Source organism: Cetorhinus maximus, chromosome 14 (genome assembly GCF_964194155.1).
Source record: "Cetorhinus maximus chromosome 14, sCetMax3.hap1.1, whole genome shotgun sequence".
NCBI classification, from domain to species: domain Eukaryota; kingdom Metazoa; phylum Chordata; class Chondrichthyes; order Lamniformes; family Cetorhinidae; genus Cetorhinus; species Cetorhinus maximus.
The window spans coordinates 108,006,290-108,241,733 of NC_135892.1; the positions used below are offsets into that span (position 1 = coordinate 108,006,290).

Here is a 235,444-nt window from a genome sequence, read left to right on the forward strand (position 1 = left end):
GGCTGGCTGTACTTATATTTGCTAAGTCACCAGGACTGGATGGGATGCATCTCAGGATGCTGAGGGAAGTAACGGTAGAAATTACAGAGGCCCTGAGCATAATCTTTCAATTCTCCTCAAAATCATGGACAGCGCCAAAAGGACTGGAGAATTGCAAATGTTACACCCTTACTCAAAAAACACATAAGGCTAAGTCCAGCAACTACAGGCCAGTCAGTTTAACGTCAGTCGTGGGGAAGCTTCTGAAAGTGATAATTCGGGACAAAATTAACAGTTACTTGGACAAATGTGGATTAATTAAAGAAAGCCAGCACAGATTTATTAAGGGCAAATTGTGTTTAACTAACTTAATTAAGTTTTTCAATTAAGTAGCAGAGAGGGTTGATGAGGTTAATGTGGTTGCCATGGAGACCTCAGTTCAGGACGTCATTCCTGCACTGCTGTGGGGGCTGAATTCCATCGCTGATGCCATAGTTGGCCTCAAGGGGAGGTGGTGGCATAGTGGTATTGTCACTGCACTGGTAATCCAGAAACTCAGGGTAATGCTCTGGGGACCTGGGTGTGAATCCCACCATGGCAGGTGGTGGAATTTGAATTCAATAAAAATCTTGGAATTAAAAGTCTGATGATGACCATGAAACCATTGCCGATTGTTGTAAAAACTCATCTGGTTCACCGATGCCTTTTAGGGAAGGAAATCTGCCGTCCTTACCTGGTCTGGCCTACATGTGACTCCAAACCAACAACAGTGTGGTTGACTCTTAAATGCCCTCTAAAGAAGAGCAATAAGGGATGGGCAATAAATGCTGGGCTAGCCAGTGACGCCCGCATCCCATGAACAAATCAAAAAAACAAAGTAGTGTACATGGACTTCCAAAAGGCATTTGATAAAGTGCAACAAAGGCTTGTCAGCAAAGCTAAGGGAATAAAAGGGAAAATTGCAACATGAAATTAGCTGAGGGAGAAGAACCAGAAAGTACTGGTGCACGGTTGTTTTCCAGACCGGAAGGAGGTATATATTAGGATGCCCCAGGGGTCGGTGTTAGGACTACTGCTGGTTCTTGATATATATTAATGACCTAGATTTGGTTGTACAGGGGCACAATTTCAACATTTGCAGCTGACATAAGACTTGGGTGTATTGTGAAGTATGAGGAGGATATAGATAGACTTCAGGAGGATGTAGACAGGCTGGTGGAATGGGCAGACACATGGCAGATGAAATTCAATGCAGAGAAGTGTGAAGTGATACATTTTGGTAGGAAGAACAAGGTGAGGCACAGTAAAATAAAGGTCACAATTCTAAAAGAGGTGTGGGAGCTGAGGGGGTATATTCTTTTGAAAGTACAATGATCAAATTAACAAATTACTCTTTTTTTTATACTCTCTTGAGTGCAACAGTGAAATAAAACTAATTAATTAATAAAGAAATGAACAGCCCCTTAAAGGGCCACTATAACAAAACATGGTGCCCACCAGTTGTGGAAGGCCTCGAATGTACTGCTAAACACCGTGTGCTCCCTCTCCAAGGACACACTGGAGTGGTTATAACCACAGAAGAGGAGCAGACAGTCAAGTCAAATGACCCCCCTCAACCACCCGTTGCCTGGGTCTGTTAATGGCCAAGTGAGCCAGGAGCAGGCCAACGAGGAGGTCTTCCGATCTGCCGGCCCCTCTCCGCACCAGGTGGCCAAAGATCAGGAGTGTGGGGCTGAAGTGCAAACAAAGGTTGAAGAGCAGCAGCCCCCTCAAATAATCAGAAAGGGAGCAGAGGGGGTATAAATGCACAAGTTGTTGAAGATGGCAAGGCAATTTGAGAAAGTGGTTAAAAAGGCACATGGGGTCCTGGACTTTATAAATCGAAGCAGAGGATACAAAAACAAGGAATTTATGGTGAACTTTTATTAAAAAAAATAAACTGGTTTGGCCTCAACTAGAGTATCGTGTCCAATCCTGCCTACCACAACTTATAAAGGATGTAAAGGTACTATAGAGAATGCAGAAGAGATTTACAAGGATGGTTCCAGGAATGAGGGATATCAGCTAGATCAAAAAAGCTGGAGCTGTTCTCCTTGGAGAAGAGAAGGTTGAGAGCAGATTTGATGGAGATGTTCAAAATCATGAGGGGTCTGGACAGGGTAGATAGGGAGAAACTGTCCCCATTGGTGGGGGAGAGGGTGGTCAAGAACCAGAGTACACAGAACTAAAGGCAAACCCAGGACAAAAAAAACCCAATAAAAACTGGGAAATAAGAGTACTGGTCCGAACTGATTTTTCCTTCTGGGAAATGAAAACAAAAATCATACAGCATCTGGTTGGGATCTGGATTGCATTGCCTGACAGTGTGGTGAACACAGAGTCAAATGTGGCTTTCAAAAAAGAATCTGATAATTATCTGAAGAGGAAAAGGTACTTGCAGAGCTATGGAGAAATGGCAGAGGAAAGGGACTAGCTGAGTTGGTCTTGCAGAGAGCCAGGATAGATATGATGGACCTAATGTTGTAACCATCCTATGATAGGTAATGCAACAGCCGATTTGTACACAGCAAGATCCCACAAATAGCAATGTGATATTGACCAAACCAATTGTTTCTTTGTGATATTGGTTGAAGCATAAATACAAAACACCAGAGATAACTCCCCTGCTCTTTGAAATAGTGGCTATGGGTTCTTGTACATCCATCTGAGGGGGAGACGGGGCCTCGGTTTAATGTCTCAGCTGAACCTCTGACAGTCCAGCACTCCCTCAGTACTGTACTTAGATTTCTTTGCTCAGGCCCCTGGAATGGGACTTGAACTCACAACCGTCTGACTCAGAGGCAAAAGTGTTACACGCTGAGCCACAGCTGACACACAATTGCCAGCTTTTCTTTTCGTGTCAGAGCCATGGGAGGTTTTGTATAAATGAAATGATCAACATTCAAAAACATAGAATTTAATCCACCTGTAAATGTTGTCTTTGTAGGTTCTCCAATCTATTTGAGGTGGAGCCCAATGATCTGGGGTTTAGGGGTTAGGTCAAGCCCCAGGGGCTTTGGGCAGGGTTGCCAACTCTGGCTGGACGGATTCCTGGAGATTTCATTGAGTGACCTATCCCCTCCAATCACCCAGCCCCACACTGCTACCATTGACCATGTAACATTTCCACCCTCGCAGCACAGTGTGTCCCTTGACAATTGAAAAGCCAACAGTCTCCATTACTCAACTGGATAAATCAACTGCTCGTCAAACATCCTATTTCACCCGCCTATTTTTAGAACTAATAAATAAAAGTATTTGAATAAAATTGGAAATAAACTGTTTAATGCTGCAATGATTTTTCTCCAGAGTCGTCCAAGAGATTAACCATTATTACTTAGAGACTCCAGGATAATCTTGGAAATTTGGCAACTCTAATGGGGTCTTCTAACAAACCCTTAACATACTCTACTTCCTGGAAAATAGCTCAGCAAACTAAGTAATGGATATATTACAAAATTGCAGGTAATTGTTCCAAAATGAGGATATATTAGATAAGAAGAACATAGCAGGACATTTCAAAGTGCTTCACAACTAACAAATTACTTCTGAACTGTTAACTGTGTTGTGAAGTACCTTGGCACATTTCATTATGTTAAAGGTGCTATATAAATGCAAGTTGTTGTTAGAAGAGACCCTCAAAGAGCTAATGAGATGTCACCAGTTGACCTGTTCATGATAATGTGGTCAGGAAAGCCTGCAGGTTTTGCAATGGAGAAAACAGGACAGAAAATCTGCACAGCAAAATCTCACAAACAACAACGTGTGAATGACCAGATAATCTGTTTTAGCCTTGAGGGATAAAAAGTAGGGAAGAACTCCCCTGCTCTTAATCAAAATAATGCCAAGAGGTCTTTCACGTCTAGCCAAGAGGGCAAACAGCACTTTGGTTTAAATCCAAAAAATGGCTTCAACACTGGAATATGCTCAATCTGATCCAGGACTCTAGAATGTACTTGATCTAGTCCAAGACTCTAGAATGTATTTAAAATGGCCCAGGGCTCTAAATTTATCATCAGGAACAAAACTCAGCAATGTACCCAATCTGGCCCGGAACTTTAGAATGTATTCGATCTGCTTTTCTTTTGAGTTGTGCCACGGGATATTTTACATTCGACCTGAGAAGCAGGCAGGGCCTCTTTTTTAAACATCTCATCCAAAAGACAGCACCTCCAACACTGCTGCACTGGAGTAGCAGCTGCGATTGCTGCGCTTAAGTGTATGAAACAGGGCTTGAAGCCACCTGTCTGCCTCAGGAGGTAGAGAGTACTACCCACTGGGCCACCGTGGATCAGCATGGAGTCATGGAATCAGAGTGAGTTAAAGGTAAAACAAGGTGGGGGAGAGTGGGAGATGAAGCTTAGAAAAGGTTGAAAACAGGCAAAGTGGAGTGCTGAGTAAAAAAAATGAAAATGAACAACAGAAAGTGTAGGGCTTGGAAGAGAAAAAAAGGGAGGAGCACACTATAAATATGAAATCTGCTGAGTGCATAGGACTGACATGTCTGAAAGGGGTTCAGTGCCTTAGTCTTACGTCTAATCCTCGAGTGTACAAAGGTACTGACTTAACCACATTTACACACAGTAGGAAGCAATGATACTAATTGGCATGGGTTATGAATAAAACTGGAGCAACTGGTTCAACCTCACACACCAGGCAGATTACCATATCTATCAGCTAGATTCAGAAGTTTCCAGACTCATTGTGCAGTAGTTTGGAATGACAATGGAAAAGATTTCACCTTCACGGCAAAGTCAGGGTGGTGGAGTTCCCCAGTAACTGTTCTTGAGTTCTCACGGCACTGCTCCTTATACCCTAATGTCTTCCAATTTTGATACAAAACAAAATGTAAAAGCTTTTAAAAAGAACCCTATTCGTGCTGGACACCGTGTTGAGGAGGTGATATGAATTATACGAGGTGATATGAATTGTACTTGCTCACTGTGTAACTGAACACAAAGGCAAAGATTTCCTGGGGCACAGACCTGCATGAATCTCCCATGCTACCTTCTCTGCCACCTAGTGGTTAAACTAGCAGCTGCAACCAATGGCGAGAATACTTCGAAGTTTCTTTCCTTGTCACCTTATATCATTTCTTTTGTCATTTAATTTTTCCAGTCTTCCCTGCTTTCATACATCTTCTCCTTTGTTCTTTTCCTCCTCCCACCTTTTCCTGCCTTTTTATTTGCTCCAGACCTGATACATCCCAAACCTTTTTCCAGTCCTGATGAAAGATCACTGACCAGAAATGTTAACTCTGTTTCTCTCTTCACAGGTGCAGCCTGATCTGCCGTGCATTTCCAGCATTTTCTGTTTCTATTTCAGATTTCCAGCATTTGCAGTGTTTTGCTTTTGTACTATGATGGATCAACTTTATTCACATGAGGCACCAGTTTCTGGTGCAGCATTAAATGTCATACTAAGCTTCAGATCTTCTAGGAGCTTGGCATAGAGTCATTTATGAATGAGTTTTGAAAGGCAATCACCTTCCTACCATCAGGACAAGGTGGAATTATTGTTTAAGTAGTGAAATAAGGTTCTGTTTAAAAATCTGGACAATATCTTGCCTCCTTGTTGGAGGGAAGGAGGGTCACCACAAGACATGAAGGACGCCAACATAATCCCTTTGCAACAAGAAAGATGAGATCGGAGTGATTGTAATAACTAGTGGGGAATTTAAGATGTGCAGATTTAAGATTTTGGGCAGTAGAATGCAGGGCAGATGGGAGGGAGAACCTTTTTGTGCAGTGAGTGGTAATAACCTGGATCTCACTGCCCACAAGTTTGGCGGAAATGGAAACAATCAATGCTTTCAGAAAGAAATTGGATGGGCACTTGAGAGAAATAAACTTGCAAGGCTATGGGGGTTAGGGTTAAGGTTAGACTGACTGGATTGCTCCATAGAGTGCCAGCATGGACTTGATGGGCCAAATGGCCTCCTTCTATGTCATAATGACTCTGGGTCAAACTGAAGACTTGTCTTCCCTTTTTGACAAATGTAGAAGATCCCATGGCACAATTTCAAAGACGAGAAAGGGTCCTGGCCAATATTTACCCCTCAACCAACTAAGCCGCAGACTGTGGTCCGTAGCACATTGCTGCTTGTTGAAGCTTGTTATGAACCAATCTGCAGCTATGTTTCATACATTATATACCTGTATTACATAGAATAACGTAGCACTTACAGCATAGTAACAGGCCATTCAGCCTAACTGATCTACTCTGCTCGGTCTCACTCTATCTGTATATCCTTCTATTCCTTTCTCCCTCATGTATTCATCCAGCTCCCCCTTAAATATATAGATCTATGCCATTCACCTCAACTACTCAATGGGTAATATGTTCAAAATTCTAACCACTCTCTGGGTACTGACGTTTCTCTGAAATTGGATTTAGTAGCGACTATCTTATATTTATGACCCCTACTTTTGGACTCCTCCACAAGCAGAAACATCTTTTCTATGTCTAATTATCCTAGATGCTTTAGACCAGAATCACATTCAAAATCTGGAAGTGAATGGGCAAATGTCTCCACAATACTCAAAAGAATTAAAGGCCAACTTATTATTTAGTCATGGGAAAACTGCCGGACTCTGTTATAGACGGTTAAAGTCATACGCTTACCACCGAGATCCAAAGTGCTCATGTGTTTGAGGTTCTGTTGTCTTGTACCGAATTATTTGTGTTGTGCCACTGGCTGACACTTTTAAAAGATATGCACAAATTTGACTGACCCTTTAAAGGGTTAGAATAGTGCCGACATGTACTGGGCATGAAGAATTGACTGCTGGTCCCATCAGCAGTATGGCTCCTCCATCTCGTGCCAATCCCTCTTTCGCCATTCACCTCAGCAGTGGCAGCAGCACAGCATTCACAATGGGTCTGTGGGAAGCCCTTCACACGGCCGCTCTGATTGGCCCTCCCCTGTTCCTCGAGGCGGCTTCTTAATTGGCCTCCACTGGGAAGGTAGCATCCAGTGTCCTACCTCAGTTTGCCACCTGGAAATCAGACAGATGTCAATCATGCTCCTGGTTCAAACAGGAAAATTCAGCTCATAAAACATGCATAATAGCATCTTGAATCTTAGTCAATGCATTTTTAAAAAATTCTTTCACAGGATGTGGGTGTCGCCAGCCGACTAGCATTTATTGCCCATTCCTAACTCTCCTTGGGAAGGTGATGGTGAGCCATCTTCTGCAGTCCATTGTGATATATAGGTACACCCACAGTGCTGTTAGGAAAGGAGTTCCAGGATTTTGACCCATTGACAGTGAAGGAATGGCAATATATTTCCAAGTTAGGATGGTGTGTGGCTTGGAGGGTAACTTGCAGTTGGTGGTATTCCAATGCATCTGCTGCCTTGTCCTTCTAGTTGGTAGAGGTCACAGTTTGGAAGGTGTTGTTTAAGGAGCCTTGATGAGCTGCTCCAGTGCATTTTGTAGATGGTATACACTGCTGCCACTGTGCATCATTGCTGGAGGGAGTGAATGTTGAAGGTAGTTGATGGGGTGCTGATCAAGTGGACTGCTTTGTCCTGGATGGTGTTGAGCTCGAATGTTGTTGGAGTTGCATGCATTCTGGTTAAGTAGAGAGTATTCCATCACACTCCTACTTGTGCCTTATAGATGGTGGACAGACTTTGGGGACTGAGGAGGTGAGTTACTTATCACAGAATTCCCAGTCCCTAACCTGCTGTTGTAACCACAGTATATGGCTGGTCCAGTTCAGTTTCTGGTCAATGGTAACCACCAGGGTGTTGATAGTCGGGAATTCAGTGACAGTAATGCCATTGAATATCAAGAGATGGCTAGGTTCTCTTCGTTGGAGATGGTCATTGCCAGTGGGGGCACTTCTTGATAAAGTCCCAATACCCGGACAATAAGATAAAGATCAAAACTGGTTTCTTCAAACAGAGTTTTATTTTTGGTCCCTACAACTCAACAGGATCCTTATATCACCTGTTTTCCCTTTTTACTCGTTTGATTAAACCAATTAAACTAAATTAACAAATTTTAGGACAAATTAAGAAGCAGACCCTTAAAGGGATACTGCAAAAACAAAGACAAACCCTAAAGGAAACTTACAAAATTCAAAATAAAACATGATTAAGGGGGTCAATAAAGCACCTCAGTCTCCGCAGTGCCCACCGGGCACAGAAGGCCACGATCATAGAAATGTAGAAACTAGGAGCAGGAGTAGGCCATTCAGCCCTTCGAGCCTGCTCCGCCATACATTATGATCATGGCTAATCATCCAACTCAATAGTCTGCTCCTGCTATCTCCTCATACGCTTTGATCCCTTTCGCCCCAAGAGCTATATCTAACTCCTTCTTGAAAACACACAATGTTTTGGTCTCAACTACTTTATGTGGTAGCGAATTCCACAGGCTCACCACTCTCTGGGTGAAGAAATTTCTCCTCATCTCAGTCCTAAATGGTCTACCCCATATCCTCAGACTGTGACCCCTGGTTCTGGACTCCCCCACCATCGGGAACATCCTTCCTGCATCTACCCTGTCTAGTCCTGTTAGAATTTTATAGGTTTCTATGAGATCCCCCCTCATTCTTCTGAACTCCAGCGGATATAATCCTAACCGACTCAATCTCTCCTCATATGTCAGTCCCGCCATCCCAGGAATCAGTCGGGTAAACCTTCGCTGCACTCCCTCTATAGCAAGTACATCCTTCCTCAGATAAGGAGACCAAAACTGCACACAATATTCCAGGTGTGGTCTCACCAAGGCCCTGTATAATTAATCAAAAATAATAATACCTGGAAATACTCAGCAGGTCTGGCAGCATCTGCGGAGAGGAACACAGTTAACGTTTCGAGTCCGTATGACTCTTCAACAGAACTCTCCGCAGATGCTGCCAGACCTGCTGAGTTTTTCCAGATATTTTTATTTTTGTTTTGGATTTCCAGCATCCGCAGTTTTTTGCTTTTATCCTGTACGATTAATCCTCTGGCTATGAAGGCCAACATATCATTTGCCTTCTTTACCGCCTGCTGCACCTGCATGCTTACCTTCACCTTCATCGTACCAGAGGACCCCGCGTGTGCCCTCTCCAGGGACACCTGGCGGTGATTATAGCCGTGGAGTTTTCCAGGTTTATACATAACAAATAGGTACTTAGCTTGTAAACTAATAATTAACAATTGAACTCCTTGTGAGCTAACTGTTTCCTTCCCCAACAGATTCCCCCCTTCTTAAGATGAAATAACCCTCAAGTACATATTAAAAAAAGATGGATCTCCTTTTCCATAACACAGACAGACATCAATATATACATTTCCGTTCAATAAATCCTCCTTATTCCCCCTTCTCAGGAAAAAAACATGTGTAGAAATGTCCACACAAAAAAAATTCCTTTTTGTCTTCTCAAAGGAAAAGACGTCCCTCTTTGAGGATCTCCAATAACTTTTTGGAACTCGCTCCTCTTTTTGTGAAGCAGTCAGACAATTGGTAACTGCTATAAATCCATTTGATCTTTGGCAATCTCCTTATTCTCTAACATCTGTTTTAAGCTTGCGATGTCAATTCGCAATCTCTTTTCATTAATGCACTTCGTAGAGTGAACATTTTCCCGAAGTGACTTATTGTCTATATGACATTTGATAGGTATCTTTCCTGAATATCCTTGTCCATTTAAAATTTCAAGTATCTTTTTTATGGAGAATGCCATATAAACCACCTCAAGAAGGGCGAGAGTCTCTGCTGCCGAGGTGCTTTTTACAACTCTTTGTATCTTTTTAGCTTCCCATGCCAAAGGGCAACATTTACCTTTCTCCCCCATGAGAAACATTATAAATCCTCCCGCACTCGAAAACCTATCACTTTGATTTGCATAAGGCATATTACTAAACATAGTTTCCTTTTTCAAACATCACTCAAAGATAAGAATTTCAAAACACACTGCTCCATTTTTAATTTTGTCAATTTTTTGTTTGCCCAAATAATTTCTTCAGCCTTGGGATCGTTCATTTTAGTGCTCGATTCCAAAATGTCAATGCTGACGTCCGACCTTGTTTGTCTGCCTAGCCAACTGAGTTACCAGATTAGATTCTGAGTTCCTCTTTTTCCGTTTTAGAAGCCACTGTATCTTTCTGGGAGGCCCTACCACCATGACTAATTGCAATGGGATTGACATTCTCGAAGTAGGATTGCTGATGTAAAGTGGTGTGATCCACTCTGTCTCATTTCCAATTCAATGTATTTAAATGCACCAGAAGCCCGACTTCCAATCTTGAACTCCATTCTGAGCCCATTAATGACAATCGTTTCATAATTCGCTACCACCACCCCACAAAAAAAAAAATCATCTGCACGCATCTTAAAAACACCTGCAAGTTTCCCTCCATGGTGCCAATAAAACATTGCCGGGTCTGCTTTCAACTGAAGCCAGCCCAACTTGAACAAAACTGACCTCACTGAGAAATACCAAACTCTGGAGGCGTCATTTAAACCGTAAACACTTCCAGAGTGTCCTTCTGCATTTGGTACCACTTTTGGTGGACAGAGGATAACTTCCCTTTGAAGTTGGTGTCCTTGCAAAAAGGCAGCTTTAATATCAATTGACTTGCATTCCCAAGCATTTGTAGCCACCAAAGCCAAGAAAATCTTCAGAATAACTTTTCCTGCTGTCAGTGAATCTACTTTTAGATCCTGGTCACCCGATTTTTCTTCAAAATCTCGTGCCACTAGCCTGGCTTTAGCTTTGTAAGTCCCATCAGGAAGTACCTTTTCTGTGCATATCCATCTTTGAGATAGAACTGGTTGTCCCCTATCTGGCACCTCTGTGTATACCCTAAATTCTTTCCAACTATGTAGTTCTTGCTGTTTGGCACCCTTTATTAATTTATCGCCTAAGCTGTTTGAAGCTACTAAGACTTCTCGATCACATGGGCTTCTGCTCCTTGTAGCGTTACTAGTCGGTGCCATATTCCTTGACTTTGTTAAGCTGCACTCTCCATCTTGCCTTCTATCCCGCTCTGGACTGTTACTGCTTGATCTCCCTCTCCTATTTATAGATGTTCTTTCTATAGTTCGAGATCTCTTCCTAAAGGCGTGTTCACTCCCAGACCCACTGTCTGAACTGATGCTACGTTTCCATGCCTTCCATTTTGTACTTCATGTTTCCAATCCACAGGCCTAACCTCCTGCCCTTTATCTTGTACATTTAACCAGTTTTTATATTTTCCAGTGGCCTTCCCTGCTTTACCTACAATCGTCACATCCCTCCATTGGCTGGTCACCTCTGGCAAGTATTTAACTTTAGTGCCAGCTTTCGGCCGTTGTCCTCTGGGACAAATCACCTTATCTTGTTCGTCCGAAGGACTGTGTCCATCTGCAGATACCCTGTCAAGTTCAGCTACCTGATCCTCACAATCATGCAACATATGGGTATGAGGAATACATGGTTCCTCATCACTTCCTCTAACCCTTTCCGGACCGGCAAATTTGCAATCCGTGCCAACTAACTTCGGTGAGTGTACCCGAATAGTCTGGTTCCCATGCTGTAAAATGACTGTTTTACCATCTTTACATGTAACCTTTCCACTCGTTAAGTCCTTTTTTTATAGTATACCATGTCTCCCTGATTAAGAATCGTTTCAGACGGTTGTGCTGTGTGTCTTTAGGCTCGCCAAATTGTTTCTGAAACTTCAGCTTTAACGAACGCTCTTCTACTCGCGTGTAGTGCATTTAAATGCTCAGAAAAAGGTAGACCTAATCGTAGTTCCCTCCCAAGCTTGGGGGATGATCACTCAGGACTGAAGGAATTTTTGGATTTCTACCAAAAAAACCAACTGATATGAACTAAAGCCCTCAACCATCTGCAGCAAATTCTTGGCATGGACAGCCCATGCTAGAGCTAATGTTAATTTACAGTTTGGTCTATCTGCCAAAATTTTATGAAGCATCTCGTCAATCACTGGATGATTCCTTTCACACTCTGTTACTAAAAGGGCCTTCTGCTGCTGTATTTATAACTATGATGTTCACGTTTTTGCACGTATCCCAAACCTCATCATTAGCAAATTTCCCCCCCCCATTATCAGTGAGAAATTTTGCTGGTGGTCCCAATCTGGTCCCTATCCACTTTTCCATTACCCGATCCACAATTATTTTCTTTTCTTTACTGTGTATGATTATCAACTGGCTAAATATTGTGGTCAAATCTACAAAAATGTAAAATAAAAATGTTCTTTTCTTTATCCTGCATCTTTAAATCCATCGCCACCACTTCATTGAAATCCCTCGCTAAGGGTAGACTCACTATGGGCCGCGATGGTGTTCTTCTGTATTTCTTACATACATCACACCTGTCGCTTATCTCCTCTATAAGTTTAGTGTACTCTCCATCCCTTAACAAAATTTTAAATCTTTGTGAAGAAGGTTGGGCAAACTGCCAGTGGAATTTTAACACAATTAGCTTTTTGTCTTCCAAATTTCTATCCCTGATGCTAATATCACTTCTTTACTCTCCCTAGTACAAAAGTTGGGTTTCATTAAAGGAATGCAATAGTGTCCAGATTGCATAAATTGCAAATCAACAGGTTTTCCAAATACAATGGCCTTGTCATTTCCCATGTCCAGCTTCATTTGCACTTTCTTCATCGATGGCCTGCTCAACAGTAACGGTATTTCACTGGACGCTACATCCGTGCTGATGAAATGATTGACTCCAGCTACCTTACAGGGAGTCACTACCCTTTTTAAAGATTTCAGGGTAAATATTGTCACGGAGGCTACAAAGGGACATAGATAGGTTAAACGAGTGAACAAAGATCTGGCAAATGGAGTATAGTGTGAGAACAGGTGGAATTGTCCATTTTGGCGGGAAGAATAAAAAAGAAGCATATTATCTAAATGGTGAGAGATTGCAGAGCTCTGAGATGCAGAAGGATCTGGGTGTCCTAGTACATGAATCACGGAAGGCTAGCATGCAGGTACAGCAAGTAACTAGGGAAGCTAATAGAATGTTATTGTTTATTGCAAGGGGAATTGAATATAAAAGTAGGGAGGTTATGCTTCATTTGTACAGGACACTGGTGCGATCACATCTGAAGTACTGTGTACAGTATTGGTCTCCTTATTTAAGGAAGGATGTAAATGTGTTAGTTCAGTTCAGAGAAGGTTTACTAAATTAATCTCAGGAATGGGCAGATTATCTTATGAGGAAAGATTGGACAGGCTAGGCTTGTATCCACTGGAGTTTAAAAGAGTAAGAGGCAACATGATTCAAACAGGGTGGATATGGAGAGGATGTTTCCTCCTGTGGGAGAATCAAGAACTAGGGGTCATGGTTTAGAAATTTGGGGTTGCCATTTAAAACAGATGAAAATAAATTTTTTCGCTCAGGGGGTAGTGTCTTCAGGACTCTCTTCCTCAAAAAGGCAGTGGAAGCAGAGTCTTTTGAATGTTTTCAAAGCAGAGCTAGATAGATTCTTGATAAACAAGGGGGTGGAAGGTTTTGGGAGTAAGCAGGACATTACAGTCAGATCAGCCATGATCTTATTGAATGGTGGAGCAGGTTCAAAGGGCCGAGTGGTCTACTCCTGTTCCTAACTTGTATGTTCATATGTATGTTTGTATGTTTTCCACATTGTCAATAGGTGCCAGTGTTGTAGCTGTACTAAAACAGGTTAGCTAGGGGCACGGCTAGTTCTGGAGCACCATTCTTCAATACCGTTACCAGAATGTTGTCAAGGCCCATAGTGTTTGCAGTATTCAGTGCCTTTAGCCGTTTCTTGATTTCACGTTGAGTGAATCAAACTGGCTGAAGACTTGCATCTGTGATGCTGAGGATTTCAGGAGAAGATGGAGGTTGATCATCCACATGACACTTCTGGCTGAAGATGCTTGCAAATGCTTCAGCCTTGTCTTTTGCACTGATGTGCCGGGCTCCCCCTATATTCAGGATTGGGATACTTGTGGACCCTCCTCCTCAAAGTACTTGTTTAATTATCCACAACCATTCACGACTGGATGTGGCAGGACTGCAGAGTTTAGATCCGATCTGTTGGTTGTGGAATCACTTAGCTATGTCTGTCGCAGGTGTTTGATATGCAAGTAGTTCTGTGCTGTAGCATCACCAGGTTGACGCCTCATTTTTAGGTATGCCTACAGCTGCTCCTGGCATGCCCTCCTGCACTCTTCATTGAACCAGGGTTAATCTTCCAGTTTGATGCTAATGGTATGCTGGACCATGAGGTTACAGATTGTGGTTGAATACAGTTCTGCTGCTGTGATGGTACACTGTGCCTCATGGATGCCCAGTTTTGAGTTGCTAGATGTGTTCAAAATCTATCACATTTAGCAAAGTAGTAGTGCCACACAAAACGATGGAGACTATCTTCAGTGTGAAGACAGGACATTGTCTCCACGGGGACTGTGTGGTGGTCACTCCGACCAATACTGTCATGGACAGATGCATCTGCGGCAGGTAGATTGGTGAGGATGAGATCAAGTATGTTTTTCCCTCTTATTGGTTCCCTCACCACCCGCTGCAGACCCAGTTTAGCAGCTATGTCCTTCAGGACTTAGCCAGCTGTGATGCTACCGAGTCACTCTTGGAGATGGACATTGAAGTCCCTCACCAGAGTACATTCTGTGCCCTTGTCACTCTCAGTCCTTCTTCCAAATTGTGTTCAACATGAAAGAGTATGGATTCATCAGCTGAGGGGGGCGAGAGGGTGTGGTAAGTGGTAGTCAGCAGGATGTCTCCTTGCCCATGTTTGACCTGATGTAGATGACATTCAGTTGACAAATGCATCTTGTATTTAGGACAGATTACTTCATTGCAAGTCTCTTCACCAGTACTATCCATTCTGAGTTTTTGTTAAAACTTTGTGTAATTCTTTACATACAGCAAACCTCTCTAAAATGAAGTCTATACTGCTCTATTGGTAGCATATCTAAGGTTATTATTATGACAGCAGTGACTTCACTAGCTGTAAAATACTTTGGGATGTCCCAAGGTGATGAAAGGTACTACATAAATCCAAGACTTGTTGCATTTGAGCATACAGATTATTGACCAGATTGGGCATTATCTACTGGTCATCTACTCAATAAATGCAAGTCTTTCTTTTCTTTAAATAGGAGATTAATAGTGACATTCACCAGATGCTGGTGTCTTAAAACAACCAGTAGATGTCCTCCTCTAGCAATATGCTAAGCTTATGAACAGATAGATCCACATACTAAACAACATGTTTAACTTGTCTCTGACACAAACTCTGCAGTTTATTTATAACCCAGGCCCCACTTCCATCTGTAACTGGGATAACAATTACCCAGGTCACAGACTTCTCCATAGCTACAATCACTGCTGTAGTGTGTGGGTGGCTGGAGACATAAGGGCGGACAAAGTTGGTTTCAATTCAGTTGTTTCTCTGCTACCCCCTCCTTATGCACCATAAAGAGCAATCGACAACTTGACAAATACAGGTGCCTGGGGCAGGTCATGAATTTTACCTGACCCTAATAGCACCCTGTCAGATGGCAACCTGATGTCAACAAGAGGCAATAGTTGTTAAAGAACAGAGGGCTCAAATCACTGAAACATCTGTCTCTCTGAACACAATAGGAGGCAGATCGTTGATTGGGTAGTGAAAGAGAAACTGTTTCCTCTGGTGGAGGGATTCCAGAACAAGGGGAAATAACCTTAAAATTACAGCAAGGCCGCCCAGAGGTGATGACAGGATGCACTTCTTCACACAAAGGGTGGTGGAAAATGGAACTCTCTGTTCAAAAAGGCTGCAGAAGCTGGGGGTCAGTTGAGAATTTTAAATCTGAGATTGATAGATTTTTGTTAGTCAGGTAAGAGGTACCAAGGTGGGGTAGGATGTGGGGGTTAGATGGAGTTCAGATACAGATCAGACATGATAGAATTGAATGGCAGAACAAGTTTGATGGATTAAATAGTCTCCTTCTGTTCCAACGTTTCATAAAAACTCATGAATATCAGCTGAGTAGATGTGGGCGGTTGAAGACAGTTGTTGATTTCTCTTTTTCCTCTCTAACTCTGGCTGCCAATGGCTAAACTTGATATCTTTGTTTGTTGGACTTGAGGCTATATATGCAAAAAGGTACAGCAGGATCGACTTGCACTCATGGATTAGTTATGCGTAATCTCCTCGTAGCCGACATGGAATGGACTGAGAGCCCATGTTCTGCCTCTTGACCACACATTCTATATGGCAGTTTCAACAATTCTTGAGCTTAAGATAAAATAATTTTTAAAAGAATTCATTTTAAGATGAATCTCTCTCATACAGATATAGATTTCACCTTATTCTCCGTCCTTTTTAATCTGGTTTTTCTGTCCAGAAGTTTAGATTTAAACAAACCTCACTCTCCTAGCACATTAGTTATTTCTAACAGCATCCCCCTCCCCCCAAACCCACCAATGCTACCCATATAATTAAAAACCAAGCCCCAGTGAAATCTAGCACTAGCATTAAATTATCTGCAGCAGGAATTTGGTTAACTCACTGAAATGTGATGAGATACTTGTGTTGTTGACCAGTTGCTCCCTCACACGGAGATCAGGATATCATCTAGGATCATTGTTAAGCAATAAAGCCAATATTTATAACATGTTGAGTAAAGAAGCCATTGGTAACAGTATCAACAAATACTTCCTCCCCTAGTCTCCCTCTAGAATTAGCTGCCCATGGATGATGAATAGTTGAAATCCTCCAAAACAAACACTACTCTCTTCTGCCGCCCTTACAATTTGTATAGAGTTCCACGTCTTGCTGCATCTGACATGCTTGAGAGTTTATCGCATTTGCCAATTCCTAATCTCACTGTGGCTAAATCATTTCAGCTCTTCCAGATGGCCAATGTTCTCCTTGCCTCTCTCCTCTCCAGGGTGGAGAAAGGGGAAACTAGTAGATGTAATCTATTTGGATTTCCAAAACGTATTCAATAAGGTGCCACACTAAAAGTTACAATACAAGAGCTCATGGTGTTGGGGTGATATATTAGCAAGGACAGGGAATTGGCTAAGTAACAGGAAACAGAGTAAGGATAAATGGGTCATTTTCAGATTGGCAAACTGTAACTGGTGGAGTGTCACCGGGATCAGTGCTGGTGCCTCAACTATATACAATCTATATTATGACTTCGATGACAAGACCAGCTGATTTGTAGCCAAATTTGCTAATGCTACAAAAATAGGTAGGAAAACAAATTATGGGAAGGATGCTGAAACTCTGCACAGGGATGTAGATAGGTTATATGAGTGGGCAAAAAATTGGCAGATGGAGTATAATGTGGGAAAATGTGAACTTGTCCACTTTGGCAGGAAGAATAGAAAAGCAGTATACTATTTAAATGGAGAGACATTGCAGAATGCTGTGATACAGAGGGATCTGGATGTCCTCATACATGAATCACAAAAGCTTAGCATGGAGGTACAGCCAGTAATTAAGGCAGCAAATAGAATGCTACCTTTATTGCAAGCGGGATGGAGTATAAAAGTAGGGAAGTCTTGCTGCAACTCTACAGGGCATTGGTGAGACCATACCTAAAATACTCTATGGTGTACTATTTTGGTCTCATTACTTAAGGAGGAGTGTCCTTGCATTGGAAACAGTTCAGAGAAGGTTCACCAGGCTGATTCCTAAGATGAAAGGATTGCCAATGATGAAAAGTTGATCAGATTGGGCCTATACTCATTGGAGTTTAGAAGGAGGAGAAGCGATCTTATTGACACAGATAAGATTGAGGGGGTCAATGCTGAGAGAACATTTCCCCTCATGGGAATGAGGAGGCACAATTTAAAAATAAGGGGTCTTCCATTTAAGGAGATGAGGAGGAATTTCTTCTCTCAAAGGGTCATTAGTGTTTAAAATTCTCTACCCCAGACAGCAGTGGAAGTTGGATCATTGAACATATTCAAGGCTGAGTTAGACAGATTTTTGATCAACAGCCAAGTGAAAGTTTGTCAGGGGCAGGCAGGAAAGTGGAGTTAAGGCCACAATCAATCCTGTCATAATCTTATTGAATGGTAAAGCAGGCTCAAGGGGCCAAAAGGCCTACTCCTGGCTCCTATTTCATATGATCTTTCGAGGTCTTCTTCAGAATAAATCAAGCTACCAATCCAAAGAAAGTTAGACTTACATTTAGATAGTGTCCTCATGATCAGACATCTCAAAGCTTTTATAGCCAATGAAGCACTTTTGAAGTGTAGTCACTGTTGTAATGTAGGAAATGCAATGTACACAGCAAGCTGCCACAAATAGCAATGTGATAATGAACAAATAATCTATTTTTATCATGTTGATCGAGGAATAAATATTGGCCAATACACAAGGAATAACTTCCCTGCTCTTCTTCGAAAGTGCCATGTGATCTTGTACATCCACCCAAGAGGCTATCAACTGAGTCACGACTGACACTCTAACCCAGTTTAGCTAGTTATTAACTTTGTATTTGTCATTTCTGCCAATTTATTTTGCTCTTGAAAGCAAAAACTTTTCATTTCAAGCTATTGATGACATTTGGCATTTTGGCTCATCCACCACTAATACTGCCTATGATTTGAATCCTTTTTGACATCCCCTTAAGATTTTCCGTCCTCCCCTGTGGAAAAGTAAGAAGCATTTACTCAATATCTTTCTGTTCACTTTCCTTCATCCATCGTAACAAAACCCAGAAGCTCTATGACAAAGGAAAAGAACTTGCACTGTCCGTCCTTCAAGGTGAAGATGACCATCTTCATCATTTGGGGTGTTTTGGAAGGGTTCTGGTGGAAGGGTAGATGACTGTCAAGGTCGATCTGCGCCCAGAAGGTTCTGCTGAAAATAGGTCAGGATACCGCAGACGATTGAGTTTTGTACAAGTTGCTGGCTCGGGGTTTCATCTCCTTTTGTTTTCTCTCTGCCTCTGATATGCGCTTGCCTTCGAAGGAGGCTCCACCATTTTTTATTTGGTTGGCCAGATGCAGTGATCCTGGTAGAGCTTCTCCCAGGACTCAAAGTCGATATTAAAACTCCTAACTGAAGCCTTCAGTGTTCTTGTAACGCTTCCTTTGACCATTTTGAGAGCACATCCCAGACTCGAGCTCTCCACAGAAGATCCATTTTGGTTAGTGAGTGTTAGACATTCTGGCTAAATGACCAACCCAGTCAGTTGTGACTGTCTCAGTGATGGTGTGGATGCTTGGCATGACAGCTCGGGTGAGCACCTTTGTATCTGCTATTTTGTCCTGCCACCTGATCTTCAGAAGCTTCCAAAGACAGCATAAGGCAAAGTAGTTGAGCTTCTTAGCATGATGCTGGTACACAGTCCAAGTCTCACGTGCGTAGAGCAGAGAGGGCAGGACCAATGCTCTGTAGACTTTCAGTTTGGTAGACAGAATTACTCCTCTTCATTCCCAGAGTGATGTTTGAAGTCTACTGAAGCTATACCTGCTTTGGCAATTCTTGCATTTATCTTGTCATCAATATAGATAGTTCGAAAGAGTGTACTGCCAAGCAATGTGAACTTATCCACTACTGACAGGTTCTGTTCATGGACTGAAACTCTGAATGCTAGATAGGGCTTTCCTGGAGCAGACTGGTGCATTACTTCAGGTTTCTACTTGGTGATTCTAAGGCCGAAGTTGTTGAATGCATTGGAAAACAAGTCCGTCCATGCTACGTTGTGTATCCAGCTCTGAACCAGCAACTGGTGCACAGTCATTGGCAAACAGGAAATCACAAGCCTTGAGACTTTGGTCTTTGCCCAGAGTCGTTGAGCAGCTTCCTGTCCATGCAATGTCTGATTTCGCTGCCAGGGTCACCGTCATGGAAGGTCTCGGAAACAAGGGTTGAAAAAACCATGTACAGGGTTGGTGCTAGAACACAGCCGTATTTAACCCCATTAGTGACAGGAAATTGGTCAGAAGACTCACCATCATCCAGGACACGCATGAGTGTGCTGTCATGGAACTGCTGAACATTGTGATGAATTTCTCAGGGCAACCGAATTTCTCCATGACCTTCCAAAGGCCCTCATGCCTGACTGTGTCAAAGGCCTTGGTCAGGTCAACAAACGTAGTGTAGAAAGGTCCATGTTCTGTTCTTGGCATTTCTCCTGAAGCTGTCTAACTGAAAGCACCATATCAAGATTCCTTGACCTCAAGGCATCTAAAATACTTTACAACTATGGAATTATTTTAAAAATGTCATCACTTTTTATAGTGATATATTCTGTTCACACACTCCCAGCCCTCCTTTTTCCACCAATTCTCTGCTCAAACATAGATATCTTACACCTCACCCAAGTTCCTGCACCATACCCAGTGATTGTCATGTTGGCATTCCATTGGAACTGGAAGGGGGTAAAGAGTAAGGGGAGGCAGCATCAGAGGAATTCAGGAGAAACATATTTACCCAGAAAGTGGAACTCATTACCACAAGGTGGCAAATATCATAGGAGTATTTCAGAGGAAGCTAGATAAACACAGGATGGAGAAAGAAAATAGTGTAGATGCAGTTAGATGAAGAGTGGGAGGAGGCTCGTAAGGAGCAAGGACCTGCAGACCAAATGGCCTGTTTCTGTACCCTAGGTATTATGTAAGCCTGTACCTGAGCTAACCTGGCAATTAGAGTAGCAGTTGTGGCTGATATTTTTTTTTTAAACTTTCCAAACCATAGCTTTATTTGTTGTGTAGATACACTGGTAGTTTATGCAGTGCTGGAGGAAGCCATTGCAGAACGTCTGGGCTTCGGGGTGGTCCCTTCGTGAAATCCATTCCTGAATCGGCGCTACACCACCTTCAGGTGCCTCATGCGGGCTGTACCATTTGTGTTTCTCCTTTTGGCCTTGGCACTCCAGTTATACTTCCTCTTTCTCTGGGCAGGGTAGGCACATTCGCCGCAGGTCAACTTCTGCAGGTGAAATGCTTTAGCCCCACATCGTTGGCAAAGAGTGTGGGTCTTGTTCCGCCTCTTACCAAATGACGATGTTCCCTTCGTCATTTTCACTGCGCGCTTCCCCTCCTGCACCAGGGCAGGTGTGAATCGCCACCTCGGCTGGGATCACTCAGCACAGATTAGCATCAATTCTGGAACACACCTTTGTCAGCACAACTTAGCTACTTGCTGTCCTCAGCATAATTGTAGCTCATCAATCTCACTTCCTGCCACTTGCAACACAGTAACATGGGTGGTTTATTTAAAAAGAAGTGAATCAGACCTGGCTTTGAGCCTAAAATGAAACCGTGAGAAGTCTAGAAAAGAAAAACACAGATTCAATTATCAATCTTTATTTGAAAGACAATTAAATAGTCACATCTAACACATAATGGATAAAGATGAACAACTTTCAGCAATTGTGCATAAACAAGATGAAAAACTGGAAAATAAAATCCCACCTATTTCAACAGAACTGAAGACCAAAATCTGCCCTTTGCTGTCTTTTTTTAAAAAAAAAGAAATTAAAACATAACAATTCAAATACTTTCCAGCTCTGCCATCATTGTTATTTTGGAATTCAATTAAACCAGATGAAATTTATGATATGAACATGTGGCCCACAGAATTACTTTGCTCCCCTCTCCAGCAGGGATGAGATCTATGATGAAGGGTAGCTGTAGCAAACGTCTGGTACTTCTTTCAAAAAGGCCAAGCCTCTCCTCCCCCCTCGCCCAAGGGCATCATAACCAATTGTCATAGCATCCGCCTTCTTACACCCCTACGCCTGGCGCGATCAGCCAACTCAGCAGAGAACCAGATGAACTCCAGCCAGGAATCTGCTGGTCCACCATTGCTTGCTCACACTCATTAAACCTAATGCTCCATCGAGGCAGCTCACTAGTTGTTCTTACAACGTAAAACTTTATTCGTAAATGGTGTTATAAGTGGTTTGCAGGGAATTGAGAGGCAATGGTTAAAGCCATTGGATTTTCAACACTAAGCCTATATTCAAATGCACCCCAGGCTGTCTTTGCCATCTGTCAACCTCCTGTCGTTTGCAAAGAAATTCCTGTGGTGATAAGGCTGTGAGGTGTCAAATTACTCCCAGTTTACCACAAATGATCAGAAGCGCCTCCTCAGAATGGCTACAAAAACAACTGCTGCGGAAGTCAGATCATTGAGATCGCAATTCCAATGTTGGCCGTTAAGGCACATGGTTTGGATAACCCAACAAAAAGGAGTTTTAGTTAGGAGTTTTCCTAGCCTGGAATTTGTTGGATGCCAGAACAGCTTTCAAACGGTGAAAGTGTGTAATTTGTCAAACAAAGAAGCCGCAAATTTTGTGGTTAGTGTTGTTAAATTGATAACTGGATCCTAAAACAACACTGAAATGATGTTTCAGATGATCAGTGGTGCACACCCATGTATGGATTCCTCTCTGCCCAACTCTTATTTCTCCCCTTTTCTGAAAGGGCGAGACAGGTGACAGAATCCTTCCTGTATCTCCAGACGTAGCCATTTCTCAGTTGCGAACCACAGCTGTTCAACTGGGAGGAGCAGCAGCAATTTCAGCAGGGTTCCTGCAGATTGTGATGCTGGCTCATCCCTAACCAAGAACCTTTCAGGCCAATCAGAATAACGCTATGAACACCGCAACTCAGGACAGCGCTGGGATTGAACCCGAGACTATCCTGGTTCAGTCAGCTCAGTACCCTATTAGGTCTTCTCCAATAAAGACAAAGGGTTCAGATCTGCTGCAGCTTTATCACAATTTTCCAGGCATACTGGGTAAAGTGCTGAAAGTTACACAAATGTTACAGTAAGAAGATAAGGGATCTCAGATTTCAGCACACTTGGTAGGTAAAGAGATGATGGATACAAGAGAGGCAGGGTGGGATAAAGAGGAGAAAAAGAAAGAAGAGAGCAGAAAGAGCGAGAAGAAAAGAATTGGATTAAATCTCTATAATTTTATGCTTGCATTAAAAATTTCTAAACCATGATATGGTTGTATTCTCAAAAAGGCACTTAAAAAAGGCAACAAATCATGATTTTAAAAGGAGTATTCATTAAGAACCTTTCAAATCCACATTAAAATTCTAACATTTGTTGCAGTTTCTGAATAATTCACATTTACAACAGGCCTACACAAATACTTCACTTGGTGGGGTTTAGGGGAGAAAAAAATCAACACATGACAAGTCCTTGGAATTCAGCACTGTCGCAATGCTACAATTCATAAGTATTCTGAAATATTTCCCCCTCTGCTCTCCTTTCCTGCAGGTGCCAATTCTGCACCTAGGTTCAAGTTGGTTGGTCAGCTTCGGGTACTTCTCCCAATCCATCACTCTTCAGGTCCGAGTCTCGATAGGCAATTTTGCAAAGTCTTCTGACATTTGGTTGGATATCAAGCCAAAGCTTTCCACAGGCAATTTCCAGCAAAATGATCTACTGGACGTCTAGAGGGTTTATTACCATCCCTGACTCAGAGTCGCTGAAGCCAATTGTATTATCCTGCTCTCAAATAAGCCAGGGACAGGGATTTGGGTTGCAGTACTTTCCTGTTCAGTTTTCACTAAGTCCCACACTATCCTGAGCTATCAGTGAAAAAAAAAGACATTTAACACTATGCTGAAGTTGTAGAAACTTTAGACTCTTGGTCCAATGCCATTCAAAGCCTCTGGCTTTAGGTGGAAAAGTGCAAAGACTGCCAACCACATCCAGATATTGCCTGGCAAACAGACAGGGTTACCAGAATTCAGCAGCAGAATCACAAGGCCCTCAAGAGTTGAACAGTAGTCATTTTCTGAGCTTAGCCGGTCCACCAGGGAAAGGTACTGTGAGCAGAACACAAGGCAGCTCCGGTGTTGTCTCTCTCATATCCAAAGATCACATTCAGCAGAAGCAATTAGAAAGAAAAGCCCTTCAGTACCAGATTTACTGTGTCGTGTACAGGGATCTAAACAGTAAGGGAGGAATAGGCTCTCCTAAAGGTGCTACTTCTTCACCCATTAGCCTTAAGACAACGAACAGGGCTGGTTATTCTTTCATGAACAGAATCACATACGAGTCTGCCCCTTTCTTCAGCTGATGCCCACTTTCAATCTGCTCAGCAACTAGGACCAGGAAATCTGGCAGCTACCCTTTTTTGGAAACAAACCGTAACCAGTTTAGCACCCACACTTCTCCTGACTTAACACAATCAACTTAACACTGGCTGGAAATTGCACACCAGAGCTTTTGGCTTGTCTGGCTTCCTGTTATTCCAAGTGTTGCCTTTAACACAAAGCCATTGGGTGTAGTTCAGATTCTTTTTTTGTTAATGAGAATTTTGCTCAGAACAGCATTCCTCCTAACAGGAGATGGACAACAGTTATTTTTATATACAGTTGACTCCTCCAGTTCCACATTACAAGTTAAAAACAGAAACTAAATTACCAGTGCAGCTTCCTCATTGTCAAAAGACTACGTGCACATTCCCCCAAACCCACCCGTCACTCTCAGTTGCTTTGTATGAATTCCAATATAACTGGCACTGCGTTGAGTTGGTATAGGAGATGTTGGCCTGAAAAAACAAAAGTAAACGTGAAATTTATACTTGTAGCAATTCTAGTGAGCAGCACCCATGCCTCATTTATTAACAATGAGCTGAAAAGTCTCAGTTCAAACCCTGCTCCAGGAGCACAAAATCTAGGCTGACACACCAGCGCGGAACTGAGGGAGTGCTGCACTGTCACAGGTGTTGCCCTTTGGAGGGGACGTTAAAATCTCTCTCAGAAACATAGCAAGGTTGGTGCTCTGGTTGTGGAGATCAAGGCTTTTTTAAGCCATTCAAACCCAGCTCATATTAAAATAACCCTACATAGAGGTTATAATGAATTGATAATGCAGATAAGAAGTGTGTGTAAGTTTGCACCAGCGCAGAGGAACAAACATTTTTCTCTTCTTGCATTTTCTCTAAGTGTCTTGCACCATGTTGTATCTCCAACCAGTTCTATCAATCCTGCTATGAACTCAGCATGTTGAGGTGCATAGTAAGGTAGCAAACCCCTTTACTTTGCTTTGTTTGACTTTGGATTGACATTTAACAAGTCTTTTAGGCCAAGATCAAGAATTCAGAGGGCGGTGGGGTGAAGCAGTAACTTATATGGAAATATGCGCATTCCCATCCCATACCGCAGATAACAGCCTCAGCACACAAGGTGAGATGCACCCCTCAAAGTTGCTTGACACAAGAAGACAGTTGAACATCCCCATCTCCTTCCAAAAGGAGATATAAATTTTCATCATTTGCATAACTTCACCTAAATAGTAGACTGAACAATCACAACATTTCCAACAGCTTCAAATGGGAGAAGCCATGTCTGCAAGACAGGAGATCCCCCCATCACCCCCTCCTCTCCTGAAGGCACCTGTCCCTGCTATGGGTTAAGGTTCACCACTTCATCCAAGTGGTTACTGTTCACATTGGAAAGGTATTGTGTTAACAGGAGCAAATATACCAGGTATGTATTTGCTCCCCACCTGAGCAAATATACTTGGATCTTTCGAAGGCTAGTGTTGTACTGAGATATATGGACCAGGAAAGTTCACTCTCTGTTAAGCTGACTAACCTCAGCTAGGTGGGGTAGCATTTGAAGGGGTTGGGGAACAAAGGGCCTAGATGTTCCTAAACTGCAGATTGAAAAAAGGAATTAGACAGAGTTTCTAGTTTTCAATGCCATTCAGGGGCTCCTGAGAAAAGGGCCCACATACAGATATCAGAACAGAATCAAGCTCAGGCATGATACCATGTCATCATGTCAAATGACACTCGGTGTTTAGTCCCTCAGCCACAGGAACAAGTCTAAATGAGCGAGACTGAAAGACTGCTGGACCCATGGAACCATATCAGTCACCAGCTTCAGGAGGAGGGGAAAGACTTGCACGTATGTAGCACCTTTCACGAATTCAGGACGTTCCAATGCACTTTACAACCAATAAAGCACTATATAAAGTATAGCCACTGCTGTAATGTAGGAAACATAGCAGCTAATGTGTGCACAACAAGCTCCCACAAACAGCAATGTGATAAATGATCAGACAATCTGTTGATTGAGAGATAAATGTTGGCCAGGATACCAAGGATAACTCCTTTGTTCTTCTTTGAATTAGTGCCAGGGGATCTCTTACGTCCACCTGAAGGGGCAGTCGGGGCCTTGGTTTAATGTCTCATCTGAAAGACAACACTTCAGACAATGCGGCACTCCTACTGTGCTGTATTGGAGTACTGTTACTGAATGAGGATGAACATAAGAAATAGGAGTAGGAGTAGGCCATATGGTCCCTAAAGCATGCTCCGCCATTCAATATGATCATGGCTGATCATCTATCTTAACTCCACTTTCCCTCCCTATCTCCATCTCCCTCGATTCCCTGAAGAGGGAGAGAAAACAAACAAACAGAGTTTACAACATTGTATGCCAGATCTTACAGTAACTTTATTAAAAAAAACCTCTGCTCAGTTGAAAAGCTAGTTTACTCACCCATTTCACTACACCTGGATGTCGCTGCTCTTCCTGATGAGTTTAAAAGTTTCCAATTCCCGGCCTTTCTTTCCTTTTGTTGGGTTTTCTTCCTCAAGCTGGCAAACAATATTTGTTCGCACAAATTAATTTCAGAGGGATTTTAGACACTTGAAGCATTTTTTAAAAAAAATGTTGGCACACTTTTTTTGTTTACGGAGAAGGGGCCTAACCAGATTATCACAAATCAGAAGCAACACTGTCAGGTTCGAGCTTCTGTATGACTAAATAAGAAAGAATGTTGCCATACCTATTTTGTGAAGAATGCAACTTTAAATAGGTCAACAGAGTTTCAATAAGCAGTGGGATTTTTCCCACCACACTCTGGAGTTCCCCCTTCACAGTAATATTGACATTGAGGCTGGGACATTAAATGTATGATCGGCAGCATTGTACAGTATGAAAAAGTTAGACCAAGAACACTAAGGTGAGATAACTGGAGGCAAGTTATACTTCTACAGACAGCCTTGTCACAGAATCTTGCAGAACAGGAGGTAATTCAACCCATTGTGTTTGTGCTGGCTCTTTGCCAGGGGGCAGGTGAGAAAAGGAAGAATGAATAGCTCAGTGGAGTGAATCGGATCATCCAGTCATGGTCTTCAACCACGTTCAGGAGCCACAGCCACAAAAGAACAATAATTCGGTACACCAGAGAAACAATCCATCATTAGGTTCTGCCTGTGCATTATCAATGTGACGGTAACTTCACAAACACATACATACATATACCTGGCTGTAAAAACATATGCACACTCTACAGCTATCTGTGCACAGGTGTCTCCATCCACACACTGGCACGCACATTCACACCCTTCCCACTTACTCACCCATGTTCAAACACATACTCACCCGGTCTATCATGTCACTCTGTCCACAAGGACCTATTCCTCGAAGAATCATGGACACTATGAGGCAGCGGGTGGAAAGAATTGCCTCAACAGTTGACAGCACCATTGATGGAATCCACAAGGCCAGTGTGGTGTCCTGGAAACAGACAGAAATGATCTTTATCACACAGGCAAAATACTCTGTCAATTTTATTTTGAAAACCAGGTGTTCAAATTCTGACACCTCTTCACAACTGATTGATCTTTGAGTTGAAAATGAACTGGATAAGGTATTAGATTGAGAATGGTTGGTGCCATTAGCTCCCTCTGTACTATATTTCACCTTATTTTCCAGCTGTTTTCTACAACTAAGTAGGATAATACAAGGATAACAGGGCTTTCGGCAAGCATCCCAATATCATCCAATATCAATAAGAACCTTTGGTGAGTTGATAGCTGAATAACTCTGCAGCCTACCAAATGCAGTAGAGTCAAAGAGACCCAAAGGGTTCAAGTTCATTCCCAGATGTGTGCTGAATTTGCCCATATCAGCCAGATAACGGTAGTGACCTCTGCACACCCACTCCAAGAAGAGAAAATAACACGACCAGTGCAATTGGCATAGAGAGGAAAGATGAAGAGAATGTCTTTTGCACAGCGAGTTCTGATTATCTGAATACACTACCTGAAAGGATGGTGGAAGCAAATTGAATAATAACCTTCAAAAGGAAATTGGATAAATAGCTGAAGGGGTGAAATTTGCAAGGCTTTGGGGAAAGAGATGGGGAGTGAGACCAATTGGAAAGCTGTTTTAAAGAGAGGATACAGAAATGTTGGGCTGAATGAGCTCCCTTTGTGCTGTATGATCCTATGGTTCCCTTTCCTGAACTGCAACCTCTGACCTTCTGTAAAGCCCATGTCTGGGCTTCAAACAAGGACACCAAGACTCTGATGGTCTAATAGGCGGCCCACTTGCAAATTAGAACTGGTGCAGATTTGTTGCGTCCTTGGTGTCTCCCAGATCAGTAATGCACAAGCTGTTCTTTTTGGTTTATTGAAGGTAGCTTGTTTATAGAACCTCAGTCTATGGCTTTGCCTCGCTGCTGAGTCTCTGACTCACCAATAAAACTGCGCTGTGGAGTCTTTTCCCTGGACAGTCCGGAATCAAATTAAAAGTGCTGTGTAAACATTAAAAACCAGGCCAAGGAATGAGATCAACATGGTTTTTAAACTGGGAGCACCAGCACTTGGTCTTAAGCTGAGTTTACATTGCAAGCACCCGCAATGCCATTCTCGACATCAATTTGGGTTGCCAGCACCAACATTGTCGCTCTTACACTGTTTATACATTGAGAGAGACCGTAATGTCACTCTTGCGCTCCTCATATATTGCTAAGTGCAATACAAGGGCTGTCAGCTCCAACCACCTGAACTTCATACAGCTTGCAGCAACCATCAAATAATTTTTCCAAATTCACCAAGGTTGGCAAAAAGAAAATGGGGTCTGGTTGCAAAATATAAAACTAGCTTTAAAGAATGCTGCAGTTGGTCAAATACCAACTCCCTGATTGTTAGAGGTTTTAATATCCAACAGGGAGGAAAGCATAGATTTTATTTACTTCAGGATTTACCATGTGCTCCTAATGGTCACGGGGTAGGAAAAATTACTAAAGCATCAGTTTATTGCATAGTTTAAAATGTTCCCTTCTGCACCATTAAACTTACAAGTCCAATCCTCAACTGTCCTTTGTCAAACAATAACCTCTTATCTGATTTATGACTGCTAGGACTCAAGTAAACATGTATCGCAAACCAGTGTTCGCTCCCCTGTGGTATGGAGCAAGCTCTGCTCAGACTTAAGAGAAGTGGCTTTACTTAAAGGAGAAATCAAATCTTACCTGGTGGTACAGTCACTATGTTGTAAATTTGACTAACAACCTGTTCGTTATTTTTGACCAATAGGCCATTCTCTCCACAGCCTAGTGATAGAAATAACACCTAGTGTGGAATTAATTGAACAGGCCACATGTGGATTGCTAACTAAAGGGCAACTATTTAAACTAACCATCAGAGAAACACAAGTGTATTTTAAGCAGGGGGTTGGAACGCCCACCCAGGAACAGCAAAATTCAGAATAGCTTTTAAAAAGGAATGGGCATAAATATTTGTCAGAGAAACATTTTAAGAACAGAGAAGTGGGATCAGGTGGCTAACTCTTGCAAAGAGACACAGGGATAATGGGCCGAATGGCCTTCTGCTTAATTCTACTTGTGATATATCGTCATTCAAGAAAGTAGCAGTGGTGCTACAATTGGTTTCAAGAGTAAGTAAACTATAGATTATTTTAACTTATTCATTCACAGGATGTGGGCGTCGCTAGCCAATTCAGCATTTATTGTCCATCCCTAATTTCCCTCAAGAAGGTGGTGGTGAGCTGCCTTCTTGAGCTACTGTAGTCCATATGGTGTAGGTACACCCACAGTGCTGTTAGGGAGGGAGTTCCAGGATTTTGATCCAGCGACAGTGAAAGTAATTTAGTTCCAAGTTAGGATGGTGTGTGGCTTGGAGGGGAACTTGCAGGTGATGGTGTTTCCATGCATCTGCTGCCCTTGTCCTTCTAGGTGGTAGCAGTCATAGGTTTGGAAGGTGCTGTTGAAGGAGCCTTGGTGAGTGCATCTTGTAGATGGTACACTCTGCTGCCACTGTGCGCGGTGGCAGAGGGAGTGAATGTTTAAGGTGTTGGATCAAGTGGGCAGCTTTGTCCTGGATGTTGTCAAGTTTCGAGTGTTGTCAGAGCAGTACTTGCCCAGGCAAGTGAAGAGTATTCCATCACACTCCTGACTTGTGGCATTCAGCGATGGTAATGCCATTGAGTGTCAAGGGGCGATGGTTAGATTCTCTCTTTTTGGAGATGGTCATTGCCTGGCACTTGTGTGGTGCAAATTGTGTGGCTTTTTGCCATTTATCAGGCCAAGCCTGAATGTCATCCAGGTCTTGCTGCATATGGACACGGACTGCTTCAGTATCTGAGCAGTGGGACTAGTGCTGAACATTGTGCAATCATTCAAGAACATCCTCACTTCTGACCTTATGATGGAGGGAAGGAAGGTCATTGGCGAAGCAGCTGAAGATATCTGGGCCTAGGACACTATCCTGAGGAACTCCTTCAGTGATGTCCTGGGATTGATATGATTGACCTCCAACAACCACAAACATCTTCCTTTGTGCTAAGTATTGCTCCAACCAGTGGAGAGTTTTCCCTCCTGCAGTAATTACTTAATTGTCCATCACCATTTCCGACTGGATATGGCAGGACTGCAGAGCTTAGATCTGATCCATTGGTTGTGGGAAAGAGAAGAGAAAGAGAAAACAATGAAAGATCTTGCTCCTGATCAGAATACCATGTCTCCTAATGCAAAAATGGCCAAGTGAAGCTAAGAGGTGATGCTTCCCATGGTTACATAACCTTGATGTCCAGGCTTTTACTGAAGAATGGCCACTGAGTGAGGTATCGAAGAACTGCGCGATCTGCACCCAAGCACAAATCAGCATTTCCAGAAGAGATGGGGAGGAATTAGCTCATTGATATCCCTGTATTAAAAGGGTGGGCTGGAGTCTGTAATTTTCCTCCCTGGAACTCCCTCCACCAGCCTTTCCATAGTCTTTGCAAAACCAATCCCTTCAACCACACTTTTAGTCACCCATGTCCAGACTGCAGGCAAAGATATGATGACCCCTGGCTCTGATGGTCTGGTGATGTATTAGAGGCAGGCATGCAAAAATGGAATTTGTGCAAGTTTGCAGCCTTCTTAAGAGTCCCCCAGATTAGTAATGCACAGTCTGTTCTTTTTGGTATGTTGAAGGTAGCTTGGGCACCAATCACCCTCTGGTACTATAAGACCATAAGGCATAGGGGCAGAAGTAGGCCATTCAATGAGATCATGGGTGATCTGATAATCCTCTTTCCTGCCTTTTCCCCATGACCCTTGATTTCCTTACGATTAAAAATCTGTCCATCTCAGCCTTGAATATGCTTAACGATCCAGCCACTACAGCCCTCTGCGGTAGAGAATTCCACAGATTCACTATCCTCTGAGGGAAGAAATTCCTCCTCATCTCTATCTTAAATGGGCGACCCCTTACTCTGAGATTATGCCCTCTGGTCCTAGACTCTCCCACAAGGGGAAACAGCCTCTCAGCATCTATCCTGTCAAGCCCCTTAAGAATCTTACATGTTTCAATGTCACCTCTTATTCTTCTAAACTCCAAAGAGTACAGGCCCAGCCTATTCAACCTCTCCTCATAAGGAAATCCCACCATACCCAGGATCAACCTTGTGAACCTTCTCTGAACTGCCTTCAGTGCCAGTATATCTTTCCTTACCGCATTCAGTCTTTCCCTTGTTGACTTAAAGTCTAATTTTATCTCTAAACCCCCTCACATCTCTGTGACGCAACTTAAAAACCAATTGGATGAGGTTGATATTCTGTAATTCAAGCAGGTGAAACAGCATTTGCCTACTTTCCTGTCATCAAAAACACCGAAATGCCCAATTACTTACGTAAATGCGCGTGGTGTCAAACGGGCATTCATTCATTATCATTGCCCTGTTGGAGATAGCTGGCACCATTGTAGAGTTGCAGCCAGAAATCAGGTTCCTGCCACCTAGTGATACTGTCAACACAATGGCGAGCATTAGTCCAACCGAGCAGGCCAACGATATCAAAATATTTGATAGAGAGATTGACATCAATCCCCAGTGCTGTGGAAATAAAATTGGGAATTCAGTGATAAAGGCAAGAGCAACACACGGTGCAAAGGGGAAATTTGCCCAGCAAACAGACAAAGACCAACACTCAATGGGACTGTGGTATCAGCAAGTTGGAATGAAACATCTACCAGTTCTGTAGTTTGGGGTAAAATTTGAAATCTATTTATACTTCAATTTGATTGAGCTCAAGGCCTTAAAGCTCAAGGGATACTTTGGTTGCCTTTGTATTTCTTATACAATATTATTCCTTGCCAATTTATTTTCTTCCTCAACAAATAATCGTGTAGGTAATTTGTCTGTCATTCATAGCTCAGCACTCCTGCCTCAGAGTGAGAAGGTTGTGGGTTCAAGTTCCACTCCAGAGGCTTGAGCACAAAAATCAAGGTCGACATTGCAGTGCAGTCCTGAGGGAGTGCTACACTGCCAGAGGCGTCGTGTTTCAGGGGAGATATTAAATCGAGGTCCCGTCTGTCCTCTTAGGTAGACGTAAAAGATCCCATGGCACTATTTCAAAGAAGAGCAGGGGAGTTTATCACCGGTGTCCCTACCAATATTTATCCCTCAATCAACATCACTGAAATAGATTATTCTGTCCTTATGACATTGCTGTTTGTAAGAGTTTGTTGTTTGCAAATAGGCTGCCACATTTCCTACATTAAACTGACTATACTTCAAAAGTGCTTCATTGGCTATAAAGTACTTTTGAGACATCTGGTAGTTGTGAAACACGCTATATAAATACAAATCTTCATTTACTTAATTGTTTCCCCTCCTCCCTTGAAGGCATGGCTTCCTTACTGGGATACATTTCTATGGACCCCAGTCACCCTCTAGTACTTCACCCAACTTAGATGATGATTGAAATCATCGCCTATAAAGGAGTCGATCAGTACAGAGGCTGAGGGGGAAAAAGGTGGGGACAGTAGACAACAAGGATTTTGAAGCTACAATGAGACAGGTGGAACAAGGCGAGGTGCTCAAATGAAAAAAATGGTGTACTAAGTTTATAGATAGTGCTAAAAACCCTCACTGTACCTGAAAAATTAATGTTATATTTGTGGAATGTCAAATTTCTCCATTAAAATGAAAACTCACATTTTTAAAATAATTTTTAAGGAGTTTCATATTTCAACTTCTACCTCAGTCCCATGTGCATATCCCAGTCATTTATTTCACTTTGTAGTAATAGTGCCAAAGTAGTAAAAGGTAAAGACTAAAAGGTGTCGTTTGATGATAATGGTTACACTGCCACAGCGGCGCTGTCAGGTTGGAAAGCACTTGGGACTTCCGGTGATTGTGAAAGGTGATAAATAAATGCAAGTCTTTTGCTCTTCTTTCTTTCCTGGTTTGCTGCCTGTGAGAATTGTTCAATGTAACTGGCTGCTTATTATGCTTGATAACATCACTGCTGTTGGATGCCTGGAGATCTCCTGACTCAGAGCCAGATTCAAACTTTCATCGGGAAGGGGGAATGTAACTCCTTTATTCAAAGAGAGAGGGAGAGAGAAAGCAGGAAACTACAGGCCAGTTAGCTTAACATCCGTCATAGGGGAAATGTCATAGAAGCTATTATTAAAGATGTTATAGCAGGGCACTTTGAAAAATTCAAGGAAATCAGGCAAAGTCAACATAGTTGACATAGTTTTGCGAAAGGGAAATCATGTTTAACCAATACATTGGAGGTCTTTGAAGAAGTACCATAAGCTGTGGATAAAGGGGAACTGGTGGGTGTACTGTACTTAGATTTACAGAAGGCATTTGATAAGGTGCCACAAAGGTTATTGCAGAAAATAAAAACTCATGATGTAGAGGGTAACATATTGGCATGGATAGAAGATTGGCTAGCTAACAGGGAAGATAAAGTAGACTTAAGTGGGTCATTTTTCTAGTTGGCAAGTTGTAATGTGGTGTGCCACAGGGATCAGTGCTGGGGCCTCAACTTTTTACAATTCATATAAATGACTTGGAGAAGGGACTGAACATACGGTTGTTAATTTTGCTGATTATACAAAGATAGGTAGGAAAGTAAGTTGTGAAGATACCAGGATGTCGCAAAGTACTTCACAGCCAATAAAATTATTTATGAAGTGCGGTCATTATTGTATTGCAGGCAGTCAATTTACCCGCAGCAACACGGTAATCTATTTTTGTTAAATGCTTAAATAGTTGAAGGGTAAATATTGGCCAGGACAACGGAGAAAACTCCTACCTCTTCTTCGAAATGCTGTTGTGGGATCTTTACATCCATTTGAGAAGGCAAACGGGGTCTCGATTTAATGTCTCATTTGAAAGACAACAGCTCCAACACTGTGGCACTCACTCATTACTGGCACTGGTAACATCGGCCTGGAGTGGTACTTGAGCTCACAACCTTCGGATTCACAAGTGAGTACAGTGTGTGCCATCACTCTATTACCAACTCCCGAGGATAAACTCGGGATATAAACTAATAATTACATTTGATTATTCTGAAATAACTTGTTGCGTATCCTTTTAGTGAAAATATGAACTAGATATTATTTTATTTGGTGAAGTATTGATTGTCAGATCCTCCTGATGCTTACCAACCTGAAGTTGTGCAACACTCTACAGCACCATCTCTGTTTGAACAAGGTGTGGATTCCTGCATTATTGACCAGTCAGGATACAATGCATGAGTTACTTTCCTTATCTTGCTCAGATTACCTGCTGTGGAGTAGCCAATAAAGCCAGTGAATAACAATCACTGCATTCTGTTCCTTATCCATGAACTGGTTCCAGAGCCTGTTTACTATTTTATTGTAAAAGCAAAAAACTGCAGATGCTGGAAATCCAAAACAAAAATACCTGGAAAAACTCAGCAGGTCTGGCAGCATCTGCGGAGAGGAACACAGTTAACGTTTCGAGTCTGTATGACTCTTCAACAGAACTAAGTAAAAATAGAAGAGAGGTGAAATATAAGCTGGTTTAAGGGGTGGGACAAGTAGAGCTGGATAGAGGGCCAGTGATAAGTGGAGATAACCAAAAGATGTCATAGACAAAAGGACAAAGCAGTGTTGAAGGTGGTGATATTATCTAAAGAATGTGCTAATTAAGGGTAGAAAGCAGGACAAGCAAGGTACAGATAGCCCTAGTGGGGGTGGGGTGGGGTGAAGGAATCGAAAAAGGCTAAAAGGTAGAGATAAAACATGGAAATGTTGGAAATACATTTAAAAATAATGGAAATAGGTGGGAAAAGAAAAATCTATATAAATTATTGGGAAAAAAAGGGGGGATCGGAAAGGGGGTGGGGATGGAGGAGAGAGTTCATGATCTAAAATTATTCAGTCCGGAAGGCTGTAAAGTGCCTAGTCGGAAGATGAGGTGTTGTTCCTCCAGTTTGTGTTGAGCTTCACTGGAGCAATGCAGCAGGCCAAGGACAGACATGTGGGCATGAAAGCAGGGTGGAGTGTTAAAATGGCAAGCGACAGGGAGGTCTGGGTCATGCTTGCGGACAGACTGAAGGTGTTCTGCAAAGCGGTCACCCAGTCTGCGTTTGGTCTCTCCAATGTAGAGGAAACCACATTGGGAGCAACAAATGCAGTAGACTAAATTGAGGGAAGTGCAAGTGAAATGCTGCTTCACTTGAAAGGGGTGTTTGGGCCCTTGGACGGTGAGGAGAGGGGAAGTAAAGGGGCAGGTGTTGCACCTTCTGCGATTGCATGGGAAGGTGTCATGGGAGGGGGTTGAGGTGTAGGGGGTGATGGAGGAGTGGACCAAGGTGTCCCGGAGGGAACGATCCCTACGGAATGCCACCGGAGGGGTGGTGAAGGGAAGATGTGTTTGGTGGTGGCATCATGCTGGAGTTGGCGGAAATGGCGGAGGATGATCCTTTGAATGCGGAGGCTGGTGGGGTGACAAGGGGGGCCCTATCATGTTTCTGGGAGGGAGAGGAAGGTGTGAAGGTACTATTTTATTGTTGTCTCCACTGCAGTATTTTTGAGGTGTAGTTATCATTATAATGTAGGGAATGAATAGCACTGAATTTGTCACTTATAATTAAAATTTCACAGTGAGCGAAATAAATCATTGGGACACACACATGGGACTAAGGTGAAAGTTTAAATATCAAACATCTTAAATATTTTAAAAATTTGAATCTTCAGCTTAATGGAGAAACCTGACATTCCACAAATATAAAAGTAGATATTCAGGTACAGTGAGGGTGTTTCACGTTATCTTTGAACTTAGCATTCCATGTTTTTTTTATTTGTATAGTTATAGTTCAATGTTGAGGTTAACAATGCAGCTTCAGCTGATGCAGTGTGATCGGTTGTGGTGCCATCAGGAATGGATCTCCCAAAGCAGGAGTTCAGTATGTGGATGATGGTCAGACTTTGATGGCAACGGTCACAATTTGAGCTGTTCCTCACGTTTCACGTGTGACCCGTCCTCAGGTGGTAAGAGGGCTGTCCACGTTCTCCGTGGAAGGTTGAAACCTGGGACTTCACCGCCTAGGTCAGTTACCGGGATGCATTTGATGATGTTTGCATTCAACCAGGAGGTACACCATTGAGAGGTGGAGCTGCCACCTGTTTGTAGGGTGTGAAGTGTGTTCCAATCAGGACTACAGGATTTCAGAGGGGTGCCTGGGGCTTTTGGAGGTGCTGTGTCAATGGGAATGCTTTGTTAACTGTCGGCCAGTGTTGTTCTTTGAGGAGGATACTTACCCTGCGGACATCGGTAGGCCACTAAAAATGCAGTTACACCTCATTCAACAAGATGTAACTGACTATTTCAAGGACTTTTACAGCAAGACCAATAACGTAAAAAGAGTGAGTTTTGCTCATTTCAGTGGTTTCTAATTGATTGCAGAATGTGGGGTGGAGGGACTTTCAACAGTTCACCATGTGGAGAAGCGTTGAATCTCTGACAGCAGCTTCTAGATTTCCATGTTTAACTGCACATGCAGGCTAGCAGACTGTTGCTGTCAGTTTTAAAAGAGTAGTGACACCAAATGCTGACAATTTCGCCATCATTACGACTGCAAAATTATACAATGTTCCCCTGCACAATCCTTTCTATGGTCATTACATCCTGTTATATTTGCAAAAGTTAAAAAATAAACATTTTAAAAATCATTAATATTTATTTCCTTTCACTTTTAAATGTGTGACAATAATTAAACTACTTACCAGCTTTGTCTTGGTTAAGTTTCGCGAGACCAGAATGGCAATGATCCCAGTTATGATACTCTGAAGAATTAAAACAGTAGAAGCTCCAATTAGTCACCCCAAGAGCTTAAATGTGTTCTGGGTTCCAGAAAGTCCACTGGAAGAGTTGAGTGTGATGTTAAGTTAAACAAACAATTTGGCAGCCTGCATAGCAGCCATGATGCCGTTGCTAAGAGACTGTTGCAAGCAAAGAGGAAATAAATATGATGCAAACACACAGCAGGTACAAAGAGAGAAGGGAGTTAAGTGTTTCAGGTGCAGAACATTAATCAGAACATAGCTCTCCAGCAGCCCACTTGTTTGGCACCATATCCACAAACATTCACTCCCTTCACCACCAATGCACAGTAGCAGCAGTGTGTACCATCTACAAGATGCACTGCAGGAACTTACCAAGCCTCCTTAGACAGTACCTTCCAAACCCATGACCACTACCATCTGGAAGGACAAGGGCAGCAGACACATGGGAACACCAACATCTGGAAGTTCCCCTCCAAGTCAATCACCATCCTGACTTGGAAATACATCGACTGTTCCTTCACTGTCGCTGGATCAAAATCCTGGAACTCCCTCCCTAACAGCACTGTGGGTGTACCCACACCACATGGACTGCAGCGGTTCAAAAAGGCAGCTCACCACCACCTTCTCAAGGGCAACTGGGGATGGGCAATAAATACTGACCCAGCCAGCGAAGCCCACATCCCACGAATGAATAAAAAAAACATAAACTACCTTCCTTTCACAAATGTCGATTGTCCAGTGGATTTTTCCAGTATATTTTGTTTTCATTTCCAGCATTAGTAATCCCCTCCTCATCTCTGTAACTTATCCAACCCCACAATCCTCAGAGATAGCTGCACTCCTCTAATTTTGGCCTCTTGCACATCCCCGATTTTAATCGCCCCACCACTGGTTGCTGTGCCTTCAGCTACTGAGGTCCTAAGCTCTGGAATTCCCTCCCCAAACTCTCCGCCTCTCTACACCTTTCTTTCCTCTCTTAAGACGGTCTTTAAAATCTACCTCTTTGACCAAGTTTTGGTCAGCTGCCCCAAAATTTCCATATGTGGTTTGTTTTCAGATTTCACTTGATAACACTCCTGTGAAGCAACTTGGAATGATTTAACTTAAAAGCCCTATATAAATAAAAGTTGTTGTCATCCTATTATTTCCCCCTTTATTTTGGACTGTGACAAGGACCAAGATGGAGACATGAATGCTGACGTTGAGCGAGAAGGCAAGCATGGTTCAGAATTACATCTTTCAATGGTAGGCAGAGAGGAGTTGGGGGAAATGAGAGGATCTGGAACAAAAGTAGAATCGAGGGGAAAACTCTCCAGTGGTTGGAGTCATACCCAGAACAAAGAAAGACGGTTGTGGTTGTTGGAGGTCAGTCACCTCAGCTCCAGGACATCGCTGCAGCAGTTCCTCAGGGTAGTGTCCTTGGCCCAACCAGCTTCAGCTGTTTCATCAACGACCTTCCTTCCATCATAAGGCCAGAAGTGGGGATGTTCACTGATGATTGCACAATGTTCAGCACCATTCACGATTCCTCAGATACTGAAGCAGTCCATGTCCAAATGCAGCAAGACCTGGACAATATCCAGGCTTGGGATGACAAGTGGCAAGTAACATTCACGCAACACAAGTGCCAGGCAATGACCCTCTCCAACAAGAGAGAATCCAACCATCACCCCTTGATGTTCAATGGCATTACCATCACTGAGTCCCCCACCATCAACATCCTGGGGGCTTACCATTGACCAGAAACTGAACTGGACTAGCCATATAAATACTGTGGCTACAAGAGCAGGTCAGAGGCTAGGGATCGTGCGACGAGTAACTCACTTCCTGACTCCCCAAAGCCTGTCCACCTCTACAAGGGACGTCAGGAATGTGATGGAATACTCCCCACTTGCCAGGATGAGTGCAGCTCCCGCAATGCTCAAGAAGCTTGACACCAACCAGGACAAAGCAACCGCTTGATTAGCATCACATCCACAAACATTCACTTCCTCCACCACTGACGCACAGTAGCAGCAGTGTGTGCCATCTATAAGATGCACTGCAGGAATTCACCAAGGCTCCTTAGACAGCACCTTCCAAATCCATAACCACTACCATCTAAAAGGACAAGGGCAGCATTTAGATGAAACACCACCACCTGGAAAGCTCCCCTCCAAGCCACTCACCACCCTGACTTGGAAATATATCACTGTTCCTTCACTGTCGCTGGGTCAAAATCCTGGAACTCCCTCCCTAACAGCACTGTGGGTGTACCTACACCACATGGTCTGCAGCGGTTCAAGAATGCAGCTCAGCACCACCTTTCTCAACGGCAACTAGGGATGGGCAATAAATGCTGGCCCGGCCAGTGAAGCCCACATCCCGTGAATGAATAAAAAAAGGGGGCAGTAGATTTATGCAACTTTGTCGAAGGAAGTATAAAGATTAATTGTCTCAGGGAGATAGCAATTATTCCAGTAGGGATGGAGAAAGAAAGAGGTGGGAAAGAGGAGATATGACATAGAAATAGGATGCGCAGAGTCTACCCCCAATCCCATCCCCCACCACATCTGGTACACATCTCTCCACTTTTAGTCAGTTCACCAAAGGGTTCTGCTGATGGTCAAAAGACTTGTATTTACATAGCACCTTTTGCGGCGTTAGGACATCCCACAGTGCTTTACAGCCAGCGAAGTCTTCTCTTTCTTGAAGCATTGTCACTGTCGTAATGTAGGAAACTTGATAGCCTATTTGGACACAGACAGCTCCCAAAATAATAACCTGATAATCTGTTTTTTGTAAAACCATGTTGGTTGAGGGACAAATGTTGCCCAGGACACCAGTGATAACTCCCCTGTTCTTCTCAAAATAGTGCAATGAGACATTTAATGTCCATTTGAGAGGGCAGACAGAGTCTTGGTTTAATGTTTCATTTAAAGATGGCATCTCCGACAGTGCAGCCTTGCCTCAGTACTGGCGACAGGACTGTCAATTTGTGTGCAAATCTGGAGTTGGACTCCCTCCCACAACATTGTACCCACAACATTGACTCAGTTGAGAGTGCTACCAACTGAGACATGGCTGGCACTTACTGAAGTTACTGAATCATACAAACTAGTGAGGTCCAACATTCATAACTTTAAAAAAAATTTATTCTTTGAGGGGATGTGGGAGTTGCTGGCAAGGCAAGCATTTGTTGCCCATAGAACTGAGTAGCTTTCTAGACAAGGCAGTTAAGAGTCAACTACATTGCTGTGAATCTGGAGTCACAGGTATGGCAGATTTTCTTGCCTAAAGGGCGTTAGCAAACCAGATGGGAGGAGGGCGAGAGGGGGAAGAGAAGGCGAGAAGGCAAAGAGAGGGCCGAGAGAGAGTGTGGTTGTGAGTTATGTATACACACACACACACACACACACATATATATTTTATATATATATATATAATATATATGTCATAATATCACAACTCACTAGTGATAGTGCACTGTAGTATCAAGCCCCACTGCCCCCCAAGCCATGACAAATGTGAGAAGTTTAAGCAGACCACCAGATTGCCCCAATTCTACCTGTTTAATTTAGGCTAAAAGAATACAGGCACCATGTTTGTAAACTTGACAAGTAAATAACTGTTTATTAAACACATTGTTTGTAACCAGTGACAAAAGAAAGAAATATGAACTGCTAACTTTTAACTCTATAACTTCTTAAACACACACACACACAAAACATAGGTTTAAGGGTGAGACAAAACAGTTCAATGGCGCCAATTCGGAGTTCATGATTAGATGGGTTGACTTTGATTGCTTTCTTCCAAATTCCTTGCACGTTGTTGTGGCTGACATGAGGTGGTCTCCCAGTACCTGCAGTCTGTGGTTCTCTGCTTGAAACTTGCTTTTAATGTCTCTACTGGTGATTTTTCACCTTTTCCTCCTGACAGGGGTCTCTCAAAGAAAGCAGGATACAGCGATGTGAGGAGTAGCCAGCTAGCTACTATGGCAGGATTACTGGAGTCTTATAAAACACAGGAGAGAGGAGTTTCAGATCTTTCCTCTTTTCAGGCTAGGAGCTGATCTACTGCACCATCCTCACACAGAACCTGGCCACTTGGTCAGAAGCCACTCAAAACACCGTCGCTAGGCAGTTCCCTCTTAAACCAGGTTTCCTTTCCAACACCATTCTGTCCAACACTGTTCCAGGGCGCAACATTGTAGATTTTCTTCTTCCTGCTCCATTGAACATCTCTTAAACTGCAGCCATGGTAGTTTTTAAAGCCACAGTCCAATCTTAAAGCCACAGTCCAAGAAAAAATAAAATGATGTCCTTTACAATAATCATAATCAAATCACCTTCCACAGGTGTGAGTGCTCCTCTATCTGAAAGTTTTATTCGCTTATTGAAGCTGCAGCATCAATGTACCCTGCAAACACAGCTCAACCTCCAGGGTAGGATGATAGGTAAACAATTGAAACAAAAGTGTAATGGTGGATAATTTAGGAACAATGAAGCTGAAAATCCCTTCCCTCCCACCCCTGCCCCAGGCCAGAGAGTGGGAGGGGTGTAGACAGTAAAACCAAGGTTCCTGTTCCCATTCCCAATTCCTTCTCAGTGCATGTATGTGGGTGTTTGTTGAGAACAAGGACCTGATCAGGCTTGACTGATGACCTCCCTAGTAGAATAGCTTACCAGTTTTCACAAAGAATGGCCTGTAACCAAGGTGTGCGTTTTGAGCTCAAAGGTTACAGTCTTCCTAGTGTAATGTCTTCATTGAAATGAATGTAAGATGGCTGTCTGCAGGGAGTTCTTCATGACACAGGTCACTTGACTACGGCAAGCCAGATAGGACATATAGTAATGGTTGCATTTCAAAACCCAAACATCCACCTTTTCCTAATGGTAAAATACAAATTTGCATGCACTATCATGTGTAACTGTGAGTTACCCAAGTCACCCACTATAATCCAAATGCTTTCATGCAATAACCAATTGCTCAGTACTCTCGTTAGTTGCTGCATATGCATTGTATACATAGTTGTTAAATCGTACAGGTCTCTTAATGGTACGCATGCGTGTTGTTGTTGGCTGTTCGTCTGGATGACATTCCTTCTCCGGGGAGTGTCGTCCCTGTGGCACTTGATGTTGCCGTGGTAACTGTTGCTGTTGTTCCATTTCTGGTTGTTGGGACCGGTGAACCGCTGGGAGTGATGGCCGTTCTGTACTCTGTGCAGCTGGTGGCATCCCATCTTCCTGATCGGCCACCTGCAGTGAAGGAACAGCTTCTCTTGTTCGTATATGCCTGCCATTGCACCGGAATATTTGGTCATTCACTTCCACCTTGTACGATCGAGGTGCCAGCTGCTCTGCGCATGTCCCAAGTTGGCACGTGGGCTGACGGTTTATAGCCTGACTGGCTCTCTAATGCTCAACTGTGTTAATAGTTTGACAGTCTTATCAAAATGAAATTTGGCCTTCTGCTGTTTCACCTTGATTTTTTTCCACTCACGTCTGTTACCACTTTCGGTTTCAGTTGGTTTTTTGCTATTGGAAGAGTAGTTTGGGTGTGGCATGACATTAGTCTTTGGACTGGACTATTTTCCACACCTTCAGTTGGCATGTTTCTTCACTCGGAGATTGCCTTACCTGTGCTAGATTTGCTCAATTTCTTGATGATTTTCACCGTCACCTGTCATGAAGCTATTAATATATATTATATTTTGGAAAATATTTTTATTTTAAAATAGAGGTTTAGTCTGCGGGTGTCTTAATTAGATTAAAGTCAACTCATCTGGGTGCTTTGATATGTACTAATTTGAGATGTAAACAGAGAGGTAGAGTGCATTTGCATTTTTTGAATAGAGCATTCAAGAAGTGGGATGAAAACTTGACACCTTTCTAGAAGCTACCAAGCCATATGTTTATATTACTAATAAAATTGGTACAATTAATGGGGTTTCATTGTTAAAAGGTAAAGTTCAAAGAGACTGGTGAGACAATGAAAATTTGAGTTAAATCAGTGGTGGTAGGCAGAACTTCAGTAGTTTTTGGGCGTGCAGGCAGAGGCAATATAAGATCAAAAGGCAGCTGCAAGCCCCCAACTGGCTCCACAGTGAAAAGAACTTCATTCTGAATCTGTAAGGTGAAAATGCTTTGCCTGGTGCTTGGTTAAGTCTATGGGTTGCTGTTGCCTTAATGGAGATAGTTTGGGAGTTTGTTAAAAGTTATGATGGTAGTAATTTTTAGCCATGTGCATATATTTTAGCCTGTGTAAATTAATAAAATGTTTCAATTAGTTTAATGTAAAACCTTAAGAACTGATGGTCTGATTCCTGAATTTAGAGTCGCATCTCAAACATAACACTTAAAATTATAGGTTATGACAGTTGTTTAAAGTTTCCCTCTGGGATTTTTAAATAACTCCGCTTTATCAACTGCATCAGTCATAACATACCTCAGCCTTCCCATTTGGCAGGGGATATTGTGGAGATGATGCATAGTGTTGAATTTCCTAATCCTTTGTGAAGCACCTGAATTCTTCACTCATGAACTAAGGACCACTGTCACTCATCACAATGTGTGGAATACGGTAACAACTGAAGTATGCTTTCAAGCATTCTACTAATCCTCCTGTCTTCGTTGAAGTCAGCTGGTCTCTCTCCCCATAGTCAAGATAGTAGTCTACAGTGACAAGATAATCAGCTCCTGCTACAGTGAAGAGGTCCACTCCCAGCTTCATCCATGGTTTGTTTGGGATGTCACGCGTCATCAATGGCTCTCTGGCTGGTTTAGCTTGGTACTTGTTACAAGACCACACTGGCAATGTAATTTCATTGCTCATGTTTGGTCAGTAGAGCCCTTCTCTTGCCTTCCTCAGGCTCGATTCAATTCCTTGATGGGTTGCATGGATGTGCTTAGGTATCTTTCCTCTCATCTCCTTAGGGATGAAGACTCTATTTCCCTTGTACAAGGTGCCATCTTGGGCTATCAATTCATCTCAATATGCTCTTGTGACCACAGGTGTGTCCTTGGTGCTCTCAGGCCATCCTTTCATCACTGCTTCTTGCAGCACACGGGAGAGTTGCATCTTGTTGGGTAGTTCTCTTGATTTGAGCAAGGCACTTGTCTGTCAGATTCAATGTTTCTGCTGGATTGATGACTTCCAGAGCATGTCAAGCTACTGTTTCACATTGAATCTGGAAGATTTCACATTCTGTTGTTGCATCCTCAACTTTCTCCATGCGTGTCAGCGATGTACATCTCTTTCCCTGGTTTGTATGTCACATCCAGATGAGTAGATAGTAGTGGTTTGAGAAAAATGCTTTGAAGTGGCTTGTGGTCAGACTCCACTGTTACTTTGTCTTTCCTAAGCATGTATTGATGAAAATGGTCACAAGCAAATACAAAAGCCTGGCACTCTTCCTTGATCTGAGCGTAGTATCATTCAAGTTTGCATTAATGCCCTGGGTACAAATGCAACTGATCGTCCTTATTGCATTAGGGTTGCTCCAAGACCTGTCTCGCTGGCTTCACACTGCAAGGTAACTTCATCATTGACACCATAGTATTTCAGCACTGGCATTGTCGTCACTAGCTGTTTGATTTTAGTGAACGCTGCTTCTAGTTCTATGCTCCAATACCACTGCACATCCTTGGCAGTGAACTTGTGTAATGGTTCACACTCCGGTGAAAAATTAGGCAAAATTGTACTATATAGTTCATGAATTCAACAAACCGTCACATGCATCTGTTGGTCACCACATCACTGCTGCAGCTCTCACCTTCTCAGGATCCAGGCGAAGACCTTTTGCTGTCAGTACATGACTTCAGGCATCTTCAGTTGCAATTTTTTTTTTTTTTTTTGCTCAGCTTCAGGTCCATCTGGTGAGCTCTCTCTAACAATCTTATTAAATTCTGATCATGGTCAGCTATGACTTCTTCCATTGTGTCTTCACATCCATAGGCTAGTAGGTCATCCACTATGGCTTCTACTCTGGGAAGATCACTGACTATCTCATGCTGTCTGCGTCGATACCTTCTGGAGCTGAGGAAATGCCAGACAGCATGCGCAACCATCTGTATCTCCGGAACGGTGTCCAAAGCTATTGCTTTCATTTAACTCGTGCCAGTAACCATCCGTCATATCTCGGATAGTAAAGCCTTGGCAAGTTGAGGCAAAATTCCTTAGCTGGTTGGCATGGAGTAGTGAGATCCTTTGGGTCTAAGCATACTCTCAGCTTTCCAGGCTGTTTCACTGCCACAATGCTGCAAATCCAGTCTGTAGGAGTTGTCACTTTCTTGATTACTCCCTGCCTTTCCAGCTCTTCTATGTTGTTTTTTAGGCTTGACCGGAGGGCAGCTGGAATCTTTCTTGGCAGATGCTCAATTGGTCTTATACTCTCATCTACTTCAAAATGATATTTCCCTGGTAGACATCCTAACCCTGTAAACACATCTTTGTGCTTCTCTAGGATCTGTTCAGCAGTCAATGGTTTTGTGTGCTGCGATACGTTGTAAATCTCTGTTGGCACGTTTAGGATTACCAGTCGAAGCTTTAGACTTGCTCCAGCTGAGATGACTGAATCATGAGTACTATGATTTGGAACTCCAGATCAATGCCATTGCATTGGGCTCTCAGGATAATTTGCCTTCTCGGTATGAGTATAGTGCAATCATATAGCCTCAACCTTACTTTCAAGGGCTTCATTTTTGAATCGCCTTATTGAGCCACTTCGCACAGGTCTGTGAAGGTCATGATGTTGCATGACGCACCAGTGTCTATCTGACACTTCTTGTTCACTAGATACTCTCCCTCTGCAGTCATCATTGTCATTGTTGGATCTCTTATGCCTAAGACAATTCTATTTTTAACGGCATCATCTTTTAGTTGCTTGAATTCACATGATTCAGCGAGCTGCGTTACTGCAGTCACATACTGATAATGGACTCTCTGTCACCTTGAGCCCTAATGTCGAGCGCATACTGTTCATAAGCTACATTCACTTGGGGTTCAAAGTGTGCCTTCAAGGCTTTCAAAATTTCTGCAATTTGTTTTTTTTCATCTACAGATAGATTTAGGGTAGAAAACAATTTGTAGCAGTATCTCCTCAGCAGTGTTAAAAGAGTTGTTATTCATATTGACTCCTGCTTATTAATTAAATCTGTTGCAATCTTGTAGTTTTGCCATTGCAAGTAGAAAAAATGCCAGTTCTGCAGCATATCTCCTTTTACTTCAACAGGGGCTGGAAGAGAAAAATGTATAACCATTTTTGTCTCACCCAGTGTTTCATTGCAGCCTTCAGCTTGTGTTAGCTTTTCCTTGTTTGTGTGTTTTTTCCAGCAGTTTTTAGCAGGTTGGAATATTTGAGTTTTCCTCTTTCAGTGGCTGTGGTTTCTCTTCCAGCTTTTCAAAACTCAACTTCAGCTCCATTCCTGACACCATGTTACGAGCACAAAGACCACAGTATTCCTAGTGTAATATCTTAATTGAACTGAATGCAAGATAGCTACCTAAAGGGAGACTCTCATGGCAGAGGTCACATGACTACAGCAAGTCAGATAGGACATGTAGTAATGATTGCATTCAAAAACCCAGTGTGGATGGTTTTCACATTCATGGAAACCAAGACCCCATCTCAAATCAGCACTGTCTCTGTAGGTAGCATTCTCTCCCCTGTTCAGTTCTGGTTGGTTCAATTTCAACTCCAGAGGTTTGAGCACAAAATCTTGGCCAGTGCAGCACAAAGGGGAGTGCTACGCATCTGAGGTGCTGACTGTTGGATGAGATACTAAACTGAAGCCTTGTCGACCTTTTTAAGTGGCCTTAAAAGATCCCACAAACAACAGGGAGTTCTCTCCAGTGTGCTGACCAGTATTTATCCCTCACCCAGCATCACTAAAAACAGATTATCTGGTCAAAAACACGTTGCTTTTTGTGGGAGCTTACTTGTCCAGAAAGTTGTAGTCACATTTGCCACATTACAACAGTGGTGCACTTCAGAAGAAAATACTTTGCCTTTTAGCCCTTGGGTCATAGAGGTCTACAGCACAGAAAAAGGCCCTTTGGCCCATTGAGTCTGTGCCGGTCAAACAAGTACCTGACTATTCTAATCCCATTTTCCAGCACTAGGCCCATAGCGTTGTATGCCATGGCATCGCAAGTGGACAACCAAATACTTCTTAAATGTTATGAGGGTTTCTACCTCTACCACCCTTTCAGGCAGTGAGTTCCAGATTCCCACCACCCTCTGGGTGAAAAAATTTTTCCTCACATCCCCTCTAAACCTCCTGCCCCTTACCTTAAATCTATGCCCCCTGGTTATTGATCCCTCCACCAAGGGGAAAAGTTCCTTTCTGTCTACCCTATCTGTGCCCCTCATAATTTTATACACCTCAAATCATGTCTCCCCTCAATCTCCTCTGCTCCAGGGAAAATAACCCCACAACTAAAACTCTCCAGCCCAGGCAACATCCTGGTAAATCTGCTTTGCACTCTCTCTAGTGCAATCACATCCTTCCCATAACACGAGTTCCAGAACTACACGCAATACCCTAGCTGTGGCCTAACCAGTATTTTATATAGTTCCAGCATAACCTTCCTGCTCTTATATTCTATGCCTCGGCTAATAAAGGCAAGTATCCCATATGTCTTCTTAACCACCTTATTTACCTGCCCCGCTACCTTAAGGGACCGGTGGACACGCACACCAACTTTCCTCTGATCCTCGGTGCTTCCCAGGGTCCTATCATTCATCGTGTATTCCCATGCCTTGTTTGTCCATCACCTCACACTTCTCCGGATTAAATTCCATTTGCCACTGATCACCCATCTGACCAGCCCATCTATAACCTCGTGAATATTTACCACTCCATCAATTTTCGTGTCATCCACGAACTTACTGAACAACCCTCCTACATTCAAGTCTAAATCATTTATATATACCACAAACAGCAAGGGACCCAACACTGATCCCTGTGGAACCCCATTGGACACAGGCATCCAGTCACAAAAACACCCCTGGACCATCATCCTCTGCTTCCTGCCACTCAGCCAATTCTGGATCCAATTTGCCAAATTGCCTTGGATCCCACGGGCTCTTACTTTCATTACCAGTCTCCCACGTGGAACCTTATCAAAAGCCTTGCTGAAGTCCAAGTAGACTACTTCAAACGCATTGCCCTCATCTACACACCTGGTCACCTCTTCGAAAAATTCAATCAAATTGGTCAGACATGACCTCCCCTTAACAAAACCATGCTGACTGTCCTTGATTCATCTCTGTCTCTCCAAGTGTGGATTAATTCTGTCCCTCAGAATTGCTTCCAATAGTTTCCCCATCACTGAAGTTAGACTGACTGGCCTGTAGTTCCCTGGTTTATCCCTTTCTCCCTTCTTAAATAACGGTACCACATTGGCTGTCCTCCAGTCCTCTGGCACGTCTTTGTTGGCCAGAGAGGTATTGAAAATTATTGCCAGCGCCCCTGCTATCTCCTCCCTTGCCTCACTCAACAGCCTGGGATATATTTCATCTGGGCCTGGAGATTTATCTACTTTTAAACCTGTCACACCACTCAGAACCTCCTCCTTTTCTATGCTCATTTCTTTAATTATCTCACAGTCCTTTTGCCTGATTTCCATACCCACATTGTGTCGGTGTTCACAAGTGAGAGGGACAAAGTATTCATTTAGAACCCTACTTACGTCTTGTGGCTCCACACACAAATTACCACTATGGTCCTTAATGGGCGCTATTATTTCCCTAGTTATCCTCTTACTCTTAATGCACTTGTAAAATAACTTTGGATCTTCCTTTATTTTACCTGCCAATGTTTTTTCATGCCCCTTTTCTGCTCTCCTAATTTCCTTTTTAAGTTCTCCCCTACACATTCTATACTCCTCCAGTGCTTTCGCTGTTTTGAGCCCTCGGTATCTGCCATGAGCCTTCTTTTTTCTCTTTATCCAATCCTGTATATCCCTCGACATCTAGGGTTCCCTGGATTTGTTGGTCCCACCTTTTGTCTTTACTGGAATATGTTGGCCCTGTACTCTCCCTGTTTCCTTCTTGAATGAGTCCCACTGCTCTGATGCAGGTTTACCTAAAGGTAGCTGCTCCCAGTCCACTCTGGTCAAATCATATCTGATCTTATTAAAATCGGCCTTCCCCCAATTTAGAACTGTGATTTCTGGCCCATCCTTCTCATTTTTCATAACAACCTTGAATCTAACGGAGTTACGATTACTATCTGCAAAATGCTCCCCCACTGATACCTCTACCACTTGCCCGGCTTCATTCCTTAAAATTAAGTCCAGGACCGCCACCCTCTCTTGTAGGACCTTCTACATACTGACTTAAAAAGCTCTCCTGGATGCATTTTAAGAATTTCGATCCCTCTAAACCTATCACACTATGACTAACCCAGTTAATGTTGGGGAAGTTGAAATCCCCCACTATTACTGCCCTATTATTTTTACACTTGTCTGAAATTTGCCTATATATCTGCTCTTCTATTTCTCTGACTGTTTGGGGGCCTATGGTACACTCCCAGCAATGTGATTGCTCCTTTTTTGTTTTTCAGTTCTACCCATATGGCTTCATTTGAGGAGCCTAAGATGTCATCCCTCCTTACTGCTGTAATTGATTCCTTGATCAATATTGCGATACCCCCTCCCCTTTTACCTCCTTCCCTGTCTCGCCTGAAGACCCTATATCCTGGAATATTGAGCTGCCAATCCTGCCCCTCTCTCAACCATGTCTCCGTGACAGCAATGACACCATACTTCTATGTGTTCATTTATGCCCTCAAGTCATCTGCCTTATTCATTAGACTCCTTGCATTAAAATAAATACCATCCAACCTTGCCAAACTCCCTTGAGTCCTGAGGGATGTCCTGACACTATGGGACATTGTCATCATCTTATTGTCTCACCAAATGACAATAGCTGGTAGCGCACCCATGTCCATCAATTTTCTGGAAAAGTTAACAACTATACTCCAAGCAGGGCGATCGCAATTCATTCCCACTGATAAAACAAATCGAACAGAAGCACTCACCAACAAACCAGAGATGACACAAATAATGTTGGCCACCGAATATTCAGCTGTCACCTTGCCCTCGGGCTTTGAGATGTGCCTCAGGACTGTGCCGTGGACAATCGCACCCATGATGAAGTTGATGTGCCCAATAAAAATCAATATGATGCCCTTCCTCATCAAATGCTGGGGACCGTTCACCTTATCTGTTGGATCAAAAGAGAAAATCCACATGCATTGAGGAAACAAAGGATCTAAAAAGCAGGATGGAGGGATATAGAAACAGGAAGTGTCAGAAAAAAAAACTTAGCAGGTCTGGGAGCATCTGTGGAAGGAGAAACGGAGTTACTTTGAGTCAACTCAAAACATTATCTCTGTTTCTCTCTCCACGGATGTTGCCAGGACTGCTGAGTTTTTTTTAAAGCACTTTCTGTTTTTATTTCAGATCTCCAGCTTCTGCAGCGTTTTGCTTTTATTTTATGTTTATCTGGAAGACCTGCCCCTACCAGATTCACTGAGGGGAGTGGAGAAGTGGTTTCTTCCTAACTGTTGTCCTTGGCAAAGCCTGGCAGTTTACCATGGTGGTGTGATGGTTACAGGAAACCTGTGTGGCGGGAGCTGGCAACCCTCAAGTGTGAAAATCAACATGTGCTTTGACCTGGTTTCGAATCCAACCCAGACTGATGGGTTGAAAGTTCCTCAAACTCTTTGCCTCGCTCTCCTCCTTTAAGACACTCCTCAAAACCTGCCTCTTCAACCAAGTTTTTGGTCATCTATCACCTATCCTAATATTTATCTCTATGTGGCTTGGTGTTAAATTTTGACTGAAAATGCTTCGAGTATTTTGGGATGTCTTACTAATGTTAAAGGAACTATAGAAATGCAAGTTGTAGTTACATAAGGACATAAGAAATAGGAGCAGAAGTAGGCCATACGACCCATCGAACCTGCTCCGCTGTACAGCAAGATCATGGCTGAACTTTTACATCAACTCCACTTTCCTACCGTATCTCTCAATTCCCCAAGTAGCCAAAAATCAGTTTCAATCTTGAATATACTCAATGTCTGAGTGCCCACAATGTTACTTCCTCTCTCTGTTGGCTGCAAGAGTGTGCAGTATTGAATGAGTTTGGACAGGCCCCAAGGGATGAAGCTTTGGAGGAGAGATGAGGAGGGGAGTTAATTGGGTGAGAAATAAAGCTGTGATTAGGTCTCTTTTTCCTTAAAAACAAAAAACTACTGCGGATGCTGGAAATCCAAAACAAAAACAGAATTACCTGGAAAAACTCAGCAGGTCTGGCAGCATCGGCGGAGAAGAAAAGAGTTGACGTTTCGAGTCCTCATGACCCTTCAGCAGAACTCTTTTTCCTTCCCAGCTGCAGATCCATATACTGTCCAATTCTTATATTTATTTCAGGTTTCCACTATTTGCACCATCTGTTTGTGCAATCATGCTTTCTAGTAACAACTGTGCTGAATGTTGTGGGGTCTGTGGTTAATCCATTGGGACAAGAGAGCTGGAATTAGCAATGAAATAATAAGAGGCTGCCTCATGGGAGCCAGGTCCCTCTCAATGCGACAGAACAAGCCCCAGCATCAACACAACAAGCTTAAGCATTCCCCAGATTGAAAGTAGACGTCACAAACAGTTTAGGGAGCATTTTATTGTTTAGGGAATGAGGTGTGCAAATTGATTTCTGCAACGAGATTCCACGCATGAGAATCTAGTGCGAGGTTAACAGCATAATTTAGGAGTGATACCTGGAAATCTTTCTTTACACAAAAATAGTGATAAATGTGTTGAACACTCCAGGGAGAGCACTACCAGTTGATAATCAATTGGATGCTGCAATAGCAGGGGAACGTCAGGGTCATTTCAGATGAAGAACAAAGATGGGCCAAATGGCATCATCTTTCATAATTAACGTATGATCGTATGATGCATTGATTGCTCCGAGGTTTTATAAATGCCCAGCACACCTGGTCATGCCAAATCCAGGGGCCATTTTCACTTAGATACCAGGAGCATATTTAAATAAAATGAATTACAACATTAATTAGAGGCATAGGGTACAAAAGCAAAGGTGTGCTAACACTGATTCAGCATCAACAACATAGTGCCTTGAACATAGCAAAACTCCCCGAGGTGCTTCACAAGAATGTCATCAAACAAAATTTGATGCTGAGCCTCTTGGGAGGTATTTGGGACAGGTGACCAAAACCACAGTTAAAAAGGTTGTTTTTAAGGTGCATCTTTGAGGGGAGAGAGGTGGAGAGGTTTAGGGAGGGAATTCCAGAGCTTGGGACATAAGCAGCTGAAAGCATGGCTGCCAATAATGGGGAATGGGAATGAGGGATGTGCAAGTGTTCATAATTAGAGGAAGGCAAAGATCTCAGAGGGTTATAGGGCTGGAGGAGGTTATAGAGATAGGGAGGGCAAGGCCATGGAGGGCTTTGAAAACAAGGATCAGAATTTTAAAACTGAGGTGGTGCCAACTGGAAGCCATTGTAGTTCAGCGAGTGCAAGGATGTTAGGTGAATGGAAGGGTGCCCTAAGATACCGGCAGCAGAGTTTTAGATGAATTCAAGTCTCCAGCAGGTGAAAGATTGGAGAGCCAGTTGGAGTATACAAACAGTTCTCGGCACTACACTTCAGGAAGGGTATCAAGGCTTTGGAGAAGGTAGAAAGATTTACTAGAATGGTATCAGGGATGAGGGATTTCAGTTATATGGAGAAACTGGGATTGTTCTCCTTAAAGTGAAGAGAGGTACAGGAACATTTAATGAAGGATTGTGACAGGTGTAGATAGGGAGAAACTGTTTCCACTATCAATAACCAGTGGACACAGTTTTAAGATAATTCACACGGGGGAGATGATCATTGTTTTTTATGCAGCAAGATAGAATTTAGAATGCACTGCTTGGAAACTTGGTGGAAGCAGAGGTCTGGGATTTGCTGTCTGGTTTGGTGGTGGAGGCGGAAACCCTCAACTCATTTAAAAGGTACCTGGATCAGCACCTGAAGTGCAGGGAAGGTGGTGGCGTATTGTCACTGGGCTGGTAATCCAGAGACCCAGAGTAATGCTCTGGGGACCCAGGTTCGAATTCAATACAAATCTGGAATTAAAAGTCTAATGATGACCATGAAACCATTGTCAATTGTCGTAAAAACCCACCTGGTTGACTAATGTTGTTTAAGGAAGGAAATCTGCCATCCTTACCTGGTCTGGCCTACATTGACTCCAGGTCCACAGAAATGTGGTTGACTCTCAAATGCCCTCTGAACAAGGGCAATTAGGGATAGGCAATAAATTCTGGCCTAGCCAGAAATGCCCACATCCCATGAGCGAGTATAAAAAAGGTGCTATATAATATTTTTAAAACCTGCAAGACTACGTACCAGTGCTGGAAGATGGGATAAGAATGGGTGGCACAGACACAATGGGTTGAATGGCCTCTTTCTGCACTGTAACTTTTCTATGGTTCAATGGCTACAGGGAAAGTGCAGGGGATGATAAATGGTGAAGTATAAAACCAGAGATAAATCCTTTGGTTGATAGTTCCTTTATTTACAGAATGCAGCATTACATATATCTACATCCTATCTACTCACCCAGTGTCCCAGCAATTTCTATTTATACTTCCTACAGCCAGTTTGTGAAAATTTATTCCATTTTAGATTGATTCACAAAGTGAGACATTATAAAAAAAAACACAACCACCCACGTTGGGGCTTGAACCCATGATCTTGTCATTAAGACTCTTTTGCTCTACTGACTAAGTTAGCCAGGCTTCAGCCTCTCTTTATAAGTGCTCAAGTGCTTAAGTATTGCTGAGGAAAGGCACATGCTGGCAAAGCTTTTCGTCTTGTACTCATTGGGATAGTTCATAAGAATACCAATTGTAAAGGGAACAACAAGGGTTCATATCAACTAACACGTCCCTTTGGCTGTTTGTAACAGGCAAAGTACTGAATGTAGCCAACCAGCCCGTGCTTGCAAAACTCAAAACATTGTGTCCAACAGTAGATGTGATTCCACGATTAGACAACACTTGCTAAGCAATCCTGATTGTGCTAAGAATTACACTGATAACCAATTTAAGATTATCAGTTGGGCTTGCAGTGTGGCTCACTTATGCATGCTAGAAGCTTCATATATATACACACCTAGGGCCATGTCCTGACAGAAGGAGCTTGTCCACGAATTGCGCCTTTTTCAACTAAACAAAAGCTTGAAGGACATTCATTCTGTGGTTCATTTCCCATGGCAATGCTATAACCAGAGTCGACCTGCCAGGTTTGAATTTGAACAAAAGCTTGGCAGGTAACTTTTTCCTAGTGCATTCTCCATGGCAATGCCTCTACCAATCAGAGTCCACTTGCCAACCAATCAGCACTCTCTTCTCATGCAGTATAAATTGTTCCCTTTACTATTGGTATTCTTGTGAACTGTCCTGATGAGTGCAAGACAAAAAGCTTCAACAGGATGTCTCTTTTTGCAGCAATACTAAAGCTCAGTACTACCAAACGACAATTTTTAAGTTATTAATTAAACAATGCCCTCCCCCTGTGTATCTTAATGATATAATCAAAATACTATTAACAGGGGATGGGGCCTAATTGGATCATTTTTTCAAAGAGCCAGTACAGTCTCGATGGGCCTAATGACTTCCTTCTTGGTTGCAAGATTCTATGATTTTATTGAATGATTCTATAATGAGTTATTATTTCAAACACTACAAAATCAATTTCCAAGACCCCCTTACAGTTAAGCCATCTTCACGCGCCCCCTCTCCTGAAATCATGTTCCAAGTCAAGAATCACTCTCTGTAGGCGCTGGATCCCCTGTTAAGTCAGATCATCTCCTTACATTTACTCAGAGAGACATCTCTCTTTTGTTCATCCTTCGAGGTGAAGAGGACCAGGTTCATTATCTGGAGTGTTTGGTAGGGTTCCAATGGCTAGGTAGGTGAGTGATAAGGCCATTCTGCACCCAGGGGGTTCTGCTGAAAATAGGACAGGAAACCACAGACTATTCTGGACAAGTTACTGGATCGTAAAGGGTATAAGGGACGGCTAACATCACCTCTCAAAGGTGGGCTCACCGCACCCTTTGGAATGGATCATCCTGTTCTCACCTTCACCCAGCTCTCAGCTGTGACTCCCAGTAGATGTTAGCATGCAACAGGGGCCACACACCAGAAAACTGCTTCAAAGGGCAGGAAAATGAGGTGAGAGTAACCATCAGGCCCCCTACTCAGGGACTTGTCTACCCTGGCATGTGAAGACTGAATTTAGCGGGCTAGGTGGTTGAGACTAATCGAACAGTCCTGATGCAGGTCAACACCATGCTATGAAACCCATAGAACTCAAAAAGACACAGAAGTCGTCACCCACTGCATCTGAATCTACCTCCAGCCATCTAGACTCATCTTGCACTAGACCAAGGTAGGCCAGGATAAGATGGTGAGGCTGGTGAGGCACAACTCTCGCTCACTATAATCTAATTCACGTGCAAGTCATGTTTATTATCTTTCTTACATCATCATCTTTCTTTCATCATCATCTTTCTACTCAGAGAGGTAACTTGTAGCTGATGCCAAAGACATTATTCACAGATCGACAATGTTTAGGGTAGTTAGCGGAGTTGTTGGAGGGCAAACTGTGTCGTTGATTTTGATGCTGCTCCTGTAGTGTAAAAGCACCTTTAAAAGTATTGAGTGACAGGCTGAATTGCTATTTGAGCATGAACACAAATATTTGCAAAGTGCTTTTTCATTTGTACTTGACATGACTTGCCCTAGTGTGTAAATGCTATCTGCGAAACCGGTTATCAGAAATGTACACATGCAAGAGACAGGGTTTCCAGATTACTTTGAGTCAAGGCAGGGGGAGGGTGGGGGGGAGGGATGGAAGAGAGGAAGGAAGAGGAAGAAATTCTCTTACCTTATACTGAAAGTCAGACACAGCCTGATCCAGTCAAAAGCTTCCCTGCTGACCAGCAACTTGTAGAAATTGCGACCTTCCCGCCAGAGGTAGTACTCCCATCTCCAGAAATATCAAGATACTGTCTCCTTACCCTCCAACTCCCACAACACGAGCGTCTAACTCGCCCCTCCCCCACAACACTACCGCCTAAACCACCCCTCCCCCACAATACTGGCGCCTAACCTGCCCTCCCCACAACACTGGCACCTAACACCGCACAACACCGGTGCCTAACCCGCCCCACAACACTAGCACCTAACCCGCCTGTGTCTCACAACATTCGCACCTAGCTCGCCCCTCCCCCACAACACTCATACCTAACCACCCCCCCCAAAACACTTGCACCTAACCCGCAAATCCCACAACTCTTGCACCTATCCTGTCATCAGTCACTTCCTTTGCACTCTGTTTTCTTGGCTCTATCTTTTCCTTGTTTACTCATTGCCCATTGGTGATATTATCCAGAGAGTTAGGGGTAAGCATCCCAGCGCACGCTGATGATTGCCAGCCCCACTTTATCTGTAGCCATCTTCGTCGATTTCATGGTTGCCACTTGCCCAATATGGACGTAACACCAAATACTTCTCCAACTTAACTTCAGTAAGACCTTTGAGACCCTTCCACCAAACCGCAATATTCTCATCCTGATTCTAGCCCCTTCACTTGCTGCTTGCCCAAGCTAAACCAGCATGAAAATTGTGCTGTGCTCAATCCCCAACTGAGCTTCATACCATGTCCCCTCCATTACCAACACCATTTATTTTGATCTCCACAACATCACTAGCTTCTGTCCTTACTGGCACAGAAACCTTCATCCACCCACTTTCATTAGCAGCATCAACAACTTCTCCAGTGCCCTCCTCACTGGCTTCCCAAGCTCCAACCAACATTAAATCCGGTTTAGAGTCTGGAGCACAAAAAATATAGGCTGACACTCCAGGCAGTACTGAGGGAATGCTGCGCTGTCAGAGATACCGTCTTTCAGAGGCGTTAAATCAAGCCTGAGTATGCCCTCTCAGGTCGGCATAAAAATCCCATTGCACTATTTTGGTGGACAGCAGGGGAGTTATCCCCGCTGACCTGGCCAATATTTATCCCTTAATCAACATCACTAAAAGCGCTTATCTGGTCATTACCGCTTTGCTGTTGTGTGAACTTGTTGAACACAAATTGACGGCCACATTTCCAATATTACAATAGTGGCCACTATTGTGAAAAGTACTTTCTTGGCGATAAAGCACTTTGGGATGTTTTTGAGATCAAGAAGGGCGCTATATAAATGCAATTCTTTCTATTTTCAATCAAATTCCCTATGGCCCTATCGTGTTCTTTATTAGATCCCACTTGGCCATCACCCATCTCCTCACCGAACTCCGCTAGCTCCTTGGATGCAGAGCATTGCTTTCAAAGTTTTTTACCCACAATTTGCTGGCTCCTTGAAAGAGCTATTGGCTTATACCCAACCCCCTGCTCTTTCCCCACAGTCCTGCAAGCATTCCTCCGACAAGTAGTTATTCAATGGCGTATTGCCGTAAAAAGAGGCATGCTGTCGAAGCTTTGCATCATGCACTCATCAGGACAGGAACAAGGATACAAAAATTTCAAAGGGGCATGCCTGCACCTTTTTTGAATTAAACAAAACCTTGGCGAACAATAGTTCCCTGGTGCATTCTCCGTGGCTACACCTTGACCAATCAGAGTCAACTTGCCAATCAATCAGCACCTTTTCCCATGCAGTATAAATTGTTGCTCCCTTTGAAATCTGGTATTCTTGCATCTGTCCTGATGAGTGAAATATAAAAAGCTTTGACAGCACGTCTCTTTTTCAGCAATACTCAAGTTCTGTGCTAGCAAGTGACTACTATTCAATTGCCTTTTGAAAGTTACAGTTGAATCTGCTCTGCCACCGTCTATGGATGGCACATTCTAGATCACTATAACCTGCTGTGTAAAACAAAAATTTCATTTTGTCCCTGGTTCTTTTGCCAATCACCTCAAATCTAAGTGCTCTGGCTATAATCTTCCTGCCAGTGGAAACAATTGCTTCTTCTTTCACTATGCCAAAGTCAGCCATAATTTTAAACACCTCTGTCAAATCTCCCCTTAACCTTCTCTGCTTCAAGGAGAACAACCCAATAGGCCTTGATATCCTTCCTAATGCAAGGTGCACAGAAATGGACAACAGACTCCAGCCGAGGCCTAACCAGTGTTTCAAGTAACTTCCCTTGCTTTTGTGCTCTATTTATAAAGTTAGGGACATATTTTTAAACAGCCTTCTCAACTTGTCCTGTCACCTTCAAAAACTCGTGTACGTACACCACCAAGGCTCCTGTGCACTCTCTTCTCTTCACTGCACCATTAATGACAAAGCTTCCAGCCCTACTCCCCCAGGTCCCATTGCCTCTCTAATTCTCTCCCAATCCCTAGAGATTTGTCCTGTCTCCCACTATTGCTCAGTGCCTGTTTCAGTCCATGAAGTGGTTTTGGGACATTAAAGGTGCTATACAATGCAAGCAATTGCAACTAATGACTGTGATCTAACTAACTGGGCAAAGGATTTAGGAAATGCAATTATTCACTCAACACAAGTCAATGCAACAGATGTGAATAGACTTGGCCTGGCCATTTTCTATTCAATTGAATGAGCAGCCGATAATTGACTGTTGACGTTGTCAAGAATCGAATTATCTGAATAATTTAAGAGTTATTAAATGCGCATAAAGATGTCACCATGTTTATCTGAAAGATCTGATCCTCTTATACTCCCCTTTTACAGTCCTAAAATCACACTTTAAACCCCATCTGATGCCTGTGCTCTTAGTCTAATGACAAGAGCAACAACTTGCATTTATACAGCACCTTTATTGTAGTAAAATATCCCAAGGCACTTCACAAGAGCGCAACTAAACAAAATTTGACCCTGGGCCATGCAAGTAGATATCAGATAGGTAACCATGAGCTGGGTCAAAGAGATAGGTTTTAAGGAGCATCTTAAAGGAGGAGGGGGAGAGAGAGAGGTGAAGAGATGGAGGGGTTTAGGGAGGGAATTTCAGAACTGAGGGTCAAGGCAGCTGAAGGCACAGCCACCAATGGTTGAGTAGTTACAAAGGAGAAGAGCAGGAGTTTGAAAGTCTGAATGACCTACCCAACTCCTATTTCATATGCAAGAGGCCAGAAATAGAAAAGCGTAGAGCCCTTGAAGGTTTGCAGAGCTGTAGGAGGTTACAGGGATCAGGAAGAGAGAGGCAAAGGAGGCACTTAAAAAAAAGAGATGAGAATTTAAGAGCAACACAGAATTCTAGACTCCTCATGATAGACCTTGCACTCATACTCATAAGAACTCATGTTATAGTGATAAAACTGCTTAAATGTCAGAGGTTCGTTGTTGTAGCATTGACCCTACAAACACAAATACATGCTTTAAACAATTCTAACTAATAGTATTGTAAGCACACCATTCCTTCTGTGGTCTTATCCCTTCTCTTCCTCTCGTTTCTGATTTTATGCCCCTTCCCAAATTCTCTCTCTCAAAGGGATTGACTGTTCCTGGATGTGATGCCCTCCGAGCACTATCACCTCACCTCAAGTAGCCATTCTTTAATGGCTAAATGGAAGGTGTTTGGAGGGTGGACAACAATAGGGTACATCACAGGCAAGTCCCATTTGTTCTACAAACATGGACAGGGTCAGGCAGAGACAGAGGTGAGCAGTCACAATTGGGAGCAAAACCCCAGCCTAATTGTTAATCCTCAGCCCACTGGTGTGAGAACAAAGACCGAGAATCAAAGTTTTCTGCTCTGTCTGTGCTCCGCCAAGCAGCGTCCTTATCCACTTGGATACCAAGGGATTACCAACCTTTTTATCTCCAAGCTATAAAGCACATTCTAATTCCTTGGAGTAATGCTTCTTAGTGGAAAAAAAATTAAAAATGCCTTGCTATTTGTGGATCTGGCTTGAGCTTTACAGATTGCCCTTATTTTGGTCAGCTGCATGAATGAATAAACAAGAAAAAAAGTAAACAGTCACTTGGTTAGTACAGAGCTTGAATATTGCTGCTGAAGCTTTTCATCTGACGGTCATTAGGACAAACACAAGAATGCCAAATTTCAAACGATCACAATTATACTACAGGAAAGAAGGGTGCTGATTGATTGGCAAGGCGACTCTGATTGGCTGAGGCATTGCTATGGAGAAATCAACGGGGACCTATTAGCTCTCCAAGCTCCCAGGTAATTAACAAAAAAGGCCCAAGGCTTGAACATATTCCTTTTGTTTGCAGGGTACACGTCTCTGCGTATGAATGTATATCACTTCGAGCAAGCGTAAGTGAGCTACATTACTGATTATCTTAAACTGGTTGTTAGTGTATCTACTAGCACACTCAGGATTGTTCACCAAGTTCTGTCCAATTGCAAAATTACATCAAACAGTCGACATTTTGTTTTGGGTTTTGCAGTGCATTTACACTCTCTAATTCAAGCTATTGAGAAAGCTATATGCACCTGACCTGGACAATTTTGTTTGCCCAATATGGAAGGCACACATCCCACATACCCATCCTTAAGGGAAGGTGGGCAGAACCTAGGTCTCCCACCCACCCACCTAACCACCACCCTCCAACTGTGTGCAGTACAGTAGCTGGTATTTAATCAACTAAAGCTTTGAAGTTTACTGGAGCAAAGCACAAGTCAGTATCCCTCTGCTTCTCCAGTCAGGATTACTCTACCCATTAATCACTGACTTGCAGATTGGGAAGAATCTCAGCCACGCTCAGTGACAGGTCCAAGCTACACCGACCAAGGAAGCCCAATTCTGTTCTAGATTGGGATCTTAATTCCTATCAGTGCCCTGAGCCGGCAAAGAGGGGAAAAAAATAGAAGCTAGGATTCCTGCTCTAATCAGTATCCAGCTGGAAAGTACTGACATTCCTCCCTTCTCCTTTAAGACACTCCTTAAAACTGACCTCTCTGACCAAGCTTTTGGTCATCTGTCCCAGTATGTCCTTCTTTGGCTGAGTGAATTATTGCCCGATTTGCACTCCCGTTTAGCATTTTGGGATGTTTTATTACATTAAAGGCACTATATAAATGTTGTCGTTGTATAAAGACAGGAGTGAAGATGGCTGTGATTCATTCCTATTCACCAAGGGTGTGTTTTGACCTTCCCTGTGCCGGCCTTATAAATAACATCGGGGACAGGAAGAGGTCATTCAGCCCCTCAGGCCTACTCCGCCACTCAATTAGGTCATGGCTTACCTTAACGACACTGTTGCCGAAACCCTTCATTACCATCAGCTCTGGACTCATTCAGTGTAAATAAATAAAAGCGAAATACTGTGGATGCTGGAAATATGAAATAAAAACAGAAAATACTGGAAAAACTCAGGTCTGGCAGCATCTGCGGAGAGAGAAAAACAGCTAACGTTTAGAGTCTGTACAGACTCTAAACATCAACCCTGTTTCTCTCTCCACAGATGCTGCCAGACCTGCTGAGTTTTTCCCAGTGTTTGCTGTTTTTATTTCAATCACTGCAAAGTTGTTCACAAATTAAGTTCATCCAAAACTCTGCCATTCTGTCCTGTTCGCCCATCCCCAATGGCCCACACTGTCTCCCTAGCGCCCTATTTTTAACATCGAAAGGCCTTAACCTCCTTTGCAATTCTCCATATCCTCACCCTATCCTACTCGACCTCTGTAGTTTTCTTTCCCTCAAGCTGCCACTGACCTGACTCTGACCTCTTGCGTAGGCCTATATCTCGGCTCCGTTGCTGGTGGCACAGTTTTCTGTTCTGGAACACGCGCTGTGTCTCTACCTCCAGCCTAATTTTTACTAGGCAAGGATGTTAAGGGTTACGGAACTAGGGAGGATAGATGAAGATGTAGGTCAGCCATGACCTAACTGAATGGTGGGATATTCCCGGGCTGAATGGCCTCCTCCTGTTATATTTCTCACCTTCAGAAGCCCTTAGAAACCTTATTTCTTTGACAAAGCTCTGAGTTACCACCCAACTCTCTATAAAAAGCTCAGCCCCTGTTCCTCTTTACTGTGAAGCAACTTGACATGCTTTCCTTTGTGTATTTTTTTTTAAATACAGAAGATTTACTCTGGTGACTTTACTTTTGGATAACAGCCATGCTGAACACAGCATTCATTCTATGATATTGAGCTCAATAGTCTATTTCACTCTGTTGAACTGAAGTTAATGTACATAGCAGCAGTAGAGGCAGATGGGGTAACAATAACAAGCTTCAAGGACAGGGGAGGATTGTTTTTGAACAGTAACTTGCATTTATATAGTGCCTTTAACAGCGTAAAATATCTTAAGGGTGAAATATCCTAAGGCGCTTCACAGAAAAGTTACTAAACACAATTTGACACCGAACCACGTGATTTTAGAACTGGTGAACGGTTAGGTTTTAAGAAGCATCTTAAAGAATGAGAGAGACCAAGTGGTTAAAGAAGCATATTCCAGAGCTTAGGGGCTAGGTGCTGAAGGCATGGGCACCAACAGTGCAGCGATTAAAATCAGGGCCAGAATCGGAGGCAAGGAGGGATCTCAGAGAGTTGTAGGCTGGAGTAGGTTACAAATTTAGGGAGAAGCTAGGCCATGGGGGGGAATCTTAAACCGAGGATGAGAATTGTTGGACCGGGAGTCCATTGCTGGACCGGGAGTCACAGTACAGGGGTGATGGGTGAATAGGACTTGTTGCCAGTTAAGGTACAGAGGCAGAGTTATGGATGCGTTAGGAATATAGGAACAAGAAGAGGCTATTTAGTCCATCAAGCCTGTCCCACCATTCAGTAAATCGTGGCTAATATGACCTAACTCCAAAAGCTCACCTTTGTTAACAGCACTCTATCAGGGTTAAACTTAACAAGCCAGCATCCACTGTTTTTTGCAGAAAAGTTCCAAAATTGCATGGTAGAAATGTTTCCTAATTTCACTCCTGAAAGGTTCTAATCTTTAGACGATATCACCAATCCTAGACTCCCAACCTGAAGAAACCATTATTCTCTATTTACCCCAGCTATCCCCCTTAATGGGCAGAATTTTGCCCTTGATGGGCGGGCAGGCCCCACCGGTTCGGCGGCAGCGGCGGTGTTCCGCAAAGCGGTCACCCAGTCTGCGTTTGGTCTCTCCAATGTAGAGGAGACCTTCGGTCTGTCCGCAAGCATGACCCAGACCTCCCTGTCGCTTGCCATTTCAACCCTCCACCCTGCTCTCATGCCCACATGTCTGTCCTTGGCCTGCTGCAATGTTCCAGTGAAGCTCAACGCAAACTGGAGGAACAGCACCTCATCTTCCGAATAGGCACTTTACAGCCTTCCGGACTTAGTATTGAGTTCAACAATTTCAGATCATGAACTCTCTCCTCCATCCCCACCCCCTTTCCGATCCCCCTTTTTCCAATAATTTATCATTTTTTTACAACTATATTTTTTTCTTTTCCCTATTTTTAAATTTATTTCAATCTATTGTTTCATCTCCACCTTTTAGCCCATTTCGATCCCTTCCCCCCATCCCACCCGCACTAGGGCCACTAGCTTGTCCTGCTTGCTTCCCTTAATGTCCCCATTAGCACATCCTTTAGATAATATCACCACCGTCAACACCCCTTTGTCCTTTTGTCTATGACATCTTTGGCAGTCTCTTCTTGGCCTCCACCTATCATTGGCCCCCTATCGAGCTCTCCTGTTCCACCCCCTTCTACCAGCTTATATTTCATCTCATTTCTATATGTCTTAGTTCTGATGAAGGATCATACAGACTCGAAACGTCAACTGTATCCCTCTCCGCAGATGCTGTCAGACCTGCTGAGTTTTTCCAGGTATTTTTGTTTTTGTTCTAGATTTCCAGCATCCACAGTATTTTAACTACTTGTTAATGTAATTTCTCCTCATAATTTAAGCTTTGGAGTCCAGGTATCACTCTAGTAAATCAATGTTATACTCCCTCTGAAGTAAATATATCCTTCCTATGGTGTGGTGCCCAAAACTGTTCATAGTAACTCCAGGTGTGGTCTAACCAAGGTTTTGTATAGCTGCAGTATGTCTTCTAACTCCTTGTATTCAAATCCTCTAGATGCAAAGGCCAGCACTCCAATAGCCTTTTTGATTTGTTTTGGGGCTGTCCATGACTGTTTAGTGATTTATGTACCATGGGCCTCCACTGCTTCTAGCTTTTCACCATTTAGAAAGTACTCTGACCAATCCTTTTTAGATCCAAAGTGACCTCCCACATGTCTATATTGAAATCCATTTCTCACATTTTCGCCCATTCACTTAATCAGCTAATATCTCTTTGAATTTTTATACTTCCACCCACACTGCTTGCAATTCTGCTTATCTTTGTGCCAGTAGCAAACACTGTCTGTACAACAAATGTCATTAATAAATGCAATGAATAGTTGAGGCTCCAATACAGAACCTGTGAGATACCACTAATCATATTCTGCCAATTACAGTACCTGCTGATTACACCTACTCTATGTCTCCCATCACTAGCCAATTTCCTGGCTGGGTCAATAGGGGAGATGGTGGGGAGAGGAGATGGTGCCGTAGAGGTAGTGTCACTGGACTAGTAACCCAGAGGGCCAGGCTAATGTTCTGGGGACACGGGTTCAAATCCCACCATGGCAGCTGGTGGAATTTAAATTTAATTAATAAAATCTGGAATATAAAGCTAGAGGTAACCACGAAACTACCATCTATTGTCGTAAAAAAATCATCTGGTTAACCAATGTTCTTCAGGGAAGGAAATCTGCCATCCTTACCTGGTCTGGCCTACAGGTGACTCCAGGTCCATGGCAGTGTGGTTGGTTCTCAACTGTCCTCTGAAACAGTCTGGCAAGATACTTAGTTCTCAGTCAATTAGGTATGAGCAACTAATGCAACCATTCCATGAAAGAATAAATAAAAAGAACTTGCCCTCAACTCCTTGAACTTTAATATTAGTTAAGTCTCTTATGACTGATTGTCAAATGCCTGCTGAAAATCCATATAAATATCATCCATTGACATTCCCCCCCTGTTCATTACTTTTGTCTGCTCTTCAAAAAGTTCTATCAGGATCGCCAAGCATGATCTATCCTTTACAAATCCACACCGGTTTTATCTGATTAGCTGAAAATTTTCAAAGTGCTCAGCCACTCCATCCTTAAAAGTGGATTAGTAATTTCTCATCAACTAATGTTTGTTTAACCGGCCTCGAATTCTCGAGTTTCCCTTCCTCAACTTTCTTAAATAGGCTGGAAGATGGCTGGTTGCCCATGACAGCGTTGGAATAGTCAAGTCTAGAGGGGGTGAGGGCTTCAGCAGTAGATGAAAGATGGCAGGGGCAGAGATTTGTGATGGCAAGGAGCTCTGGCGGTGAAGAGAATTATGTGGTCAGAATGTCATCCAGGGGATTAAATAGGAGAGCAAGAGAGCGCCTCAGAGAATGACCAGGTAGAAAGACAGAGCATGAGCCAATATTGTCCCATGTATGATCAACCAACTTGATATGTTAATCAATTGCTTATTATTTTATATATAAAGTGTAATTAATTATTCTGTCTTTCTGGCAGAATCTCAGAGAAGGCCAGTCCATGGTAACCATGTTGGCTCTTCGAAACACTATCCAATTCACACTGGCTTCTTCTTTCCCCATAACCTTGCAAATGTTTCCACTTCAAGCACATTTCCCATTCCCTTTTGCAAGGGTGATTATTGAATCTGTTTCTACCCTTTCAGGCAGTGGATTCCAGATCAAAACGATATTTCGGATTAACGCAAAATACTGCCGACGCTAGAAATCTGAAATAAAAACAGAAAATGCTGGGAAAACTCAGGCAGTTTTTCCAGCATTTTCTGTTGTTATTTGCCATTTTAGATTCATTGCAGTATTTCAGGACAGGGATTCTTTCCTCTAAAATCCTATTTCTTTTGTTTTTTAAAAAAAAATGGGAAAGACATATAATTACATTAGGGATGGAATTCGTCATTTAACTCTTCGCGTGAAAATTGTTGAACAAGATCTGAGGGGAGGAGGGAGTTATCTCCTGTTGATTTTTTTTTACACGGACTGTTTGGTGAGTTGCTGCTTCATTCTCCCCTCGCTCGCCTTGTCCCCTCTCTCCGATTAAAGGCCTTAAACATGAAGGCCAGATGCGGTCACTTACCGAAGCCGCACATGTTGCCTTTCGCGCTGAGCCCGGTTCGCTGCTTCTCGCCGTCGCCGCCGCCGCCGCCTCCTCCTCTCCTCACCTGGGCCAGGTACCTGCCGTGACGTCACCACACACTTCGGCCCCGCCCCCCCCGGAAGCAACACCTGGGACCCGGAAGGAAGAGCCTAAAGTCACTTCCGCAAAATGAGCTTCTAAGCGAAATGTAGGATCCTGGCAGGGGAGGGGGATAAACCTCTTAGGCATTTATCCCCATCAATAACGTATGAAGCATATTGAGACCGGCGGATGTAAACTGAAGACACATAAAAACAGATGGTGCAAAAATAACAGGTCTGGCAGCAGCTGTGGAGAGGGAAACGTTTCTCTGAATATTTCCAGCAGTTATTTCAGATTTCCAGCATCCGCAGTATTTTGGCTTTTATATTCCTAAATGGAAGACAATCGTTGCAAATATATTGAACCGAACCAAACAAAACATTTAATCTGTCCTGCCTTCGAACCTACCACAGACCTTCCCTTTTGTCCATCTCCCCATCCTTCCCCACTTCCCCTTGCTCAAAAACCTATCACATTTCTAACTGTTCCCAGTTCTGTGGATGCTGCCAGACCTGCTGCGTATTTCCAGCACTTTGTGCTTTTGTTTTGATTTGTAACAAACGTTTACCGAGTCTTTATGTTGCAAAATTTTGCTGAAAAAGTTTAGTCAATTCCCAAAAGGCCCTAAACCAATAAATCATTTTGATTGAAATGTAGCCTCTATGACTACGTAGGAAATCCGATAGCAGCAAGACATTAAGAGCAAATGAGTGAAAGAGGCGATGTAGTTGTCGGTTGGATGAAGAATATCAGTCAGGTCAGTGGAGAACTTCCTATTCTTTTAAGAATACGAACATGGGATCGTTAATCGTTAGAATCAACAGGGTAGGTGGAAGTGGTGGCGGCATAGTAGTATTGTCACAGGGCTGGTAACCCAGAGACCCAGGGTAATTAATACTCTGGAGACCTGGGTTCAAATCAGAGGTGTCAGCTGTGGCTCAGTCCATAGCACCCTCGCCTTTGAAACAGAGGGTTTGTAGGTTCATGTCCCACTCCCGGAAAACCAAGAACTGTGATTGTACTCGAAAGAAGTTGCAATCTGTGACTGTTGGTAACTCGAAAGAGTTTCCCACCACAGCAGCTAGTGGAATTTAAATTATACTTAAAAAAAGAAATCAGGAGAGCGAAGAGGAGGCATGAAAAAACACTGGCGGGTAAAATAAAGGAAAATCCAAAAGCAATTTATAATCATATTAGGGACAAGAGGTAACCAGGGAAAGAGTAGGATCCATTAGGATCCAAAAAGTGGCAATCTATGAGAGGAGCTGGAAGACGTAGGTGAGGTTTTAAATGAGTACTTTGCATCTGTATTCACTATAGAGAAGGACGATGTAGTAATAGAAATCAGGGAGGGGGACTGTGATAGACTTGAACAAATTAGCATTGAGAGGGAGGAGGTATTAGCGGTTTTAGCAGGCTTAAAAGTGGATAAATCTCCAGGTCCAGATGAAATGTATCCCAGGCTGCTGTGGGAGGCAAGGGAGGACATTGCAAGGGCCCTAACAGTAATCTTCAAATCCTCTCTGGCCACAGGAGAGGTGCCAGAGGACTGGACGACAGCTAATGTGGTACCACTATTCAAGAAGGGTGGTAGGGATAAATCAGGGAGCTATAGGCCAGTGAGTCTAACGCCAGTGGTGGGGAAACTTTAGGAAAAAATTCTGAGGGACAGAATTAATCTCCACTTGGAGAGGCAATGATTAATCAAGGATAGTCAGAATGGCTTTGTCAGGGGGAGGAATCATGTCTAACAAATTTGATTGAACTTTTGTAGGAGGTGATTACGTGTGTAGATCAGGGTATTGTAGTTGATGCAGTCTACGTGGACTTAAGTAAGGCTTTTGATAAGGTTTCACATGGGAAACTGGTCATGAAGTTAAAAGCCCATGAGATCCAGGGCAATTTGGCAAACTGGATCCAAAATTGGCTTACTGGCAGGAGGCAGAGGGTGACGGTCGAAAGTTGTTTTTGTGACTGGAAGCCTGTGTCCAGTGGCATACCGCAGGGTTCAGTGCTGGGTCCCTTGCTGTTTGCAGTGTACATTAATGATCTAGACATGAATGTAGAAGCTATGGTCAGCAAGTTCGCAGATGACATGAAAATTGGTGGTGTGGTAAATAGCAAGGAGGAAAGCCTTAGACTGCAGGATGATGTAGACAGGCTGGTCAGATGGGCAGAACAGTGGCAAATGGAATTTAATCCTGAAAAGTGTGTGGTGATGCATTTTGGGAGGACTAACAAGGCAAGGGAGTACATGATGAATGATAGGACCCTAGGAAGTACAAGGAGGGACCTTGGTGTGCATGTCCATAGATCCTTGAAGGCAGCAGGACAGGTAGATAAAGCGGTTAAGGCGGCATATGGGATACTTGCTTTTATTAGTCAAGGCATTGAATACAAAAGCAGGGAGGTTATGATGGAGCTGTATAAAACATTAGTTCGGCCACATCTGCAGTACTGTGTGCAGTTCTAGTCACTACACTATCAGAAGGATGTGATTGCACTGGAGAGGGTGCAGAGGAGATTCACCAGGATGTTGCCTGTGCTGGAATGTTTCAGCTATGAAGAGAGACTAGATGGGCTGGGGTTGTTTTCCTTAGAGCAGAGAAGGCTGAGGGGGGACCTGATTGAGGTGTCCAAAATTATGAGGGGCATACATAGGGTAGATAGGAAGAAACTTTTCTCCTTAGTGGAGGGGTCAATAACCAGCATAGATTTAAGGTAAGGGGCAAGAGGTTTAGAGGGGATTTGAGGAAAATGTTTTCACTCAGAGGGTGGGGGTATCTGGAACTCACTGCCTGAAAGGGTGGTAGAGGCAGGAACCCTCACAACATTTAAGAAGTATTTAGATGAACACTTGAAACACCATAGCATATCTATAGGCCAAGTGCTGGAAAATGGGATTAGAGTAGATAGCAGCTTGATGACCGGCGTGGACACAATGGGCTAAAGGACCTCTTTCCATGTAAAACTCTACGACTAAAAAAAATTAGAATATAAAGCTAGACTTAGTAATGGTGACTGTGAAGCTATCATTGATTGTCATAAAAACCCAGCTGGTTCACTAATGTCCTTTAGAGAAGGAAATCTGCTGTCCTTACCTGGTCTGGCCTACATCAGACTGCAGATCCACAGCAGTATGGTTGACTCTCAACTCTCCTCAGAAATGGCCAAGCAAGCCAGAGTTCAGGGGCAATTTGGGATGGGCAACAAATGCTGATCTTGCCAGTGATGCCCACATCCCATCAAAGAATAAAGAAAATAAAGGCTGGGATAGACAGATTTTTGGTCTCTCAGGTAATCAAGGGGAGCAGGCAGGAAAAGTAGAGTTAAAGCCCAAGATCCAGCCATTATTGTATTAAATGGTGGAGCAGGCTCAACAGGCCACATGGTCTACTCCTGCTGCTATTTCTTGTGTTCTTGTGTAACACCCACCTAAATGACTGGAAAAGGCTACGGGAGGTCTGATTTAATACCTCATTAAAAAGATAGCATCTCAGTCCTGAAATAAGAGCTTGGATGTTGCATTCAGGTCCTGTTCTGACTCAGAGGTTGCACTGTGACCAACTGAGCCAACCTAACGAAGAATAAAAAACGGAGGGTATGCTTGCCATGTGCCCCTCGGTCCTTGAGTTCCTAATATTAACCCTAATGTTGAGAAAGGTAGCCAGCAAAAACCTGAATTTTTCAAAGAAAAAAATGAGACCTATATTATAGGAATACATAGGGTTGAAAAAGACCCTGCTCCAGTGAGCATCAGGATCCAGGGCTGCATTTCCCTGGCACTGAAGCCAACCCAATTAAGGACAGTGGCCCGCCCTCAAAAGCTGTCAGCCCAATCAGAGGGTCAGCAGCGCAAAAGTACCACCACTAGCAGTGGCCATTGCTGGGGCTGCACCTGGGAGGATGATGCCCTCAAAGAGAGGTAAGTTGGGTTGGGAGAGTAGTCAGGGCCTGGCAGGGAGGCTCAGGTGAGAATCTTAGTGGATAGACAGCAAAGTTACCCTACGGAAGGCCATTGCTGCCGGAGCCCTTCCAAGAGTGCCCAAAATGGAGGCTCCCTGTCCCAGAGTCTGCTGGGAGGCAGCCAGGTTTCACCGGATGATCGCCCCACACACAGCTTCTGACAAAATGTCCGCAAAGGAGGAAGTGGCACTTAAGTGGCTCAATTGGAGTTGAAAGTTATGGGAGGCAGGCAAGAGTGTGGAGTTAAGGCCACAGTCAGATCAGCCATGATCTTATTGAAAGGCTCAAGGGGCCAAATGGCCTACTCCCGTCTTTTTTATGCTGATTTGAGCTCTGAACATGCAGCTCATCTGTCATCATTCCCAGGGCTGGCAAAATGGCACGGGGGCAGGAAGACATCAGGAACTCCACCTGATGCCTTCCACCCACCGCCCGCCCAACTCCACCCCTACCCCAGCCCACCCTTAATGGGCTGGCAAAATTCAGCCCTATGTTTCTAGGAAATATCCATTCCACACTACCTTTCGCACATCTTAAACACCCCCTGCCCGACATGAGGGGGGAATTGGCAGAGGCCGAGGAGTCAAAGGTGGTAGTGCTAATGGAGCAGTTGACAAACCTGAATCAGGGTTAAAAGAGGTGCCAAACTATCATCTCAGGATCCATCAGATCAACCATAGACACTGGTAGCAGCACAGGAACAAATGAATGAACCGTGTTATTGGACAGTTAGTCAGTGCAAATGATTATTTTCCTTTCAGTGACCCAAGCGATGGAGATGCGGTAGACTGTTGGAGAAAACAAAAATCTTTATAAGTGTGTCAACCAAAGTAATATTTAAAAAAGAAACCTGGGGAGTGGCTGGGAGGACTAACTGAGACATAGAATATGGGATTCATTGTCTAGAAATAGCTCAGTGGTATAACTTCAACTGTGCATGATGATTCAGCTCTCACCTCCCTGACAGTATGCCTCCTCCCAGCAACCAATGTTTTTAAAATTATTTTTAACTTAACAACAATGTTGATTGAATTCTTTCCAACTAACTTGTGAAAGTGCAACTGCTCAGATGCTGATAAAGAGTGCAAAGTCAAATATTAGATGTGTTCTCATTCTGGTATTGGATTCTGTTGCTTGTACTAACCTACATGAACTTTATGACTGCATTAGAAAGGATTATAAAAATAATTGTGCCTGTTTTTTTTGCAACAAAACTGAAATGGAATAGAGATTGGACAACCGACCTTTTTAGTTTAAGCACACCAATCTTCCAACTTCTGCAGAGTTAACGCCACCTGATGCCACCCCAGAAATAAGAACAAAGCCTTAGCACTCACTTATAGAAACACACTACAACTTGTGGTGCTGGGCCACACATATAATGAAGGACAATGCCACTCCCTTGTGTCGCCACTGGGAATTTTTTTTTTATTCGTTTATGGAATGTGGGCATCACTGGCTAAGACAGCATTTATTGCCCATCACTAATTGCCCTCGAAGGTGTTAGTGTGCTGTGTTCTTGAACTGATGCATTCCATATGTTATAGCAACATCCACAATGCTGTTTGGAAGGAAGTTCTAGGATTTTGACCCAGCAATAGGGAGGGAACAGTGATATAGCTCCAAGTCAGGGTGGTGTGTGACTTGGAGGGGAACTTGCAGGTGATGGGGTTCTCATGCATCTGCTGTCCTTGCCCCCTTCTAGATGGTAGAGGTTACGGGTTTGGAAGGTGCTGCTGAAGGAGCCTCGGTGAGTTGCTGCTGTGCTTTTTGTAGATGGTACACACTGCTGCTACTGTGTGTTGGTGGTGGAGGGAGTGAATGTTGAATGTGGTGGATTGGGTGCCAACCAAGCAGGCTGCTTTGTCCTGGATGGTGTCAAGCTTCTTGAGTGTTGTTGGAGCGGTACTCATCCAGGTAAGTGGAGAGTATTCCATCACACTTCTGACTTGTCCCTTGCAAATGGTGGACAGGCTTTGAGGAGTCAGGAGTTGAGGTACTCTCTGCAGAATTCCCAGCCTCTGATGTTCTCTTGGAGCCAGTATTTGTATGGTTGACCAGAAACTGAACTGGACCAATAGTACCCACCCCCCCCCAGCTATTGTAGTGGGGGGTTCAGCATGGTAATGCCATTGAATGTCAAGGGGAGGTAGTTAGACATCTCTCTTGTTGGAGAGAGTCATTGCTGGCATGAATGTTACTTACCACTTATCAGCCCAAGCCTGAATATGGTCTAGATCTTGCTGCATCTGAACATGGACTGCTTCAGCGTCTGAGGTGTTGTGGATGGTGAAGTTGTGCAATCATCCGCAAACATCCCCACTTCTGACTTTCAGATGGAGGGGAGGTCATTGATTAAACAGCGAAGATGTTTGGGTCGAGGACACTAGCCTGAGGAACTCCTGCAGTAATGTCCCAAAACTGAGATGATTGGCTGCCAACCACCCGAACCATCTTCCTTTGTGCTAGGTATGACTCCAACCAGTGGAGAGTTTTCCCCAATTCCCAGTCTTCAGTTTTGCTAGGGCTCCTTAGTGTCACACTTGTTCAAAAGCTGCCTTGATGTCAAGGGCAGACACTCTCACCTCTGGAGTTCAGCTCTTTTGTCCATGCTTGCACCAAGGTTATAATGAGGTCAGGAGCTGAGTGACCCTGGCGGAACACAAACTGAGCGTCAGTATGCAGGTTATTGCTGAGTAAGTGCCGCTTGATAGCACTGTTCACGACCCCTTCCACCACTTTACTGATGTTCAAGAGTAGACTGATGGGGCAGTAATTGATTTGTCCTGCTTTTTGTTGTATGGTCCTAATATTTGGCCTCAGTGTGGTGGTGGAGGAGTGGGTTGCACAGAAGATCAACTTGTCACAGTTCAGTGATCCCAGCTTGAGGTGCAAGTACACAGACATAAAGCTGAGGTTGAAGATTGCCTTTGGCTGCAATGGACTTCCATGTTTGAATACCAATTTACTGTCCAGACACCATTATCAAGAATGGTGATTTGGGCAATGCATTAGCGGACCGGTCAACCAGATTCCAAATCTCCAGCTTTAGGAGTAGAAACAAGAACATTTATGGACCATATTGTGAATATAAACTGCAAGACATTGGAATTCTCTTATTAAACTGGTACCTTTGGAGTCTTTAGTTATGATATAATGCAAAAAACCTCACCCAAAATCCCTCCCAGTCGAAAAAATAACTGGGTGGAACCCCAGAAATCCCTCAAGGAAAATCCCTCTGAGATCATTCTGTTGCACTTTCCACTAACCAAATACAGCAGGAGTAAAGAAAGACTTACATTTACATAGTGCCTTTCACGATCTCAAAACACCCAAAGCACTTATATGCGAACATACATACGAATTGAGAGTAGTAGGCCACTTGGCCCCTCGAGCCTGCTCCCCCATTCAATGAGATCATGTCTAATCTGATTGTAACCTCAACCCCACATTCCTGCCTACTCCCGATAACCTTTCACCCCCTTGTTAATCAAGGATCTATCTAGCTCTGCCTTAAAAATATTCAAAGACTCTGCTTCCACCACCTTTTTGAGGAAGAGAGCTCCAAAGACTCACGACCCTCAGAAAAAATTTCTCATCGGTCTTAAATGAGCGCCTCTTTATTTTTTAAAGTGACCTCCTAGTTCTAGATTCTTCCAACAAGAGGAAGCATCCTCTCCACATCAACCCTGTCAAGACCTCTCAGGATCTTAAAGGTTTCAATCAAGTCACCTCTTCCTCTTCTGAACTCCAGTGGATACAAGCCTAACCTGTCAAATCTTTCCTCCTAAGACAATCCACCCATTCCTGGTATTAGTCTAGTAAACCTTCTCTGAACTGCTTCTAACGCATTTACATCTTTATGAAGTATTTTTGAAGTGTTTGAAGTGTACCTACTGCTATGATGTTGAGAAATTTAGTAGCCAATTTTCATACAGCAAGACTCTACAAACAGCAAAGAGTTAATGACCAGGTAATGTTTTAGCGATATTAACTAATGATGAACTTTGGTCAGGATAAAGAAGAGAACTCTGCTCTTCCTTGATTAGTGTAATATATAAAGTAATCAGATATTTTGTTAGTCAAAACCCAGCTTTGTCTAGCATTAAGCCCCAGCATAACCAAGTCCAACAGGACTGGTCATTAAGACGAAAACATGCCCTTCTGGACTTCTGATTGGTAGTGAATGTTGCTAATACTGTTCAACCATACAATGCTGCTCAACACTGATTCATATGGGTGTGTCTCAGTTATCCTTTTGGCAGTGACTCACTAAAATAATTGTTTTGCATATCTGGTGAGAGGATGTGATTCAGCCTCTGAAAAACGCATTTATAAACACTCTACAAATTATCCCCATTTAATATGATCAAAGCCACATTCATTATCCCATCTTGCTAATAGCTTTTCAAATCAATGGTGTCATTTTCACTGCTCTCCTGAATGCTTGTCCAAGGTTATAGCTCCATAACACTGGCTATCGAGTTCTTGCCAGATGTGTGTACACTGGCTGGCTGTGTGGGAACATCTCACATACCCGAAACAAAAACAGAAAGTGCAAGTGAAGCGTTGCTTCACCTGAAAGGAGTGTTTGGGCCCTTGGATGGTGAGGAGGGAGGAGGTAAAGGCGCAGGTGTTGCACCTTCTGCGTTTGCATGGGAAGATGCCATGGGAAGGGGATGAGGTGGTGTTGGGGCTGATGGAGGAGTGGGCCAGGGTGTCCTGGAGAGAACGGTCCCTACGGAATGCTGACAGATTTCCAGCATCTGCAGTATTTTGCTTTTATCTCATATCTGTACTGTATAAGCCCAGAGCAAAGATCAGGAGCTGGCAAACAGGAGTGGCCAATTGATGCACCTCAAATGAGGAGAACAAAGCCAACTTTAGCACCCCTACCACTGTACTGGCCCATCTAACTTTGCAGCGGGTTAAAGCGGACCTTTATGATTGTACACTGCTGCTGAACGACACCAATGTGTTCAAAAATTATAATTTTAAAAGAAGCTCTGATACAAAAAGAGTTCAAGTTGCCATCCATGTAGAACGGGACACGGCTCTCTTAATGGCTGATTACAGAGATGAATTGGACACCTGGAACGGCTCATGTCCAATTCACATTGTATGGACAGCTGATGCGAACATAGAAAGTGCAAATCCACACCCTAGAAAATTGCCACATGGTTCTGCAGGGGATGTCCATCTCCAACTTAATTTACAGAATCCCACACAGAGTCCCTTTCCCAACTCACTATGCAATTCTTTTTTCCCCCTTCCTTAAGCCTTGACAAAACCAATTTCTTTGAAACTGGAGCAGTGGTAGAATTGGGGAGGTGACCAAGCATGGTCAGTTTTGCAAAGCAATCATACATTTAATGATGTTAACTGAATCATAGAATGGTTTCACAACACAGGTGATGGGCATTTCGCTCATTGTGTTCACGTCAACTCTCTGCAAGAACAAATCACCTAGTCCCACACCCCTGTCTTTTCCCCAAAGTACACCAAACCTTTTCTATTAAGATAATTATCCAATTCCTTTTTTAAAGCCACAATTGAATCGGCTTCCTCCATACTCTCAGGTAGTGCATTCCAGATCCCAACCACTCGCTACGTAATTTTGAAATTTGCATAACCAAGTCTATGTCATTAACATAGATCAAGAAAAGCAGTGGTCCTAATACCATCCCAGGGGAACCCTACAACATACTTCCTCCAGTCTGAAAACAACTACTACTACTCCTACCGTTCGCTATTACTGTTTCCTGTCACTAAGCCAATGCCATATCTATGCTGCTACTGTCCCTTTTATCCCACGGACTTGAACTTTGCTGACAAGCCCTGATATGTGGCAATTTATCAAACGCCTTTTAGAAGTCCGTGTACACCACATCATCCCTCTTACCTCAAAAAACTCGAGCAAAATTGTTAAACACGATTCACCTTTTAAAAACACGTTTGCTTAACTAATCCATACTTGCCCAAGTTACTGTTAATTTTGTTCCAGATTATAGTTTCTGAAAGCTTTCCCACCACTGAGGTTAATCTGGCAGGTCTATAGTTATTGGGCTCTCCATTCATGCTTTTTGAACGAAGATGCAACATTTGCAATTCTCCAGTCATCTGGCACCATCCTCATATCTAGGGTGGTTTGGAAGATTATGGCCAGTGCCTCCACAATTTGCTTCCCTCAGTATGCTCAGATTCTTTTTTTTTGTCTGCTGCCAATATCTGCCCAAACCCTCTCTTTGCTTTTCATTTTTTTTTTCACTTCCCTCCGAGCTTTCTATATTCAACCTGGTTCTCAGTTGTTATCTATCTGCCACCTGTACCCTTTCTTAGCTTCATCTTACTCTCTTTCTCCATCATCGAGGGAGCTCTGGATTTGTTTGTCCTACATTTCCCCCTTGTGGGAATGTGCCTTCACTGTACCCAAATCATCTCTTTAAAGGCAGCCAAGTCTCAATATAGTTTTGCCTGCCAATCTTGGATTCTGATTTATCTGGGCCAGATCTGTTCTCCCTCAACTCAAATTGACCCTCTCCCAATTATTTATTTATATTCTGTACTGGAGTAAGCTGTCTTATTCCCCACATCACATGAAGATCATTTGAGTGAGATTGGAATAAAGGCTTTTTTGCCCATGTAAGCCAGTGTCTCCAAAAATGGTAAAAGAATAAATTTGAAAAATGTACACTGCATAATAAATAGTTAAAAAGGCTTGGGAGTGTTTGCTGCATTCACTGAGAATTTGATTATTAATCTCCTAGGGTTTGGGAGGCTCCACATTATCAGCCTGGATTAAATATGAATCAAGAACTTGTGATGAAAGGATTTGGGTTGATATGAATAAATCTGTTCAAGCACAATAACTGGCTTGGAGACATCAGTTGCATTGCTGAAGCCCAGTTGTTACCAGAAACATCTGGAATACACAAAAGGTTTCAGAATAACTTTCAACTCTGGCTTCAGAGTATGGAATGAAGACTTGTCTAAATCAGATGCAAGGATTCTACTAATAAATCCTTGGTGGATGATTTTAACTCTGTTCTCATTAGATTCAAGTCCACAGCATAACATATAAGCTTCAGCACCAATTGGCAGTTTCTGTTAGAAAAACCATGATTTTGAAATAAGAATATCACACTGGCATTGAGATGTTGAGGTAAATTATTGAGTTTTAAGGCTTGCCTATGCAGTCAGTTGTGAGATATCAGATCTGTGCATTTTCCAATGACTCAGTTTATCCAACAAATTGCTGAACAAACCAGGAAGGCCCCCTGGATTAAGTTCTTGGTCTGTGTTATGTTGAATAATCCCAGTGGTAAAAAAAACTATTAGCCTCAGTACTCCAGGTTGGTAAGGAGAAGCAGCCAGGGTCAACGTTACTGATCATTATTCAGTGATCCCTGCCTTCAGATGGAAGGATAGAATCAGGTCCTACGAGTGGTGTCACTTTGTTTGACTAGGAAATGCTATAACATCATGGCTCACATGAATAATAGCTACTTCAACAAGATACCAGGAAGCAACCAGTGAACCTGTACCCCAGCAAGCAGACAAGGCCCAAGGGTAAGAGGAGAGCAGAAAACTGCACTTCAAAAATCAAAAATGCTTGAAGTCCTGACATAAGGGAATCCAATAATAACATAGGGAACGGATTTGGAACAAACTGACAACCAAAAGATCCATTAATCTTACATAAGTAACAGAATCAATTAGAAATAAACTTGGGGACACCTAAATGTGTATTTATATAGCATCTTTTGGAGTTTTTAAGTGCAGGCACTGTTGTACCCACATGAAAATAACTTAATTAGCAGGCAACACAGCTTCAGAAGGTGATCCTCAAAAATCAAGGATTGATTAGGCAGGAAGTGACATGCCTAGTGGACAATAGAAGGTCTCATGATATAATATACCTGGACTGCTAGAAAGATGGATAAAATCCAGTTAAAGCTTGAGAAACCAGCATAGAACTTAAGCCATTGGGTATTGTGAAATTTTCAGTGGAGCACAAGATTGTGTACAGTTTTGGTCTCCTTAGTTAAAGGATATAATTACATTGAAAGCAGTTCAGAGAAGGTTCGCTCGGCTGATCCCTGGGGTGAAGGGGTTGTCTTGAGGACAGGTTGGGCCTGTATCTATTGGAATTTAGAAGAATGAGAGGTGATCTTATTGAAATATAATATCCTGAGGGGACTTGACAGGGCGGATTCTGAGAGGATGTTTCCTCTTGTGATGGAGGCTAGAACTAGGGGATGCAATTAAAAAAATTAGGAGTCGCCCATTTAAGATCGAGATGAGAATTCCCTTCCCCAGAGAGCAATGAAGGCTGCGTCATTGAATATTTTAAAGGTTGAGTTAGACAGATTCTTCATTAACAGGAGAGCCAAAGGGTATTGGGTGGGGGGGGGGGGGAGTCAGGCAGGAAAGTGGAACTGAGGCCACAATCAGAAATATCATAATCTTATCAAATGACAGAGCAGGCTCAAGGGGCTGAATAGCCTACGGCTGCTCCCAATTCTTGTGTTCTTGTATTCTTCCATTACCTTGCCCAACAAGAAGTATGCTTACAACATGGAAATTTACATTTTTTTTATTTCAACAAAGCTGAACAAAAAGGTGAAAGCTGTGTGACTGACCATTTTAAAAAATAGTTGAAAATTCTTTCAACCCACCTTCAAAGTTCTTTCTATTTTCATATTTACACATTCTGCATTTAAATAAGAGTTCTGGTACAATACAGAACTAGTATAACAAAAAGAATGTCGCAAGGCATCACCACATTGTGCAAAGCTAATAAGTAAGCTTTTCCCTTAATTCCTTAGGACTGGGACAAAAACAATTGCATTCCTTCAAACACAACCTATGGCAACACAGTTTTATGATTGCATCGTCCCCACAACTACATTGGGCATTCTCACACCCATGTTACTTCTGACTTAAATGTTTGTGAAAATCAATGAAAACGTTTGAATTAAAATCCAGGTCTGAACTGTCACTTGCATCCAGTTTGCCTCAAGAAGAACATGGAATAGCAAGAAATAGCTCGAGATAGAAAAAGGGATACAAGCTTAAAGTTTTTAGGAAGAAATTGACTATTTCCCTGTTACGTTGCATTCTGGCCTGAACAAACCCAGACCTGCAATCAAGTTCCCTCCTGTTTTTAAATTCAAGATTCTCTAGGACATATTGGAGTTCTTCCTAAGGGGCAGTTTATTTGGGGAAAAAAAAATTCTGAATCACTACAAGGATATAGTTAGCATTCTGCTCAGTGTCTCTTCTCTTGAATCAGTCAAGATTGGGAACTCCTGTACAACTCAAACAACCTCATGCCCAACATTCTACATTGCATTTCTCCATTTATGCACTTTTACTTGAATTTTTAAAAGGCCATTTGAGATTTTCATTCTGACCAGCTGTTGAACACAGCAGGAATATGTAATGAACATTTATCTTCAAAAGCCTCATATTATAAGTGTAAGTGCCTTCTGCACCAGCACAGTTCATATGAAACAGGATTTGAGGCAAAAATACATGTATAAACCAATCTAGCAAATGAACTTTCACTCTATTACCTACCATGACCAATTAAACTGGGAACCTTTTGGCATCTTGTAGTTATCTCCAGAATGCCCAAGGTTAGGATAGTGGGAGCCACTGAAAAATTGTGTCAACTTAATTGCCAGCTGCAACACAACCAGGATAACAAGTGGAGTAACGTGCACTGGTATGTGGGTTTTCCTCTCTCCGAGACCGCCAATAACATTTTAATCACGCTAATGAAGTAATCAATCTTCAGGTCAATTTCTGTTGGGTGGCATGTATTCATAAGGCATCAACATATGCCATGATTTGCTATTATTATACAGCTGGTTTAGAGCCAATAATCCTGAAGCAAAAAGCAATCACTTCCCTCCCTCTCATGGCCAGGCCAAAGAAATCTAGGATATGATGAAGTGTGTATTGTATCATACTAGAGTATCAGATATCAGTGGGTAACAGTCGTATGGTAACCCTGTAATTGGGTAAAACATGCAATTGAAACACCTGCAGAAAATTCATGTGGTAACCTCGCAATGATTGCAGCCTAGATGACTGATCTCACTGGAGTTGCCCAGTGTGAAAGCAATACATTAGCAAGCATTTGAATGCTACTGCTCAACAAAGGCCCAACTATCTAGAAATTGAACCTCCCCCAAATTTTATACACTGTCAGTGTCTTTCCATCAACTCAGGATAGACACCGATTGGTTCCAAAGAAGATAGAATAAACTGTAGTAGTGTACTTCAAGACCCACAGCCAGTGTTGCCAAAGGATGTGTTTAAAGGAATTAAAGCAATCCCAGCTTGGAATTAAATCTTTCCCCTTAGGAGGGAAGAGACCATTGTCATCTTGTCAACGGACTAAATCACAGCATTTAGAGCAGATTCAGAAATTCATAATGTGTAAACAGTGCAAAATTTTGCTTGTAATCACTTGAGAATGGAAAATTCACAGTACCCCATATGCTTACATTGTGTTTTATTACTAATTCTTCTGCTAATAGGACTTAACTGGGTAGAATTCCCTTCTTTTCCTAGTCTAGCCTTGGCAAATATCAACATTTCTCCTATATACGGCTTGTTCATAATATTTTGTGACGTATAAGTGCCCCCCCTCCCAGGACACGTGCCACAGGGATGGCTAAAGGGTTAAAAGAGGGCAATAATACAACTATTGCAGGCCAACCCTTCAACATTCTGTGCCCTTCCCTAGCTTTTAACAAAACCATTGTTCTTCAACATTAGGTCACAGCTAGGAAAAAGGGAACAAAAGATTACGTTACAACTATTTCTGTTTAAGTTAAAAAGTAGTCAGTCAGTAACAAAACCAAGGGACAAAATGCACAGGTGACTTGGTGTCCTGCTGGATTGCTCGACTGAAATGCTATACGCAACAATAATGCAGCATCACAGACAGTTGTAACTCAAACTCTGCTGACTACTGTGAGAAATATATTTATTTGGCAAGCTTTTCATTGAGCATTCTTGCCACTTCGAAAAGAAAAATAACCAAGTATAGCCAAGGAGCTATTAAAGATTTTTCCCTTGCAAAACCAAAACTAATTAATCTTTATTTTTCTCTCCCCACACATCCCCTACCCGCATAAGTCACAAACCTTTATAAATTTCAAAAATAGGAATTTACAAGAAGGAAACCTTGGCTCCAATGGAGATGGCCAAAAACAGACTTTGCACACAATATTTCCAATGTCTTTTTTTAAAGATGCAGTTTAAAAAAAAATTGAATTAGCCTCCCAAAATAAACTATTTACCTACTGACCCCTGTCATTTACAGAAGGTAGTCAAATCAAATTTCTATTGTGTGACATACTAGCTATGGGATTAAGAAAGACAACCCAAGTTGATGGTGAATTTCACTTTAAGAATATCCTCTGCCCCAAAAGTTACTGTCAAACGCAGTTTAAAGAAATAGTTTTTAAAAAGGATATTTCTCACCAGGGGTGAAATTTTGACCTGTGCTCTTTGGGTGTCAAACACTTGAAATGACAGTCATTTCTTCAATAGTCATCAAATGCGGCAGCACATTTAACCTGGTGCCCAAAACCGTCAGCACAGACCAAGTTTCAAATTTTGAGAGATGCAGTGACTAACAGAAATTAGGAAGACCTCCAGATCCTTGTCCTCTAGGATTAAATGCAAAATTCAGAACGGATTACTAATTTTGTTTTCTTTTGTTAGAAAGGCAGTTGGAGGCCAAACCAATTTTCATAACATAACTCTTAAATGTTTTTGTGGGGGAGGAAGAGATGAAAAAGGAAGGGAAACAAAAAACAGTAGGCAACTTCTTGAACTTATGGGCTCTCTTGTGCACCTAAATGCAAGCTTAATTAGCCATTGTAGTCCTAAGGGGCTGGCAAGCCTCATCAGCTTTAACTGGAGGCAAAGACACAATCTGAACTTTTTTGCAATCTTCTATCACCTTGGTTTAAAGTTATGCACATTGCTGTGATACATTTGTACTTGGGTTGCAAGTTAGTTCCATGTTAAGTCCTCTGCTCCTCAAGCAGGACAGCTCATGACATTGCACAATAATGTGTTCAACCTTAGAAGAAACCATGCAGTAACGCATCATTTCAGGATTGGAAAAGACACCACTTTCCCCTAAATAAGCGACATAGCTATAAAACAGTGAATCTTATAACAAACGCCAAGTGAAATTTTCACTGAAGCAAAAGACCACGATCAAAAGAACTGACTCACACCCAAGGGACAAGTGATGTAGACTCTCTCACACCTATGCAATTTAGGGTTACCCCAAAAGGTTTCAAGCAGCTGTAGAACTGGAAAAGTGCAACTTTCAGATTCTGGGCAACAGTCTTGAAACTGCAGATGGATACAAACTTGGCCATTGGTCTCCCTCACCTAATGAGTACTTAGCAAAACCAGTTTTGCACTGATCTTTCATGTTAAGGTGACGTGTCTCTGACACAGCATCAGGACACTAGTTATCCCAGTGTTATTAAGCTCAAGGAGGTTACAAAATAAACAAAAAAATTCAATTTCCAAAAGTCATTTTTACCTCATTAATTTTGAATCCGAAAGCCCTATTGTTGACCTCTCACTCTTGTTAAAAAAATTTTTTGTCCGAACAAAAGTGTGAATGAATTTCAAATAGTTCAAACAAAGATGATTTTTTAAAAAAAATTCACAGCAAGCAATGCTCCACAATATACATGGAATGGTGTTTAGAATCTGCTGGTACAGCGGTATGGGTAACCATCCTTTTATACCTGACCACTTCAATACACACGAGCTGCAAGGCAGGGGGAAACCTGAAAAGCAATCACCCACACAAATTCAAAACACAATGTTTTGCTACTCAGTCGGAGTTAACAAAAGAACAGCCACGCACTGCTTATTCAGTACAGTATATTTGCTCCAATGAATGCTGTATTAAACACAGACAGGGCTTCAAACAATGCCACAATACAGTGTTTTGAAATTCTCAAAAGTTACAGCAATTCTAATTAAGTCTTCAATTCTCCCCCACTCTGCCCACCCCACACTGAATTTTTCTTTTTACCATCTTATATTAGCCCCTTTCAGTTCCCTTTATCTGAAAATTCCATTGTCTATGTGCAGATAGAGTTGAAAACATTCCACAACATATACAAGAAACTAAGATGAGAAAATGCAAGACTTAATCAGAAAAGGTTACTGGCAAACTGGTTCTTGCAAGCAGACTTCACCCTTCTCTTTGCTCACAAATTAAAATGACCAAAAAAAAAGCACACCCATATATTATTATGGCATTATTTGGCTCAAGACAGAAGATGAAACACAAATCATTTCAACCTCCTTTGGCCAACTGACCTCACAGAAACACATGGCTAACAAACGATCAATACAATTGCAATGGTGTGCTCCTGTATCAAAACAAATAGCAGGAATTACAACACAACCTCAGCCACGCATAACTCAAAATACTACAGAGTAAGGGTTACAGGTCTGCATCGCTGTTTGGCTTTACATAAAAGGCTGGGACAGGGTGAAGGAAGGCTTCAATAAAGCATTCAGTTAAAACAAAGGCAGCCCCGGTGTATCAACTGACTCCTAAGACTTGTAACTAATTTGCAATGAAAGTTCATTTCCAGTCAGGAATTCTATACACATTGGAGAAACGACAGTGGGATGTTGCAATTTTGTGTTTGGATCCAGAACAATTCACTGAAATTCCACTGACCAATTGGGACAGGTTCATTGAACTGGCTACTTAAAAAGACTAGATAACCATTGGATTTACTACCACTGAAAAATAGTGGGAACTTTCTTTCATGGGGTGGCCTCTTAAAAAGTGTGATTATTGGAACACTGTCAGAAGTCATTAAAAATCACCTAGCATCCCACATCTTGGAAAACAAATGTGCAAAGATTATACAACATAGAGGAAACATGCACATCACTGGCATATATATAAAGCGATACAACATATTGAGAGAGTTCACAAAAACGTATCTAGTGATACTTCATTATGTGCAGACCCCCTCACTTTTTCTCTGTGGAGCCTCCACGTCAGTTTAAGCAGCCTTCTACTCCCTCCACCCTGCCTCCAACCCACATATACTTCCATTAAGAGAAAAGCGCCTTTCCAATGTGGCAGCGCTCTGCGAGTCATACGGCGAAAGAAAATACGACAGTCACAGGTGAAGCACAGATGGGACATAATACTGACAACAGAACTTTTCAAAAGGTGGGATGTTCACCATTTGTAGCTGGGAACTCAACATCACCATACTACAACATGCAATTGAGCCAGAATGCATGGCTTCCTGCGATGCCGTCTTTTGCCCGTCTCAGACCGGTAATGAAGTAGCTGCGTCAAATGATGACTCTAGCGTAGCTATGATGAGACGGTGACATCGGAGAGAGAGCCATTCCTGCTGTAGAAGAACTTGCTGAATGCATCTTCGAGCAAAGTGGTTAACCGGCTCTGATCAATCTGTTCAAAAAGGTAGGAAGAAGCAATGACTTCAAAACACAGAAAATTTTTTTTTTGTACATTTAAGAGGAATATTCCTCAATGATGTCAGCACTAAAACACTCGCCCTGTATCCATGCACATTTTTCCAACAACTGTCAGCTTTAATAATCGTCTGCAGTAAAGCATTCAATATTCCAATCACTCAGCGTAAAGGCATGCCACACTCTCCAAACTACCCCTTCAATTATTGATTATTTTAAATGCAAGAAGCATCTTCTACAATTGTAACACTTCTGTTAATACATGCATTATTGGTCTACAAATTTCATCAACATGCCAGAATATAATACAAGTTCTATTAAAAAAAATTAGAACAGAATTGCAAATATCCCCATATCACATTTTGTGCAGTCATATCCATGCAATCCACCTAGAGCTGTGAAATACACATTGGAGCCTGGATCTTTAGCAAATAGAGTGACCAAGTTGAATTCTGAACAACTGACTGTTACTCACAAGAGGTTCAATGACGATGTACATTATTGTCAGAACAATTAAAAATATGACAATGAAATAAGACAGTTGGCAATATTTTTCAATTCCTTTTGTTCAGAAGGAGGACACGGTTTATAACCTTAAGCTAATTACATAGTTTTCATAAAATGGTATGCGTGTCTAGAATCACATGTGGAGAATGAACACATGGATAATGCACCTGAGTTTCGCAGCACCTGGGTAACCAAAACCTAGCAATGAGGGAGGGGACAGATAATAAGAAAAAATAAAGTGCCAAAAGCACTTAAAAATCAAAAAACAAATTAAACTGATTACCTCACTGATGAATCCCAGCTGAACAAGTTCTGCTGCCAGCTCCTGACAGCTCTCATCTACAAGGAAGAGACAAGTGTAAGTGCCACAGAATGTGCTTGGACAATCATGCTCTTGCTTTTGGTAATTATAGCCCAGCTGTTTCAGTTGGTGGTTCTGTCAAAGATGGCATTTCTAAACATTAAGTTCTTCCTCATCTCATTATCTTCTTAATGTTATTTCCTTTTATGTTATTTATTAACTGCTGCAATACTTATGCCCCATTAAATGTTCCCCAAGCAATATTCAGTTCTCTCAAGCCTTTGCCTTTTTTCAAAAATTAGTCTGTTGAAATGCTAATGAGATATCTAGGGACTCGTCATTCCTTCCACCACCAGACAGAAAACACATTCAGCCAAAATGGCCAACAGAAACTTGCCTGGAATCAAGTGTGACTCAATGTCCTATTTACCCTGCAGCACAGCAAGAAAAAAGTACCAAGAAACCATTGTTTACAAGTTCTCCCAATAAGTTAAATAGATAGATGAAGTTAATATATGAGCTAATTCAACATTGCAAATGTTGTTAAGTCCCATCACAAAATCCACAGTGTGCTAATGACATCTGGGAGAAAATATTGAGCCCAGAGGTGAAAGCCAGACAATTTCATGCTATTCTGCCCGACTGCAGGAAAAAGACCTGCCTCCTGAGGTAGGCTAAAATGGTCCTTCAGTTGTTATCCAGATAGTGATGATTGCATGCATAAGGACCTCATGTTCCACATACAGTCCACAAACCATCAAAGGAGTGATCTGATAACCTTTTTAAAAAAAAAAAAGCCCTTTTCTCATTCTGCTCTTTGCGCTTAAAAGGCACCTTTGCAAAGAGCCAAAGCATTTTGCTTGTCCAAAATGCCAAATCTGCATACCGTTTTATTGATTTGAAAAATCCCACTTGTTTAAAACGTTCACCCATCCACACGGTATTCCATCACACACCTTACTTGTGCCTTCTTGGTGGCAGACAGGCTTTGGAGTGTGAAGAGGTGAGTTACCCACCTCAGAATTCCCAGCCTCTGACCTGTTCTTGTAGCCACAGTATTTATATGGCTGGTCCAATGGGTAACCCCCAGGATGTTGACTGTGGGGGGTTTGGCATTGGTAATGCCATTGATTGTCAAGAGGAGATGGTTAGATTCTTTATTGGAGATGGTCTTTGCCCAACACTTGTGTGGTGCAAATGTTACTTGCCACTTATCAGCTCAAGCCTGAATGTTGTCCAGGTTTTGCTGCATATAGGCACAGGCTGCTTCAGTATCTGAGGAGTTGTGAATGGTGCTGAAACATTGTGCAATCAGAAAACATCCCCATTTCTGACCTTACGATGGAAGAAAGGTCATTGATGAAGCAGCTGAAGATGGTTGGGCCTAGGACACTACCATGAGGAACTCCTACAGTGATGTCTTGTTACTGAGGTGATTGACCTCCGATAACCACAGCCGTTTTCCTTTGTGCTAGGTAAGACTCCAACCAGGGGTCCTAGTTTTTGTTGTCAAGGCATACCTGGGCAATTTTCCACAATGTCAGATAGATGCTAGCATTGTACGTGTACTGGAACAGTCCGATTTGGAGCACAGCTAGTTCTAGAGCAAAAACAGAATTACCTGGAAAAACTCAGCAGGTCTGGCAGTATCGGTGGAGAAGAAATCAGTTAACGTTTCGAGTCTTCATGACCCTTCCGGTTCTCTCCTGGTGTTTGACAAGGTGTTTACTAAAACCCGCTTTCACAGCCATATCTCCTTTCTCAGTGACTGTCTCCGTCTCTGACTCACCCCATGTGGATTTCAACTGAAATTCCATCCCTCTTGTTCTGAACCCACCCAGGATTACAGGTATCTCCGGGACATAAAACGTTTCTTGGACTGCTGTTCCCGTCGCATTCTGAGATCCACACTCAGTGCCATGCGCCGCCATATGAACACACTCGACCTCTCCCTCCAGCAGCACCGCCGCACCCTTTTTCAAAGCCGCACGTGCCCCCAGTTTCATTTTATTCTTCGCCTCATCCGTCGCCTCAACAAGAAACTTTTTCTCTTTCTCTCAAGTGCTAAGGAACGCAAGCTCCAACAACTCATCGACACCAACACCCATCTGGGACCTTCCACCCCTGCTTGTCCCTCCGTCCCCACCCCATCTTCCAATCCCAGCCCCAGCCGCGTATTCACTATACCCCCTGACCTTCCCCTCTCCGATGCTGAACGTTCAGTGCTCAGCAAAGGACTTAGTTTCATACCCTTACGCCCTCATCTCAATGAATTTCGGGCTCGGCATGATGCTGAACTCTTCTTCCGCCGTCTTCGTCTCCGTGCTCACTTCTTTGGGCAGGAGTCCTCTCCCCGTTCAACGGATCCTTTTACCCACCTCCAATATTCTCCCTCCACCTGGACCCCTCCCTCTGGATTCTTACCTTCTCTTGATCTTTTCATTGAGAACTGTCGGCGTGACATTAGCCGTCTCAATTTCTCTACTCCTCTCACCCATTCTAATCTGTCTCTCTCTGAACTCACTGCACTCCGTTCTCTCAGGTCCAACCCCAACATTGTCATCAAACCCGCTGACAAGGGTGGTACTGTTGTTGTCTGGCGCATTGACCTCTACCTCGCGGAGGCTGAGCGTCAACTCGCAGACACTTCCTCCTACCTCTCCCTGGACCATGACCCCACCACAGAACATCAAGTCATTGTTTCCAGGACTGTCACTGACCTCATCTCCTCTGGAGATCTTCCTCCCACAGCTTCCAACTTGATAGTCGCCCAACCTCGGATGGCCCGCTTCTACCTCCTACCCAAAATCCACAAACAGAACTGTCCTGGCAGACCGATCGTGTCTGCCTGTTCCTGCCCCACGGAACTCATTTCTCGTTATCTTGACTCCCTTCTCTCTCCCCTTGTCCAGTCCCTTCCCACCTACATCCGTGATTCCTCTGACACCTTACGTCACATCAACAATTTCCAGTTCCCTGGCCCCAACCGCTTCCTCTTCACCATGGATGTCCAATCCCTCTACACCTCCATCCCCCACCAGGATGGTCTGAGGGCCCTTAGCTTCTTCCTTGAACAGAGGCCCCAACAATCCCCATCCACCACTACTCTCCTCCGTCTGGCTGAACTTGTTCTCACACTGAACAATTTCTCCTTTAACTCCTCTCACTTCCTCCAAATAAAAGGTGTGGCTATGGGTACCCGCATAGGCCCCAGCTATGCCTGTCTCTTTATGGGGTATTTGGAACATTCCTTGTTCCAGTCCTACTCCGGCCACCTCCCACAACTCTTTCTCCGGTACATCGATGATTACTTCGGTGCTGCTTCATGCTCTCGTCGGGACCTGGAAAAATTTATTAATTTTGCTTCCAATCTCCACCCCTCCATCATTTTCACATGGTCCATCTCTGACACTTCTCTTCCCTTCCTTGACCTCTCTGTCTCAATTTCTGATGATATACTGTCCACCAATATCCATTACAAGCCTACCGACTCCCACAGCTACCTCGACCACAGCTCCTCACACCCCGCTTCCTGTAAGGACTCCATCCCATTCTTTCAGTTCCTTCGCCTCCGTCGCATCTGTTCTGATGACGCTACCTTCAAAAACAGCTCCTCTGACATGTCCTCCTTCTTCCTTAACCGAGGTTTTCCACCCACGGTCGTTGACAGGGCCCTCAACCGTGTCCGGCCCATATCCCGCGCATCCTCCCTCACGCCTTCTCCTCCTTCCCAGAAACATGATAGGGTCCCCCTTGTCCTCAATTATCACCCCACCAGCCTCCGCCATTTCCGCCAACTCCAGCATGATGCCACCACCAAACACATCTTCCCTTCACCCCCCCTGACGGCATTCCATAGGGATCGTTCCCTCCGGGACACCCTGGTCCACTCCTCCATCACCCCCTACTCCTCAACCCCCACCTATGGTACCTCCCATGCCCACGCAGAAGATGCAACACCTGCCCCTTCACTTCCTCTCTCCTCACCGTCCAAGGGCCCAAACACTCCTTTCAAAGTGAAGCAGCATTTCACTTGCATTTCCCCTAACTTAGTCTACTGCATTCGTTGCTCCCAATGCGGTCTCCTCTACATTGGAGAGACCAAACGCAAACTGGGCGACCGCTTTGCAGAACACCTGCGGTCTGTCCGCAAGAAAGACCCAAACCTCCCTGTTGCTTGCCATTTTAACACTCCACCCTGTTCTCTTGCCCACATGTCTGTCCTTGGCTTGCTGCATTGTTCCAGTGAAGCCCAACGCAAACTGGTGGAACAGCACCTCATCTTCCGACTAGGCACTTTACAGCCTTCCGGGCTGAATATTGAATTCAACAACTTTAGATCTTAAACTCCCCCTCCCCCCATCCCCACCACGTTTCTCCCCCCTCCCTTTTTTTTCCCAATAATTTATATAGATTCTTCTTTTTCCACCTATTTCCATTATTTTTAAATCTAAAACGAAAACTTTGTTAGTCTTTCCACCCCACCCCCACTAGAGCTGTACCTTGAGTATCCTGTTTTCCATTCTTAATTAGCACTTTTCTTAGACAATATCACCACCTTCAACACCTCTTTGATCCTTTTGTCTGTGACATCTTTTGATTATCTGCTCCTATCACTGCTTGCTTATCTCCACAATCACCACACCCTCAACTTCTCTCTCCCCCCGCCCCCCCCCCCACCTTAGACCAGTTTATATTTCACCTTTCTCCTAACTATACTCAGTTCTGCCGAAGGGTCATGAAGACTCGAAACGTTAACTGATTTCTTCTCCACCGATGCTGCCAGACCTGCTGAGTTTTTCCAGGTAATTCTGTTTTTGTTTTGAATTTCCAGCATCCGCAGTAGCTTTTAGCTTTTTGTTTTTAGTTCTAGAGCATGTCTTTAGTGCTACAGCTGGGCTGTTGTCAGGGCCCATTGTCTTTGTTGTATTCAGTGTCTTCAGCCATTTCTTGATAACATGTGGAGCGAATTGAATTTGCTGAAGATTGACATTTGTGATGCCAGGGACTTCAGGAGGAGGAAGATGGACCATCCACTTGGCATTTCTGGCTGAAGATGACTGCAAACATTTCAGCCTAGTCTTTTGCACTGATGTGCTTGGATCCCCCAACATTAAGGATGGTGTTGTTTGTGGAGCCTGTTTAATTGTTTAATTTTCCACCACTATTCACAACTGGACTGCAGAGCTTTGACCTGATCCGTGATTGTGGGATTAATTAGTATGTTGTTTCCATTATTTAGCATGCAAGTAGTCCTGTATTGTAGCTCCACCAGGTTGGCATCTCATTTTTAGGTATGACTGGTGCTGCTCCTGGAATGCTCTTCATTGAACCAAGGCTGGTCCTCTGGCTTCATGGTTGAGTGAGGGACATGTCAGGCCATGAGGTGACAGACTGTGGTTGAATACAATTCTGTTGGTGATGGCCCACAGTGCCTCATGATGCCCGATTTTGAGCTGCTAGATCTGTTCTGATTCTTGGTCATTTGGCAATCAGAACAGGGAGAGGATTTGGGGATAATCAATGATAATGGTGGTGAAATAAAGAAAATTTATTACTGGGATGCATCTGGAGGGTATTGGATTGCAAGTCAGAACAAGTTACACTGATGCTAAAGAACAATTTTGTGGCAATCTGAAATTTGGTTTTGGTCAGCTCATCTCAAAAGATACTGAGAAGCACCAGAAAATGGTTCTGGAAAACAACCAAGGTTTATGACATTATGTTGGGATGCAAGATGAAGTTATATAAAAATAATATGAACATTTAATATCTGATAAATGCCACTCCCCTATAATTGCCCTGTAACAACTTAATTTTAAATCAAGATAGGCTTCTGAATTGGTCCGACAAACTAAGTTAAATTTCTGTGGAATTAAACACATCATATGCATTCTAGTAAAGAACGGAAATCCAGAGGTGCACAAAGTAACAGATAAAGGTACGTACTGGGCAACAGGTCACAGCTGAGGTGTCTATTTAGCTTGTCTTCCAGTTTCAAGAGTAGAGTTAACTGAATGAGAAAAGAATCACAGCAACAAATAATATTTTTTTCTCTGAACATGAGTTATTTTGAGTAATCAGCTGATATAAAAGATTAATTGTCAGGCACACCCCAACACATCTGTTATGCAACTTATCATCAACTCATGATAGACCCCGTGATAATTCTAATTAATTCGTTTACACACAGTTATAGACAAGTGTCAAGTGCCCTCAATGGCTTATTGAGTAAGCATACCTTGTGACAGTAGTGACAAGAACAGAAAGGCCTAGGTTTAATCCTTGGTCAATGCTAAATGAGTTTATCTAACCTAGGGCAGCATAAAAGAAACTTCTATATCTGTACAGCACCTCACCATGTCTTCTAGATGCCGCAAAATGCTTCATTACTTTTGAAGTAGTCATTTATGCTCACAAACGTACATTGTAAGATACCACACAAAAAAACAGACAAATTAATCATTTGATTCTTTCTGGTGGTTTTGATTGACGGAGGAATGCAGGTCAAAAGACCAGGCAAATTCCCTTCTCCCCAAATATTATGAAGGAATCGCCCATCTGAACTGGCAGGTGGGGGCCTAGGTTTAACACGGCATCCCAAAGATGACCCCTCCCTTTGTGATGGCTGACACTGTACGTTCATATCCTTGAATGGGACTTGAATCCACAGCCTCTGACTTAAAAGGCTCAAATGCTCCCAACTGAGTCAAACTGATGAATACAGGGACAGGAGTTGCTCACAGCACATCTAGATTGGGAGCCTTTGTGGAGAAATCAGAGAATTGGGGAGGGGAAAGATTCTTGATCATTTAGTATTCCTGTATGAATATTTACTGAGGACATATGAGAGGTCAGCTTAGAGGTTCTCCAACAAGCAGCCTGTCAACACTACCTATTGATGCTCATTTTGATAGTATCATACCTCAGAAAGAATCAGTATTGCCAGGAAAGTAAGTTCAAAGAAAACAAATTTAATGATAAATGCTAGACAAACAGCACGATAGAGAACAAACATCAAAAACTTCCTATTCCTGACTGCCTGAGATTTTAAAGAGAAAAAAAATCACCAAATGAATATTAATTTGCAAGGTTATCTCTACTCAAAAAGTATTCAACAGAAGTATCAAAGAGACAATAATATAGAACAAAAATTTTCCCTTTTGCAGGTTTTCTAAATGGCAACATAAACAAATACCTTACTTAACTGATCTGTGTCAGATAACATATACATACTTGCAGTAGTATCTCGATTTTTATGCAGGTTGACTGAGTCATGCTTTCAAACTAAAGTTTTGTGACTATGCTCTACTCTGTGACAAATATCCACTCGTTCAACACAATCATCTGCCTTCACACAGCTTGAATATAGGGATAACAGCCTAGCTATGGAGGAACAAATACACAGAAACTATCAGCTCAGTATTGCTTTAATAGAAGGGAAGGAACTTACGTGATGCTTGGCTCCTTCATCAACTGGCTCAATATTGCAGTGCATCTGAACGACCTACGAAAATACAAAAGAATAAAAAATAATGAGCTGGTCAGTTCTTGCATCACTTCCACCATACTAAGTGGATATTTCAGTTAAACTAAATTTTACTTCTAGGTTATTTTAAATCCACAAAGGAAGAAGAAATGTTGGCTCACTAGGCCTGCAAAGTTCTAACCCATTTCTATTCCTGCGACTGAACATCTCACCAAACATAAAAGAAGCTTGTAGGAGGCCAAGTCACTGAGATTTTTGAAGAACAAGAGTTTAAATGGATGGGGCTTTGGTAGTCTGCATCGCCAGTGTGCTGTAATCACAGTACTTACTAACCATAAAATGCAATGTGGCACTTCACCAAGATTACTTTGGACATGTACTCCTCAATAGTGGAAGTTGCACGAGAGCCCCAACAATACTACCATTCTAAATGGATTTGTACTGTTATTTCATTGGTGTTGGTTTAATATCCTGGAATTCCCCACCTAACACTACCATGGGAGAACTATCATTACAGGGGCTACAGTGGTTCTAGAAGGTCTATTGTCACTTCTCAGGGCCACAAGAGCAGTTTTGCCAGCATCACATACCTCACAAACAGAAAGTTTCTGAGATGACTGGCTTAGCAGAAAAATAATCTTGCCAAAGTGTGAAACTTTGTTACCTTCCTGGTCTCCAGCTCTGCAGGTTCTGGTGTTGGGGTTTTCACAGATGGTGGGATAATAGGCGATGTCACAGTCTCCTGTTGCGGTTGCTGAGGCATTGGCATTCCAAACGCAGTCAAAGGATAAATACCATTCCTTCAGGTTAAAGTTAAGATCAAAGGTCACTGGCATAGCACAGTTCTTATAGAAAACAAATAATTAACTTTCAGGTAAGCAACTGCTAGGTCATGTTGCTTTATACATTCTCAAAAAAAAACAAAGTTTAATCTAATCCACATAATAAGCAATGAGGGAAGATGTTTAACAGCCCTGCTGTGGAGTTCTTACCTCACATCCTCTAAAAATTTATCCAACTCCAGTGCAGGAAACTGGGAGAATCTGGAAGGAACAAATGAATTTCTTTAAAAAAAAGCAACATATCATCACAGCTTTTTTCCTTTTATTCATTCATGGGATGTGGGTGCCACTGGCTAGGCCAGCATTTATTGGCCATCCCTAATTGCCCTCAAGGTGGTGGTGGCACGCTCCTTTCTTGAACCACTGCAATCCATGTGTCTTGGAACACCCAGTGTGCTGTTAGGAAGGGAATTCCAGGATTTTGACCCAGCAACAATGAAGGAGTGGCGATATAGCTCCAAGTCAGGATGGTGTGTGAATTGGAGGTAAGCTTGCAGGCGAGAGGAGCTTGGTGATCCCATGCAGCTGCTGCCCTTGTCCTTCTAGGTTTTAGAGGTCAAACATTTGGAAGATACTGTCAAAGGAGCCTCAGGGAGTTGCTGCAGTGCATCTTGTAAATGGTACACACTGCTCCCACTGTGCGTTGGTGATGGAGGGAGTGGATGTGGCACCAATCAAGCGGGCTACTTTGCCCTGGAGGTGTCAAGCTTCTTGTGTTGTTGGAGCTGTGTTCATCCAGCTAAGTGGAGAGTATTCCATCCCACTCCTGACTTGTGCCTTGTAGATGGTGGACAGGCTTTGGGGAGTCAGGAGGAGAGTACTCTTCACACAATTCCCAGCCTCTGACCTGCTCTTGTAGCCACATTTTTCTGGCTGGTCCAGTTTGGTTTTTTGTCAATGGTAATCCCCAGGATGTTGATAGTGGGGGATTCAGTGTTGGTAATGCCATTGAATGTCATGGGGAGATGGTTTGATTCTCTCTTGTTGGAGGTAATCATTGTGTGGCACTTAAGTGGCAAGTAACATTCACACCATACATCAGCCCAAGCCTGAATATTGCCCAGGTCTTGCAGCATATAGATACTGACTGCTTCAGTATCTGAGTCGTTGCGAACAGTGCTGAGCATTGTGCAATCATCAGCAAACATACCCACTTCTGACCTTATGATGGAGGGAAGGTCACTGATGAAGCAGCTGAAGATGGTTGATCTTGGGACACTACCCTGAGGAATTCTGCAGGGATGTCCTCTAACTGAGATGATTGACCTCCAACAACCACGACCATCTTGCTTTGTGCTAGCTCTGACTCCAAACAGTGGAGAGTTTCCCCCCAATTCCCATTGATTTCAGTTTTGCTAGGGCTCCCTGATGCCACACACAGTCAGCTGCTTCATCAATGACCTTCCCTCCATCATAAGGTCAGAAGTGTGAATGTTTGCACAATGTTCAGCAGCATTCTGGATTTCTCAGATACTGAAGCAGTCAGTGTCTATATGCAGCAAGACCTGGACAATAATCAGGCTTGGGCTGCTAAGTGGCAAGTAACATTTACTGCCTTGATGTCAAGGGCAGTCACTCTCACCTCACCTCTGGAGTTTAGCTCTTTTGTCCATGTTTGGACCAAGGCTGTAATGAGGTCAGAAGCTGAGCGGCCCTGGCAGAACCCAAACTGAGCGTCAGTGAGCATGTTATTGCTGAGTAAGTACCGCTTGATAACACTGTCAACAAGCCCTTCTACCACTTTGCTGATGATCGAGAGTAGCTGATGGGATGGTAATTGGCTTGGTTGCCCTGATTTTTGTGGACAGAACATACTTGTGCAATTTGCATTGTCAGGTAGATGCCAGTGTTGTAGCTGTACTGGAATGGCTTGGCCACGGGCACAGCTAGTTCTGGAGCACAAGTCTTCAGTACTTTTGCCGGAATATTGTCAGGGCCTGTAGTTTGATATACTATTGGAAATAAATTAGAAAATAGATTTCCTTCCAATATGGTTAGCTACAAATTAACTGTATTAGGTATCAGACAACTAATAGTTTACGTCAGCAAACTGCCTCAATTTTATAAGGCAGGTAATCCGATTTTGAGGGGCCAAAGTAAATGGATATCAATCTGTAGACTTCCACTACCATTGGATGACTATAACTGTGTGGCAATTTAGTGTAGCAATGGCGCAGGTTTGTCAAAAACAAGCAAATTTGGCCAGGGGAAGAAAACTGAAATATTTCCTCTTGGATGCAGTGGATCAAATTGTTCAAATTATTGTCTGAATTGTAGCCAGTGTTTCCAAAAGCTCAAACATTGAGCAGCAACCCGCTGTGATGAGGCTGCTATAGATTTATCATCAGGTCATTAAGGAACTCTAGAGTGACCCTTTGATACCAGAAGACAAATTCTCTCTCTGCTATACTCAGAAAACACATGATCCACTTGGTGAAACAGTGATATTTCTTGGCATACTTTTGACTTGAATTGAAATTTTAATGATTTTTTGTGTCTATTAAAGTGAAGCATGGGCTGGAACATGGCATGTAATTTTAGAGTAGCTGCAATGCGATCCCCAAAATGAGATTTACTTTCTCTTTGGGTAGCTGACATTCATCTTCCAGATGTTTAGGTGTGCAGCTCTGTTGAAGGTTGTGGGCCCAACTTTATTCTTCTGCTGCAGGCCCAAAGTGCAGGCAAGATAAATGGTGGACGCAAACACGACAGGATAAATATAAATCTCCATTCTGACTGCATATGGAAAACATGTGCCTTAGATCTTGTCAAAAGGGGATTAGCCAATGAGGTGCCAGCTATTCTTACAATACCTGATCTGTACTCCCTCTGCATCATGATGGAAAATCTCTGCTAGAACTGCATTCATGTCCATGCTTTTTGTTATTTCTTCCAAAGCATTTTCAGGAATCATGTCTGTAAAAGAAGACGGAATTACATTTTGCCCAGCCTGTCAGAGGCTATCTTCTACAATTACTGAAGAAACAATTCCCATGTTGAATTTAAAAATACACCCTGCCTTCATTCCAATATGATTTTGACAAAAAAATGAATTCAGGCAAGTGGTCAGCTCTTCAATTTTTAAAAAGTAAACAAAGCATTGGGTAGGTAATTTCATAAACTCAAGAATCTGACATGTTTTTGAATCAAATAAATAAATCCAGTGGTTAAAAATCCCAATCTGAGAAACCCAGAAGACCTTGAGAGGTAGAAAAAAAGCTTTACAATACAAGTTTTTATTTAACAAAAACACATTCAGAACTTATATTCTTCAGTTTCTGGACCTATATTGTCAATTAATAAGGTTAATCACTATACAGATTTTAAAAATCCGTTCCTTCATGGGATGTGGGTGTCACTGACTAGGCCAGCATTTACTGCCCATCCTTAAATGTCCTTGAGAAGGTTGTGGCGATTTGCCTTCTTGAACCGCTGCAGTCCATGTGGCGTAGGTGCACCCACAGTATTGTGAGGATGGGAGTTCCGGGATTTTGACCCAGCAACACAGTGAAGAAATGGCAATACATTTCCAAATCAGGATGGTGTCTGGCTTGGAAGGAACTTGCAGGTGGTGATGCTCCCATGCATCTGCTGCCCTTGTCCTACTAGGTGGTAGAGGTCGCTGGCTTGGAAGATGCGGTCAAAGGAGCTTTGGTGAGTTACTGCAGCGCATCTTGTAGATGGTACACACCTCTGCTACTACATTGATGGTGGAAGGAGTCAATGTTTAAAGTAGTAGATGCATGCCAATCAAGTGGGCTGCTTTGTCCTGGATGGTGTCAAGCTTCCTGAGTGCTGTTGGAGCTGTCTGTGAGACAGCCATTATGTATTCAAATTGCTTTTCAGCAAGCTTTAATTGTTTAACTTTTTAATGTGTACTTGATATGTATTAGTGACAATCTTCCTTCACAATGAGAGTATTCATAAATACAAACTTGAAACAAAAGAGACTGCAGGAAAAGGTACCCTGTGATTCACAATGTTCTGTTGGTTTACAAGGGTAGAAAACAGTCTCACTTCAAAGTAACACCTGCCTGGACTATTATATATACTAGCAGAGACCCACAAAACATTTGCAGTCAAATTAATATCTTTACTGCAACAGTACTTTTTTAAAATACAGGATTTCTAGTTATTCTTTCACCAAAGACTTTAATAGAATTAAAACTGCTCACTCTGAAATAAGCCTCAAAGTTATCCATGTGTAAAAACAGACCTCGGAATACAAGTACAAATTTTGTCAAGCGTCTGGCCTTGAGATTTATTCATAGTCTAGAATATGAAAGTCTTGGGAACTGTTTTCTCCTGAGTTGAAAAGGCAGGTTTATATCTGATGGGCTCAACATTATTTGAGGAAAAACACTTTTTCCTTGTAATCTGCATGTTATAATTTTAGCATCTATCATGAAGAAACCAGCTTCCTAACTATCAATCTTGTTCCATAACAAAGTTGTTATTTAAGATTCAAGTTTCATAACAACATTATAGCTGCTCTTTCCTTGAGACCTAAGTTTGTGCGGTAGCATACCCATTGGAGTTAGTGCAAAAATTCCCGAGGGTACAGATTGTCATCTTTGTCTATAGAGTCAACAGTGATGTATTCTTTTAATTCACCTGACAGCTTTTCTAAAACTTGTCATTCAAATCTAGTGAACTTTTATTTTTAGCACAAAAAATAACTTTTGAATAAGTTGCATCAAATAATTGCTCCTGCCATTTTACTACACTTTACCAATTTCAGCATTTCATCCACACGTCTTTCAGGCCATCCCTTCCCTCCCATGGCATCTCAATACCATCCTACTCGTTCCAAACCTCCTATGCCACCCCCCATCCTTCTATCCTTCTCATCAATCCCATCCCTCACAGAAATAATCTCTCCAGCCATAGCAACTTTGCTGTTGTGCTCCCCTTACCTTCCACCAAGCCACCACCCACCCACTGCCACCACCAACTGTTGGCAGCCACATGTGTATCACGTGCTCCAATCCTCCAAGCCAGTCAGGCATCAAAAAAATCCACAAAAAGATGTGGCCTTTAAAACGGCCAAGTAAAACCATCCACTCGGACAAAAACTATTATAAATATTGAAAAGTTAATCCTGTGGGACTCGTTCAAATTCCAATTGCGATGATCAGTGATGGCCAAAAGAATTTTTGTTATATATGCTGATTAACTGGTTTCTGCAAGTTACTACGTAATTAAATCCCCCTTCTTCCCTTCAGGAGGTAGCAGAGAAGCTCGACTGCGAATGGAAAAATCGTCTACAAATCACTTGTAAATGAAGTTACTCAAAAAGTTACATTCCATCCAACTGGGGATGGAAATTAACATTTCACAGCAAGTTTCCACCACATTCCAATACAATTCACACCCCTGGACCTCAGTATTCATTGGAGCTCCAAACAGTGCAAAGCTAATGACTTGAGCTTTCACAACAAGTACTTACGAGGATGACTGACGATACAATGTGCTGCTAACAACTTTAGTGAAGGTACTTCAAACAGAGCTGGGTGAAAGAGAAGCTCTCGTGCAGTGGGTCGCTTGACAGGATCAACCTCCAAACATTTCTGAATAAATTCCTGTCATGAAAATGGAAAAGGAAAAATACACTTAAAGCATCCACTTTTATTTATCACCTCAGATTAGTTTACTATCAGCGGGAGCATACTGTAACCATGAATGTTCCTATTCAGTAAACATCAAGTCTGAACTTTGAGGCACTTATTTAGGACAAAATGAGTATACATTTGGCTTCTTAAAATGACTACACTCTGATCATCTTAACTGTTTTATTTTTTCACCTCTGAAGCCACATTTTTTCTTTTAATGGTTAAACTCAAGTATGATGTGTTAGTTTCTGCCTCAAACCCTTGGAGTGATTGAGCAACAATTGAATTAATTTTCTAATATGAGCTTGTGTGTCATGATAGATGTTTGTGTCCCAGCCTGCTTCCAGTACAATACTCAAATTTACAGCACAAAAGGATTTGAAAGATTAATCAAAACTAACCCCACTGCCATGCTCTTGCCATAGCAGTCATCGTTCCCAGCAAATATGCATTCAGCTTTCTCTTAAAAGATGCAATTTCTTCTACCTCTTCACCCTATATTGCAAAGAATTCCGTAACTTTGGATAAAAAAATTCTCCTAACCACTCTTCCTCACTCACTGCTTAAAAATCAAAGATGCCCTGCTACTGACTTCTTAATCAGAGGAAAACAACCTTTGTCTATTCTCTTCATCAAAACTCTGCATAATTTTCAAAGTCCCAGTGAATGTAGGCAAGAGTTTAAAAATCAGTTACTTCACAGCAACAGAATATTTGTGGATAATCCTTTTATATACACATCAGGTTTTGGTGAATGTTAGTTGTTCATGGAGGCCTTGCACTCTTTCCCTGTAAACTATCCCAATACCAATTAAAGACCCACTGATCACAACTCTCCATGATACAGAGAAGCATCAAAGTAGAGGGTGACTCTTCAGCTGGTTTGAGGTAAATATAAGAACCACTTACCAGTGTCTGCTAAAGTTTTGTTACAGAGCTGCCACATGCTGTAATCAAACATACTCTGGGCCAAGAAGGAGATACATTTCAACAAGGGCGCAAGCTACCAAACCTTGAAACACTCGTGAGAGTCAGAGAAAATAGAAAGGTCGTGTCCTCAACTAGCATCCGATAATTTGCAGCCAGTTAAAGCCCCGAGGTGCCTTACCTGCACCAGAAACAGAGCAAATACTCGCTTGGTAGTACAGAACTTTAGTAGAGCTGAAGGAGACATGCTGTGGAGGCTTTTTGTCTTGCATTCATCAGGACAGACGCAAGAATGTCAAATTTCAAAGGGAACAATTTATACTGCATGGTAAAAGGGAGTGCTGATTGGTGACAAGTTGGCTCTGATTGGTCAAGACATTGCAGTGGTGAATGTACCAGGGAGCTATTGCCCCCATGCTTTTGTTTATTCAAAGAAAGTGCAATGTCTGGACACATTCGTTTTGCTTGCAGAGGACAGGATCCTACACATGAATATGTGTAGGTTCTCGCAAGTGTAAGTGACCTACATTGTGAGCCCGACTGATAATCTTAAATTGGTTGTTAGTGTAATTCTTGGCACACTCGGGATTGTCAGCAAATGCTGCCCAATCACAGAATCACATCTAACGTCAGAAATTACGGTCCAGATCTTCCAGTCTCCAGATCAGAGAATTGGGAATTGCCCAGGAAGTTTGAATTTCTGATGGGCAATTTCTCTGCTCCCAGGGGCCCTCTGACAATGTCTCCAACTTTGAGTCAGAGCTGGAGGCTTTGGACAGTTCCGACTTACTTGAATCATTAACCAAGAAATGTTTGGCAGAAAAGTTCTAGTCTAGCTCCTGGGTAACTATACAACTGACTACTGCGTATCCTCCACCACCCCACCCCACCACCCCAATCCGATCTGGCCTCACCACCTGACCCAGCTTCCACCCTACCCCCTTACACACATACACATTCACCCATTAACTTACCCACTCAATCACTAACACAGAGAAGTTTTCGAATATTTAAATTCTTACGCACCAGAATGCGGCAACTAGTTGAGTAAAAAAGGGGCGTGGCTTCTACACAAATTCTCTCCGTTGCGCCTGAGGTTTCCCCTGCTGAGTGTGTTCTGCAGGATATTCCAGTGGAAGATTGGTCAGAAGAATTGGAGGAAGGTAAATGGGTAGGTTTTTTTGTCTAGCCAGGGTCAGATATAGGGGTGTCAACCCAGATCAGAAGATTTGGGCCCACGTTCTGAGTTATGTAAGCCTGAGTTGGTTGAGTACGGTGTTAGGAAATAGAGATAGTTTAAGTAGTTATATTGGTATTTGTGGGTGTTAGGAATGAATTTTAGCTTTAAAGTTTAAGTTTGATTTGTATTTCTGTATCTGTGTGTTATGAAAGGTCAAATGGAGTTTTAGTTTCACTTTGTAAAGGTGCTTGTATTTCTAGTGAGGGGTTTTACAACTCCTGAAGGGAAAAACAAACAAACAAGGGTAGAAGAATTGGACTGTTGCCTAGCAACGGCGGGCGAGAGAGGCAGGTCTCTCCCACAGACACAAAGAAGAAAGACAGCAGTTTGATTTGGAAGCTGTTGGAGTTCAGCAGATTTGGAAGATAGCTGCCAAACAGAAGCAAGCCAGTTCCAAGCTAAAGAAAAACCCCAAAAATTAGGGCAGTGGAAGAGGGGAAAGTCCAAAGAGGACCTTCTAGTCAAAGGAAGGACAGGAACCTGGGAAAGGGTCTGTTAAGTGAAGTTAAGAGTGAGGGACAGTGAAGGGCTCCAAGCTTCAAGTTTAAAGCTTCAAGCTGCAGAAAGCAGATTAAAGCGAGAACAGCTTGCAAGAGGCCAGGTCCAAAGAGACAACTGAAGGTCTGTAACTCTTTGCTATGGGCATGTGAAGCAGTGGTACTGTTGACGGCTGAATCGGTGAGAGTGCGCGCATGGAAGACAGCTTGAATGCATGTGATGACCCAGGGGAGAGGAACATTTCAGACCACATTTAGAATGAGAGCAATTTTGGGCCCCGTATCTCAGGAAGGATGCGCTGGCCCTTGAGAGGGTCGAGAGGAGGTTCACGAGAATGATCCCAGGAATAAAAGGCTTAACATATGAGGAACGTTTGAGGACTCTGGGTCTATACTCGATGGAGTTTAGAAGGATGAGGGGGGGATCTGATTGAAATTTACAGAATACTGAAAGGCCTGGATAGAGTGGATGTGGGGAAGATGTTTCCATTAGTAGGAGAGACTAGGACCCGAGGGCACAGCCTCAGAGTAAAGGGAAGACCTTTTAGAACAGAGATGAGGAGAAACTTCTTTAGCCAGAGAGTGGTGAATCTATGGAATTCATTGCCACAGAAGGCTGTGGAGGCCAGGTCATTGAGTGTATTTAAGACCGAGATAGATAGGTTCTTGATTGGTAAGGGGATCAAAGGTTACGGGGAGAAGGTGGGAGAATGGGGTTGAGAAACTTATCAGCCATGATTGAATGGCGGAGCAGACTCAATGGGCCGAATGGCCTAATTTCTTCTCCTATATCTTATCGTCTTATAACATCAGAAGGAGAGTTCAAAGCTCTGCAGGTGAACCCTTGCAGAAGGTGCCTGAGAGAAAGCATCGGTTTGTGAGAAGATTCCAAAAGCGAGGTCTTGGAAAGTGGCAACTGGAAACCATCGTGTGAAAGACGGAGCTCAATGAGGCTGGTTGGCTCACGGTGTGACAAGTGTCTGGGGGGAGTTGAGGAGAGATCCATAGCATCTGGTTGAGGTGGCATCTGTCATCTGGTTTCAGAGTGTGGTGTGTCTGACCACAGGGTGCCATAGATTAACATGAATTATGTACTTACTGTGGACATTAGAGTATCAGATAGCTTTTGTAACTTGTGTTATCCTTACAAATCTGTACATATCTGTAAAGGTATAGTTGTGGGTGAAGGAGTATTGTAATATCGTTCATCTTTTCTTGTTGAAAAAGTGTTTTATTCTTTTGTTATAAGTCCATCAGCTGAATCCTGTAACTGTTCAGTAGCCACTCTCCACATATTTGAACAAAGTTAGGATCTATCAAGCTGGGTTCCACTCTGGGATCAGGCTTGTCCAGAGGTAACCTTAGCTGGGGATCATTACAACGGTTAGTACTCGGCTTATTGCAAACAGCTGAAGGGACGTGTTGTTTGATATGATCTGCCGGTTGTTGGGGCATAAGTACCTGGCTTCAAATTTATTGTTCCTATGTCCCACATCAAATGGAAGAGGTATTTACAGAGTTTGATCTCCTCTAATCTCAGCCATCCCACCACAAACCCCAGTGTCCAATGAAACACCGAGTCCTTGAAAGCACAACTAGCTGATTTAGCACATGCATTTTGCGGATACCCAACAACTTGTCCAATTTTCACATGCAGCGTGAATGTCTAGTGCCGTTGTGAGACCTGAAGGTCAACCCAAACATACATATTTGCAAGCCAGCCAAAGGGACTGGAGTAGTCATCCTAAACAAGCAAACTATATAGACAAAATGCATACCATTCTTAATGGTGGATCCAAATTCATATCCACTGGACCTACTACTAAGCATAACCATACAGCCCTGCTCGAAAACAAGTTACAAAGACATTTACTAGACTTGGATAAGAGTAACGAGTTGCCTTGTGGAGTGCACAATGGCATTTGTTCCCTTGGTTCACCAAGTGCACGTACGTATGGGCTGCCAGGACACATAAAAGGGATGTCTCATTGCTATCTATCTTATCTATGCCTGATTCTGCACAACATGATTTGAGGAAGTTGCTACAACCAGTTCTGAGCTAGCATTCTACATACACAGTGAAGGATTCCTTCATTTTTGCTATGACTATATGTGACCTGCATATCAACATCAATGTCGTGTCTATGTGATTGTTTGACATTGCAAGCCTATTCGTAAATGTGCCGTTCAAGGAAGCCATATACATTTGCACCACATCACTATATCATGGCAACCTAGATGTGATGCCATGTTCTGAATCTGTATTCATTGAACTTATGAACTTAGCAACTCAGACAGTTGAAATCAGCTTTAATGACACTATGTATGCCCAGGTAGATGGTGATGCCACAGGATCCCCTCTAGGGCAAGCTCTTGCTAACATTTTTGTCAGTGATTTCTGATGGAATGACACCATACCTCCTACCCCCCTGCATATTTCCAATACATAGATATTACGTTTGCTATATTTGATTCCGCAGCTGCATGTAAGAATTTCCTTGCACACCTTAATGGGCTCCATCCCGCACTCAAACTCACCTTTGAAATGGAGCGGTCTAATGAGCACCCTTTCCTCGATGCGCTAGCTGAGAAATCTGCTACTGTCTACCGCAAGCCTATCCTGACTGGTCAATATACGTGTTGGGATTCTGACAGCTCCACGTGCTAGAAGATTGGCTTTATCGGCAATCTCAGATAGGGCCCAAGCCACTTGTTTACCATGCAAGCTTAACACCAAAATATGGTGCATCAAAGCTATCCTGTGTGATAATTGCTACCCTGGTCAGGTCATCGCTTGCTGTGTATTGTGCATACCCATGAATGGCCCAAAGACCACCACCTTTGGACCTGAAAAGTGCCCAGTCTACTTCAAATTGCCCTGGAAGGATAAAGTATCTCAAAAATTTGAGCAACAGGTGAAGCTAGCTGTTTCACGCTGCTACTATGCAGAGGTGTTTTCCACCAACAAAATGCTGCCATCAAGCCAAAAAGACGTTCTGCTTACCACCCAAATGATAATATGGTATATGAATTTCAGTGCCAGTGCAATGACAGTTGCCATACGTGCCAACAACTAGCCATTCGTATCAAACAGTCCATCCATTTGACTGTTCACAAAAGGCAGTGTACTGACTGTACTCAGTCAACCCATGCTTGTAAACTCAGAACAATGTCTAATGTTGGATGTGCTTCTGTGATTGGGCAGCACGTAGTGAACAATCCCAAGTGTGCCAAGAATTCCACTAACAACCAATTTACAATCATCAGTTGGGCTTGCAATGTAGCTCACTTACGCTTGCTAGAAGGTGCATAAATTCAAATGCAAGGACCTGTCCTCTGTAGGCAAAGGAACATGATCAGGCGTTGCACCTTTTGTGAATAAATAAGAGCATGTGGGGGGGGAAGGAGGGAATAGCTCCTTGGTACTTTCACGTTGGCAAAGTCTCAATCAATCAGAGCTGGCTTGAGAACCAATCAGCACCCCTTTTCTCACGCAGTATAAATGCCCCTCCCTTTGCAATCTGACAGTCTTGCAACTGTCCTAATAAGTGTAAGACAAAAAGCTTTGATAGCATGTCTCTTTTTTTCAAGCAATACTCAAGAATCAGAGCACTTCAGCGGCGCTTGCTTGTGAGGGGTTAAATAACAAAATTCCATTCTAAACTGTTTAATAAAGGTTCACAACTCGTGGTATTCAAGAAGGAAACACAACAATGGAGAGACAATTAAAAACTGTGGAAAATAAGTCATGAAAGAGCAATTCAATGAACCAAATCCATCTTTCAGTAGCATATTTACTAATGCTTTCAACAGGTAAAGAAAGCAAAGCAGCCTAAAAATGATCAGGTGATGAACATTTATAAATCTACCATTGTTTTAAAACTAAATAAATTCAAGCTTACTATTCAATGGCTTGTTCTTGGTTGGTTCAGACTTTTAGTGTCAGTCAGCTCCTGAACACTTAAGTAGACAAGCTATTGCATCTTAGCCATACAATGCAAGTCTGCATTTCAGACCTGTACATTTGTCTCCATCAGGGTAAACATTTAATCAGGGTCCTATCTTGCTGTGCAACTTAGTATATTTTTTCCTCCAGCTGCAAGGTTTTACACAACAGAATCTCTGTGCACACATCACCCATCAATTTTGCGCTGAAGCTGCATACTTCAGTCGAGTCAAAGGATATGTAGATCTACAATTTCAAATTGTCCAACCCCAAAATAACATCTAACAATTAACATTAATAAGTTGCAGTTACATAAATTCCAATACGATTACAAATGACCTGCTGACCCAAGATGAACAGTGATTAGCATTATTTGCAAGGCTGATTCTCACTGGGGCCTATTAAAATTTCTAACAGTCTAGGCCAGTGAAGTTTTCAAAGTATGCTATGCCACCACCATAATTACCACCCCCAATACTTTATACCTTCAATCATTACTGAGGCACTTTTCCTAACTACCCACCCCCCCAAACACTGCCAACTAGTCTCTCCCATTCCATCTCCACCTCTCTTGGCCTTGCTCCAATATTTCCCCATCTCTAACCTCACTTGACCTGACAACAGCATTTTGTGTACTATTCCACAAATTGACTAACATTAAAAAGAAATTAAGGTAAGAATCACAGTAAAGTGTGCAGTCGCTTTATATTATAATCTGTTAATGCTCATTTTCACTATAATTTACCAAATTGAGATTTAAATTGAGGTCTATCTGACTTCCTTTGCAACTGCAACACCCTGAACCAGTACCAGGCAACCGGTGTTGACTGGGTTGGAGTTGAAATTACAATGAGTGTAACAGGCATTTTTTTTGAAGAATGGGTTTTTATGGTAGAATTTTTAATAGCAAGGGCACCTCAAAAACCACCTGAACGGGAAGAAACTCCAGCCTATTTCCATATTTGAAAATGAGAAGAGTTTTCCAATAATAAATTGCAAACCAGTATTTTAAAACATTCCCCCTGTTGATAAAATAGCATGTTGCTTACACAAAGAAACCTACAAAGCCCAAACTTTTGCATATTGAAATACAGTAAGTTACATGTACAGATTAATAAACTAGCAAACTTCAGGTCAGATGTACATTCTCATCCTCAGGTTTAAACTCAGTCCTTTCTGTATTTTCCAAGTATTTGGTTGGGATGGACAGTAGTTTTATGCTGAAGCAAGTAAAAGGGGGGTACCAATGTACAGCGTCTACAGGATTCTCCTTAAAGTGATCCTCGAGGCTGTAATGGTGCACTCCTGAAATTTACAGTGTAAAGAAAACTAAAATCCAAATGTAATTCAAGTTGTATCTGATTTGTAGAACTTTGAGTATAAAGGAATGACGAGTCCTATTGCTTCTACGTAGTAAAATGTCCGAAAGTACTGCACTGGAGTGTTACCAACCAAAATTCGACAACAAGTCACAATTTATTTGGGCAATGACAAAAAGTCTGATTAAAAAGAGATATATATAAAAAAAGAACTTGCACTTATAAAGCACCTTTCATGACCTTAGGGCCTCTCAAAGTGCCGTCACGGCTGTAATGCAGGAAATGCAGTAGCCAATTTGCTCCTACAAACAACAATGTGATAATGACCAGATCATTTTTTCTGATGCTGATTGAGGGATGAATATAGGCTAGGACATCAGGGTTAAACCTCTGCCCTTCAAAATAGTGCTATAGGACCTTGAAGGAGCAGATACGGTTTTGATTAAGCATTTCATTTGAAAGACAGCAGCTCTAACACAGCAGCATTCCCTCAGAAATGCACTGAAGTGTTCACCTTGATTTTTTTTTGGGTCAAGTCCTTTAATGGGACAGGAACCCCCAACATTCTAACTCAGAAGTGAGCATTCTACCAACTGAGTCACGGCTGACAACTATTTAAGGATTTAAGGAACATTTGAAAAGGAGAGGCATGTAGGTGGATAGTTTAAGGAGGGAATTCCAGAGCTTAGTGTCTTGGAAGCTGAAGGCATGACTACCGTTGGAGGAGCAATTGAAAATCAGGAATATTCAAAAGACCAGATCTGGAGGAGCAGAGATTTTAGAGTTGTAGGGTTGGAAGAGACTAGAGGCAGGGAAGGGCAAAGCCATGGAGGGGTTGGAAAACAAGGTTACAATTTTAAAAATTGAGGCATTGCTTACCAAGAGCCAATGTAGACCAGTGAGTACAGGGGTGAACAGGACTTTGTGCGAGTTAGGACACAAGAAGAGTTTTGGATGATCAAGCTGACAAGATGGTAGGCTGGCCAGTTGTGCACTGGAATAGTCCAATTTAGATATAAAGACACAAGGGTTTTGGCAGCAACTGAGATGGAGTAGTGGGGGACATGTGGTTGGAAGTTCATCTTGGGTTCAAATATAACAACCAAGGTTGCAAATAGTCTAGCTCAGCCTCAGCCATGGAGAGGCTATGAAGATGAGTTTCTGACAGGGACCAAAGACAACAGGCTGAATAACACTGGGGAGGCAGGGGGGGCTGCCTCCCCACCACCACCCCCCCACCCCAAAATGTGTGTGGAGCTGGCATGCTCCACGGCGATCCATAGCCATAAAGTGCTGCAAGGTGGAGTAACGAGGGCTGAATGGAACTTTCACCCCTCATTGGGAAGTCCCACCCTCTGGAGCTGCTGGCCAATTGGATTGGCCAATCAGATGCTCTATCAATCCCAGCAGCTCCAGAAAGGGGTCTTTGGCCGCTGCCGGGATGGCAGAAGACCACCACCACCAAGGCCCATTGATCCCAGGAGCGGGTAAGTCCAGGGTCTTGGCCCAGGAGGATTTGGTCTGTGTTATGATCCCAGCTGATGTTAATACTGGACAAGTCAGATCCCAGAGTGAAACCTGGCTTGGTAGCTCCTAACATTTTTTTTTAAGAAACTGTGGAGGTCAGTTACTGAACACATTCACAAGAGTCTGCCAGTATATTGTTAACACAAAGAATAAAACATTTATTAAACAAGAGAAAAAATGAACTATATTACACTAGACAAAAAGATTGGAAAGATTTCAATATCAATACCAGAAAATGATTCAAACTCTCACTATTCCTTTTATCACAGCAACCCTTACAGACCCAAAATTCCAGTGAGGATTTACCACTGTCTCAACACCAACGTTTCTTGGTCAAGTTAGTTCAGTTTCAAACAGTTTCCTTCCGGCAGACTTGTGTGCATTCACTAGATGCTTTACTTCAGCTGGTAACTCTCCTTGAGACACCCAAAAACCGCAACCTAAACTCACTATTACTTCAACTTCAGAGCAAACACGAGGTCCATAAACTCAGTTCCCCAGCAGATGTACAGGATTTATGAGAGAGATTAGACCTTCTGTCTGCACTCTGACATACACACACTAACACCTGTCTCCAGCAACAAAATTTCAAGCTTTGGTATTTTAATTTGCTCTAGCTTTCATTGTTTGCTGAGCGATTTTCAAATGTTCTTTGGCCAACTCGCATGCTTTGGCTAATCTTTCCCAGAAATTTGACACATAGATCAAAAGTGTAGTCTCTGAATTTTGGTTTATAAATTTTTCTTTAATTAATTTAAGGGGTCCTCTCACTGCATGCCCATATATCAGTTCACGAGGATTGAAACATGTGGGCTCATTAGGGGCATCTCTAATGGCACAGTAAAAATTGAATTAATTTATCCCAATCATGAGGATGTTCCTGACAATAGGCTCTAATCATAGTTGTTAAAGTTTATGCCACCTTTCTAATGCTCCTTGCGATTGTGGATGATGAGCTGAAGATTTAAATTGTTTTATTCCCAAACTATATTTTAAAAAAATATTTGTGACAAAATTTGAGCCTTGATCGGATTGTTATCTCCTTAGGTAATCTGTATCTCAAAGAATTGAACTAACCTTTCCAATATCATTTTTGCCATAAATTTCCCCAAATGCACTGCCTCAGGAAATCTTGCCTAAATATCCATAATTGTTAAAAGATACGTATTGTCACTTCTGCTTTTAGGTAAAGGTCTTATACAATCTATTAAGACTTTGCTTAACGGTTCTCCAAAAGCCGGTATTATAATTAAAGGTGCAGATTTAATTGATGATTGAGGTTTCCCCACTACCTGACATGTCTCACGCGTCTGGCAGAATTTAGTGATGCCTTCGTGCAATCCTAGCCAATAAAAATATTTCAGTATTTTAGCCTGTGTTTTCCTATTACCTAAATGACCTGCCATTGGAATTTTGTGAGCCACTCGTAAAATTTTGTTACGATATCCAGATGGAACTACCACCTGATGAACTACTACCTATTTCTCATCGGCTGGTCTCCATTTCCTCATTAGCACTTCGTCTTTTAAATAACACTTGATATTGGTTCTGATTCAGTCTCTGAGTAGGCTGTTTGATACAGCTCAACTCAGGATCAGCCTGTTGCATTTCTACTGAAGAAGATGGGATAAACATGTCAAGCCTCATTCTCATTATCTTGCTCATTTTTACCTAAGTTTTCAAAAATAGTGTCAGATAACTTGAGTTCCTACATCATCTCCCTTTTGTCTAGCTTCTTCCTTTTGCTGCCTAATTATATGGGCCTGAGATCCCGTCACAACAGAGTCAGGAAACAATCCAGGATGTTCCTCCTGTAGCATCTCAGTTCCTTTCACTTCCACTGGTTGTTCCAACACCCTCAGTAAGGCTAATATTTTTGAGCCAGCCAGGTCATTCCCCAAGATAAAATCAATTCCTTCTATAGGGATTTAATGCACACCTCCAGCTGCCACCTCTCCACTCACTAAAGAACTCTTTAATTGGTCTCTATATAATTGGACGAGTTTATAATCTCCACATTTACTTCCAGTTAACATTTTTTCCTTCATTAGTCCCTCTGGAAAACAAATTGTATCAGCCAGTATCAGTGACTGACTTGGTCCACTGTCCCTCAATATCTTTATTGGTTTGCCTCCTTGGTTAGAAGAATAAAGCAATACCTCCCCTCTATAAACAAAATCTTTAAACCTTTCCATAATTTGTTTACTTATTTGTTGAAGGAGTAAGGGAACACATCTTCCTTCAAGATAAAACATCCAGAACCTCTTTAGCAGTAATTGAGGAAGAATTTTCTTGACTATCTTGAGCCATATCCTCCTTCCTAGTAAGTTCTGAGGGAACATATTTTAGCTGTACCACTGCTATGATTTTAATACCCATTTCCTTTCCTGGTACAATCTTTTCTGAGGATTCCTTAAGCATTCCTGGTACTGCAATAGTTCTTCAGTTTAATTTCTAGCAATTAGTTTTATTCTGTCCAGTCCTATGACAATAGAAGCATACTATTTTCTTCACATCACTTATAGGTTCTAGCCTATCTTCTTCATTATTTTGGTGTCCATCTTTGCTCCCTAGAGCTAGTAGCTTTGCCATCCCCAGATTTTATATTTCACTAGTTTCCTTGTTGATTCCCATATGGCCATTCCCCCACATGTAACTGTCGGTGTGAGATATCACAGGTGTCAGCCAAAACTGCCGCTTCTCAGATCGTTGATACTTGATGTTCATCTAAATAAGTCTTAATGATTACTGGAATACTATTTTGGAGTTCTTCCAAAATCATGATTTCCTCACGTTCTCAAAAGTTTTCTCCAACTTCACTGATCAAAACCACTGATCCCATAACATTTCTTTTTCTCTTGCAAATTCTACAAGTGTCTGATTAGGATTTTTTCTCACGGTTCTAAACTTTAATCAATAAGCTTCAGGAACAAGCTGATAAGGATTGAGTATTGCCCTTTTAACTGCTTTATTGTCTGCAAACTATTCCTCTGATAGTCTAGTGTACACACTCAGCTGTACCTGACAGGAAGCTTCATAACATTAATGTCCAAGCATCTTTTAGACATGTCAACTTCATAGCTATCTTTTCAAAAGATATATATATATTTCAACTCCATCCTTTGAAAATTTAGGTACTAAACGAAGATTTTTAGTTAAATCAAATCCCTCAGTGGAATCAGGATCATCCTTTGAACTATTGTCTTCTCTTTTTCTTTATACTAAGCTTTTTTCTAACCAAGGCACGTTGTCTGATTTCTTTCTCTCATTGAAACTCAAACTTTCGCATTTCCATTTCTTTTCATTTTTCTTTCGCCTTTGTCCAATTCCAGCCTTTTCATTTCCATTTCTTTTCCCTTTTCGATTTTGAAATTTTTCATTTCCATTTCTTTTGCTCTTTTTCTTTCTCCTTTCTTTATAATTCAACATTTTTCATTTCTCTCTTTTCCCTCCCCATTCAAGTGTTTCCCATCTTTTTCTTTTGTTATCTCAAGCTGCTTCATTTGCAACTGAATTTTTGCTACTTATAGCTGAGATACATCAATTTCAGGTGTCTCCTCTTAATTTTAAATGCTTGGCAATTACTTTGATCATATCATTGTTACAAAATCCTGCTTTTATTTACATCTTCAATTTACCTGCTAACTCTCTCAGTTTAACCTTAGTCAAGGGTTTCGAATAACCTGTTACATCTTCTACTCCGAGAAGTCTTAGCAACAGTCAAAGCTATTTTTCAATTCTAACCCTTGTAATATACTTCACAACAAATCCTGTTCCTATCCCCACTATTTCCACATACTCGTTTCTTTAAAGGATTCACAGATTCCACTGAATTCAAGGATTTTTAATCCCGCAAAAGCCCCACTTTGTTATGATCCCAACTGATGTTAATAATGGACAAGTCAGGTCCCAGAGTGAAACCTGGCTTGGTAGATCCTAACTTTGTGGAGGTCAGTTACTGAACACATCCACAAGAGTCTGCCAGTATACTGTTAACACAAAGAATTAAACTTTTGTTGAAGAAAAATGAAAGATATTGCACCGACAAAAAGGTTGGAAATATTTCAATACAGATACCATAAAATGATTCAAACTCTCACTATTCCTTTTATCCCAGCAACCCTTACAGACACAAAACCATAGTGAAGGTTTATCACTGTCTCAATACCAACAGTTCTTGATTGGGTCAGCTCAGTTTCAAACAGTTTTCTTCCGGTGGACTTCTGAGCATTCACTAGATGCATTTCTTCAGTTGGTACCTCTCCCGGAGACACCCAAAAACTGCTATCTAAACTCACTATTACTTCAACTGCAGAGCAAACACATGAGTTCCCTAAACTCAGTTCCCCAGCAGGATTTCTTATTAGGGATCGGACCTTCTGTCTGCACACTCTGGTATATTCACACTAACTGACCTCTCTTCTGTGTTTCCCTGTCTGTGTCTCTCTCGACCCAATCACTAGGCAACAGCAGTTTTTTTTCTACTATGTTTTATTTTTAACTTCACAAAATGATTAACCCCGTGGTAACCCATCTCTTCACTTCAAGAATTGTAAAACCTCATTAAAAATGCATGTTTATAATCAGGGCCCAGACTTCCCAGCACCCAGCTCACTAAAACCAAGTTTCACCTTTCTTAACATGCAAATACAAAATATAAATTAAACTTAAAGCTATACATTGTTCCTAATAGCAAATTAGGGAGAGGAGTGGGTTTATGGGAGGGAGCTGGCAGGAAGGGGGTAGGGAGTTTCACCTAAGGGGGACCGCCCTGTGATTGGCAAGGGCAGCTCCCGAAGAGCAATCTTCCCTTATTTCCCACCCTTTAAGCATTTTAGTGAAAACACCCCCACTCCAGTCAGCTGCCCATGCCAAACCTTTTGTGGCGTGAGCAGCATATTATCAGAGTCAATTGGCTTCATAACAAGCCAAATTGACCCTTGATTATTCATTTAAATACGGTGGCAGGCTGCCGATTTCAGAGCGCGCCCAACACCTCTTCCACCTCCGGATTATGGGGATGAATTTGGGGTTGGGCAGGGAGGTGGTGAGATGTGTGCCCACCCTATTTTATGTGCCATGCCTCCTGCGGGAAATACACCAGCCAGGGGCACATAGTGGCTTTGGTTTTCCCAATATTTATTCAGAGGAAATTTCTGCTCATCCAGTACTCGATGTCAGACAAGCAGGGAGGCAATTTACAAACATTGGAGAGGTCTAGAGAGGTGCTGGTGAGGTACAACCAGGCATCATCGGCGTATATGTGGAAGTTGATTCTATGTTCTCAGATGATGTCACCAAGGGTGACATGTAGATATCTATACGGAAAATAGAAGGGGGCCAAGGATAGATCTTTTGGGCAACACCAGAGGGAATGGTACAGGAGCAAGAAAAGAAACAAGTGCAGGTTGATTCTCTGGCTACGTTTACGGCTAACTGGATATGTTCAAAAAGCTGAGTACGTGAGCATTCAACTTTTGTAGTTGAGCCGATACAATACTTACTCGCTGCAGCGTATCTTCTAGTGACTGAATTGCATTATTGATTGCTTCTTGCGACACGTATGATGATTCTCCATTACCCTGGATCTCCAATACTGCCATCTAGAACACCAAAAGCCAGGAGTGACTTGATAGATTCACACAAATTGGACAAACTGTACTTCAACTATTGTGAAGCAATCATGATTGCTAGTATGCAAGTTCACTTCTGATTATCCTTCTATTTTCCATACTCCTTCCTGCCACTGCATTCCCCCCCCCACCCCAAGTAACTTAATTAAATCACACAAGTTACATTCTACAATGGACATATATAACTCATAGGAAAACCCACTCAATGGGCTTTGATGTAAAAGTTTACCATATTACAACATAAGGTTGAAAAATTACATCCAAGATAATTCACAATTCCTTCAGCAATCCAATATTGTTTTAAGGATTAGTCCTACCATCAAGGCCCTCAAGCGCTGCATGGTGATAAAAGTGTTATATTTACTTTTCTGCTTTAATTATTCTTAATTTTTCCTTGCACTGTTCACTATGTAGTTTTGTATGTCAGCAACCACCTAGTTATTTCACCAGAAACAGCAAATGTCAGTGAGTTATTCAACCATGGGGTTAATAATCCATATCCACACATATGCACTTTACATTCACAGTGATGTCATTGGAAAGGAAACCAGAAGAAGGAATTTTGGTGATGTTTTAGTTTCCTTGTTGGGAGAAAAAGGCGGCCAGATGTAGGACCCTACTGCCAGTGTGTTCCTGTTACACTGCATAGCCACACAGCAGCCTGAAAGGTACTGTGCAGGCCTTGTTCTGTGATAAATAACGCATACTTACAGCAAATTTTTTTAAAAAATTTTTTTAAAAGGGGACATTTCTGACCACTGCCCCAGTTCAGATCAAACTGGGATTTTCTGATTGTGTTGCACTAGAGGTGCATTTACCATCATCAGAACACTAAAAATTGACCCCAAAAAAATGTTATGAGATGGAGAAGCAGGAGATGGGGAAATTAGGTAACATCCCAGAAAACCTTGTGATGAAAATAAAATTCAAGAATCAGTCTGCCCGCAAACACAGATTCCCATTCCTCAGGTCAATAAAGAGCATCGATCACTACCGAACTGACTATGGGAAGAAAATCACTGCAACAATGTAGTTACTGGGTTTGCAATAGAAGGAAACCTTTCCCAGCCTTGAATAGCTATCCTGAATGAATGACAGTGGCTAGAATAGAAAACAAAGTTTGTTTATATCATCTGTACACCAAGATTAAAAAAAAAACTCCCTGAACATACTGTACCAACATGACTATTAGGGGTGATAAGACTAATCTTGGAGTCCCCAAGAGAGAGTGGTGACGGGGAAGAGAATAACTTTTCTGATTTCACTGCATTGCAGCCAAGCTCAAGCTTTTAAAAAAAATATAATTCAATTTAATTCCCCCTTTCTCTCAAAAGATTTCCAACATGGATTACCACATACCTCTAACGCACACATTCCAAATGAATAAATATCAACAGCCGTAGTCACATTTGTTACAGCTGTAAAAGACAGAATATATCACTATTAGATTACTAAAACTAAATTGCACTTACATTTTATGAAACCTTACTCGAATACTAAAATCCTAACAAACAAATAAAACAGCACCGTTCTCAACATAGGAAGCTCTACTTCCATTTCCATTTTGTAAGAATGTGCAAGACAGTTTGAGGGATTAGATAGCACATCCATTAGAAAACAGGCCCTTTTAGGGTTCACATCTAGGTTAAAATTCAGCAAAATTTGTTGGATTAAAGACTTCAATTCCACCGTTTGACAATAAACTTTAGATATTTGCTTGGAAAGAAACTGGCATGTTGGGTGACCATACTTAGAATAGGCTGACTGGCTTCAAGGGACAAATTACCTCAAGTTTTGGCAGACTTGACTGAGGATGCCTGCAACTATGTAAGTCTTTGGTGGTGCATTAGCTGACTTGAATGTGAATTATAGCTATTAAGCTCAAATAGGAATTATGGTATTGAAGGAGATAATCAAAATCTTAGATAAAGGAAGACAGGAATCATTTCCACTTTCTGCAATGCTGCTCATGTGCATCCGCCTCAAGATGACATGATTTTTCCATTCGACAAGAACACAAAGAGTTTCAGATAAGTTAATTTGTACTTCAGGCTCTGAAATGTTACCTATAGCTTTAAGAAGTCTGGGAACTAAGTGCACTATATGGCTGTACCTAACTGCAGGCTTTTGCATTAGAACTGGAATCAGAGAAGATTCTGTTGTAATCATCTGCACAAAAATCCTAACAAACAAATAGAACAGCATCATCCTCAACACAGAAAGCTCTACTTCCATTTCCATTTTGTAAGAATGTGCAAGACAGTTTGAGGGATTGGATAGCACATCCATTAGAAAACAGGCCCTTTTAGGGTTCACATCTAGGTCATAATTACATGCCATTAACAAAACTGAAGGTACTCTTTGCCAAGTCTCCGGAGAAGGTCCCTGCTCAAAAGCTGTTTTACATCTGGTGCAAAGCCTTTTCAGCTGAAAACAGTTCTTCCTGCAGCAGTTCCAATGTTTCACGCTAGGGGTGATTTTGATCAACATCCAGCTGAAACAGCAGTATCAGTGGCTAAACTATCGTAAACGTGTCATTAAAACCACGTGTACGGACAAAGCCTTTAGTGCTTTCATTATCAATTTTGACATCAGACAGTACTGCAGCGGTTAAAGAACTCTGAACAAGATTGACTAAATGCAGGAGGTGGCTGTCTGACTTTAGGAGGATCCCATAGAGTCAACTCGGAACAATGTTCAACCAGTGCAACTTTTCTCCCATGCCTTCCACTTAGAACAGATTCAATTTCTAATCTGAAGTAGAAAGCATGCATTTTGAAATAACCAGAAAGCAAAATCTTTGGATTCTGGTTACTAGAACAGGAAACTTAGGCAAGCGTATAAGTCATTAATTAAGAACAATTTATAAAGGATCAAGAGAACCGCATGAAATTAACTTGTGCTATAAAAATAAAAATGTTAAGAAATACTAAGACTACATTCCGTGACTTAATTAAACAACAAAAAATCACTAATTCCCTCTGCCAGTGAATGATTCAAATATAACTGTCTGCAGGCAGATTCATGGTTAAAGGAATGGGGGAGGGAAAGGGAAACAGATCTACAATGAGAAGCCATGGAATTCTACTAATATCCCACATGTAAATTGACATAGCTTGAGTATAAACATTTCAAGTGGATCACAAGTCAAAGCCATAAGTGGGACATATATAGAAGCCCATAGCTCATCATTATCTTATTGATGTCACATATCAGTTAAGTGACAAAAATAAAGTAGCTTACATTCCCATAAATACAAAAAAAAAAATCAGTGATCTCCCATATTCAGCAACAGATGGCATTTGTTCACTCCACCATTTGTAAGAAATTTCCTCCAAGGTAAAAGGAAGAAAAATCAACTTAAATGGAGATTGGCAGATGGGATATGACCATGAGACAACCTTTATTCTATTTGTCAAACATTGCTTTATGCCCCTATTCAATCCATATTGTTATTATTGAGCTTAATTAGATTGTGAATCGATGCTTACCTCCATATTCTGGAGCAAAAAAGTGCAGGTTCTTCTGTTCCTCTCTACATGTTTTCACGTGGTTGTTAATTGTATCAGGTGCAACTGCGAAAGATAAAATGTTTGGAAGTTACAGGAAACTGAAGGAAAAAAGCTTTATACAATATTGCTCCTTTACGATTCAGTCAAATATAGGGATTTGGCTTTTGGGAGCAGGGGGTGAGGGTTGGTGTTGGTGGCAGAGGAAAAAGACTGCAGTACTCATCAAATCCTGCATAAGGGAGTTTGTTCCTCCTACCCCAACTCAAGGTTCTTATTGGACTTCTTGCCTGGGTGGATGTTGGTCACTCCAGTATCTCAGAGATACTTTCAAAAAGAAAAATTGATTTTTTAAAAAGTTATTTTCCCTTTGCTATTTTGTCGTTAATTTTCTGCTCATTACCTCTATTGGGTGCAACAGGCTCCATGAATATCCCTCTCAATGACGGTGGAGCATGAGCACAAAAGTCAAGGCTGAAGCATTTGCAACTATCTTCAGCCAGAACTGTGAAGTGGATGATCCATCTCAGCCTCCTTCTGAGGTCCCCAACATCATAAGTGTCAATCTTCAGACAATCCAACTCACTCCAATGTTATATCAAGAAATGGCTCGATGCGCTAAATACAGAAAAGGAAGGCTATGAGCCCCAACATCCTGGCTGCAGCACTGAAGAGTTGTGCTCCAGAACCAGCCATGACTCTCGCCAAATTGTTCCAATACAACTACAATGTTGGCACCTACCTGACAAAAAGCGGAAAATTTCCCAGGTATGTCCTGTCCACAATAACCAGGACAAATCCAATCCAGCCAATTACTGCTCCATCAGTCTACTTTCAATCAAAGTAACGGAAGGGGTCATCACAGTGCTATCAAGCAGCACTTACCCACAAAGAACTTTCTCCCCAGTGCTTAGTTTAGGTTCTACCAGGCCAAGTCTCTCCAGACCTCATGTACAGCCTTGGTCCAAACATGAACAAAGAGCTGAATTCCAGAGATGAAGCAAGAGTGACCACCCTTAACATCATGACAACATTTGACCAAACGTGGCAGAAAGGAGCCCTTGTAAAATTGAATACATGGCAATCAGGGGAAAAGCCTCCACTGGCTAGAGCTAAGCCTAGTAAAAAGGAAGATGATTATGGTTGTTGGACAGCAAATATCTCAGCGCCAGGACATTGCTGGAGTTCTTCAGTGCATTATTAGCAGCCCAACCACCTTTAGCTGCTGCACAAGATCAGAAGTGGGAATGATGAGAGTGCGATGTTCAGTTCCATTCACAACGCCCCAGAGAATGAAGCAGCCTGTCCCCATATGCAACAGGACCTGAACAACATTCAGGATGGAGTTGGTAAATGGCAAATAACATTTGTGTTATAACAGTTCCAGGCAATGACCATCCTTAATAAGAGAGTTCAATGGTATTACCATGATCAAATCCCCCACCATCAACATCCTTAGGCTCGCCACTGACCAGGAACTTAACTGTTCCAGCTACGTACATTTACGATGGCTGCAAGGTTGGTCATTCTGCAACAAGTGACTCAACTAACTCCCCAAATTCTTTCCCACCATGTACAAGACATGAATCAGGGGTGTGATGGAGTACTCTCCACTTGCCTGGATGAGTGCGGCTCCAACAATACAAGCAGCTCACCAGCATCATCCTTGATTGAAACCTTATCCACCACCTGCAAACTCTGTTGCATTGTGTATCATGTACTTCATCAGCTCACTCAGGCCTCTTTGACAGCACCTCTCAAACTCTACCACTTAGAAGTACAAGGGCAGACAGGAGCGCCAACGCTTTCAAGTTGCACACCATCCTGACTTGGAAATATAATCGCCATTCCTTAATTGCCACTGGTTAAAACCCAGGAACTCCTTTTTTAACAGCACTCCCTCACTACACCACACGGATCGCAGCAGTTTCAAAGTGGTGGTGAACTGCCACTTTCTCAAGAGCATTTAAGGATGAGTAATAAATGCTGGCCTTGCCAGTGATGCCCACATCCTGTGAAAGGATAAGAAAATTCAGTGAGTTTAGGGCTATTTGACTAGAGGGAGCACCAGAAGCAAACCAACACCTGTCCTTAACCAGAGTCCAGACATGTGCACTAACGCCAAAAGAGCAATCTGGAGTAGGAACTCTGACTAGTTTCAATGTATCCAATTCACAAACGACAAAGCCAATTCTGTGCCTCCACCAACACCCAAGCTGAGTTCAGTGGATTTTAACAGAGCAGAGATCAGCCTGGGTCATGCTATATATTTTCTATAAAAAGGAATATTTGGTGCTGATTTAAGCAATCAAATGTTTACTTTGCAAGAAGTAAAGAACAGAACCAAGTCAGTAAATTTCAAAATGAAAACCTAACTACAGTTTAAACAAACCATTCAAACAACAGAGTTCATTATATAACATCATTTGTTGTCGTGAATCTACAAAAAACCTGTCTATTTTCAACTTGTATAGCAGAATACACTTGAACAAAATTAAGGCCCTCTAGTTGCAAAGTTCTTATCTCAACATTTACACACAACTATTTCATCAGTCATATCTTTAGCTTTAAAAAATAAACAGGGTCTTCTATTTCAGCTGTTGAATAAATCAAGTTGGCAATTTCAAGTTGACTAACTATGGAAGAAGGTCAATTTTATTTCAGGATACTCATTAGAAACAGAATATACACTTCACCTAAAGCAAAGACTGTTTACTGCAATGGAACTGGACAATGCTGTGTTTTCCATTTCTCGGAATTCAGCCATCTCAGACAGTGAAATTTTTTCTTGGCACAGCAAATCTGACAAGGTTTGTTTCTACAAAACAATTGTTACTGTACAAAATCATTCTAATTAAATAAAATTACTACCTACTCCAGCACCAAGTAGAGCCAGCTGTCTAGTTAACTTTCACCTATATGAAGCCACCTTAGTGACTACTTAATATCATGTCTAAGAAAAGTTTTATTCTTAACTGTCAAGAGTTAGAAATTAATGATTTATAATTAGCTTTGTGCCTCAAATCTAACATTTCAGTAGGTAGAAAAAGTTCAATTGCTTAACATCAGGGTAATAACTAACTGATATCTGCAACTGGTTTCGGACCTTGATTTTGGTTACAATATACTTCTGTACCAGTTCAGTTTGTCACTAATTGCTAGCTTTTCAAATTGGAGCAAAAATGAAGAGCCAGCATACATTTACTTGTATGATCAAACTGTATCTGATCAGTCTGCGCATCTATAAACTAGAGAGAATTAAAATGGTGACCAAGTATGTGTGTGAGAATTCATATATTCAAGTACAATTGTGCTTGTTAAATTTGAAAATCTACAATTGCTAGTTTGCATAAAGCTCAGACTGGTGGTCTGCTCTGCAGGAATTTTGAGGGCAAACAGTGGATAAAACTTAAATCAAACTTAAATCAAGACACCAACCAACAGAAATGCTTCCATTACTTTATAAGAAAAATAAATACTCATTATAACACTGTGGCATGGTTAACGGGTTAATCTAATTCCAGGAAGGAACCTGACCAGTCAACTTAAATCTGGTGACACGGGTCAACAAGCATCCAATGCGCTTTAAATTGTGCAGAAATTGGACCACCTATGCAAAGGAGAAAGATAATATCTGATTTCCTACATCTCAAGGATAGAGGTAGACCAGAAACTGAACTGGACTAACCATATAAACTTTGCCTTGACTACCAAAGCAGGTCAGAGGCTGGGTATTGTGTGGCAATTAGCTCATTATCCCCATTCCTTAAAGCCTTTCAACCACCTACAAGGCACAAGTCAGGAGTTCCTTGACCTGAAGCTCTAACTCCATTTCTTATTCCACAGATGCTGCCAGACTTGTTGAGTGCTTCCAGCATTTTCTGTTTTGTTTCAAATTTCCAGCATCTGCAGTATTTTGCTTTTTGTAAAGATGAGCAATAATAACCGGTGCCAGCAACACACACGTCTAGAGAATTACTTTTTTTTTAAAAAAATGAACCCAGTTATTATAGTGGGGAAAGATTCAACAGGACACCTACATATCTTTGGAGCAGGGGAATTTTACATCTCACTAACAAGTGATAGATACATTTTTGGTCATGTTTTTCTTATCAGCCCTCCTTTTATCACTATTGCAACTTGTTAGGAAATGACCTTGTGGTGCTTCACTAGCCAAGAATTACAATTGGCATATCACTAGTTTATTAACTGTGGTGTCTCTTGGTATTTGAATCCAAGGAGAAAACAAGAATCAAGACATTTATGAACTTAATGCAAGCTACTGCACTGTCACTTATAACTGTTGCTGAGATTCTTTTAATCAAATAATAGCCATGGTTTATGATTTAAACCACAGCCTGACGGAGTATATGTTCTTCTGCTATCTGAGTTCTAGGAGTTGACAAGGGCACTCAACGTATTTAACTTTGGGATCTGATAAGATGGAATTCTGTTCAATCACTAAATAATGCTACAATACTAGATATGAGAAACAGAGCCATTCTCTGTTCAGAAGCAAGGGACAACAGCAAAAAAACTGTTGGACTGGGGTGTGTTGGGGGAAGGGGAAGGGAAATGGGGGAAGGGGAAGGGAAATAAAAAAAGCAGACTGGGTGACCACTTTGCAGAACACCTTCGGTCTGTCTGCAAGCCTGACCCAGACCTTCCTGTTGCTTGCCATTTCAACACACCATCCTGCTTACATGCCCGTCCTTGGCCCAATGATCCAGTGAAGCCCAATGCAAACTGGAGGAACAGCACCTCATCTTCCGATTAGGCACCTAACAGCCTTCCGGACTTAACACTGAGTTCAACTACAGACCTCTATCCTCACCCCTTATTAATTTTTTTGTCTACTTATTTTTAAAATTTATTTTTATTAATCTATTCATTGTTTCATCCCCACAATTTTTATCCCTTTTTCTACCCTTTTTTCCCCAACCACTGCCCCCTCCCCCAATCACACCTCCAAATGGGCCATCTTGTTCCATGTTGTCCTTGCTGTGCTATTAACACAATCTGCTTTCTTACCTTCATGCCACTATCTGCTTTCTTACCTTCATGCCACTATCAGCACCTTCTTTAGCCCTACCATTACCATTAACACTCCCTTTGTCTTTATGTCCATGACATCTTTGTCAATCTCTCTTTAGCCCCCACCTATTGCTAACCTTCTATCCAGTTTCACCTGCTCCACCCTTCAAATAGTATAAATTGTGTCACATTTCTACTTCTCTTTAGCTCTGAAGGATCTCACGGACTCGAAACGTTAACTTTGTTTCTCTCTCCACAGATGATGTCAGACCTGCTGACTTTTTCCAGCATTTTTTGTTTTATTGCTGGACCATGACTTACAATTTCCTCCTGATCTTGGTCAGCTAAGCAATTCTCCTTTTCTTGTAATAGACATTTGTTCAATATTCACATCCAAGGGACCACTGATAATCACAGTAGGTCTCATTCATTCAGAAAATTTAAAAAAAAGACTCAGCTTCAACTCTATACTAACTTGAAGCATTTTATTACTGCTAACTGATATTCCAAGATTGCTCTCAGTTTATTGGAGGATATGTTATTTCAGAATTTCAGGAATATACTGTAGAGCAGAATGTATTACTCAGTAACCAAGGCAGAGCTGTATACTCATTCATGGTCACAAGGTCTAACTGCTGCAAATAGGTGTGTACTCAAGTCAATTGGAGGGCAATAGCTGAAGATGTTTCTCCATAGGCAGTTGGCTGTAAATACTCAAATCCTCTTCAAGGTCAGAGCAACCCAGCGGAAAATTCATGATATATACAAAATATACACCCCCCCCCTCCCAACATATTTGGCTGTTATTAAAGTTACAAAACCTGTTCGACAAATTTAGTGCATTTTGGTACCTATTTACAAACTGAGGAATGGATAGTGCAATAACAGGATAACCAAGAGATCAATACATTGATTCAATTGTATATACGTTAAAAAAAAATCAAAGAAAATGCTGATACACTTCACAGCCACCAGATTATACATCTACAGAAGCTACAACATGGAAAACAGGCCATTCAGCCAGCCATTCTATGTTAGTATTAACATTCCATGTAGACAAATAGTCCTAATATTTACTTGCCTTGCTCTGATATTGCTTTTCATTCACCCATATATCCAATCTAATCTTGAGTATTTACATAATTTCTACCTCCAACATTTCTGGAAATGAATGCCACAACCTCAACTCTGATCAAAGTTTCTCTCGCTCTCTGTTCTTAATCTCCTACATTTAGTCTTGTATCTTGCTCCAGACCCCTCAGTTACTGGAGCTCGTTTGCTTCCATCTACTCAGTCCCATCATTCCCCAGTTTTAAATGCTATCACTTTTAATATGTGCCTTCCCAATGAAAAAAAAAAGACTTTTCACATATTTCTTCAATGGAAAAAAAGAATATCCACTTCTTTCCTTGGGATCATCAGTAGGACGGATGCAAAATAACAGAAAGCAGCTCAGAATATAGACAGCAGCAGAGCAAACAAGGAGAAAGATAACCAAACAGAACAGTTGGATCTTGGATTGAGGGGAGAAAGAGTGATGAGATTAATATATCATAAACTGGGATGACAAAGTTAATATTTATTCAGTAGAAAAAGCAATGTTGCGGCACTAAATCATTCTCAACTTTCCAAAGACAGGATTATCAATTCCTTAAGGGACGAAAACATTGTCTCCTCACAAGGAAGCTCCTGAAGTATGTAGATTCATGCCAATTTATACAAAAATTAGGAGAGAGGAGCGCTGTCTTTGAAGGATACCAGGCCAAACAGAACATGGAAGAGTACAGATATCAATTTTTTGCTTCAGTATCTTAGGACATCAGAAAGTATTTGATTATTGTTTAAGTCACAAATGTAGCCAGGTAAGTGAAGCAAAAATCACATCAAAAACCAGGAATTTCTCGGTAAATATGCCAAGAGTCCCAAAGTAGACATTGTAAAAAAGGGATGGGTTAAGAGGTCACGCCCCTAAAATGTGTGTTTTGAATTCCATTTAGTTCAAGGCTTCTCCCTTGGTTAGATCATATGGAAAAAACATTCAGTGCAACAACATACAGCCAGAAGATAATTGGCTGAAATCAGACTTCTGTTTTAAGCTTCAAATTACACAGTCAAATCAAAAATAAAATATTGCACCTTGTGGGGAACATACACCAGCTTACTTTCAAAATATAAGAACATGTTCCAGCAATTATTTGCTACAAATCTGAAGTCTAACAAGTATTGTCTTTCTTGCCATCAAGTAGCTCCAATAGGACACTTGCACAACAATTAAAATTAAAATGGTGGAACTACAACTACAAGTCTCATTAATAAAATCCATGTACTGGTAACAGTTGGCAGAAGACAAACTATGCTGAATGGCAACTTCCAGAGACAAATCAACCAATGTGATTGACCACATAAGCTACCATAGGATAATATTAAAACAAGGAAGTGATATCCATTGCATTTCTCAGAACATGCTTTAGTATCGAGGGGTTCACTAGACTTGCACATTTTGTGTACAAAGAGAAAACCAGGTTAGGCAGAGAACAATGTTTAATCTTCCTGCCAGCTCAACTATCTGAAATAGTGATTCTTGTTGGAATGTCAGTCCACAGCCCTCCAGTACCTGTCCCAAAAAGCATTTGTTGTACACGAAGCCAGCTTCAGAATTGAGTGTTGGGAAAAAATTTCATCAGCAGAATCATCAAACCATACAGGAATCGGTACTTCACGATGTAAACAACTTCAAGCAAAACTCATTAGAGAGCAATTAGAAAGAACTTGGCTCATTCCTGTATGTCTCCCTTTTATTGTTTTATAAAAATGTTTTTAAATATACACCATTTTAAAACCAACTCATTGGAAAAAAACTCATATGTTACAAGTACTGAGCAATCATTTGTGTATTCTCCAAAGGGCATGGAATTTATAAAAATGAACTGGCAACCTAGGATTCTTGTTGACAATAAAAATCTCAAGCATAGGTGTTTGCAAAATATATTCATCAAAATCTTAAAAAAGGAGCTACGTACCATATATAGGTCATTTAAGAGACTTCATAACATATCCTTGTTCCAATTATTTTTCCCAAATCCTCTACTGAGGGTGGGGGTGAAGGTTTTAAATTTAACTCTGAGGCCAAATAGCGGATGCACAAACGATATTGATGCCTATCATAGGTGCTGCCAAGGGAATTAAAATCCTACTGCAAGAGGTTGGAAAGTCAGTCAACTTATTTGCCTCACATTTCAATGGCAGAGCCAGTAAGGTACATACAAACAAGGAGCAGGAGTAGGTCATTCGGCCCTTCGAGCCTGCTCCACCATTTCAATAAGGTCATGGTTGATCTGACTGTAACCTCCCGCCTACCCCCGTAACCCTTCACCCCCTTGCTAATCAAGAATCTACCTCTGCCTTGAAAACATTAAAAAGACTCTGCTTCCACTGCCTTTTGAGGGAGTTCCAAAGACTCATTACCCTCGCAAAAAAAATTCTCAAGTCTGTCTTAAATGGGTGAGCCCTTATTTTTTAAAACAGCGGCCCCTATTCTAGATTCTCCCACAAGAGGAAACATCCTTTCCACATCAACCCTATTAGGACCCCTCAGGATCTTAAAAAGTTTCAATTAAGTCACCTCTTACTCTTCTAATCTCCAGTGGATACAAGCCTAGCCTGTCCAATCTTTCCTCATAGGATAACCTACCCATTCCTGATATTAGTTTAGTAAGCCTTCTTTGAACTGCTTCTAATGCATTTACATCCTTCTTTAAATAAGGAGGCCAATACTGTACACAGTATTCCAGATGTGGTCTCACCAATGTACAACTGAAGCATAACCTCCTTACATTTGTATTCAATTCCCCTTGCAATAAACAATAACATTCTTTTAGCTTTCCTAATTACTTGCTGTATCTGTACACTAGCCTTCTGTGATTCATGCACTAGGATCCTTTGAACCTCAGGGCTCTGCAATTCTTCACCATTTAGATAATATGCTTCTGTTTTATTCTTCCTGCCAAAATTACCAATTTCACATTTGCCCACATTATACTCCATTTGCAGATCTTTGCCCACTCACTTAACCTATTCCCCTTTGTAGCCTCCTTATGTGCTGTTTAAAATTTACTTTCCTACCTAGAAAGAAGTATTATCCCAAAAAAGAACAGGGGTGTTTACTCTAGTGATCTGGACATTCATCCCTCAATCAACACAACTCTAAAACAGATTGCCTGGTCATTATCATAAAGCAGTTTGAGAACACTTGCAAACTGACTATCATATTTCCTGTCTTACAGCAGCGACAACACTTCAAAAGTACTCAATTGTCTGTAAAGCGCTTTGGGACATAATGAGTTGGGTAAAGTGTTATATCAATGCAATTTCTCTTTCTTTGAGGGCATGAGTGGAGGATTTTTACAGGGTCCTAAAAGGAGGGGCAGAAAGGAAGAAATCAGATAACATTGCAATTCTACTAGTATCAATTTTGGCAATTGTGACTAAACATACATTGCAATAGCCTGAAGCAAATTTTAAATTTTGAAAGCCAAATACATGAAAATGCTAGAAATATAAAATGAAAATAGAAAATGCTGGAAACTTTCCCACAGATGTTGCCTGACTTTTTCCAGCATCTTCTGTTTTTATTTCCAGAGCAGATGCCTATTTAAAGCCAGTGTTGATCAAATATGGAATTTTAGAGCTATTTTACTTCAATATTAGTTTGCTCAAGATCAAAAATAGGATTTGCGAGAAATCAAAATTATCAAATGAATATAGGTTGGATTAAATCCAAAACCTGAACAAGAAGAATTAGATTTTTGGCGGAAGAATCAATAGGGGCAGAAAGCTATTGACTGGAACTTTGCATGCTGTACATGCAAACTGTACATTTTCCCATTGTATAAACTCTGACAGTAATCATAAGGTTGATTGCATCTTATTAAAAGGCAAACTGGATCTACTTTTCAGATATACATATTTAGCTATAACCCTTCATTTCATCTATCTTACAAAGTTATCAACAGCAATTCAAAGTGGGTAATTCATATTGAAGCTATCTGGCAAAGGAACTGGGTGCCATTGCAGATTTTCACGCTGTCATTATATTTCTAATGACTAGTTTTGAATCCAGTCTATAATCTGTCTGCTGTGAGAATCATACTGAATTGTGGCAAAGCCCATAATAGGAAACCGCACCAAACTGCCAACAATGTTTAAACAGAAGACAAAGGTGTTTTCCATTATGTGCAGAAGTATAACAACTGCCATTGGTGGGAACTTTCCAACATTTGTGGGGCTCTATCATGCCAACAGACAGCAAAAATCTTGGAAGATGCTCGAAAACTAAATGAGGCCATTTATATCATCATCTCTGGTAATGTTTTTGTCAAAGGAAATGAGTGGAGCCGATTTCTCCCACTAGCTTTCAATTAGAGTGAAGACTTGTTATTGATTTAAACCCATACAAGTTAGGAGTGTATTACCAACATGAACCAGTGAGAGAATTGGGTGATAATCACCTACATCAACTGCCACAGACATTTTCAGTCCCTTTCCTTGTTGTGATTTCATCTAATACAAGGCCAGTAAATGACATAGAAACGCTGGTCAATATAGGACAGCAAATATATTCAATAACTTCACTAATGTATAAACCACCATATTCCCTTAACAGATCTGGAATATCTAGAAGTAGGAATCAAAGGCTTACATTTGAAATAGTTTTATTCCTCAAAGTAAGTGACCTTACATTTATACAACATCTTTCACATCCTTGGGACATTCCAAAGTGCTTCACAGCTAATGAGCTGCTTTTGAAGTTAATTGCATATTTTTAGATGATGACATCAGTTAATTTATGCAAAGCAAGGTCCCATGCATGGAAATGAAATAATTAACCAGCCAATCTCTTTCGGAGGTGTTGATTGAGGGATAGATGTCGGTCAAGTCACTGGCAGAACTGTGTTGTCCTTGGAATAGTGGCATGGGATCTTGTCTCTTCCTGCACAGGCAGGCACAGTGAGTATCAGATTAATGTCTGATTGTGCAACACTCTGTGCTAAAATGTCAACCCAGATTACGTGATCAAGTCCCTGGAATGAGGTTTGAACCCATAACCTTCAGAGTTCAAGGGGACTGTGCTAACACCAAGTGTCAGTGTAATCCAGTGGTTCAAAGAGCAAGTAAAATAATACCAGCTTGCATTCTCCAGAACCTCAATCAGTTGGTTGAACTACAGTTCAACACAAGTGTTCTTTCTCTGCACTAGCTCCCAACTAAAGGGTCCTGGATTTGAATTTCAGAGCTGCTGCTCACATGAATCTGCCTGCTTCAGTGAATGCACCTCAAGGTCACTCTTCAGAACACATGATATTGGGTCAAATTTGTCTTGAGGGATGACAGGAGGAAAGGAGATGCAAGTTGCTTCAGTTGAATATTATTCATCGTCAGCCAATAATAATGCATCATGGTAAACATTCACCTCTCTGAAGGCCCTTCCACCCTGCCTACTAATGTAATGTAATGGTGAATTGTCTACAAATAAACAAAAATAAGAGCAGAAAATATTTTGAAACCGGTGTATTTCAGTAACTTAAAAAATTTGGCCTTCCTAGGACCCAAAATAGCCATTAGGTGAAAAAATAGATTACGAATATATTAGTAAATAGCATACATGGCCCAAAATTAATTTGTGGTTAGTAAGTGTACGAATGGCTTCATCCAAACAATTTTTCTAATCGCAATTTTGTTTCAAGATGGTAGCTGTTGCGCTTCAGCAATACTTTAAGTGAATAGGTGGCTGAATCTGATCAAGGGAAGGTGTGGTTAAAAGTAAGATCTTAAGCACTGGGCAAATTGGTGGCCGATCACTAATTCAGAGGAAGTTGGTTGGTGCCAGTGCTTGCTTAAAATAAGTGCAGAGCTGTACCAAATTAACTGTGATATTCTATTCTATGCAAGTGGGTAAAAAAAAAGTTCTCATTCTGAGGACACATTTTGTTGTACAATGTTAACTCTCTACATTAAATTGTCACTTGCCAGACACTGCAGGAACATCCGCATGAAGAGAATAAAGCTCAGGAAGGTGTTATTTTATGGAACTCAACTCATTTTACAACTACAACATAAGGGTTACAAACTCCATATAAAGCCAACATTTTTGTAGTGTAAACACATGCACTCATGCAAGAGCTAAGACTGCTAAGCATTCCCAACATAAATTGCTTACACTGGCACATTTTAAAAGCTAAAGACAAACATAACAATACACAGTCACATCACAGGAGCCGAGAAGTGTCTCACCATTAGCAAATATCCTATGAAAGACTGTTCGCAACAGAGCGGCCGTAAGCGGGAAATAAAACAAGAATTTGATGAGTGATGGAACAGCGAGCATTCGCAAATACAAACAGCTGGGTTAGAACCACTGAAAGCTTCAAACCAGACACTGCCTATACTGTAGCTAGATGGAAAAATGATGGTGGGTGGGGGAGGGTTGGATGGAAAGAGGGCAAAAAATTAGGTGGGGGGGTGTGGGGAAGGAAAGAATAGAGAAGAAAGGGGTGAAGGATTGGGGGGATAAAGGAGAAAAGAAATTGATTTTGAGATACATGAAATATTGGTGCAGTACTCTTGTTTAACTCATTTTTGTTTAACTTATAGTTTCCTCTAATGTGAGCTGAACAAAAGTTTACATAGAGCAATGTATTTTTCAGCCCTCGTCTCGAAGCTCGAAGAGGAAATCACTTACCATAATATTTCAGGTGAAAAGGAGATTTCCTACACAACTTTTAGTCTACCACTAGCATTGCTACCTTGGAGAAATAATGGGATGGGGTGGCAGGTGGACATGGATTCTCTTCAATTATGCAAAGTAATTGCACTCTGCAATAACTAGTGTTTTATAGTTTTGTAAGAGTGGAAACATTTCCACATTTCCAATTTGAAAAATGACTATTTTAAAATGGATTTACATTTCAGAAATTGCACTGAATTCTAGTGCTAAAAATCAGATAAGTACTATAGATATGAAAACCTATCACTTCTAAATTCACTGCTACATCTCTCTCCTCATCTATGCCTTGAAAGTCTTATTTCTTATAACTAGGACATTCTAAATGACAGGTAGATACTAACATCTTCAAAACATGCTTTGTCTTGCACACAAGGAAGAGCCCTCTGCCTTTGGATAACTGGAATTGCTGCATGATATACCCTTCAGATTGTTATAACCCATGAGTGTGGACATGTGGAGGGCCAAAATTGTCCTTAAAACAGGTTGACAAGGAATAACGAAACTAAACCTGATTAGGGTTAGCATCAGGAATGAAGATATTCGAGCATGCCATTAACTGAAGTCCAATTTGCCAGCTTCAGCCAGTCTCTCAAATAATGCAAAGCAATAAATATATAAACCCCCACCTCTACAGACAGGAACAGTTGGTTCACAGTATTTTTCCAACTGGAGGGATAAGATTATATCACCATGAAATGAAAGGTAGAAATGCGTTTGCCCATCCACTTAAAAAATGAAGATGCTGGAACTTGATCTTTATAGAGGTTGAGGACTGTTAATCTGTGATATTTTCTCCTATAAATGGAAGATTAGCTGTAGACAAAGAGAACTTCATCTTATTCTTTGGTGCCTACTCCTGCTCCTAATTCGTATGTATTTATGTTTTTTTTAAAACTTAAGGCTGGTGCTCCTTAACCTCAAGAACTTGCACAAATGATGTTTACTGATTAATTAATTGAAGAATCATTTCTCCAAGTCATACAACGCAACTTCAGGTATGGACTCAAAATTGGGCACATCATTTGAAAGCTTCTGAGATGGAACTCCGCTTAGGCGTTTTCCACGCACAACAAAAAACATGGATAACTATCAACCTAACAAACAATAGACTGAGTAGGTAAAGAGCCAGCTATAATTGGCTACAGACCTTAAACAGTTACATCATCTTGCATAAGGATGCTGGCTAATGGCACTGAAGAATTGCCTCATCCAGCTACCTAGAAAACAATGGGATCACCATGTGAAAGTCATAAAACATTTCTCAAAGTAAGCCAGATTTTCATGGGGGGGTGGGTGTGGAGGCAGTGGGATCAGAAAGAATGGCTGGGAATTGAAAACATTTAATTGTGCATATGGAAAGCCAAGTATGAAGTTCCATATACACCTTGAACATCAAAAGGCCAACTGCAGAAACAAACAGGCTTTTAACACAGCTCCTGAAAAGGATTTTGACAATTTTTATTCTTCCATGGAATGTGGGTGTCACAGGGCGTGTGGATGCCCATCCCTAATTGCCCTAGCAAGCCATTCAAAGAGCAGTTAAGAGTCAACCACATTGCTGTGCGTCTGGAGTCACATGTAGGCCAGACCTGGTTAAGGATGGCAGATTTCCTTCCCTAAAGGACATAATGAACCAGATTGTTGTTACAATCAATGAAACTTACAATTACTGAGGCTAGCTTTCAATTCCAGTTTTTGATTAACTGAATTTAAATTTCACCAGCTGCTGTGGTAGGATTTGAATCCATGTCCCCAGAGCATTAGCCTCTGGATTACTAGTCCAGTGACATTATCACTACACTGTCATCTTCTCTGTTAACAGGAGTCTTCAAAAGTGGTCTTTTGGCAGCAAAACCATCAGAATCCAAAGCCTCTCAGCATTCCTGCAGATTGCAATTCCAGCCCATCGAATCAGAACTAGAGCAATAGAGGTTATTACTTCTTTAAGTTTCTGATCGCCCCTGTACTGAGGGGCTCATGAGCAACATCCAAAGAACTCAATGCAGGAAGGCAGCAAAATCTAAGGGAGTCTTTGGCCATTGTCCAGTTAACAGAAGCCAGAGTGGTGTGTGGCCAAACAAGGCCAAAGCATAAGGCAGGCAGAGTGAAATTGTGTTTTTGTTTTATAGGAAGTTCATTGAAAAGAAAGCGGAGTCCAGTATTAACAAGATGCTGAATGGATTCCAAATTACATTTTAGCAATGCAAGGAAGCCTAACCTATTGTTATTTAGGGGAGTACTCATTAAATGAGCAAGAATCTTTGGGAAAGAATAAAGATGGAAGCCCTGTTGCCAAAGCAGCAAGGGAGTATTTTGTGAATATTCACAGGACAGCACACCAAAATAAGAAAAAAATTCCACCCTGGTGAAAAGTAGAGCCTGTTGTATTGATAGATGGTACAATGAACATCCTGCAATGTACTGAGGATGGGCAGTGTCACAAAAGTGGGATGTTTTCATTGAAGTATCTGTTCAGCCTTTGTGGACAATGAAGAGATGAAAAGTTGACTGATTTAGTCAGGATGAAGTAAAGCTATTGCTACAATAGAAGTACAAGCATTTCTCCATCAAGTTGTAGAAACCCTGTTGGTAGCGAGTCCAACGATTTCTCTGTGCACTACAGATTTCATAGTTGAACCATGGGAACACTTAATTCTGTGATTCGCACAGTCTTTCAAGTAAATTCCGAAATCCACAATCCTCATTGAGTGGTAACATGGACACTCATTGCCTGTGTTTCTTAAATCATAGCAGTACTGTACAGATTTAAATTTACTGAGGATATGATGGCGACAAGTGGATTCTAGAATTGATCGGCACCTCGAGATGAAATTCAGCATACAGATTCTACAGCTAAAACTGGTGGCTATTGTTCTGAAAATTAAGTCATTTTAAGTTATTTAAACACAATGAGAGAGCAGGTAGACAAGGTCTTTTGGTAGGCCAGAGGGGTGGGTGGGAGTCAAAGTTACTCCAATATGACAACTATTGCAAATTCAGAAGCAAACCAACCTTTCACAACAGACTTGTGCAGCAAAGCAGGTTGATGCATAAATGGAACCTAGAGGCTTCTGTCACAAAAAACTGAGAATCTTAATTCTGTAGGTTGCATTTCTTGCGAATAGTGTGCCTCTGGCTGGCCACAGTGGCAAGTGTGCTGGTAATTAGCTCTAGCTTCACATACTCTTTCAGCTGATTAAAACTTCAGAAATAATCCTGCACACACTTGGAAGTACCCACATAAGCTCTACGGACTTGTGTAAGAAAACTGAGTGTAGATTTCTCAGTAGCTTGAATTGAACTCAAACTTAGTGATGGGTTGCCACCTTTCCAAACACCCAGTTGATCAAAAGAAAAAAAATCATCTACCCTTCTTCAGGTGGCTTGCAGAAAGATGATCAATTCCATCAGAAACCAAACGTGGTTGAAGACGGAAGGATGTTGATCCAGCTATTTAAAAAAACATTTGGAGCCCTAGGTTTTTTTACGAGGCATAGAGAAGTTATAGTAAATCTTTATGAATCACTGATTAGATCATAGCTAGAGTATTATGTCCAATTCTGGGCACCACCCTTAGGATGGATCTCGAGGTCCGAGAGAGAGGAGATTTACTACAATGATAGCAAAGATGGGGGAATTTCAATTATTTGAAGAAACTAGAGAAGCTGGGATGGTTCTCTTTTGTACAGAAAAGGTTAAGGTGAGATTGTGACGGGTGTTCAAATTATATGGGGCTTTCCAGAGTAGAGGGCAAAGATGTTTACATTAACAGGAGCATCAGCAACCAGAGGAAGATAATTGGCTGAAAATGCAGGGGGAAATTAGGAATTATTTTATACAGCAAGTTGTTTTGATCTGGAATGCAATCCACAAAAGGGTGCTAGAAGCAAATTCAATAACAATCTTCAAAAAGGGAATTGAGTAAATACTTAAAAAGGAGAAATATACAGAGCTATGGGAAAGAAAGCAGGGGTGTGGGACTAATTGGATAGATCTTTCAAAGAACTGACAGAGACACAATAGGCCTAATAGCTTCCTTTTGCACTATATTTTTTAAAAAATTTGTTCATGGGATGTGAGCATTACTGGCAAAGTCAGCATTTACTGCCAAATCAATAGCTGCCCTTGAAAAGGTGGTGGTGAGCCACCTTTTGCTACAGTCCATGTGTTTAAGGTACAGCTACAGCTCTATTAGGGAGGGGGGTTACAGGGTTTTGACCTAGCAGTGAAGGAGGAGCAATATAGTTCCAAATCAAGGTAGTGTGTAACTTGGGAACACCACCACCTGCAAGTTTCCCTCCATGTGTCTGCTACGCTTGCCCTAGGTGGTAGAGGCCATAGGTTTGGAAGGTTGTTGTCGAAGAAGCCTTGGCGATTTGCTGCAGTGCATCTCGTAGATGGTGCACCAGTGATGGAGGGAGTGAATGCTTAAGGTGGTGGCTAGGATGCCAATAAAGTGGATAGCTTTGTCTTGGATGGTTTTAAGTTTGATTATTGTTGCAGCTGCACTCACCTAGGCAAGTGGAGAGCATTTCATCACTTCTGCCTTGTAGATGGTGGACAGGCTTTGGGAAGTCAGGAAGTGAGTTATCCAGCAGAGTTCCCAGCCTTTGACCTGCTCGTATATCTACAGTATTTATACCCCGGTCCAGTTAAGTTTCTGGTTAATGGTAATCCCCAGGATGTTGATCGTAGGGGGAAATTCAGTAACGGTAATGTTATTGAATGCAAATGGAGCTGGTTAGATTCTCTCTTGTTGGAGATGGTCTTTGCTTGGCATTTGTGGGGCACAAATATTACTTGCCATTTATGAGCCCAAGCTTGCATGTTGTCCTGGCCTTGCTGCATGTGAACATGGGCAGTTTCAGTATCATTGACAGGTCCTCAGATATTGAACACCACGCAGTGAACATTCCCAAGTCTGACCTTATGTTGGACGGAAGGTCATTGATTAAGCAGCTGAAAATGGTTGGACCTGGAACATTGCCCCCAAGGAACTCCTGCAGCAATGTCCTGGAGGTGAGATGCCTCACCTTCATCCAATGCAGAGCTTCCCCCCCATTCCAAATGACTTCAATTTTGCAAGACCCCCGATGCCAGACTCAGTCAAATTCTGCCTTGATGTCAAGGGAGTTACTTTCACCTCATCTCTGGAATTCAACTCTACTATGAGAAATGGCCATATGGTCAAACAAATCTATTGCTCCCTGTACAATTGCACTTGAATATCTATATCCTTCTATTTCCAGAAAAAATGAAAATGTTCTCTTAAAACCACGTATATATTTCCCCTTTACCTATTATACCTCTGCAGTGCCTTTGCACATTTTTCTAAAGGTGCTACATAAATGCAAATATTTAAATTGAAGTAACAATCTGGGTCGACATGATTTATTCTATATACCTTTAAATGATTTTCACCCCTTCCTGATTACTCTTTAGATTCAATCTCCAGTGTCTCTACCAGCTGCAGATTGTGCTATAATACACCCCGCAGCAACTCACTCAGAGCTTACTGAGACAACACTTTCTCGTACCACAATAGCTACCTCAAAGAAGAGGAATAAGATCTTAGGAAACCATCTCCAAGTCACAAATGCACTCACTTAAACATATATTGCTGTTCCTGCATAATCTCAGGATTAAAAATCAAATTCTTTACCTAACACCAGTGTGGAAGTGGCATCACCAAAACTGCAGCAGTTCAGGAAGGCAGTCCACCACTACCTCAAGGACTACTACCAGTACCCATAACCCCTGGAGCAATGTTGTGTTCTGTACCCTCTCTAAAGCATGTACATCCTCTTTGAAGTGTCATGATTAAAACTTGCCATAGTACTCATGTGGTCTCGATGGGCAAAATTTTATGGTCCCGTCGTGGTAAGGGCGGGGCCAGAAAAACTCGGGGGGTGCTGGAAAATTCCACTGACGGGAAGGGCCATAAAATTCCGTCCTATGTTGTGAAGCCTCAACCTCTGTAGACTTGTATTCTAAATGTACCTATAAACCCAATGTTCAGTTAATTCCTTCACTACATTGTCTCAATATTGAATGTGGCAACTATATTAGTAGCACAGATTCTCTAATTTCTCATTAAATTAATATTGCTCCTTTACATTTGCCTGCAGCCGATATTAATAAATCCTGCTCCAAATCATGAATTACAATCTCTATCCATGCATCTCTTTGCTTTGTGCCAGAACAAACACCATTTCTGCAGATGAGAGATAGGAGAAACTAAGATTCAACTGATGGTTTTGCTTTTGGTAAACAGCCTATCTGCAGCTAGGCTTTGCTATACCATTGTAAACAGATACTTTTACATGCTACGTGATAGATATGAAATCGGATATGGGGACAGGCTATTTTAGACCTGGTAATGTGTACTGGGACAGGATTAATGAATTCTCAGAGTGAAGGATTCTTGAGAGAAGAGTGATCATAACATGATGAATTTCATATTCAGTTTAAGGACCAGAAACTTGGGTCTAAAACTAGCATCTTAAACTTAACTGTTTATTTCAATTTCAAATAAGGCAATTTCAAAGGTGTGAAGGCTAAAGTGAATGAGGAAAATAGATCACAAGGTAGGATGGTAGATAGGCAATGACAGACTTTTAAGGAAATATTTCCTAACTCTTTCTCAATGGAATATATCTTTGATCGAAAGACTTTGAGAAAGATGAACCATCTGTGGCTAACTAAGGAAGTTAAGGATGGTATCAAAATGAAAAAAAAGATGTACAATGCTACAAAAATTATTGGTAGACCAGAAGATTGGGAAAATTTTAGAACCAAAGGATGACAAAAAAAAAGCCAGGGGTGTGGGGGTTGGGAATTAGAATCGGAGAGTAAACTAGCAAGAAATACAAAAACAGAAGTGCTTTTACAAGTATATAAAAAGGAAGAGAGTTCCTAATGTAAATGACAATCCCTTAGAGGACGAGGCTGGGAAATTAATAATGCAAAACAAGGAAACAGGAGAGGCCTTGAACAAGTATTTTGCATCTGTCTTTATGGTGGAAGACACAGAAAGCATCCCAAGAATAGTGGGATATCAAGAGGCAAAAACTTAAAATAATTATCAGTAGAGAAAAGGTACTAGGAAAACTAACAGGAAGAAAGGCTGATAAGTTCCCTAACCTGATGATCTGCATCCTAGAGTCTCTAAAAAGAAGTGGCTACAGAGAGTGTGGATGTGTTGATCGTAATCTTCCAAAATCCCCTAGCTTCTGGCAAGGTCCCAGCAGATTGGAAAATCACAAATGTAAGGACCCTATTCAAGAAAGGAGGGAGAGAGAAAGCAGGAAACTAAAGGCAAGTTAGTCTAACATCCGTCACTGGAAAATGCTGGAATCCATAATTAAGGAGGTAGTAGCAGGACATTTAGAATATCATAATACAAACAAACAGAGTCAATGTGGTTTTGTGAAAGCAAAATCACATTTGACAAATTTATTAGAGTTCTGTGAGGATGTAACAAGCAGGATAGGTAAAGGAGAACAGGTAGATGTAGTGTATTTGGGTTTCCAAAAAGCATTTGATAAGGTTCAGCATAAAAGGTTACTGCACAAGATAAGAGCTTGTTGGGGTGATATATTAGAATGGATAGAGGTTTGGCTAACAGAAAACAAAGAGTCAGGATAAATGGGTCATTTTCAGGTTAGCAAACTGTATGAGTTACCACTAGTTATCAGTGGTGGGCCTTCTTTATTTACAATCTATATTAATGGCCTGGATGAAAGGACTGCATATTGTGGCCAAATTTGGTGATACAAAGATAAGTGGGAAAGCAAGTTGTGAGAAGGACACTGTCTACAAAAGGGTTCCAGATAGGTTAAAGTGAGTGAGCAAAAATTTGGTAGGAGTATAATGTGGGGAAAATATGAGGCTGTCTGCTTTGGTATGAAAAATGGAATAGCAAAATATTCCTTAAAATGAAGAAAGATTGCAGAATGCTGCAGTGGAAGGATCTCTAACTTCATACATGAACCACAAAAAGTTATCATGCAAGTACAGCAAGTGATTAGAAAAGCAAATGAAATGTTAGCCTTTATTGCAAGTATAAAAGTAGGGAAGTCTTGCTGTAACTGTAGAGTGCATTGGTGAGACTGCATGACAATACTGTGTACAGTTTTGGTCTCTTTATTTGGCGAAAAATATACTTGATTTGAAGCAACTTCAGAGAAGGCTTTCATGAGGAAAGGTTGAGTAGGTTGGGAGGAAAGGTTGAGTTGGCTGGGCCTATGTGTTTAGAAGAACGAGAGGTGATCTTATCGAAGTCCAAATGATTCTAAGGGATGGATGCTGAGAGAATGTTTCTCTTCATGGGGAAATCTAGAATGAAGTGACACTGTTTAAAAATCAGGGTCTCCCATTTAAGACAGAATGGAAAAGGAATTTCTTCTCAGAGGGTCGTTTATCTTTGGAATTTTCCACCCCAGATAGCGGGGGTATTGAATATATTCAAGGCTGAGGTGGATAGATTTTTGACTACAAGGCGGTCGTGGGTTATAGGGAGATCGGTGTATGAGTGAGACCATGATCAGATCAGCCATGAATTCATTGAATGGCAGAATAGGCTCAAAGGGCCTACTCTTGGTCCTGTTTCTTATGTCATTCCGTCTGATATGCGGACTGATTGCCCAATCAAGATATTGGCATAGAATGATAGTCAGGAGGAACGGATTTAGCAACACTAAGGCACCTGTAAGTTTTGGCAATGGCATGATGTCTTCTCAAGGTGGCAGGGGAAGCTTATGCATCCTGAATGACCAACTTGTCTTAACACAACTCTCATCTCCAGCCTTTTTTTTTGTTGATGCTATATTCATTGTTCCACTTAGCTCTGCTCAGCTTAATCTCAAAACACACCTTCATGTGTTCTTCAAATCCTGACTACATACTAACCACCATTTCTCATTCTTTAAAGCATTTCGTAACAGTGGAACTTTTCCTCTATTCCCGTAACTTCCTACAATCAAAGGCACTTCATTTAAAGTTTGGACTCATCTAATCATTACCTTGCAATTTACCTAGCCCTGTTGCACACTGTAATCTTAGCAAAGAAGTGTCAATTAAATAGATGTGAAGAAAATCATCTGACCTATTGAGGCAAATGTGCTTATTAGACCAAAATCTTACAATTACATGCACAATGAACTAAACTATACAAATTTCTTCAAAAAACATTCTTATATGTATATATTCATGCACCATAAAAATCAAAGCCACAATTGTGCTTTCACTGCTCTACTATTTGTAAACTAAGTGGTCAGGTAATTGAGTGCAGCAATGACCCTGGACTATTCTTGGTCGATGGAAACACCATGAAGGTATGACAAAAGCTACAAATAAAACAATACTTGTGCACAGTCTACAGCCCAGAAAAAGACAGCAAATGTTTCAATGCTGTTTGAATTAGTTTGATATTTTAAGCAACAATGCTGAAGTTATATTAGGACTCAAGACAACAACTAAGCACAAATTTCAGCATATTTCCTAACACCACCAACCTTCCCCCACCCCATCCACAATAGGATTTTTGAATTTGATCATTTAAAGTTGCTTTGGTGTGAAAGTTGTACAAGAAACCACCCTCTTTGGTCAGAACTGCCAGATGCTGGCAGAGTGTAAAACCCCATGGGCAACATTCTGGGGATGTCGCCCATCAGTCTCTAGAAAGGGTGAACTGCAGTGGTGACAATATCTTAACCAAAAGATGCAGCAGTTCACACATCAGCTGTGCAGTCACAGATTCTGCACTTGGTTAAGACTAGAACTGAATGATCCTTTGAGAGCAAGGATACTTTCCTGGTGCATGTGGCTGTGCAAAAGTCACCCTGACCTGATGCCTGCTGGGTACAATAGTAACAGTTGCATGGTAGATCCTAGAGAAAGTGAATCACCTGCTTTCTGTCTGGCAAAGCTGCATTTAATCATTTAAGCAATTGATTACTTTCTACTTAAATAGAATTTATTGGAGGAAGATGGAAGAACAAGAAATGGTCCCTATGATCTACCCAATATCTACAGTCCTAGACTGCTGACTTTTTCTAAAAAAATTTTATAGTTAAGATTTAGTCTCAATATTCTGCACAAGAAAGCCAATGACAAAACTATGTATTTGCAAAATTATGTATTTGACAAAGTGGCATATAACATCAGTCACCTAAGCAAGCCACACAGATGTAAGGGTTACACTTCAATTGCTAAGGAGAAAATACTGAACTGCTGCCCAAAGCTGGAGCTTAAAAAGCTGGGCCATGAAGAGTGAATTGTTCGCAGCATTATTAAACTATAAAGTTTAAATGAACAATATTGTTATGATTTTCCCTCAAGGCCTTGGGCAATCTGAAGGAACATGCACAAATGCATAATTGAGCCATGCATAAAATGCAATGCACCATTTTCACTCACTCCCATTATAATGATGTCCTGATTGAACTGTACGTACAAAATACAGCAAAAAGTCAATAATTGTCCTCACCAAGGTCACTGTGACATAAACCTAAATTAGTCATTGCACAAGTTTTGCTGCAAGTGCTCACTCTCCATCACAATCAATTCAGTTTTCCTTCTTTTCTGCTCTCTCCCAAACACAGGGAAGCACCACCAGTAACATATAAAGTAACTTAGACAATGTAAAAAGATTATTTCATTTTATGCAGCTTTCAATCTCTATTACATTACATTTAAATCAACTGCTGTGGAGAAGTTAAGAACCAGGCATTATTTTTATACAAATTTGGTGAAGAGGCAGGAAGAAGGAAAAAAGAAAAAACTCATACACACCAAGTTTTAAGTAAGGAGTATAAAGGTCAAGATTTTCTGAAAGAAACTAGGTTAGATTCTTGAAATATATATTGCAGACTTGCAAGTACATATAAAACAACATCCTCAGAGTCAATGCAGAATACAGAGCCACATAGACCATGAAGATCTCAAGTTCTGCTCCAGGTTTGTGTTGGGTTAGCTGACCAAGGTGCTAGCAGTGTATAAGAAAGTGTCATTATCAAGATACAGCAGGACTGAACTCTTCATGATGCTTTCTCTAAACCACAGTAAAACAGCCTACTGACATTGATTTGGCTCACATAGGAATGGCCAGTTGGATAATGTTCTGGAAGATTACAGGCAACCATGAAAACACCCAAGTGTACCATCTTGAAGGTAGCAGCAGCAAAAGTTGTCAATGGATTACCCATCCATTCGCTTTCCCCCAAAATATAAAGAGACAAAAAGTGTACCCTTGTTAGTGTGAATGCTCTACAGGTTCTATTTTTGTCACATGATTGCAGTGTTAACACTAGTGAGAAAGGGCATTTACAACAATTTGTTGCAAGTTGTTAATCAAATAACTTAAACTTGAGACAAAAAACTAGCAAGATGGGCCAAATCAATTTCAGGTCCTTAGTAATGTTTTATTATGCTATATAGATTGAACATATTTCAATAAGTACAGTTCCTGATACTTACCAGACCCAATTTTTATAAGACCATTATGCTGGATGAATATGGTGTCACAAGTCAGGTTGCCATGGATAATGGGAGGATCACAAGAGTGGAGGTAGCTGGTAAGTAAAACAAAATTCAATAAACTGAGCAACTTGGTGGTTACTTTGGACATGCATAGAACTCAACTAAATTAAACATTTTTTTCTAACAGCAGAATGGCATCCTTCAAAAAGGACCTTTATGTGTAATTTGAGAAGAAAAGGAAAATAACAAAAAGGAAAAGAGTAAATAAAGCGAGCGTTGGTCCTCTAGAGAGTGAGAATAGGGAGTTAATAATGGAAAATAAGGAAATAAGGAATCGAACAGATGTATCATGTCTGTCGTCACCGTACAGGATACAAATAACATCACAAAAATAACTGTGAATCAGGAGGTGAAAGGGAGGGAGGAACTTAAAACAATTACAATCACCAGGGAAAGGGTACTAAGAAAATTATTAGAACTAAAAGCTGACAAGTCCCCAGCTCCTGATGGACTTCATCTAGGGTCTTAAAAGAAGTGGCTGCTGAGATAGTAGGTGCATTGGCTTTAATTTTCCAAACTTCCCTAGATTCTGGAAAGTCCCATCAGATTGGAAGATAGAAAATGGGACTCCTCTATTCAAGAAAGGGGGGAGATAGAAAGCAGGAAACTACAGGTCAGTTAGCTTAATGTCAGTCATAGGGAAACTTCTAGAATCTATTATTATGGAAGTTAATTTCAACACAATCAGGCAAAGTCAACAGGGTTTTGTGAAAAGGAAATCATGTTTGACTAATTTATTGGAGTTCTTTTGGGCAAGTAACATGCAACATGGATAAAAGGGAACCTGTGGATTTGCAGCACTTAGATTCCCAGAAGGCGTCTGAAAAGGCGCCACATCAAAGATTACTACACAAAGTAAGTGTAGGGGATAACATATTAGTATGGATGGAGGGTTGGTTAGCTAACAGAAAACAGAGTTGGCATAAATAGGTCTTTTTCTGGGTGGCAAGATGTGACAAGTGGAATACCATAGGGATCAGTGTTGGGGCCTCAATAATTTACAATTTATATTAATGACTTGGATGAAGGGGCTGAATGCACAGATGCTAAGTTTGTTGATGACCCAAAGATAGGTGTAGGAAAGGAAGTTGTGAAGAGGACATAAGGAATCTGCAAAGGGGCATAAATTATGTGAGTGGGCAAAAACTTGGCAGATGGAGTATAATGTGGGAAAATGTGAACTTGTCCACTTTGGCATGAAGAATAGAAAAGCAGTATATTAATTAAATGGAGAGAGATTGCAGAACTCTGACATACAAAGGGATCTGGTTGTCCTGGTACGTGAATCACCAAAAGTTAGTATGCAGGTACAGCGAGTGGTTAGGAAGGCAAATGGAATGTTGTCGTTTATTGCAAGAGGAATGGAATATAAAAGTTGGGAAGTCTTGTTGCAGTTGTGCAGGGATCACATCTGGAGTACCGTGTATAGTGTTGGTCTCCTTATTTAAGCAAGGATATAAATGCATTAAAAATGGTTCAGCAAAGGTTCACTCGACTGATAACTGGGATGGGGCGGGGGGGGGGGGGTGCGGGAGGCTGAAAGGTTGGACAGGCTGGACCTGTATACATTGGAGTTTAGAGGAATGAGAGGTGATCTTACTGAAACTTAAAAGATCTTGAGGGGACTTATCAGGGTGAATGCTGAAAGGATGTTTACCCACATGGGAAGGCTAGAACTAGGGGACATTAAACTAAGATGGGGACGTGAATACATTTTCTTTCTCAGGGGGCCGTGACTCTTTGGAACACTCTTCCCCGGAGAGTGATGGGGACAGGGTCATTGAACATTTTTAAGGCAGAGGTAGATAGGTTCTTGACTAACAAGGGAATCAAAGGTTATCAGGGATAGGCGGAATGTGGAGTTGAGGCCACAATCAGATCAGCCATGATCTTATTGAATGGTGGAGCAGGCTCAAGGGGGCCAAATGGCCTAATCCTGCTCCTAATTGGTTCGTTTGTATGTTAAGAAAATTATGCACTTAGCTAAACAGGACAAAGCTGTACAATACTTAACATTTTTTGAACAGTTTAAGTACATTTTAGAATATTTCCTTTTCACTAATTTGATGCTTCTCTGCCATCATATAATTTACCAGTTCACCAACCAACAGAGTAGGCAGATTGCCACCTCCCAGGCCACAACCAATACTCTCATATGCCTCTTTCAAGATGCTGAGGACTGGACTATCCAATTATGACTCTCAATTTTAACCCCTTCCTGGAGGTGCCACAGAAAGTCTCTAGTCAGCAGCCCCCTGCTTTGTGTGTCTCAGGTCAAGAACTGAACAGAAGAACTTACATTGCTACAATACTCAATGTGCTACAATTCAGCTGCACTGTGTTACTGAAATCTCTAAATTATATTGAACACTCCAGATGGAAAATTAGCAAAGTCTGGGCAGGGCCATCGAAAAGATTTGGCAAGGTGAAAAGCTGGTTTTCATCGACTTAAATAACAAGCTCAATGGGCTGAGTGGACCTTGCACATCCCTGGTGACTTGAGAGCAGATGATTATGTCCTAATGGATGGCCAATCTTTCAAACTTGCACATGGAGGACAATCAGAAAAGAAAATGTTGCATATTTCAAAACAATGTTATTTAGCTTCATCTAATACTGTGCATTATTTCTGAAAGCACTTAAAGCAGCTGTTTGTTGCCTGATTACATAGTACTATAGAATTCACATCACAATCAAACCAAAAATCAAACAGACAGCTTGAAGATATCATTCTAGCTTATTCAAAATATACCTTCTGTAATCCTAAACTTCTGATGAACACTTGGGTAGAAGAAAAACCATGTGAGCTGAAAATGTGAATTGAACCAGAATGCTGAAAATTCACAGCAGGCTTTCAACAGAAAGATAGGTTATTCAAACAAGGGGTGAGGGGATTAGGGCTTGTTTCCATTCTTCTTTTGAATCCATGAATACACAGCATGTCAAATTAGGAAAACAGGGATAAAAACTTTTGAAACTACATTCGAATGGGAAGATTGTATCGGGAGCAGGCAATGGGCTAATTGGTTACCTTTTCTTTCAAAAAAGATAATTTATTTCATGAGTGCTCCTTACACCAATGTGAAATTGGAATTGATTCTTTTGCTAAAAGGATCAATTTCCCCCACGTACCCAAGAGTAAACATGCCAAAAAATATTAATAATGGAAAGTCTATTTCTAAGAAAAGGATAAGATTCACATTGGCCAGCATCTGGTCCTCTGCGATCATTCTGGTTTAATGAAGCTCAATTATCTTTTTTACCCAAATTTCTTTTCACTATTCTTGAATGAGTTCCACATGGGCCTAGTTTTTTTTAATGAAACAGCTGTCCAGTTTCTTAATAGTCATTTAAATGCTTAATTATTTTCAATTAGAACTCCACTACTTCAGTTAATAATATCAGAACATATAATTTAATATAATGACAAAGTCCAGCTTTATTTTAGCTTAGCCCAAATAGACAACACACTTGTCATCAACTCCAACTTGTAGACCTACACTTTCATTATAGGTGAACTTGGAATTGAAAATCAGTTTGTACATTTTAATTGTTATTTTTAAACCAAGTTGATTTGTTTTTAAAACACAAAACTTCAAATTTTGCTCAGAAGGTACAAACTCAATGCACAATTTTTTCATTTTACAAGGATAATTTCATCATCTTGCTCTCTGAACTATTGCAATAATTCAATCATACATCTTTTCAATAGTATTTCAACATACTTGTGGATCTTCCGCATCATTTTTAAAATTATTCTTTCAAGGGATGTGAACATCACTGGCAAGGATTATTGCCCATCCCTAATTCCCTTTAAAGGGTGTTGGTGAATTCATGTTTTGAGTTGTGGCAGTCCATGTGGTGTAAATACGCCCACAGTGCAGTTGAGAAGGGAGTTCCAGGATTTTGACCCAGCAGCAGTGAGGGAACACCAACATAGTTCCAAGTCAGGATGGTGTGTGCCTTAGAGGAGAGCTTGAAGGTGGTGGTATTCTCATGCGTTTCTTGTCCTTGTCCTTCTATGTGGTAGATGTTGCAGGTTGTGAAATTGTTGGTTTTGGAAGGTGGTGTCAAAGGAAACCTGGTCAGTAGCTGCAGTGCATCATGTATACAGTACACACTGCTGCCACTGTATGTCCAAGGGATAGAGAGATAATGCCACTTTCCTGCACTGAGGGAGATGACCAGCCATGAACTGATCGAATGGTGGAGCAGGCTCAACAGGCTGAATGGCCTACTCCTGTTTCTACGCCTATGGGGAGAGAGTGAATGTTTAAGGTGGCCAATGGGGTGCTGATCAAGTGGGCAGCTGCGTCCTGCATGGTGTTGATCTTGTTGAGTGTTGTTGGAGCTGTACTCTTCCAGGTTATTTATGTGTATTCCATCATAAGTAGTCTTAGGCTTGGGCCTTGAAGATACTGGACAAGCTTTTTCGGGGGGACTGGGTGGTTTGTGGGGGAATGGTCAGGTGACTTACTCACCACAGAATTTCCAGCCCCTGACCTCCTCTTGTAGTTACAGTATTTATATGGCTGGTCCAGCTTAGTTTCTTGTCAATGGCAAACCCAGGATGTTGATGAGCTGGGCCACTGCATTATGGAGGCCATATACTAGAGATTATTTTGATGTTTAATTAGGGAAAAAATTGAAACTTAAAATGACTGGTGAACAAAGGTTAGAAATAATTATAAAAGGAAGGAAAAAGGCAACTAGTAAAGCAAAATCCTGGACTTCCCTCCCTCCCTAACAGCACTGTGGGTGTATCTACACTACATGGACTGCAGTGGCTCAAGACGGCAGCTCACCACCTTCTCAAGGGCAATTTGGGATGGGCAATAAATGCTGGTCTAGCCAGTGAAGCCCACATCCCATAAATGATTTTTTAAAAATGCAGTAAAATGAAACTCTATCATAGATTCAGAATTCCACACTCAAACAATTATTATTTTGCAAAAGGTATCCATGAGTTGGTTTTGTTCTCAAGTCCACAGGTTAGCTCCTAGTACCTTTATGGGTAAAAGGTGCACTTGCAGCATTAACCTCAATGGATCAGATGGTTTCTAGTTCAATATCTAGTCTGTGTGGGTTTTATACATTATACTTAATTGGCTTCAGTGTTCCTCGGGTTGGGTGGATAGAGGTATAGCGAACGAAAGAAAAACATACTAGGTCAGGGGTGGGGACATGATAAGAACTGGACTCGGGTATGATACTCATGTCAGTACACTACTTACACTCACTAGATTCATGCAACTGAATAACACTAAAGGGCTACTAGCATCTGTGGAACCATAGCCAAGTGAGAGACAATGCCTTCAGAAGTAGTAAAGCTAGGGGAAGAAAAAGATGTGCACCACCAGAATTGAGATTCATTGCAGGTCACTGACTTCTTACCTCAAGGCAGACAAAATCTGGGTGCACCATCTCTTCCAAGCCTATACAGAAATGAGCAAAGTTACATTCAAATGTAAAATACTGCTCTTTTTTTTAAGAAAAGGTCCAGTTTAAATAATTTGGTTTGTATTTACAGTCAAAGCAATCCTATGTCACAGATCTAATACCTTGCACGCACTGCCATCTTTTCTAACTCATCTAAACTCTGGGCAGTTAGCTCCAGATACAGCATGTTGACACTTCTGTTTACTTACCCACCTTGATGTTGGTATTTATTTACAGTTATTTTTCAGAGATCTGGTAAGTTAACCAGCAAGAAAAGCCGATTTCACTTCACAACATAGGTAACAGACAAACTGGATGCAGTTTTGAAGGGAGCTTCTCTTATTGTGAATGCCCTTTTTGTGGACCTGACCCACAACCCCAGCTCTCTTAATGGCTTGCTCAAACTCAGGTAACCAGTCAGAAGCTAACAGGAAGGGGGAACATGTATTTAAATCAAAGATGCCTGCTCAATTACGCTGGATTAATGCTCACTCTACCACGCGTGAAAAATCCTAATACAATGCATTCATTTCTCAATCTTTCCCATCCACAACAAGTTCACTATTTGAAATTGAGACATTCTTCATCTTTCATAATGACTTCAGGCAATACTCTACAAGAGGAGTGAGCTTTGGCTTAGTAGTAGTGTTCCTGCATTTGACTCGTGGTTTTGGGTATAAATCCCACGCTACACAGCTCTAGTGAAAGAGAGCTTCAGCCTCAACCCTGGGTTGATACCAGTTGCGCACACTTGTGTCTAATGCCACTGGAGTGGTGACCCCATTGATTGCGTCTAGCCAGTTCTCTCGCAAAGCTAATGATATGTCCACACACAAAGGGATTTGTTTTATGGAAAAAACCTAGACCTGCTAGATCAGAATTTGAAGTATCTAATACACCAGCCAACATCAAAACTATTTGGAGTGTTTTCCTTCTCTATTCTTGCATCTTACTTTCTGGTGTGTCCACCTTGGAAAGGCAAAAGTTGCCCAAAATGCTCTGGTTAAGATTCCAATACCACCTTCAAAATGCACCCAAAGCTGAATATCAGCATACTAATGTAGTGTAAGAAGGTGGATAGGTGTATATTTTCCACCTTGTAGCATGCCAAGTTCAGCCACATGCTGTGGCCATCAAGCAAATGCATGCATACATGAGTATTTGCACAGATCCCCCCAAATCAGAGCGCTTCAGATCCACTTCTGCATGCTACCCAGATGACCAAAAGCAGCACTGAGCCTTTCAGTAGCAGCTCGTGCATGCTCAATGCACAGTAGCAAAATATCCCAAATTGTAAACAGTAATTTACAACCTACCTTTTCATTCATAGTTTTGTGGTTTTTCTTAGTTTTCTTCAAAAACTGTTTTAAGCTTCCTGATGACATGTATTCTGTTATAAATATAACCTGCAGGAACATAAACATCACATCAATAACCCCTTCAGCAACTCCAAATACACTGAGCAAACATGCTTTGAGAATAGATCATGTGCACTCCATCCCTTTACCTCTTACCCCCTCAATTTGTAATATAGTAAGTTTTTCTCTGCAATTCTTGCAAAATGTACAGAGTACATTGGTTTAATTTTCCCAAGTACTTTTCCAAATACCTTTTCTTTAGTATTCTTGAATATTTTTCCAATACGAAACATAACGTATCAAGTTTGAAACTGTTGAACATTCCTTTATCACAAAGTATTGAACATTTTTGCACATCAGGTATGAGAATTGGAAATTTTCAACTATAGATTATCCAGTCAAGTGAAAGCCTGTACTAAATTTTCAATTTCAACTTACATGCCATAAACACAGTAGTTAGGTAAATCAGCTAGCAACACTAAGCAGCGCTGAGACAGCTTACCCTAGCTTTATTTTCTTTCACATCCGCCCAGTACTTGTGAAATTTCACAATGTTCAGGTGCTCCAGCTGGATGAGATTGTCAAAGACAGCTTTAACCTTATCCTAAGGAACAAAAATGTACTCATCAGAAATGGTTAATATATAAATTTGATTCCTTCCTCCCTTTGTCACAGTTGTAGAAATGAAAGGGGAGGGGAAGGAAATGTCTAATTGCCTGAATTATTGAATTGAGGCACCTATTGAAACGGTTTGGACATCCCATTTGGAAGTACTCAATTTCTGGGACTTAAAATTTATTTTTTTATGAATTAAAAGTTCTTGTGATGATCACACTTTGAAAATACTAATACCAAAGTGAAGTACTTGCAGAATTAGAAGAGACCCTACAAAATACCATAGATCAAGTAAAATCTAGAAGTTTAGAATATGGATTGAGCATGAACACTAAAGACAAAAAGAACGGTAGTTAGAAGGGATACATTAGAAGAAACTGGAGTGAAGATTGAAGTGGATGGTGTCACACTGGAGCAAGTAGATAAGTTAATCCATTTAGGACAAATGATAACAGAAGATGGTCATTGTGATGTTGAAACTAGAAGAAGGATAGATATAGCCAGAAGTAATTTTGTGAAGATGAAGGGTGTTTTAACAAGAGCAGTCAAGCTTGCAACAGGGAAAAACTGATCAGATGCTACACACTATCCACTTTCCTGCATGCCTCAGAAACCTGGAAAATAAATAGAGTTCTGTAGAAGAAAATAGAGGCCTTTGAAGTGTGGATGCTAAGACGTACACTAAAAATTCCATACACAGACCACAAGACCAATGAGAGGAAATTGCAAAAAAACCCTCAAATGTGACATCCAGAAAACAAAATGTCAGTATCTTGGCCACTTGATCAGAACTAAAAAGCTGCAGAGATTGCTTCTATAGGGAAAAATGGAGGGCAACAGAAAGAGGAGTCAATCTAGGTGCAGTTGGGTGACGGATGTCACAAGGCGGTTGCAGGCAAGTGGATGCGTGAGAATGGCGCAAGACAGATGAGCGTGACATAACATAACAGATCTCCTGGTAAGAGTAGCTACAAGCAGCAGAAGAGTGAGTGAAATAAGGTAGCAGTAACCATTAACGGCTCATATCAAAATAATTAAGAGTTCTATTTTCACCTCTTGCAGCTTAAAATTCTTTCGTTCTGAGAACTGGACTTCATTCCACACAACTTCCACTCCCTCCTCCGTGTCCATTGCCAAGTATGCGCTGTCAATTCCAGGAACATTCCGTTGATTCACCTACAATTAAGAAAAGGATATTCATCATAATAAACAAATGCAAGTTATGAAAAGCTTTATCATTTTGGCATTGCACTTCACTCAGCTGATAAAACTCTGGCCTAAAAGTCAGATTGAGTTCAAGCCCAATATCAAGACTTGAGTGCATTATCTAGGCACATCAGTTTTGAGGATCTTGTGTTTCTGCTGGCCTTTAGATGTGGTTACAAACTGAAAATCTGATTGAAAATGAGCGCCTGGTTTGCCAAGGTGAAACACTTGGTAATTCTTGGGATATGAAGCATTTCTGCGACATTTTGGAGAGTAGTGGCATAGGGCATATCTTTATTTTGAATTTGTGCCAAGAGTTCAATATTCAGTTATGGGAGAGAGAGTTTCTACATTTTTGCTGATTACATTTTTCTTTCTTTTTCAAGCCAAGCAATAATCTCAGGATTTAGCACAAGGAAAAGCATCAACCAATTGGTCATCAAGTGATGACTGGCTGAAAAGGGTTTTTTCCACCTCAATACACTATTTGAACATAATATAAAGTCCCAAAAATGCATCAATGGAATTTTATTTTGTATTTTATAATTATAAGGTTTAAAAGATTGTTCTGTTTTGGGACTCTATCTTTAAGATAAAATGAAGGGGGTCACATGACCTGTTCTGAAGCCTGCCTGAAAACAAGCCTGGGTGGTTTGATTAAAAAGGGCCCCAGATTGTTTTCCTGGGAAGAATGTGTACGGTGTTTACACTTGGAGACAATGGCAGCAGCCTGTGCGCTAACAGTGGGTAGATTGAGTCTCCAAAGACGAAGAAAAGTGTTGAGAATGTGAGGTTGCAAACAGATGCACTTTAAACTGTCCATTTACTTCCAACATAAGAGATTTGGGGTCTCAAGGATAACTAATTAACATTTCCACCTGGATACAAGGCCTATGTGATTCACATTGCCATGGAGATGGACTTTGAGAAGGGAAGGGTTAAGATATCCCTGAAACCTCACAGACAAGTTAGTCTGCCATGATCCAGGAGGAGCAGCTATAGGCAGCAAGACACTGTGGTTCACTGCACAGAAATGCAGTTAGGAGCTCACGCTTGGATTGGAAAGACCAAATTCATGAAGAGTTAAACTTGGGCTAGAAGATTTGTCTAACTTTAGCTGGAGTGAAGTTTCCAGGAAAACTTACACTGTGAAAGACAGTTCTAGAATTAAAAGTTTCAAGGCAGAGAAAGGAAAAGAACAGAAGTGAACCCTCAGGAGCTAAGAATTACTTTGGACTAATTTTGGGAGAATTGAATGTCTATTAAAAGGACAGTGTAAAATATGCGAAGTGCGTGTTGAAAGTAAAAAGAGAAAAATTCTGTTCTGTAGTTTAAACTATAAGTTGCGTGCAAAAATAGTGTTAGTCAATAGTGTTTTAGTCATGTCACGGTAAAAGTCTTAAAACATGAAAACTTGCATTATTCTTTTCAGCCATCAGCTGAAAGTTCGAATTTCTTGTTTTAAAAGTTATTGGTCTCTTATGGGGATTGTAACAGTATATACAGCATTAAAATCTGCCCTGCTAATGGATGAAAAGTCAAGACTGAAATCTGAAACAAAAGAATAGAAGATGCTGGTTGGTTCATATTTGATTTGAATAGGTTACCCTCAACCCATAGCAATATCAATGTTACTAATCTGGAGGAAACTCCAGATGCTGGAAATATGATGGACAAACTATTGTAATACAAGTAGAAAGTGTTTGAATTGGGCAGCTCTATTGGTATGCAAAAGTTACATTGATGCTTTTGGAGAAGCCAGTCCTGATAAAGGGTCTACACACTTTCAGAGTGTGTGTGTAGGTCTGCTGTGCATTTGAAGCATTTTCTATTTTTAGTGGAAGTAAAATTAATATTTCAAATTCTTATCAGTTGTAATTCTCCCTTTGTACCAATTTATTTCTTCAGCTTGAGTTTAAATAAAGAATGCATAAAAAGGATTTTCAGAAAATTAAAAACATTAGAACTTTTTCAACCACAGGAGACACCTTCTTTCGCCTTGCAATGTTTCCCTCATCATTAATTGGACAACTTTACATAATTTAAAATATCTTTATCCCATATCAACTACAAGTGCAGATCAAGTGATCCTGCTGGGAAAAGCTTCCCATGACAATACACAGCTCTCCACGTTCTACAGGGACAGGTCTTGGCTAAAATATCTGATTCGTCAGTATATATGTGGAGTGGGAGGAGAACGAGTGATGTCAGAGTAATCAGGAAGACTCGAGTTTAATGAGCTGCTATAAGGGTAATGAGCTGTCTTTAAGGGAAATTAGCCATCAAACAAGATTGACCAGCTTGCATTACTGCAGTATTAGCAGGTAAAACAAAGAGCCTCTAACCCAAAGTCAATCAGAAATGCGAATCCAATTCTATATACAAATGTTAATCATATGTGCGCATGAATATTTGATGGTAAACAAGTTATTTCCTTCATTAATTATGTAAGAAGGAACCATTAATGGTTAAGAATTCTTATGCAATTTTCTCTCTTTTCCTTACTCCCAGTTCACCTCACACGTGCATCCTGCAACCTGAATTTTCAAACATTGCTTCAGAGTCCTCAGGTCCACACCAAACAATGACAGAGTGTATGTAAAACAGGATTTTATTGGAGTATTTTTGATGGTATAAAGATTAGATGGTTACAAATATAAGGCATACAAAATTACCTCCAAGAAATTGCATTACAGTGGCCACAGGGAACTATACAAAAGGTTACTTTGGGAAAAGTTTCTGGCTTACAAGTCCTGCACAAAATATTTATGTAGCTAAATTGGAATTAATATTTTATGAGCTACAAGTGCTTGGCCAGTAGGCAATGAATACAAGCATCACCTTAAATCAGTAAGCTCATCCCATTAGTACAAAACAGGAGAAGTGAATTCTACTGAAAAACAGTTTTGTTGTCAATAAAGTTGATATGTTGAAATAGATAAAAATTTAAGCTGTCCAGACAACTATTTGTCTATCATCCAGTTTTGGATGAAATGCATTTTTCTCCACCACAAACTCTGTTCCCATGATAATGACTCCATCTTCCCACCTCCCGCCCCAGTCACTGTCTTGCGCTGAACTACATGTTCACCAGCTTGGAACCTATTCTCTCCAGCAAAACAACTGCCTACTTCCACTTTTGTAATACCACCTGCATTTTCCTTTATCTCAGCCCACAAACTGCTGAAATGCTTGACCATGCCTTTGTCCACTATTTCACTGCTCTCATGGCCAACCTCCCATCCTCTAGGCTGTATAAACATCAGATCATCTAAACTTCTGCTGCTTGTACCCCACGTCCTGCTCCCCAATCACCTCTTGCTGTACTTGCTGACCTATATCAGTTCCCTGACCTTCTCCATCACAATATAAAATTCTTGTCCTTGTGTTCAAGTCTCTTTCTGGGCTCACCCCTCACTCCCAACACCCTCTGACTCTACAACCCTGTCCCAAACTCTCCATTGCAATTCTGGATGTTCATCCTGCTTTCCCTTTTCTATACTGGCAGCTATGCCTTCAGCCTTACTCCTCCCTCCCCATTCTACTGTTTAAAACATTTTACTCTGACCAAGTTTTTGGTCACTGCTCCCAATATCTCCTGTGACTTAGCTTCCATTCTTTTTGATTATTCTTCTGAAGGACATTGGGCATTGGAATACTTTTCTGCATTAATAGTTGTAAATTATTTGAAGCTTAATCTAATTCATAAATTAAGCTAGCATGGGTTTGTAAAAGATTGTGCTTTACTAATCTAATTGAATGTTTTGATGAAATAACAGAGAAGGTTGATGAAAGGAAAGCAATGAACGCTCTCTGTACAGATTTTTAAAAATGTGTTTGACAAAGTACCAAATAAGAAGTTGGCTAACAAAATTGAGGCTCATGAAATAGGGGAGGAGAGGGAGGGATTGTCAGTGTCATCTTGGATTTTAAAAAATTGACCTAAGGAGAGAAAACAGCATGTCGTATTAAATGGCTATTTTTCCAGACTGAAGAATAGTAGACAGTAGTGTTTCCCCAAGTGTCAGTGCTAGGATTACTGCTTTATATATCTAGGATACACAACTTGGAGGTGTACCAGACTGTAAGGATGATACCAATTGATTGTAATAGAACATAGATAGGTTGGCAGAATGGGCAAACAAGTGGCAGATGGAATTTAGAGAAGTCTGAAGCGATGCATTTTTAGCATAAGGAATAGGGACAGGTAATATAGACTAAATGACATAGCTCTAAAGAGTGTACAGGGACAGGGGTACCTAAGGATTCATATGCATAGATCTTTGAAGGTGGCAGGACAAACAGTTAGCAAAGCATATGGAATCCTGGACTTCATAAATAGAGCTACGTGTACAAAAGCAGGAAAGTTATGCTGAACCTTTAAAAAGCTCTGGTTAGGCTACAACTAGGTTATTGCATTCAGTTCCGGTCACCACACTTTAGAAAGGAAGGTTGCGAGGCTCCTTTAGAGGATGAGAGGAGATTTACCAGATGGGGATGAGGGATTTTAGCTACAAGGTTAGGTTGCAGAAGCTAGGGTTGTTCTCCTTGGAGGACTGGAGGTTGAGGGGAGATTTGATAGAGATGAACAAGATTATAACAGGTTTAGATAAAATAGTCAAGGAAAAGTTGCTCCCAATAGCTGATGGCACAAGGGCTAGGGGAGACAGATTCGAGTTTTAGGGCAAGAGATAGAGGTGAGATGTGAGTAAAACCTTTCACACAGTGAGTGGTGATGACCTGGAACTCGCTGCATATAAGGGAGGTTGGTGGAAGCAGGGATGATCAATGATTTCAAAAGGAAACTGGATGGGCATTTGAAGGAAATAAACTTGTAGTGCTAAAGGGGTTGAAGAGCAAAACAGGATTAATTGGATTGCTCGACAGAGCAAGCCTGAACACAATGGGCCAAATGGTCTTCTTATGTGCGTTAATGGCTCTATGACTTCTTCCTTTCTTTTCTGGACTGAGGAAATTGGAGAAAATAGAACTGTGACATTTAAATCAAATAGTTAACTTGCACAAATGGAAAGGTCTACGGAGCAGACACCATACCAGTTTGGTCAAATTTAAGGAAAACATTCAGGACTTTAAAAACATGCAAGTATGCAAGTGAACGAAGAGTTACACTGAAATGATTCAGTGTATCAAACAAGGGGATTGGCACATTATATCATGCTGGCTTGTGATATGTCTTGTGGGATGCCAACCTAGGATATTTATTTCAAAACTAAACAAACAGATCATTTTGAATTGAACCAAGTGTCAGCTTGGTCCAAACAATAATACATTTACCTAAGTTAGAAGGTTATGGGTTTAAGACATTCTTCAGAGCCCGACAGCAGACGCTCCAATGCAATACTGTATTGTCAGACATGTCAGACCCCAGAAGTTAAGATGTTAAAGATTTCATGGCACTGGTAGGGAGTTCTCCCAGTGTCCCAGCCAACATCTTTCCTCAACTATTACCAAAAATAGATCAACTGATCATTTCTTTCATTGCAGTTCATGGGATTTTGCTCTGTGCAAATGACGCTCATTACCTACCTGACAGTGACTACATTTCCAAGTATTTGCGTGAACTGTCATGGGACATTTGAAAAATATTTTAAATTTTTATATAAATGCCAATTTTTCCATACAGCAGACACGCAACTAAGGTAATGAAGTGATCGGATGCTTTCACAACATACACAATATATGAGCAATTATATGAAGGCAACTTTTCTTCAGGAGCGGGGGACTGGAAGATGAAAAACAGCGAGGGGAAAATTAATGGGAATCTACAGCCTTTTTTGGCAAAGGCCACTTTTATGGGAAGCAAACAGTGAAACATCTTGTGCAGCATCTGCCATTACACAAAGAACACATACTACAAATGAATAGACACAAGTGTTCTGTCTGATAATGCTACCCTATTACACAAAAAAATCTTCAGCCAAACAGAGGACTGATTGCGAGCCCGAGAAAATACTGCAACAAAAATATATGACAAGCTAGATCCAACTGATACTAATGAATTTACTCATGTTACATAAGCAACTAGACTTTTAGCATCCACGGTATTTTGCTTTTATATCAGCAACCTTACTTGGGTTATATAAATTATAATGGCTTGAATGGAAAATTTTATTCAATATAACTAAACAGTATTGCTCAAATTGATCACATTAATAGCACTGCATTGCTATGAGAAAAATTAGATACAACCAGTTATCAACCGACAATGGTCTCAATGCCAGGAAACACAATGAGACATTCACTGTGTAAACCAGGTTCATGTCTGTCCCCAGCATGACCCCTTTTCCATAAATTAGTTATGCTGAAATGCACTCCAAATTAATTATGGGTATGCATATGCCAATGAAACTAGGTGTCCATCAAATTTTCTGCTTATAAACAAATACAAACATTTTTTAAACTTGAATTTAACATTAAGGATTGGGAAAAGTACCAGAAAAATTCACTGTGTTCAATATTTCAAGAAATAGCTGAAGGTACCGGACATAGCAAAGGAAAACATCACAGCTGTAGTGCTGAGGCCGGGCGCTCCAGAACTTGCTACACTTCAAACCAAATAACAATACTGGCATTTAAAACTGCCGAGGTTTGTCCTATCCACAAGAAGGAAAAAGAAATGTGAATTAATATAGCGCCTTTTACGACTGCAGGCTTCCCAAAGTGAATGCAATGAAATACTTCTGAAATGTAGTCACTATTACAACACAGGCACTTGTACACAGCAAGCTCCCACAAACAGCAATGTGATAAAGATCAAATAATCTGTTTTTGCGATGTTGATTGAGGGATAAATATTGGTCAGATTATTAGCTCCCCTGCTCTTCAAAATAGCTCATTAGCATCTATTTCGTCAACTTGAGAGGGCAGACAGACCTCGGTTTACTAAATTATCTGAAAGACTGCAATGCAGCACTCCCTCAGGACTTCATCCTTGATTTTTGTGCTCAAGTCCTGGAGTGGGACTTGAACTCAACCATATGACTTAGAGGTGAGAATGCTACCAACTGAACCATGGCTGACATAGTAAGGAGGATAATTCTAACCCAGTCAATTAATGCCCCATCAGCCTATTCTCAATCAACAGCAAGTGATGGAAGAATAATCATAAGTGTTGTCAAATGGCACTTAATCACCAATAACCTTTAACTAAAGCTCAGTGTGTGTTCTAGACCTCATTACAAGACACAAGCTGAATTACAAGGATGCAGTGAAAAGTGACTGCTCTTGACATCAAGGCAGTACTTGACCAAGAGTAGCTCCAAGGAACCCAAGCAAAAATGAAAATTAATGGGAATTTAATTGGGGTTCTTCACTCATGATTAAAGTGTCTGCATCTCCTTTTTCAATTCCTCAAATAATTCCGAAGTCTATGCCTGCATAAAAGGTTGCCCTGATCAGTCCATGCCATACAAGTGCTGAGCAACAATCATCCCCAAGAGAGCCTGGACATTCAATGGTGTTATCATCTCCAAATCTCCCACCATCAACACCCTGGTGGTCACCATGAACTAGAAACTCAACTGGACCAGTCGTGTAAATGACATGGCTACAAGAGCAGGTTAGAGGCTGCGTATTCTCCCATGAGTAAAGCTTTTTCACAATTTGCAGACAGAAGTCAGGAATGTGCTTAAATACACTCCATTTGCCTAGATGAACACAGCTACAACACTCAGATTAATACCATACAGGACAAAGCTGTCCATTTAATCTGCATTGCATCCACTAACCCAAAAATCCATTCCTTCCTCTACCTCCTTATTGTAGCCAGTGTATTCTACCTAGGGGATGCAATGCAACGCAACAACTCGCCATAGCCCCTTCAGCAGCAACTCTCAAAACCATAATCTCTACCATTGTTTTAGAAGGACAAGAGCAGCAGGTTCTTAGGAATGCCATCACAACCAAAAGTCCCCTCCAAATCTCACAACCACCTAAGCCATAGCAAATATAGTCATTACTTCATAGTCACTGGGTCAAATCACGAAATTTCCTACCCAAGAGATTTGTGGGATCAACTACCTGACATTCAAGGTATTCCACTATCACTAGGAATGAGCAATAAATGCCAACCTTACCAGCGATGAATAAAACAAAACAGGGGTTATTAAAATTTGCATAATCCTAGAAATTCAATAATACGGAAAATCACCCAGCATCTCTTTTCTTGTCCCTAAGTGTAGTGCAAATTATATTTTGTTTGCATGCCAGGTTAAAAGTTAGCATTATAAATTATGGAATATGAAGGGATATCCTGATGCATCAGCTTTCAATGATCCTCTTTCTACATTCAAGGCAGGTCAATATTTTAGTTAAATTTGAAAACTTTCCGCCACAATCCAATTTAGCAATCCAGCTGGTCTTTGAAACAAAACATAAATATCGCATTTCAAACATAGTACCTAACCATACACGGCTGATCTGGAACATCTCAAGCACTGTTAAATGTCTGACATGTGTACCACTTAAACTACTTTCCACTGCATAGAACAAGGTCAGAACTTTCTACTTACATTAGCAAAGTTTTCATACCAAGCCTCATTCACATTCCGCAGCTCGCTTTCCTACATGTAGTGCGTAATTTACTTCATTCAGAAATGTCTCCACACCCCCACTATGTATAAAATCACACCCCTTCAAGCAGAAAAATTCATCTTCAATCACTTAATCTGCCAGGGAAAAATAACAATACCCCTATTTTGAGCAAAGCTAGAGATTCTTGAGAGGCGATTTCATCAATCTGAAGTGGAACAGTTCCTAAATAGAAGGATGATGCAGTAAGCTAACCTTGGAAAGGAGGTAGTGATTAGGAGGTAAAAATCACTGAGAAATTGCAGGTGTCTGCCATAGATTCAAAACTGAATGTCTGAATTACAGCAGCGGAAAGGGGAACCCTTAATCAACAATAGATTTTGCATTAACGAATAAGTACAGGTCTCCTTCATATGTGGTTCAATTTGTAAGTGCATTGCCCAATGTGGAACCAAACCACATATGAAGGAACTTCAACAGGCAATACATTTTCCAAATCATAAATTAATTCTTACAAAGTAAGGGGGGGGGGAAGCAAATCTTCAACAGCAAGAAAAAAGGGGAAGATCTACTCTATTTGTATCAACTCCAAATCAGTTGTAAAATCTACACCAGGGATGTTATCTGAATGCCTATACTATGCATCCAAAATGACATTTTTAATCAAACACATAGCTCCTCTATTGAAAGCAAGCCATAATACATTAAAACTTCTGCCATTGTTCTGAGACCATGTGCAGAGCAGTGCTGACACATGAACCAATGGCAAAACTCCCAGCACTTGCTAATCAGTACAGCATATGAAATGGAAATTTTCACTGGTTCTGCAACTACTTTGCTGTCAAAGCTTCAGTGTTCCTTTGAAAGCAGGGCGAATGCAGCCCAATTTCATAAAATGTCAAATGGATACAAAACAAAAACATTTCAAGCAATTTGGTTGGCAATATACAAAGTTATATTCGGATAGTTACGGTAAATTGTGCTATTTTAGTGTTGGCCTAATCCAACCATTTATCACTCCCATTCCTGCTGTTTACTCAACCTGAGCAACGTCCATTAGGCCCTGGATCAATATCGTCAGGAAAACTGTTGTTATCCCCAGTTTGTCCCAGGGAATCCTGTGAGCCTTTGAATTTGGTCACCTGAACTGGATTTGAAAATGAAACTTCTTTATCTATTAAACACAAAATCACTGAACTTAACTTAAAAATTTTCTTGATGGGTTTCAAACGTTAGAATCAGAAACATTTTCTCATCAGTATAAACAGTATAATTAGAATTTATAACAATCAAAATGTATAACCTCCAACAAAAACAAAAATAGCTGCAAAAACTCAGCAGGCCTGACAGCATGTGGGGAGAGGAATACAGTTAACATTTCGAGTCCATATGACTTCATCAGAACTAAGGAAATATAGAAATGAGGTGAAATATAAGCTGGTTGAAGGGGGTGGGACAGATAGAGGGCCAGTGATAGGTGGAGGCAAAGAAGAGATTGCCAAAGATGTCATAGACAAAAGGACAAAGGGGTGTCGATGGTGGTGATATTAGCTAAGGAATGTGCTAATGGTGACATTAAGGGTAGAAAACAGGACGAGCAAGGTACAGATAGCCCTAGTGGGGGTGGGGTGGGGGGAGGGGATCGAAATAGGCTAAAAGGTAGAGATAAAACAACGATGGAAATACATTTCAAAATAATGGAAATAGGTGGGAAAAGAAAAATATAGATTTAAAAAATTATAAATTAACGGCAAAAGGGGAATCGGAAAGGGGATGGGGATGGAGGAGAAAGTTCATGATCTGAAGTTGTTGAACTCAATGTTAAGTTCGGAAGGCTGTAAAGTGCCTAGTCAGAAATGAGGTGCTGTTCCTCCGGTTTGCGTTGAGCTTCACTGGAACAATGCAGCAGGCCAAGGACGGACATGTGGGCATGAGAGCAGGGTGGTGTGTTGAAATGGACACACCACCCTGCTCTCATGCCCACATGTCCGTCTTTGGCCTGCTGCAATGTTCCAGTGAAGCTCAACGCAAACCGGAGGAACAGCACCTCATCTTCCGACTAGGCACTTTACAGCCTTCCGGACTTAACATTGAGTTCAACAACTTCAGGTCATAAACTCGCTCCTCCATCCCCACCCCCTTTCTCTGATTATTTATAATTTTTTATCTATAATTTTCTTTTCCCACCTATTACCATTATTTTGAAATGTATTTCCATCCATTGTTTTATCTCTACCTTTTAGCCTATTTCGATCCCTTCCCCCCACCCCACCCCACTAGGGTTATCTGTCACTTACTTGTCCTGCTTTCCACCCTTAATGTCACCATTATCACATTCCTTAGTTAATATCACGACAGTCAACACCCCTTTGTCCTTTTGCCTATGACATCTTTGGCAATCTCTTCTTTGCCTCCACCTATCACTGGCCCTCTATCCAGCTCTACCTGTCCCACCCCCTTCAACCAGCTATCACTGGCCCTCTATCCAGCTCTACCTGTCCCACCCCCTTCAATCAACCCGTCAAAACTTACTAAAAAATATTTCCTTTCTCTCTCTCACCCTGCACCAGAAATAACAAGTTTCATCTCTTGGCCTATTAAGTGCTTGCCACAAATCAGTCTCAATGCACTGGGATAGAAATTGTTAACTGATTGCTTTCAGCAACTTCAAATGTCAGCTCCCTGCTTGATTTCCTCTTCTACTGCATTCATTCCAGTTTGTAGCCTTTTTAATCACATTGTGATTTTTTAATGGCTTTAACATCTGACTGACACCCTTTGCACAAGAAACCAAGCACTCCTTCCTTTTCACCATTGCAAATTCTAGTTGCTCTTTAGTAAGATATACATGTTGTTATTTTTGTAAAATTAGCTTATCTACATTTTACCTTTATCTCCTTAACCCACCCACTCGTGTGTCTTGGTCAGTCCTATATGGGTCATTGCTACCCATCCAACAATTTTAAATGAAGCATCTCCACCTGAAACATGCATTGCTGTCATTTGCTGCTTGTGTGCCAGATTTCCAACAATCCCCATGTTTTTGTGCCTCAATCTAACTGTTCGGCTTAAAAACTTCTACAGTTATTGTTCTCTCCCTCTTTGGTTTCTAGTTGTCAGTTATCTAGAAGTCTTATGTGCACATCCTCCATTATCAGCAGCTACAAAAGGAAATACCAAACACATGACATGCACAGCTCCCAGCAATTTTTATCACTGTTGAATGAAATCCTCCCACCAAGTCATGTGTAGAGATCCCTTTGTAGCATTATTTCATTCTAACCTAGTGACCCATTTACCACAACCACTCCCTGGAAACCCACTAAGCAATGAATTAATCTGAACTCTCACAGCAATAACTGAATCACAGCAGTGCCTTCTGGATTCCTCTTTTTAAAATATTACTGACCTTAGTGCAATTTTGAAAACTTTGTACCTTTATGAAGATTTCAAAACCAGCAAATTTTAACAAGTTACTTTACACAAGGTTATTCCACTGAATTTACACAATCAAACAGCCCTAAAAATAACAGAGGTTATATTATAATCATTGATTTTTCCCTGCACCTTCAGACAAAACTATTCAGCTTCTGTCCTGTACCTCTATTTATACAGCAAGAACCACAGCCAAGCTCACTTTGTAATGTGTAGCAAAATAGTTTAACCACGCTGTCCCCAAAACGATGCTTTTTAAACTTATTGCACATTGGCAGATTACTCAACCATGTGTTTGGGGGAGTGGGACGTGGAAGAACAGGGTGGTGGGAGGCTACAATAGCAAACTTGTTCCTAACCACAGTAGTGCTGCATGAAGGTCATGCAGGGGCTTGGCTATGACACTCCTGTAGCTGAATCACCTACAGTCACTCTGTCTAGGTTATCAAAGGAAGAATATGCCGATGGACAAGCAATGGAAGAGTTTCCAGCCTCTATAAAACTGCACTTCAGCACAAATCAACATTTTCATCTTGATTTGTTTTGTCCATTTTTAATAAGGGTACTGATACATTGTTAAAGCTGAATTTTTCCACACCAATGTAATTTTTAAATATAAATTTTTAAACAACTGCTATCCATATCACCTTTCAGAATGAAGATATTCACTTTCAGCCAGTTATGGCCACTTTATGTGGTGCAGCTGTCCTCACTATGAATTTATCTGACTAATTTTACGGATGAGCCTTGCAGCTGGTCGAAAAGACTTTCATCTCATTAATCTAAGCTGGGTGCAAAATGAGGCCCCAGAGGGGTGAAAACAGTAGAGAATCTTGCTGCATTCAATCTCTGCACAGTACTTCAGGATAAAGTTAAAGCAATGAAGGAGTCACATATTCTGTACCAAGAATACCATCATTAATCAATGTGAAACCCACTGGAAATTATCAGCACAGAACTGTAATGATTAAACTAAATAAAACACAAGTATAAGTGTAAAATATACTAAAGATCAATTCTAAGGCTGCACTTTAATATCAGGGATATAGGCATACTATATTATGTATACTATATTGTATATATGCAAATCTCAGTAGAGAGTGATAAAGAGATAGAATAAATTATACAAAGCACCTTTAAAATAAAAAGTCTCAAATTGCTTCACAGGAACATTATGAAACCAAATATGTCAGCAAGCCACAAAAAGAGATTAGGGCAGATGTCTTGAAGCTTGGTCAAAGAGATAGGCTTTAAGGAGGATGTTAAAGGAGAAGAGGGAGGTAGAGAGGTGAAAAGGTTTATGGGAGGAATTCCAGAGCTTAGGACACAAGTAGTTGAAGGCACATCTAACAACGATGGAGGAATTAAAATACACAATAAATACCTGGGGTATCTACTTCAATCTTTACCACGTCTAGATAATTGTATTTTTAAATGAAAGAGATTACAGGTCCTCCTGTCCTACAACATTTTACAGCTCTTACAGTAGCACAAGGTAACAGTGATGGTAACAAGGTTAACTTAAAAGTACATATGTATGCTCCCAAATGAGGGGAGAGGGAGGGGGATTCAGGAAGACAAAGTGCCCACAAAATTCTGGACAATACATTTGCCTCTGCAGAAAATTATAAATTCTCAAGGGCAATTAGGGATGGGCAATAAAAATGTTGGCCCAGCCAGTGATGCCCACATCCCGTGAAAGAATGAAAAGAAAATTAGCAAGATGTCAACCTCTCCTCAATTCTAATTGTGGTAAGACAATTATCCACTCTGCATCATTTTGCAGTATAGAAATTACCAAAGCCATCATTCTACACTGAAAAGAATGTACAAACTTTGAATAAAAATATAACTAACCACTTCTAAAATAAATGAAGGATAAAATACATTCTGCCAAACAATTTCACGAACCCTGTGCAGCAATGTAACACTAAAAAACTTAGTTGCAGGACTATAATGGGCACAGTTACGTTCTTGCCCATCATATAAGAAGCTTTAGTTATGTGCAAATAAAACATAATAGGAATAAGCCAAGAGTGCTAACCATATAAAAAATAAGTTGGATTTAATGCATTAAAATTGATGCAAGAAACAATTCCACAAAATGGAGATCAAGGCATTTTTTGAGCTGGGCAAAGTTGAATAAAGGATACATTCAGGCAAGTGAATTAGAAAAGTGTTTTATAACCACACTAGTCAACCAAATTCCAAAAAGGAATGCAAAACCTTGGCGTGCGATGCATGCGATTTCATTTTGAAACCATTCCTCACATCCCAGGAGAGAACAAGAAGTCCATACTACAAGGTATTGAATATCTCCTGTATTTATAAATGGAAGTTGCTCTTTTCTGCTGCCTAGAATACTACAGGCTTTTTCAAAGTAAGGTAACTTCACTTCTTGCACAAGTCTCTATATAAACAGGGGAAAGAGGTAGAAACTAAATAAATCTAATGAAACATTACTTCAAACTGACATTTGCTTAAAGACACTGATCTGTCAACACACACGGTTTACCAAATCTCAAACTACAATGGCATTCTTAACACCTTCGGTCTGTCCGCAAGCATGACCCAGACCTCCCTGTCGCTTGCCATTTCAACACACCACCCTGCTCTCATGCCCACATATCCGTTCTTGGCCTGCTGCTTTGTTCCAGTAAACCTCAACGCAAACTGGAGGAACAGCACCTCATCTTCCGACTAGGCACTTTACAATCTTCCGGACTTAATATTGAGTTCAACAATTTCAGATCATGAACTCTCGCCTCCATCCCCACTCCCTTTCCGATCCCTTTTTTTCCCAATAATTTATAATAAAAAAAAAATTTCTTTTCCCACCTATTTTTAAATTTATTTTGATCTATTGTTTTATCTCCACCTTTTAGCCCATTTCGATCCCTCCCCCCGCACCCGGGCCATCTGCCACTAGCTTGTCCTGCTTGCTACCCTTAATGTCCCCATTAGCACATTCCTTAGATAATATCACCACCGTCAACACCCCTTTGTCCTTTTGTCTATGACATCTTTGGCAATCTCTTCCTTGCCTTCACCTGTCACTGGCCCTCTATCCAGCTCTACCTGTCCCACCCCCCTCTACCAGCTTATATTTCACCTCATTTCTCTATTTCCTTAGTTCTGATGTAGAGTCATATGGACTCGAAACGTCAACTGTATTCCTCTCTGCAGATGCTGTCAGACCTGCTGAGTTTTTCCAGGTATTTTTGTTTTTGTTTCAGATTTCCAACATCCGTAGTATTTTGCTTTTATCGTGGCATTCTTAAGCACTGACTGCTCAAAGATTTCCACTGAGATTAGGCAGCAGAAGGAAGTGGTTACTTTTGGACACACAGCTTGATAAAGACAACCTGCATTGTGCTCAACAAAAATCTTTGCAAAGAAAACTGAGCATTTTCTACAGCTTAGATAAACATTAAATATACAATGTAAATTCCATTTACTATTGCATCTCTCAAACAAATCAGATGGTTACAGAGAATGTCAAAACTGCCAGAGTTATTCTGAAACCATGCAGGGAAACTGACTTTATCTAAAGATAATATTTCACTCTCAAAGTGAATCGTCTGAAACCAAGGGATTAGTTTGAATGTTAATCTTGTTCACTTTACAACAACTCAAATTTTAAAACTTTAAGCTTACAATGTCACCACATTAAGTATTCATTGAGATAGTCTAATATTCCTGGCGGTATTAGAGAAAGTCTGATTCAATTTTTAACATTGTTTATTCTCTCTCTGAACATCAGCTGCCTGAAGTTTGAGGCAAAGCAAAATAGTTCCATTGGTGAAGCACGCCTCTGCACTAAAGTCTAACATCTATTGATGATGTTCACCTTTCACAATAAAGGGACAGATTGCACCAGCACTCAACCATATGAATGTCTTCGATTTCTTTTAAAAAAAGATAGAAACACCAAAATCAAAGATTGAAATTGGCAATTCAAGTTCAGCAAAAAAATTGCATAGCAATGAATTCAGAGATGGTGAATTAGTGCATTCAGTACATGATAACAGTTTGGATTAAGTCAAGAAAATGAAAGCGTTCCTTTCACCTTATTTACAGCCCAAATCCCTTTCTATAAATGGTAATGTAGCACAAAGCCACACAGGCCAGGTATCATTTCTAGTCTTCTACTGAACTGGGCATTTGGTGAGCTTAGCTGGAACAACAATTAGTATAATACAGTTATCCATGGTCCCTAAGCTATAAAGGAAAATGAAAAATTAGCCCAGGTTCTCAATGTAATGGATGACACCTATTGGGAAGTGCACAAGTGCAGAGATACAGTGAGCACAAGATCAAGGTTGCCTATGATGCCACCCACCCACCCACCCAGAAAAAATAGTCCATCTACATTCAGGGCACATATAGGCATGAAGGATGAGCAAGCTGCTGGCACACTGTGAGAATACCTCAACATGAGTCAGGAGTATAGGGGAGAAAAGGTACACCAAGAACTTTGTACCCCAGCAGAGATGACCTAACCAAGTGGGGAAACCTGCACCACTTTGCTGTTCTCTGAATTCACTCCAACACATACGACTGTTTTGCTGCCCAACACATACAGCATTTTGGCAATTAAAATTGGTTCCATCTTAGTTAACTGCCCTTGAGACTCATCCTTATATCTGTCATGCCATGTTCATAAATTCCCAGATACTCAGCAAGAATTTTCTGTCAATTACACGTAAACTGTTTTTCACTTTGCAAATTAACAACCATTATCATGTAAATATTTCACATTTCCTGTTCTAATATCCTGAGTGTCTTGTATTAGAAGTCCCTACCATCGCCCAGGCTTAGGGCATTTAAATGACACAATTCAGGCACTATTTAAATACAAGTTGTTAGTTACGTACTTCTGCTTGAGCCAAATATAGGCTGTACAGCAGCTGGATTTTACCCAGTTATATTTCAGTTAAATGAATAAAAGAGGTATTGATCGTAATGCTTTCTTTCAATCCATTTAAAAACTTGAAGATGGTAAATTGGTAGCATGGTTTCCCTGGGTCTCATGGCACCCAATCTCCTCTCTGGATGAGCAAAATTTATGACCCAGATTTTTGACAAAACCATTTCAAAATCTCTTTACCTGTGAGATCAACAAAGTGACCTCACTAGGAAGGAGATCTGGTGCGGTGTACCTCTCTGGAGGCAATAAAACAGATTTTTTTTTTAAACAAAAAAGTGCATTTTCCTGCTACTAAAACAAAAATGGTGGTGCACCTTGGATTAAAAAATATCCCTCAGCTCACATTCTCCTTGAAGTCAGAAATTAGCTGTACCTTCATGAATGATGCAAGTTACAAGATTTCACCATAGAAGTGCAACTTTTGCAAGAAAGCTTTATGTTACACCTTAAGTGAACAAGCCAATTTGCTAAAGATTATTGATCTCATTCCAAATACAAGCTCCCTAGTGCCACTGCACTGGTTAGTCAACAACACTAGATCTGTCCAGCATTAAGGGTGACAAAGCACTGGCAGCACGTTGCACACAAGCTACAAAAATAAACTTGTCAACCCTCTACTTTATAAGCAAAGACAAAAGAAACACTTTTCTTGTTTTGAAAGCTAAGTTACTTATCTAGGTTGCCTGGCACCCTCTGTCATCCTGCCCAAGTTTATGGGTTCATACGTGAAGGTCAGTGAGAGGAGGCAAATTATTCAATTGCAAGAAGATCACATTATTCATCCACCTGATATTCAGACAGATCCTGTCCAGGCTTGACTTCCACAGCTCTGAAGAAAAAGCTGGAAAACACTGATGTGCATGGCAAACAAATCTTAGCTCCGTCATAAACAATAGGAAGGAAAACAGATTGCAACTTCTCCCTAGCTAATTCCATTAGTGCTGTTTGCGCCTTCATTTCACAGTAAGCATTATGTTGTAAAACAAAGGACTGGGAGAAAGGAAGTGAAAAATTGATTTCTACCACAGTCATTCCCCTCAGCTTGTAATCATATTAAAGAGAAGTGATACTCCAAGGTGCTTTATGGTAAAACGCTCATCTCATGCACTCTGAGCTAATCCTGTCCAATTTGTCAATTTTCTGCTCTCTTGACCCTCTTCCTACTAAATTGGTGACCGTTCAATTTCCTTTCATGGCCGAAATATTAGCTTACATTGTAAACGGTTCCTTCTCCTCAGGTGCTGTCACTCTTTCAATTCTATTTTTTAATCACCCCTTCTTCAAAAGAAAAAGATGCTCAACCCTCCTGGCCTTGCAAGCTACCTTCCCTTCCAGAATTCTTGGACATATTTCTTACCCCTCAAATTTGTGACTGTCCCTCACAACTCCGCAGTAGAAGCTCACCGATTAATTTTTTACCTCTGCATTTTCTGACCCTGCCACAGCACTAATCAAAGTCACAAATTACATTTTCTATGTTTCTCCCTCCAGCCTTTGACTCTGTCAACCAGACTAATCTCCTGAAATGCTGCTCCTCCACTATCCAGCGGGAAACCCCATATCCACTCTTACCCAACCAAACATAACCAGAGCTTCTCCACCAATGGCTTCTATTCCCACCACACAACCATTCACAATGCAGTCACTTACGGATCCAGTCTTCGCCCCTTCCTTGCCATCATCTACAAGTTTCATCTCAATGGCATCATCCAAAGAGAGGACTCAGATTATACATGTATGCTGATAACATCCAGCTCAACCTCTCCAACACCTCAAGACTCCTCCATTGTCTTGGTATTGTCAACTTGCTTGTACAACATCCAAACCTGAATGAACTATGATTTCCTCCAGTTAAGCAATGGGAAGAATGAAGACATCATTTACCCACCCTATAAACTCCACATCCATGCCACTAATTTCTTGTCCCTTCCCTGTCAGTTTGAAGCTGACTGTTGGGAACCTCAGCATTTGACCACGAGCTGAGCTTCCAACCCCATAATCCCACCATCAAGGACCATCTTTTAGATCTGAAACATCACTTGCCTCTGTTCTTGCTTTAACCCAGCCACTGCCAAAACTACCATCCATGTCTTTGTCACCCCCAGATTCAACTTTCCCACAGTTCTCACAGCTGACTTCCCACTGTCACCATAAACTTCCTCTGAAACAAAAACTCTGCTGCCAATAACCTAAACTATTCCAAGCTGTGCTCATCTATCACCTTGTTCTGACTTAGTAGCTCCCAGTTTTGCAACATCAATTTAACATTCTTCTTCTCATCTACAAATCCCTTCATGGCCTACCCACCTCCTGTACCATCATCCAGCCCTACAACCCCACAAGAACTCTGCATTACATCAACTCTGGCCTCCTGTGCACCCCCACTTCCTTCTCTCTACCACTGGCAGCCATGTCTTCAGCTATCTAGGCACTTTACTCTGGAATTTTCACCATAAACGACTTTAGGTCTTTCTCCTTCTCTAACATACTCTTTAAAACCTATTTTTTTGGTTAAGTTTTTAGTCGCCTCTCCCAATATCATGTTCGGCTTGGCATTGATTTGGGGATAGAGTGTTCTTAGGCTGAGATGAGGGTGGAAGGGGAAGAAGTCAGAGGTAGGAAGGAATGAGACTATGAAAGAATAAAAACACAGGGACAGGAATCCTAAATTAGAGGAACAGAAGCCACTGCAGGTCAGCAAGGACGGTGATGAGTGAGAAACTGGGTACAAAAGCATTGGAATACTATAGTCAAGATTGAAGGTGACAAGACATGAATAAGGGTTTCAACAGATCAGCTGAAGCAGGTGACATGAGAAATGACATGACATGGAAGGAGATGGTTTTTGGGATGAAGATCCTCTGGGGGCAGAAGTTCAGCTCAAAAACACAGCTAATGTAAAGCTAACTCAGAGAGGAGCTCATGGCTAAGAGACTACAGGTGAATTTAAATTCATGTGTATGGAAAAAGTCATAACCCTTTTATTGAGGAGGGAAACAATGAATATAAAATGAGGTCATTCATTTTGTGGCATGGTATTTCCAAGACTGGAATAGCACAGGATCACACCTGAAAAATGTGTCCAGTTTTGAACTGGAACGACAACTGACTTTTGATGACTACTGGACAATTGATTTCCCGATAGTAAGCAGTGAAATAAAACTTGCCATCATTGTGCTTAGAAGCAGCCTATATGACATACAAGTTTCAATCACAATTGCTTAGCACCTGTCTCTATCCAAGGTATCTGCTGTCAACAAAGTCCAAGCCCAATAAAACTGCCCCCTTTCCGAACAGCATGGATTGCATATTCGATGGAATAAAAATACTGGACTCCTATATTACAAACCTTAGCAGACTAATACGCAAGTGCTGGATATTTTCTTCAGAGAAAACTTGACTTAAAAGAAACAGCTGCACCCTCCAAAAAAACAGTATGACAAACAGAATCCTACTTCCATGGGCTGATGAGAGTGCAAATGACATCTCACTGGAGGCTCAGCATTTTCTTAATATAGGAGTTAAATGGGTAGGGAGGGAAGCAGAAGTAGAAGCATTCACAGTTCCATTCTGCTATTTTGCAAGCTGCATTACTTATCTGATCAAGAGTCTCCACTGCCCAGACATAAACCAGTCCTTCTTTTCGCCATAGACAAGGGAGTCTGTTTTACATCATCAACTTGTTCCATTTTCATGTGACTGATTTACAAAAGAAAATACAAAAAAAAAACCCCAGAAGTCTTGTGTCAGATTTAAGCTTTTACCCATCCACCCCCCCAAACAAAAAAAGGGGAAGCTGGGGTTTAAAATGCTGCAGTTAAAGGGAAGTGGGTGGGTGGTTGGTTGGTGGAGGGGTGAATTGCCTTCAGCAGGTCACCCCGCTCGTCCTTTCGTCAAAAGCTCACCTCCTCCCTCCGCTTCTGCCAGCGGCCACACGGACTCTCCTCCAGGATCTCACTCTCGTCCTCGCTCTCATCCTCCTCCTCGTCATCCACCTCGGCCGGCGCGTTCATGGCCTCGGCCGCCTTGTCCGCGACGGCAGCCGTCGCCGCTGTCGCCGCTTTCTCCCCTTCCGACATGACGACCCACCACCAGCACCAGCACCACCACCACACCCCCTGATATCCTCCCTTCTGGAATGGCCCCGGCTCCTCAGACACTCTGGGGCCGGGGGAGGGAACACACCCGGAGAGAGGGATGGAGGTGGGGGGCGGGGGATCGGAAAGACCTCGTCGAATGATTGAACAATCAAGCTTTTTTTTTTCTCCCCCCCTCCTCCCTTCAAGATGTTGGGAAGCTTTGTAAACGAACCCAGACGCCCGTCCGTCCGTCCGATTTCCTCACTCGGATTTTCACTGATCCCTTTCCCTCCTCCTTACCCCACGCTAATGGCGACCACAAACTGCGGCTCCATTCGCTCGAGCGCTCGGACTCGCCTCCAGCCGCCCCGCCCACTTTCCCCCTCGGGGAGCCGGGCGACGGCTTGACGGGCGTCCAGGCTGCCCAATCAGCACCCGCCGGCCGCCACGCCAAGGGAGAGGGCAGGGGGCGGAGGGGCGCTGACGTCAGAGCTGGCGCGCGGACCGCCTCCTTTCTGCCTAACGGTTATGTCACGCGCGGTGCGAGTGACGTCAGGAGGCAGGGCTTCGGTGTCAGGCAGCGCTTCCGCCATTGGCGGCTCCGGCCGCTTCCTGATGACGGTCTCCACCAGTCAAGCCCCAGCGACGGTTATGATTGATAGTTAAAGCAGCCAATGGGACTCGGAAAAAGGCGGGCTCTCCGTGTATGCCAGTGCATGGTGACCATTTTGAAACAAGAATAAAAATACCTGGAAAAACTCGGGAAGTCTGGCAGCATCTGCGGAGAGGAACACAGTTAACGTTTTGAGCTTATATTTCACCTCTCTTCTATTTTTCCTTAGTTCTGTTGAAAAGCTGGTTTAAGGGGGGTGGGACAAGTAGAGCTGGATAGAGGGCCAGTGATAGGAGGAGATAGCCAAAAGATGTCACAGACAAAAGGACAAAGAGGTGTTGAAGGTGGTGATATTATCTAAGGAATGTGCTAATAGATGACATTAAGGGTAGAAAGCAGGACGAGCAAGGTACAGATAGCCCTAGTGGGGGTGGGGTGGGGTGGGGTGGGGTGAAGGGATCGAAATAGGCTAAAAGGTAGAGATAAAACAATGGATGGAAATACATTTCAAAATAATGGAAATAGGTGGGAAAAGAAAAATCTATATAAATTATTTCCAGCATCCGCAGTTTTTTGCTTTTATCTTAGGGACCATTTTGAAGTTTATCTGCCGAACGCCCAGGGTTGCCAACCGTCCAGGATTGGCCTGGAGTATCCAGGAATTGGAGATCAATCCCCAGGACACTGCTGTGTGCATCACTGGAGAAAAAATATAGAGAAATTAAAAAAGATTGTTTTTTTTTTCTCCCCCGGTATTTTTTGAACATTTCTCTTTGACTAGAAATAAAAATATTGCAAATGGGGGAGCTGTTTGATTGACAGTTGAGCATCATTCAATTGGGTAATGATTCTTTTTGCTTTCCAATTGACGTAGGAAGGCAGTCCGTCACAAAGATGGATGTGATGGCTGACTAATGGCTGGAGTCATATGATGAAACCTGCAGGAATACATTTAATCGCAAACCCTAAGAGCACTATAAGTAATGAATTCAACTGCCCTGTTTACAATTTATAGGTTTTTTAAAAAGTTATTGAAAGGGATTGTTTATTCCTTGACAAAAACAGAAATACCTGGAAAAACTCAGCAGGTCTGGCAGCATCGGCGGAGAAGAGCAAAGTTGACGTTTCGAGTCCTCAAGACCCTTCAACAGAACTAAGTAGAAATAGGAAAGGGGTGAAATATAAGCTGGTTTAAGGGGGGGGGTTTGTTGGGACAAGCAACTCACCCCCCTTCCCCACCCCCCCCCCCCCCCTTAAACCAGCTTATATTTCACCCCTTTCCTATTTCTACTTAGTTCTGTTGAAGGGTCATGAGGACTCGAAATGTCAACTTTGCTCTTCTCCGCCGATGCTGCCAGACCTGCTGAGTTTTTCCAGGTATTTCTGTTTTTGTTTTGGATTTCCAGCATCCGCAGTTTTTTGTTTTAATCTCTTTGTTTATTCCTTGCTTTCCAAGTTCATTTTAAATGCAAAAATAAAAATACCTGGAAAAACTCAGCAGGTCTGACAGCATCTGCGGAGAGGAACACAGTTAACGTTTCGAGTCCGTATGATTCTTCAACAGAACACTAAAAATTCTGTTCAAGAGTCATACAGACTCGAAACGTTAACTGTATTCCTCGCCACAGATGCTGTCAGACCTGCTGAGTTTTTCCAGGTATTTTTATTTTTGTTTTTGTTTTGGATTTCCAGCATCCGCAGTGTTTTGCTTTTATCATTTTAAATGCAAATTGTTTCCAGTTTTACAGAAGCCAAGTACTGTGGATGGAAATCTGAAACGAAAGCCAAAAAAATGCTGGCGACACGCAGCAGGCCAAGCAGTATCTGTGGAGAGAGAAACAAGAGTTAATGTAAAATAAAAGCAAAATATTGCTGGATGCAGAAAGTGCTGGAAAAACTCAGCACGTCTGGTAGCATCTATGGAGAGGGAAACTACCCATTTCAGGTCGATGACCTTTGATCAGATCCTGTTCTGATGAAATAGTAACTCTGTTACTCTCCACAGATGCTGCCTGACCTGCTGAGTATTTCCAACAGTTTTTGTTTTTATTTGTGATTTCCGGTTTTGTTCCTCAGTCATCTCTTCCATTCAGAACTCATGGGACTCAAAATGCAAACTTCCCATCCCTTTCAGTAATCGTCATCTCCACTGCAAATTTGCAAGCACCTCAGACCTGACCCAACAAAAATAAACAGTTTGCTTTAACCATCTAACTTAAGACCAATTCAAAAATGAAACAGCTTATTTTAAGTTAAGCATGGCACCTCAGAGACACCACATCAGTCTTTGTAATGAATAGATTTCCCCGGCTTTCTTTCAGCTTACATGATAAGAAAATGCTGCAAATGCTCAGCGGGTCAGGCATCTGATGAAGGGTAAAAGCAAAAAACTGCGGAAGCTGGCAATCCAAAACAAAGACAAAAATACCTGGAAAAACTCAGCAGGTCTGGCAGCATCTGTGGAGAGGGACACAGTTAACGTTTCGAGTCCGAATGACCCTTCAACAGAACTAAGTAAAAATAGAAGAGAGAAAAAGAACCTTTTTCAATTCCTTCACCCCACCCCACCCCCACTAGTGCTATCTGTACCTTGCTTGTCCTGCTTTCTACCCTTAGCACATTTTTTAGATATCACCACCTTCAACACCTCTTTGTCTTTTTGTCTGTGACATCTTTTGGTTATCTCCACCTATCACTGGCCCTCTATCCAGCTCTACTTGCCCCACCCTCCCCTTAAACCAGCTTAGATTTCACCTCTCTTCTATTTTTCCTTAGTTCTGTTGAAGAGTCATACGGACTCAAAACGTTAACTGTGTCCCTCTCCGCAGATGCTGCCAGACCTGCTGAGTTTTTCCAGGTATTTTTGTTTTTGATCTGAGGAAGGGTCACCACTTTGTCTGCATCTCTCTCCCCAGATGCTGCCTGACCTGCTGAGTATTGCCAATATTTTTTTTTTTGTTTCCAGTATGTTGCTTTTGTGTTAGTTTTGCCTTCAAGTTATTCCTGGCAGTGAGATGCACAATTTATTGATGCAAGGGAAGGGTCATTTCACAACTTTGACTTTCCATCCAGCTGTGTTAGTGACGACCTCGAATGCTTTTGTCTTTGGGACAAATCTTGTCAGATTTCCCCAAGCATCAATTCCTTTCATTCGGTGGATAGAGGTTCTGCCTGGTAGCTTTTACATACCATTAAGCCACATACTTCCTCTGGGCCTATTCATTACTGTCGACGAGGCTGAGCTGACAGGTACAGCCCACAAAATAATCAGCAAGAATAAAATCCTGTGCGTGCATTTTTTTTTTAAATGTCGAGGATTCTGGAATTTGTAGTTCCATGGTTAGAACTTCCGGTCAGGGCGTTAAAATCCCGCGCTTTGCTGACGTCATTTCCTGGGGCACCGCCAGCAGGAAGTGACCCGTTCGTCTGCCATGTTCCAGAGCGTCACGTGACTGGCGGTTTTTCTTTCCGGCCTGTGTCCGTTTAACCCCTTCGCCTCGATTTATTTTTTAAAAAAATATATATTTTTTTTAAAGTTTAAAACTTGAGGGGAAAGTTAACCAGAATTTTGGAGGAGGGTCACATATTTATTATATATTTACAACAATCCTGAGGGGAGCGGGACCGATCGACGAGATATTTTGCTCGAAGTTTATTTTTTTAAAAGAGGGAGCGAAAATCCTTTCAAGGGGGGAAAAGGGAGAGAGGAAAAAAAAAGAACCCGCGGTTTTTCAGCGAATGAAGCTGGGTGCTCGCGGCGCGTAGGAGGGGTAGTGACGGGCGCGCTGCTAGGCCCGGTTACCCTGGTGACCGGCCGTTGGCGCCGACTCCCCTTCCCCTCCCCTCCCCCATCCCCACCTCGGCCCCGCCACGCCACGCCCCGCATGCGCCTGAGCTCCTCCCCCATCTCTCCTCTCCTCTCCTCCCCCCCCCCCCATCTCTCTTCCCTGTCAGTCCCTGCCGGCCTTTTGCCCGCTTCCTTCTCCTCTCGCACGGCCTAGGCGGATCGAGCCCCAATCTGCGGGCCTCTGGAGGAGCGGCGGCGAGGAGGAGGAGGTGCTGCTGGTGGGAGGAAGAGGAGGAAGAAGAAGAAGAAAGAAAGAAAGAAGAGGAGGAGGGGGAAGTAGCAGCAGTATGGGTGCTTACCTGTCGCAACCCAACACGGTGAAGAGCTCCTGCGAGCAATGCACCGACAAATTCGGCTTTGGCGTCTCTGCCATGCAAGGCTGGAGGGTCTCCATGGAGGTGAGTGCAGAGGGAGTGTGAATGAATGCACACACGCGTTATCCACCAGGGGCCTTGCATTGTGGGCTTCGCCTCGAACTGCCCGGGCTTCATGTGTGTCTGACCCAGCACCTTGTTAAACCGTGTTTAGTAACAGATGGGAACAAGCAAGATTTATGTTGGTAATAGCCTGTTAAGAATGAATTAACCCTTGCGATCAGTCGAAATCGCTTGAGTGAAACTGCAGCCGAGTACTATTCTCCTGATACCTCGTGGAGGAAACACTGAGCCAACATTTTTGATTTGCAGCAGAGATGTTGTTCGGTTTATGCAAGTATATCATCAAAACGACATGGCTTACTGCACCTCAAGTGTTACACACACGTGCAAAAAGTTGCTGAGACTTGCCCGCATTCTCATGATTGTTAGCTGAGTGAATGAAAGCAGCATTTAATGTTAATAGTTTTTTTTTTAAAAAAAAAAGCACAACTTTCCAATAATTGGTAACCTACATTTTGCTTTCAGACACTGGCCCACCGCATATTTTCAGAATTTTGTTGCAGTTTCAGATCGCACTTTGTCTTGGGTAGTGCCATTCTGGTTGTAGTATAGAGTGAAACTCTTCGTTGTCACTCACTCTCACGGGAGTGATCAAATTACCTACAGTTCACAGGTGGGCATCTAATTGAGACTCACACAACCTTGTGCTCTAAATCCCACTGGAGAGGGCTGAGATTGTAACTACCACAGTGAAAGATGGGTTGGTTTAAAAGTCAAAGAGGGAAATGAAAATCTGGAGCTAAAAGCAAACATACTGGAAATAAACCTGCAGGCTTGCCAGCATCTGAAAAGATGTTAGATGCTTTTTAGAGCAATATATAATTATCACATGTTTATGCATGAAATCTTCAAGTGACTTGATTATTTAGAGGTGTAAGATGAATTAATGTATCTGACTCCTTATCCTCATCTGGCAAGTAATCTAGTGCATAAAATAAGAAAGAAAAGGTCTCTACAGCAAATCAATGTAATTATATAATTTGAAAGACAAAACTCCAAGTGGCCAGAAATAACTATTGACCTATAGCTCACACCTGATAGGACTGAGGAGCTTCTAACTCCAGCCCAATCCTGGCCAATTTATTTGTAGTTCAATTCGGTGACTACATTTGGAAATAGTTGAGTTTGGGTGACTGCAGTATGGAAAATGAAGGAGATTCTTAATGGCATTCTTTTGCTGTCCAGAACGGATATAACAGCTATAAACAATTGTACTCAAATCAGCTTTTAAAAAGCATGATCCACTGGTTAAGCATGATAGAAATGAGCAAAAGCAGATGCTGGAAATCTGAAATAAAAACAAAGTGCTGGAAATACTCAGCAGGTCTGGCAGCATCTATGGAGGGAGGAACCGTTAACATTTCGAGTTGAATATGACTTCTACAGAACTGTGGGGAGGCAGAAAGTGTTGGGTTTTTTGGCTGTTGAAAGGACGGGGTGGGGGGAGAGAAGAAGAAAGGGAAGGTCTGGTAGAGGGTGGGAGAGATTAAATGATAAAGATGTCCTGGAACAAAAGATAAAGGGGGTGGCTATGGTTGTATTAAAGAAACAAGGCATTGGCCGAGAGTTCGTTATTCCACCATTAAACCACACTCTGGACCAGTGCTTTGTTTCTTTACTACAACCGTTACGATATTTGTCCAATAATGGAGTGGTAAGCTTTCAATTTAAGTAGTAGATTAGCGATTTACGAGGTGAAGTTTATCAAATAACTGGATCAGTAGAATTTGTGAAAAACGCTACACAGTGATGAAGCACGCATGAAGCTTTGCAAATTTACCAGATACGTTATTTCTGTACATCCTACTGTTCTAAAACAATCAATTAATGTTATATTCTATCACCTCTTTTGATATCTTGAACCAACAGGAATAATCAGAATCATATCCTGGTCCTGATTTAACTCATTGACTAGAACCCGTTCTGCTGACTGCCAGTTTCAAGGTCAGAAAATGTGTTTTACTCCTGTTCAATTTCAGTTGTCATTTCCTCAAATTATCCAGCAGTTTGAATTAGTAATAATAAAACAAGACAGCAAAACACTACAACACTTAAGTCAGAAAGCAACTAATGCACCACACATGGTTGAAACGTGAGCACTTTATGCATTTTGTCACATTGCAAAGTCCTATGAATGTGATTTGCTTGTTGATAGCTTGCCAAGTGCTTAATGCAGGGAAAAGTCCTGTTGGACACCTGCCTTGTTTATCAACCATTTCTTTTAAAGAACTGGATGCCATGACTTTGGCGAGCCTACTTCTACTTTGATTTGAGGTCTGGATCATTCATTTGGGTCTCATCCTCCCTGTTGCACCCACTAGGAGCAGTATCGCCAATTTCCACTTTGGTCAGTAACTGGCATGTCAGGATTTTCTTGTCAATGTCGACAAAGTCGGCCCTTATGTCTGCTGGAAGTCAAAATAGGCAACCCAAAGTTTGTTACTTCAGAATTAGTGATCAGTGGCTGTGTAAGCTGCTTCTCTGCTGATGGTGTGAACTTAGTATCGAAAGCAGTTGGTAGTGGATTTTGCTTTTATTTGCAACGCTTTATGTAAGCCCCAAAATTGCCAGCTCTGAAGGGAATTTTTGTGTTTATAGTGCTCTGTTTCTCTGGGTTTTAGGCAGAGTAACAGTACTGCAAAAGTATTGGGTGCTTTTTGGAATTTCCAATCACCAGTCATCTTCCCCAGTAAATCATGTTGGTGAGTCACTGCTTAGTTTGCTCCCTCTCCCTTAAACATTTTTGACCTTGAAAGGTAAAGCTCATCTTGACTGCAGCTTGTAAAAATGGAGACCAATCTAATCGGTTTATCTCAAATATCAGAGTATCTTGAAGCTTATAATAATGAGTTAAAATTTCTGGAACTTTATCATGCATACAATTGTCAATGCTTTCTGGGGAGCATCTATTGCCACTCAGATGGATCTGGGCTTGATTATGTGCCATCTTTTGAAGTGTTTGTTGCATTGTGCAGGAAGAGGATTCCTTCCAAACTTATTGGCAAATTAATTTGCATTTTGCAGAAAGTTTAATTCAGACCACCCAGTTGGGTTATCTAACAGGCCTGCTTGAATTAGGTAGTTACAATTGGGCAAGAGATTTTCAGTGGGGTGGGCTTTGCATGCTTTCAGTTTGACTTAACAAATAACCCAAATTAGGTAACCCCAAGTGGAAAGATGCTCCACTAATCTTGATAGGTGCACAATTCAGCAAAAGCTCAATTGAAATGGAGCAGAGATTTATATAATTTTTCTTTTAAAATGTTTAATTTCTTAAACTTAGCCTAGATTGGATATCTATCCTCCAAATGTGCCTCTGCTTAATAATAATCACAGTAAGATGCGAAAACGTATGGTACATGTTGCATAAACTTGTATCTATAATAGTAATCACACACCTTGTTATAGCAATGTGGACTACACCCTTACTCATGACTTGTGTTTGATCCCACTCATAGAATGCAGTAAAATAACTGGTTTCATAGCAAGAGCAAGTTTGAATTTACAGATAGTTGTTTGGTAGCACAGAACTTGAGTATTGCTGAACCAATTGGCGCACTCTTATGTAGTATAAATTGTTGTTCCCTTTGCAATTTGGTATTCTTGCAAATTGGCCTTATGAGTGCAAAAGGAAAAGCTGCAACAGCGTGTGTCTTTTTTTAGCAATACTTGCATTTACAATGGAACTTACTTAATTGCAACCATTTGTGAGAATCTTGCAAATTCTGATAAATGGGGATTTCTATAAAGTGAGGAGGAACAAAAATCAAACCTGGTCTGGTGCGCAGCAACTTTGATTTGCCTAAATTTTGAAAAGTTCAAAGGAATAGGAGCAGGCTATTCAACCCTTGATAAAAACAAAAAACTACTGTGGATGCTGGAAATCCAAAACAAAAACAGAACTACCTGGAAAAACTCAGCAGGTCTGGCAGCATCATGTTGTTCTGTTGAAGGGTCATGTGGACTCGAAACGTCGACTCTTTTCTTCTCCACCGATGCTGCCAGACCTGCTGAGTTTTTCCAGGTAATTCTGTTTTTATTCAACCCTTGAGCCTGTTCTAATGTTCAGTTGGATTAAGGTTGATCTGTACCTCAACTCCACTTACCCAATAGATGTCAGTCTTGAAAGTTCCAATTGACCCAATATCCACAGCCTTTTTGGGGGAAGAGTGTTTCCGATTTCAGCAACATTGTGAGAAGTGCTTCTTGATTTTACTTCTAGATGCCCTAGTTCTCATTTTGGTAGTCGTCTTCTGGGTTTCTTCCATTGGAGAAAATAGTTCATTATTTGAAGCAAGATCAAATGATCTGCCTCAAACCACCGGGAATCACTTGATTAACCTTCTCTACTATGCTTTGACTGGGTTATTGTTTTCTGAGCTGGAACCTGGCTCCGGATGCAGATGGGAGTGAGTGCATTCCAAACTCTACAGGATAAGTGCATAGCATCCAATGCGTAATAGCATTTCACAGCCAGCAAAATCCTAATATCCTTGGTGGGGCCCAGAACAGACACTGCATTGTGCAGTAATTACTTCATCTTATAGTGGTCCTTTATGCCATGAATGGTCCAGTGGCTAGGTAATGGAAGTGGTATTAAAGTTGATACATAGCACTATTGGACCCTTGTGAAAGTTTGAAAACCTCCTCATGGCAAGTGGCTTTATCTTTTAAAAGCACAATCGTGTATCACTTTTTCATCCAGATGTTGAAAGACAGCAGTCAAATTGTTTGCATCATCTAAGTATTCGTGCTACTTGCATAATTTTTAAAGCAACAAAGCTTTATATTTTTCTCAAGCCTGAGAAGCTTCACCTTGTTCAAACCCATTTGGTTGATGCACCACAACATTTAATCAGACCAAGCACCAGAGAAAAATCTGGGCTCGCCGCAACTATAAATGCATTCAGATGGATGGTCCCTGCTCACAAACCCGGCAACAGTTCCTCAGTCCGTACAGCAGTATTGGGTTTGTCACAGCCTGCTTTCTCGCCACACACATTTTGTTAAGCAAGGTTGTGCCTCACTTTCTCAGTATCACAGGAATCCATTTGATGCATCAAAGCTTTCTAGGTCAACCTTGGTGGCAACTTCATTAGCTTTAGCTTTCAACAAACAGTTGTCAAGTAGGATTTTCTGAACAGTTTGCTATGGTGATTTTAATCACAAGCAACACTTCAAATGTTGGCCATCTTGGTTTCATGCTTCCAATTCTTTGTCTCCTTTTTTTCCAGAATTATGGAAACTAGAGATTCTGAGATCCAATAGATCTGATTTTGGAATCCTCAATTCTTTCAAACACTTCAAAACATTCAATTGCGTACATAGTGACCAGTCACAGCAATTCCCTGTTGAGCCATCTGAAAGTTTGATTTTCATTTCCCTTGCCAACATGCCAACAAACAGCTGGGAACTAGTTCTTAGGCCAGCTGACAACCGAACTGAATGCTTTCAGATTGAGGTGAAAGCTTCTGGATGAAAGGGGGCAGACTTGTATATAAGTAATATATAAAGTATGTAATAAAACTATACACGGTTGGGGTTAGGGGGGGTGCTGGTGGGGGGCCGGCCTTGAGGTTTGGTTAAAATGGAGATTGCCGTTGAGGAGGCTGCAAATAACCCATCCTGAATGTCACACCACCTTCACCAACAGGTTATAGAGATTAGAAGGCAATCTCTACTCAGTTTTAGATTTATTTACAAAGTGAGACATTACTAATGGAGCCACCAGTGTCAATGTGTGTCTCTTTACATGTGTATAATTTTCCATGAGTGTCCTCCCATCTGTCAACACTTACACATAACATTTAATTTATGCAGTTAACATTATTTCATGGTCCCCAAATTGTTTTGTGGTCATTGAGGTACTTTTAAGTGTGGTCAATTTGTGCACTGCAAGGCCTCACAGACAACAATGAGATTATAGGCACAAAATCTTTTATTGGTTGAGGGATAAATATTGGCCAGGACACTGGGAGAATTCTGCTGAGAAGTGTGCTATGCCTAAGTTAAAGGTGAAGGAAATCTAATGGATGGTAACTTTCTGTTGTTTAAATCCTCAGCAAAAAATATTATCACACAATATAAATTCAGATGTAATTTTTCCCTGTTCCTGCGCCCTCAATCCACATCTACATTGGAATTCTCTCACTAACCCCCTCCATCTTGTTATCTCTCTGCTCATGTTCAAAAGCTTCTGCAAAATGTAAATACTTGATCATGGTTTAAGCTGCCCCCAACCATTACTTCTGTGTACCTTAACTTTATTATTATCTAAGATCTTCCCACATCGTCCAACTATTTCCTGCTTTCCTTTAAGTGGGTTTCAGATAATTTGATATCTCTGCTCTTTCATGGTATGTCTAATCTGTTTCCATGTCCACCTTTCTAATCCTACTGCTCATTTGGACTTCACCTTCCATTTAAAAAAAAAATAAAGGGTGTGTCACAAAAGATAAAGAAGTATTGTGATAAAAACTTGATTGCATTGTGTCATGTGGTCTATAGGGTCATTTGAATCTTCATATATGACTTCTGTGGTTTATAATGCTCGACAAATTGGCTTTCCTTTTTAAATCTTCACACAGTTTTGAAAGTGAGACAAATTCTCTCTTTTTAATAGCTATGCTAATGTAAATGGAGGAAAATGTGAGTAGCTGGATGTAAGTACAGTAAAAGGTGAGAGTGGCAAAATGTGGTTTGAGAGGATTATCCTACTATGCTCAAACATAGCATTATTAGAAGGATGCAAGAATGTGAAAAGATTGTGGCGGGCAATTCAAAACATCCCATGAATTAAGATGATGCTCCCTTTATCTGAACGAAAGGAGTTGGAACCTCAGAACTTTACAGACATCACTGTAGGAGTTCCTCAGGGTAATGTCCTCAGCCCAGTCATTTTCAGCTGCTGCATCTGTGATTTCCCCTTCATCATAAGGTCAGAAGTGGGGATGTTCGCTGATGATTGCACTGTATTCAGTATTCAGACTGAATACTGGAGCAGTCCATGCCCACGTGCAGAAAGACTGGGACAGCATTCAACCTTGAGCTGAAAGTGACAATTAACATTCGTGCCACACAAGCATAAGGGGAATGATCATCTCAGAAAGAAAGAATCTAACCATTTCCTTGACATTCAATGGCATTAGTATTGTTAAATCCCCCACCACCAACATCCTGGGAGGTTACCATTGGCCAGTAACTTAACTGGACAAGTGGCTACAAGACTAGGCCAGAGGCTGAGAATTTTGTGGTGAGTAACTGATCTTCTGATTCCCCAAATCCTGATTACCACTTATAAGGTACAAGTCAGGAGTGTGATGAAAATTTTCTCCACTTGCCTGAATTATTGCAGCTCCAGCTGCACTCAAGCTGAATACCAGGGCAAAGCAGTCTGTTTGGTAGCCCATCCACCACCTTAAACATTCAGTGCCTCCACCCCTGGTGTACAGTGCCAGCCGTGTGTACCAACTGCAACTGATCTACAGTGGGACCTTGAACCACTGCAGTCCATGTGTGTAAGTACACCAACAATGCTGTTAGAAAAGGGGTTCCAGAATTTTGGCTGAGTGACAGTGAAGGAACGGTGATATAGTTCCAAGTCAAGATGGTGTGTAGCTTGTCAGGGAAACTTGCAGGTGGTGGTGTTCCCATGCGCCTGCTGCCCTTGTCCTTCTAGGTGGTATTGGTCGTGTATTTGGATGGTATTGTCAAAGGAGGCATAGTGAGTTGCTGCAGCGTATCTTCTATAGGTGCTGACGATGGTGGTGAGAGTGAATATTTAAGGTGGTGGATGGGGTGCCAATCAAGCTTTATCCTGGATGGTGTTGATAAAGTTGTTGGTTGTAATTTCCTGAATTGTGTTCTCGTCATGCTCAGAAATCAGCTGAAGGCTAAGGAGTTATGGGGGAAAGGGTCTAATAATGATTACATCTTCTAATGTGCAAAATTAGCTTCTCTGCTATATTTGCATTTTGAAAGAAATAATAGACTGAGAGCATATACGCTGGGTAACATGTGTCTGTCTGTTTCATTATTCCCAGCATTTGTATGCCACTCAATAGCTAATTTGACAATTATTAATGTTGTGAAGGCTGTGGATATTAAAATGTTTGTTGTAACAATACTGACAGTTAATTTTGGACCTACAGGTAATTAGGCCTGATTTTGGGCGGGGGTCACCTGTTGAAGGTAGCAAGTTTGAGTGATATATTGGTTCTGATTGAATTGTGGCAGGCCGTTGCTCGTATAATTGTACAAATTGATTGAAATGTATTCTGAATTTATATTTTTCAGGATGCCCACAACTGTATCCCTGAATTGGATGAAGAAACTGCTATGTTTGCAGTTTATGACGGACATGGAGGTAGGAGAATGAGCAATGGAATTCTTTCTGCCTACTGGCTCAGTTATTATGTAAGAGTGTGCCGATGTGGACATAGGAAATGCTGGCACACCAATATATGGCTTCAGAATGAGGGATTAATAAAAGTTTGCACGCCCTGACGTCCTGTTTTGCCTCGGGACTGCTCTTTGTCTCGATTTTGCTGTGTGCAGTGCCGCAGGAAGTTGACTTATTACATTCTGCGATCTTGGATACAAACATAAAAATGACTTGATACCTGGTGTATCATGACTGGACACTTCCTACACCATTTCCCCCATCGATGTATCTCTTGGGAGAGGCAAACAAGGGCCAATAAGGGAAAAATAATAATCGAAAAATTCCTCTCCAACCCACCTTGGCTATTCTTTTCATCATTTGCCAGCAGCTTAAAGCATAGCAAATTTAGTACACGGTTTGGGATTGATTGTGTTAACTCATTAATTGACTGTCTTGTCAATTATTTGATTTGTTAGCTTGGGTTAAACTTTCTGAAACACAAAGTTCTTGGTGATCAGTTTTGGGCAGCATGCACGGGTAAATCAAACCCCATCAGCAGGTGTTTTACATATTTCAAGACACTCATTTCAAGAGTTTGTTGTAAAAATGCTGGCAAACCAGTTGACTCCTTTTAAGTAGTTTTAGAATGAAATGGGTATTGTGCTTGATATTTTCTGCCTTCCAGTTTGATGGGAGTCTTAGTAGTCCCATTTAACTTTCAGTAAACAACTTCCTATAGCGAAGATTAATTGTAAAGTCTTGGGGTCTACTAACTCAGCATTGTTTGCAGTGGAAAGTTGCAGGGTTGAGATTGTAACCAAAGCAGTCTGATTATGTGAATTTTCAGGTCATTGGCGCAAATAAAAGGTTGAAAATGTAAGCAATGCTGAAATTGTAACTCTGCTTTTAAGCAGTAATGACAACTACTGTACTAAACCCAAATTATGGTAATTTCTGTAAACTTCTAATTTTGATGGTTGCAATAATTTATACGACATAAAGATTAAAATGGAAAAACCTAAATTCCATTAAATGGTCTAATTCTTTAACTGGATAGAGTGTTAAAATGTATTTAGAGTGTTAAAATGTATTAACTTATCATGTTGAAGTCAAGGAACTCACCTATTTTTGAATGTTTTGCCACAGTAAAAGTGGAACCCAAAAAAGTATATATTTGAGTAGCACCTTAAAAATGTACGTTTACATAGCAAACTTCATCAGTGCATTTGAAAAGTTAATTTGTTTCTCTTTCAACTGCTGACCAACCTACAGGCTATTTTCAACATTTCATTTTTATATTTTTTCGAAAGAAGGGGCTATTTCTCCCAGTGGTGGACTCCCCTATACGGTCATAATCCCATCTGGCTTAATCTTCATTTACACACTGCCACTGAACAATTGGCATGAGGCACTGCTTTGTGCAGCTCAAATATTACCATGACTTGAACCATTTTGTTGGGTCTGCCTGAAACTGCAAGTTTGCACCATTTTTTTCTCCTGCCTGTTAGTCCCAGACACACAATTTTTAAGGCTGTCCTTGACATTGCGTGATCTGGGTGCCCTGCTCAACCAGGCCTGTTTTCCAAACCGCACATTCAGTCCATACCTGCCTACTTCCCAACACTGTTGGAATCCACGTCTGTGATTTCATCACTTACGGTTTGATTACTTGCCTTCATAATGTTTTACAACCATAGATCCTCTACTCTTCCTAACTCTAGCCTAACGTGCCTTCCCCCCAACCCCAAGCATTCTTGAATTAATTTTTTTCTCCCTCCCAAAGGATAAATTATATGTCGGTTGGAATTCAAATCTGAAATTTGTTTCTTCCAGGTGAAGAAGTGGCACTATACTGTGCAAAGTACCTGCCTGATGTCATTAAGAACCAACAGGCTTATAGGAATGGAAAATTGCAGAAGGTATGACTTTCAAAATTTGAAACCGTATGTTTGAAATGACAGTAACAAACATTCATGAATAGACTGGGTTCAGATGTAAGGTGAGCTGTCTTGAGTGCTTGATTTCTGGAAACATCATAAGGATTGAATTGGTTTTTGTGCCAACCTTTTAAGAACCTAGGTTTTTCAGAATCTACTTTTAACATCAGAAAAGTTGTGAGAGAATGAGTTGGGGTGCAAATCCAGAGAAGATGTTTTATTTGGTATATCACTATCGCATGTGCAGATACCCCATAAGATAAAACACACTCATAACTCTGCCTAAACTCATCTGAGGGCAATTCTGCATTGAATTTGAAGCTGAAATCATCACGTCCATTGTGTGGTGTACATGAATGACACAGCAGACTGTATCGTGTCACAAGTGTGGTGTGTGCGCATAATAGCACTCACTTTTCCTGTGCATTGAGGGTGGGAAGAAGAGGAATTGAGTTATTATAAGATTGGGAATTGGCCTGTAACAAATACTGTCCGTTAAACCCCCCCGCCAACAAAAAAAATTACAGCATTCATGACCAAAATCAGCAGGACTTGACTTTAATGATCCTCCTATTCATTAAAAATAGATTTTCTTCCCCTCAGGTCTAGCATCCCTCCTAGATTTTGTGATTTTGTCAAGATATTCGTCTCAACTTGGATATTGATGAGAGTTAGGGAAGCGGCTGGGTTTTCTATGCTTTGGGATTTAGGTTTGAATTTTGACTTGGGCTGACAGGATAATGCCTCTGACTATTTGGGCCCAATATGCAATGTATTTGAGCTTTTTAAAACCTAAATGAGAGACCGTTTTTCACTTGGAATGTTGAAATGGGTAAATATTCTATTCTCCAATGCTGAGACACCTCACCTTGAGTACAAAGATTCACCAAATCATAGCTGTTTATAGGTAGTATACACGAAACTGACAGCTTGGTGGTTCTCTGAAAGGGAAGGGATCGCATCAGCAATTGACTCATAGAATTGAGGGTCAGGAAGAAAGCTGACGTGGGTGGGAATGGTGTGTGGCCAGACAATCTAAAAATGGAGCAACCTTTAATATTTTTTCATAAGTGCGGGGGAAAGTACATTCAAGCCTCTTAAGGCCAATTGTACAAGGCCATTCCATTCTGACAGTTTACTATTCTTTCCACCAGGTGATGCTGAAGAGTTATGTAGACTCACCAAGGGCATCTCGTGGCTGCAATATAGTTGACACCACTTCCACTGATCTAAATTATTCACACATTTTCCCATGGTCTGATTGAAGCACAGTCACATTTCCACATATTTTACCAATGAATTTTTTTTTCACCCTTTGTATGCACTTTCTTTTTAATGATGTCTCTTTGTGTAACTCTGTCTCGTAACTTGATTTATAACGCTCCCCTGAAGTGTCTCAGGCCATTTAGTTATGTTAAAGTCACCATATAAATTTAAGTTGTATGGTGCTCTACTAGCAGTTTCTAATGAAAAAGAGATGAGGTTTTTTTTTACAAAATACCTTCTCACTGATTCTTGTAATTGTGTGGAAGTCGGATTACAGGTCTGATATCTAACATTTTATCCACTATCTTACGGAATTTATTAAGGCTTGAGTCGTTTGTGGGGGGAAAAGGATTGTTTTCAAAACTTTGGGATTTTTAGCATTACAAGGCAATTTTTAAAAACATAGAACTTGCAGTTAAGTCAATTCTGCTTTGAAGGATCTCGGATTTTTATGACGCCTTTTAGATCACAGCTGATAAATTAGTTTTTGAAGTAACAGTCACCTCTGTTTTGTCCTTAGTCATAGCAGCTTTTACTTGTGCACACAACTGATCATTCATCACTTTGGCTAGTTAACTGTTTCACTGCTGTTGATTTGAGGGATGGGTTTTGGCCCAGGCACAAGGAGGACTCCCTTGTTTTCAAAAATGTTACGCAGGATCTTTATTGCCCACTGGAATAGCCAATGAGGGCCCCTTAGAAGCAACCTGAAGTGTCAGCTTAGTTTGTGCACAAGTCCTGGAGTTGAATTTGAGCCCTCAACCTTCTGACACAGTGGCAAGACTGCTACTGCTAAACTAAGTTGGTATTAATTTCTCATCATCGCCCTCAAGTTGACCATCAGTGCATGGTTTCAGTAGATGTGCAAAGGAGTAATTTTTGTTGAACTTTAGAATGTTCTTTTTAAGGATAATGTACTGCAATGAAGTTAGACAATAAGCAGTTATTACAGAGTCCAGTTTGTGTGATGTTATTTTCTCTTCCTCTTCCAGCATCACCCCCCCACCCAAGAAATTCCTCCTTTTTCATGCCCACTTATATCCACTATACTTTTTCCTTGTTACTTGTATTCAGAAGCCCTAATTTGATATTAAGATCTCTTGATTTCTTTTTGTTTTTTGCCTTCTGAATTCAAGGCACTGGAGGATGCCTTTCTGTCCATAGATAGCAAGCTTACAGAGGAGCTAGTCATCAAGGAACTCGCCCAGATTGCAGGCCGACCCCAGGAGGACGACGGCGAGAAAGTTGCTGACGAAGATGATGGTAAGCTGGGAGTAAACTGATTTTTAAATAGGGTGGATAACGAGACACAGTTTAAATTCCACCAAAGAAAATTGTAAGCATTGAAGTGCTGTCATAGCGCCACCACTTGCAAGTTCCCCTTGAAGCCACACAACATCCTGACTTGGAAATTATATCGCTGTTCCTTCACTGTCGCTGGATCAAAATCCTGGACCTCCCTTCCTAACAGCATTGTGGGTGTTTCTACACCACATGGACTCCAGTGGTTTAAGCAGGCAGCCCACCACTGCTACCTCAAGGGCAGTTGGGGATGGGCAACAAATGCCGGCCTAGCCAGCGACACCCGCATCCCATGAAAAAAATCAAAAAAAAGTAGAGTTGATTAAAGTCAGTTCTCTGCCTACTGATGGCCGAGGACCAGAATACATAAACAATGGTCTTAAGGAATTCAATTTTGGCTGTATGCCTTGTGATTTCATTTGTTGCAAACCAGGATTGCACTTTTCCCAAGAATTATACAACTAATTATAACTATTTTGTTTTTTTCCCCATTTTCCACCCTGTTACCTCCTTATAGCTTCCTCATTCCCACAACCAAAATAAAACTTAAAACATCAACCAACTTTGAAAAGGATATGGCATATGCAGATGTAATGAAAAGGGCTATCTTAAATATTTAATTTGCCATTTTGAACATTGATTTTATTTCCTAAACCAGCTTGGTGCAACAGTTCTATGTAGTTCAAATTATAAGGGATCTTCCCCTTCTGAAAATATTGCTGAAGTAATTCTTTCATCATGCACTCTGCTGCAATCCAACATAAAATAATAAAAGCTGGAATGAGATACTAAATTAATAATTTAAAATAAACTCCCATTTTGAGTATATTACTTGTGTACAATGTATTTCTCATGAGATTGTTCATATGAATTCAAACTACAGTGAAAAGGCTGTTTCTTTTTGCTACATTGATGTACTGAGCCAACAGAAAAGTAACCAAGAATGTAAATTAGTTTCCATCAAACCTGTGTCTGGAGGAGGCATTTTTAATCTGTGCGATAGGATGACATACTGGTGATTATAGGTGGTGGCTGTATTTTGAGGTGATTGAAAGTATCACACGTGCTGTGTTGTGCAGCATTCTAAGCATGCATACTTGCTGTGTGGACTTGTATATAAGATTGTTGTGGTTATTTGGTGAAAGGATGAAAACAGACCTTAAATGAATGCCGTGCTTACAAAACATGCCTGTTTGAATGCCTGGTTTTAGTATGCAATTTTGGTCCGCCCTGATTACCAGAATTTGAACTTTTCTAGAGCTGCTGAAAAAAACCATCTACAGGTTTAGCATTCAGGCACTAATTAGACACAATTTTCGTGGAGAAGTAAAGGTGGAGCCCACGCACCCACTTCTAATGAAGGTATGTGTTAGGCTGGCAGATGCACAGTGGCAGGTTTCAGAATGCCTCGGGTGGAGGGAGAGGGCGCACAAGTTCTCCACCGTGGTGCTGCAGATCCCCCTGGAGAGGATCCAGTGGAGGAGGAATGTCCTGTATCTGCAGGGAGGGAGGAAGGAGTCCAACCTCACCTTCCTGTACCCCTTTCCTGCAGCAGCTATGCTGCTCCTTCTAGCCTTATCCTCCTCTCATTCCTGCTGCAAACCAAGGGGGACCCCGAGCCTGATGCTAATGCCCAAGCGCTCTTAGTGATTCCTGTAATGTGGAATAGCACAGCATGTGTTTTTTTGACAGGACATCCTTCCAAGTTTCCAGGATGAATGTTGATAGTATTGGTTAAAATCTTGAAAGTATCCCAGAAATTCTCCCAATGAGTTTCAAAGATCTCTCCAAACCTTCAGCAGCAAGTGAACAGTAGAAGGTGATGTACTTTTAAGTAACGCTTGAATTTATTTGCAACATGTTTATTCCCAATTAACTGGTTGCTTTTAGAGAGCATTGGTTCAAGTGCTAGCCACCAAAATGCTGTGCATCCTCCGTAATGAATGCGAAGAGGCAATTTAAGTGGCAATAGGTTCCTTAATCTTCTGGTTGGCCATCCCTGGTGTATGCTTCAACTCCTTTACAAAAATTTCATCTTGCGTTAAATGGACTTGCAGCTAGGCTCCTTTGAAGATTCTTTAGCGTCTAAAGTACCTAGAGAAAATCAAAAGTTTACTGGAATTTTAAAATGGGAATGGGAAATTAAGTTGTATGCAGATCAAATCATCTCTCATTTACCTCCTAGTTTGCTTCCCTTTTGGTAATGCAATTTTGAAAAAGACAGCACACCCAGCAGTGCATTCATCTCATCTCGTTTGTAACTTGTCATGCTGTTCAACATGTGTTGTGATCTTTAAATAGTAGCCTTCCCTTCTGATGCCCTGGAATCTAAGCTTCCAGTGTTTTAAAATTCTGCAAAATATCCCAGATAGTTAGATATGGGGAGAAAATTTAATATTGGCAATTGGAGACAGAACTGAAGTTGGTAGGGAAAGATATCATGCAAAAATGCAATGCTGGAGAAGTGGAAAGTAGTGGATAGGTATGCAGTAGTAGAAATGAGAAAGAACAGGGTAAATTTACTTGTGGATTCTATCGGGCATAAAATGAGAATTTTGCTGATAACATTAACGTGAATTGCCATGAAATCGTAGGTTAGATTGTTTTGGGAGAGGATGTTCTTTACATGGGTCAGATTGTGCGAGTACATGTGTGGTGAATGCATTTCTTCCTCCCCAGTATATTCGTGCCAACTCCCTAAGCCCATTTGTAACTGATAAGAAATGCCCGCCCTCCATATGGTTCAACCGACTTTCTTTGTTTCTTTTTCTCTTTCAGTTGACCATGAGGAGGCTGCACTTTTACACGAAGAGGCTACAATGACAATTGAAGAGTTACTCACCCGATATGGACAGAATCAGAACAGTGCCAAACATGCAAAGAGCAAAACTTCCCTCAATGTCAAGAAACCTCCGCCCAAAGATGGAGATAAAAACAAAACTGAAAAGGAAATTAATGGAGAGCTGGAGAGCAGTGAAGTGGGCATGGGTGAGATAAAAAGCAAAAACGGGAAATCAGAGGGGACTGTGGGAATCTCCTCGAGCTCTGATTGCGGAGGTGAGGAAGCTGGACTGGCGAGTGGGGATAGCACTACTGGATCTGGTTCAGATAAAGAAGCTTCCAAAGCCAGCAAGGGCACCGCTGAAGAGGCTGTTGTGTCATCATCCACAGCTGATGCTGGACCATCCTGCTCATCATCTGCCAAATCACAGCGGGCAGCCAAGTCAGTCTTCTTTGAGGACAGTGAGGATGAATCTGAAGAAGCAGAAGAGGAAGACAGTGGAGAGGTAGCTATTTCATTTCTTTCCAGTTTTCTCCTTGAAAAGGCTCAAGGAGTGAAAGGCTCTATTAAGGACAAGTGAGGAAACTGTGGGTTTGAGTTTGAGGTCGAAGACGTATCTTTTTGACTGCCAGTCCAGTGCTCAGTAAAGTCAAGAATATTCAGACCCTGAGACAGAAACAGCTTTGCTCAGTATTATCCTGTGGGCTTTGGGGTGTGAAGATGTGCTGTAGCTGTTTTTGTGATAGAAACTAGGTTACGAAGCACTTGTATTTGGTAATTATTTTGCAAGAGAGGTTTTCCTGCTGTTTGCTCCCTCCCTGCCTGAACAACCACCTTCCTTCCACAGTCAGCACCCAAAAAACTCTAATCAGAGGAAATTTCCCAACTCCTGATTTGCTTATTTATAACAGGACAGTAAGTACTCTTAACTTTTTTTTGCTAAGGTGTGACAACCTGACTGAAGTACTAATGGAATTATTTGAATCCTTGAGATGCTGTAATTCAAATGGTGCGAAGTTAAAGCATTGTGATCACTGTTTTGATTTGAGTCCATTTTTCCTTTGTCCTCCATTTGCTCCCTTTTCATCCCTACTTTTCTGAAAACACAACTTATGCCAGATTACGGTTCCACTGGTGCTGCTCGCTTTCTGATACGTTGCCATTCTGCACGTGTAAACTGTGGTAGGCTAACATGGTCCCTGTGTACACACACCTATATATATCTCTCTGATGATATCAGTCAACTAAGCATGGATTGTGGTCAGACCTGGCATTTTCCTAGTCTGTAGCACCTTAAGCATCCTAAAGTAGCAGCTATGTGATTAAACCAATCAGCTTTGTGCAATATTATTTAAATGCAGAATCTTCCAGGGATAGAGCTACTTTTTAATCTGAATGGATATAAATTGTTAATGAGATCTGTGTTAGCATGGGAAGCAATTGATGAACAGTTTACAGACATCTGTTGTGCTTAATTTTGTATTTTATTTGCTACTGGTAGCAAACACCATATATGAAATTAGCTGTAAACATCCATCTTGTTGCAAAGAAAGTGCATGCATTTTGTGGGCTGACCCCAGAGAGACATCATATTGAAGGTATGAAGATCTCCATGGCTTGTGCAGCAGAGCTGAAAGAAACAGACCTGAGCCCTTGAGCTATCCAATGAGTGAATATACTGTGACATTTGCTACACAATTGCTGCCAGAATCTTTTTCAATTGTCATTTTAATAATAGAGTTTTTAGCCCTGCTCTTTGTGCAAAAATTTCAAGTTCTGATTTACATCGCCTTAATACCTGGAGATTGAAGTGCTTTTGTCAGTTATTGCAGCTGCTGTGCATCTTTTGTTGGTCCTTCAAAACCGCTAAGAGGATGTATGCTTTTCCTTTGACTATCTGTTCAAAAAGAACTGATGGGTAAGATTGATGTAGCTTCAATGGATTTTCAAAAAAAACATTTGTGACACCCATGCAAGCATTCCATAGGGGTCTGTTTGGGCCATTCTGCTATACATATGTGATCAGTCTTAATAATGGAGACAACAGGAGAAATTTACTAAGCCACTAAATATTGAGAGAAAGAGAGAACACATTGTGGCAAGGATTGCAGAAGACTGTAGAAGGAGGATAGATAGGTTAACAGGGAGACAGATGGCAGGCCCAGTTCAAGGTAAGGAAGTGAAGTAATACATTTTGAATACAAGAATAGGGAAGGTCTGACCTTGGTATGCAGATATATAGGACGCCAAGTAGAAGAACAACTAGATAAGGCCAAAAATATAGTCAGATAGAATCCAAGGATTCGCACCTGAAGATGTGCAAGATTGAAGCACGGAGGCAATTTTGAAAGTGTATAAGATCTTTAATTAGGGTAAAATTGAAATACCATGATTCGTTTTTTGAGCAGCCCATTATAGAATGGTTCTAAAACCAAACAAAAAGTTGATGTTATTAAAAATGAGGCATTAGTTATGAAGAGTGACTTGAGAAGTTGGAGCTTATTTCGCTTAAGCTGATATAAGGTGACTTGATAGTGCTCTGAGTCATTAGGTAAATAGCACAGCCAGTTCCACTGATTGGTGATGTGTAAATTAAAAGTAGTTGGATTGTGGAATTTGTCAATGACAGACTGTTGAATCAAAGTCTGACTTCCCTTTTAAAGGAAATTAGTTAATTGCAAGAGATCAATATTGAACGTTTGAAATAGTCTAAAGACACATGATATAACCTATGCCCTATATGCTGGGAGCTTCTCTGCATCAGAAATGAGATCTAGCTTGTATCTATATTGTGCTTATATTACATGTTGCCTTATAGGTGTAAACCTCTAAATTTTCTGGAAATAATTTAAAATGTGTACTGATTGATGCATGGATCAGCACTGGTAACATTACCTTCATTTCTGTGTATATTGGAAAGAAAATATAACAATGTTATAAATAACCCTTGCTACTGTTGGAGTGCCAATATTAATACATAAATAAAACTTAGACTGCCTTGAGTTTAACCAAACCAAATAAATCAGTTTGAGCCATGCTGTTCCGAGTATTGGAAGATTAGCTCTGCAGATAGTTGGCTGTGCTGTATTTGATTGGGGGACTGCTCATTTGGCAGCACTGTAACCTCTGAGTTAAAAGGTTGTGGGTTGAAGCTCCACTTCAGCAATTGAGCACAAAAATCAAAGCTGACATTCCGGTGTGGTACTGCAGGATTACTGCATTGTTGGAGTTGCCATCTTTTGGATGCAGTGTTAAACCAAAGTCATGCCTGCCCTCAGGTGGGAGTAAAAGATCCCATGGCATTATCTCAAAGAAGAATAGAGGAGGTTATCCCCAGTATTCTGGCCCATATTTATACTCCAATCAACATCACAAAAACAGCTTATCTGGTCAAATTTCTGTTTGTGGGAGCTAACTACACAAATTAGCTGCCCAATTTCCTATATTCTAACAACAATTGAAAAGTACTCCATAGGCTGTAAAGTAGTTTGAGATGTCTGCTGGTCATGAAAGGTGCCATCTAAATGCACCTTTTTTTTTTAGCACATTAATTCCTAATTATAAAAAATAAACTATATTTACCAATAATTTATCTGTATTTTTACTACTCTGATGACAGGAACTTTGAGTTATGATGTGACTTGTGCTTTATTAAATCTTTTATTGGCAGGATTGCAGTGAAGAGGAGGAATACAGTAGTGAAGAGGAGGAGGAAGATGAGGAGGAGGAAGATGAAGAGCAAGATGACAGTGATGATGCAGAAGAGGAAGATGATATTATGTTGCCTGGAATGGATGGTAAAGAGGAGGTAGGCATAGTCTTGCAGGTGTTCCCCATAAATTAGAAAAGAATATACTATTACCCCCATAAGCCAATCTGAAATTCACTGCGATGAATTTCAAACATTTAAATGTATATGAATGCAGGACTTTAATGTTGTCCTTTGCAGATAGCAAAAAGTAGGAAAATGCTTATTGTCCCTGCCCACCAATCACATACCTTGCTGTTTTAGAGGGCATTGGATCCTTGCTGGACATTGGTCAACAGATACTACTGCCCTCAGCACCTTTGGCCAAAGAGTAATTATTGATATGTGAGCCTTGTAGCAAGTTTAAGCAAATTATTTTAGTGCAGGGGAGGTGGTTTGCACATGAGGGCGTCACCATGCAAACCTAATGCTAACCTAGCTGCATGTTGCACACTTGCACTTCTGTTCAGTCAAGATCCAGGGTTAACCCAAATTATTTAGATTTGGATGCCAGAGATAAATTAGCTTATTCTATTCAATATTGACACTAGCTTATTTTATTCAATTTTGACACCATACAAGCAAGTTTATACACATTTAGGATACCCGTCAGGGGCACTGAACCTGGTGTATTCTCAGTGCCAAATGCTAAAGAACAACTGATAAGGTTCATATTTATACACTTAGATGGACAATTCCTAAGTAACACTGAGTTCCAAGCAAGTGACCTTTCAGTTGTGAGATTATTTTCTTGTGGTTATCATGCTACTGCACCAGAACTTCATTTTGGCCTGGATGTAGAGGACATTAATTGTTAGGATACAGGCTGTTAAATTTATTATATTGTACACTATCCTACAGTTTTCACTAGATCCCTTAGTAAGAGAGCCAGTATACACTTAAAAACAATTCTACCCAAACAATAAGCGCCACTTACTTTACTGTACATTGGTAGTTCAAAACATTGATCATTTAAGTGTTTTTGATTCCTAGCCTGGCTCTGACAGTGGTACGACAGCTGTTGTGGCACTGATCCGTGGGAAGCAGCTGATAGTGGCCAATGCTGGAGACTCCCGGTGTGTTGTTTCGGAGAATGGCAAGGCTATTGACATGTCCTATGATCACAAACCAGAAGATGAAGTGGAACTGGCTAGGATCAAGAACGCTGGTGGAAAAGTTACTTTGGATGGGAGAGTCAATGGAGGGCTAAATCTCTCTCGAGCAATAGGTAATCGTTTTTGCTTCTCCAAAGAATTATTACTCCAGCTATATACTGAACAAGAAATATTGATAATTTATTATAGAATGCCTTCAGAACCCCCTAAATTGCAAGTTTGCAAGTCCTTCCTATGTATTTCTCGTTCTGTATATCACCTTGTTATAGAAAGTAATGTTTCTATGTTAAGTTACGGATTTCAGCGTGGCGATTTTGTTAGCTGCCTGATGAGAAATTTACCACTACCATTTTCAGCCTAGTTTAAAACCTCAGAACAAAAACAAAAATACCTGGAAAAACTCAACAGGTCTGACAGCATCTGCGGAGAGGGATACAGTTGATGTTTCGAGTCCGTATGACCCTTCATCAGAACTAAAACATAGAAATGAGATGAAATATAAGCTGGTAGAAGGGGGTGGGACAGGAGAGCTCGATAGGGGACCAGTGATAGGCGGAGGCCAAGAAGAGACTGCCAAAGATGTCATAGACAAAAGGACAAAGGAGTGTCGACGGTGGTGATATTATCTAAAAGATGTGCTAATGGGGACATTAAGGGAAGCAAGCTAGTGGCAGATGGCCCTAGCGCAGATGGGGGGGGAAGGGATCGAAATGGGCTAAAAGGTGGAGATGACACAATAGATCGAAATAAATTTAAAAATAAGGAAAAGAAGAAAATATTATAAGTTGTAAAAAAATTATAAATTATTGGAAAAAGCGGGATCAGAAAGGGGGTGGGGATGGAGGAGAGAGTTCATGATCTGAAATTGTTGAACTCAACATTAGGTCCGGAAAACTGTAAAGTGCCTAGTTGGAAGATGAGGTGCCGTTCCTCCAGTTTGCGTTGAGCTTCACTGAAACATTGCAGCAGACCAAGGACGGACATGTGGGCATGAGAGCAGGGTGGTGTGTTGAAATGGCAAGTGACAGGGAGGTCTGGGTCATGCTTGCGGACAGACCGAAGGTGTTCCACAAAGCGGTCAGACTGGGTGACCGCTTTGCGGAACACCTTCGGTCTGTCCGCAAGCATGACCCAGACCTCCCTGTCACTTGCCATTTCAACACACCACCCTGTTCTCATGCCCACATGTCCGTCCTCGGTCTGCTGAAATGTTCCAGTGAAGCTCAACGCAAACTGGAGGAACGGCACCTCATCTTCCAACTAGGCACTTTACAGTCTTCCGGACTCAGTATTGAGTTCAACAATTTCAGATCATGAACTCTCTCCTCCATCCCCACCCCCTTTCCGATCCCCCCCCTTTTCCAATAATTTATTATTTTTTTTACAGCTATATTTTTTTATTTTCCCTCCTATTTTTAAATTTGTTTTGATCTATTGTTTCATCTCCACCTTTTAGCCCATTTTGATCCCTTCCCCCCCACCCCACCCGCACTAGGGCCATCTGCCACTAGCTTGCTTCCCTTAATGTCCCCATTAGCACATCCTTTAGATAATATCACCACTGTCAACACCCCTTTGTCCTTTTGTCTATGGCATCTTTGGCAGTCTCTTCTTGGCCTCCACCTGTCACTGGCCCCCTATCGAGCTCTCCTGTCCCACCCCCTTCTACCAGCTTATATTTCATCTCATTTCTATATGTCTTAGTTCTGATGAAGAGTCATACGGACTCGAAACGTCAACTGTATCCCTCTCCGCAGATGCTGTCAGACCTGCTAAGTTTCTCCAGGTATTTTTGTTTTTGTTCTAGATTTCCCACGTCTGCAGTATTTTGCTTTTATATTAAAACGTCAGACTTGGGGGAGGGCAGGGGTTGCTACCGGAGATTGGAGTTCTCATTGTCTGTTGCATCAGGCTGACCTTTCGTACCTATAAGTACCTTTGGTTGAGGCCTGTAAGCACTTATGGCCAGGGAAGATGTATCACTAAAGTGGGAAGAGCTTTTAAATAAAATATTTTTTAAATAGTGCAACAAAGCTGAATCTAATGAAACGAACTGCTCAACTTGAGATTTCATGATACTTGTCTTAATTGTTCAACTCCTCCCACCACACCCAATCCCTGTAAGTTTAAAGTTTGGGGTTGGAACTTGATCTCTTGTATATGATTTTTAAACATGTTGCAAGCCATATTAAGTTACGTCCTGAGATGAGAGTGTGCCCATATGAGTCAGGCTGAACTATGGAAGACAGAATTGGTGCATGTCTAAATTTGTTCATAAAGGAAAGCAAGTGAACTAGACCGAGCAGTCTGTTTGTGCTGCCAACATTGAGATGTGGGTCCAAATCAGTCCAGTCTAAATGACAGAAGTCTCTCTTTGCTGCTATCTACAACAAACTACATTAAATGAATTTTGGCAGGTGTATCTCTTGTTTGCAGTAATAGACCCATTATACAAATCTTGTCCACAATTTACCATGATTTTGCAGCCTCATTCAGGGGTGACTGCAAAATTTTAAAATGACTGTCGGTGACTGATAACACTGTAATCAACATCCGTTCAGACTTGGTGACCTGAAGAATTGCCCGCAATCTTTTCCAGTTCTGTAGAGACTTATTTGCATTACCATTCCTGTACTGATTGTTGCCTCATTGTTAAATGCTAGCTTTCTTCTACTTAGTCATCTTGACCGCTTTCCATGAACTCTTGAATAGTGATTCTGTTGAGTTAACATTCGGCTATCTTATCTTCTGACATTTGCTTCCAAGATTTGGTGGGGGGGGTGGGTGAAAGAGGAGAGGAGTTGGCAGGGTGTGAAGTATTTTTCCCGGCACAAAGTTAGCACACTAAATGGTATATCAGTTGAATGTCGCCCTGTTTCAATAAAGATTATCTTTTTGTTTTCTACCCAACACATTGCAACTTTCTAATTAGTACAGAGGAATGGCCTTTTCCAAAATTTTTCTATACTTCTACTACTACTCACCTGGAGCCTTAGTTGCCTGCCAGTGCTGAGAGTAGCGTTTCCTGCTTGTTAAAATGTTTAAAATCTGATTAAGACATGGTGGGTGACTTAATTTCCTGCTTCCAATTAGTGCTGCTTATTAGAAAATGCTCCCTTTCAATATGAACAATAATTGAGGAAGTTTAGCATATTGCTAGGTACAGTGCTGTAATGACCAGCCTGAAATCATCCCACAGAAATGAGCGAGTGTTCTCTACTAGTGATTTGTGACTCTTGTTACAGGTGATCATTTCTACAAGAGGAATAAGAACCTTCCTCCAGAGGAACAGATGATCTCGGCACTTCCTGATCTCAAGGCGTTGACATTAAATGATGACCATGACTTCATGGTGATTGCTTGTGACGGTATATGGTAAGTATTAATTTGATGGATTTATGATTTTAATGAAGCTCCAGGTTCCCTTGTTTGTTGGGGTAAGCAGGGGAATATGAAGAAGTGAAGAAAAGTCCTTTAAGACATTCCCCAAAACCAAGCTTTTGGTCACTCCTGATACTGTATATCTTTTGGCTTGGCATAGATTTGTTTAATTTATGACTCTGTTAAGTGCTTATGACTGTTTCTATATTAAAGATGCTATTTAATTGCAAGTTTTTGAGATTTAATAGCCATATCCCCATCACCAAGTTGCTTGCTTCCACCTATATAACACTGCCCGTCTTCACCCCAACACCCTCTCAGCTCCTATAATCCTTATTCAAGCCTTTTTGTTTTGAAGCTCGACAGCTCCCATCCCCCACACTTCAAAAATTTCAACTTGTCCAAACCTCTGTCACTTGGGTCCTGTCTTGCCCTAACTTGTTATCAGTCATCCCATCTTTACTAATCTTCATTGGATCCCTATAAATCTCCCACAGCCTACATAAACCATTCTAAACTCTCCACTTGTATGACTCTTGTCTTCTGCTCAAGCTCCCTCATTCTACTATTGGCAGTTGAGCCTTCAGTCGCATCATTCCTAGTCTTTGGTATACTCTTCTCTCGAACTCTTCACCTCTCCATAATGTATGTTTTAAGTCTTGAATGAACAATTGAAATAAGATACCACCTCACCCTTGCAGGTGCTTTAGTTCTGTGTTGTGTCTAATGGGGCTATGCCTAGCTCTAGATTACTGAGCAGATGCCTCACCTGTTGTATATTTGAGTATTGCTGAAAAAGATGGCGAAGCTTTTCATCTTGCACTCTTCAGGACACTTACAAGAATACCAATATGGGGGAAGACAACTGCTATATATTTGACAGAAACTGAAAAGCATTCAATTTTCTGTTATATGCATGATACTTCAATAATTGACTTTTCTAAACCTGCAGTAATGTCCATGTAATCAAACATTGTTAATGCCAGCAAGGCAGTGATCCAACAATAGCTATTACTGATGCATAAATGAGCCTAAAAATAGAACTTATCCCAGGTGACCTGAAGGTTAGACACCATGCATTGTAATACTAAACCTTATAAACCCTAATCGCCACAGTTCGATCCGGGGTCCGTACTGATTTAGTTGATCTGAGTTTGTGTCACAGTCAGCTCAATAGCACTGAACTAGAGAAAGGAACAAAAGTTTCAGTATTCCTGGTTGCTGTCCAATGACCCCAGATGGTAAAATGTGCTTGAATAGATATCAAGTGAGACCGCAATCAGCTATGACCTTATTAATGGTCAGATTTCAGCTTAGTTTAGTCAGTAACACTCACTCCTGAGTCAGAAGATCGTGGGTTGAAGTTTTAGCCTTGGAATTAAGCACATCATTTTGGTCAACACACTAGTGCAATGTGGAGTGTGCCGCATTGTCAGCAGTGTCATTCATCAGGCGAGAGCTTGAACCTCAACTGCCTGTTCAGGTGAACTTTAAAACTCCTCCCTACTTTTTGAAGGAGAAGATGGGGTCCTCCTGATGCCTTGATCAACGCCACTCCCGGAGACCCCTAACAAATATTGACTCGAGGATCCTATGTACTAACATCCAAAAAAGCTGTGTTAACTGCTAAAAGGATGCAATCATAGAAATAGTCAATGAAATTCTACAAATACAGCTAAATTCTGATGACTTCAGGTCATGACTTGGGTCTGAGGACCAATAATTTTTAAAATTACTTTGTATTTGAGCTTGTATTACTTATCAAGCTTAATGCGTGTGTGTGAAGATTAAAAGAGGGGTAAGACAGGGGTGTGTTCTCTCCCCAGATTTATTCAGTTTGTATAGTGAAAATATTCTTAGAGATTGAAGACCTTCCTGGATTATTAGTTGGGGATTACAACTTTAAGATACGCCGATGACAACGTTCTTGTGCTGACTCTGAAGAGAAGCTACAAAAGACTTTGGACAGAGTGTTGAGTGAAAGTGAGAAGAAAGGGCTGAGCATAAATGTAAGAAAACCAAATGTCTAGTCGTGTCCAAAAAAAAAATCATTCCAGAATGTAAGATCACAGTGAAGAATGAAAAAAGCTAACAGGTAGACAAAGTTTGTTACCTAGGGAACATAGTAACATTGGATGGAAAGTGCAACCAAGAAATAAGACGAAGGGTTGGAATGGCCAAAGATACATTTCAAAAAATGAAAAAGTTTATAATCAACTCAAAAACTAGGCATGAAAACAAAGCTGAGAATCCTGGAATACTAATCACACCAATTTTGACATATGCAAGAGAGTGTTTGACGATCAGTGAAGCAATGCAGAGGAGAGTTGAGGCTGTAGAGTTGTAGTTTTTGATGCAAATAATGAAGATATCTTGGATAAGTCACATTACCAATGAAAAGGCGCTGGTAAAATCTGAGATCAAAAGAACTCTGCTGACCAAGATCAAGAAGAGACAGTTGGAATTCCTTGGGCATGTAATAAGAAATAGTGATCTAGAAAGTTGATGCTGATGGGAAACATCGATGGTGAAAGAGATTGAGAAGAACAATGTTTTCAAAGAACCTAACAAACTAGATGAATTGACCACCAATGAAGATGACCCTTGCCTCTAGAGATTAACACGGAGACCCATGGTCATCAATGCCTTCTTAGGGTATGGTACCTGAAGAGAGACGGAATGCATTTTTTGTAAGCTCAAAAAAACCTTAAAATGGTTTAAAATTTTCAGTGAGCAAGAAGACATATCAGGTGATCCAGGGCAGGTTTATACTTGAGACTCGAAAGTTTGTTTTTGCTGAAGCCAGTGAAACAGAAATATTTTTGTTTTGCCTGACACACAAGTCTGATTTCTTTGGGGCTTCTATGTTACTGAGCCAATGGTGCAATAATTGTTCCATGTTTTAACTCTTGGATGGGCAGCTGAAACCAATGCACTCTACCCTCTTAACCTAGCAATCTTCAATTGATCAGATTTTCACTCCTCTATTAATATTTTCTAGCAGAATTTGGAAGTCGGGTCAGTTAGAGATGAGACACCTCCAGGCACTGAGAGTCAAGGGATTGTTTGCAAAGCTACATTGAATGTTCAGCATCACCTGTGCAACTGACACTGGGCTCCCGCACAGGAAGAGTTTGTTTGGTGCTTGAACACCAAATAGTACACCTAAGAAATTTAGCTGTGGATAAAAGATGGTTGTTTTGACTTTGGAATAAAGTAATGTTAGACTTGTGTGATTCTCACTGTCGAATTTACCAACAGATACTACTTTGCACGTGGTATCTGTGCTGATTATTTTAATGTAATGTGGAACTGAGGTGGGTGATCCAAGTTGGAATTTTCCACAATTTTGAAAATATGAGAGACTATATTATTTTCTTTCCATTTTCCTTTTTGGAGTCTTCTAATGTCCCTTGTTGAAACAGAGGGCAGACTTATTCTGAGATCTCAATATAATCTATACAAACAGGAAGAGGCCAAACAAGCCCGTTGTTGCCTGCTGCATTAGTTTATGAAGCCTTCGAGAACTCCTGGTGATTCATTGTGAATTGGGGTATTTCCCAAAAGAAAGCGAAGCCAGCTACCTTAATCTTAAATCCCTGCAATTTAAGTTCCACAGATACCCGAATCATTGTGCAGAGCTCAGCAAATCTATCAGTAGTTCCGTTGACTTGATCTGGGAGAGATTCTGGTATTTGGGGACCATGTAGATCTGCCCACAAATGGCCTTGCAACTTTAATAATATGTCTTCCCTTTCAGGAATGTAATGAGCAGCCAGGAAGTTGTAGATTTCATCAGTGAGCGCATCAACAAGCTGGATGAGAATGGAGACTTGAGGTTGCTGTCATCCATATCTGAAGAGGTAGGTGCTGCTGCCACAGCTGTGCAGGAAAGGCTCCTGGGGCATTTGCCGAGTCTTGCCAGGGGAAAAACCCTACTCTTCCTAGATTCAGTAAAACTAAATGGAAATTACAATTCTAATTTCCAAAAATAGTGTTTCTCTAGCCCAGGCTGATCAAAATTATATATTATTTGCTACAAGAAAACTGCAGTAATGTTTGGCTTGAGTTGCCTGTTCATGACAATGTCGAGCTTAATGCACAAGTTTAATAAATGAGCCTGAAATTAATAGGTTGTTCTTCCTGCAGAGTAGTGGATATTTGCGCCGGACTCTTAACAAAACTAGGCAGGTTAACTCCTTTTGAAAAGAAGCAAACTATCTGAATGTGTCTGGAACAAGTTGATCAAATACTCCATGAAACATGGTTTCTGCATTGCTGTCACTGGAGGGCAACAAGCAAGGATAGAACATTAGAGATTGATGAAAATTCTGACGTCTAAAATTGTACCTTTTTGGGAATCCAGGTATTAAGATCCTGATGGCTTTATTTGTGGAAAAACGTTCAGTAACAGTTTACACGCTCGTGCCCATTTATTGATATTATCTCCTTGTTTTTCCCCTTATAATTGTAGTCACTAAAAATAGTATCTTGGTTTTGAAAAGTTCTCAAATGCGCAACGGAACGTCCCTGTAAGATTCAGGGTATTCAGTTCTCATTCAAATGGAGGAAAAATTAAACAAAATATAGCTGTTTCCAAACTACTTTTCAACTATTTAAATTTCGAAAGGGGAGGTGATCATGAGTCATCTGTTAGTGAAGTGGCAAAAAGGCTGTTGACTTTACTGATTGACGTCACATCTCCATACTTTTGGATCTTTGTTCTTTGCCAATAGAGAATCTGATATATTAATAATGGTGATCTTTAGCAGTAAAAGTGGGCCATCCTGTATCATCCGCACATTTATATAAGAACATAGGAGCAGGAGTAGGCCATTCAGCCCTTCGAGCTTGATCCACCATTCAGTGAGATTGTGGCTGATCTACTTCAACACCATTTTCCTGCACTATCTCCGTACCTCTTGATTTCCTTTAATATCTTATCAGTCTCAAGTCTTGAACATGCTCAACGACTGAGCCTCCACAGCCCCCTGGGACAGACCTCTGAAGATTCACCACCCTCAGTGAAGAAATTCCTCCTCATCTCGGTCCTAACTGGCCTGCCACTTATTCTGAGACTCTGTCCCCTGGCTCTAGACCACCCCCCCTGCCAAGAGAAGCATCCTTCCTGCAATCTACCTGTCGAGCCCAGTAAGAATTTTGTATGTTTGGATGAGATCACCTCTCATTCTTTTAAACTCCAAAGAATATAGGCCCAGTCTATTTAATCTTTCCTCACAGGACAATCCCTCCACCCCAGGAATTGATTTAGTGAACCTTCGTTGCACTGTGTCTATGGCAAGTATATCTTTCCTTGGGTAAGGAGACCAAAACCGCGCACACTTCTCCAGGTGCGGTCTCACTAAGGTTCTATGTGATTGCAGTAAGACATCTTTACTCCTATACTAAAATCCTCTCGTAATAAAAGCCAACCTACCATTTGCCTCCTTAATTGCTTGCTGTACCTGCATGTTAGTCTTCAATGACTCATGAACAAGGGAGTCCCTTTGAAGTTCAGCACTTCCAGCCTCTCACCATTTGAAATACTCTATTTCTGTTTTTCCCACCAGAGTGGATAATCTCCCATTTCTCCATATTGTATTCCACCTGCCAAATTTTTGCCCACTTGCTTAACTTCTCCAAATCCCCTTTGCACCCTTCTTACAACTCCTCACAGCCTAGCTTAATAGGTTTTGAGGAGACTATGTGCAGCATACTTAAATAACATTTTAGGTACCCAGTGTTGCACAGGATTTTATAAAACCCAGAAATTTTACAGGTGTGATAGATCATTTTTTTTATGGTTAATGGTTCCTTGCTGCTTGTATTGGACATTTTGGTGGCAAATTAGAAGTGAAGCCATCCTTCTCTAAGAAAGTATTGTAGATTTTGTTAACTTAGGTTCTGCCTCACTAGCTCACTACAATCTTGACCCCTGTACTGTCCCTAAATTGTCAGTCTGCTTGTTCTACATCCAGTACTGGGTGAGCAGTAATTTCTCCCAACCAAATAATGGGAGGACCAAAATCATTGCCTTCGGACCCCAACACAAACTCCCTCGCCACTGACAACTGTCTGGAGGTCTGGAACTGAACCAGACTGTTTTTCTTTTTTTAACAAATTTGGTGTCATATTTGACTCTAAAATGAGCTTCCAATCACATCTGTGGCATTACTAAGACTGCCTATTTCTACATTCATAACATTGCCTGACTCTGGCCCCACTTCAACTTATCTGAAACCTACATTCAGGCTCTTTTGGAATTGAGATCTTGATTTGAAGGAATGCAATATAATAAGGGCTAAGGTGACCTTGGCTTTGAATACTTATCTTAAAAATATGGCCCTGTGTTCAATTTTTGTTACTTGTTGGTCAAAATTAGATTTGACGATTCTAGTTCACTTCTAGCCAACTTCCCATCTTCCACCCGCCATAAACTTAAGCTCGTCTGGAACGCTCCCCTTATCCTAACTTGTGCCAAGTTCCATTCGCCTAACAGCCCTGTGTATGCTGGCCTACATGGGCTTGCAGATATGTAATGTCTCTTTTTAAAATCTTCATTCTTGTTTTTCACATTTATTGACCCTACCCCTCCCTATCTCTGTCAATACCTCTGGCCTTGCAAACCTCTCTGCTTTCTGCATTTTTCTAATTCTGGCTTTCATTATCCCCAATTTAATTGCCCCACCATTGGTGCTTGAGCTACAAAGTCGCTAAGCTCTGGAATTCACTCCCTTAATCCTCTCTGTCTCTCCACTTCCTTTTGCCTCCTTTGAGATGCTCCTTAAAACCTACCTCTTTGACCAAGCTTTTGGATCATCTGCCCTAATCTGTTATGTGGTTTGGTGTCAAATTTTGTTTGATATGCTCCTGTGAAGCGCCTTGGAGCATTTTACTACATTAAAGGTGTTATATAAATGCAAGTTGTTATTGCACCAATTGGATATTATGGGAGTGACAATCCTTTGAGCTAATAAAATGGCAGGTTGACAGTAGGGGCTCGAATTCAAAACTAGGGGCCATAAATATAAGATAGTTACTAATAAATCCAACAAGAAATTCAGCAGAAAGTTCTTTACACCGTGATTTATTATGTAGAATATTGAGTGTCTTGTTAATTCAGCTTCCTCCTGACTGGTGTTCTTCAGCTTTCTTGGCCATGAGACAAATAGGAGCAGGAATAGGTAATGTGGCCCCTCAGGCATACTCTGCCTTCAATAAGGTGCTGGCTGATCTTGTACTTCAGCTCCACCTTCCTACCGTAAGTGTCTGTCGCTATCAGTCATGAATATGCTCAACAACTCAGTGAAGAAATTTCTCCTCATCCCAATCCTAAATGGCTGACCTTTATCCTGAGACTATGAACTTTAGTTCTGGGCTTTCCAACTAGGGGAAACAACCAGCCTCTATTGTCAAACCCTCTTAAGAATTGTATACGTTTCAATGCAACCTGCTCTTCAAATGTAGACAAAATCAAACATGTTTTAACATACAGTGACAAAAGAGGCTTTTTATACTCTGCATGAGATCCTCTTAGCTTGGTTTTCTATGCACTGTCTTCATATACTAACCATCCTTCACCTTTCTGTGTTTATAGCTCCTGGATCAGTGTTTGGCACCTGACACGTCAGGAGATGGTACTGGATGTGACAACATGACTTGTATTATCATCACTTTTAAACCACGGCCTGTGAAAATCCAGGCTGATTGCAGCAAGCGAAAACGTCCCGACTCGACAGACGAGGAGAGAGAAAATGGGAAGAAAGCGAAAAATGAATAACAGCGCACCCAAGGAGGTGGGGGTGGTTGGGATGCAACTGAGACCCGACGTCATTGTGTAATTAAAGAACTTGAGATCTTTTTTTTTAAAAAAAATATAGCAAGAGATTGCTGGAAATTGTATAAAAATAAATCTGGAGTATTGTACAATGTAGCCTTAGTTTGCCACCCTAGGTTACTGTGTGCCTGAAGCACACACCCTTTAGCAGCAGTCAAGCCAGGAACCCTACATTGTAGCACACTGGCTCTTGGAGACAAAAAAGAAGTGGCTGTTTATTGAGTTTGTTATTGTGAGGGTTTTTTGGCGTCTGGAAATGTCCATTCCTTTTTTCTCATAGGGTTTTTGATACAGGAAGTACTTTGATTCACTCCAAGAAGAAAGCTTCAGAAGCCAAACTGGATGATACTTAATCATTACAGGAATCAGAAACGAGGGCTCCTTTTTTTTGAAAAAGAAGTTTTAAGAAAAGGAGTGGGTGGGGGGTGGGGGCGGGTAGGGGGAGATGTTGAATATGCATCAACACTGAGTTTGTTTCGAAAATGAGCTGTTCAACTGAGTGCCATTTGTGTATGCTTGAAGATGGAAATACCGTGTCACAGTGTGATCATAGTCGCTGTTTTGTGCTAGCGATCCTTTTGTGTTGAGATGAGGAAGAGTTGGGAAAACATTTGGGGCTTTGGAATTTTTTCAATGTTTCAATTTTTAAAAAAAAAAATCAGGAGAACATTAAAATTTTGGAGGTATATGAATTTGTAACCATAAAGGCAATGTTGAACTTCAAAGGGATTTCAGCTCTCTTTTCACTTCCTTTGTAAAACTGCATTCATCTAAATTAATGTCAACATCACCATAGACATCAAAAAGATGAAGTCATGAAGCTGCACTGCCTCGTGAATGCTACAATGGAGAGGAACTTTCAACCACTTTTATATATTAAAAGAAAACCATTTTTAATTTTTTGAAAGCCTGTTTTTTTTTTTGTTACGCTCACTGTAGCATATAAACAAAGAGTGACCTTGTTTCAGAATCATGGTGTCCTTTTGGTGTTTCGTTGCTAGATTGTGTAGACTGTAAATAATGGCTACCTTGTTTGTCCCCTTCACTGCATTGGGCTTTGTATTATGGTGTGTTTTAAAGTCTTATTTGCATGTTAAAAATATTTCACTTTAAAAGGCAATGTGAAAACCCAGATAGGGGATCATTGCCCCTCAGCTTCATTTTGATCAGGTTGGCCGCTTGGCAAAGGAGGAAGGGCCAAAGCATGGACTGACATTACCATCCCCCATTACCACCACTATGACTATTTTTTGTGGAGCAGTCAGCAAGCCTACCCTCTGACTAGCCTAATGAACACTAATGTACCCTTTTGTTTAAAGAGCAATCCCCATAAATTGTAATATTACAGCAAACTATTGGTAGCATTATTTTTCGTGGAAATATACTTTCATCCAAGTAAAGCTTTGTTGATTGATTATAAAACATAAAAATCATCATTATACTGTAAGTTATCTCTGCATAGATAAGTACTCCCTCAGTACTGCATTAGGGTGTTAACAGGAGCGTAGTGATAGCACTCTTGCCTCTGAGTCAGAAGGTTGAGAGTTCAAGCCATTTAGTCAAAGTCCTATTTGCCTTGGAGTAAAAGATCCCCTTGCGCCATTCAAAAAAAGAATAGCAGTACCTCTTAAGTATCTGTTAATTTATCTCATTACAGTTTTGCCAGATCTTACTGTGCGTAAATTGCCTCATTTGCCTGCATTACACCAGTGACTACACTTGAGAACAACTTCATTGAAGCAGTTAGAGACGGCCTGAGGTTGTGTAAGGTGCAAGATAACTGCAAGTTCTTTCTAATTAACACTTCTGATATGAAGCAGCCTTGGTTATTTCAGTCTAAATTCAATAGAAGTGCATTCACAGATCTGAACCTGCATTTGCCACCATAACCACCTCCAACATACCTTCAAAAGAGGTGTGGGAACATGTTCTCAAATGTAAGACCATCAAACATGATTAATCCTAATTTTCAACCACTAATCTTCTAATCCCTCCTTTGATGCCTCTGTTTTTAAAAATTATTCTGTGGGATGTGGGCATCACTGGCATAGCCAGCATTTGTAGCTTATCTCTAATTGCCCTTGAGAAGGTGATGAGCTATCTTTTTGAACTGCTGCAATCCGTGCTGTAGGTACACCCACAGTGCTGTTAGGGAGGGAGTTCCAGGTTTTTGACCCAGCAACAGTGAAAGAACGGTGATCTATTTCCAAGTCAGCATGGTAGTGGCTTTGAGGGCAACATGAAGGTGGTGGTATTCCCATACATCTTCTGCCCTTGTCCTTTCTATGTGGTAGTGGTCAGGGGTTTGGAAGGTCCTGTTGCAGGCTTGACAAGTTGCTGCAGTGTACATTGTAGATGGTACATGCTTCTGACACTGTGCCAATGGTGGATGGAATGCTGATCATGCAGGGTGCTTTGTCCTGGATGGTGTCAAACTTCTCGACTATTGTTGGAGTTGCACTCGTACAGGCAAGTGGAGAGTATTCCACCATGCTCCTGACATATGCCTTATAGATGGTGGGCAGGCTTTGGGAAGTTGGGTGATGAGTTACTTTCTGGGGAATTCCCAACTTCTGAGCTGCTCTTGCAGCCACGGTATTTATGTGGCTGGTCTAGTTTAATTACAGTGGTAACCCCCAGGATGATGATGGTTGGAATTCGTTGGTAATACCATTGAATATTAGGAACATAGGAGTAGGCCATTCAGCCCATCGAGCCTGCTCTGCTATTCGATGCAATCATGGCTAATCATCTACTTCAATGCCTTTTTCCCCAGACTATCCCCATATCCCTTTATGTCTTTGATAATTAGAAATCTGTCAATCACTGGGCTTCCACAGCCCTCGGGTAGAGAATTCCAAAAATGTACAACCGTCGAGTAAAAAAAAATTCTCATCTTGGTCCTGAGTGGCTCCCCTCTTATTTTGAAATTGTATTCCCTAGTTCTAGACTCCTCAACCAGGGGAAATAACTTACCTGGACCTACTATCTATCCCTTTAAGTATTTTCTCAGTTTCAGTAAGATCACCTCTCATTCTTTGAAACTCTAGAAATGCAGGCCCGATATCCCCAATCTCTTCATAGGATCGTGCTACCATCCTAGGAATAGATCTGGCGAAACCTTCGTTGCGCACTCTATGGCAATAACATCCTTCCTAAGGTAAGGGGACCAAAACTGCACACACTACTCCAGGTGCAGTCTAACCAAGGTTCTAAACAATTGAAGCAAGACTTTGCTACTGCTGTGCTCAAATCCTCTTGAAATAAAGGCTAACATACCATTAGCCTTCCTAAGTGCTTCTTAAGGGGAATGGGTTAGATTCTCTCTTGTTGGAGATGGTCATTGGCAGTTGTGGGATGTGAATTTTGCTTGCCACTTATTAGCCCAAGCTTGAGTCTTGTCCAAGTCTTTCTGCATATGGACATGGACTGCTTTAGTGTCTAAGGAGTCACAGATGATACTGAACATTGTGCGAACATCTCTGTTTCTGACCTTGTGATGGAGGGAAAGATGGTGAAGTTGCTTAAGGTTGGACTTAGTTCATTATCCTGAGAAACATTATACTGCAGTGATGTCCTGGGGCTAAGATGATTAGCCTTCATCAACCACAGCCTGTTATCAGCCTGGATTCTGGGGGAGGTACTAAGAAACTGATCATGTTGTAATGTGGTTGTTAATTTTCCTTCCTCTCCTGCCACACCACCATCGACTGCCACCCACTGTTTCCTCCCCCATCACCATGTATATATATATATATATATATGCACACACAGACACAACGTTTAATTCGAATAGTGAGCCACTGAACTCATAATTTAATGAGTAAACATTAATTGATCGCACAGTGTCAAAGATTGGACTTTTTAATGGTAGTCCGGTTGTATCATACTACCATGGTAGTGATTATGTGCTTATGGTTCCCCACACAGAATCACTTGGAGGAGGATACATGCCAATAGCTATTCTAGATAACTATCAGTGATTTTGGCTGATTTCTCCCATCTGCTGATTTTTGTGCATCCCGATGTGACCTTGGGGTGCCCAGTCTCATTGCAGTGTCACTTCTGTTGCCTAAGCCAAGATACCTAATTCAGCACAAGTGACGCCACAATGTCTGCATGGCCCAGCTATTCAATTCCTTTTCCAAATAATGATGCATTTTTAAGCTGAAGATGGCAGTCATTTCTTTACTCATTGCATCTATAGGATGAGATAACACTGGATGGGGACATTCAAAACTGAATGAGACTGTTATCTGAAAAAGAAGAATGCAAGGAGAAGGTGGGGGAGTGGCACTAGGTTAATTGCTCGTTCGGAGAGCCTGTGCGAACTTGACAGGCCAAATGGCCTCCTGCGCTGTAATGATTCTGTGAACATAGTCCATCATTGAGTGGTTAAGTGGTGCTGTCACTTTCCGAGCTGGCTGAGACCTGAAAGATATAAATAACTGAGGCTGGGCTTATGGTAGGTGATGATAAAACCAACACAAGGAAATGAGCTATGTTATTGTAGCCTCACCAATTTTACAGAGGTGTCACAGAATGACAACACCTCCCAAAACCATAGCTTGCACTACCTAGAAAGATCTAGTGTGTGAATTCTCTCTCCATTCGTGGAATCATACACATTTACACACCAGAAGGAGGCTGTACAATCCATAGTGCCTGTGCTGGTGGGGGAAAAAAGCTATCCTGTGTAATGCCACTTTTGAGCTCTTGGCCTGTAGCCCCGTAGGTTACAGAACCTCGAGTGCATATCCAAGTATGTTTTTTAAATATGACAAGTGTTTCTGGCTCTACACCGTTTCATATAGTGAGCTCCAGACCCCGGTCACCCTCCAGGTGAATAAAATCTCTCTTCAATTCCCCTTTAATCCTTTTTACTAATTACTTTAAATCTATGCCCATTGGTTATTGATCTCTCTGTCAATGGAAATAGGACCCTTAACATTAGGAAAATTAATATGCTAAAGCCCCTCCTCCTTGATTATGTTTAAGTGAGAAATTGAGTTAATTTTCTCATTAGCATGGCACCAGACTGCAGTGATGGGACCTAAATAAAATACTGAAACATTGGATATTCTTCCTGGATCATAATTGATGTAACCAGTTTAACCAACTGAAATTGTAGGTATATCTCCTCTCTTTGAGCTGGTCAAAGCTTATAGTTTTGCATTGTTATGGACAGGAGAGAGAGTTAGACTAAAACCCCCTAATTTTCCTACCTATCTGTCCGTAATCAATGTGGCTTGATTTAGATAAGGCTGAGGTGTATTCCCAAACCCCCTGTTTGTTTGTGGTCAGTTTTTTTTTAAAGACATTCAGCAGACTTTCATGGAGTTTTAAACCAGGAGTATTATTTATTCACACACACTTCCTGGAAAGGTTTATCACTACTTCACACACACCACATACACACCAGAAAGATACAGTACAAGAAAGGAGATTCACTTCTATAAATATTAAAGCCAAACAGAAAAGCTAACAATTCCCATGTTTGTCAGAGTCCAGTGTGAAGGGCTTTTCCACTCGGGAGCTGAAGTTCAGTTGAGCCCAGATAGCTGAAGACAAGATTTCGTGGAACATAGAACAAAGGACTTAGAAGCAGGAGTAAGCCATTTAATGCTTTGAGCCTGTTCGTCATTCAATAAGATCATAGCTGATCTTGTCGTGGTCTCAACTCCAATTCCCTGCCTGTCAGTCTTAAAAGGGCGACCTCATTCTCGAACTGTGTCCCCTGTTCTAGTCTCCCCCTCAAGAGGAAATATCCTCCTAGTATCCACTCTATCAAGTCCCCTCAAGATCTTATATGTTTCAATAAGATCACCTTTCATTCTTATAAACTCCAACGAGTATAGGCTCAATTTGTTCAACCTCTTTTCATCCCAGGAATGACTCAAGTGAACCTTCTCTGAACTGTTTCTAACACAATTAATTCTTTTTTCAAGTAAGGAAACCAAAACTGTACACTACTCCAGATGAGGTCTCACCAAGGCCTTGTACGGCTTCTGTAAAACTTCCCCATTTTACATTCCATTCCCTTTGCAATAAATAGGGGAGGCAGTGGCATAGTGGTATTGTCACTGGACTAGTATTCCAGAGACCTAGGGTAATGCTCTGGAGACTTGGGTTGGAATCCCATGATGGCAGGTGGTGAAATTTGTATTCAATAAAAGTCTGATGATGACAATGAAACCATTGCCGATTGTCACAAAAACCCATCTGGTTCACTGATGTCCTTCAGAGAAGGAAACCTGCTGTCCTTACCTGGTCTGGCCTACATGTGACTCCAGACCCACAGCAATGTGGTTGACTCTTAATTAGGGATGGGCAATAAATGCTGGCCTAGTCAGTGATGCCCACATCCCATGAACAAAAAAATAAAATCCATTTGCCTTCCTAATCACTTGCTGCATCTGCACACTAACTTTTTGTGATTCTTGAGATACCCACTATGTGTCCTGGTACATCCCTCTATACCTCAGCATTCTGCAATCTCTCTCCACTTAAGTAGTGTACTGCATTCCTATTCTTCCTGTCAAAGTGGAGAAGCTCACATCTTCCCACATTATACTCCATCTGCCAAATTTTTGCCTAATCACTTAACCTATTTAAATCCCTTTGCAGACTCTCTATCTTCTCTTGACAACTTATTTTCCTACCTATCTTGGTATCATTGGCAAATTTAGCTACCATACATTCAGTCCCTTCATCCAAGTCATTTATATAGATTGTAAATAGTTGAGGCCCCAGTACTGATCTTTGTGGCACTCCACTAGTTACAGATTTCCAACACAAAAAAACCCCATTTAACCTTACTCTCTGCTTCATGTTAGCTAACCAATCCTTTATGCATGCTAATATGTTTCCCACTATACCATGTACTCTTATCTTGTGTAATAATCTTTGATGTGGCACCTTTTAAAAATCCAAGCACACCACGTCTACAGGTTCCCCTTTATCCACCCTACTTTTAGCTTCCTCAAAAAACTGTTAATACATTAGTTAAATGTGATTTTCCTTTCAGAAAGCCATGTTGACTCTGCCTGATCACATTACAATTTTCCATGTATCCTGCTGTAATTTTCTTAATAATGTATTCTAGCAAATTCCCTATGACAGGTCATATGTTTCCTGTTTTCTGTCTTCCTCCTATCTTGAATAGAAGTGTTATATTTGCCATTTTCTTGCTGGGACCTTCCTAGAATCCAAGGAATTTTGGAAGATTATAACCAATACCTCACTATCTCTGCAGCCTCTTCTTTTAAGACCCAAGGACGCAGGTAAACTGCTCCTGGGGACTTGACAGCTTTTAGGTCTAATAGTTTTCCCAGCACTTTTCCCTGGTGATGGTGTCTGTTTGAAGTTCCTCCCTCCCTTTCACCTTTTGATTTTCAAGTATCTTTGGGAAGTTTTCTTCAGAATAAGAGATGCACAGCCTTGAAAATGCTTGTAGCCAAAGGACCAGTTCCCCTTTCCTCATGCAATCTCACAACCTTTTGGAAAGAGATTTTCAAGGAGGTATTAAAATGGTAAGTGTTGTGGCTTGGCAGAAGGCTAGATGCTATAGGCTGATTTCAGCAGTGATGTTCCTTCTCATATACTCCTGCATTCTGCAGTGTGCTGTCTGCTGCAAAAAGCTAGCAGGGCATATAATCAAAGGCTTTCAAAAATTAAAGTATTTTGGTCATGTGATGATTGGCCATTGCTATACGATGGAAAATAGTCAATAGTCTTTTTATGTTAAGGAGGGAGTTTCCATCTCCCATGGTCAAAACCTATCAACATATAATAGAGCCAGATAGGAGTCCCTAGCACTTCCCTTGTGCATAAGTAGTCTTGTTAATTTGCCTTTGTTACCTGATTGTCCTGGAGACAGAAAGTCTAAGGCCGTATTGCCCTTGCTGTATTGGTGTAAGTCCTTACAAAGGCAGTGCGATATTCCACCAGGGTGTGGCCTGTGCACGTTTATTGTAATCCACTTTTAGAAGCATCCAGAAGTTTGGCCAATTTGCAGTTCCAAACATCAGGAGATCTGTGTCGGCCATCTTAAAGATCAGTAGTGTCTGGCATACAAGTTTAAAATTTTTTTTAATGCCTTCATGCTTGCTCGGTATGACAACACCTTCAATGTAAATGAAGAGTTTAAGGAGCAGGATGACAAAGATTATTATCATGACAATAAGGGGAGACAGTGGTGTAGCAGTAATGTCATTGAACTAATAATCCAATACCTGAGACTAATAGTCTAGGGGCATAGGTTCAAATCCCACCATGGCAACTGATGGAATTTAGATTCAATTGATAAATCTGAAATGTAAAGCTAGTCTCAGTAATGGTAACTATGAATTGTATCAATTGTTGTTTAAAAACCCATCTGGTTCACTAATGCCCCTTAGGAAAGGAAATCTACTGGCCTTCATATGACTTCAGACCACAGCAATATGTTGACTCTTATCTGCCTTCTAAAATGGCCTATCAAGTCACTCAGTTCAATGGAAATTTGGGATGGCAACAAATACATGTCTTGCCAGCAACACCCACATCCATGAAAGGAAAAAGGCCTCCTATGGCTCAGGTCCCTTTCTCATTATTATTGGTGAGTATAATGCAGTATTGCATCTAAATGGCTTTAAAAATCTTGCTGCAGGCTGGAGACGTGGATTGATCTATCCTTCATTTATATCTTCAGTTACGTCTGTAGACATCCATCAGCCAGGTTTTGGAAAACTTACTGGCTTACCTTGCTGCATGGATCACTCATGCCTCGTCTTTCATGGTAAAGGAAGCTTTACGTCCATCAAAAAAGCTCCAAAGAAGCACATTGTCAGAGAAACACAAAGGTGATGCCTCTCCTTTTGGACTTCCCCTGACTTTCACCACAACATTTCAACAAATTAGTGAGAACAGCAGTAGTTGCAGTTTTAAGGATTAAGGGGAATTCATCTAATTATGCGACTAGATATCAGAAGACTTGGTTCTCAACTCCATTTGGCCTCTGCCAAGATTCAGGGAAATGACTTTTCAGTTAGTGACTCGAAATGATCGCTTTATCAAGCCTAGGGTAAGGTTATGGTTTTTAAAAATTCATTTAGGAGGCATGGGCATCGCTGGTTAGGCCAGCATTTATTACCAATCCCTAATTGCCCTTGAGAAAGTGGTGATGAGCTGCCTTCTTGAACCGTTGCAGCCCCTGTGGTGTAGGTACACCCAAAATCCTGTTAGGGAGAATTCCAGGATTTTGACCCAGCAACATAAAGGAACGGCGATATATTTCCAAATCAGAATGTTGAGTGGCTTGGAGGAGAACTTCCAGGTGATGGTGTTCCCATGCATCTGCTGCCCTGTCCTTCTAGATGGTAGTGGTCATGGGTTTGGAATCTGCTGCCTAAGGAGCCTTGGTGAGTTTCTCCAGTGCATCTTGTAGATGGTACACACTGCTGCCACTGTGCAACAGTGGTGGAGGGAGTGAATCTTTGTGGGGGGGGGGTTCCAATTAAACAGGCTACTTTGTCCTGGATCATACAAAGAACAAAGAAAAGTACAGCACAGGAACAGGCCCTTCGGCCCTCCAAGCCTGCGCCGATCATATTGCCCGTCAACTAAAACATTTTGCACTTCCGGGGTCCGTATCCCTCTATTCCCATCCTATTCATGTATTTGTCAAGCTGCCTCTTAAACACCACTATCGTACCTGCTTCCACCACCTCCTCTGGCAGTGAATTCCAGACACTCACTACCCTCTGCGTAAAAAACTTGCCCCACACATCTCCTCTATAGTTTTCTCCTCTCACCTTAAATCTATGTCCCCTAGTAATTGAATCTTCCACCCTGGGGAAAAAGCTTCTGACTATCTACTCTGTCCATGCCACTCATAATTTTGTAAACTTCCATCAAGTCGCCCCTCAATCTCCGTCGCTCTAGTGAGAACAATCTGAGCTTCTCCAACCTCTCCTCATAGCTAATAACCTCCAGACCAGGCAGCATCCTGGTAAATCTCCTCTGCACCCTCTCCAATGCCTCCATATCCTTCTGGTAATGTGGCAACCAGAATTGCATGCAATATTCCAAGTGTGGCCTAACCAAGGTTTTATACAGCTACAGCATGACTTCCCAGCTTTTATACTCAATACCCCTGCCAATGAAGGCAAGCAGGCCATATGCCTTCCTGACTACATTATCCACCTGCGTTGCCACTGTGGACCTGTACACCCAGATCTCTCTGCCCATCAATGCACTTAAGGGTTCTGCCATTTATTGTATAATTCCTGCCTGTATTAGACCTTCCAAAATGCATCACCTCGCATTTGTCCGGATTAAACTCCATCTGCCATTTCTCTGCCCAAGTCTCCAACTGATCTATATCCCGTTGTATCCTTTGACAATCCTCTTCACTATCTGCAACTCCTCCAGCCTTAGTGTCATCTGCAAACTTACTAATTAGCCCAATTACATTTTTCTCCAAATCATTTATGTATACTACAAACAGCAAAGGTCCCAGCACTGATCCCTGCAGAACTCCACTAGTCACAGCTCTCCATTCAGAAAAGCATCCTTCCACTGCTATCCTCTGTCTTCTGTCATGTCAAGCTTCTTGAGTGTTGTTGGAGCTGTACCCATCCAGGCAAGCGGAGAGTATTCCATCACACTCCTGTCTTGTGCCTTGTAGATGGTGGACTTTGGAGAGTGAGTTACTCATCACAGGATTCCTAGCCTCTGACCTGCTCTTGTAGCCACAGTATTTATATGGCTATTCCAGTTCAGTTTCTGGCCAATGGTAATCCCCAGCATGTTCAGTAATGGTAATGCCATTGAATGCCAGGGGGTGATGGTTAGATTCTCTCTTGTTGGAGATGGTCATTGTCTGGCACTTGTGTGACGTAAATGTTATTTGCCACTTGTCAGCCCAAGTCTGGATATTGCCCAGGTCTTGCTGCATTTGGACATGGACTGCTTCAGTATCTGAGGGGTCGTGAGTGTGCTGAACATTGTGCAATCATCAGCAAACATCCCACTTCTTACCTTATGATGGGAGGAAGGTCATTGATGAAGCAGCTGAAGATGGTTGGGCCTAGGACACCACCCTGAGGAACTCCTGCAGTGATGTCCTGGAACTGAGATGACCCCCCAACAACAACAACCATCTTCCTTTGTGCTAGGTATGACTTCAACCAGTGGAGAATTTCCCCTGATTCCCATTGACTCCAGTTTTGCTAGGGCTCCTTGATGTCACATTCAGTTAAATGTGGCCTTGATGTCAACCACAGTAACTCTCACTTCACCTCTGAAGTTCAGCTCTTTCGAACCAAGGCTGTAGGATGGTAAGATTAAAAAACTGAATTCTTGCTCTTTTATAGCCCCAGTAGAACAAGAGGCTTATAATCTGTCCTGGGCCATTCCAACTTTCATTCTAAATGATAAGTTCAAACTGGTAACATTGTCACAAAGAATTAGGGTTGTATGTCTAGGGGATTTACTGGAGGCTGACAACCAAAGGAGTCCTAAAGACACAACTTGAGGTTCAACCTAAATGACATCAGTTATTGACCACCCCTCTGTGAAGTGCCTTTTCTTAGAATTACATCGAATTTATAGCACGGAAGAGGTCATTCAGCTCAACTGGCCCGTGCAATGTTTATACTTCACACAAGCCGCCTCCTACCATATTTAATCTAACCCTATCTGCATATCATAGGAGCATAGAAACAGGAGTCGGCCATTTAGACCCTCAAGCTGTCTACCACTCAATGAGATGATGCCTGCTCTGCAACTTAACTCCATATACCCACCTTTTCCCATGTCCCATAATACCTTTGGTTAACAAAAATCTATCAATTATACAATTAAAATCAACAATCGATCTAACATCAATTGATATTTTCTACCACCCTTTGTCCTCAGTTACGCCTCACTCTTGCACCTTTGTGTGTAATGACTTCATAGGACCTTGGTTCCGAACAAATCCCTGTCACCTTGACTGGTTGCCATGTACCTTCTGTGGGATCCTGGATGTGAACTTGTTGTCCCAACTGTAAACTTGGCAATTCTGGACCCACATTTTTATCGTGCACATTGGTCGTCTTCTCTTGCAGTTTTAAAAGTTGCTCTCTAGTTCCTGAGAGAGTAGAGTGGGTAAGAGTAGGTGTATTGCTACACACTGGTCTGCTAAACATGAGCTCTGCCAGCGATGGAATACTTAAAGGTCTCACTCTTAGGTGTAACATTGCAATGTGTAGATCTTGCTTGGTCTGCCTACATTCGAGAGTTAGGGATTTCACAATCATTCGTTCAGCTAGGCTGTTAGATCTAGGGAAATGAGGAGAAGAAGCAATGTGATCAATATTCCACTTCCCACATATATCCTGAGATAGCTTGCCATTAAATTCTGGACTCGTTATCCATAATGATGTCCCTAGGCACACCAAATAAACTGAAAATAGTACTTAGAGCATGCGTGACAGTTGTAAGCCAACATATCTTATTATTTCTGTTAGACTGTGGATTAGAATTGCAATGGCTGCAGGCCGAAAGACATGTCCACTGGAACAGGATGAGTGATATATACAATGATGTAACCCTGGAACATAGTGTGTCATGAAAGACAGTATGGTGCCGGAAAGGAGTCCTGGACCACCAAGGGAGCTGCCTGACAACAGCATTTTAACTGGCTCTTGACCAGGTGACCAAGGTTTTGTGTGAAGAGCAGGGCAGCTTAATAGTTCCTAGCCTGAAAGGAACAAGACCTAAAATCTCTTTCTCCTGTGTGTGTAAGATTCAGGTAATTCCATGATAATAGTGGCTGCTTTTTATTTTCTCCTCATATCTCTATAACCTGCTCTCTCTGAAAACCCCTGTCAAGAGGCAAAGGGGACAATCACTGTTAGAGACATTGAAAGGCAAGTGTTCAACCAGTGAACTGAAGACTGAAAGTGCTGGAAAACCACCTTGTGCTATCAACAAAGAACTCAAAGTAATTTGGAAAACATCGATCAAAATCAACTCATTGAATCCTGTACTCTGGAATTGGTGCTTATGAACTGTTTTATCCCACCCTTAAAGTCCATGTTTTTGTGTGTCTTATGTGTCTTGTATGTGTGTGTATAGGGATTTAAGAAGGGGGTAGAGTTTAGGTTATAGAGTTAGAAATTAGCAGTTTATATTTCTTTCTTTTGCCACTGGTTAAAGACAATTTGTTCAATAAACAATTATTTACCTATTAAGTTGTACAAACCTGGTGCTTGTATTTTGTTAACCTAAATTAAACAACTAGGTGGGTTGATCAAATTTTTTCACATTTGTCGCGGCTCGGGGAACAGTGGGGCTTGATATTACAGCGCACTATCCCCAGTGAGTTGTGACAATGTACTGTGCAGTTGTCAAATAATAGAGTACTTGGTAAAGTAGTCAACGATGACGATGAAGTCGGTGCCATGGACATGAAAGAGGTCAGATGCAATTTTGGACCCAGGATGGGTAGAAACTTCATGTGGAATCAGTGGTTCCTTGTACTGACTTGGTATATGCTCTTGACATGCCTCACACTTCTTGACGTTGACTTCAATGTCATTGTTCTGACACAGCCAATAGACTGTCTTTCTTCCGAGCCTTCTTGTCCGATGTAGGCCCATATGTGAGTGATGAAGTTGTGGAAGTTTATCAGGTTGCAAAGATTCCGGTATGATGGCCTGCCTGACTTTAAAAATGACTTCCCGGGATATGCCTAGTGCATCCTGGTAAAGCCAAAACGGTCACACGTGTCCGTGGACATGCTGATTTGAATCAGACCTCCCTTCAATGATGGTTTTGCACAGTTCCTGTTAGTGTGGAATCTTTTGTTATTTCTCCTTGTAGCTGCTGGTATTTATGTTGCAGAAAATGTACCAGGTAAATGGCTGGTTATGCATTCTCCTCTCCTGTAAGTGTAATGTTGCAGCTCCCTTGAAACTGCCAATTTTGTTGAAACATTCTAGGTATTTCGATGTTAGGTTGTGAGCTGAGGTGATGGGAGTAGTTTCTGAGGTTGATCTGCCGTGTTGTGTCTGGTGATTCCATGGATTGTCATTAGTGCGCGGTCTTGACATGCTGGTAGACCTGCAATTGCAGGGCCTTTAATCTCCATGATGTAGAACATCTGTGACACCCAGGAGGATTGATTGTACTTGCAACTCCAGGACTATGGATCCTGCACATGGAATTAGTGAACTGTTGTATGCTGAAAGTTGCGCAGTAGTAGATTTCACCATGGCCATCCATGTCTGTGTATACATGTTTTTTTTAGAATTTGCAAGGGTAGCATGTTGGCACTTGCTCCCTGTCAATCTTTGCCTATAATGAGTAGTTACCACTTTCTTAGGGCAAATAATTCGAATCTTGGCAAACACTTCAGATAGTGCGATGGCATCTATGTTTTTCACGAGATTGACGGGGTGAAACGTGTGTTCACCACTCTTCATCTCATCGTGCACATCACCTTCATTTTCTGGTTTGTCAATCACCTCATGTATATGTTTCTGACAGGATCCAGATGGTCATTATTGTTGCTTGAAGGTACCCATTGTGTACGGTCTGTTTGGATCAGTGCATGGCTCTTTGTAGCTGCATCAGCCATTGCTCTAGTGCACTGCTGCTGCCAAAGGCCCTTTCTGCCACATGCCTTACAGAATTGATGGGAAGCTGGGCATTTCCTTATTTCCTGGTGCATACAGAAAGCCACAACTACCACATGTCTTGCTAGGTTAGAGTATTCTAGTGAGTGCATCAACAATTGAGATCGTACTTAAGACCTGTAAGCTTCATCAGCCTGCGAGTATCACTTCATACTTAGTCTACCCTTGAGTAGCTCTTCGATGCAATACATTCTGGGCTTGTCTAGCAGACCTTTCTGGAAAGCATCCATGGGAGTGGATGCGATCGCCAACTCAACTGTTCTGTCTGCTAGCTTTGCATCTGAAAAATCACATTACATACCCTTTTCCCTGCATCTGTTGACCAAGTGGTATATGGATTCTGTAGGCTGTTGTCTAAACGACTCAAACTCTAGTCAATAAATACAGAAGTTTAACCTGATTCTGAACCAGTCTTCCAATGTAGTCCATATCTTTTAGGGGTCCTTTCACTCTTCTTCTGTTAATCCTGACATGTTCAGTCTGTTTAGACCTTCATTCCCATTTCCTGAATTTTTATGGCTTATTTGTCTGGTTCAGATACACCTGAATCGAGAAACCATAGCTCTATACGTTGTTTAAATATTCTGAATTCGGTTAGTAGGTCAGCTGCATCCCAATTTAAGCTGGGGAATTTTGTGGACATTCTAACAACATCCCTTTGACCTCCCTCTTTGTTTTATTCAAATTATTGTGCAGCAACTCCTGAAGCCACCCGTTATAATTGCAAACTTTCCTGGTCCCATTTTTTGTAATGGATTTGTTTTGTTTTCCTTTTTGTTTGACTCCCCTTTTCTCACTATCGATCCAGCCCACACCCTGGTTGCTTGCCCTTTCCTGACTGAGCTAACCCGATGCTGGTCCTCTTGAGATGCTGTCCTACTCAGCGTGAGAGATCCATCAATTTACCAGCTCTTTACTTGGGCACTATCCTGTCACTGTGTCTTCAAAGCTTTTTTGCACAGTCAGCAATCTGCATCCTCCACACCCTCTGACACTGCGACTCCGTTGCAGTCTGACCGAAACATCGAGGGTTGTCTCACGCCATGTAGCATGATCTAAGACAGTTCACCATGCCATACCTGTACTTAATCTTGCTGCCAGGTTGGGCACCATGTCAGTTAGAAGGAACAATCACTGCACACCATGTCATGTTTTTATAATGATATAAAGGCACCGATCACTCATAAGGGATTGGGTAAACACATGTTGGTTCATTTATTAAGATTAGGCATATGAGGACATGGGCATAAAGCTCTGAAGACATCAGAGCTATTGAGCTGTGTGTGTATGCTCTGCTGAAAGACAAGAGTGAAACTAAAACTGGACACACTTCATTCTAATGACATCATGCTGCAATCCCTTAAAGGCACATTACAACAATTCTAACCACTCTCTGGATGAAGGCATTTCTCCTAAAATCTTTATTGGATTTATTTATTTCACATTTATGGGCCCTAGTTTTGGACTTAATCCTCAAGTGGAAATATCTTTCTACATCTACTTCTACTTGAGGAAATCCCTTCATAATTATACAGATGTCTATCAGGTGATCCCTTCAGCCTCTTTTCTAGAGAAAACAGCCCCAGCCTGGGATGATTTCCTATGTTAAATGCACTGTATATGTAACTTTTTAATATCTCCCACTCAGTCTCTAGTACAAGGAATATTTCCAAAGTACATTTTTCTTCAGAGTTAAGTGCGCCATCTGAAACATTACCTGTGAACACACAAGTGACCTGTTGGTGCTGATGCTGATTATTTGGGCCTGATCTCTATTACTTGTGCCTTATTGCTTGGGTCTTACTTACTTGCTTTATTCCTAGGATGAGAGGGCTATCACTGAAGGTGGCAGGACAAGTTGAGAGCATGGTCAATAATAATCCTAGGCATTATTAATAGAGGCGTAGAGCATAAAATTGAGGAAGTTATTGTTAAACTTGTACAGAACACTGGTTCAGCCTCAGTTTAGTCCTGTTCTGGGCACGACACTTTATGTAAGATGTGAAGACATTGGAGAGAATCCAGAAAAGTTTCACAAGGCTGGTCCCAGGGATAAGGAACTTCAGTTACTTAGATAGATTGGGACTGTTTCCTTTGAAGAAGAGGGTTGAGAGGAGATTTGATAGAGGTGTTCAAAATCATAAGCTTCTGGACAGGGTAGATAAGGGAAAATGTTCTCATTGGTGGAACCAGAGGGCACAGATTTAAAGCAACTGGCAAAAGAAGTAACGGAGACATGAGGAGAAACTTTCACAAAGTGAGTGGTTAAGATCTGGTACACACTGCCTGAGAGTATTCCATCACACTCCTGACTTGTGCCTTGTAGATGGTGGACAGGCTTTGGGAAGTCAGGAGGTGAGTTACTCGTTGCACGATTCCTAGCCTCTGACCTGCTCTTGTAGCCATAGCATTTATATGGCTAGTCCAGTTCAGTTTCTGGTCAATGGTAACCCCCAGGATGTTGATAGTGGGGGATTCAGTGATGGTAATGCCAGTGAACGTCAAGGGGCGATGGTTGGATTCTCTCTTGTTGGAGATGATCATTACCTGACACTTATGTGGCACGAATGTTACTTGCCACTTGTCAGCCTAAGCCTGGATATTGTTCAGGTCTTGCTTCAGTATCTGAGGAGCCATGAATGGTGCTGAAAATTGTGCAACCGTCAGCGAACATCCCCACTTCTGACTTTATAACGGAAGGAAGGTCATTGATGAAGCAGCTGAAGATGGTTGAACCTAGGACACTACCCTGAGGAACTCCTGCAGTGATGTCCTGGAGCTGAGATGACTGACCTCCAACAACCACAGCCATCTTCCTTTGTGCTAGGTATGACTCCAACCAATGGAAAGTTTTCCCCCTGATTCCCATTGATTCCAGTTTTGCTAGGGCTCCTTGATGCCACACTCGGTCAAATGCTGCCTTGATGTCAAGGGCAGTCACTCTCACCTCACCCCTGCTTCAACAATTCACCTCACTCAGGAATCCACCACAGCTCCTTAGACAGAACCTTCCAAACCCATGACCACTACCATCTAGAAGGAGAAGGGCAGCAGGTAGATGGGAACACCACCGCCTGGAAGTTCCTCTCCAAGTCACTCACCATCCTGACTGGGAAATATATTGTCGTTCCTTCACTGTCACTGGGTCAAAATCCTGGAACTCCCTTCCTAACAGCACTGTGGGTGTACCTACACCACATGGACTGCAGCGGTTCAAGGAGGCAGCTCACCACCACCTTCTCAAGGGCAACTAGGGATGGGCAATAAATGCTGGCCCAGCCAGCAAAACCCATATCCTGTGAGTGAATTAAAAAAAAAATGTGGTAGAGGCAAGTTCAATCGAGGCATTCAAGAGGAAATTGTATAATTATCTGAAAAGGAAGAATGTGCAGGGAGAAAGCAGGGGAGCGGCACTAGGTAAATTGCCCCTACAGAGAGTCGGCACAGACTCAATGGGCCGAATAGCCTTCTTCTGCGCTGTAACAGTTCTGTGCGTCTAAGTAGAGTTCTCTAGAGTTTAGAAAAATGAAATGTATAAAATTCTTGAAGGACTTGTCAGGTTAGATGCTGAGAAACTGCTTTCCCTGTATGGAAGGTCTAGAACAAGGGATGGTCTTAAGTAGGAGTCAGTCATTTGGGACTGAAATGAGGAGAAATTTCTTCACTTCGGGGGTTGTAAATCTTTGGCACTCTCTATCCCAGAGAGCTGTGGATGCTCCGTGGTTGAGTTGGAATCAAGGGACATGTGAAGGTCATATAGAAGTTTATCGATGACCTAACTGAATAGCAAGCAGGCTCGGGGGGTGGTGGGGGTGGGGAGAGGGGTCGTAGGGTATACTCATGCCTCTATTTCTTATGTTGGTTTATCACTTGGGTCTCACTTCGAAGAATCTACAATGCAGAGGAGATTCACCAGGATGTTGCCTGGGATGAAACATTTAAGTTATGAAGAGAGGTTGGATAGATTTGGGTTGTTTTCGATGGAGCAGAGAAGACTGAGGGGCGACCTGATCGAGGTGTACAAGATTATGAGGGGCATGGACAGGGTGGGTAGGGAGCAGCTGTTCCCCTTAGTTGAAGGGTCAGTCACAAGGGGACACAAGTTCAAGGTGAGGGGCAGGAGGTTCAGGGGGGATGTGAGGTAAAACATTTTTACCCAGAGGGTGGTGACGGTCTGGAATGCACTGCCTGGAAGGGTGGTGGAGGCGGGTTGCCTCACATCCTTTAAAAAGTACCTGGATGAGCACTTGGCACGTCATAACATTCAAGGCTATGGGCCAAGTGCTGGTAAATGGGGTTAGGTAGGTAGGTCAGGTGTTTCTCACATGTCGGTGCAGACTCGACGGGCCGAAGGGCCTCTTCTGCACTGTGTGATTCTGTGATTCTGCAGGAGAAAGTTGCCCTGTTTCAGATCGAGTGGCTGCTCATTTCCGTTAAGTCTCCCTCCTTGCTGAACGATTGAAAGTAAAAGTAGAAACCTGTGTCGGCAAGAAAAGATCGAAACTAAAGGCGTCGAGCTCCCAGACACCCCGATCATTATCCTGGGGAGGGGGAGAGAAGCAAACATGTCTTGGGATGTGAGATGCTGCAGCCCGCTCCTCCTCTCGATGTTTATTGTCCCCTGGGCAACGGAGGGGAAAGTTGTCGATTCCTTCGATGCATGCAGCCAGTTCTTCTGCAAAGGTGTTGAACCCCTGTTATTTAAGATGTTTAAACCATCCAGAATCTGTCAGCTCTATGAGAACAGATACCACTTTGCCACAGCGTACAGCACAACGCTCCGCATCCCCTTGTATTCCGCCTACAAGCGCAGTTGGCTGGGAGCTCCCAGGGGAAATAGACCCCAAGACTACTTCATTGAACCACAGGTAGGCAGGACTGGGGAATCTGGGTTTTTTGTTTAAGACAACCCTGGCTCGCTCGCTGGTGGAGCATCTTTGAAAGATGGCAACATGAGAAATGAGTGATTTGTCTGCGCACTAAACGGTGGACTGCATTAAACCAGTTTTGGGGAAATCCCAAATCCCACCAGGATTTCTCTGTTCGAGAATTTGAACTTTTTTTTTTTAAATTCTCAAAATTTGCCAGGGAGCCAGTTCTTTGAGAACCACCTTGAGGATTAAGAAACGATCCCGCTTCTACTTAATTTCTTAAACTGTCCCTGGTGAGATTTGAACTCGTGTCCACCTCGATTATTAATCCAGGTCTCTGGGGTTATTTACTAGTCCGGTATCGCCTTTGCCGATAAGTGTGAGTTTATGAAGGGTGTGGGGTGGAATTTAACAGGGAGCAAGGCTTTGTGTGCCAAGGGAAGATTCCCTTTAAATAAACAAAAAAAGTGTGGCTAGATTTAAGTCTTCCTTTAAATGAAGTGAAACAGGGTTGGAATTGATCATGTTCATTTGTCCATTTTAGTTAGATCTGCCTGGTGGTTCAAATGAGATGAGCACGGAGCCAGTAGATGGAGTTGGGATGAACCAAGCCATCAACAGTGATTATAGAAATCAGTCATACCATCGGGGTCACTTGTACACTTTCTCATTTGACACCGGCAGCAGCACCGCCACATGCACCCTCACCAACGTCGTGCCCAAAACACCGAAGATGAACAGAAACTGGTTTCATAATGCCGAGAAATTGTTAAAGCAAATGCCAATGGAGTGCCCAAAAGGAACGACCTTATTCGTGGTCACTGGAGTTGTCCCATCCTTCCACTTCCTCAACAACAGAGTGAACATACCCCTAATGGTTTACAGCTATTTCAGCTGCTGCTCAGAGGATCGGGACAAGGAAGAAAAAGCTGCCCGATCCGGTGGTTACATCCTACGACTGGATACAAAGGTCCCTGTTGTGGAAACTGTTACCCTGGCAAAATTGCAAAAACTGCTTGGCAGCTCGATTGAGGTCAATCCAAAGTGGGCCAAGGTTTCAGTTTCCGAAAATGAATCAGATCTGTTGGAAGTGATCAATGAGATTTTAAAGCCAAGCTGGCCTGAAAGGCTCAGTAACGTTTTAACGACCCTGTTTGATGCTGTGAGCTTCATTACAATGTGTGTCTATGATTGGGTGGCTTGTGTTATTTATGGGGTGTTTAGGGTCATTTATGGAGTGGTGAGTGTTGTTTTGGGAGCTATCAGGGCGGTTATAGCCCTTGTCAATCTACTGCTGGATGCTGGGATTTACCTCATATGGACAATACTTGGATTAATTGGTGGCATTTGCTGGATAATTGGTGCTCTGGTGATCAAAGGGTTCCTGTCCATCGCCAATAGCCTTCTGAGCCTCATTACCAGTGCAACCAAGTTCCTTCTGACATCCATAGCCAGCATTCCCACTTACATCATCAGTATCATCACTAACCTAATCATACTGCTTTCCTGCAAGAGTTTTAGTCTCCTGCTGCTCTTCAGCTTCCTGCTGCCCACCTTCAGTTCCCTGGTCAGCTTATTTAGCCTGTTTTCTGGAGCCACTTTTTTGATTGCTATTTGGCCTGACTGGATCCTCTCATTCATCCCTAGCATCATCAAGCTCACTCCATCGGTAGCCAAAACCCATGCCCCTCCCAGGAACACATACAAATGGCCATTCCGTGTCATTCCGAGGGATCTGATGTCCAAGCTCTGGTCAGCCATCTCCGGCATTCCACCCCCTTGGAAAATGTTCCTGGCTATTGTGTCATTTCTGCCCAGCTTGCTTCTAGGAGGTTGGGTTATTGCTATGAATGTGTTGGGGTGCTTGTTCTTTCTAGTCATGAAAATCACATTCTTGATATTTGGGATAATAGCTACAGCTGTGCTGGGACTTGAAGCCCTTGTAATCCAGGTGCTACAGACTATTGGCAAGGTGGTCAGTGTATGTATTACAGGCCCATCCTGGATCTTCACCACTCTTATCCCTAGATTCTTTCAGTACCTGGTCAGTCATTTTTCAAAGTACCCAGTTTACGCATCACTGACTTTAGTGGGGGTTTTGCTGATTTGCTGCCTCCAAGCCCTGATAAAATTCTTTTCATTTTCTCAGCGCCCTGTGGCACTCAAACCAGGCACTTGCAGCTGCCTTGTAACTAATCAACTCGAGCAAACTCCCAACCCTCCTGCCTCAGTCTCCAACTGGCTTCCAAGTATCAAGTGCTCCAGTCAAATTTTTGTCCAGCCTAATACCAAAAGGGACATTGTTAAAGTCTATTTTAGTTATGCTAAGGGACTTTGTGTTGAGAATGCTATTCCCATCCTTGTCATTGTTCTTGGAGTTTGCATTGATAATACCATATCCAGCCCTCTCCTGTCTGGTGGCATCCGTATCCGTACAGTTGGGGTTGCTGTTGCTGTTTTGGTGTCTATTCTTACTGACGGGACCAATCCCAGATATTCCCGAGCCCTCTTCATCACAGCATTTGCTGCTGGTGTGGTTGTTATACACAATGTGATCACCTATTTTATCACAGGAGTATATAATTGTATGTGTACAATTTTCACAAACATTGGCCTAATCACTTTTCTAGTCATTATCACGGCGGTTGGCCTCATGATTGTCAATGGCGATGATTTGGATAGTTTCGTTGGCAGAATAAGTGCCAGCCTCCCCACATCCCTTAACGCAGCCTTCCTAAGCACTGCCACAGGCATCAGAGAAGCTAGCAGGAATTGGTCACCGATCCTGGTTAGTTTATTGGTCATTATTTTTAACTTACTTATTCAGAGCAGTGATCCCCTTAAAGATATTGTTACAGAATTTCTTCAAGTAATCTTTTTCACAGGAGTTCTTATTGCCCTTGCTTTGGTGATAAAGGGGTCAATTAACCTACCAAGTGGCTGAGACAATTAATCTAGTAACGTAACATTTAATTAAACAAGTCTCAGTTACAGCATTTTAATGAATTTTATAAAGATTTGACATTAGAACAATGACTACATTTCAAGAACACTAATTGCCTATAAAGAGCTGTGGGGGTCTGATATGAAAATAGAAAATGCTGGAAAAACTCAGCAGGCCTGGCAGCATCTGTAGAGAGAGTTAACATTTTGAGTCAGCATGACTGTTTTGCTCTCCACAGATGTTGCCAGACTGCTTAGTTTTTCCAGCATTTTCTGGTTCTATTTCAGATTTCTAGCATCTACAGTATTTTGCTTTTATTTTAATGTGGGAGCCTGATGTTCTGAAAGGCATTATATGTTGCCATGTTCATTCATTCGCTTTCTTTCTTTCTCTCTCTATATCTTTCTTTCTCTCTCTCCTCCTCTTTCTCTCTCTCTTTGTTTCTTTCTCAATAAACAATTGGGAATGAGATAGAGGCTAATCTAAATTAAAAGTTTAGCTCCATTAGAATCTTAGAGATTACAATGCAGAAGGAAACCATTGAACCTTACAGAGAGTAGGGATGTTTGCCACGCCGCCCACAGACCCTAAGGAGTGTCTTGGGATGTCTCACTACTGTAAAGGTGTGATATAAATGCAAGTTGGACTTGTTGTTTAAATGACACCTCACCCTTTCTCATTCACCTGTTCTCTTTTGTATTTTTTTTTTCATTCACCAGCATTTATTTCCCTTGTTCAGAGTCAACTGCACTGGTGTGGATCTGGAATCACATATAGGCTAGACCACGATAAGAACAGCAGATTTTCTTCCCTAAAGGGCATTAGTGAACCAGGTGGGTTTTTTCCAACAATCAGCAATGGCTTTGTGGTCATCATCCGACTATTAATTCCAGATTTTTAAAATTGAATTCAAATTTCACCATCTGTCATGGTGGAATTTGAATCCAGGTCCCCAAAACATTATCCTGGATCGCTGGAATACTAGCCCAGTCACAATACCACTGTACCACAGCCTCCCCTTGTATGAGATTGTGAGGCCAGCAATCATAAACACACACACGATTTGAGCTTCCCTCACATGACGGTAAATGAAAGAACTTTCATTTATATTGTGCCTTTCATAACCTCAGGATATCCCCAAGTGCTTCACAGCCAATCAAGTACCTTTGAAATGTAGTCACTGTGCAACCTACAAGCTATCGAAATGACTATGTTAGGTGATAATAAGAAATATCAAAGATAAACGATAAAATGTCCCAATATTTCTCATATGGCCAATTATTTTTGGAACAGTGATTGTTAGTACGTGAGCAGACTTTATAGCCTGTAGGTGATTAATACATTGAGGAAGCAAAAGCAGAAAATGCTGGGAATTCACTGTCAGCATCTATGAAGAGATAAGGCAGGTTTCAGGTATAGCCCTCTGTCATGTATGCAGTTCAGGTGGTAGTACCCCTGCTTCTGATCCACAAACTCTGGGTTCCAATCCCACTCCAGGAGTTGTTGATCATAGACAGGTGTATTTATGACACAGTTTCAACAGGTTGATAATTAGCCTGCTAATATTTCCAGCACTTCCACCCCTGCAAATGTGTTTCCTGAATTGGAAGATTTTTAAATTACTATGAAGAAATGGCCATCTGCCACTGAAGCATTAAGCTTCAATTAAAGAGGTTCAGATAGACTTTCAGCATGAGAACATAACTGAAAAGAGCTTTGTTGATTGAAATTAGGCTGGTTACAATCCACTGTGTGACATTACAATATTCTGCGAACGGGTTGGTAAGGTGGTTACGAAGGCATATGGAATCCTTCCCTTTATGGATTTATGAAAGGCAAATCATTTTTGACGAACCTACTGGAGTTTTTTGAGGACATAACGAGCAGAATAGTTAAGGGAGAGCCAGTGGATATGGTGTATTTGGATTTTCAGAAAGCTTTTGATAAAGTCCCACACGAGGTTAATGTGCAAAATTAAAGCACGTGGGACTGGGGGTAATATATTGGCATGGATTGAGAATTGGTTAGCAGACAGGAAACAGAGAGTAGGAATAAATGGCTCTTTTTCGGAGTGGCAGGCGGTGACTAGTGAGGTAGCACAGGGATCAGTGCTTGGGCCCCAGCTATTCACAATATATATCAATGATTTGGACGAGGGAACCAAATGTAATATTTCTAAGTTTGCTGACAACACAAAACTAGGTGGAAATGTGAGTGGTGAGGAGAAGATGGGAATGTGAATGGTGAGGAGAATGTTAAGAGGCTTCAAGGCAATTTAGACAAGTTGAATGAGTGGGCAAATACATGGCAGATGCAATATAACGTGGATAAGTGTGAAGTTATCCACTTTGATAGGAAAAACAGAATGGCAGTGTATTATTTAAATAGTGATAGATTGGGAAATGTTGATGTACAAAGGGACCTTGGTGTCCTTGTACACCAATCACTGATGACAGTCTGATCAATGGTCACAGGCTGGTCACAGCTCACGGATGACAAATGTGCACTTGGGGTGAGGCACTGGAAGGCCTCCTATCTCCTCTGAAACTGTAGCGTAGTAAGGATTCAGCACAGAAGGGAAGATCAGAAAACCGAACATAGGCAGGAGAAAAGGCAGAATATCCAGACTAGTATATTTAAACCGGAGTTCGAAAAGCTTTTCTCCCTCCAGGTTACCAGCAGAGTTGGCTTGGTCTTTTCTTTTTTCTCTTTTCAACCTTTATGATAAATTAATAGGATGCACTGCTTTGAGGCCTGGGGTTGGTCCGAAAGATGTGCCATTATATTAATTGTGCGATACATAACTTATTAACAGTTACGCTTTCTGTCATAATCTTTAAGATGTGCTGCGCATGAATGACTTGCGCATATTTGATGAAAATTGCTGTTTGGTTAAATCTAGCATTGAAACTTGCTAAACTGATCTTGTCTGTATTGAAGCTACCTTATGTACATGCAAAGCAAAGCTTGTTTTAACAAAAGCTTTTTCAATAAAGTCACGTTATTCCTATCAAACCGTGTCCAAAGTTCTTTGGAAACTTGCTACCATAAAGCAACAACAACGACTTGTATTTATAAAGCAACTTTGTCATTGTGAAATGTTCCAAGGTGCTTCACAAGCATGTTTCAAACATATTTGACATAGAGCTACACTAAGGGCAGAAACTCCGGCTCGGCGAGTGGGGCAGGGCCCGCTGGCTGTGGTGTAAAATGACGCAGGGTGACGTCGGGCATGTGTCCTGAGGTCACCGCACGTCATTTAGGTTTTCAGTTCGGCGGGCATGCAGCCAACTCGGCTGTGCACTCACCGAACTGTCAAAGGCCTATTAAGGCCATTTAGAAAGCCACTTAAGCAATCACCTGAGCTGCCCGTCCAACCTTAAGGTTGGCGGGCAGGCGAAGAGCCCAGGCGGCCTTCGCATTTTTCATGGAACCTCATCCACGGGCGGAATGAGGTTTCATGAATGATTTTAAATGACTTAAGGAGAGAATTCCAGAGCTTTGAGCCTTTGGCAGCTGAAAGCACCAATGGCTCAGCAACCAAAATCAGGGATGTGCAAGAGGCCAGAGTTGGAGGAGCGCAGAGATCCCAGAGACTTATGGGGCTGGAGGATATTAGATACGCATGGGAACACCACCACCTGCAAGTTCCCCTCCAAGCCACAAACCATCCTGACTTGGAAATATATCTGCCGTTCCTTCACTGTCACGGGATCAAAGTCCTGGAACTCCCTCCCTAACAGCACTGTGGGTGTACCTACACCACATGGACTGCAGCGGTTCAAGAAGGCGGCTCACCACCGCCTTCTCAAGAGCAATTAGTGATGGGCAACAAATCCTGGCCTAGCCAGTGATGCTATTACAGAAACTTGAGCACAAAATCTCGGATAACTGAAGGAGCAGTAAACAGATGAGGCATTAAAACCAAGGTCCCCTCAGGTTG

The 235,444-nt window shown here is 41.6% G+C and overlaps 4 protein-coding genes and 1 pseudogene across 5 annotated transcripts; 2 read left to right on the plus strand and 3 right to left on the minus strand.

Moving 5' to 3' along the window:
• Positions 1-20,643: 20,643 nt before the first annotated feature.
• Positions 20,644-21,015, minus strand: LOC144689930 (large ribosomal subunit protein eL37-like; annotated as a pseudogene).
• Positions 21,016-22,977: 1,962 nt separating this feature from the next.
• LOC144689929 (keratinocyte-associated protein 3-like) lies at positions 22,978-66,576 on the minus strand. Its single transcript, XM_078557446.1, has 7 exons — positions 66,458-66,576; positions 50,330-50,514; positions 37,245-37,304; positions 31,882-32,082; positions 27,343-27,477; positions 26,455-26,552; positions 22,978-24,494 (listed from the first exon to the last, which is right to left on the minus strand). The coding sequence occupies exons 1-6, from the start codon at positions 66,468-66,470 to the stop codon at positions 26,463-26,465; spliced, it is 684 nt and encodes a 227-aa protein (XP_078413572.1). The 5' UTR covers positions 66,471-66,576; the 3' UTR covers positions 22,978-24,494; positions 26,455-26,462.
• A 16,868-nt stretch (positions 66,577-83,444) lies between these two features.
• On the minus strand, positions 83,445-172,721 carry nrbp1 (nuclear receptor binding protein 1). The gene is made up of 17 exons (XM_078557447.1): positions 172,199-172,721; positions 151,226-151,348; positions 150,060-150,161; positions 149,516-149,605; positions 148,155-148,195; positions 142,698-142,792; positions 118,385-118,468; positions 116,253-116,311; positions 114,765-114,863; positions 99,643-99,775; positions 97,007-97,109; positions 94,344-94,394; positions 94,016-94,151; positions 93,316-93,369; positions 91,812-91,875; positions 85,845-85,900; positions 83,445-85,031 (listed from the first exon to the last, which is right to left on the minus strand). The coding sequence occupies exons 1-17, from the start codon at positions 172,370-172,372 to the stop codon at positions 84,933-84,935; spliced, it is 1,563 nt and encodes a 520-aa protein (XP_078413573.1). The 5' UTR covers positions 172,373-172,721; the 3' UTR covers positions 83,445-84,932.
• Positions 172,722-176,673: 3,952 nt separating this feature from the next.
• Positions 176,674-209,917, plus strand: ppm1g (protein phosphatase, Mg2+/Mn2+ dependent, 1G). 2 transcript variants are annotated; one of them, XM_078557457.1, is made up of 11 exons: positions 177,126-177,230; positions 179,139-179,213; positions 185,565-185,634; positions 187,486-187,571; positions 189,992-190,118; positions 192,936-193,444; positions 196,610-196,747; positions 197,681-197,915; positions 201,048-201,177; positions 204,944-205,046; positions 208,781-209,917. In XM_078557457.1, exons 3-11 carry the CDS (start codon positions 185,607-185,609, stop codon positions 208,961-208,963), a joined length of 1,539 nt encoding a protein of 512 aa, XP_078413583.1. In that variant the 5' UTR covers positions 177,126-177,230; positions 179,139-179,213; positions 185,565-185,606; the 3' UTR covers positions 208,964-209,917. The 2 variants fall into 2 exon arrangements, with proteins under 2 accessions (XP_078413582.1, XP_078413583.1); XM_078557456.1 differs by lacking the exon at positions 179,139-179,213 and having other exon boundaries at positions 176,674-177,230.
• An 18,334-nt stretch (positions 209,918-228,251) lies between these two features.
• LOC144690168 (uncharacterized) lies at positions 228,252-231,630 on the plus strand. The gene is made up of 2 exons (XM_078557620.1): positions 228,252-228,554; positions 229,102-231,630. Exons 1-2 carry the CDS (start codon positions 228,252-228,254, stop codon positions 231,499-231,501), a joined length of 2,703 nt encoding a protein of 900 aa, XP_078413746.1. The 3' UTR covers positions 231,502-231,630.
• Positions 231,631-235,444: the final 3,814 nt, after the last annotated feature.

Coding starts and splice junctions, on each gene's coding strand:
- LOC144689929 (XM_078557446.1), bottom strand. Junction 37,305..50,329: donor GTGTCATCTCTGGTTTGTTG/GTGAGTGCTTCT, acceptor TTAATTCTTCAG/AGTATCATAACTGGGATCAT. Junction 32,083..37,244: donor ACTTAACCAAGACAAAGCTG/GTAAGTAGTTTA, acceptor TTATTTCCACAG/CACTGGGGATTGATGTCAAT.
- nrbp1 (XM_078557447.1), bottom strand. CDS start 172,372: ATGTCGGAAGGGGAGAAAGCGGCGACAGCGGCGACGGCTGCCGTCGCG. Junction 94,395..97,006: donor GCAGAGGGAGTACAGATCAG/GTATTGTAAGAA, acceptor TGTTCCTTCCAG/ATTCTCCCAGTTTCCTGCAC. Junction 85,032..85,844: donor AGCTGGGATTCATCAGTGAG/GTAATCAGTTTA, acceptor CTTTTTGAACAG/ATTGATCAGAGCCGGTTAAC.
- ppm1g (XM_078557456.1), top strand. CDS start 177,120: ATGGGTGCTTACCTGTCGCAACCCAACACGGTGAAGAGCTCCTGCGAG. Junction 177,231..185,564: donor GCTGGAGGGTCTCCATGGAG/GTGAGTGCAGAG, acceptor TATATTTTTCAG/GATGCCCACAACTGTATCCC. Junction 197,916..201,047: donor AAATCTCTCTCGAGCAATAG/GTAATCGTTTTT, acceptor CTCTTGTTACAG/GTGATCATTTCTACAAGAGG.
- LOC144690168 (XM_078557620.1), top strand. CDS start 228,252: ATGTCTTGGGATGTGAGATGCTGCAGCCCGCTCCTCCTCTCGATGTTT. Junction 228,555..229,101: donor ACTACTTCATTGAACCACAG/GTAGGCAGGACT, acceptor TGTCCATTTTAG/TTAGATCTGCCTGGTGGTTC.